The 241,559-nt window shown below is 36.9% G+C and overlaps 5 protein-coding genes, 1 non-coding gene and 4 pseudogenes across 13 annotated transcripts; 9 read left to right on the top strand and 1 right to left on the bottom strand.

The window, feature by feature from the left end:
* The first annotated feature begins 4,497 nt into the window (after positions 1-4,497).
* Positions 4,498-54,654, top strand: HSPA4L (heat shock protein family A (Hsp70) member 4 like). 2 transcript variants are annotated; one of them, XM_068989836.1, is made up of 19 exons: positions 4,498-4,619; positions 15,695-15,752; positions 17,598-17,738; positions 20,415-20,537; positions 23,234-23,333; positions 23,657-23,790; positions 25,515-25,759; positions 25,900-25,976; positions 26,625-26,776; positions 27,592-27,698; positions 29,854-29,987; positions 31,774-31,973; positions 36,114-36,212; positions 37,881-38,018; positions 40,086-40,211; positions 40,508-40,615; positions 47,840-47,959; positions 50,806-50,967; positions 54,463-54,654. In XM_068989836.1, the coding sequence occupies exons 1-19, from the start codon at positions 4,513-4,515 to the stop codon at positions 54,652-54,654; spliced, it is 2,523 nt and encodes an 840-aa protein (XP_068845937.1). In that variant the 5' UTR covers positions 4,498-4,512. The 2 variants fall into 2 exon arrangements, with proteins under 2 accessions (XP_068845937.1, XP_068845936.1); XM_068989835.1 differs by lacking the exon at positions 20,415-20,537 and having other exon boundaries at positions 4,513-4,619.
* Positions 54,655-72,317: 17,663 nt separating this feature from the next.
* Positions 72,318-89,126, top strand: PLK4 (polo like kinase 4). The gene is given in 16 exon segments (XM_068989911.1): positions 72,318-72,347; positions 73,003-73,098; positions 73,810-73,905; positions 73,985-74,099; positions 76,689-77,712; positions 78,695-78,795; positions 80,772-81,139; positions 81,950-82,054; positions 82,412-82,514; positions 84,047-84,196; positions 84,783-84,916; positions 85,013-85,104; positions 85,246-85,393; positions 86,096-86,236; positions 87,438-87,544; positions 88,690-89,126. Coding segments are annotated over 16 exon segments (2,913 nt in total). The 3' UTR covers positions 88,793-89,126.
* A 3,987-nt stretch (positions 89,127-93,113) lies between these two features.
* On the bottom strand, positions 93,114-135,001 carry MFSD8 (major facilitator superfamily domain containing 8). 7 transcript variants are annotated; one of them, XM_068989814.1, is made up of 12 exons: positions 134,889-135,001; positions 125,856-125,947; positions 120,326-120,369; positions 112,910-113,150; positions 111,946-112,065; positions 109,516-109,660; positions 108,744-108,799; positions 105,047-105,155; positions 100,942-101,076; positions 97,611-97,714; positions 97,275-97,522; positions 93,114-94,529 (listed from the first exon to the last, which is right to left on the bottom strand). In XM_068989814.1, the coding sequence occupies exons 1-12, from the start codon at positions 134,951-134,953 to the stop codon at positions 94,323-94,325; spliced, it is 1,566 nt and encodes a 521-aa protein (XP_068845915.1). In that variant the 5' UTR covers positions 134,954-135,001; the 3' UTR covers positions 93,114-94,322. The 7 variants fall into 7 exon arrangements, with proteins under 7 accessions (XP_068845915.1, XP_068845913.1, XP_068845914.1 ...); XM_068989812.1 differs by having other exon boundaries at positions 93,114-94,554; positions 97,267-97,522; positions 111,952-112,065; XM_068989813.1 differs by having other exon boundaries at positions 111,952-112,065.
* Positions 131,775-132,518, top strand: LOC138093960 (large ribosomal subunit protein uL30 pseudogene; annotated as a pseudogene).
* A 316-nt stretch (positions 135,002-135,317) lies between the features above and the next one.
* Positions 135,318-177,622, top strand: ABHD18 (abhydrolase domain containing 18). The gene is made up of 13 exons (XM_068989682.1): positions 135,318-135,419; positions 147,662-147,770; positions 148,389-148,473; positions 152,984-153,084; positions 155,558-155,636; positions 155,965-156,049; positions 157,487-157,514; positions 163,529-163,667; positions 166,222-166,311; positions 166,955-167,056; positions 171,361-171,739; positions 172,491-172,653; positions 175,480-177,622. Exons 2-13 carry the CDS (start codon positions 147,679-147,681, stop codon positions 175,529-175,531), a joined length of 1,395 nt encoding a protein of 464 aa, XP_068845783.1. The 5' UTR covers positions 135,318-135,419; positions 147,662-147,678; the 3' UTR covers positions 175,532-177,622.
* On the top strand, positions 163,731-163,864 carry LOC138094231 (small nucleolar RNA SNORA42/SNORA80 family). The gene has a single exon (XR_011146254.1). It is a non-coding gene; the product is annotated as a small nucleolar RNA SNORA42/SNORA80 family (small nucleolar RNA).
* On the top strand, positions 168,626-169,402 carry LOC138094015 (small integral membrane protein 15-like; annotated as a pseudogene).
* Positions 177,623-186,281: 8,659 nt separating the features above from the next.
* Positions 186,282-186,460, top strand: LOC138094184 (U2 spliceosomal RNA; annotated as a pseudogene).
* A 641-nt stretch (positions 186,461-187,101) lies between these two features.
* Positions 187,102-187,647, top strand: LOC138094056 (ferritin heavy chain pseudogene; annotated as a pseudogene).
* Positions 187,648-201,215: 13,568 nt separating this feature from the next.
* Positions 201,216-232,566, top strand: LARP1B (La ribonucleoprotein 1B). The gene is made up of 10 exons (XM_068989482.1): positions 201,216-201,328; positions 210,858-210,916; positions 211,289-211,348; positions 213,333-213,510; positions 214,695-214,835; positions 218,275-218,412; positions 218,640-218,805; positions 222,231-222,375; positions 230,958-231,132; positions 231,709-232,566. Exons 3-10 carry the CDS (start codon positions 211,307-211,309, stop codon positions 231,726-231,728), a joined length of 1,005 nt encoding a protein of 334 aa, XP_068845583.1. The 5' UTR covers positions 201,216-201,328; positions 210,858-210,916; positions 211,289-211,306; the 3' UTR covers positions 231,729-232,566.
* The last annotated feature ends 8,993 nt before the right edge of the window (positions 232,567-241,559 follow it).

Below are 241,559 nucleotides of genomic sequence, written 5' to 3'. Positions count from 1 at the left end.
TACTGCAGGTGAATTTATAGTGAAAACAAATCATATGAGGAAACAAGCACTGTGTGGAAGAGTTGGTAGGTATTATACAATCAGAATTAGCACCCCTAGAACTAAAAATGTGATAAAAGGCTCTAGACTTAGAATGTTTAAAATGACTAATAAATTTTTAAAGGAAGCAAAATAATACAAATAGTGTAGTTAAAAGAAGAATAGGCAAGTCTGAAAGAACATCTAGAAATGGTAGAGTGAAATGAAAAACATGACAGAAAGCTAAGAGTCATGTTTGAAACAACATCTAGAAATGGTAGAGTGTTTGAAATTAAAGACGTGATGAAAAGAGCTAAGAGTCATAGAAGTTAAAGAGTCCCTGCACATTCTGATAGATCCAGAAGACACTGGAAAGGGGTGAGAGGCAGTAATCAAAGGACAATGACTGAGACTTCTCTAGAACCTAAAAAGTTCATCCATCCTCAGGTTAATAAAAAAATTCTGAGTAGATTTTGTCTAATAAAATCCATGTTAGATGCATCCTAATGAAACTACAAAATGAAATAATGAGATAAAACTGGTAACTTGGAAAGGATCAGTATTTAGACTCATCAATAATAATGGATGCTAAAAAGGACAGTTACTGTCAATCAAAAATTCTATTGGCAACCAAGTTATTATTCAAAAGGTAAATCAGAGACACCACAACATTGTAAAGCAATTATCCTCCAATAAAAGAAAATTTTTTTAAGTTAAAAGATTTTTAGACAAAAATGTTCACCATTCAGAGACCTTTACTGAAACAATTACTGAAAGAAAACTGAACCCAGATGGAAAGAGGGATGCAAAAGGAGTGAATTAAACAAATCGGTAAACATATTGGTAAACTTAGACAAACACTGGCTGTAAAAGACTTTTTGGTGGGAGAAGTAATATAACTTGGTAAATTTGGGGATAGTTTTCTTGGGAGCCTACATACATTTTGGTTTTTTCCTCCTTAAAATGTTTCAGGGGCAGACCCCAGTGTATACAAAACTAGGTCTATTAACATAGGTAGGTACCTCTGCTTAATTCTGGAGTGCAGTAATTACAAGTCCACAGACACATTTCTCTAGTATCAGTATTATCAGTAAAGCTGATAAGGAACCAAGAAAAGGGATTCAAATAAACAGTATTGAGAAAGTTGGACATATAGCTGTAGAAGGGATATTTTTTTAATGAATAATCAAATTTATGCCAACAAACATGAAAACCTAGATGAAATGGTCACTTTTCAGTAAAAATACAAATCTTGATACAAGAAATAGAAAACGTAGACTATATCCCCTAAAGAAACTTAGCCCATGGTCATAAATCTGCTTGTAAACTCCAGGTCAAAATGGTTTTCAGGCTTGTCTTTGCAAAAGTTTACCAGAGAAAAGAAAATTAATTAAGCTAGTATAATCTTGATATTAGCAAGAAGAATAAAGGAAAATTAAACCTTACAGATATAAGCATTCTAAATAAAATAATCACAAGCTAAATCAAATGTATCTAAAACAGAACCATCATGGATGGCCTAACAGGTTTATCCTAGGTGTGCAGCAATTAGAAATCTATTCGGAAATATTAATTAGAAAATCTGTTCATATTATTCACCACATTAACTGATGAGAGAAAAAAAAGATCATTTCAAAATACAGACGATGCATGGCATTTGTTAAATTTTAGTATCCACTTAGGAGAAACCTGTTAGCAAGGAAAAGAGGATAAATTCAAGTTCTTTAATGTCAACGTGGATGTATTTAATGTTAAGCACAAAACAAGGATGCTTGCCATTACAGCTTGTATTCTTCATTGTACTACTGGTGACCATAGGCAACATAAGAAAACAAGAATATTAAAAATGAAAAAAAATATTAGTTATTTCCCAAGCCATATGGTTCCATATACAGAAAATCCAGGAATCTCTAGGAATACTAGAATTTATAAGAATACAGCAGGATTGCTGGATACACTGATCAATGTACATAACTCCACAAAATTCCTACATTGCAGCAGCAGCAGCTGGGCATATCTACCAAGTATTGGCCTTTTTGGTGCCAGGCACTGTGACTATGCTCACATTATACAATAACAACAGTCTCATAGTTACATGTATCTTCTTCATTTTAACAGGTTTTAAACCTAGGGCTTGGTAGTTAAGTAACTTGCTAGAGGTCCTACCACTAGTAAGTTAGACCCAGCTGGAACCACAACCCAGTTCTTGTGACCCACCAAACCTGTCATACTTTCAGACAGGAGGTGTTCTTAATTCCTCCCAGAAATGGTAAAGAATGTAATAATAGTAATCTCTTGCGCCTGACCCCAGTTGTTTCATTTTTACTCTGATCTTTTAAGTGTTTTTTAATAGGAAAATTATTCTCACACTCTCAAGTTGTACAGAGAGTAATGGAGAACTAAATGGTCCTAGGAGAATTTCAGGATATTCTAGAATAAATAGACGGTGGCAGGCCTAACAGGACGGGGGCTACAAGGGGAACTGAGAATGGGTACAAGCCGGGGACCGCCCAGCAGCACTGGGGCCCTGGTTCTGTTAGCAGCAGCACCCAATCCCTGCCCTGCTCACGCACTGCCTGCTGGGAGACGCGGCCGCGACACCTGCCGCAGAGGACAGAGGATGGCGTCGTCGTCGGGAGTTACCATGTTTCCTGTGTGCTTGTGAGATGGAAGAGAGATCTAATTCTTTAATGAAGACAGACCGGAGCCAAAACATTGCTTAACATTACAGTACATCACAGTTTCCTCAGTACCGCCCTTGAAAATGGATTTCATGTTCCTCATAGCAACAGCAGCAGGAGCTATAGCCACCCTTGCTGCTGCTACTATTGCAGCACTGGTTGTGGTAAAAAGCCTCAGTTCTTTTAAGAAGTGGACAAATAAGGACAATGAGCCTATGAAAAAACCTCGTAAAAAAGTCTTTCTCATGATACCAATAAACGGGAAACAGGAAACACATGAAGAATCAAGGAAGAAGCAACAGGAATCACACAAGGAATTGGGCAAGAAAGAAAAGGAAATCCCGGGAGAATTGAATGACAGGGAACAGAGCTATGAAGAACCGAATGACGAGGAATGGGAAACCGACGAAGAACTGAACGACGACCAACAGGACCACAAGGAACCAAATGACAAGGAACAGGAAACCCACAAAGAACTGAACAAGAAGGAAGAAGAAACTCAGGAAGAACTGAATGAGAAGGAACAGGGCAGCCGAACTTTGTAAGTGTAAACTATAACGGTTAAATTTCAGACACCGCCACTTATCCTGATCAAAGGAAAAAAGCCATTTGAACCACTGGAGGCTGCTTCTCTGGGGACCAAAGGGTGGCGGCTATGCACAGGCTTGCCTGGTGTCACAGGACACACAGACTTAATGTTGCTGTCCTGTAAAACTGGTTTTCAGAGGTAAGGGTTAGTGGAGGAGGCTGCTCCTTTTAGGATAAAGTGAGGGAAGTTACACCAAGGGAGCTGCAGGTGTGTTGTTTCTTGACATGTTTGTTTTTTGGTGTTTCAAGCCCTTGTTAGGTAGGCAAGGGGGAAACAGTTCAGTCGACTTTCACACAAGATAGGACCCTTTTCCCTCGGGATCCGCGCGTCCCTGGGGAAGAGACGAGGCGAGGCCACCGGCGGCCGCACAATAGGCGCCACCTCACAGAGCTGGGCGCGGCGGGCGGGCGGCGGGGCCGCGCGGCGGGACTGAAAGCGCGCTGGCTGGCTGCACATGGGCCCCTCGGGGCGGCGAGGCCGTCGGGTGGGTGCTGGAGTTGCGGGCAGGCCTCTCCGAGGGAAAGACGGAGGCGGCAGCACCGGGCCAGCAACCGCCAGGCTGCGCGCCCGACGCCGGGCAGGCCTGGGCAGTGCCTTGCCGCTGCAGCAGGCCGGGCCCCAGTTGCCAAAACAACCCAAAGGGGTTCTTCCAAACACGTGGGCAAACCGCTGGCCGGGCCAGAGCTAGCACCTCGTCCAGCCGCAGTGCGCCCCGCAGCCGCGCGGTGGCGAGCCAACCGGCTCCGCTTCCCCTCCTCCTCTCCTGCCTGATCCTCCCGACTCCCCCTTCTCCCTCCCACTCCTGCCGGCTCAGCCGCCTCCATTTTCCAGATCTTTCTCGAACCCGCAGCTCCTCGGGCAGCCGTTGCCCGAGCGCTGACGGAAGCGGCCGAAGTCGGGGCCAGGAGCAGCCTCGGGCACGAAGGGGCAGCTCGCGCGCCGCCCCGGCGGCGGAGCGCGCAGGCGCAGACCCCAATAACTGCCGGTTGGAGGCTCCCGAACCGCAGTGGAGAGAGACCTGGGCGGCGGAGGCTGCGGCGCGGGTGGCTTTCCCCTCCTCCAAGGTTCCCCGACGCGCTGCCCTAGATTTAATGCGCAGCCATTTGGGGTCATCTCTCCTTTGCTTCTCGTAGGAGTCGTAGTTCCAGGAGCAACAGCCCAGAAGACGACGCGGTCCCCGTACCGAGGGCTTCTGCACCATCACCCCTACCATTAGGCGGCGGGATGTCTGTGGTCGGTATTGACCTCGGCTTTCTCAACTGCTACATCGCAGTAGCGAGGAGCGGCGGCATCGAAACCATCGCCAATGAGTACAGCGACAGGTGTACCCCGTAAGTGCCCGGTCTGGTGGTAATCCTGGGAAACGTTTCCTCCCGACCCTCACATTTGTCCCGCCTGCTGGTTTCTTCTGATGAGCCGAACTCTGAGATGACAGGTGCAGCCCATCAATTGCAGTCCGCGGGGTGGCGGGCCCAGGTGGGAGTCGGACTTTCTCGCTCCGCAAAGCTGCTTTTCCTTCAAGGACAAGGGACTTAACTCGTATACTTGGCGCATCTGTGTACCCACGCACCGCCCCCCCCCCCACCGTCTCCCTACCCCCTAGTCCCCGCGCGCGCCCACCACCACGCCTCGGTCCCCCGGCGTCCCTGCTTTAGTTTTCAGGAAGAGGATTGGTGCGGGACCACCACGACATTCTGAACATTAGAGAAAGATCTTTAGTTCCCCCCTCGCCTGGCTTGTTTGGGATTATTGGCCGAGGGCGGGCATCCGCGCTCGCTCAGTAAAAAAATTCTTTATTGTTTCTCCCCTTCCTCCTTTGCCTATCTGTCAACGCGACAGCTTTCTCTCAGAAAAGTAAGAAATGAAAGCTTAGAATGCAAATGTCAGAATATGAGTTGCAGGTTCATCTGGCCCAGAAAGCCTTCTTTTGTTTGTTTTTTAAAAGAAGGGATTTTACCTCAGTGTCCTTGAAAATTGGGGGTAATCGGACGGGTTTCCAGGGGCGTGGGTTAGTGATGTATTAATAGGGAGAGAATCAGGAATAGGAGTCGTTGGCCACGTGTCGGTAATGTTCATCCATTAAAGGAAAGTAGTGGAGGTGGAACCTATCGAAAGCATATTTCTACAGAATGAATTGTTGGAGAGGCAGAGGCATCTGTCCTGTATAAACATGATTGTGAAGTGATTCTATTATGAACACTTGATGAAAGAATTAGAAGGAGTGGCATTATGTCATGGAAACATGTATCCACATGTTTCATTGTTTCTGTGGTCTGGGAAGTTAGCAAATAATATAATTAAGTAAGACAGGGATATGAAAAACTAGCTTCTTAGTGTAGATTCCTGTTACCGGTAATTTTATAAGGTAACTAACTGCCAATGTCTTATTTTCTATGGTTAAGCAACCAAACGTTGATTTGACCCTTCTGAATGGTCCAAAATATAATACTTTAAACATAAGACTAATCTTGTCCAAGATCAGTGTTAAGCTAAGGCTTTAAATAAGTATATTGCTAATCTTTTATGAATAAATAATGTCAAGGAGGTTTTGGCAATAGTTTACTTGGAGCAGTTTGTGCTTTGGTTTCTTTTAAAGAATATTCTAGAAGGTTTATACCACCTTTTTCTAGATGTATGCATTATATTTCTTTTGCTGAAATTCCTGTATACTTACAGTCTCAGATGTGAGCATAGGTCAGTTAATGTTCCTAGTACTGTTAGAACTCTTGCTTCTTTTTACATCTTTCTCTGGCTTTATGCACAATGAGACAGTGAAGCGTAAATTGTGAACTATTGATGACTTCATCTCTACAGCGTTTTAAGTCACAGCAGATATGGGTTTCTGCCAGAAAAGGACTAGGAAATTCCACTCTGCTCTTTCATCAGAGTAAAGGTTAATGGAGGCAGTTTTTGGCTTCAGGAACTTAGCCTATAGAGAAAAAATGAGAGGTCGGATGGATGTTCCCCTTATCTTTAAAGCCTTTTCCTAAAAGATCAGAAACGAGAACTGTAAAACAGATACTGCATTTCCAGGCTCAAAAGTCTTATTAGTGGTTCCATGACTCTAAATTTAGAGAGCCTGGCCACACTTTCGAAGAGAGTTCTTTAGAAATTAGGCTGCTCATTTAAGTCTTCTAAAGTCTCTGTTAATATTCTTAAGCACATTGGCAAATTCTGTGTGGCTGAGGTTATCTTTCTGATTTGTATGTAAGAGAGTCATTTCTAATATCTAGATTTAATGAGGCTAAACCAAAGTAGAACGTTCTAAAAGTGGAAGGATTGTATTCCTAGCTTGTGTCAGCAACTTTGCCCTTCTTTCTGGAGTTGCATACTGTCATGTATTTCAGAGTATACCTTTTATTGTTGTTGAACTAGTACTTCATTGTAATTTGGTGCTGTTAGAGTGTGTATTTACTTTGTGGGGCTTACATGATTGAGTGAAAACATAGCCCTTCCTGATTCCTAAATGTTTATTCATTAAATGCCTATCTTGCAAAAAATGTAACTATTGGAGGACCTGAAACTTTTCTAATACACCACAGTATTTAATAATACATATAAACTAGCTTTGCAAAAAGAATTCTTCGTATGTCCTTTTGCTAACATCAGTGTAATAGGACAAAGGCATTGCTAAGATGCAAATACATTTTAAAAAGATCGTGTGGGAAAAAAAGTAGAAAAAGTTTGATTTAGTTGGTTTCAGCATCCACACTTTTTCACATTTCATTCTTTAATATACATAATTATGTATGCATGGGAGAATCCTATGTATAACCAAGGACAATTTAATAAAAAAGATAATTGCTTAAGTTTGGGCCTATAGTGGGAATACAGTCCATGGGATTGCAAAGAGTCAGACACAGCTGAAGCGGCTTAGCACATAGCACCCAATTTCAGTGTTGGTATAATCAAACACAGAATTTCCTTAAATCATCCCTTATTGGTATTCAGGTTGTTTATATTTTCTTTTTATAAGCAGTGCTGTGATAACTATCTTTGTAACTAAATTTTTGACCCTTAATTCCTTCAAGTAAGTTTGTAGAATTAGAATTACTGAGTGTGCACATTTTTCAGGCCTTGAATGTTTATATTGTTCAATTAAGTATAGATGTAGGGATTGGAATTTCCATCTCAGACTCGGTTATATCAAAGTGGTTAGTTTTTCACATGGGAAAAGAAAACTGGAGCCAGAAATCCTCATTCAATATCAGATTAAGGCATGTGGTCAGATAAAACATCAGTTCAGTCACTCAGTTGTGTCTTGACTCTGCGACGCCATGGACTGCAACACATCAGGCTTCCCTGTCCATCACCAACTCCTGGAGCTTGCCTCAAACTCATGTCCAGTGAGTTGGTGATGCCATCCAACCATCTCATCCTCTGTCGTCCCCTTCTCCTCCTGCCTTCAATCTTTCGCAGCATCAGGTGGCCAAAGAGCTTCAGCATCAGTCCTTCCAATGAATATTCAGTACTGATCTTTAGGATGGACTGGTTGAATCTCCTTGCTGTCCAGAGGACTCTGATGCAGTCTTCTCCAACACCATAGTTTAAAAGCATCAATTCTTCAGTGTTCAGCTTTCTTTATGGTCCAACTCTCACAGCTAAAACATGCTCCCTGCATTTTAAATTGATATTTAGTGATGATTTCTGTGGGCTTAGCATTGTTTGCACTGGCATATGTATCACATCAATTCTATGAGTTTGATAATACTAGCTATCTTTTTTCATAAGAAGCCTTAAGCAAAGTTAAATATCTTGGCCAAGAAATAGCAGTGAAATGGATTTAGTTTCAGGCTTCTTTGACCCCAGAACCCCAGTGTCCTTACATTATCTGTTGGCATACGGATGGTATCTACATATTGGGTAATGGGCTGTATTGGGACAAATTATCTGTCTGGGCGTTTACTGTATAGAGAAGCATCGTTAATCAGAAAAGTCATCTGTTACTGTCTAGTTTCTAATAAATATTATCTTGTTTTAAAATATTATTTTAGTATGCTTTTAAGTTATTTTAAGAACATGTAAAAATTTTGTTTCAATTTAGAAGTTGATATAAAAGTAGGTACACAAAATGTTAGTGCAAACCTATGGAGGAAAGCAGTGTGGAAAGACTATAAACTGTTAATAGTGAATATTTCTTGGAAGTAGATTATGGAAGTGTGCTCTTAATACATAGTCTGTAATGTTTTGAACTTTTATGAACTTACTTTACAATAAAGAAAATGGATCTTTTAATCAAACTTATTTCAAGACATTTTTGTTAGATGTATATATTTGTTTTACTATTAAAATTCTGCAGGATCCAGCTTAGCAGACTGAACAGTTCTCTGGTTTTCTGTCCTTATCAACATATGTATAATCTGAAAATATGGGAAAATATTATTTATACACCACATCTCAGATATGTGAGATGTCCTATTCAATGAACAAAAGTAGAAATCACTTACCTTGAAGTACTGAAAATAAAAAATTTTTCTACACGGAAAATGAGAAACTCCAGACATTAATAGTGACTTGCTGGGTAGGAGGACTTTTTAATGGTAATAGCAGTTCAGGTTAGGAGAAAATTTTCACATTTTTAAAATTATTTATTCTTTGTACCATATGAAATGGTTTTATTTGTATGTTTTACTATGAGATTACATTAATTTTAATTTAAAGTATTTTAAATAATGAAGAATTACATAAAGTATATCTCCTCTGCCTCTTCCCAACTACCTCCTAAACTTTAATATGTGTGTTTCTATACATAGTGAGTATGTGTTAAACTGGGATTTTTTTTTTAGCAAAAGTAGAGTTACGTTTATATACATTCTGCAGTTGGCTGTTTCAAAATATAATGTGAACATTTCAAATTTGCTCTTATGACTCTACATTATTCTTCTTAATGTATGTACAGTATTCCTTTTATCTATACATGTCAATTAGTGTGTGTTGCAAAGTATTTTGCTGTTGACAAACAAAAATTCAGTGAAATTTTTTTAAAATGAAATTGTGCCTAGATGAGTGGATGGGCAGACGTCCCACACTTTAGCATGGCCAAAGCTAGTACTATAAAATCTTTTAGTATGAATATTATCCACAAAACAAAATGAATCTCTAGTCATTGCCTTGAATTTGTAGCTGAAAAATTCTGAAAAAATTCTAGAAGGCAGGAATGATAGGTGCAAATTACATAATATACGTTGAGTTTAAGATGTTTAACATGCCTTTTAGTATGTGGTTAGTATGTGATTGGGTTTCCCTGATAGCTCAATTGGTAAGGAATCTGCCTGCAGTGCAGAAGACCCCGATTCAATTCGTGGGCCAGGAAGATCTGCTGGAGAAAGGGATAGGCTACCCACTCCAGTATTCTTGGGCTTCCCTTGTGGTTCAGCTGGTAAAGAATCTGTTTGCAATGTGGGAGACCTGGGTTCAATCCCTGGGTTGGGAGGATCCCCTGGAGAAGGGAAAGGATACCCACTCCAGTATTCTGGCCTGGAGAATTCCATGGACTTTATAGTCCATGAGATCACAAAGAGTCAGACACAACTGACCGACTTTCACTTCACTTAGTGTGTGGTCATTATAATACAAATTAATGATCATAGGTATGTTCTAATTAAATTTTACTTACAAAAATAGGTGGTAAGTGGTAATTTGCAAATATTTGTTCTAGGCAGTCATAATAAAAATGACAAAATTGTCTTTGAACTGATAAATTTTGAAAAGATAATCAGTTTTCAAAATACTGTATCTAATAATTAAACAGCATGTCTAATTTAAAGTACCTAATCAGCTTTTTAAATAAAAATTAAATCAGCTATGTAAATGTGTGTATGATTTTTGTAGGGGCTTTCCAGGTGGGACAGTGGTATAGAATCTGCCTGCCAGTGCAGGAAACGTGGGTTCAATCCCTGGGTCGGGAACATATCCTGGAGTAGGAAATGGCAACCCATTCCAGTATTCTTGCCTGGGAAACCCCGTGGACAGAGATGTCCAGAAGGCTGCAATCAGTGGGGTCGCAGTGGGACACAACTGAGCACACACACACGTGCAGCAGATTTCTGTTAATGGTTTTAAGTTAAGAACAAATTTAATTTGGGAGTTACACTTATTAGAAGCATTTGGAGACTACTAAAGGAATTTTTGTTTTTATATGTTAAAATAATTTATTCATTGTCCATATTGAATATTGGAAAGTTTATATTATTACTAAATCATAGATGTCTAAAATTTTGTATTTCTAAGCATTAGTCGCTCAGTCATATCGGACTCTTTGAGACCCCAGGGACTGTAGACCACCAAGCTCTTCTGTCCATGGGATTCTGCAGGCAAGAATATTGGAGTGAGTTCCTGTTTCCTAGTCTAATATTTCTAAGTAGCAAACTAAAAAAAATGGTAACAGTCATTCCCTTACTTTTTTTCCAGATAGTTAAGTTTGAGAAATAATAAGCACATGTTTCTACTGTCAAAGTCTCAAATCCTTAATTTGTTTAGAGGCATTGAAATAGAAAAGAATGTTTTCCTCAGATTATTTGAACCGCTAAGGGATTACTTTGTACAGAATACTAGTTGGGAAATGATGCAGTGGTTTTCAACTGGAGATTTTGTACCCTAGGGCGCATCTGACAATGAAGATACTTGCAGTTGTCCCATGGGGAGAGGGAACGGAAGAGAGCTAATGATATCTAGCAGGTAGAGGCCAGAGATGCTTCTAAAATCCTACAGGGCACAAAATTGCCCCAGTCCCTCAATAAATTAGCCCCAAATGTCTGTATTACCAAGACTGAGAAATCCTGCTCTATAGACATCTTGGCAACTATAGTTGAAAGGAGTTCCTCAGCGGTTGACAGTTTGATTCAGAGCCAAATTGGCCATGTAAGGAGCAAACCCTTTATTTAAACCAATTGATTGTCCTCTTATATCATTAATTCAGCTATTATATTTCTTTGCATCTACTCAGTGATAGCAGAAGAGACTATAAATAGTAATTGTGATCTTATGGAACTGGCAAGGGAAAGCAGAAATTTCTAAAAACAGAGCTATTTTAAAGTGTCAATGATAGGATCAAGAGGTTTTGATTCCTTAGTGGAGATTTACAAAGAAGCAAACAAGTCTAGAGTGTTGACCTCTTAGGTGAGAAGTTTGATGGTCTGTTGGCAGTGTGTGTTTTCTCCAACATAACCATGCTTGGCTTTATAAGAGAGACAGTTAATTTTAGATTTTAGGGGAAAATACAAATACAACTTTCTTAAGTAACATCCTGTCTTTTGATTTTTATGCCCCTCCTCTACTAAAAGTTGTACAGAACATTTAGAAGTTCTACTTATTTGTTTAATTTTGTGGCATTCTTTGAGAGTCTATGACTACTGTCACAATGGCAACATCAGCCTAAATATAATGGGTTTAAGCTGCATTGTAGACTCTTTTTTTTTTCTTTTAGGTATAAAATGGATTTTCTAAATCGTAGTTGAAATAATCTATAGAAAGTGTAATTGGATTTTGTGATAGTTGGATAAACTGTTGAATATCCTTTTCTAGAAAAACTTTTGTGTCAACCTAATATATAGTATGTCTGTTTGCCTTGGTATTACTGAAAGGTAAAATTTTGAAAGAGAATGGGTATTTAAATTACTTTGATTTTTCTGAAAATCCTTGACAGATATTTATTTAATGGCTGTGCTATAGAATCTTGGGGGAAAAAAAATTTGAGGGAATTTGAAGACCTTTAGTATGTGAGAAGGACCTTTAGCTGGAGAAGGAAATGGCAACCCACTTTATTATTCTTGCTTAGAGAATGCCATGGACAGAGGAGTCATGGGCAACAGTTGGTGGGGTTGCAGGGAGTCATATATGACTAAAGCAACTTAGCATGCATGCAGTATGTGAGGAGAGTTTTCTCTATCGAAACTGGGTATTTTCAAGTTATAACGTTAAATTTTTGAACTTTACAAGTTGTCTGCTTTTAACCTAAAGAGAATGTCTGATAACTGTAGCTTTCTTCATGAAAAGATATAGGCATAAAACATATTTCAGTGAAATACAACCCCGAATACAGCAAATACAGTGAATACAACAATAAATGATAGTTGAATAAGTCTTACTTGGATCTAAGAGTTTTAACAGAAGTTTAACTCTTGAGAATCAACCTAAGATTTTCTGTACATTAATGATAGCCTTGTACTGAAAAATTAAAAGTTTTTCAAAGTGTATCCAGATAATGGAGTTGACAGCAAAATGGGTCTCAACTCCCAAAATAAAGCTGGCCAAGAGATGGCAAGTCCATATTTCTCTGAGTTTAGAATGGAATGCCAACCATCTTCATGGATTTCTGTATCAGGCATGCAAAGTCTACTCTGGCAGAGACTATGTTGAATCAAGGAATTATTTGCAAGAGAAATGAAGGTGTCACCTGAACCACTGATTCTTAATATATCCTATTTACCTATTTTTACCAGATCACAATTAAAGAAAAGTAACTTCTATTCTGTCATATATCAGTTCATCACATTTAACGTTTAGTTCTAAATAAATACCTCCTTGGATATATCAAAGGCACTTCAGTCTCAACATAGCCAAAATAGAACTGGTGATGGTCCATCCCCAAACAGGTCCCTCTTACAGCATTTTCTGCCTTATTGCATGGCACAGCTATTTACCCTCCAATGCAAACTGGAAACCTGTATGTTGTTATTGTTACTTACCTCTTCCTATTACCTATTCCAGCACTGTTCAGTAAAAATAAATATATGTGAGCCACATAATTTAAAATATTCTAATAGTTCTAATACTGCAATACTCCAGGCCTGTCTGTCCATCACCTGGAGTTTACTCAAACTCATGTCCATTGAGTTGGTGATGTCATCCAACCATCTCATCCTCTGTCATCCCCTTCTCCTGCCTTCAATCTTTCCCAGCATCAGGGTCTCTTCAAATGAGTCAGTTTTTCACATCACGTGGCTAAAATATTCTAATATTCTAATAAAAATACAAAATAATTTTAATATACTTGATTTAACTCAGTATATTCAGAATCTTATTTCAGCATGTAGTCAGTGTTTTTAAATTAATAAGATATTGTTTCATACTTTAAGTACATCTCAATTCAGACTAGCCGCACTGGGCCCCCAGTGGTATAGTCAGTTAGCACGTGTTACTTATACAGACTAGCTGCATTTCATGTGCGTAATAGCCATGTGTGTCTGGTGGCTGCCTGTTGCACTCTGAAGATCTAGTTCATCACCAAGTCCTTTGAGTTTTAGCTCCTAAAATCTCTTAATTCCTTTTCCTTTTATCTCAGCTGCCACTGTCCTTAATACTGAAGTTACAGGGTAGAGCAGCTACAAAGCAAACTATGGCTGTTTATTGGCTGTTGGGGAAACAGGACACAATTGCAGGGTTTTTAGCAGAGGACTTTCTGTCTTAAAAGGATCACTCAGGCTGTTATATTGAGAATAGACGGTATACCTATATACTGGTAATGTCCTTTTCCATAAAACCCTACATATTAAAATGCTTTCTTTCAAGTTTTAATTAAGAAATCACATCTTCTACTTGCTTTTTCTAAGCTTTATTATCTACAAGTGATTATTTTCTTTTTTTGCTAGTGTATGTTGATTTTCTTGATAGACTAAATTCTCCAAGCACATCGGATTGTAGCTAGTATAAACACAATGCCTGTAAGTATTTGTTGATTGAATGAATTACAACTGAATTACAACCTGTAATTAACATTGAAACCATGGAAACATTATCTTGAATCACAGCATGAAATGGTTTTTTGATAAAAATGGTACTCTACACATTTATAAGCAGAATACATTTAAATGCAGTAATAAAAACAACATATTGTTCATTTACCTATCAGTTCAGTTCAGTTGCTCAGTCATGTCCAACTCTTTGCGACCCTGTGGACTGCAATACTCCAGGCCTGTCTGTCCATCACCTGGAGTTTACTCAAACTCATGTCCGTTGAGTTGGTGATGTCATCCAACCATCTCATCCTCTGTCATCCCCTTCTCCTGCCTTCAATCTTTCCCAGCATCAGGGTCTCTTCAAATGAGTCAGTTTTTCACATCACGTGGCTAAAATATTCCAATGAATAGTCAGGATTGATTCCCTTTAGAATGGACTGGTTGGATCTCCTTGCAGTCCAAGGGACCCTCAAGAGTCTTCTCCAACACCACAGTTCAAAAGCATCAATTCTTTGGTGCTCAGTTTTCTTTATAGTCCAACTCTCACATCCATACATGACTACTGGAAAAACCATAGCCTTGACAAAGATGGACCCTTGTTGGCAACGCAATGTCTCTGCTTTTTAACATGCTGTCTGTGTTGGTCATAACTTTTCTTCCAAGGAGCAAGCAGACTCTTTTAATTTCATGGCTGCAGTCACCATCTGCAGTGATTTTGGAGCCCCAAAAATAAAGTCTGACACTGTTTCCACTGTTTCCCCATCTATTGCCCATGAAGTGATGGGACCAGATGCCATGATCTTAGTTTTCTGAATGTTGAGCTTTAAGCCAACTTTTTCACTCTCTTTCACTTTCAACAAGAGGCTCTTTAGTTCTTTGTTTTCTGCCATAAGGGTGGTGTCATCTGCATATCTGAGGTTATTGATATTTCTCCCAGCAGTCTTGATTCCAGCTTGTGCTTCATCCACCCCAGAGTTTCTCATGATGTACTTTGCATATAAATTAAATAAGGGGGTGACAATATACAGCCTTGACATACTCCTTTTCCTATTTGGAACCAGTCTGTTGTTCCATGTCCAGTTCTAACTGTTGCTTCCTGACCTGCATACAGATTTCTCAAGAGGCAGGTCAGGCGATCTGGTATTCCATCTCTCTTTAAGAATTTTCCACACAGTCAAAGGCTCTGGCATAGTCAATAAAGCAGATGTTTTCCTGGAACTCTCTTGCTTTTTCAATGATCCAGTTGTTGGCAATTTGATCTCTGGTTCCAGAGATCATTTACCTATAGTCACTCACTAAATCTTCACACACCTCTCTAAGTAGGTATTATTATCAACACTGTCTTCAGCTGGGAAGCTGAGGCAAATAATGGTTAGGTAATTCCTACAAGATTATTCGGCTGTTAAGTGGCAGATCCAGGATTTAGATCCAAGTCATAGACTTACTGAAATTTTTGAAAAGTAATTTGGGGACCAATAAAATAATTTGGGGACCAATATAGTGTTGCCAACTATTAGCACATTTTTTTAAATTCTAGCATTTATTCTGACAACTATTCTATTACTTAGGAAAGTTTAAAAATATGTAAAATTTTGATTTCAATAACCTATGTTTTGAATACTACATGATTATATTCATCCTTAAATTCATTTTTGTATAAAGAGAAGCACAGTAGTAGTACATTAATATAAAAATACCTTGGAAACACTTTTTCTTTTTTCTCTGTTCAGAGCATGTATATCTTTGGGATCAAGAACACGAGCCATTGGAAATGCAGCTAAGAGCCAGGTGAGTTGTTAATGTAGATGTTTTGACTTACAGGAAGAATTAACTTCATAATGGCAGCTAAGCTCCCAGTTTATATAATTAAAAGTGAAAAAAGAGAATAAAGAAGTTGACAGATCCTAATATCTTTGTATCTTACTAAATATATTTTGCTTTGGATTGTAAAGTATTTCTTGAATTTTATTTTTTTAAAAATCTTAGCTGTGAGGTTAGATTATGCTGTCAAATGGCGTCAGGTTTTCCCTGTATGGTCACTTTTAATGAGGGATATGCTATCTAGAATACATACTTCTACAACAAGTGAATGATGTCTTTGTTAAAGAAGGTGGAAAAAAATTGGAGAAACTGGTTTTCAGAATTAATTCTCTGTGGCTGCCACTTTACATGGAATCTGTTTAAGTATTCATATTTTTAGGCTTCTGAAATCCTTTTGCATAAAACATTCATTTTAACATTCCATGCTACAGGTTCATTTTTCTTAGACTTTGTTTATTGCCATGAACCAAATGCCCTTAACCGTTAATTTTTACATTTTAATATATACCTGAGTCTTTTCTTTATTACAAAATGACTGTTTAATGGAGCTATATTTTTTTCATGACTTTGTAGACATAATTGACTCATTTATCCAGGAATTGTTAAGATTTTTTAAATCAAATTGTGTTACAATCAGCCTGAGTGTGAATATGTTTTTTTCCTCCTTTTCCATTTTCATACTGCACATAACCAAATGTTTGTGCCAAAATGACCTCTTCACTAAAGGTTACTTATCGTATTCTGGCTGATTTAAGGTATCATAGGGCTTAGAGTCTCTGAAGGAAGCAAACTATAAGTTATTTTTCCTAAAAAGCTACAGCAATCAACATAGTAATTCAGCATCCCTGTAGTTTTCATCTTATAATTAAAGGTCACTAAGAGGACAACAACTGGATCTCAGTGATATTCTGTAGTTTGAACTACATGTTCTAAATAAAGAAAAAATTACTTTGCCAAAATATAAGCTATTTACAAATGAAGACACATTAACTTAGCATGCTATATGGAAGGATTTTTAATTTACTAGCCTAGGAGAAGTTTTTAGCAGTGGAAGCAATGTAGTAATACATGGTAAAGTTCACGAAGATATTTAGTGTAAAAGAAAAACAGGGTGATAAAAGACATAGTGTAAATATTAATAAAAACACAGATGAAAGTGGAAAGAAATAAAAAATACTAATTCATTAGCCTGAAAGTCTTGAAGAAAGCCAAATAAATGAGTTGTAAATAGATTTTCATTGTATTTGAGAAGTTTTGAAGTTTTGTTCTTTTTAAAAGACAGTTAATTTTGTTTTTAACATTCCAAGGGTAGGAGATAGTGGTTTTTTATCAGTTTGTTCAGTTGCTCTGTTGTGTCTGACTCTTTGTGACCCCTTGGACTGCAGCACGCCAGGTTTCCCTGTCCTTATTTGTCTCCTGGAGTTTGCTCAAGCGCATGTCCATTGAGTAGATGCCATCCAACCTGCTCATCCTCTGTCGCCCCCTTCTCCTCCTGCCCTCAGTCTTTCCTAGCATTGGCGTCTTTTCCAGTGAATTGGCTCTTCAAATCAGCTGGCTAAAGTATCGGAGCTTCAGCTTTAGCATCAGTCCTTCCAATTAATATTCGGGGTTGATTTCCTTTACGATTGACTGGTTGGATATCCTTGCTGTCCAAGGGGACCTCTATCAATTAGAAACCAAAAAAATTAAATGATAGTGTGTAATTCTGAACTTATACAGATGTATAGGATAAGGAGACTTGGTGATTCTTAAATACTAGCGTAGTTTACTTTGCATTAATTCAGTAATTATAAAAATGTTTACTGCCAACAGATAGTCACGAATGTAAGAAATACAATTCACGGTTTCAAAAAACTTCATGGGCGATCTTTTGATGATCCTATTGTGCAAACTGAAAGGATCAGGCTTCCCTATGAGCTGCAGAAGATGCCGAATGGAAGTGCAGGGGTTAAGGTAAGTTTATATTCCCGGAATGCAAGCATTTGTTCAAATTAAAGAAACCAAATGCAGTAATATTGCTTATTTTTAAATACTTTAAAAAAATTTAACTTATTTTCCTTTAGGTGAAATACATGCATACCAAGAAACAGGCAGTTTTTGTAGTGTGCTTTAGTGAATGCACAAAGAAAATCTTATTTAGAATAATAATCTTTTTAATCCAAATACTTTTATTGTCAAGAAAAAGGTATTATTATTTGGAGAACTTTCAGAGGTGAACCATTTTTAAGGGACAAAGGCAGAGGCATATGTGATTTAGAAAAATAGGCCCAAAAGTATATTAACTGCTATAATGAGTTTGCTCTAATTTAGAAGAATCTTGTATTAGGAATATTAAAGCAAACTCTTCTTCCAAGTAAGAGATGGATTCTAGGTTTTTAGTTCTATATCCTGAGAGAGTTGTAGATTGGTTAACAAAAACTAACAGAATACCCCAAAACAGATAGATTATATGACTTAGCAGTTCTACTATTAGGTATGTGTACATAAGAGAATTGAACCACTTGTGCATACAAAAATTTGTACACTAATGTTCATAATAACATTATTTATAATAGCCAAGAAGTGGGAACAAACCAAGTGTCCACCAGCTGATGAGTATATGAACAAAATGTTGTATAGTTATCCAGTGGCATGTATTATTTGGCCATAAAAAGACAGTATCTGGAAAACATGCTAACTGGGGGGAAAGAAACAAATATAAAAGGCTACGTATTTTGTGATTTCATTTGTGTGGCTCTCCAGAATCAATGCAAATCAGTAGACACAGAAAATAGACTTATGGATGTTAGGAATTAAGGGTATCTCTACTTCTTAATTGTTAGGAATGGGTATCTCTACTTCTGCTGCTACTAATGGGACACTCTTTTTAAAATGATGAAAATGTACTACAGTTAGTGGTAATCAGTATACAAGTTTGAACACACTAAAACCACTTAATTGTACACTTCAGAAGAATAAACTTTATGCAATAAGATTTATATCTTAGAGCTAAAAATTTTAATAGCTGATTTTCAAATTTATACATATGTTTTAAGGTGCACATATTTCCATGTTTAGAAGAGGATTCTGACTACAGGATGGATGATGAATTGTAGAAAGGAGACATGAGACTTAACAATAGTTCAAAAAAAAGACACGATAAGAGATTAAGGACAAATTGAAAATTAGGAAGTCATATTTTAGGTGAAATTTGTGGATCAAGACATGCTGAGTAGGAAGCTGATGGGTTATGATAGCAATAAATGTAATAAAGAGTAATGTTCATGTGTCCTTTAGATATGTTAACTTCCAGTTAATGACTATGTGGAACAGTTTTATTCTAAACTACTAAAGTGTTTTATTCTTTAAAAAGAAAATTAAAAATTATGCTTTGTGAGTAATTTGATTAAAAACAAAATAATTTTTACAGAAAGTCAAAACCTAATTTTTAAGTGATAGAATTTTTATGCAGTTATAGTGAGTGTATGTAAGCTAGTTGAAGAGGCTTTGAAAACATCAATCAACCATGCGTTGAACTAAGTTTCTTCATCCTTTGAAGATCTTTAGCATTCAGTGCCTCAAGCAGTTTATCCATTTATTTTTTCTGACATTTGTTTGAATATGCTTTGATGTTTATTTCATCTAACTTTTATATTCTTCAAAAAAATTCTGTATTGTTTTGCCTCCTATAATCAGACTAAGACACATGGTACTTGATTCATTTTCCCTTATTTTGGTGTGCTTGATTTCTTCTTGTGTTTAAATTTCATATAATTTCATGTAATTCTTGGTTTTAAACTTACCTGTAAATTTATTTGGAAACAAATGGATATCAAGTTTAGGTCTGTTTCATAGTAAATTTTATATCATTATTCATATTTACACAGTTAAATAAATACATTGTACTGCCTGAGAAGTTCTTTAAAGCTCTTCCAAAGTTTAGTGTTTTAGCATAAAATTACTTGCTCTTGGGGATACAGAGATGAAATACCTAGCCTTTTCTTCTGTAAGTTAGTTGTAGTTATTGTATGGTTTCTAAGTTAACTTTCTATTGCTTATAAATATTGTGGTTGTCATTATGAAAGAGTTTGCTTATTTGAATAAAGCATAGTATTCCTCGGTCAAGCACTGTAAAGTTTCATTTTATGTACTTAAATTCAAACTAGTCAAACCTGTGTATGAAATTGTTATTTTTTAAAATTAAAAAATTCCATGTGTGCATCTCTAATGTTTAATTATCCCCTGCGGCCTTGGTAATTATCCCCTGAGGCCTTGGAGTAATGTATATAAAGTTTCCTTATTTAAATAAAAATTTTTTTTGCTGTGTTCTCATTTTCTTTTCACAAAACTATATTACTAACGCTTTCATTTTAAAGAAAGATAATTTGACCTTTTTCCCTTTATTTGTTTACAAGAATAGTAAATGATAAAACTTGCTTTTGTGGGAGATGGGGATCTGGAGCAGGTAAAGACTTGATTTTTTGGTTGTAATACTATGGGTAAATAAAGCACTGGAACTTCACAGAGATGAGATATGATGATACTAGAGCAATATTTTTGGTATGTAAGTTCATTGAGTAAGGACTCTGCCTTTTTCATTAAATACTAGATGAATAAATGACTCATTAAATATTTCCACTTGGGCTTCAGGTGCGATACCTAGAAGAAGAAAGACCTTTTGCAATTGAGCAGGTTACTGGGATGCTATTGGCTAAGCTTAAAGAGACTTCAGAAAATGCTTTGAAGAAACCAGTGGCTGACTGTGTGATTTCAGTAAGTTTTACCTCAGTACTGAACACTCTTGAATCATATTTTCCAGTGTATTAATGTTATATGGAAATGTTTTTCTTCCCTTATCTAGTAAACCTCCAATTGTTTCTTTTATGTTAAAAATTTTTTTCATTTGGTGAAGTTCAGGATTGAGTTTCCCATAAAGTTGTGATAATCAGCTAATCTTTAAAAAAAAAAAAAAAAAAACTAATGTATGTGATTAGTTGGTGATTGCTATACCTGCCACTTACCCTTAAGAATCTTTCTAGGTGGCGCTTAAACATCCCAACTCCAGGGAACCTTAACACTTAACATCAAAGGTTGAAAATGCCCAGCTGGAAATTTGAGATTGTGTATATTCTGTATCCAGAAGAAAAGATCCTTTTTTAAAAATGATAAATTAGATGTATTTAATGTGTATACTTCTATACATATGCATATGTATACAAGTTTTGACATATGAATATACCCGTGAAACATCATCACAGTCAGTATAATAAATATGTTTATCACCCCTCAAAAATCAACTTAAGCTTTAAAGGTAAAAATAGTTTGAATATAAGGTAAAAAACATGGTGCTTTGATATACATGATGAAAATGATCACTATAGTCAAACAAATTAATATATCTATCTCCTATAGTTACCTTTTTTTGTGTTTGTGTGGCAAGAGTACCTGAGATCTACTTTCTTAGCAAATTTCAGCATATAATACAGTATGATTAACTGTAACCATGCTATACATTAGATTTCTAAAAGTTATTCTACATAAATAAAATTTTATACACTTTGACTTCTGATTTCCCCCACTTCCCTATCCCTGATAACTACCATTTTATTCTATCCTATGAATTTGACTTCTTCAGATTCCACATGTAGGTTAGATCATGCAGTATTTTTCAGAAAGAAAAGATCTTTCTTTTAAGGATTCTTAACATTTAATCATTTACCCTGTCTTTTATCTCTTGAGATCCCGCTAGATATTGACAACTAGATTTTAAGTTATATGTTGTCACCTAAATGTGAATATATTCTTAGTACTGTTAAACTTGGCTACAGAAGTTCCCTCACATCATCAGAAGAATAAAATATTATGGCTCTTCAGTGAATTTAGTAATTATGTCAGAAATTAGTATCAGAATATGGCAGTGAATTTCTTGGCCATTATTAACTTTGTAATTAGTGCAATAAGCCCGTGTGAGCTATACAAGGGGAATTTTTTTCTGTTTTATGTACTGTCATATCCCTCATGGCTAAAAAAGCACCTGGTACATAAGTTCCCAGTGAATATTAAGTGAACCATAGCTTATAATATACATTTTTATCAGAAGGATAGTACCAAAATCAGGATATACAGACTTGTCAAAATTCAAGTTCTTTTAGCATTATTATCTATTAAATGAAATTTCTAAATTCAGAAAGCAGTTAACTTGAAATTGGAAGAGCCCCAAGTCATTTTGTACATGAATGTACTCAGTTTTTTATAAATCTGTAGACTAAAGGAGAGTGCTTCTTACTTTGATAATACTAAATATATGTAATCTTAATTATGTTATAAATTATGAGTTTATTTTTAATAGAAACATAACGTAATGTTTTTTGGTGATTTATAAAGAAACAGATGCTCATCGTAAGCCCCCTGCAATATAGTTTCCCCTCCTTTTGGAATATAACCATTGTAAACATTTGGGAGCGTATTCTTCTAGTAGTATATACACACACAAAAATGAAATTACGCTATATGTGCACCCCCTTTTTTTAATGTAATAAAGATACTATTCCATGACAGTTCAGATCGATCTGATTCTAACATCCACATCAGATTTCTTTATGTGGATATAACATATTTACCAATCTCATTTTAACAGACTCTTGGTTGTTAATGTTTCATTATTAAATATAAACAAATATGTATTTTTATAGAAGAGACTCAACATGAGATGGATTTAGATGAACATATTTTTGAAATTCTACAGTATTACTCTATTTTACTAATTGCTTTAAATTTGTGTTCATACTTTAGGTAAAACTTTTGATACAGCAATTGACAACCTTAAAAAAAAAAATAAGGGGGGGGCACTTCCCTGGTGGCTCAGATAGTAAAGAATCTGCCTGCAATGTGGGAGATCTGGGTTCAGTCCCTGTGTTGGGAAGATCCCCTGGAGGAGGGCATGACAACCCACTCCAGTATTCTTGCCTGGAGAATCCCCGTGGTCAGAGGAGCCTGGCAGAGAACAGTCCATGGGGTCACAGAGAATTGGACACAACTGAAGTACTCTTGCCTGGAAAATCCCATGGACGGAGGAGCATGGTAGGCTGCAGTCCATGGGGTCGCGAAGAGTCCGACACGACTGAGCGACTTCACTTTCACTTTTTACTTTCATGCATTGGAGAAGGAAATGGCAACTCACTCCAGTGTTCTTGCCTGGAGAATCCCAGGGACGGGGGAGCCTGGTGGGCTGCTGTCTGTGGGGTCGCACAGAGTCGGACACGACTGAAGCGACTTAGCAGCAGCAGAGCGACTAAGCACAACCTAAAAAAAAAAAAAAAACAGTATTTTTTCTCATTTATTTAATTAGAACACCATTTATTACTTTACGTAAGTTTTGGTGTAATTATTTTCATTTTCAGTTGGTGAAATGTTTAAGTAAAATGTATTACAGTGAACTAATACACTTGATTATTGTTTCACAATACCAGATTCCTAGCTTTTTCACTGATGCTGAGAGAAGATCTGTGATGGCTGCAGCCCAGGTTGCAGGTTTAAATTGTTTAAGGTTAATGAATGAAACTACTGCAGGTGAGCAGTTTGCAATTTGAAAATCACTGTCATTAAAATATTATAGTTTTTTTCTAATTCGTACAAGGCATTTATTTTTAATAATTCTGTTATGTCCTGATATCTTATAAGCTTATCATTTTGGAGTACAGCATTTTGGCAGAGATTAAACATGTCTTACATTGACTCAAGTCATTAACATTATAGAGTAGAAAAAATAAAACATTAACCAAATTGTGAAAAGTTAGTTTACTTTGAAGCTAACTAAAAGGTAGTATCAACATGACTTATTTATTGTTTTCCAAGCGATTGCTTTGCTAATCTCATTCTTTGTTCTTGCATAGTTGCACTAGCATATGGAATTTATAAACAGGATCTTCCTCCATTAGATGAGAAACCAAGAAATGTAATATTTATTGATATGGGACATTCTGCCTATCAGGTCTCGGTTTGTGCTTTTAACAAAGGAAAACTTAAAGTAAGTAAATAAATGATTTGCTATATTTAATTCTAATGGTTAAGAGCATATTAGAGTAAATGGAGAACTGTAATGCATGGGTTTAAACCCTGGTTCTGCCACTTAAAAACTATGACCTTGAGCAGATTATGTAACCTCCCCAAATCTCAGGCTCCTCACCTGAGGATATTATCAGTATCTCATAGAATTTTTGAGGATGAAATGAAATAAAGTTTATAAGATGCTTGGAATACCACATTGTAGTTATTATGTGTTAGCTATTTTTTATTAGTGTTGAGGTGTTTGTCACCTATCAGCGAGCATAAATTACGTATTTATAAATGTACATAGGAAACATCTTCTAAAATGATTACCATTGTCTTTAGAAACCTTTCTATCCAAGAATCCCAATCAAAATTTTCTATAATGTGGTGTTATTTACCTCTCCGTGCTTATCTTTTTATAGCCTTTGGTTTTATATTCATTTTTACATTAATTATCTTACCCAGACTTACACACACTCTCTGTCCCTGTTACACACATGTATAGAATTTGCTCAGAAGATTAAATGCTTTGGGTTACCCAGAACCTTTTAGAGCCTTTTGTGTTGAAGTTTATATTACTATATTAACATCCTTGTAATCATAAAATTAAAGGGAAATTACTCATAGTGAATATAGGAGTCTGTTCGTTGATTCTCCGTGTTAATCTGTGGGATAACATCCCCCTCAGACTATGTTCACATCCAACTGTGATGTTTACCACTATTCCACCACCCATCCTTATGAAAAAGGCTGAAACACACCAACGTGGAACTCTACTTTCTGGCAATGACTATTATAACTAGTTATTTTTACCCTCTGCCACAGGGAGATAGACTAGATGTCTTGGTTCTATGGTTTCAAGAGCTATATCATTGAAGTGTGTGACTTTTCTGCTCCTTTTCTATTAGACTGCTTAGTTGAGGCCAGTTGTTCAACAAGCTTATTAAATTCTTGTCTCTCCTCTTCATTTTTTTTTTTAAATTTTCTTTTATGGTTCCTTACATGCTCTTTTGTTCCTTCTATATGTTTATAAAAATAGTCTGGCTTTTTAGGGGAGTGCGGGCAGTAATTCTTGATTTGTAAATTTGTAAAACATTTTTCTAGAACTTTTTTAAAAGCACTTTTTATTTTGTATTTGTACTGGAGTATAGCCAATTAACAGTGTTGTGATAGTTTTGGGTGAACACTGAAGGGACTCATCCATACATAAACATTTATCATTTCTCCCTCAAACTCCCCTCCCATCCAGGCCACCACATAACAAACAGTGAGCAGAGTTCCATGTTTGATCAATTAAAATATTTTATATTTAATCTTTGGATTGGCTCCTCTTGGCTGTTTTGTGTTTGGTTACATACTTAGGACTCTTTCTTTGCTCTCTTAAACTTGGTTTTTGGCCCATCTGTTCAATGCTGTTGTAGAACCAAAGGATGTGAGATAATGAACTTTTAGTTGCTGCAACTCAACTTTTCAGAATTAAAGTTACTCTCTCACATAGGTATATAGGTCTATAAAGTAGATAATTCTGAATGGATAAATATGTTGGCTAAATATGATAATATAAGTGATTCCAAATTTGGCACACCTTTGATTTTTGACAAGTTCTTTGGTTTTAAGTTTAAAAGGTTTTTTCAGGGAGGTTTAGTTTTAGAAAGCATGTCATATTTCTGAAACTTCAGTTCTGGTTTTTCAATTAAACAGGTCTTGGCTACTACCTTTGATCCATATTTGGGTGGCAGGAACTTTGATGAGGTTTTAGTAGACTACTTCTGTGAAGAGTTCAAGACAAAATATAAGATAAATGTGAAAGAAAACTCTCGGGCCTTGTTGCGTTTATATCAGGAATGTGAAAAACTAAAGAAGCTAATGAGTGCAAATGCATCAGATCTTCCACTGAACATTGAGTGTTTCATGAATGACCTTGATGTTTCTAGTAAAATGAACAGGTACCATGTATGTTTTCAATTGAAAAGTATTTCCTCATTTTATGTTTGGATCGTGTCTAATTTTTTTCATTCTGTTATTTCAGAAGATATGCTCAGTTTTTATACCTCCAAATAATGACTTCTGTTTCATTTTCCCATAGGGCTCAATTTGAACAATTATGTGCTTCCCTCTTAGCCAGAGTTGAACCACCGTTAAAAGCAGTAATGGAACAAGCTAGTAAGTGAAAGTTCCTGAACTAACCATCAAAACTGTACCATGGTGTTACTTTAATGGGGTGGAAATTTGTAAAAGCAATAAGAAAGTCATGTGTTGTTTTTTTTTTAAGATTAGTATTTCTTATTTTAGAGAAGGAGTTTGTAACTCATTCTTTATTCATAAGACAAGGGCCACTAGACATCAGAGTTTATGAGAACTCATCCTGGCCCATACTGTTTACATCATAAAACTAATGCTTGTTATATTTGAAGGTATTTTTATAAGTAAGTTTTTAAAGATTGATCAGACGTAGAACTGAGCACATGACTGCTTTTTGTTAAGGTTTTTCATGACCAATTAAAAACTAGTTCCTATGGGAATTTGTGAGGTAGAAGTTAGAAAAAATGAAGGACTCTGAACAGTTTCTTTAAGTCCATGAAGTGCTTGTCTGTTTATGGTCACTTCATCATCTGGACCAAGTACAGTGCCTGGTGTGTAGATAATATCTATTAAATTTTGCTTTTTTCCAAATTTTTTTTTATTTTCTTTTTGTTCTACCTTGTTTTGAGTAAATTAAAAAATTCATTTTTTTAAAAAAAGTACTTTCCAGAGTCTACTGTTCACTTTTTATAAAGACTGTCTTAATTTTTGAAACATTTTGTTTTCCAGACTTACAACGTGAAGACATAAGTAGTATAGAAATTGTAGGGGGAGCAACACGAATTCCTGCTGTGAAAGAGCAAATCACTAAATTCTTTCTTAAAGACATAAGTACCACATTAAATGCTGATGAAGCTGTTGCAAGAGGATGTGCATTACAGGTATGATAATTAGTCTTTAAAAATTTTAGAATGTATATTTTGCCAAATATGGTGATAGGCCTCAAAGAACTTTTTAATTTATTATCTGGTCCAACCACTCAACAATAAGCTAAAGTGGTGTTGGAGAAAACTCTTGAGAGTCCCTTGGACTGCAAGGAGATCCAACCAGTCCATTCTAAAGGAGATCAGTCCTGGGTGTTCATTGGAAGGACTGATGCTAAAGCTGAAACTCCAATACTTTGGCCACCTGATGTGAAGAGTTGACTCATTGGAAAAGACTCTGATGCTGGGAGGGATTAGGGGCAGGAGGAGAAGGGGACAACAGAGGATGAGATGGCTGGATGGCATCACCGACTCAATGGACATGAGTTTGAGTAAACTCGGGGAGTTGGTGATGGACAGGGAGGTCTGCCGTGCTGCAATTCATGGAGTTGCAAAGAGCTGGACACAACTGAACAACTGAACTGAAATTGAAATTATTGCTGATAAATAAAGGTTATGTCTATCCCATTTGTTTTTAAGCTATCATAGGACTATATGTCATTAACTACACTGAAAGACATTTATTTTATGAATTCTTATGATTATTCCCATTTAAAATTACTTTTTTGAGATTAAAAAATATTTTACATAAATTTTTGTAAAGTCACAGGAAGAGTGCTCTGACACTTTAAAATTTTACATAGTTATTACCAAAAACCCAGAAAATTTTTAAATGGAACAGTTTTATTATAACAACTTTGTTAAGCAGTCATGGTAACATGGGGTATGTTTGGTGTTTTTTGATTTAAATATGGTATCCATCTTATTTTCAGTGTGCAATTCTCTCACCAGCATTTAAAGTGCGTGAATTTTCCATAACAGACATTGTTCCCTATTCAATCACATTAAGATGGAAGACCTCTTTTGAAGATGGAACTGGGTAAGTTACTTTTAAAGCCTTGGTTAGAGCTTATCAAAATAAGAAATTGAACCTACTTTTCTAAATTAGAGGAATTTATACTCCTTAAACTTGTCAAACACTTTAGAATAGTATTTTAGAAACAAGGATAATATAAAAACATGATATATCTGTAAACCATGAAGGGCATATTTTTAGTTAATATTTTATTATAAAAGTAAAACATTCCCAGTTTCAAATATAAATCACAGTATAGAAATATAAAAACTTAAAAAAATACCTGTATTTGCTATACTCCAACTCTCTTAGCCCATTTTATTGAGATAACTCTTGTTAACAACTGGGTATATATTTATCCTCCTGGAGGAGGAAATGGTAACCCACTCTAGTATTCTTGCTTGGAAAATTCCGTGGATAGAGCAGCCTGGCAGGCTGCAGTCCATAGGGTCACAAAGAGTTGGACATGACTGAGCACACACACATCGATCTATCCAGTCATTTTCTTTCAATATCCAAATAAAAACATGTACTGTTAAAATATTTACATGATCATGTGTATATATCCATAAAAATTGCGTTTTCAAATATATATCACCTTTCCATATCAACAGACAGTAACTTTTCAGACAATTGTAGGTGCCATAATTTAACCAGTATATTGTAAAGTTATGTTTTTCCTGTTTTAAGCAAGTGCTATTAGGACTATCCTTGTACATATCTCCTTGTTTGGTTGTGTTTGATATATCTAAGGTAACTATGTAGGACTGAAATTGAGCCAGAGGGTTATGAACATTATTTTAACTTAATACTGCCAAATTATCCACTAAAAAGAATATACCAAGCTATATTCCTAATAACATTGTATGAGATAATATACTTCAGCTCATTTTCTCCTGTATATTTAAATGTAACATTCTAATAGTAAAGACAATTAGCACTTTGTTATTTTCATTTCTGTTATAAGCTAGTCTTTTTGTGCTTTGACATTAGCATTTCCTTTTCCATAAACTGCACAGCATTTAAACTGTTTACTTTCCTTCCAAAATAAAAATCTGTATTTGATACTATATTTGACTTTTAGATGTATAGTTTGTACAATAAAGTAAACCTGTATTTAAGTTTTGAAGTTGCTTTTAAGATTTTGTTCTGTGTTCTACACATCCCCTAGAAGTTGACATTTTTGTGCAAATTTCAAAAATATGGATTATCAACCTAATTGGAAGGTTTTTCAGGACATGTGTTAATGTCAGCTTTGAGGCAAGAAATATTTTTTTTAAAAGTTAATTTCAGTTAAGTGTATAAGTGATCCAAAAAAATTTATAAGAAAACACATTGGAAGTTTAAATATATTCTAGTGACTACAATAAGAAAGTAGAAGGTAGTTGTAGGATAGAGGAAAAGATCCATAAAAGTGACATTTTCAAACCATGCTTAATTAATAGGATGATAGAATTGCTTTTGTAGCTTTTAAAGCTTCCTATAAGAGAAAATACTATAAAGGACATTGTACATCAACTGAAAAACTTGGAGTTTGGTTTATAGATTTAAGTATTAAAGTTTATAAAGTAGATAGCTGTACTATGGTTATATTAGAGAATGTCCCTGTTAGGAAGAATGCCTTTAAAAATTTTGGGGTAAAGAGCCATCATGTATGTAACATCCACAGCTTGTTCAGAAAAAAAATGTACACATACAACAGTGTGTATGTGTACTCAGAATGATGAAATAAATGGGTTAAAACAGTAACAAATTTAGGTAAAATATATACAGGTGTTCCTTATCCTTGTTTTATTTTGCACCTTTCTATGAGTTTGAAATTATTTCCAATTAAAAGTATTTTTAAGGGAGCTAGAATAAAAAGGGTTACATATGATAAGTGTTTTGGAAACTAATCAACAGAATTTGGTCCTCAGATGTGAACAACAACAAAAATCCCTATAAATTGGCCTTAAAATATACCTCCTCTCAGGTGATTTTTCCCATTTTAATAGGAGAGAATTATTTTGAACCTGTCAAAATTCATTGTATGTTTATTTATAGCAAAACCAATAATTCTTTTTCTTAAGATTTGTGTAGAGGTATTTAAAATTGCTGCTTATGAATTAAAAACGAGATGGATTCTGTGATTAGGTTCACAGGAAGCTCTCTGTTTAACTGTTTCCCCACTCCATTTCAGGGAATGCGAAGTATTCTGTAAGAACCATCCTGCCCCATTCTCAAAAGTCATTACTTTCCACAAGAAAGAACCATTTGAACTAGAAGCATTTTATACTAATTTACATGAAGTGCCTTATCCAGATCCAAGAATTGGTAAGAAAACTCCCAATTTTTTTTTTCATAAAATTTAGCCTCTTACAGTATTTGAATCAAGGAAACAAATTAACATTTCAGCTAACCCAGCACTGGATTTTTAAACAAAGATAGTCATACTTTTTTCTAAACATGCACTTTTTGGTGCTTAGAGTTTTATTTCTGGATAACAACAGGTTTGAATATTTTTAACATCTATATTTAAAATGTTCTGTAATTGGCTTGAGAGGCTGGATGAGAGTTATTTTTTAATGAAAATACTAAACTTGAATATGTAGTCAGTGCTGTCAGACTGACTACATATTGTGACTTTAAACTCCTGTTCAACACACTGGCAACAACTAGAATGAGTATTACTGGTTCGACCCATGGGCAACAGATAGAATGAGTGTTACTAGATTAATATGAAAGTGGAACTAGGAGACTAATATCCATTTCAGCCGAGTTATCTTTTTAGAAGATACCAAAAGAAGTATGATTTGTATCATTTTAAAGAATATAAAATGTTCTGTATTTGCTACTTTTATTGATAGATTAAAATGAGGACAGTATTAATATTTCAAGTACATTATTTAAAACAGTAGAAGTAACTATTGAAAATGGTTTTAGTTTTCTAGGCCTTCTGTAACAAAGCACCACAAACTAGATATTTCAACAATAGAAATGTACTGTCTCACAGTTCTGGAGGCTGGAACATTCAAAATTAAGGTGGTGGTGGGATCAGTTCCTTCTGTGGGCTCTGAGGGAAGGATCCATTCCTGGCATTTGTCTTTGGTTCATAGACGGCCATCATCGTGTTCATGTGTCCTTCTCCTCTTGTGTGTATCCATCTCCAAATAAGGACAGCAAGTCATTGAATTAGAGCCCACCCAATAACTTCACTCTAACTTGATTACTTTGTAAAGACCCTGTCTCCAAATAAGGTCACCTCCTGAGGTTACTGGAGAGTAGGCCTTCAACATATGCATTGGGGCAAGAGGGAAGGTCACAATTCAACTTCTAAAAACCAGAATTTTATATACAACTTTTCTGCCTAGTAGTCTCTCTCTACCATGGATAACATTATATATTTGAGATTTTTTTCTAAAAAATAAAATACCAGATTTCATTTTTTCTTACTGGGATCTCCCCAGAGCAGGTATCAAACCCATGTTGTCTGCATTGACAGGTGGATTCTTTACCACTGAACCACCAAAGAAGCCCTAAAACACCAGGTTTCTTAAACTGAAAAAATTAATGTAAACCAGGTAGTAGTGACTATATAGCTTAGCAGTTTTGCTGTAGGCAAGTTCCAGGAAAAGAAAGTTTAAATTGCTTTGTGAATTACCAAGATGATAATGATTTACACAGTTTATAACAAACAGGTAATATATATTTGGTTTTAAAGTTCAGAAATTGAATTTTGCTATTTTGGTTTTAGTGTGGCAGTATTGTAAAACCTAAAAGTGATATTGCCTTCAGTCAGATTGTCCTTGATTAAGATCCCTAACTCTTTTTCCTGTCACTGATGACTTGGGGCAGGTTGTTTAACCTTTTGAGTCTTTTTTTTTTTTTTTTTTGAAGGACAATTGCTTTACATCCTTTTGAGTTTTTATTTATACCAGGTTTATTATATTAAAAAAAGGTGATTGGGGGAAATGCATGCCCCACAATAATTAGAATATGATGATAATTTTAAGATTTTTTGTTTGCCAACATCTGAAAATGATAGTAAAATTATTGAATGAATGAATTGAATGAGTTAATCTGAGGCCTATGTTCTGATCAAAGTTCTTTTTTCCTTAAGGGAACTTTACTATTCAGAATGTTTTCCCACAATCTGATGGTGATAGTTCCAAAGTTAAGGTTAAAGTTCGTATTAACATCCATGGAATCTTCAGTGTGGCTAGTGCATCTGTAATTGAGAAGCAAAATATAGAAGGGGATCACAGTGATGTTCCTATGGAGACAGAAACTTCGTTTAAGAATGAAAGCAAAGATGAGGTGGTATGTAGAAATTATATTTTTAAAAGGCTCCTCTAATAATATATACAGTGTCTTAATTATAACTCTGTGTGTGTGTGTGTGTTCAGTCGCTCAGTTGTGTCTGAACAGAAAATGTACTGTACATTCAGTAACATTACAATAGATTCTTGATAGTGTCTTTACGAAAGAGTTAATGTGACTCTAATGTTACGTTGGCTTAGTGTCAGTGAAAGAATCTTAAGAGAGAGTGATTGTATTCCACTACATAAAGTTTTCTTCTTTTTATGTGTAGTATTTGTAAGTTATTTTAAAGACTTTGGTTGGATTTTTTTCAAACCATAATTGGAAGTCTGCCCTGGATTTTTCATATATTTGTGCATGTTAAGAGTGGATTTTAACATTTTAAATTTCAGGACAGTTTCTCCTATTTTTAAAAGTTGTCTTTTTGTCTGCTTTTACTAAAAATTACTGTAAAATCTTTTCTTTCAGAATTCTACCACTACTTCATTTAAGAACCGTGGCATTTTCTTTCATTTTTCTTCATACGTATTATTTTCCTGTTACATCCATCCTTCCTTGAATTAAGGAGAAGAAAATACTGTCCCAATATGTTAGTAAGGATAGTCAATTTTCATAAATAAATGTAAGAATAATAGGTTGAAAAGTTAATTCTCTTAATTATGGTTTACAACAACTGTGGTAGATGTGTAAATTTAATCCATTAAGATTTAGTTTTACTAAAATTGAAAGCATTCTGTATGCTTTTTGGAATAAGTTCTTTTACAGCTGTTTAACTTCTTCACCTCTTTTTCTAAAAAGTCTCTGGGTAGTGTTTTAGACCTTGAGTTTTCTCTGTGTAGTGTTAGTGAATCCTGGGCACTAAAAACAAGGAGATTGTGGCACCCATTTTCTACCTCTTGCATTTCTTATATGCTGCTTCTGTTTGTATGTGGGCTTGAAATCCAGTTAGCCAGCCCTTTAGGATGACTTCTGAATGTGTACTTAAACAACTCACTTTTGCATAAAATGCATGAATTTATAGCATCTGCATTGGGCCCTCAGAGATTGATTTGCTTACAAGAGTGTTTTTGGCTTACTAGAGAATATTTCCAGGTACTTGGTGTTCCATATAAGGTATTTCTTCCAGTTGAGTGAGATGTTCCTGAGCATATCTTCTGTAACTTATATAATCAAGGGACAAAAAAAGGTTACTGACATTGTAGGTCATATAGTTAGCATTGTTGGAGAGCACATTCACATATATCATCTCCTTTTAAATCTCTACCTTAGCCGATATAACCCATGTTGAATAAATGGTAGTTTATTTCCTTATTCTTGTTTTCTACTGTGTAGAAAACATCTTGTGTACTGTCTTGCTTAGTGGTTCTCTCTAGGGCTTTTTTCTTTAATTCTGTATCCAGAAGTTTAAAAGCTTAAGGTTTAAATACTATTATTAAGCAGTCTCTCCCTTCCCCTCTCCAAAAATGTGAGTAAATTCGAAGTAGACCCAGGAAGCTAATTTTTTAAGCTTTAGAGGAGAACGTAAGAGGACAGTAAGATCGTTTTTACTGTTCCCTTGTTGCTGACATTGCTGGCAGATGAAACCTAGGTATGTATAAGTGAGCAGCAGTGGTTGTTTTTGTTTTTTTTTCTTTGCAGGCAAGTTAGTTTATGAGACATTATTTTATGGGCCTCATTTTTTTTTTCATTAAAAATTAAGATATCTTCAATTTTCCTGAAAAACCATAGCATAGATTGCCAGCTTTTCTTCAGAGAAGTAAAAAGATGCCTCAGAAAATGAACACTTCTAGGTATTTATTACTATCTGGACATATTAGGAAGGTATCATAACTTAGGCTTCATTACACAGTGAAGGATCAAAGAGACTATCATACCATAATTTAACTGTTCCTCAACTGTTGACCATTTAGGTTATCTTTTTATCTATTTTTTAATTCAAAATGTCTGATTACTTATATGTACCAGGTACTTTTCTAGGCACTGAAGATACAGTGGAAAGCAGGAAAAAAAGGTCTGTCACTTACATTCTAATGGAAAAGGACAGGCAAGAAGCAACAGGATATCATATAAATATAAAGGAAATTAATAGGAGGAGATGCATAGTCTAAATTAAGTAATGAGGACAGCCACCTGTGAGAAGGGAAGAGAAAAGCTAGTGCGAAAGGTGAAAAGGCAGAGTAAGGAGCAAGGTGCAGGTAGGCGTCCAGACAAAGGGAATAACAAGTACAAAGGCCCTGAGGGGAGGATACCTTTTTTGTTACAAAGGTAGCTGATAATAAGATATAGAAAAGGGGAGAGTGACAAGAAAAAGAGATTGAGAAGGTAGATCACGGGACAGATTAGATAATAATTCTGGATTTTATTTTTAAGTGCTTTTTATTTATTTGGCAAATAACTAGAAGTACCTAAATTTTGTGTTTAGATATAGCAGTGAATAGAAAAACAGTCTCAACCCTCATGAAGCTTAAAATCAGAGAAGCCAAGTCTAGAGGCACTTTTATTAACTTTCGCACTAGGCATAATATTCCTATGAACCTTCCTAAAAGTATTTTAAAAGATTACCAAATTACTCTCAGATCAACTGTTAAAATGTACAAGTCCCCCCTTATTAATATACCTGAAATTGGGATGGATCATGCAAACAATATTTTACATTCACTGTTGCCTATGGCAATAATCATGAAAAGTTCTCATCATCTGTACATGTATGAACTTGATTATTACTCCTCATGGCATGAGTTGGCAGTTGCAACCCTTTGACATTAAATTGTATAAGGACCATTCAAGAAAGGAATATTAGTCTTGGTTGTTGTCTGAAAATAATCTACTGATTCCTTCTGGTGAAATACAGAAAAAAAAAATCATAAAATTTGTAGAATAGGTATCAGTGGCTTATAAGAAAACTTAGAGATGATACCGAAGCAATTTTTAAACAAATGGCTGGGCTACTAATGCTCTTGATAGCACAAAGGACAAATATGTATACAACAATTCAGACATCATTAACTGAATTATGTGATTTAGATGGGTTGGGTTATGCATGTGAAAAAGATTTAGAAATACCTTACCCATATTGATTGATTGATTTTTTTCTTTAGAGATAGGAATATATATAAGTATTAAATTTAAAATGCCACCTGATAAAAGTATTTCGGCCTTAGCTAGCAACATTGTTTTCTTAGTATTACATGAAATAGTTAATAATGTATCTGTTGTCTCTATATTACCCCAGCTGGGCACTATAACACTTTTTTCACCTCTTCTCCATCATAAGGTTGGGAAAATTACAGAGTTGGAAGGTGGTAGGGCAGGGAGCAGTGGGGATGGAATTTCAGTTCTTGACTTAACAAAGAACACTGCTATAAGTTGTCGTCTAACATGTTTTTCTCCTTGGCACAAATAAGCATTAAGCAAGATAACCTTATGGACATTATATGTAATAATGCTTAACTCCATGTATATCTGAACACCTAAATTATCCCAATTGCTCAGTGCCAAACTTCCTTCCTTGTAGGAGGATAGTGGTGGATAAGATTAAGGAAGACCAGAAAAACCTAATACTTGTGATTTTTTGCCAAGTTGGGAGTCCATTTTGGCAGTCTTATGGCTTGGAAATTTGTCTTTTAGATTTAAAAAGAAAAAAGTAAAAGTTTACATTTGATAATTCAGAGACATCTACTTTGACAGTTTTTATGTATTTGAGTATTTTCCTAGATTTTAAAAATACAATTGAATTTATGTGTAATACATAAATTTTGTATCTTTTTCAGTTTATTTTCCCACATTAAGGTCTTTATGAACATTTTTTGTGTCAAGTTTAACATTGTGTTTTTTTTGTGTCAATCTTGGTTTGTGAATTTGACTTAAGAACAATTTTCCATTTATTTGCAGTTATTTGGACACAGGTGAAAAACAAGATTTATTCACATAGCATCAAATAGATCTTTTCATTTTACTTACTGTCAACCTGAGTATTTATATTAATAGTTACTCCCATGTCAGAAACAGTGAGCTTCTACTTTATTATCTTCACACATGTGAAAACAGGCTTGAACTCTTAAGATGCTGTTCATTACCAAAAACAGAAAAAAGAAAGAAAAAGAGACTAGAGATATTGTCAGTTACTCATTTTCTTTGCAGGATAAAATGCAGGTTGACCAAGAAGAAGGAGGTCATCAAAAATGTCATGCTGAACACACTCCAGAGGAGGAAATTGACCAAACAGGAACCAAAACAAAGGTTTGTTCCACTATTACTGTGCTTAATTGCTCAGTCGTGTCTGACTCTGCAACCCCATGGATAGTAGCTTGCCAGGCTCCTCTGTCCATGGGATTTTCTAGGCAAGAACACGGGAGTGGGTTGCCAATTCCTTCTCGGGATCTTCCCGACCCAGGGGTTGAACCCGGGTCTCCTGCATTGCAAGCAGATTCTTTACCATCTGAGCCACTAGGGAAACCAGTATACTATTATTGTGGCTGTGTCTTTTTATGTCTTTTCAATAACTTTTTTTCTTATTAAAAATCATATAATCTCAGAAAATAGAAACTAGAATAGGACAAATGAAGAAAACTTAAATTAGCAATAATGCAGCACCTCAGAATTAACCACTCTGTGGTGCATGCTGCATATCATAAAGCATTCTTAGTGCAAAAATTATATTTTTGGAAGTAAAGTTTTAAAGGATAAATGGCTATTATTAAGAGTCATTATTTTACTGAGAAAATGAGTGCTGATAAAAGAGACGGGAGAAATAAACTGCACCAACCAACCAGAAGAATATGGCTGGCTACAGCTCTACACTATCATCTTTGACAGATTTTTCTAACCCGAACAGAATTTAATCTGGATGGTTTGTATAGATTTTTTTCCTAAGGCTGTAAAGACTCGATTTTAAATCTTAGTTTCTCAAGTAATATACAACTTGAAACCTATTTTTCTAAATTTTTTATTTTATTCAATGTTTTGTCTTTATTCAACAGCTCTATTGAGACATAATTTACATATCATGCAGTTCTCCCATTTAAGAGTGCAATTCAAAGGTTTTTAATGTACTCAGTTATGTAGTCATTATCACAGTTGTACAACATTTTCGTCACTCCAAAAAGAAACCCCACCCATTAGCAGTAACTCTTTATTTCCCCTAAAACCCTCCCCCGCCAGCCCTAGTCAGCCACTAATATTTTTGAATTATAGACTTGCCTGTTCTAGACATTTCATATAAATACAGCAGTACAGTATGTGATTTTTAATGAATGGCTTCTTTTTGCTAAGCATATTTTCAAGGTTTATCCAGGTTGTAGGATATATCAGTACTTCATTCCCTTTTATGGTTGAGTAATATTGTATCATACAGATGGATACCATATTTATTCATTCATCAACTGATGGACACTTGGATTTTTTCTACCTCTTGACTTTTATGAATAATGCTGTTTTGAACAACTATATACAGGTTTTATGTGGATGTGTATTTTCATTTTTCTTGGGCTAATACCCAGGAATGAAATTGCTGGGTCATATGATATCTCTATGTTTACAATTTGAGGAACTGCCTACTTTCCAAAATGGCTGTCATATTTTTCTATCTTGTCAACCATGTATAAGGATTCCAATTTTTCTATATTTTCACCATCTCTTATTTTCCTCTTTTATCTTTGCATTATAAGTCATCCTAGTGGGTAGGAAATGGTATTTCATTGTGGTTTCAGTTTGTTTCCCAGCCCAGGATTCTTTTTATGTAGAAAGATTTGATGTATACAAGAGTGTAAAATACTATCAGTATTAAAATAATATTTTTAAGGTATGGTAGACAGTCGTTTTGATTTTACTTTGTTTCATCAGAAATCAGTCTCTTAAATCTACTTTTAAGCTAGAGAAACTTATACTTCTCTTGCATTTCTTTTGCAGTCTGCTCTCTCAGAGAAACAAGAGCGACTGAACCAGAACATTAAAAAAGGGAAAGTAAAGAGTATTGATCTGCCTATCCAGAGTAGCCTGTGTAGGCAACTGGGCCAAGATCTTCTCAACAGCTATATTGAAAACGAGGTATATAAACCTGAATTGATGTTGAAACCAGTGGTGGTGTATTCTGAAATTTTTGTAGAATAATTATCCCTCAAATTTAGGGAACTAGTCTGTAACTCATAAGAAATTATTAAATAGATTATTGAACTGCTTTATTTTGGACAAAATGCTGAGCTGTATTACTGTCATCTACAGTAGCTTTCACCTTAGTTATATGAAAAACATGGCTTGTCTCCACTACAGAGAATGGCCTTTCCAACACTGATAATTCTTAGCCCTTTTATTGTATCTTAACAGTAGCACACTCAGCAGACATTGTATAGGGAAGTAGTTCCAGCTCCCCTCTTCAAATGTGTGGTCCTTAAAGATTAAGGTTCAATTCAGAATGTCTTACTTCCATTTGATACTTTTTAGAAACTGTTGTCATTCTTGAAATTTTCTTTACATGTTTATGTTTCATTTTACACTCTCTTGAGGAAGTTTGGTTCCTTTACCAATAGTTGTGTAAAAAGTTGTTTTTTGTTTTAATTTACCTTTAGGTGGTAGTTGTCAGTTTCTACAGGCTTGACCAGCAGTTTTCTTTGAAGTGCTGCATATTCTCCAGCTGCTGCACATTATTCTAGGAATTTCCTCAAGAGATTTTGACTTTATAGTGTTCTCTTTCTAGTACCTACCTATGTCACCAATTCATGAATTGTTAAAAGCTACATTTTATGTGAAGCAAGCATTTCTAGAGATCCTGAATAATTCTGAATTTGTATTATTTGAGACTAACTTTCCCAAAGAAATGAATTGTGTGGAAGTGCAGCTATGATAAATTTTGTGTGTGAGATTTTTTCTCAAATTTTTGAAATGCCTCATTTTATTTTTAAAATAATTTTATTGGAGTATAGTTTACAATATTGTGCTAATTGTCTTACTATTTCAAATTTACAAATATCAGTGTACTGTATTATGTTTAAAATATTATGTTTTTGTTAAAGTACAAATATTTATTACAGATTCTTCCTTGGCTTTTGATTTAACAATAATTTTTGCTAACATCTTTAAATACTTTGAAAAAAATAAATAAATACTTTGATACCCTCTTTAATATTCAAACCTGTAAAGTCAAAGTACTATTAGAAATCTGCATTTAAAAGATGAGGAAACTGGCAGAAGTATACTGAATCTCCCAAGTTCAGCAAGTAACCTTTGTTTTGGAGCCCAGTAGTCTGTCTCAAAGCTCAGGATTACAACCACTGTCCTGTATCAATATGTCAATCTTATTTATAGCCATACAAGATATATAGAAGTATGCTCTCTAGGATAAGAAAACTGAGGCTTAGGTTAGGCAATTTTGCTGTAATTTCAAAACTAATAAATGGGAAACCTAGGATTTGAACACTAACATATATTAGTCTATTTTTTTAAAAAAGTTTTTAATTGACAGTCTTTTCCAAAACTTTTTCATCACCCCAAACAGAAACCCTAACCACTAATAACTCACCATTCCTCCCTTCCCTAACCCCCAAGAAACTAATCTACTTCTATCTCTTTGAATTTGTATTAGATAACTCATATAAATGTAATCATACAATATTTATTCTTTGTGTCTGTATTATTTCACTGAGCGTAATGTTTTCAAGGCTCATCAAGTTTGTAACATGTGTCAGAACTTTGTTTTTATAGTAGAATACCATTCCATTTTGTATATATACGTTTTATTTGTCCATTCACATGTTAAAGGACAAATGAGTTGTTTCCACCTTTTGGTTATTGTAAATAATGCTGCAGTGAACATTGGGTGACAACTGAGTTCCTGCTTTCAGTTCTTTATTATATGTCTAGGAGTGAAACTGCTGGGTCACATTGTAATCCTTTGTTTAGCTTCTTTAGGAGCCACCAGAGTTTTCCCTAAGAGGGACATTATTGTACATTCCCAACAGCAATGTACAAGGGGTTCAAATTCTACAAATAATCACCAACACTTAATTTCCATTTCTTGATTATACTCATCCTAGTAGGTGTGAAGTGATATTTCATTATAGTTTTGGTTTTTATTTCCCTAGTGTTTTCATGACAACTAATGTAAAACTTTTTGAATAGGGGAAGATGATAATGCAGGATAAGTTAGAGAAAGAAAGAAATGATGCGAAGAATGCTGTTGAAGAATATGTATACGATTTTAGAGACAAGCTTGGCACTATCTATGAAAAATTCATCACTCAAGAAGTAAGTCTAAGTTTTGTAGTTTTTTATTAGACTTATTTAAATGTTTGCTTGAGCATGCTAATATAAATATATAAATAAATGTTGCAAATGTGTTTTTGTTGTCAATCTTTTGAGCACATTTAGGAATGGTTCTTAGTTATTTTTCCAAATTTCAGAAGTCTAGTGAAAACATGTTTATAAATAAGAAACCAGAAAAAAATTAATTTTTTGTGTTTGAAAAACATTTAGTCCTTGCTTGATGACTTTTATTCCTAAGGAGAGTATTTTCAGTCAGTATCTCTTAACTATATAACTAGGACTTGAATAAACTGTCTGCGATATTGGAGGACACAGAAAATTGGCTTTATGAAGAAGGAGAGGACCAACCTAAACAAGTATATATGGATAAGCTTCAAGAATTAAAGGTAAACTTTTAAAAGTCCATATTAGTGTTGAACAGGACATTAAATTGTCCTAAAAATTATGGTGTAAGAACACAGTATATGTGTTTAATTAATACAGAAGAAATTTCTAAGACAGATATGTGTAACAGGAAATGCTCTCTCTTCATTTAGGAGGTGTGGATTGCTACATGATAATTCAAATTAAATAATGCATAATCATTCTTGTCTATTATGATACTCAGATATGAAAATTTAGCAGATGTTCAGTTCAGTCGCTCAGTCATGTCCCACTCTTTGCAACCCCGTGGACTGCAGCACACGAGGCTTCCCTGTCCATCACCAACTCCCGGAGCATGATCAAACTCATGTCTGTCAAGTCAGTGATGCCATCCAACTATCTCATGTCATCCCCTTCTCTTCCTGCCTTCAATCTTTCCTGGCATCAGGGTCTTTTCAAATGAGTCAGCTCTTCGCATCAGATGGCAAAAGTATTGGAGTTTCTGTTTCAACATCAGTCCTTCCGATGAATATTCAGGATATTGACTGGTTTGATCTCCTTGCAGACCAAGGGACTCTCAAGAGTCTTCTCCAACACCACAGTTCAAAAGCATCAATTCTTCAGTGCTCAGCTTTCTTTATGGTCCAACTCTCACATCCATACATTACTGGAAAAACCAAAGCTTTGACTAGATAGACCATTGTTGGGAAAGTAATGTCTCAGCTTTTTAATATGCTGTCTAGGTTTGTCACGGCTTTTCTTCCAAGGAACAAGCGTCTTCTAATTTCATGGCTGCAGTTGCCCTCTGCAGTGATTTTGGAGCCCGCAAAAGTAAAGTCTCTCACTGTTTTCATTGTTTTCCCCATTATTTGCCAAGAAGTGATGGGACTGGATGCAGTGATTATAGTTTTTCGAATGTTGAGTTTTAAGTCAGCTTTTTCACTCTCCTCTTTGATCAAGAGACTCTTTAGTTCGTCTTCACTTTCTGCCAAAAGGGTGGTGCCATCTGCATATCTGAGGTTATTGATATTCTCCCAGCAATCTTGATTCCAGCTTGTGCTTTATATAGCCTGGCATTTGGGAAGATATACTCTGCATGTATGTTTAATATTCTGCATATAGATAAAATAAGCAGGGTTACAATATACAGCCTTGACGTACTCCTTTTCCAATTTGGAACCAGTCTGTTGTTCCATGTCCAGTTCTAACTCTTGCTTCCTGACCTGCATACAGATTTCTCAGGAGGCAAGTTAGGTGGTCTGGTATTCCCATCTCTTTCAGAATTTTCCACAGTTTGTTGTAATCCACACAGTCAAAAGCTTTGGCATAGTCAATAAAGCAGAAATAGATGTTTTTCTGGAGCTCTCTTGCTTTTTCCATGATCCAGCAGATGTTGGAAATTTGATCTCTGGTTCCTCTGCCTTTTCTAAAATCAGCTTGAACATCTGGAAGTTCACGGTTTACATATTGCTGGAGCCTGGCTTGGAGAATTTTGAGCATTACTTTGCTAGTGTGTGAGATGAGTGCATTGCCTTTCTTTGGGATTAGAATGAAACTGACCTTTTCCAGTCCTGTGGCCACTGCTAAGTTTTCCAAATTTGCTGGCATGTTGAGTGCAGCACTTTCACAGCATCACCTTTCAGGATTTGAAATAGCTCAACTGGAATTCCATCACCTCCACTAGCTTTGTTCCTAGTGATGCTTCTTAAGGCCGACTTGACTTCACATTCCAGGATGTCTGGTTCTAGGTGAGTGATCAAACCATCGTGGTTATCTGGGTCATGAAGATCTTTTTTGTATAGTTCTTCTGTGTATTCTTGCCACCTCTTCTTAATATCTTCTGTCCATACCATTTCTGTCCCTTATTTAGCCCATCTTTGCATGAAATGTTCCCTTGGTATCACTGATTTTCTTAAAGAGATCTCTAGACTTTCCTATTCTGTTGTTTTCCTCTATCTCTTTGCATTGATCACTGAGGAAGGCATTCTTACCTCTCCTTGCTATTCTTTGGAACTGTGCATTCAAATGGGTATATCTTTCTTTTTCCCATTTGCTTTTCACTTGTCTTCTTTCCTCAGCTATTTGTAAGGCCTCCTCAGACAGCCGTTTTGCCTTTTTGCATTTCTTTTTCTTGGGGATGGTCATTTTGTTTGTTTGTGTTTGTTGGTTGGTTTTTTGTTTGTTTGTTTGAGGGGGGGATGGTCTTGATCCCTGTCTCCTGTACAATGTCATGAGCCTCTGTCCATAGTTCTTCAGGCACTCTGTCTATCAGATCTAATCCCTTGAATCTAGTTGTCACTTCCACTGTATAATCATTAAGGGATTTGATTTAGGTCATACCTGAGTGATCTAGTGGTTTTTCCTATTTTCTTCAATATAAATCTGAATTTGGCAATAAGGAGTTCATGATCTGAGCCACAGTCAGCTCCCAGTCTTGTTTTTGCTGACTATATAGAGCTTCTCCATCTTTGGCTGCAAGAATACAATCAGCCTGATTTCAGTGTTGACTATCTGGTGATGTCCATGTGTAGAGTCTTCTCTTGTGTTGTTGGAAGGAGGGTATTTGCTATAACCAGTGCGTTCTCTTGGCAAAACTCTGTTAGCCTTTGCTTTGCTTCATTTTGTACTCCAAGGCCAAATTTGCCTATTACTCCAGGTATCTCTTAACTTTGTACTTTTGCATTCCAGTCCCCTATAATGAAGAGGATATCTTTTTGGGTATTAGTTCTTGAAGGTCTTGTAGGTCTTCATAGAACCATTCATCTTCAGCTTCTTCAGCATTACTGGTTAGGGCATAGACTTGGATTACTGTGATAGTGAATGATTTGCCTTGGAAATGAACAGATTGTTCTGTTGTTTTTCAGATTGCACTCAAGAACTTCATTTCGGACTCTTTTGTTGACTATGAGGGCTACTCCATTTCTTCTAAGGGATTCTTGCCCACAGTAGTAGATATAATGGTCATCTGAGTTAAATTCACCCATTCCAGTCTTTGAGTTCACTGGTTCCTAAAATGTTGATGTTCACTCTTCCTATCTCCCGTTTGACCACTTCCAATTAGCACATGACCAGAGTGTTAATATTACACTTATATAAGCCATGGTTTCTGAGATGTTGTTACAAAGTGACTTGTCAACCTGACTCCTTATCCATTAGAGGAGTCACTTTTGCTCTGCTTCTCTCCCCCTTGACTGCTCTGATTTTGAGGAGGTAACACACTGCCCTTTTGTATGTTCACACTCTTGGGTACACCAGGCCGGCAAAGAACTTCAAAAATAGTACCCCTGCTCTTCAGTGTCCTTTTAAAAATAAATAAGGAGGTGTGTCCACCAGGTCCCCTTTTTCTAGGTCAGTGGTCGGATTTAAGAAAAAAACTCTTATTACTCTTTTCCTCCTGCTTGCCACCAAACCCTCACCCCCCATCCTGGAAAAACAGAAAACAAAAAAACTTCAAAAGTTTAGATTGGAAGGATGACAGGAAATTTTAGTCTCTGCATCTTAGTGAGGATCATAGCTTTAATGTGCACATGAGTAACCTGGGGCCTTTACTGAAATGCAAAAAATTCAGTATACCCAAGTTGGGCCCATGATTCTGCATTTTTTATAAGCTTCCGAGAGATTCTGATGCTGCTGGTCCCTGAGCCATTCTTTGAGTAGTGAGTAAATACACATGCTAAGTGATGACATTAATAAAGACTTCTAGAGTATGGGGAAAGGCAGCCCTTTAGTGATGGGGAGGTTGACGTGCAGAAGAATTTATGTAACTTGAAAGCAAAAGAATATAAATGTACCACATCCTCTCTATCCATTTATCTCTCGATGAAATCTAGGTTGTTTCCATGTCCTGGCTGTTGTGCTGCAAGGCATATTGGGGTACATGTAAAAAAATTGTTTAAAGGTTAAAATCTTGCCAATAAGTTACTTCCAAAGGGAATATTTAAAAAGCAACTTGAAAGCCTACGCTTATGAAAGCAAAACTAAGCTTTACCATATTTTATCTTCTTGGTGTTTTTTACCCCTCATCTCCTTTAAAGGAATATATATATAAATTGGGCTGGAGAAACAAGCCAGACAGCTGAGGTCAATAGAAATAATTGAAAAGCTCAGAAGTTCCAAGAATGTATTATTTTGTTTCCAATATATATGGGTAACCATAGAAATGAATGTTATAGAAGTTTTCACAGGCTTTACTATTTTTATAAGATGGTTTTTATAACTTACTCCCTTTTCAGAAACATTTACAATTGAAAGTACAGTGTAAATAGACTAAATGCAGTATGGTATCCTGTAAAAGAAAAAGATGAAATCCAAATAATCTGGAATTCAGTCAATATTTAACAGTAATACACCAGTGTTGATTTCTTGGTTTTGACAAATGTTCCATTATGCTATAAGATGCTAACATTAGGGAAAAGCAATAAAAGGTGCTTGGCTTGCCAGTGTTTCCTTTGTAACTTTTCTGAAAACCTAACATTACTCTAAAATAAGCTGATTTTTATTTATGTATGTAAAGAATTCAGAAGAAAATGTTTCTTTTTTTCTAATGTATTCCCCTCCTCGCAGTTACAGAGGCTGTTTTAAAATTTAGACACGCTCTACTTCTATTCACCTGGGGTGAGGGGCCAAAGGGCTTTCTTGTTTTTAAGCACTATACTTAAAATACAATTACTAATCTAATGAATAAATATGACAAATAATAGTAAATAGGTATTAAATACCAGGAAATCCCAATAACCATGTTGCATGTACAGAGTTATATGCATTATAAATATTTGAAACCAAGTTTCAAATACATTATTTCTGGATGCAGAATAGTTCTTATGGTTTTCTTAGTAGTTTTAAACTTTTAACACCCAACTTTAAAGAAATTAACATTCTTTGGATTTGAGAGGAATTGAAAGGTAATCTTAATGAATGAGAGGGAGGACATAAGGTATAGACATCCCTGTGTAGGACTGAATAAGCACATAACCACTGGAACTCATTTCCATGTAGGAAAATAAGGGGACAGATTTTGATCTGACCACCTTTCTTTCCTATTCATCTTCCTGTATTTGTTGTCATTCAGTTGCTAAATTGTGCCTGACTCTTTGTGACCTCATGATTTGCAGCACACCAGGCTCCTCTAGTGTGCTGCAATAGAATGGGAAAGACTAGAGATCTCTTCAAGAAAATTAGAGATACCAAGGGAACATTTCATGCAAAGATGGGCTCAATAAAGGACAGAAATGGTATGGACCTAACAGAAGCAGAAGATATTAAGAAGAGGTGGCAAGAATACACAGAAGAACTGTACAAAGAAGGTCTTCACGACCCAGATAATCATGATGGTGTGATCACTCACCTAGAGCCAGACATCCTGGAATGTGAAGTCAGGTGGGCCTTAGGAAGCATCACTATGAACAAAGCTAGTGGAGGTGATGGAATTCCAGTTGAAAAATCCTGAAAGGTGATGCTGTGAAAGTGCTGCACTCGATATGCCAATAAATTTGGAAAACTCAGCAGTAGCCACAGGACTGGAAAAGGTCAGTTTTCATTCCAATCCCTAAGAAAGGCAGTGCCAAAGAATGCTCAAACTACTGCACAATTGCATTCATCTCACACGCTAGCAAAGTAATGCTCAAGATTCTCCAAGCCAGGCTTCAATAATACATGAACCGTGAACTTCCTGATGTTTAAGCTGGTTTTAGAAAAGGCAGAGGAACCAGAGATCAAATTGCCAACATCCGCTGGATCATGGAAAAAGCAAGAGAGTTCCAGAAAAACATCTATTTCTGCTTTATTGACTATGCCAAAGCCTTTGACTGTGTGGATCACAATAGACTGAGGAAAATTCTGAAAGAGATGGGAATACCAGACCACCTGACCTGCCTCTTGAGAAATCTGTATGCAGGTCAGGAAGCAAGAGTTAGAACTGGACATGGAACAACAGACTGGTTCCAAATAAGAAAAGGAGTACGGCAAGGCTGTATATTGTCACCCTGCTTATTTAACTTATATGCAGAGTACATCATGAGAAACGCTGGGCTGGAGGAAGCACAAGCTGGAATCAAGATTGCCAGGAGAAATATCAATAACTTCAGATATGCAGATGACACCACCCTTATGGCAGAAAGCAAAGAAGAACTGAAGACCTCTTGATGAAAGTGAAAGAGGAGAGTGATAATGTTGGCTTAAAACTCAACATTCAGAAAACAAAGATCATGGCATCTGATCCCATCACTTCATGGCAAGTAGATGGAGAAACAGTGGAAACAGTGACAGACTTTATTTTTCTGGGCTCCAAAATCACTGCAGATCGTGACTGCAGCCATGAAATTAAAAGATGCTTACTCCTTGGAAGGAAAGTTATGACCAACCTAGACAGCATATTCAAAAGCAGAGAATTACTTTGCCAACAAAGGTCCATGTAGTCAAGGCTGTGGTTTTTCCAATAGTCATGTATGGATGTGAGAGTTGGACTATGAAGAAAGCTGAGTGCTGAAGAATTGATGCTTTTGAACTGTGGTGTTGGAGAAGACTCTTGAGAGTCCCTTGGACTGCAAGGAGATCCACCCAGTCCATCCTAAAGGAAATCAGTCCTGAATGTTCATTGGAAGGATTGATGTTAAAGCTTAAACTCCCAATACTTTTAAGCCACCTGATGCGAAGAGCTGACTCATTTGAAAAGACCCTGATGCTGGGAAAGATTGAAGGCAGGAGAAGGGGACTATACAGAGAGTGGGATGGTTGGATGTCATAACCGACTCATTGAAGGTGAGTTTGAGTAAACTCTAGGAGTTGGTAATGGACAGGAAGGCCTGGCGTGCTGCAGTCCATGGGGTCGCAAAGAGCCGGACATGACTGAGTTGAACTGAGGCTCCTCTGTCCTCTGCTATCTTCCAGAGTTTGCTCGAATTCACATCTATTGCCAGGTTCCTATGCGATATTATTCTTTACATAATTGGACTTGACTTTCACCACCAGGCACATCCACAACTGAGCAGTTTCCACTTTGGCCTAGCAACTTCATTCTTTCTGGAGCTATGAATAAATTGCCCTCTGCTGTTCCCCAGTAGTGTATTGGATACCTTCCAACCTGGAGGGAGGGGGGACTTATCTTCCAGTGTCATATCTTTTTGCCTTTTCATACTGTTCATGGGATTCTCAAGGCAAGAATAGTAGAGTGGGTTGCCATTTCCTCTCCTAGTGGACCACATAAAAGTTGTTTTCTGTTAATAACTTTTTATTTTTAAAAAACTTAACAGAAATATGGCCAGCCTATTCAAGTAAGGTACATGGAACATGAAGAAAGACCAAAAGCTTTAAACGACTTGGGAAAAAAGATCCAACTTGTCATGAAAGTGATAGAAGCATACAGAAACAAGGTATTAAAACTCATAAAGTAAGTTGGTGGTGATGGTATGTGTGTGGTACGCAGAGGATGGGGTAAATCTTAAAAAGTTCTCAACTGCAGAGCAATAGAATTCCCTGAATTAGTCCAGTGAACAGATTCATTGTTTTCTTCTTAGGGATTTCATTATTGATACAGTGAAAAAGAGGTTTTGTTGAGCCTTTTTTTACTGGCATCTTTGAAACCGGACTCTGCTAGCATTCCTTTTGTCCCTTGGCGCCTCTTTTGGTTGCTCTTGGTCTTCCAGTCTTTTGCTTATCTGTAACTCCCATGTCCTTTATTCTTTTGTATCTGTGCCCAGATCTGTCTTACTACCCTTAGCCTTTCCACTGTTTTTTAGCCTCAAATATTTAGTTACATAAAAGTTACCTGCATTTGGATGTAACAGTAAGATTTGACAAAATTAAGCTGATTTTTTTTTTCCTTCTAAAGGAGAGGGTAGCAAACTTTTCCTTTAAATGAAAAAATAACATTTTAGCTTCTGCAGTCCTACTGTATACACTCAGCTTGGCTGTTGTAGTGCAAGAGCAAATACACAAGTTTGTAAACAAATGGGCGTGGTAGTCTAAAATAACTTTTTAAAACTCAGCAGGTTTAATTTTCCCTTCAGGACAAGTTTTCTGTGTGTGTGCTCAGTCACGTGACCCTTTGTGACGCTGTGGACTGTGACCCACCAGGCTCCTCTGTCCATGGGATTTCCCCAGCAAGAATACTGGAGCAGGTTGCCATTTCCTCCTTCAGGGCATCTTCCTGACCCAGGGATCAAACCCCAGTCTCCTGCATCTTCTACACTACAGGCAGATTCGTTACCACTCAGCCACCAGGGAGCCCCCAAGGTTGCCAATTCCAATTTTAAATATTCACCATAATTCCCCCAGATTTTATCACTGATGTTAAAACTCCATCAGTGGGCTGGAGAGACCAGCACCAAAGGTTTAGGGGAGGGCATTATCATAGTTTACATTTATCAAGCACTTAACTAAATTTTGAGCACTTTGTATGGAGTATCTCAGTTCTGACAAGAATGTTATTTTGCAGGAAAACAGCAGTGCTTAAGCAACTTGTGAAGTAGTGATGTAGTCAGGATAAAATCTAAGCAGTCTAAAGTCAACATACAAACCCTTAACAACTACACTTTTTCACTACACATTGTGGGAAAGGTGGTTACTTACTTTAGAAATAAGAGATTTTTACATTTTTTAAGATAGAGTGCAGTCCAACCAACCTAAAGGAATAATCCAGGTACCAATTGTGAATGTGCCTGCCAACGTCAGTGTCCATACAGGTACAAATAGAATGTAACGATAATGGAAGAGAAAGAAGGAACAAGCGGACAAATAAAAACACCAAAAATATTTCAAATCTGGTATTGGAGGGTCTGTTTATTATTATTACAACCTAGTGTTCGCCATGCTGTCAAAAGCTTCCTGAAGATGCTTTAAACTATTATTCAGAGCAAGGCAAGACTTCACTTATGCTCAAGAATTATGAGTTTATTATGTTCCATGCTCTCTTCAGGGTGCTGGAACTACAGCATCAAACAAAGATAGACAGTAATGGGTTAGTGAAGTCAGATGGTGCTAAGAGCTGTGGGAAAAGTAAGGGACTGCCAGAGGTGGAGATTTGTCAGAAAGGCAGACTAATAAGATGACATCATTTGAGGGGAGAATTAGAGCTGAGGGGAGGGGTCAAGATGTATGATAATTATAAGAAAAATGTTCTAAAAAAAGTGGGGGGTGGGGACAGGAAGCAATTCCTCAAGGAGAGGAAGTGTTGAAGTAACAGCAAGGAAGCCAAGGGGACTCAAAGCTGTAGGGGTAGGGTTATTAGTTCCCAGATCATGAAAGGCCCAGGGGCCATTGTAAAAGCTTGATTTTTACCCTGAGATAGGAGTCCATTGGAGGCTTCTGAACATAGGAACAGCATGATTTAAGTCTAAAGCAGAGAGACTAGTTAAATCATTAGAATAGCACAAGCAAGAAGTGACAGAACCCTACGCCTGGATAGTGGAAGGGGAAGAAGTGGCTGGAATTCTGCTGCATATATTTTGAAGGCAGAGCTGATAAATTTTATGTAGATAAAACAGAAAGAGGAGTCAAAATAATTAAGGATTTTTGGCCTGAAAGGATAAAGTTGTTAATTACTGAGATGGACAAAACTTGGAAGAGTAGGTAGGGAGGTAATCATGAATTTGAAACACAGGTAAGTTGTTCAAGACTTTACAAATAAGAATTTGAGTTGGGAGTTCTTCAGGGAAGATGTTCAGGCTAGAGATTTTTTAAAAGTATGTAGACAGATGGATGGGGAGGAGATCCTCCTTCTGTATGTTGCACCGTCACTTCTTTCTGGTTTGAGACCACCAGTCTAAATCATGACTTCTTAGATTGTCTTCTACATGTGACAGCTACAGGTGTCTTTTTCAATTTTATTTTTCATTTCTCCTTATCAACAACTTAATCAGTCTGCTATAGAGTCAGAATTTTCTGTCTAGCTTGCTTGTGCCTACTTACCTTATTTCATTTTACTCCTTGACAGATTTAATTCCATGCAGCTTCTTTCTTGGCTAAAAACTTCTTTTCAGTTTTAATATTCTTCACAAGTCATTCCTTTCCAAACCTGACTTCTTCAGAAGGCCTTTCCTCTTAAAAAGGCATACTGATTTTTCAGTTTCTTCAGTTCTGTGTAGTTTGTAAATGGCTTCTTCACATGAGTATGTGTGAGATACACACTCAATAAGAGTCTAAATCTTTTAAGCAGCAATTACCAGTAAGTTGGTGCTTATTGAAAAACCTCTTATTAAGTTTTTTCCCCCCCTAATAGGATGAAAGATACGATCATCTGGATCCTGCTGAAATTGAAAAGGTTGAAAAATATATCAGTGAAGCCATGAGTTGGCTGAACAGTAAGATGAACGCACAGAACAAACTAAGTCTCACTCAAGATCCTGTGGTGAAAGTTTCAGAAATAGTTGCAAAGTCAAAGGTAAGAAACTATAAACTTCTGTTTTATAATGGATTCAGTCACTAAAATTTTTTAATTACTCTGAGAAGTAATCAACTTACAGAAAAAGAGAGAAATAGGAATTTGAGGCTACTTTTTAATGTGGGGGGGTAAAAAAGATTCTACGTGGGTCATGTTTCTTGATTTAATTAGTCTCACACACAGAGCAGCTTTTAGAAGTGTAAAATAATGCAACAACTATGGATTGATTTTTCTAGGTAGATAACACTTTTGAATCTCCATTCTAAAACCACAGTATATGCTTGTTTTTGACATAGTTTGAAATGTATAAAATTTCATGGTAAAATCTTACTTCCAAGATAAACTTTCCATTTTAAAAGCTGTTACTACTGAAAATGTCAAAAGTTAAAGAAAACATCATGAAAAACATGGGGATAAACTTTATAATAAAGATCAGCATCTAAGTAGGAAAATATGACATTGGAAAAACAGCTGACAAAGAAATACATGTCTAAAAAACATGAAAAGATATTCATCTTTGTTACTAATCTAAGAAATGCAAATCTCTTTTCTCCAATTTGGTTATTTGTTTACATTTACAATCTTTGCCATAATTGCCAAGGGTGTGAAGAAATGTAATTTGGTTACATTTGTTACTGCTTTTTTCTGGGAAATCATTTCAGAATATGTATAGAAATTTAAAATGAGTTTACCTTTAATGCAGAAATAACAATTCTAGGAATTCATCTTAATTTGACTCTTGCATAAATACATAAACCCCTGCTTATGATACCAAAAAACTGGCAGCAACCTAAATACCTATCAATAAGAAATTAAACTGATGCATATATAATACATAATAATAGGTAAACATAGTATTTAATAGAGATAAATGTATTTTCTTGCAGATTTAATTGTGGCTGCACTGGGTCTTGGCTGCTGTGCATGGGCTTTCCCCTAGCTGGGGTGAGCAGGGGCCCCTCTTCCGGTGCATGGGCTTCTCGCTGCAATGGCTTCTCTTGGGCTTAGTTAGTTACCCTGGCTTGTGGGCTCAGGAGCACGGGCTCAACAGTCATGGTACACAAGCTTAGATGCTTTGCAGCATGTCTAAAAAATACATGATCCTCCCAGACCAGGGGTTGAACTTGTGTCCCCTGCACTGGCAAATGGATTCTTAGCTATTAGACCATCAGGGAAGCCCAGTAAATCTATTGAAATATAAAGATTTATACATGATGCATGAAAAAGCACCTCAGAGTCTATAAAGTTATCTCACTGTAAATTAGCATGTTCATTAAGATTTGTATGTTTGGATACATGTATGCATTGGACATATATCTAGAAGGATGTTCACCAAAAGGCTAATAATGTTAATCTAGAGGAGATGGTAGCTTAGTGGGTAAAGAATCTGCCTGCAGTGCAAGAGACCAGGGTTCAATTGCTAGGTTGGGAAAATCCCCTAGAGAAGGAAAAGTTAAACCACTCCACTGCCTGGAAATCCTATGGACAGAGGAGCCTAGCAGGCTACAGTCCATGGGGTAGCAAGAGTCAGACACAGCTTAGCAACTACACCATTACCACCAGAGGAGATGGAATATCAGGTGATTCTTTTTTTTTATTTTTTAATTTTAAAATCTTTAATTCTTACATGTGTTCCCAAACATGAACCCCCCTCCCACCTCCCTCCCCATAACATCTCTGTGGGTCATCCCCATGCACCAGCCCCAAGCATGCTGTATTCAGGTGATTTTTTAAAAATCTGGTTCAGTATGTTCGTAGGTATTTGATTTATTTTAAAAACAAAAACAGGTTTGGGTTTTTTTTTATTGGAGTATATTTGATTGACAGCATTGTAAGTGTATATACAGTGATTCAATATTTTTACAGATTTTACTTCATTTAGTTATTCTAAAATATTGACTATATTCCGTTATACAGTATATCCTTGTAGCTTCTTTTATACATATTAGTTTGTATCTCTTAATCCTGTACCCTTATCTTGCCCCTCACTTCCCTCTCCGCACTGGTGACCTCTAGTTTATTCTTTGTATCTCTGAGTCATTTTTTCTGTTACTGGTATATTCATTTATTTTTTAGATTACACATGTAAGTAATAAGATACAGTATTTGTCTCTCTGTAAGCATAATACCCTCCAGTAACATCAGTGCTGCTGCAGACAGCAAGTTTTCATTCTTCATTCTTTTTATTCCATTGTGTACATACGCTACATCTTTGTTCATCTGTTCATGGACACTTAGGTTGCTTCCACATGTTGGCTATTGTAAATGCTGCTGCTAGGAACGCTGGTGTGCATGTATGTATTCAAATTAGTATTTTCATTTATTTCTGGATACTGAGAAGTAAATCATATAGTAAAACTCAACTTTTAGCTTTTTTAGGAACCTCCATACTGTTTTCTATAATGGCTATACCAATTTACTTTTCCACCAGAAACGTACATAGAGTTCCCTTTTCTCCATATCCTTACCAAAATGTTATTTGTGTTCTTTTTGATGACAGTCATTCTGACAGGTATGAGACATATTGTGATTTTGATTTGCATTTTTCTGATGATTAGTGATGTTGAGTTCTGTGCCAAACTGGTATTTTTTTTTTTTAATAATAAAGCAGTAAGAGTATTTTCGAGAAAGTTTTACAAAGAATATATTATAATTTACTCCTAATCAGGTGAGAGGCAGAGTGTGACAGGAACAGTTTGCCACAGAAACATTCCCCCAGGATGTTACCTCCTATTTTCCCACCCCACCCAATTTTGTGACACTGGTCTTGAAAGAATATAAAGTGTTTCAGTAGCGTTACTGAAATGGTCTTTTATTTCTGGGCAGAAAAACCAAGGATATAGAAAATAATACCTTTGAAATTATTATTAAGTTGAATTTACTTCCATGGCTTATTTTTCCTTCAACAGAAAAAGCTACTCTGTTTTCCAAAAGTAAAGTTAGTGTATACATTTATATAATTCCATTTATTAAAGTAGTTTTCAAGTAATTTTGAGAAATTTTAACTTATGAAATAGGTGCTATGTGACGTACTTCTCATAACAGAGCTTTAGGCCTAATTTAAAGGAATGAATTAAAAATTATTCCTAGGAATTCCCTGGCATTCCAGTGGTTAGAACTCTGTGCCCTCACTGCCAAGGACCCCCAAGTTCAGTCCCTGGTCAGGGGGTTCTGAATGCCATGTGTCATGGCCAAAATAAATAAATAAATAAAGATTATTCCTGCCAAAATAAATTATGAGGAAGAAATTTAGTAACAATACAGAATGTATTATTATATCAAAGACTGAATAGTATCTTAAACCACTGACATACACTAGCCAAGAAGGTAAATAATTCATTAAGGTATTTTAAGAATTAGCTGGTTATCTAGCTGAGCTAACAGCTATTCAGCAATGTGGAATTATGTGGAAATTTACAAAGTATATGTGAACTTCAGAAAGTTAGTGGTAACTTGTTACATAATATTTTTAATCAATTTTCTTCATGTCTTTAGGAACTGGATAATTTCTGTAACCCCATCATTTATAAGCCCAAACCGAAAGTAGAGGCTGCTGAAGACAAGGCAAAGGATAATAGTGAACACAATGGACCAATGGATGGACAGAGTGGGGCTGAAACTAAACCAGATGCAACAAAAGACAACTCGCAGCATACTAAATCTTCCGGAGAGATGGAAGTGGACTAAGTCCTAACTTTACCTTCACGTAGTTCAAATAGTGCAAGTAACCAGAGTCCGTTCTTCTTCTTTTACATCTGATACACACAACAGATGTTTCGTTGCTCTTAACCACTTTCTGTCATTTGTTTTTTGGAGTAGTTTTGAAAAGTGTTTTATACTGAGTGCACTTATGTTCATTTCCATTGCTGCTTATGTGAAGCTTTAGCTGAATATAGATTAACAAATCAGTTTAAGCTTTCCTAATCTATTTTATGTCAAACATGCAAGACTGATAAGTAGTTGGCAACAATCTACCTTACTTAAAGCTTCTACATGGATAAACCTCAGCTCCTTTGTTCAGGAAAGGATACTGTATTGCACTATTGTTGCAGAAGCATAGATTTAATTGCATCATTACTTTTAAAAACATTGAAACTGATGGGGTTTAAAGCCACCAAGGCACTGACCTTTTTGTAGTTATTGTACTGTTATAATTTAAACATTAAAAACAAATAGGTTCCTTGACAAACTAGTCCTTATCAGTGTTGTGCCATAAGAACTCCAAAACTTCGTCATCATATAAATGGACTAAACCACACACTGAAGGGGAAAATGCACAATTTTATGTTAAGGTGACACCAGCAGTTTGCTTCTTTTCATTAGTCATGTGGATTGATGTTTCTCAGAGTAATTCAGTGTCTTTTGCACTTGAAACTTCTGACCTACTTGTCCTGAAGACCAGCTGCTGCTAAAGTAATGCTAACCTAAAAACGATGAAGCATTTTTGATGAAAATACCTTCATGTTAAGGGGGAAATGCTGTTGACTTACTCAGACAAACATCTGTGATGTTGATAGCCTTTGTTTTTAGTTTTAAATAGTTTGTTTTCTTAGTTCATTTTGTTAATCTGTTAACACAGGGTAGGGAGAAATGGCACAATGTGTATTGCATTATATACATTTATCAGTGATTTACTGTTAACATAACACTATAAGCGGTAATACTTGAAAAGAAGCACTTATACCACATAAGTCTTAGGAAATAATGCTTGTAATAAACTATGTTACATATCAACAGGCCAATATAGAATGTTCCATAGTGTAATATGATATGTGATTAAACTATAGTTCTTGCTGTTATATAACCTGTTCAGACCTGGGCTCCAGTTTTGGTGCTTCATATATTTATATGGGACAAGGGACTGTGAAACTAAGATTCTTGAGCTTCATCACCAGACTTGTTCACACTGTTCAGTTCTGTCCAAAAGCTTGAAATTTTCAGTATGGGAGGCAGACTGTTCAACCTACAAAGAAAAGAAACAGAGAGTGCATGGGTACTTGTATTCTTAATGCCAATCAACTAGATTGACCTATGTTAAAATTTTGAGAAGCTCAGTTTTTCCCAAAACTACATCTTTATATTAAGAGCTAATATTGACTTTCCTTAAGTAGTGAAAGTTGAGAGTTCAGTATCTTCAGGGGTAGTCGCTCCTCACAGCTAGTTCTCTCAGAGAGATTTTGTTTCTACAATGTAGTCTGCACTGAAAGGAGAGTAAAGAGCAGTGCAATTTGCAGGGGTTTTTATTCATCCTTTCAGAGGAAGGAGATGTCCCTTTTTTGCATTAAAAAAATCATATACACCAAATATATTTTTTGTCTTCAAACTAATGAAATCATATCCATTAGCAACGATGAAACATACTTTTCATTTCTATGTTGGTATATATAGGTTCACTTCAGTAACAGCATCAGAGTTATGAAAGGGAATAAAGTACGTGTAAGGAGTTTATTGCTTTCTCTTAAGAAAATCTCCACCCACTTTGTCAGGAGCTGTACCTCTAACTGGGAGTATGTAAGAACCACCCTTTCTGCATCTGAACTGTCTAGTACATCCTGACATTTTCAGTTCCTTACTAGCTTATATAGTTCTCTGTTTTAATCAGAATTATATTCTAGTTCCTATAGTTATGTACCACTTCATTTATAAGTTAAATATATCCAAAAATAATGTGTATACTTTTCTTACCCATTTATTCAACTTAAATGATTTTCAAAAGCCCTTAACCTTATAATTAGTTGTTTATTGAATACATTAATAAAAGAGAAAATGTTCTACTTAATCTAGTTTTGGGTAGATGGTATGGGCTCAGTTTAATTTTAATCTGTATGAAGTATGAAGTGCTAGACAAAAAATTAAAGATCTTTTTTTAAAAAATATATAGCAAAATAGGATATTTTCCTATAGTAATATGCAAATAAAAACTAAATATGTAGGAAATATCTAGGATAATTAATAAAGTAATACACTTCAACTCTATGGAAAAATATGTTACTTGGTTTCAGAAGTCAACTCCTAATAACCAATCATAGTGACTTTAAAAACAAAGATTGTTAAATAATATAAAGTTTGCAATGTTTTAATTCCTTAGCTATGTACAGAATACTTAAGTTTTAAAATAACTACAAACAGCACACCAAAGAATTAGGCTACTGGAATAAAAGATCATCTCAATTTTAAAAAGGTAAAAATTAAACTTAAGAAATACAAATTTCTTAGAATTTGTGGGGTGGTCAGTTTTTGGTATATTTATGATTATATTTCCTAGCTAGAAGTCTTTAAAATGAATTTGGGAAATCAATTATCATTATCATAAAGTGACTGTGAAAATATTTTATCCAAATTAGTACATCTTCAACTGTTTTGAAAAAGTGTGTTTAAGATCAACTAACCCAAAATAGATTTAACAACCATCCCTCCATTTGCATAAATTTGAACTGTAATACTAACCCTATAAATATTACCCTTAGGATTTCATTTTATTTTTAACAGCTGGTATTGGTAGTCCACAACAATTGAAGCCTTGTTATTAATTGTACATATCATAGATTTATACAAAATCTAATTCATCTTTCTCAACTTTTAGAGATTTACAACAAAAAAATTCAATTCTAAAGGAAATGTTATTTTGTGGTTAGACTTCCAAGTTTTAAGCATAATTTGTTTTGTGGTATTTGATTCTATAAAACTTAATGAGATATATATCTAACTGTATTATCAGTATTTAAAATCTGATGATATTGATTAAAGTCAGCCACTGATGACTTTTCCAATGACACAGGTGTAGGGAATGCTTATAAAATTTGATTCTAATGGTTTATTATCCTCTCAACTATAATATGTTTTACAACTATCATTTATCAAACTAAATATTTAATCTTAGTTTCAGAAGATCCAGACTTCTTGATCAAAAAACAAAAAAAGCTTTAAAATTAATCTTAAAATAATTTCCAGGAAGCACATCATCTTTTCTTTTGATAAAAAAAGATTTAATGCAGATCAAAACCAACCAAGTCTTTAACCAAAACAAAAGCTTTATCTTTCACATCTCTTAATAAAAAGTAAACTAAATTAACATTCTTCCATATACTCATGTTTCCGAAAACAAACAACTCTGGTTGTTTCTAACATAACCAGATGTCTAAGTTTTTTTTCCCCTTGTTAAATTCAAGGGTAATTGTTTCATACAATAACAGGGCACCTGAATATTCTGGAATATTAATAACTGCTTAGAAGGAAAAAAACCCCACTAAATATCTATGCCAGTGGTCAGCAGGTGGTAATGGCTCTTTCACCTTCCAGATCTCTAGGATCTGGTCACCGTCCAGACCTCTAGCATATTATTAGAGTAAGCATTAAAAAGAAAAAACACATATTAAAAATACATTATTAAATAACTTGGAGCTTTCAAGTCAAAGCCAATAATTGAATCATGAACATTTGATTTAGTCTGTCATGCAGGTCAAAATGCATATTGACAAAAACATTACTGGCATGATCTTTGGGATCTCTAATTTACTATCATGTCCTAGGTCACATGGTGAGTATTAGGGAAGTGGATTGATTACTCATTCTATAAAGAGATTCGTGAATTTCAAAATGTTTTACATACTTTAGTTGTCTTATATACGTTTATATACTATAAGACAACTAAAGTAAGTAGGAATTACCTTAGTCCTTCCTGTTGTTTTATTTATCCTCTCATTCAGTCTATTACATAATCATTTTATTTCCATTATATTTTGCTTTATATTGGATTATTCAAGTCTTTTATTTCATGTATTTAAAAAAAGTTTTCCTATCACTTTGCTTGATAACTGATTTTATTAGCTGTCTTTTTACTTTAAAACCAAATCTTACTGTTAAGAATTTTTTGACTCTAAAATTCATACTTAAAAAGCCATGTTGTAAGTTTCCATATGTAATACCTCTAAAATTTAATATTGGCTTAATGGGTTTTTCATATTCTGGCCTTGAATACTTTTAAGTAGTTCTGGACTAAAAGAAGTTAATTTTGTGAGTACTGTATATTATAAGTAACCAGCGTCCTTCGTTTTTAATCCAAGTATCAATGTAACAAAAGGGTCAGAAGTTCAAAATAGTTGTTAAAGATTAGACACCTTCAATTTTTTGCTGCTTTCTGATTACATACATGTGTCATGCATCTTCCTTGGGTGTTTTTGTTTTTTTTTGAATTTTTTGCCTCCATGGACTTGAGTTTTAACATGCTCTTGAAATCATATGGACCCACACAGAATGTAGATGTAAAAATGTAATTAGAAATGGAGATCTAAGTAAAGGAAGCTTTAAAGCGTTGTGGTTTTTTTTCCCTGAAATACTTTAATGGCTTAGTGTCTTGAAAGGAGACTCACAGTAAAAGTTAAAAAAAAAATTGTATTTGACTGGATGAAGCCACTGTTATTTAACACAGAAGCAATTTTTTAATGAAGCTACTGAATTGTTTAGTACTAATATGGTATCCACGTTATTTTTCTTTTCTCCAACCATTATTAAAATAATTTATATACATAGTGACTCCGACTCCAGTCATTAGTATAAAATACCTTCTGGTAGTTCAGTTCCTACTAGCTGACAATTGTTTTTTTAAAGAAAACTACTACATTTGATTTCTCAATTTCCCAGTTTATTGTTGGCACAAACAGTGACCAGTGCAATGCGGAAAATCGTAACAAACTGGGTTTTGCATGTACCAGACCTTTAGCTTCAATAAGCAATCATGAGAATGGTTTATGATATTAAAATTGGTAACATTCTTATATGTAACCCCTATATACGTGGTATACAATTATTGTTTACAAAGCATAGCCATAAAATGTTTACATATGCAGAATCAGAGTATATAAAACATTTTCTGTGTATGTAAAATGGCATCATATTAGTGAACAAATAACTGAAAGTGCATTTATCAGTTGCTATTTGTTCACTAATAGTAAAGTGCACACTGTCAAGACGTAGTGTAAACTTACTTTTGCACCATGAGTTTTGCACAGCAGAGGCTTAATGTTCACATATTGAACTTCAGTGACTTGATGGTGGTTTGGGGACAGGTTTTCAGAGCCATTTATATACTTTGCTTGGCAATGAGGGTTGAGTAAACTGGCAAACTTTTTAAACCTTCCAATGATGTTTATTCTGAAAACTACTGGAAGTGTTGTCGCAGAATAACTTTGTATTGGAAAAGAAAATCTAGAAATAAATGAACTAGAAAACTTTTATAGAGATTTCCAGTACATAAAGAGGAGCTCCCTGCACGAATTTCTCGTAACCTTTTTTTGAGAAATGCTATTCCAGGTGAAATAGCATGCTGGGGTTTCCTGGTCTACGATTCAGCATTTGATGCTTAATCTAGTGCTTGAACCAACTTGTGAGAATACAAAGGATAATAAATCCTTAATCCACAGAAAATACGTATACCTCCACGAACTTTAAACTTTCCAATATAAGTACAAATAAATACTTTCAAAATTTAGAAGGCTGAACAACTGGCAGTTTATACCTGTTCATCTTATCCTGATTTTCAGGATAAGATAACTGGAGAGGATTTTGCTTTTTTAACCCACAATCCCTAGTGATGAACAAAGAGTTGATAACCTTCCAGAGGTGAAGAAGGATCTGTCGACTAATTCCTAATATTTTATCCTCAATCCCTCCCTCCTAAAGAAATAAAGATAGATTCAAGTTGGTTCATGCACCCTGCAAATGCCAAAAGGCAATTCGAAGCCAGTTGTATCAAGCAGCATTTGATTTCCTGGTCAATCTCCCTGAAAAGGATTTGTGTACTGGTTTTAGACATTTAAGATTCAGGTTAAATTAAGAGTAAATAAAAAGGGCTTCCCTGGTGGCTAAGTTGTGAAGACTCTGCTTGCCAATGCAGGAGACACAGGTTAGATCCCTGGTCCAGGAAGATTCCCACATGCTGCAGAGCAACTAAGCCTGTGCTCTAGGACCCAGGAGCTGCAACCACTGAGCCTGCGTGCCCCCAGGACCTGTGCTCCGCAACGAGAAGCTTGTACACCGCAACCAGAGGGTAGCCCCCACCTAGAGAAAAACCCATGCAGCAACAAAGACCCGGCAAGGCCAAAAACAAGCAAAAAATAAAAGAGTAAATAATTTGTAGTAAAGAAAATTAACCCTGTTGTAGGCAAAGAGAACAAAGAGAAATTATGTATCAGTAACTATGGGAATGCAAGTACCATAAACTTAGCAGTTTAAGAACTATATGTAGTATTTACAAGGATACTTCTTAAACATAATGTAATGTGCTTAGTCACTCAGTTGTGTCTGACTCTTTGCCACCCCATGGATCCTTTTGTCCATGGAATTTTCCAGGCAAGAATACTGGAGGGGGTAGCCATTCCATTCTCCAGGGGATTTTCCTGACCCAGGGATCAAACCCAGATCTTCTGTATTGCAGGCAGATTCTTTACCATCTGAGCCACCAGGGAAGCCCCAACACTACCTTATGACCCAGCAATCCCACAACTGGGCATATACTTTGAGAAAACTGTAATTCAAGAAGAGACACGTTCCCCAGTGTTCATTATTACAGCAGTGTTTACAGTAGCCAGGAGACGGAATTAACCTAAATGTCCATCGACAGATGAATGGATAAAGATGTGGTACATATATGCAGTGGAATATTACTCAGCCACAAAAAGGAACAAAATCGTGCCATTAGCAGAGACATGGCTGGACCTTACAGAGTGAAGTCAGTCAGAGGAAAACAAACACTGTATATTATTGCATATATGGAGAATCTAGAAAAACAGTACTGATGAACTTATCTGCAGGGCAGGAATAGACAGAGAACAGACTTGCGGACACAGACGGGAAGGAGAGGGTGGGACGGATTTACAGTTGCTCTGACATATACACTACCATGGGTGAAATAGCTAGCTAGTGGGAAGCTGCTGTAGACAGCCCAGGAAGCTCAGCTCAGTGCCCTGTGAATGACCTCGTGGGGTGGGATGGAAAGTGAGGTGGGAGGAAGGCTCAAGGAGGAGGGGAAATGTGTAAACTAACACAAACATAATTGCTGGAAAGCAATTATATTTCCATTTTAAAAAAAGAAACCTAAAAAACCCCAAACACCCACAATGTGGTGCCACTTCATCATACTTCTCAGAACAGCTGTCATCAAGTTCTGCTGTGTCTCTCAGGGAACTCAAACAAGGGCTCTGTATCAACCTAGAGGGATGTGATAGGGAGGGAGGTTCAAGAGGGAGGGAATATATGTATACAGGGAGGCCTGGCGTGCTGCGATTCATGGGGTCACAAAGAGTCGGACACGACTGAGCGACTGAACTGAGCTGATGGCTGATTCATGTTGAGATTTGATAGAAAAAATTCTTAAAGCAATTATCCAATTAAAATTTTTTTAAAAAGCGTTGGTGAGGATGTAGAGAAAAAGGACTTGTGTGTTGTTGGGAATATAAATTGGTGCAGCTACCATGGAAAATAGCATGGAGTTTCCTAAAAAAAAAAAAGCACTATCAATTCCATTTCAGGGTATTTATCCAAATAAAAACACTAAGTCAAAAATATACATGCACCCCTCTCAGTGCTAAACCTGAAGCTCCAATTCTCTGGCCACCTGATACGAAGAGCCAACTCACGGGAAAAGACCCTGATGGTGGGAGAGGTTTAAGGCAGGAGGAGAAGGGGATGACAGAGGATGAGATGGTTGGATGGCATCCCGGACTCAATGGACATGAGTTTGAGCAAGCTCTGGGAGATGGTGAAGGACAGGGAAGTCTGGCGTGCTGCAGTCCATGGGGTCGCAAAAAGTCGGACACTAACGCACAACTGAACAACAACATCGTTCACTGCAGTACTGTTTGGAAACAACCTAAGTGTCCACTGATGGATAATTTAAGATGTATTCTGCATATATAGTATTGCTGCTAAGTCGCGTCAGTCGTGTCCGACTCTGTGTGACCCCATAGACGGCAGCCCACCAGGCTCCCCCGTCCCTGGGATTCTCCAGGCAAGAACACTGGAGTGGGTTGCCATTTCCTTCTCCAATGCATGAAAGTGAAGTCGCTCAGTCGTGTCTGACTCTTAGCGACCCCATGGACTGCAGCCTACCAGGCTCCTCCATCCATGGGATTTCCCAGGCAAGAGTACTGGAGTGGGGTGCCATTGCCTTCTCCGATATATAGTATTATCCAGCGATAAAAAAGAAAAAAAAATCTTACACAAATTTGTAACGTGGACTCAGAGGGCATTATGCTAAGTAAAGCAAGTCAGTAAGTCAGAGAAAACCACCACATTCTATGTAGAATCTAACATATATATATATAAATATGTATTTAGGTTAAATAAAAATTTTAAAAAGAAAAAAAGAATAGGTATGGAGGGGACAGTGGGTCCCTCCAGTGGAAGGAACACTGGAAAGTGCCTGAAAGGAAGGCATCCTGCACTTTGGACCATGGAAGGTAGGTCAGCACCCCCATTCCTGGGGTCATCAGTCTTGTGTTGCAAACAGCTAGCTAAGCCCCAAGAATATCCAAAAGCCTCACTCAGAATCCTCTAGGGAAAAACAAGTGGGTGACGGTAACCAAAAATAAAGGCCTTAGGCTTCCAGTAGCCAATGTCACAAGTTCTTATATGAAAATATCAGGCTTTTGGTATGTCCATAGTATGTAAAATTGTAAGTTTAATTCATATATGGCTATCTTGAGTAATAATACTGACACACTGGGAGTTAAAAATGCAAGTTGCAGTACATATAATCCCATTTCTTTAAGTAATAGGAAATACACACACACACACACACACACACACACACTTGTACAAAAGTAGGAAGGTAGGGAAGGGACCCTTTCAAAGTTACCACTGATTACCTACAAGGGGATGACAGATATTTTCAAAATAATAATGTATCACATACAAATTCAAGTGAGATCTGGGTGCTGGAGAATTCTGAAAACCCTGCAGACAAGGAAGGTGTACTTCTTTCTAATCTTGAGTTAAAAAGGGAGTCTGTCTTTAAGTGGCTAGGCAAGGTCCCCAGGTTAGGAATCTTCCTATAAAAGGAGACATCAACCAGTCAACCACACCCAGGTATTTTTAAGCTGAAAAAGTGCAGTTGACATTCAGTGGTTTCCCAAATGTGATCTGTGAAGGATTAAGAGTCAGGAATGGCTTTGGGAAAGGACAGTTAGGAACCTGACAGGATAACTTTTGGGAACTCACTACCACTGCTTTGCTTTTTGGGATTGTCATTAAACTTTTAGTATTCAGCAGCAACAAAAACAAAAGTTGAAAATTTCTGATACCACTGAAATAGACTTCGGAGTTAAACAAAACATTTACTTAATCTCCCTTAGTCTTAGTTTCTCCATCTGTGTAAAGCAGATAAACCCCAACTTTATCATATGAGCCCTCAGGGAAGTCAACACCAGGCAAAAGTACTACCACAAATGAAAATTACAGGGCCGTATCTTTCATGAATATAGATGCAAAAATCCACAACAAAATATTAGCAAACTGAATCCAACAACACATACACATAAAAAAGATTACAAACCATGACCAAGTGAGATTCATCCCAGAGTCACAAAGTGGTTCAATACATGCAAATCCCTCGGTGTGATATACCACATCAAAAGAAAAGACAAAAACCACAGTCATCTCAACAGATGCAGAAAAAGCATTTAACAAAATTCAACATCCAGTCATGATAAAAAATTCCTACCAGAGTGGGCACAGTGGGAACATCTCTTAACATAATAAAAACCATTTATGACAAACCCACAGCCAGCATAACACTCGATGGTGAAAAACTGAAACCCTTCCTGCTAAATTCTGGAGCAAGACAAGGATACCCACTCCCGTCAGTTCTATTTAACATAGTCCTCGCCACAGCAATTAAAAAAAGAAAAAGAAAAGGTATCCAAATTGAAGTGAAGAGGTAAGATTATCATTATACGTAAATGGTTGATACTAAAATACAGAAAACCCTAAAGACTACACAAAAACTACTAGAACCCATAAATGAATTTAGCAAGGTAGCAGGATACAAGATTAAAATACAGAAATCAGCTGCATTGCTTTACACAAACAATGAAATAACATAAAGGGAAAGCAAAAAAAAAAAAAAGCCCTTTTAAAATGGCATCAAAAAATAAAATAAAATACTTTGGAACAAACCTGATCAAGGAGGTAAAAGATCCATATGCTGAGAACAATATAAAACACTGAGGAATGAAATTGAAGATGATTTAAGGAAATGGAAAGACACCCCATGCTTGTGATTTGGAAGAATTAATACTGTTACAACCACTGTGCTACCCAAAGCAATCTACAGATTTAAAGTGATCCTATCAAAATACCCATTATATTTTCCACAGAACTAGAATAAATAATCCTCTAGTTTATGTATGGAACCATAAAGGACCCAGAATTGACAAATGAATCTTGAGGAAAAAGAACAAAGCAAGAGGCATAACCATCCCAGACTTCAGACAATACTACAATGAGCTACTGTCATCAAACAGAAGGGTATTAGCACAAAAAAAAGACCATGAATCAGTGGAACAAAATAGAGAGCCCAGAAATAAACACTACAGTCAATTAATCTACAACAAAGTAGGCAAGAATATACAATGGAGAGAAAACCGTCTCTTCAGCAAGTGGTGTTGGGAAAGCTGGGCAACCTCATGTAAATCAAGGAAATTAGAACACTCCCTCACATCATATGCAAAATAAACTCAAAATGGTTTAAAGACTTAAAATATAAGACACAACACCATAAAAATCCTATAGAACACAGCAAAACATTCTCTGATATAAATCATACCAATGTTTTCTAGATCAGTCTACCAAGGCAATAGAAATAAAAGCAAAAATAAACAAATGGGACCTAACCAAACTTATAAGCTCTTGCACAGCAAAGGAAACCATAAACAAAACAAAACAAACTACAAAATGGGAGAAAAATATTTGAAAATGATGCAATAAGGGCTTACTATCCCAAATATGTAAACAGCTCATTCAACTCAGTAACAAAACAATGCAATAAAAATAGGCAGAAGACCTAAATAGACATTTCTCCAAAGAAGACATACAGATGGCCAAAAGGCACATGATAAAAATGTTGAACATCACTAATTATTAGAGAAATGTAAACCAAAACAATGAGGTTCCACTTAAGATCAGTCAGAATGACCATCAGTAAAAAGTCTACAAATAACAAATGCTGGAGAGGTTGTGGAGAAGAGAGAACCTTCCTACACTGTTGATGGGAGTATAAATTGGTGCAGCCACTATGGAGGTTCCTCAAAAAGCCAAAAGTAGAGTTGCTATATGACTAGCAACCCACTTAGTGGCACGTATTTGGACAAAACTCTAATCTGAACAGATACATGCACCCCAATATTCATAGCAGCACTTATTTACAATAGGCAAGACAAAAGAACAACCTAAATATCCATCAACAGATGAATGGATAAAAAAGATATGGTATACACATACAATGGAAAATTACTCAGCCATAAAAAAGAATGAAATAATACCATTTGCAACAACATAGATGAACCTAGAGATTACCATACCAAGTGAAGTAAGTCAGAAAAAGAAAGACAAATACCATATGATATTGCTTATATGTGGAATCTAAAATATGACACAAATGTGCTTACCTACAAAACACAAACTCACAGACATGAGAAGACTTGTTTCTGAAGGAGGAGAGTGAGGGTGGAAATGATGGATTGGGCCTTTAGGACTAGCAGATGCAAATTACTATATAAAGAATGGATAAACAACAAGGTCCTATGATATAGCACAGGAAACTGTATTAAATATCCCGTAATAAACCACAATGGAAAAGAAAAAACAAAATAAACATATAAACAGATACATACACACACTCATAAAATTCATCTAAGCTTCTCTTAGGAAACTAGGGGGAAAAAAAGAACAAATTAAATCAAAAGTAAGCAGAAGAAAAGAAACAATAATAGAGAAATCAATGAAATTTAAAACAGGAAATCAACAGAGAAAAATCAACAAAACCAAAACCTAGTTCTTTGAAAAGATCAATAAAATTCATAAGACTCTACTCAGGCTAAGAAAAAAAGGTTACAAGTTACCAATATCAGAAATGAGAGAGAGTAGGTTATCAATATAGATCTCATGGACATGAACAAGATAATAAAAAAATACTTTGAACAATTCTATGCCCACAAATTTGATAACTTAGGTGAAATGGACCAATTCCTGAGATTTATCGCAGGTATACAAAGCTGGTTCGATACTCAAAAATTAATGTAATCCACCACATCAGCAGGCGAAAAGAGAAAAATTACATGATGATATCAGTAGATGCAGAGAAAGTTTTTGACAAAATGTAACATCCATTGATGATAAAAACTCTCACTAGCAGTACAGGAAATCTTTCATTAACTCAATAAAGACCATCTATTAAAAAAAAAAACTGACAGTTAACATCACACTTAATGGTGAGAAACTAGAAGCCTTTCTGTTGATATCAGAAACAAGGCAAGTATGTCTCCTCTCATCATGACTCGTCAACATCATGCTGGAAGTACTAACAATATTATAAAACAAGACAATGAAATAAAAGGTGTGCAGGTTTGGAAGGAAGACATAAAACTGTCTTTGTTTGCAAATGATACTATCACCTATTTAGGAAACCAAGCAAATCAACAACAACAAAAAAGCTTCCTGAAACTAGTAAGGGATTATAGCAAGGTTGCAGGATACATGGTTAATAAGTCAACTGCTTTCCTATATACCAGCAATGAACAAGTGCAATTTGAAACGAAAAGTACAATGTGATTTACAGCAGCAACCCCCAAAACGAAAGACTTAGGTATAAATCTAACAAATATGTACAAGATTCATATGACGAATACCACAAATCTCTCATGAAAGAAATCAAAGAACTAGATAAATGGAGAGATAGTCCATGATGACAGACAGGAAGACTCAATACTGTCAAGATGTCAGTTTTTTTCTAACTTTGATCTACAGATTCAATGCAATCCCAATCAAAATCCCAGCAAGTTATTTTATGGCTATCAATAAGCTGATCTAAACTGTATACCAGCAAGACAAAAGATCCAGAATAGCCAATGGAATACTGAAGGAGAACAAAGTTGAAGGAGCGATACTGCTAGACAATTAAGGGTTACTATAAATCTACAGCAATTTAGAAACAGTATGATATTAATGAAAGAACAGACAAGTAGATCAATGACAAAAAAGAGAGAGGCCGGAAACAGACCCAAAGAAATACAGCGAATAATCATTGACAAAGGATAACAAAGGCAACAGGATGAAGCAAAAGACAGTCATCTCAACAACTGGGTGATAAAACAACTGGGTGGGGTGGGGGGGCGTGTCTCCCTGTGTGCGCTCAGTCATGTCTCTGATGTCCACATGCAAAGACTAACTCAAAATGGACTATAAACCTAAGAGTACAGCTATAAAACTCCTAGAAGATAAACAGGAAAAAAATTAAGATTATCTTGGGAATGACAATGACTTTTTAAATATGACACCACGCCACAATCCATGAAAAAATTAATTGATAAGCTGGACTTCTTTAAGAAGTGAAAACCTTTTGCTCTTCAAAAAACATCATCAGGTCTCCCTAGTGGCTCAGTGGTAAAGAATCTGCCTGGCAATGCAGGAGACATGGGTTCGATTCCTGGTCCAGGAAGATCCCACATGGCACGGAACAACCAAGCCCATGTGCCACAATTATCGAGCCTTTTCTCTATGGAGCCCATGTGCCGCACCCGCTGAAGCCTGCGCACCCTAGAACCCTTATACAGCCGCGAGAGAAGGCGCTGCAGCGAAAAACCTGAGCGCTGAAACTAGAGAAGAGCCCCACTCGCAGCAACCAGGGATAAACCCGCGCAGCAACAAAGCCCCAGCACAGCCAAAAATAAGTAAATAAAATTTTTTTTTTTTTAAATAAAGACATCATCAAGAATGATAAGCCACAGACTGGGAAGACGCTGCAAACCCAACACTGCTAAAAGACTGTTATCCAAAATACAAAGAACTCTTGGGACTTCCCTGGTAACACAGTGGATGAGAATCTGCCTGCTTTTACAGGGGACGTGGGTTCAATCCCTGGTCCAGGAAGATCCCACAAGCAGTGGGGCAACTAAGCCCACACACCGCAACTATCGAGCCCAAACTCTAGAGCCGAGAGCTGCAACTACTGAAGCCCATGAGCTGAGAGCCTGTGCTCCGCAGCAAGAGAAGCCACTGCAAGGAAACACTTGAGGACCACAACCAAGAGTAGCTCCCATTTGCCACAACGAGAGAAAGCAAGCACACGGCAATGAAGACCCAGGGCAGCCAGGCAAATTAACTAAGGAATTTTTAAAAATACAAAGAACTCTTAAAACTCAACAATAAGAAAAGAAACAACCCAATTAAAAAAAATAAGTCTGAGTTCAACTGATACCTCACCAAAGATATACATACAGACAGCAAATAACCATATGAAAAGATGCCCTACAATATACAGCATTAGGGAAATGCAAATGAAAACAAGATACAACTACACAGCTATACAACTACACACATCTACAATCCAGAACCATGATAATAGGTCAAATGCTGGTGAGGATGTGGAACAACAGGAACCCTAATTCATTGCTGGTGGGAATGAAAAATGGTACAACCACTTTGGAAGATAGTCTCTAAGTTTCTTAGAAAACTAAAACATACTCTTACAATATGCTCCAGAAATTGCTTTCCTTGGTATTTACTGAAAGGAGTTGAAAATGTGTAGCTAGAAAATCCTGCAAGAGGACAATTATAGCAGTTTCACATATGACTGCCAAACCTGGGAAGCAACTAAAATGTCCTTCAACAGGTAACTGGATAAATAAACTGTAATATACCCAGACAATGTAACATTATTATTGTTTAGTCACTAAGTCACGTTCGACTCTTTTTGTGACCCACGGACTGTAGCCCACCAGGCTCCTCTGTCCATGGGATTTTCATGGAAGAACACTGGAGTGGGTTGCCATTTCCTTCTTCATGGAATCTTTCAGACCCAGGAATCGAACCACGTCTCCTGTCTCTCCTGCATTACAGGCGGATTCTTTTCCACTGAGCCATGTGGGAAGCCCCAGTAGAACATTATTTAGCACTGAAACAACTGAGCTAACACACCATGAAAAGGTATGGAGGAAACTTAAATGCATATTTCCTAAGTTAAAAGCTAGTCTTTTAATGGCTACATTCCATATGATTCCAACTATTCAACATTTTGGAAAATTCAAAACTATGGAGAGAGTAAAAAATTAGTGGGGCTTCCCAGGCGCTGCTGCTGCTGCTAAGTCACTTCAGTCGTGTCCGATTCTGTCAGACCCCATAGACAGCAGCCTACCAGGCTCCCCCGTCCCTGGGATTCTCCAGGCAAGAACACTGGAGTGGGTTGTCATTTCCTTCTCCAATGCATGAAAGTGAAAAGTAAAAGTGAAGTCGCTCAGTCGTGTCCAACTTGAGACCCCACGGACTGTAGCCCACCAGGCTCCTCCGTCCATGGGATTTTCCAGGCAAGAGTACTGGAGTGGGTTGCCATTGCCTTCTCCTCCCAGGCGCTACAGGTAAAGAATTCACCTGCTAATGCAGGAGATGTTAAGAGACATGGATTCGATCCCTGGGTTGGGAAGACCTTCTGGAGGGGGGAACGGTAACCCACTCCAGTATTATTGCCTGGAGAATGCCATGGTCAGAGGAGCTTGGCCAGCTGCAGCCCAGTGTAACACAAAGAGTCTGACACGACTGAAGCGACTTAGCAGGTAGCACTGGCGGTGGGAGAGGTGAACAGGAGGAGTACAGAGGATTTTTAGGGCAGTGAAAATTCTATAATGATGGATACATGTCATTATACATTTTTTCAAACCCATAAAATGTATACACCACCAAAAGAGTTCTAAGGTGAAGGGTGGATTCTGCATAATTATGCATGCATGCTAAGTCACTTTCAGTCGTGTCAGAGTCTCTGCAACACCGTAGACTGTAGCCCACCAGGCTCCTCTATCCAAGGGATTTTCCAAGCAAGAATATTGGAGTGGGTTTCCATTTCCTTCTTGGGGCTTCCCTGGTGGCTCAGACCGTAAAGAAGCTTTTTGCTAGTTAGGAGAAACAGTCTTCACCATGAGGATTCTAGTGTTTTTCTAGATATAAGGAGGTATAAGAATTGGGCTCATAAAATCGGCTCCTGAAAGTATCTATTTGGAAAACCTGTTCTGCCAGCTTTCTACAGAGCACAGAGTCCCTCACTTCTGCCCTCCACCCTAAACTCCTTTCACGAGTGTTGAAAATCAGCAGCTGCAGCAGCACATGTCTTAAAATACTTGTAGAGGTAACAGGAGACTAGCAGAAATATTATGCAAAAAATATGTGCTTGACTGCAATGTACTCCCCCTTCACCAAAATCACATATATAGACTAACCTTCCCCTCCTGCCTCTGTAGCAATTTTCTCAGAGCTATCTGAAATGCTGTCTCCCCGCCTATTAACCTCATTTTGCCTCAAGTAAAACTTAACTCGTAACTCATACGTTTTGCATTTAAGTCGACATACATTATCACACGTGTGTAAGATCTCTTAAACATGAGTTATTACACAAATAGCATTGTAATTAATAGAAATTTACAAAAACAAATAAAGGAGTCCATGTTCTTAAAGTACCGCGTCCACTCATATCAGTTATGAAACACTGGAGTAAGTAAGCATTGAGCTGTAAACGGCTGCTTAAGTTAACGAGTTGTAAAAGTCGGAAAAGACTGAACAACAGCTGTTCCGTCAACTTTAAGTATTTGGAATTTAAAAATTGTTTTACGTCCTTTACGGAATTGGAAGCTGGACCTTTTCACACCCTGAAGTGAGTAAATTACCATATTCGAAGTTACCTTTTTTATCCGTCTGGAGTTGGTCTCCCAAAAGCCGAACTGCCAACACTTCCGGCCAAGCTGTAGGACGCCGAAACACTTCCGGTCCTCGTGCAGGGGCGGGCGGGATAAGGCGCCTATCACGCATGCGCGGCCCGGCTCAGCCTCTTCGGAGCGACCCGCCTCCTTACGTCACCTCCAACCTCTGAGGACAGCCACCGGCGGGAGTTTTTCAAAATGGGAGCGCGGAGGCGCCGCCCAGGCCTCAGAAGGTGCCCGGTAGACCTTTCGGAGGCTGTGCTGTCGTCGCAAAGAGCGGCGGCCTAGAGAACCGAGCCTGATGGGCGCCAAGACCCGCTGGCTCCTTGGAGTGCTGCCTCGAAGGAACTGCGTGAAGGGAGCTGATCCGGGGAGCACGGGCCGCGGCCTGGAAATATGGCGACCTGCATCGGAGAAAAGATCGAGGTGAAAAGACTCGGCAGTCCCGAGTAGGGCGGGCGGGAGTCGGAGTGCCGGGTCTCGAGACCCTGGCAGGAAGGGGATAAGTCGAAGCTAACAGCTGCAGGGCTGGCTCCGAAGTGTCTGGGGAGGGTCCCAACCACCCGGGCCCGGCTGTTTGGGGGCGGAGCGGCCCGCCCCTCGGAGATGCGGCGGCCGTGGGACAGGTGAGTCCCTTTTGGCCCCGCCCTTCTGTCCGTAGATACCGCGGCCCCTGGTCAGCGATCCCGCCTGAGCTGCCGCGCTAGAGCAGGGCTAGGGTGTCTTCCCCTTCTCCAGGGGAATGGCGGTTACCTCCGGCGGGAGCTGCGGCGGGATTCCGTTCCAGCCCTTAGCTCTCAGGGGTTGGCTGGAGGTGGGAGGAGGGAGGAGGTTGCTGAGGCTAAGGAACCAGATCATTAGGGTGCTGCATCTAGAAACCAGCCTGGAAGCTCACAGACACACAAGCCGTCAACATGCTGTCTACCCCAGACACCAGCTGTATTGAGGTGTAATACCTGCTTGAATTTTAAATGCAAATTCTCCTTTCGATCCTGTTTATCCTCTTTCCAGCCCCTTCCTATTTCTCTTCCTTTCTACTTCTGGAAATCATCACACGTATTCTTTAATTTTAACTTTTAAGGATTTTAGAGTTGGAAATCTGCTTGGTAAAGGATCATTTGCTGGTGTTTATAGAGCTGAGTCCATTCACACTGGTTTGGAAGTTGCAATCAAAATGGTAAGAATATATTAATCAGTTTCTCACTTCTACTTTGCAGATAACTAGAGAGGTTTGCTACTTGAGATGTTAGAAACTCCTTACCTGCCAGCCTTTTCTTTATGGTGTAAAAAGCCCATTGCTTAAGCAAAATACGGTAATGCCAACAGGTGAATTGAAGGATATCTTAAATAAATGCCTTATCTTTACTGATGTTCATTAGATCTGGTATCTGTTCTAATTATGCATACTTGGAGTAATTGGTAGAAATCAAAGAACAAATAATAATTTGTTTATAAGAAGAATACCCTTGTCCATAATTCTGTTTTGCACCGTAACAGGCTAAAATACTATTCTTGATTGTTAGGAGTCAATCTAACAGGAGTAATATAAGCTAAGAAACACCTAAACCAGTAGAAAAAGGAAAGGGAAGTTTTCTTTTAAAACTTTGCTAAATTTGTGTTGTTGTTGTTATCATAGATTCGATAGTTGAACTATAAATTCTTTAAGTTGATAGAGTATATTGGAATGCATTAGAGAAACTTATTAGTTCATTCTGCCAAGCACTCTGCTGGGTGCATGGGGAAAACAGACAACAGAATAAATTGATCTAAAAAGTAGATAAAAGGACTAAAGAATGTTTCAAAGTATATTTTCTTTTTTCAAAGTTAACATGACAAATTCACATTTGAAAGTTTATCATGAATGTTTAAAATTCTCATGTTATTTTAGATAGATAAGAAAGCCATGTACAAAGCTGGAATGGTACAGAGAGTCCAAAATGAGGTGAAAATACATTGCCAATTGAAACATCCTTCTATCTTGGAGGTAAGATACACATTTTATAAAAGTGGCCAAGGACATGGTATTTTTCTCTATTATAATTTATTACACTCTTACATTTCAGCTGTATAACTATTTTGAAGATAACAATTATGTGTACCTAGTATTAGAAATGTGCCATAATGGAGAAATGAACAGGTATTTAAAAAATAGAAGAAAACCATTCTCAGAAAATGAAGGTAAGCCATACTTCTTTTTTTTCCTTTAAAAAAAATTTTTTGGTAGATCTGAGTTTTACTCTTTGTAGTTTTGAAGAATGTACTATTTTGTAATATTTAGTAAAACTGTTTCAATTATTACTTTAGGCTACAAAAGGAGACCGTTCCCCCCTACCAAACTTTAAACAGCTGTTAATTCATGTGAATAATTTAGGTGTTACAGAAATAAAGTAGAAGGAGAAATTTACTATCCTTCTTTTAAATTAAAACAACATTTTAAATCATTGGTCACAGTTTAATGTGTATCCTTTGACATCTAGAAAAGTTTTTTAGAAAAAATGCTCTTGATGACTATAAAGTAGTTTCTAAGTCAAACACAAGTACCTGCTGAAACCGTTTGCTGTAGAAAATGTCAAACATTTAAACTGAGAGAGTAATATAATGAGCCCCTATGAACTTACCAGTCATCTTTCAAAACTATCAACTCATGATCAAATACTTTCATCTTACTCTTCTTATTCCCCTAGTGCCCCCGAGTATTTTGAAGCAAATCATAGACATCTTTTTATCTCTAATTGAGACAGACTTTAAAAAAAAAAAAAGTAAGGACAAAGTCACTATCACACCTGATAGTTCCTTACTATCAAACACATTGTCAGTTTCAGCTTCCACAGTTTCTTAGAGGTAACATTTTTATATTTCAGATCAGGACCAAGTAAGGTCCTTGTATCATCACACAAATGATTGTTTTCTATCTATCTATTTATTTATTTAGGCTGTGCTGCATCTTAGTTGCAGCTCCCAGAATCTTCATTGAGGCTTGCAGACTCAGTTGTGGCATGCATGCAGGATCTACTTGCCCAAGCAGGGGTTGAACCCCGGGCCCCCTGATTTGGGAGCTTGGAATCTTACCCACTGGACCACCAAGGAAGTTTTAGAAATGATTGTTTTCAAATTATCTTACCCTGCTAACTGAGATTGCAGGCTAGATTGAAATCTAAGAAAGATGGTTGTTGACAGTCTTTTTGTCCATTTGATTCTATATTTAACCCATTTAGAAAGCAATTTGGTCACACATATTAAGAATCATGGAAATGTTTATATCCTTAGATTGAAAGTAAGAACATTATACAAATTGAAAATAAATTCATATACATATTGATGAATACTGTATTTTTTCATAATACTGTAGGGTTTTCTTATATAGTAGGGTCTTCTTATATAAGACATAACTTACAAAAATTGGAAGGAGATGAATTACCAATTTAATTAAAACCAAGAATGTATATGACAAAAGATACTGTCAACAAATTTCCTGGTAGCTCAGACGGTAAAGCGTCTGCCTACAGTGCAGGAGACCCGGGTTCGATCCCTGAGTCAGAAAGATCCCCTGGAGAAGGAAATGGCAACCCACTCCAGTATTCTTGCCTGGAAGATCCCATGGACCGAGGAGCCTGGTAGGCTACAGTCCACGGGGTCGCAAAGAGTCAGACACAACTGAGCAACTTCAACAAATTTCAAAGTTAAAGATAGGAAGAAAATATTTATAAAATAAATGGCTGGCCAATTAATATTTAAAATATAAGGCATGCCGGGACTTCCCTGGTGGTACAGTAGTTAAGAGTCCCCCTGCCAATGGAGGGGACATAGGTTCAATCCATGACCCAGAAGATTCCACATGGCACGGAGAGACTAAGCTCGTGCTCTACAACCAGCCATCTGAAACTACTGAGCCATGTGCCACAGCTACTGAAACCCGTGTGCCTGGAGCCTATGCTCTGCACACACAGTGAAGCCCGTGCACCATGCAGTGAAGAGTAGCCCCTGCTCGCTGCAACTAGAGAAAGGCTGCACAGAGCAGCCAAGACCCAGTGCAATCAAAAAAGAAAAATAAGGCATACCTAAAAAGAAAAAGACAACTGAATAGGAAAATGGATGAGGGATATAAGGAAACTGTTCACAGAAGAGGAAGTATAGTTGGCCAATTCCCAGGTGGTGAAGTGGTAAAGAATCCACATGCTAATCAAGGAGATGCAGGTGATGCGGGTTCAATCCCTTGGTCAAGAAGATCTCCTGGAGAAGGAAATGGCAACCAAATCCCACGGACAGAAGAGCCTGATGGGCTACAGTTCATGAGGTTGCAAAGAGTCAGACACTACTGAGTATGCGTGCAGAACATGGGGACATCAAGGGAACTTTAGATTGCTTTTCTGTTTTTTAAAATTTGAGTGTATTTATGAATTTTTTGTTAAATTATAAATATTTTCTCTTAATTTCTATGGACTTCTGGTTACCCTAGTTAACTCTAGTCATTCTCAATTCTTAATAAAAGTAAGCATCCCTTAACTGTATTAGAAAACTCATCAGTTGTAAAGGACAAAGATTAAAAGGAGTGCCTAGATGTCTTAAAGGGAAATATTAAAGAATATTATAAAATTATTAGAGTAGAAAAAATAAATTATCAGAGTGGTATTTTGGTTGGTGAAACTAAGCCACAAAGCAGTTCACTAATTGTAATATTAGCTTATGTACTTGGGTTTCATAATGTATTCTAAATACTGAATCTTTAGATTTTCTAAGTTGTAACTTTTATTTTTTGCATTCTAACAGCTCGACACTTCATGCACCAAATCATCACAGGAATGTTATATCTCCATTCGCATGGTATATTACACCGGGACCTCACACTTTCTAACCTCTTACTTACACGTAATATGAACATCAAGATTGCTGATTTTGGGCTGGCAACTCAGTTGAAAATGCCACATGAAAAGCACTATACGTTATGTGGAACTCCTAATTACATTTCTCCAGAAATTGCAACTCGAAGTGCACATGGACTTGAATCTGATATTTGGTCCTTGGGCTGTATGTTTTATACGTTACTTATTGGGAGACCGCCTTTTGACACTGACACGGTCAAGAACACATTAAATAAAGTAGTATTGGCAGATTATGAAATGCCAACTTTTTTGTCAAGAGAAGCCAAGGACCTCATTCACCAGTTACTTCGTAGAAATCCAGCAGATCGTTTAAGTCTGTCTTCAGTATTAGATCATCCTTTTATGTCCCGAAACTCTTCAAAAAAAAGTAAGGATTTAGGAACTGTAGAAGACTCGATTGATAGTGGACATGCCACAATTTCTACAGCAATTACAGCTTCTTCCAGTACCAGTATAAGTGGTAGTTTATTTGACAGAAGACGACTTTTGATTGAACAGCCACTCCCAAATAAAATGACTATATTTCCAAAGAGTAAAAATCCAAGTGATTTTTCTTCTTCAGGAGATGGAAGCAGCTTTTATACTTCATGGGGCAATCAAGAACAAGAAACCAGTAATAGTGGAAGGGGAAGAGTAATCCAAGAAGCAGAAGAAAGGCCGCATTCTCGATACCTTCGTAGAGCCCATTCCTCTGATAGATCTGAGACTTCTCATGGTCAGTCTCGAGTGAAAACATATACAATGGAACGATGTTACTCAGCAGAAATGCTTTCAAAATCCAAACGATCAGGAGTGGAGGAACATGAAAGATACTCACCCACAAACAACGAAGCTAATATTTTTCACTTCTTTAAGGAAAAGACATCCAATAGTTCTGGATCTTTTGAAGGACCTGATAACAATCAAGCACTGTAAGAATAATTCTGTCAAAAGCATTTTACTTTTAGATAAGCATTGTATTATCACAGACATGAAGCTGCTTGTAACTAAGGTTGGGGGTATCTTTTTTCTAACCCTATCAGATATTCCTGGGGCACTTCTTAACTATGATTTCTATTTTTTAATAGAAAATCAGAATGATAATTTTGAATTGTAGTTAAGAATTAAAATGAGTATATGTGCTCGTGGATGTATCTGTAGTATGTGTTTAATACTTACTTTTTAGTGTCATGTTTAATTTTATATGAAGCAGGTCTCCAGTGCAGTGTATCATATTTTAAACGTGTGATCCCTAAAGTACTCTTAACAGTAACCATACATAAACACACACACAAATAGAGAGTTCATTTCAGTTCAGTCACTCAGTCGTGTCTGACTCTTTGCAACCCCATGAATCGCAGCATGCCAGGCCTCGCTGTCCATCACCAACTCCCAGAGTTGACTCGGATTCATGTCCATCAAGTCAGTGATGCCATCCAGCCACCTCATCCTCTGTCATCCCCTTCTCCTCCTGCCCCCAATCCCTCCCAGCATCAAAGTCTTTTTCCAGTGAGTCAACTCTTCACATGAGGTGGCCAGAGTACTGGAGTTTCAGCTTTAGCATCATTCTGAGCTTAAGTGATGAGGAATCATACTGTTACCTGCTTCTCACATGAAGACTAGGTTTTTAGTGACTAGTGTTTGGGTTTTTTTTCCCCTCTGATTTTTATTCTTAAATTACAAGAGGATAGTAGCCATATAGAAATAGTGTCACAGTGCCATGGGCATTTTGGCATAGGAATTTAGCTTCGTAGAGACCATTTAGTTATGTAAATATTGAGTTCTACTATTAATTAAAAGTTTTTAGGTGTTCGTATCAAAAGAAATCTCTCTTTTTAAAGTATTTTTATTTTACAAAGTTATTATCAGATAATTTTTTATTAGTTTATGGAAAATTTTTTTTTCTTTCTTTAGCTCCAATCATCTTTGTCCAGGAAAAGCTCCCTTTCCATTTCCTGACCAGACACCTCAGACTGAAACGGTGCAACAATGGTTTGGGAATCTGCAAATAAATGGTGAGTTTTTAATGGACTATTTAATAAAATATTAATAATTTGGCCACTTAGCAAGCATTGCAGTTTTCTCTTTAGATTTTCTTAAGGAAATAATGGCATTTTGAATAAACCTAGTTATAGTAATAACAGTACATTTTGAGTATTTACTCTATCAACCACTGTCCTTAATGCTTAACATAGATCATTAACTTTTTAAATTCTCACAAAAACTATACAAAGAAGACACTATTATTAGTCCTGTCTTACAAATGAGGACGTTATAGTGCTCAAAGCTTAATTTGCCAAGCCACACTGTCCATAAATAGACATGAGTCTAACCCACACAGTCTGGCTCAGAGACTTTAGTCTCTAAACCCCTCTGCTCTCACAGTCTCTCTGTAATAAGTACCTGTGTCAGTGCCTATAAAATAATCAAAAGATGGTTGATTTTATTTTTGACTATATGGGGGTATGGATATCACAGTATACCAGTGGGACCTTGCATAACACTACACAGCTACTAAAACCTAATTAAGTCATTATTTCATTTATAGACCCAGAGTTTGAAGGTTAAACATTTCTCCTTAATGAACATGCTAGATTCACAGAAGTGGATTGGAAAATAATTATGGGGAAAAGTGAGAATAAAAAAGAAACATATGGAAGAAACATATGGAGAGGGGAAGATAATTTTTTACTAAGTATCATATTACTTCAGACAAAGTACATAATATATGGGTGTAATTTAAGTAGAGTTGTTTTGTCACCACAAGTCTATTTTTGTGTGTGTGTATTATTTTCAAGATCCCAAAAGATAATTAATCTTCTCATGTGTACTTGTTAAAGCTGATAATTCAGCCTTATGTGTTTTAAACTATAAAACTGCCCTGTGCATAAATCTTGTACTTAACCTTCTACTGTGTTTATACATACTTCTCATTTGGTAACATGGACATGCCTGGGGTAACCTTGTTTATAATACTCTAGTAGTGCTGCTGCAATTTTAAAGTATATTATTTGATATAAGATATTTCCTATAATAATGGTAGTGAGGAGGGGAAAGCATGTAAAAGTCATTTAAGGGGAAAACTGAGATACAGACTTTTAGATTTAGCATTAGAAAAATTGCCTTACACAGTTTTATATGCTCATCATTTTAAGGGCTTTTTAAAAAATGATGTCTCCATCTGAACTCTAGAACTGTTGATATATAAAATTTAAATAGGTAAAGTTCAACAAGAGCTTTTTTAGAAATGTAGCTACAAATAACATTTGTAATATTAAGTATTAATGATATTAAAGCTATTTTGTATATTTTAGTGTGTTTTGGCTTTAGTTGCATATTTTGTAAGTAAAAATGAAATAGTCCTTAGCTTACATGTTATGTGGAATGATTATTTGGGAACTCCTCTCAAATCTATATTTATTGCAGCATTGGCAGTTGCTTGTTTAGCATTAGTAGGTGACCCATTTAGTAGGTGACTAGGGGGAGCCTGGGGGGCTGCCATCTATGGGTCGCTCAGAGTCGGACACGACTGAAGCGAATTAGCAGCAGCAGCAGTTTTGCTTTGATTGAAAAATTAATTTCATATTGGTATCTTTTCTTTCTTAGTCTTAGACTTAAAGGTATTCTTTTGCAGGCTAGCTTGAAATATCCTTTTAAAGTCACTATCTTTTTTTTTTTTTAAGTTGCTATTTTATTATGCCATATCTTTTTCTCTTTTTGTGGCTGCACTGCATGGCTTCTGGGATCTTAGTTCCCGGACCAGGAGTTGAGCCTGGGCCCTCAGCTGTGAAAGCACCAATTCCTAATGGCTGGACTGCCAGGAAGTCCCTTATGCCATATCTTAAACTGAAAAATTATGAGTTTGGTTTTTTTTAACTAGATTTCTTTTGTTCTTCATAAAAAAGTATGCTGTTGTAACCAGCATGACACTGTTTTGTGTAGACTTGACTTTAATTATTCACTAAGTTGCTTTATTTTATGTATATTGTAGTTCATTTAAGAGAAACTACTGAGCACAACAGTATTAGCCCAAACAGAGATTTCCAGGGCCGCCCAGATTTGCAGGACACATCAGGAAACGCCTAGACTGATACAAGAGCCAAAAGGAGCCCCAATGCTTCTGATAATGCACGTTCTGTAAAACATTTGAATACCATGAAATATATGACTGCATATCACACTAAACCTGAAATAATTCAACAAGAATCTATTTTTGGCTTAGATCCTTCTTCTGAACAAAGCAAGGCTAGGGGTGTGGAGCCACCGTTGGTCTATCAGAAGCGTACATTACGAAGCATTACATCTCCTTTGACTGCTTATAGGTTAAAACCAATCCGACAGAAAACCAAAAAGGCCGTGGTATGTCTGTTATTTTTCTAAATCACTGTATGATTTCCTTGAGTATATGGTTTTTGGTATCAAGCATGGTATCTTTTCAGTTCTATAATGTCCCTGTATTTTTTATATGTATTTGATAAACTCACATAAAAGAAAAGAGATTGCATGTTTATGGAACAATAGCTGTTGTTTTCTTCTGGATACTTTAAGAATGGTGAACTGATATGAACTTTAAATTATTGATAATGAAAAACATTTAGAAGTAATACTGGCCAAATGCTGTGTTAAATATTATTCACAATCCTAATCACTAAATTAATATAGTATTATCTTTTGTTTTCATTGTTTCTACATTTAATCCAGTCTCAAAAAGATAAACTAGAAAATATAACTATTTAAACATCTCAAACTATTGATGTTTTAACAGGAATATGAAAAATAAGTAGAGGATTTTTTTTTTAATGTGTGTATTGGGAATAGTGACTTTTATTTTTTAATTCCCTATTCATCCTGTTTTCCGTTTCACCCAGTCTTGCCTTTAATTGGAGTGCTATTCTTTACAAAGCCCTTAAATTCTCCACCCTACCTTCTGCTTCGTTTCTGCTCATTGGTTATTTCACACCTCATTATACCATCTCACCTTTACTCCTTATGTTTCACAGTTGTGCTCAAATACACCTGTGATCTAGACTATTGCAGTGAAGCAGCTATTTTATTTTTATGTTAATTTTTTTGTTTCTGCCATGGTAAGTACTTTGCTCTTCACTAATATATATGTCAGAATGTTCTGATAAATAATTGTTATTGATTTTAGTTTTTGGTTTTTTTTAGGTGAGCATACTTGATTCAGAGGAGGTATGTGTGGAGCTTCTGAAGGATTATGCATCTCAAGAATATGTGAAAGAAGTTCTTCAGATATCTAGTGATGGGAGTATGGTAATGTGGATTCACTTTTATTATCTTGCAGCTTCATCACTTAAGTATTTACCATTCCATTCATTCTATTACAAAACAATTTTTTAAATTACTTTTCCTGATATGATAGTATATATGGAATTCAAAAACTAAAATAGCATACTATAAATAAAGTAGTGTGGTTTAAAAAATAATTATAACTAGTAACAAAATCTAAACTTCAGGCTTAAGTTTAAACAGTGAAAAAATTACTTTTAGAGAGTATTATGTTTTCAATAAAGATAAAATTTAATATTCATGTGAGCTCTTTTATAATTTTAGTGACAAAATATAGTTAACTTTATGGCATATAATTAGAATTTTTAAATTTTTTGACAGATCACTATTTATTATCCAAATGATGGAAGAGGTTTTCCTCTTGCTGATAGACCACCCTCACCTACTGATAATATCAGTAGGTACAGTTTTGATAATTTACCAGGTATGTAAATTTACCAGGGAATAAATTTAGATAATGGATTTATATAAATCCATAGAGATAAACTCTATACATGTGGATATCATAAATTATAAATATCTTGACTTCATTTGGGCTGCAAGTTATGTTCTTACAACTTTGTATCTGGAGAGATGTGCTGTACCTTACTAATTCAGTGTTCAGCCATGTTCTGTGTTAAAATGGAATTTTATTTTATTTAAGGAAAAACTAACTCTGGAATATTAGTCATGTGTCCACAAATATACTTTGTGCATTTGTTTAGTTACAATTTGTCTAGAATAGTGTTAAAAATTCAACACGAAGTATCTGGTTTTTTACTTTTGAAATCTTTCTGGGCTACATAATGATCCCTTGTAATTGTGGTTAACCAAATTTGACTCCCAGTTCAGTTTCTGGGCATTATGAATTAGAAAATTAAGCACTGAGTAATAAGACTTCGCTAAGGTGACTTAAAAGCAAATGAGAGAACCTATCCAACCTAACCTTATTAGAATAAAAGCAGGTAGGCAAGACTGTTAAATACTATAAATGACCACTGCTGCTCCTGCTGCTTAGTCACTTCAGTCATGTCCAGTTCTATAGCCCACTAGGCTTTTCTGTCCTTGGGGATTCTCCAGGCAAGAGCCGCTGGAGTGGATTGCCATGCCCTCCTCCAGGGGATCTTCCTGATCCAGGAACTGAACCCAGATCTTCCACATTGCAGGCAGATTCTTTCCTGTCTGAGGCACCAGCTGCTGCTGCTGCTAAGTCGCTTCAGTCGTGTCCGACTCTGAGACCCCATAGACAGCAGCCCACCAGGCTCCCCCGTCCCTGGGATTCTCCAGGCAAGAACACTGGAGTGGGTTGCCATTCCCTTCTCCAGTGCATGAAAGTGAAAAGTGAAAGTGAAGTCGCTCATGACTCTTAGCGACCCCATGGACTGCAGCCTACCAGGCTCCGTCCGTGGGATATTCCAGGCAACGGTACTGGAATGGGGTGCCATTGCCTTCTCTGTGAGCCACCAGGGAAGCCCATGAATGACCACGGTTACAGGGAACTACAAAAATTTAGCATGCTGTACTTTACTCATATAAAAAGTGCTACATTTCTTTTTCTCAAACTCATTTGGTTCTGTTATCTTAGAACTCTTTTCATTTCATTTATTAAAACTTCCCTAGAGTCATTATCTTACTTTTAATAAGGAGTCAGTGATTCAAGGAGAGATTTTTTTTTTAATAGTCATGATACTAATCTATCAGATTTTGTTACATACATCTTGGGAATTTTAATACTGTCTTTAATTTTCATTAAAATAGTAGACTTCCATCTCTAAAAAATTTTTATATTAAAATAGTAGACTTCCATCCCTAAAATATTTTATTTTTAATAGGATTATTAACCGTGGGTAATGGAATTATTAACTTTTGAGTTAAATTTTTGAGAAAAAGTAGAAATAAATATTAAGACTGTTACTGAATTTATGTCAACATTTTCATTCCCTAAGATTAGGTAATTTCTTTCTTTTGTCTGCCTAGAAAAGTACTGGCGAAAATATCAATATGCTTCCAGATTTGTACAGCTTGTAAGATCTAAATCTCCCAAAATTACTTATTTTACAAGATATGCTAAATGTGTTTTGATGGAGAATTCCCCTGGTGCTGATTTTGAGGTTTGGTTTTATGATGGTAAGTGCCATTTAGAAATGGTTATTTTTTGCCCCTTTAGCTTGTAATTTTGTAATTGTGGGTTTTTTTAATTCAGCACAGTTGTTGTTTTTTTGCCCACACCACGCGCTTGTGATATCTCAGTTCCCAGACCAGGGACTAAACCCAGGCCACAGGAAAGCTCAAAATCCTAACCACTAGAGAACCAGGGAATTCCCTAGCACAGCGTGCATGGGTGTGTGTGTGTCAACATTCTGATTGATATGCTACTTCTTATTAGAACTTAAGTGGACGTGTGTGTGTGTGTGTGGTTGATATGCTACTTATTAGAACTTAAATGGACGTGTGTGTGTGTGTGTGTGTGAACATTATGATTGATATGCTGCTGCTTCTTAGAACTTAAATGGACATATACCCAAAAAATGGCATATATTTATTGGAATACTACTTTGAGAGCCTCATTTTATTAATGGCCAATGAGTAAATGTAAATGATACCTTGATCTAGGAGCTACTGTATACTGGAGTATGATAATATATATATTCATATATATACATATATTGAATATTTATAGAAATGATTAAGGATTTTCTGCTTATTTTTTAAGGAGCAAAGATACACAAAACAGAAGATTTAATTCAGGTGATCGAAAAGACTGGCAGATCTTACACCTTAAAAGGTGAAAGTGAAGTTAATAGCTTAAGAGAGGAGGTAAAAATGTATATAAACCATGCTAATGAGGTATGTACCTACTTTTAGTAGGTTTTTTCTTAACCAGTTACTAACATTACAAATGACATAGGTGAAGTAATGACAGAAACCACTCTTTTAAAACAGGGCCACTGTATTTGTTTAGCACTGGAATCCATAATTTCAGAAGAGGAAAAGAAAAGTGGAAGTGCTCCTTTTTTCCCCATAATCGTAGGAAGGTAAATGTTTGAAAATTTATTAAATATGACTAAAATGTGTAAATTTTTTTTTAAGTTTAGTGTTTACATTATGAGCATTCTTCTGTTTTCTGTAAATTGAAAGCTTTAAGGGAATGTATTTGACATGTCTTTCTCCTTCAGAAGACCAAGTAGTTCTAGTTCACCTAAGGCCTTAATACCTCCTCCTCCTGTGGATCCAAACTACCCAATGCGAGAGCCACCATCTCTGAACAGAATGGTCATAAATAGTACTGCTTCTCCAAAACAGGCACCAGGACTTAATCCTCCTGTAAGTAAATACATGTCACTTCTGTACTTTAAACTCTTCAATGATTGCCTAATGTCCCTGATATAAAATTAAAACCACCTGACTGTGGTCTTACTGTCACCCAGCTACTTGTCTAGCCTCATCCTGAGCTACTTTACCCCAGCACTCTCAGGGCCTTCTCACAGGTTGTTCACTTGACCTGCTGTTCTTTTCCTGAACCCTTTAATGGCTCTTTCTCCTCCTCCAGCTCTCAGTTTAAGCACCTCAGCGAGGCCTAACTTGACTCCTCAGGGAAAACACCAAATATACTAAACGTATATATAGTTTTATTTTTGCTAGTAAATATCATTAACTTCCTTAATATCCATGATAGGGTCATGGTTAAAAAAACACTTATTTTTACCAAATGAACTATCATGCCAATGAAGATGATATAGCAATGTAGTAAAATACAAGATTAAAGAAATAGATCTGTGTTGTGTGTTTGTATTCACAACCATTTATAATTGTAGCTATGAAAAATTATATCTTTAGGGAAATGAATAAGTCTGCCAAAATGAAATTTTTTTTCCTGTCCTATGCATTTTCTATAATGTGATAATTTTTTTATCTTTTCTTTTTTATAAGTTAAGATAATGAAAATCTGGTCATTATCTACTTTTGCTAAGGTTGACTTACTGGAACGCTTAGGAATGGTATCTTCCTTTCTTTTACTGTTTGTAGGTGGTTACAAATGAAGGACTTGGCCTTACCGGTGCAGCTTCTGAAACAAACAGCTCTCCTAGAAGTCTTAAAGATTGTCTCCCTAAATCAGCACAACTTTTGAAGTCTGTTTTTGTGAAAAATGTTGGTTGGGCTACACAGGTGAGAAGCTTTTAGGCATGTAAATTTTCTAAGTATGTAGTAATTTGGTTTCCACAGTGATTGACAATGACCAAAAAATATAAAGATTTCTCTTTGCAAGAAAGTTTTTACACCTTTTTTGCATTGGGTATGTCATTAATAATTTAAAAAATTTTTTATTTGTATACACTTGGAAAACTCTAGATACTAGTTGATAAGCAAATTGCTTGCTAGGGCCTAGGTGACCTGTTTTTGGCATTTGTCTTTAAAGTAGCGGTCATGATAATGGCTAAACATTAGGACTTGAGAATGTCCTTAAGACATTTTAAGTTTTAGAAATTTGTAATCTATATTAGTAGAGTAACTTTGATTTGGCAGAAAAGATTTTTTGCATTTTAAAGTTGGTTCTACACTTAAAGAATTTTATGTAGGTGTAAACCTATATGTGCATGTTATCTGAAAACTTGAATTTTGGAGACTTTTGAGTATAGCACATGGAATTTTTACTTACCAGTGAAGTAAAATACAGCTTAGTCCTTTATAGAGGTAGGAAATAAAGGGAAGGGAACACAGCATTTGTCGAGTACCTCCCTACTACCATGTTTTTCACATACATTGTCACATTATTTCCCAAAATAAAACCTAGTAAAGTTGAGGCCATCTCCTCCTTTCATAGATAGGAAAATTATGGCTTATGATGGATAGGTTGACTTGCACATTCCTACTAGTTGGCAGAATCTGGATGTAAACCCAAGTGTTGGATTCCTGTACTCTGGAGTGGCAGGCACATTAACTAAAGGAACAAGTTTCAAAAGCAAAGATGTAACATTCTCTGGCAGAACAAAAATTCTCATGGCCTAAGAACAAAGAATGGATGAAAATTGTAACCTAAGGAAGTGTTGTTTGGTAAATTTCTAAATCTGTTCTTAGAAATACTATGGGAAAGGAAAAACACTTGTTCAGACATCCTAGTAGAAATTAATGGAAAACAGGATTTATGTAGAATAAATTTAATTTCTGATGTCCTATCTATCTATTAAAGGAATCACCTAAAAAAATATGGATATTCTCAAATGTTGCTGCCATCACAGCCCCAAATTTGTAGTTACCTGAAGGGTTTGTTGTTATTTTTTAACTATGTGAAAAATCTGTTAAACACGAGTACCTTTTAAGAATTTATGTTCTGCTATATAGTAATTTTGCATGCTTACTATTTTTCTAGTTAACTAGTGGAGCTGTGTGGGTTCAGTTTAATGATGGGTCCCAGTTGGTCGTGCAGGCAGGAGTGTCTTCTATTAGTTATACATCACCAGATGGTCAAACAACTAGGTAAGTTTTAAAATACTGGTTGAGATTCAGCCCTTTGCTAAAATTTTTTTTCTCTATATGCTGAAATAAATGATTTAAGTTACTCTTTTCATGTTGACAAAGTTAATCTTACTATTTATACTGTTACATATTCAAAGCAGCTCATAGTCTTTTTAATACATATTTTATGATTATCTACAGAAATGCAAGGTAGCTGGAATGTATTATCCACACCAGTTGGTTAGATTGCTTTAGCCTTACTGTTCCTTTAGTCTGAGTTGACCCTTTTCAGAAGTAATGAACTTCTAAGTAATGTATTAATACTTAGTTTATATAAAAGAACACAGAAACAAGAAGTCGTTAATAGATAACCAGACTATTTTTCCCAAATGAAAGGCTGTATCAATGTAAAGTGATTAATGATTAAAAGAATTTTTTGAATGTATATACTCATTCTGAATGAGGGTATATGCCAGGCTAATACAATACTTATTTTGACAAAGAAAAATCTGTCAACAACAAAAAGCAGTGGTTTGGTTTCCACATTTCAAACTATAACTTACTAAAAAGAGGTAGGGTGCCAATGATGCCAACAGAAACATGCTACTTTATGAAAAATGCTTATTGTGGAGGAAATACTTGGGCTAAACATAGTTTGTGGGTGTTTACCAACTGCTTTTGTGTATATATATGCAGTACCATCATTTAAAGAACTCACAGGTTGAGGGGTCTTGTTAAAACGTCTTCCAAATGTTCTAGAAAGTGGAAAGATAAAGGTATAAAATGGGTAGAACCCATGTTCAAAGATAAAAGTTCAGATTTTTACTTGATATGGTAGTTCGGAAAATTTTGATATTTAATGGAAATGTTATTATAATGTGTTTAGTTTGTATTTTCTTTAGGGTCTTCAACTTAATGAGGAATCTAGATTTTCAGCTTGTGTAAAATCTGTTCAAGTTTTTTGATCTATTTTATTATTTAAATACGTTTAGAAATTGATCTATTTTAAAAGGATACAAATTGACTGTTTTAGTGTCTTAATAAATAATTTTGTATAATCTTTCTGCACTGCCTTTTGCCATTGAAGAATTACTGTGCCTTTTGGTAGTCATACAAACCAACTGATTAAGTTATGATTTTATCTTTTTCTCTTCTGCTTCACTTAGGTATGGAGAAAATGAAAAATTACCAGAATACATCAAACAGAAATTACAGTGTCTTTCTTCCATCCTTTTGATGTTTTCTAATCCAACTCTTAGTTTTCATTGATTAAAGCTCCTTTTAGATATATGTTTAATAAATAACTTTTTTTGTTGGCTTTCAAGTAAAGTGACATTTTTATTTTAAAAAACTTCTTCAGAAAGCCTTTCTGTAAAAGAGAATTTTAATCTGTACCATAAAGGATGTCTGTCTTCCAATGAGAGAACAAACCAGAATGGAACATGAGTCACAAAATGTACAGGACACCTAACTTTGCTCTTAGAACATATACCCTTGAAATTACTGTGTTTATATGTTTGTATTGAACAGTCTTTTGAAGCAAAAATATAGATGGTGTGTGGTATATTTGTGCTTTTTTATTGTTTTCCCTACTTTAGACATGTTAAGAATCATGGACAAAACATGCTGGAGTTTCTGAATTTTGAACATGTAAATAATGTATATTTATGTTATAAGTAACATATGTAAACATGTATATTTGTTTTATATTTATTTTTGTAGCACTAGTTTGTGATGACATTTCTGCAAATGCATTTTATTAAAAAATAATAAATAGTGATAAGTTACTTTATTGATTTATTTACTTAATTTAAAATAAGTTAGTAAACTTATTGCCTGTTTAAGAGGAGGCAATTAAATTTTTAAAATTAGCTTTTTAAATGGTAAGTACATTGTTTCTCTACCTTTATCTGAAAATATCTGTATATTAATGATAAACATTTTAACAATGAAAAATTCAACAATGCAATTAACATGAGGAATGCTGGCTCAGACAGTAGAGAATCCGCCGGCAATCTGCGAGACCTGGGTTCGATCCCCAGGTTGGGAAGATCCCCTGGAGGAGGGCATGGCACCCACTCCAGTATTCTTGCCTGGAGAATCCCCATGGACAGAGGAGTCTGGCGGGCCACTGTCCATGGAGTCACAAAGAGATACGACTGAGTGACATGAGGAAAAAGAATAGTCGATGGTGGAACAGCCATTCTTAATGAAATACTCAAGGTAAAGTAGGAATAAAATCAAACTACTTAAATATAATAGACTGTTACACAATGTTTTTTTCCTGCTGATTTTTATAATCAGAGAATATTGGAGCCATTCCATTGAATACCTGTTGTCGCAGTTATTCAACACTGATTTGGAGGTTGCTGTCTAAAGCGATGAGAAGATAATAATTTGTGGCATAAACTGCACAGTTAATAAGAAAAAGACAACCCAATAAAAAAAGACAAAAGATGCGAACAGATAATTCACAAAGGAGAAAATCCATAAAATGAATCAGAACATACCACATCTGAAGTTGGAGAAATATAAGACTAAAAAATAATTTCCTTTTATCAAAGAGATTGGCTAAAAAATAAGTCATAGTGCTGCCGTGAGGAGGGCGTTCTCAAGTGTTGCTGACTATAGAGTATAAATGAAAAAGCAATCTGACAGGATTAGAATTAACATATTTTAATACATTGGCAGTCCAACTTTGGGGAAGAAAATTATATAAAGTATTCTCTTAGGGATAAAAGTATGGTTAAATCTAAGAATTTCCTCTTAGAAATAAAGGAGTTCTTAGCTTAATTTTGAAGCTAAAGACTCAAATATATTTTGCTTTGACTGAATTTAAGTATTTTTAAAAATTATCATTTTCACTGTCATTGCAGTCCTGTTGTATTTATTTTCTGACTTTTTAAAAAAGTTTATTTTCCAGCTTATTCTGTGTTTTCTACTTGTTTGCTTTTCTTTTCCTTTACTCCCTTCTTTCAGGTTGAATTTCCTTTTCATATGCCTATTATCTCTTTAGTATTTTACTTTTCCTCCATCTTTAATTTCCATTATAAAATTATCTATGGCGTCTTATTACTCTTGTGTTCCTTTTAATTTGTTCATCTGAAATTATTTAAGTTTCTTATTTCCTGAGCTCTGCCAGCTATATTTTCATACCTTATTATCTTATTTTCCTATTTCATTGGGAAATGTTCCCATTTCTCAGTTTTTCAAAATACAGTTTTGTCATTTTTTTGCCTTTCCTTCACAGTTTCTTTCAGCTCATTTTATAATACATTCTGTTTTTATCTGTTTATGGGCTTATCTATCTGGCATGCTTTTGTTATCTATCAGAACATTTGGTCAACTGCACACTTTCCCTGTTCTCCTCAGTAATTATTCCAGTAAATGGCATCTGCATCACTAGTTTTTCATTTCAAAATCCTGGCACTCATCCTTAACACCTTATTTTACCTTTAATCTAATCACCAATTAATCCTGCTAACTCTACCTCTAAACTGCATTCAACATGCTTTTAACTCCCAATTCCAGTCAGTTCCCTAATTGAAGTCACCAGCATCACTCATCTTTACTATGACAATAGCTTCCTTCATGTCTTCAAACATCTACTCTTGCCTCCTATATCAGCCAGGGGTTTCAGTTACAAACTAAAACACAATCTAACCTAAGGAGAAAGTATTTATTAGAGGATATTAGCTCAGACCCTATAGGAGGGACAGAGATTCAGGCTCTGCAGCTAGAAACAACGGCTGTTATCACAATGCATGAGCCGTCCCAGAAGAGACCCTGCCACCCAGGCTCAGCACAGACCCCACACCCACCCTGATGAAGCTAGGGGACTAGGTTCTGGGAACCCTGACACTACTTGCTCCAAAATTTACCCACTGACCTCACTCCCTCACAGATTTCTCCAATTACCTCAACAATACCATTTTACATTCGACTTAAAACAAGATCCAAAAGGAGATCTGCATAATGCTCTAGAGCCAGCGTGCCACAGCTGTCGAGGCCTGTGCACCTAGAGCCTGTGCCACAAGAGAAACCACTGCGGTGAGAAGGCTGCACCAGTGAAGGGTAACTCCCGGCACAACTAGTGAAAGCCTGTTCACAGCAGTGAACACCAAGTGCAGCCTAAATAATTTTTTAAATCCACAGTGAAATATATCACCTCTTCCTGTTAAAAATGGCTATCATCAAAAAGATAAAAACTATAAGTGTGCAGAGAAAGGGGACATTCATGTACTGCTGATGGGAATATAAATTGGTACAGCCATTGCAAGAGTGTGGAGATTCCTTAAAATATCAAGACCATGTGATCCAACAATTCCACCAGGTATATATCCAAAGAAGATGAAGGCGAAGGCAGAATATCAGGAGATATGTGCCTTCTCATGTTACTACAGCATTATTTACAACAGCAATGAGATGATAGACAACCTAGGTGTCCATCAGCAGACGAATGGATAAGGAAGCAGTGAGCCAGTAAAGTTGCTCAGTCATGCCCGACTCTGTGATCCCATGGACTCTAGCCTACCAGGCTCATCCATGTATGGAATTATCCAGGCAAGAGTACTGGAGTGGGTTGCCATTTCCTTCTCCAGGGGATCTTCCCGACGCAGGGATTGAACCCAGGTCTCCCACATTGCAGGCAGATGCCTTACCGTCTGAGCCACCAGGGAGGTTTTCAGTTAAGTATGTGTGTGTGTGAATATTATTCAGCCATAAGAAAGATTCTGCCATTTGTGACAACATGGATGGACCGTAAGGGCGTTATGCTAAGTTAATAACCATAGAGAGGACAAATACTGTGTGACACCACTTGTATGTGAAATCTAAAAGAGCCAAACTATTAGAGGCAGAGTGGAATAAGAATTGCCAGGGGCGAGGGTGTGAAGGGAATGGAGAGATGTTGGTCTAAGAGTACAAACTTCCTGGTGATTATAGTTAGTAACACTGTACTGTATACTTAAAAATTGCTAAGAGTTGATTTTAATGTTCTCACCATGAAAGAAACTAATTATGTGATATGGTGGAGGTGATAGCTAATGCTACTGTAATCATTTTGCATTATTTAAGGATCAAATCAACATGTTGTACACCTTAAACCTATACAATGTTATATGTCCATTATATCTCAATAAAGCCAGAAAAAAACAAAAGACACAAGAAAAAGATAACCCTCTACATACCAAGATGGCTTCCCAGGTAGCTCAGTGGTAAAGAATCCACTTGCCAATGCAGGAGACACAGGACATGTGGTTTCGATCCCTCAGTCAGGAAGATCCCCCTGGAGGAGGAAATGGCAACCCACTCCAGTATTCTTGCCTGGGAAATTCCACGGACAGGAGCTTGGCAAGCTACATCAATGGGGGTCACAAAGAGTCAGACACGACAAGAGTATGCACGCACTACATACCAAGGAGAAAAGCCTCAGAAGAAACCAACCCTGCTAGCATCTTGATCTTAGACTTCTAGACCAGAACTGTGAGAAATAAATGTGTTATTCAAGCCACCCCACCACCACCACCAAAGAAAGGACAGCAAACAATATAAAGTGCAGATTATAATGTTTACTCTCGGTTTTGAAAACTTTTATAACAGTAGGAAACATTTGGAAAAGTATTTAGAAACATTTTTGCATTTTGGGGTAATACAGATCATCCATATATATAGTTCTGTACTAGTCCCTTTTAGCAGCATTCAAATTCCTGTGAGGTAGTAATGTGTACATAGTGTAATTTAGCCAACTTCTAGTAAACTCAGTAAACTGTTAGTTAAAGGCATTTTACCTCAGATATTCATTAGCTAACTATATTGGGGTTACCATGGCCTATCCAAATTTTAAATTCTGTGGTTCTCAGTAGCTATGCAGACAAGATTGAAAACTGTTGGGTCCTCCCGACCACTACTGAGACAAGAGAAAAAGTAAATAAAATAATAGTTTTTCTCTAGAATTTAAGGGAGTTGGAAAATGCCGATAATTTTAACATTTTGGTGTTCAGTATATGTATTTAATAACACATTATCTGGCTTATGTTTCTAAAGTTGAATTATTTATTAGGCCTTGAAAGAAAAAAATAGTTATCCCTACTACAGGTAGTGAAATCCATTTTGATCTATCGATGACCTTTATTGCTCAAATATGAGCATTATTCATACACATGCATTAACTTAAGGGTTACTTAGTAAGAACCAAAACTAAAATAAGATGCAAAGTATAGTATTAAAAATCATGACTTATAAAGCTAAGGCAGGATGACAGGCATGGTAAGTGGAAAATTTAAGTCATGATTTTATTTTATAAGGAAAACTTGATAACAGAAAATGTATTTTTTAGTAAATAAAAAGGAGCTACCTTTCAATAAAAATCCCTCTAGGTAAATAATTTCTGTGATTTCATTCTATCACGGGTAATTCATATAGAACTCTCCTTATGATTTCACTGCTAGATCTTCTCATTATTTTAATGACACTTCTGCAGTTTGACTTAAGGGTATAACTTCACATTTATAGAGCACTGTCTATTCATTCATGACTTCATGCCATCCCCCAAAAAAGGTCTTATGGAAACTGTTTCTTTTTTTGAGACAAGGAAAACTATAATCCAGAATTTTCATATTACCTTGCTAGTCACAATTACACATAGAATTCCCTATTTTATTCAATATACGTTCTTGTTTTGCAACATATACGATTACCTACAACCTGACTTTAGGAAACTGACTCATAGCAGTTGTCAAGAAGAGTCTTAAAAAAGAGAAAGTTTCACACAAGTACTTTCCACACAGTCTTAGCTAGGTTATTCTTGAATCCTTCCATGCCTTACAGAAAAAGCAATGAGTCTTCTGTAAACCACACCCAGGAGTGTGATGGTCAGCACCACCATCCCACACACTAGGCTGAAAGCCCACCGTGGACCCCAGGCAGTGTACACTTGGCTGATGAACACAGGTCCAAGAATCCGTGCTGCACTTCCAGATGCTGTTAGCCAGCCCATGTACACACCCTGTGGAGGGAGAAGCACACGCATACTCAGGTGTAGTCATTTTCTCTGTTGTTTTTAAATTAAATACAAAGTGCTTCTCTATAAATACCATAAATAATGAATGATAAACTTATCTGATATACTATTTAGGAAGCCTGCAATGCGGGAGACCCAGGTTCGATCCCTGGCTTGAGAAGATCTGGAGAAGGAAACGGCACCCCACTCCAGTACTCTTGCCTGGAGAATCCCACAGGCGGAGGAGCCTGGTAGGCTACAGTCCATGGGGTCGCAAAGGGTCGGACACGACTGAGCGACTTCACTTTCACTTCTTTCACTTTAGGAAAAATAAAAGTAGTATAAAAGAACAAACACTGTCTACTGAAATGATTTATAAACTTACCTTTTAAGGCTAACATTTGTTTTGTACTTGCTATTTTCCAGACACTACATTAGGTGCTTTACATATATTATTTCCTATGTTCACAAATTTCTATGATTGGTGAAGTGAAGTGAAGTCGCTCAGTCGTGTCCGACTCTGCGACCCCATGGACAGTAGGCTACCAGGCTCCGCCGTCCATGGAATTTTCTAGGCAAGAATACTGCAGTGGGCTGCCATTTCCTTCTCCAGGGGATCTTCCCAACCCAGGATCGAACCTGTGTCTCCTGCATTGCAGACAGACACTTTACCGTCTGAGCCACTAGGGAAACCCCCTCTATGAGATGTTAATCTTATTATAAGATCTTATTCTGTATATGGATCTCTTTATTCTTTTAAGCAACTACACAGCATTCCATTTATTAAAAGTGCCATAAATTATTTACTCAGTCCACATTTGACAGGTCATTTACAATTGGGGGGATATTAAAAGTAATGCTGCATTTTGGACATTGTAGTTGGAACAGTGACATTGTGGTGACATGGAAATTAATACAGTGGAGTCGGCCAAATCGGGCTTCAAATCTCTTGGGTAAGTTTAATTTAAGATAAATTTAATTTAAGTAAGAGATTCAAAGCCCGATTTGGCCGACTCCACTGTATTAATTTCCATGTCACCACAATGTCACTGCTCCAACTAGTGTCCAAAATGCAGCATTACTTTTAATATCCCCCCAATTGTAAATGACCTGTCAAATGTGGACTGAGTAAATAATTTATGGCACTTTTAATAAATGGAATGCTGTGTAGTTGCTTAAAAGAATAAGGAGATCCATATACAGAATAAGATGTTATAATGAGATTAACATCTATTCGTGTTGACATAGAAAGTCATGGTATATTAAAGGGAAAAAAATCCAAAATGTAGAAAAAAGTTTACATACTTGAGATATTATTCATATTTTTTAAAAGGCATGAGGGTGGATATATTTGAGAAGGCATAACAAAAGTCATGAAGGGTACAAATGAAGTACACTACGAGGTGGTTAACTACAGTATGATGGGCTAAGGGGATCCTTCCTTTTCTGCTATATACATTTCAAATTATTTGACTTTCCTTACAACTATCATGTACTGTTTTTGTAACTAACATGCATTTATTCCTGATTTTGAAAATGTGAAAATATAACTTTATAGATTAAAAAAATCCAGAAATTACTAAAATGTTTATTATTATAGTTTAAAAAGAGTGATAATGAACTTTTATCTTTGCTTTATTTAAAGAAAAATACTAATTTCTACCTTGGAAATGTAAAACCATCAGTTTAATTTTTATAAAAAGGAAGATACTGTTTTTCATTCTGTTGCCATTTAAATAACTGCTTCCCAGGTGGTGCTTGTGGTAAAAAACCTGCCTGCCAATGCAGGAGACATAAGAGATGCAGGTTTAGTCCCTGGACCGGAAAGATCCCCTGGAGGAGGACTTGGCAACCCACTCCAGTATTCTTGCCTGGAGAATCCTATGGACAGAGGAGACTGATGGGCTACAGTCTATACAATCGCAGTCGGACATGACTCAAGCGACTTAAGCATGCATGCACCAAAAAGGAAAGTCAGAAGTAAAATCTGAAATAACCTAAATGTACAATCATAGGAAAATGACTGAGTAAATGATGGTACATAAGATGGAATATGTCTCCATTAAAAGATAATTCCTTAAAATTAAATGTTATGGGAGAATATTTACAGCATAATTTTAAAAAACAGATTACAAAATAGTATCAAAGATACAGTCCTATTTTTGTGTTAGGCCCACACACCCATGCACAAACACATGGATAAAGACTCTAAGTGGAAGTATATTTCACCAAACTGTAGTACTTGTCTCTTTGATACTTTTCTCCATTTTGCTTCTATACTTTTTCTAAGTTTTAAATAATGAATATGGAAATTCTTATAAGAACAAATTTAAAATAACAAAACTGCTGCATACTTTTCAGACTACTGTGTTTTCATCTCTTGATAACTGTCCCTAGGACCACATGAAATTAAGTCTAGATCCAAATTTGGCTATCAATTTTGGTTGGCTAACTGTTGCCTAGTTTAACAATGAGTTTCTGAAAAGTATGCTTCAGATAATTTTTTCTATGAAATAACTTAGAGCTCATAATCTGAGTTCAACTTAAAGTACTTTCTTTTAAATTTCAGCTTACAATTTTGTAAGTACTTTATGAAAGCGGTGGGGTTTTAAATTTAAAATGCTGAGTATGATAAAAATCCCCTAAATTAGCTTGTGTAAAAATGGAGACTGGTTGGAAAAAAGAAAAATGTGAGCGCTTGCAAGTATACATACACCTCACACAACTGCAACATCAGAATAACGGACTCACCTGAGGGTTTGGTCCCAGAATTTTTGAATATAATGTATAAGACATAACATTGCAGGATGGATAGCCTATTCCAATTAGCACAGCTGATATGAGGAACTGGGCCAGATGGATCATGGGGGTATACAGGCACCATGCTTGTTCAACTGGGCAACCAGTTGGTTCTTCACTGTGATCTTCTCTCGGAGACTTCCAAAGAGTAATAATTATTTCTCCAAATGTGGTATTAGGGATTGAGTTATTATGTAAATCTATGAAAACAAAATTAGTACAGTGTATTACTTGTTAATTTTAGATGAATAACAGGGGCTAACATTATAGAATTATGAATGGCTATACCTTCCCACTGTATTTTGGGAAACTGATTTCCCCAAGGTAACAAGACAAAGAAGCCAACCCATATAATGATGAGTCCTCCCAGTAGAAGAGCACGCTCACCAATCCTGTTAAAGAACAGAAACTCTAATTTAAAAATGAAACAGTGTATATAACATATAGTTCCATTACCTTTACCATTTTAAAAACTATAAGCAAATAATATTTTGATACTTAAAGTGATATATTAATTAAAACAAATACAAACTATAATTTCCCACTAAGAGGAACTAGGACTCCTCTGAAAACTGGCTGATTTCAAGTCTGGGACCAGAAGTATTAAGATGAGCCTTGACATCTTACCATACCAGAAAGAATAGAAATTATCAGTGACTACTGGTCATAAAAGAATTCCCTGGCTGTCCAGTGGTTAGAGCTCTGCCTTTCTGCCGCAGGGGCATGGGTTTGAACCCTGGCTGGGGAACTAAGATCCCACATGCTGTGCAGTGCAGCCAAAAATAAGGGCTCAGAGTCAATTTGAGGAAGCTGGCCAAAAACATGACCTGAATACCAAACAGAATAGTAGTGACAGTGACGTGAAACACATAAAAATGTTATAATCTATAAATACATACTATATTAAAATAGAATATTCTTGGTAACTTAGAGGATGTTATGGAATCCACTAGTTATTTTAAAAATCAATTAATAAAAGCAAAGAATCTCTCTGTCTCTCCTCTGAAAGCTATACCAAGATATTTAAGAAACATAAGGGCCTGAGTCAAGTGAGTAAGCTATAAAATAAGACAAAACAAATTTTTTTTAAAAATTAAGATAGTGGAGAAAATCTGAATACACACTAGATATTTGATGATATTTAGAAATCACTGTTAATTTTTTTAGCTGTGATAATGTTGTCAACTTTTAGAGATACATACTGAAATATTTATGGAAGACATGAAATGATGTCTAACATCAGCTTCAAAATGATCCAGGTGTGGAGGATAGGGAGTGGTATGGATGAATCAAGATTATCCAAGGTTATAACTGTTGAAGCTGGATAACAGATGTTAGACATTCAGGACATGATTCTCTCTACATCTTTGCTTATGTTAGAAATTTTCCATAATAAAATGTGAAACACACAAACAAGACCAAAGGCTCCTGAAACAAAAGAAACCCAACACTTCCCATCACCCTCAGAATACCTACAAGGTTTCATATCTTTCCAACCTGATCTCCCCTCATTTGCCATTTCTCTCATTCTGCTCTAGCCAAAATGGCCTTCCTGCTTGTTCCTTATTCATATGAAGGTCAGTCTTCTGAGGCAAGAGTTCAGGCCCCTAAAATGGCTATTCTCTGATTTCACTGAAGTCTCAACCCGGATGTAACTTCAAACTGAACTGCTTTCCTTGAGAAGCCAATCAAAACACTACCCATGCCACTTTTCATTCTCTTCCTGTGCTCTATTCTTTATACTACTTATGACCTGATTTCATACTTGTGTTTACCGGCTTTCCATAGAATACAAGCTCTTGGAAGGTATGAAATTGGATAACCTGTAAGAATATCAGCAGGACACTCTATCTTTGTAGCAAGATGTAATACATCTACTATTACTTAACTGAATATGAATTGATGTCTATGTCTATATCTATATATTGGCCTCTTTCAGTTTAGCTCAGTTCAGTCACTCAGTCGTGTCCAACTCTTTGTGAACCCATGGACTGTAGCACACCAGGCCTCCCTGTCCATCACCAACTCCCGGAGTTTACTCAGACTTATGTTCAGAGTCAATGATGCCATCCAACCATCTCATCCTCTGTCGTCCCCTTCTTCTCCTGCCCTCAATCTTTCCCAGCATCAGGGTCTTTTCAAATGAGTCAGCTCTTCACATTAGGTGGCTAAAGAATTGGAGTTTCAGCTTCAACATCAGTCCTTCCAAAGAACACCCAGGACTGATCTCCTTTAGGATGGACTGGTTGGATCTCCTTGCAGTCCAAGGGACTCTCAAGAGTCTTTTCCAACACCACAGTTCAAAAGCATCAATTCTTTGGCTCTCAGGCTTTCTTTATAGGCCAACTTTCACATCCACACATGATTACTGGAAAAACCATAGCCTTGACTAGACAGACCTTTGTTGGCAAAGTAGTATCTCTGCTTTTTAATATGCTGTCATAACTTTTCTTCCAAAAAAGTAAGCATCTTTTAATTTCATGGCTGCAGTCACCATTCTGTCTATGAGATCTAGTCCCTTAAATCTATTTCTTACTTCCACTGTATAATTTGGCCTCTTTCTTGGCTCTATAAAGACAAGAATCTTCGTAGTATTCCCCATAGCATCCAACCCTATGCACTGACTCAGTATTTGTCAAATGATCTTAGAACTGTATTACAGTTATATTGTTAAAGTATTCAGGAATAATTAAATTGTTAAAACTGAATTCATCAACTAACATACCACCACAGACGATATGAACTAAATTTTATACAAGAATTTCCTTACAGTTTACTTTTGCAAAATGCTTCTTTAAAAAAGTGTCTATGATCCATAGAGAACAGACTTATGGACAGAGTGGGGGAAGGAGAGGGTGGGACAGTGAACTAAGAGAGTGGCAGGGAAACATACATTACTATATGTAAAACAGATAGCTAATGGGAAGTTGCTTTATAACACAGGGAGCTCAACCTGGTGCTCTGTGACAACCTAGAGGGGTGGGATGGGGTGGAGTCGGAAGGGAGGTTCAAGAGTGAGGAAACATGTAAACCTGTGCCTATTTCCTGTTGATATGTGGCAGAAACCAATACAACACTGTAATGCAATTATCCTTCAATTAAAAATAAATTTTAAAAATAAACTAAAAAAGTGTTCTATGATCAAAGTTGCAATTAACTTTGAGAAATGCTACATTCTCTATTTGCCATGATGATATAGTATATATAACTGAAGATTTAGAAGTTTTAGAGTAAAGGAGTTTGATTATTTTAACCAGAATTTTCCAGACTTAACCATTAATCTTTCTTGTTGTATAACATATATTACCACATAGAAGAACAATATTTTATGAAATACACTTACAGAGATACTTTAAATAAAATATACAAAAGAAACATTAGAAGACAATTATTCACTTTGTAAGATATTCTTGCTTTACCAAAAAATCTTCTACATGGTATAGAAATATGCTTCTTTAATAAATTTTAAATGTTTGCAAACATCCAAGGACTAAAACTCACAATAAGAAAAAAGATTCACATTATTTTACTGATACATTCACTTACATCATTAGCTCTATTTCATGTTTTATTTAAAAAAAAAAAAACAGGTGTGAAATAAAAAAGACACATAACTTACTTTTTGGAAAGTAGTTTTATCCCCATGAAAATAATAACTGCCTCAACTCCAAGAGCAGCAAGTATTATTCCATCATATAATACAGCTTGTTCTCTGGTCCAGGCATACATATCCATTGTTAATGGAGTCACAATGCTAATAGAAACAAAAAATAACTCATTCTCATTTTATTTAAACCTTAGTCATGGTTAAAGTTGAAATAGTAAGCTTTATTAGATACCAACACATTTAAGAATTTGTATCACTTTTATCAAAGACATCAGATCTATATAAACAAAAATTTTAACACATTTTAAGGACATTTTATTGTAACATAATATCACAGTAACACAGGCTACTAAGTTTGGCTGTCTGCATTTTTATTTTATAATAGTTATTATAATTATATAAGTAACATATCCACACTGCATAAAGTCTGAAAAACAGGAAAAGAAAACAAACTATAATTCCTACCATTCTAATATAAGAAGTCATGGTTGCATTCTGGTTTAAATTGGTCTCTTTTCAATGAAATAATATTACTATGGTTAAGTTATGAGAAACTTATGGGATTGCTTTTTCTCTTCCTCGGTCTCTTTTATACTTAACTTTGAATGCACGTATTTTTCTCCCTATGTCTAAGGCTACTCTTCCTTTATATGACTATCCGTCTCCTTCCTTGACAATCTTCTTTTCTGACTTTCTATCTCCTTCTGTTAATTGGCTACAAAAAGAATTTTAAAATATTTTAAAATAGTCATTCTTTAAAAAAAATCACTTTTTTTTTCAAAAAAATAAAGTTTATTTGAGAACAAGAGTGAAAGCTTCTGCAAACATTTGATAAGGTAGATGTGTCTTGATAATAGCAGCCATCCATATTTCAGCTCTACCAAAATTACCACAAATGGGACATATTTTTTCTAACAAAGATACTGATGTACGTAAAGGGCTATGACTAAACAGAGTCAAAGGAAAGTTGAGGCCCCATAGCTTATCCCTTAGACTGACAAGTGACATAGGATTTAAATTGAACAATCCAGTCTCCTAATGCAGTGGCTCTCAACTTGGCTTCTTATCAGAATGCCGGGGACTCTTGGCAAGAATATCTCCTCTATTAGACTATACCCAAGTAAGAGTCTGGGTGGGGTGGGTAGGACCCAGGCACTGGTGTTTATTTAAGCATCCCAGGTGATTCCAATATGCAGCCAAGGCGAGTGGCCACTGCTCCAGAGGGAGGTAATAACCATCAGCAGGTTCCTCAACCCATCCACTCCATTAGGAAGGGGCATCTGCTGGTGTCCTGGCCTCTCGGTGAACCTGTTATTTACTCTGCTCTAGAACTCCAGGAGTTACCTGTTTTGGGCAGATTTAGAGTATTTCCATTTGTCTTGGTGATTTTTACAGCAATATTTAACCAGGCAAATAACATCAGAAAGAGAAAAGTTGGAAAAAGAGAAATTTCCATAAAGCATGATATGAGTAAATAAGTGAAAAAAAAAAAATCACTTTTTTGGCAACATGGTATGTGGGATTTTAGTTCCCTGACCAGGGTTTGAACCAGCATCCTCTGCATTGGAAGCATGGCATCTTAATCACTGGACCACCAGTAAGGTCCCAGCACATCACCATTTTTCTAACAACATCATTTTTATTTTAAAATCAGATGAGCTGCTTTAGAAAACAGTTCAGTGGTTTTTCAATAAGCTAAACACAGAATTATCATATTATCCAGTCTTTCCACTTCTGGGTAGATACCCAAAAGAATTGAAAGCAGGGACTCAGATACTCATATTCATAGGATACTTATGTTCATAGGAGCACTATCTACAATAGCCAAAAGGTGGAAATGACCCAAATTTCCACTGACAGATGAATGCATAAACAAAATTGATATATACATACAGTGGGATATTATTCAGTTATTAAAAGTATAAAATTCTGACACATGCTACAACATGGAAGGACCTTGAAAACATCATGCCAAGTGAAACATGCAAGATACAAAATGATAAAGATTGCATGATTCCACTTATATGAAGTACCCAGACTAGGCAAATTCATACAGAAAGAAAGTAGAATAGAGGCAACCAGGGGCAGGGTGAGAAGGAATGGGGACTTACTGATTAATGGGTGTAATCATGCTTCTGTTTGGGATGATAAAAAGGTTCCAGGGATGGGTGTGGTGATGGTTGCACAACACTGTGAATGTATTTAATATCACTGAATTGTACAATTAAAAATAATTAAAACAGGGACATGCCTGGTGGTAGAGAATTCACCTGCCAATGCAGCGTTTGGGTTTGATTGCCCTGGTCCAGAAAGATTCCACATGCTGTGTGGCAACTAGGCCTGGGCACCATAGCTACTGAAGGGCCGGCACCTTAGAGCCTGTGCTCCACAACTAGAGAAGTCACCACAATGAGAAGCCTACGCATCACAACCAGGGAGTGGCTCTTGCTCACTGTGACTAGAGAAAGCCTGCACAGGAACAAAGACCCATTGCAGCCAAAAAAAAAAAGTAAAATGGTATACCTTAAACAACAAGTACAATATTATATACAAATTTGATCTCAATTTAAAAAGAAAAGAAAATATGGCAGAAAAGTTCTAAGAATCACAGCAGACTAAAAGTTTAATACAAGTCCAGTAACATGTGGCTTCCCTGGTAGCTCAGTGGTAAAGAATCTGCCTGCCAATGCAGGAGATCCAAGTTCAATCCCTGGGTTGGGAAAATCCTCCAGAGAAGGAAATGGCAACCCATTTCAATATTCATACCTGGGAAATCCCATGGACAGAAGAACCTGGAGGGCTATACAGTCCATAGGGCCACAAGAGTTGGACATAACCAAGCTACCAAACAACAACCACCACCATTAACATGGCTCAACATGGATTAATGGGAAATAAATATATAAAAGAATAAATTAAATCCTTAAAATTGAAAAAAAAAAGTTTTATTGATGCCTTCAAACTGTGGTACTGGAGAAGACTCTTGAGAGTCCCTTGGACAGCAAGTAGATCAAACTAGTCAATCCTAAAGGAAATCAACCCGGAATATGCATTAGAAGGACTGATGTTGAAGCTGAAGCTCTCATACTTTGGCTACGTGATGCAAAAAGCCGACTCACTGGAAAAGACCCCGATGCTGGGAAAGATTGAGGGCAGGAGAAGAGAAAAACAGTATGACATGGTTGGATGGCATCATTGACTCAATCAATGGACATGAGTTTGAGCAAACTCTGAGAGATAGTGAAGGACAGGGAAGCCTGGCATGCTGAAGTCTGTGGAGCCGCAGACAGATGACTGGTGACTGAACAACAGTATTTACCATAATAAAATAAATGTCCACAAAATGAGATGAGGTAAAAGTTTCATATATCTCAATAATTTTTTAAAAATCTAGTAGATCTGGCATAAAATATACCAGCATAAAAATGTTATAATATATTGGTAAGTGAATATACCAAGCTGTCAAATGATAATATCACATATTCTATGTTGGCTTAATGGACACAAACACACACACAAACCTCAATACTTACAGTTGTGTAGAAAAAATTGATAGGGAAATAAAACACACACTGATGTATTAGCAGTGGCTACCTCCAGGGAAAGTAGTGGATATGGAAATACAGTTGCAGTGTTTGGAATATTTTTAACAAGAATGTATTATTTTAATAATATAATGGAAAAGTATTTTAAAAATAAAGCCAAATGATAACTTGTATAGGTCAATAAAGCCTACACAAGGCAGATATACTAGTTTTTTTGCAGGATTAGGGCTGAAATAGAGTTAAAATTTCTAGACTAAATCCAATATACATAAGTTGGGAGCTACATAGCTTAAAGTAAATTAATACACAGTTTTATAACTATATTTATCATAAAACTCAAAGGAAAGGAAGAAGAATGAAACAGACTTATTATAAGGCAGTAAGTTTATCGGCAGAGAATTAACAGCATTCAAGTTAAAAGGCAAATAATTTATAATTGCTTTTTTTACATCATAAGAAAAATATGCCTTACATAAGGTTTTTGAGAATATCTATAAGCCTGATTAATATTGCATAAAGAAATATGGGTTATTTATACAATCTGATTTAGATGAAAATAGAAAAAAACTTACGTTTCAAAAAGGGCAAAGATAAATAGAATCACAAAAAACAGAACATTGGTGGCCACCACAGCAACTTCATCAATATTTCCTTGGGGGACTTGGACTTCATCTGTACTTGCTACAGTAAACAAAAGAAAAATTATATTACTTACATATTTAATTTTCTCATGACACTAAAATAATGTAAAAATTATACATAGCAAATTCAATGACTAAACATTTAAAATGATTTTTAGGCTTCAAAATAGTTTAAAAGTAACAGAATTTTTACATGATAGAAATAATTTTTAAATGGCATTGAAAATTAAAGTGAATTTTCTTTCCAGGACATACATTTCAATTCTGTTATCCACAATAAATACTCAGATTTTCTATTTGGCATCTCTCAAAAAGAGAATTGTATGTCCATAGAATTCTATAAAATCATCTCATGCAAAGTACATTTCAGTTGCAATTTTTTTTCTACCTTACTGAAATTTTAAATTTACAAGGATTTCATGAAGACTCGAAGTTTACTAAATCAGTTCTCAGTTCTATGATTCACTTCAATGGATACATACTCTAAATTTCAGTGAATTAGTATTAGTAAATAGTGTTGCATTTTTTACCAGAATTTTAAAAGTCCTCACATTACCATTTGTATTTTTTGCAAAGAACTACCAAGATTTGATGGCAGTTTCATAAATTAGGAAGGCAAATGAGTTCAGATATTCACTGATCTTGAACTATGAAGTTAAGCAACAAACTCAATATAAGCTGTATCTGATGTAATTGAAAAATATGAAGTTACATACATGCATTTATATACGTCCATCATGCTTTTTTAATAATTTACCTACTTAGAGTAAACTAGGTAAATAATACAAGAATGTCTTTACTTATGCTATCTTTAAGTGTACGCACAGCAGAAGTAGGAGCAGGGGGTGACTTTCCTAAGACATAGCAAATTTCTATTTTTTTTTAATAGTAGTGCCTGCCTTTATATCTCAGGATTCCTGAGAATGAGTTTCTTTTCCAATAACCGTCTGTTATACTTGTGGGCAATTAGGCACCTTGAACACTCAACACAGGGTTATAACCTCCCTTTTACACAAACAAAACCAGTTAGCTTTGCCAAGGTCCTTTTCTGGGGTAGATTCTGGTCCCTATGAGCCTTAAATTATTTGGATAGACCTCCCTGATTCTCCATTACAACCTAAGCCAGTCTTTAATCCTCTGAATCAAATACCAACATTGCCCCAAATTAGACTATAGTTTACTTATGGGTGGTTAGTTTTCCACAACCTCCAACCAGTGCTAGCTTTAGTGGGGAGACTCGGAAATGATGCATCCTAAACTGCAGGAATTAACTAGGTATCATAATTATAAGAATTTTAAGAAAACACTACACTAACATATTGATTAAAAAACTGTGTAACTGGAAATTAAACCTGATCCCATGATAACACCTTTAATAAGAGGAACAATCCAGATAGATTCCATCTAAGCATTTACTGAAATTTAAAAATGATCTTTGTTTTATAAAAATTATTTTGAAGGTCATAGAAATCTTATGAAACATAATAGATCACTCCTTTTAAAACTCTCATTTGTGTTTCAGATCAGTGCTGTCCAAGAGAACCCTGACGTGATGGAAATGTCCTTTCTCTGTGCTGTCCAATACAGTCGGCCACTAGTCACATATACCCATCAACTGAGCACTTGAAATGTGCTAGTGTGGGATTTCCCCGGCAGGCCAGTGGTCAGGACTCAGTGCTGTCACGGTTGTGGCCTGGGTCCAATCCCTGGTTTAATATCCTGCAAGCCACAGAGCACTGCAAGCAAACAAACACAAACGAAACAAAAATCCGAAATGTGGCTAGTGAGATAGTGAAAACAAGGAATTTCTTTTTCTTTAAGATTACTCTTCATTATTTTGGCCTCACTGTGCGGCTTGAGAAATCTTAGTTCCCTGACAAGAATCAAATCCAGGACCCTGGCAGTGAGAGCGCCAAGTCCCAACTACCGGACTGCCAGGGAATTTCCAGGAATTTCTTAAATGCAACTAAGTTTAAACAGTCAAGTTTGACCAGTGACTACCACACTAGACAGTGTAGCTGTAGGTCTTTGCTACTCAAAGTGTGGTTCCAAGATCAGCAGCATCAGCTCACATGGTAGCCTGTTATAAATGTAGATTCTCCCTCACCCTAGGCCTACTGAAACAGTCTGCGTTTTAATACGGTTCCCAGGTGCTTTCTAAGCATATTAAAGTCAATAAAGCAAGGATCTATATATGGTTATCTCCTTCAACTTGTGAAAGATTTTGCTTCTTGTGTATCTTCCCTTTCTCGGCCCCCAACTACATCCTCTTTAACTTGCTCCTTCTCTTTATCTGATAGGTCCTTTAAGCTAGCATCCGCTTTTACACCTGTTCCAAAAAGTAGCTTATTCCTACTGTTGGTACTCCTTCCCCATGCGTTCTTTCTTTTGAAAAATTCCAAACATATTCTTATCCATCTATGCCCTACATTCAACAATATTTTGCCACACTTGATCCATCTATCCCTTCCTTTCCTCCTTTCTCTTTTTTGCTATAGTGTTTTTCACTGGATGACTCCCAGATTTCTATCTCTAGGTTTGATTTCTACCATCAAAATTACAAATGCCTCTGGCATTTTTTAGTTGTTCTAGAGTAGCACTGTATTTGGCTTGATCTAAATTGAAATCATTTTGTCTTTTCAGCCAATGTCCCTTCTTAAATTCTTTTTCTCTCATTCTTTCAACTATCTGGAATCAAACCCTAGCAGACATCTTCAACAACCTCCTCCATTGTTTAGCATTACCTATCCAGCCTGTCAAGAATCTTGATTTTCTTTTTTCTTTGAAAGCTCATATCTATCACTTCTCCATTCTCAGTTACTGCTGTAGTTCAGGTCTTCACATATCTGGATTAGCCTCACTTGGAATCTGACTAACATCATACTTATCCTTTGTTTAAAATTTGCCATAGCTTCTCATCACTCTGCTCTCCACTGAACTACTTTTAACTTTACCTTCCAGTAGTTTTGCTGTGAAAATTAAATAAAATGCCTATCAAAGAACTCAGCAAAATAATTCTGTCTTTTCCAAAGCTTTATAAACTCCTTGAGGGCAAGGACTAAATTGCATTCTTTTTCACGAAGGGACACTCCCCAAGGAGGGTATAACTAGAAGTACTTAAATAATGGTTTATTTAATAAACTATACATACTTACCAGACTGGGTACCTATTTATGGGCCAGAGAAAGATCTATAGGATGAAAATGTGCATTTGTGGAGTATACCGAAAGAATAAAAATGCAAAAGAGAAACCATACTTATACCGATGATTAAGTGAACAAAGAAATACTTGAATCAGAAAGATACGTTTGGTAGCAAAACTACTGAATTCATTCCAAAGATCTCAAGGATTTTAGGATATTGGCTCTTGGAAAACAAGATGAAGTAATTTTTAGCAATGGTTTTACCCTGCCAGCTGCCAGCTGTGCACACCAAATCACTGATACAGGTATGCCTTTGTAAAAATAATAAATTAGGTAAATTTCAACTTTGGAAATTCAAATTGGAGACCTTCCCCAATTACCCATTGTGTTGTCCTCAGAAATAAGATTCAAGTAAATGTCAAACAGATAGAATCATGAGAAACATTGTAATATTATAGTAATTTAATCAAACAGGTTAATAGTACCTTCTTCAAAATTAATATTTTTACACTGTCGTCCTGTGTCATCCACACGATGTTCTCTTAAAAGAAAAACATAAATATTGTATCCATGAAAGGCTTAGTATAATAGATGAATGGTTTAAATTTATTATTAGCTTTCTATTTTTTCACATTGTGATAGTTTCTTTTACTGCCTTCTGAGTAATGAAATTATTATGAGATATAACCAATAAAATTAAAATGATATGTTACAATTATTACTGTATTACTTTATCATATAAAATGGAAAAAGTACTCAGTTAATCTAAGAGCACACAGGAGCTACCTTAATCAATATCTGAAGTTTTCCAATGGTTTTCAACATGAGTTATAAACATCTGTGGACTCTTGGATAAAACACTCCAAAGTAATATATAGTAACAAAACTTCTTTAGTTTTATAAAATTTCTTCTGATATATAAAAGATATGAAATATATGAGGAATTTTTGTATCTAAGGTTGATACTAATCATTAATCTACCTAAAATGTTGCTTTCATGCTATTACCTTACTTAGAAACCTATAATTAGTAAATCAAGACCAAACTTTGAATCTTCAAAGAATTTATAATCTGTTCTTATTCATCATCCATTATTTTAGTTAAGAGCACCACATAAGCATTTGCTTATTACAAAATGTAAGTACAAGAGACATCAAAAACCAAATAAAGACATCACAGAAATAATAATTCTTCAATGATAATGCTTATTTAATTTCACAATCTACAAGAGTAGTTTTATCATTTCTATCTAATTACCTTAATATAGTAAGGATCAGAATAATATTTAAAATTCCCAGGAAGGCACCCAGTAAAACTGGTGCTGTGTACATGTTTATCTGCAGCTTAATGACATCCCACGTCACGCCCTTTTCGCCAATGAGTGCAAAACAAGTCTGAAAAACTTATTAAAACAAAACATGTACATGTGAATTATTACATGGGAGGTACAGGATTAAACAGATATGAAAAACATTTACCACAAAATTAGAAATACTGTATGGAATCTCAGCAGGGATTTCAAGAAGCACGAAAATTGGTTCTTGGTGGGGAGAGACAAAAAATTTACTCTTTTTCTGTACAAAACACAGATATGGGTACAGTACAAAAAATATATACGATACAGATGTGTGGTATTAAAATTTCATAGGATGGAATAATTAGGAGAAAAAAGTCTAAAAAGCCTCCTTTGGGAGACAATGATGTAAAAAATGGGTGAGAAGCACTGATGTATAGACATTCACGAAGGATTACTCCTCACATAACATGTATCTTCTTTTTTAAAAAAAGATCTCTGTAATGGACAGGGAACCCTGGAGTGCTTTAGTCCATGGGGTTCCAAAGAGTAGGACATGACTGAGCAACTGAACTGACTGAGGATATTTAAATTATACAATTTATTCCATAAATAAATTATTAAACTTTAACCAATCTCATTATAAGAAAATGTCACATTTTAATATTATTAAATATTACTGTGGATAAAGTATTTAAACTATATATTTAATATAATTTTCGATTTGGATCTGTGGCAAAAATTGGATTGGAAAAGTATTTGTTTACTCTCCTGATTTAGATTCTGTATCTGGTTCTGCCATTACTTTACACGTAGTCTTAGAGTAAAAACTAAGTAAAATATTGCACCTAAAGCACTTAGAAGAGCATCTAACGCATAGTAAGCAGTCAATGGGCTTCCCTGGTGGCTCACTAGTAAAGAATTTGTCTGCTAATGTCCAAAAGAATTGGACATGACTTAGCAACTAAATAGCAACAACAACAAGCAGTGAATAAATGTTTGTGCTTAGTGGTGTGGTTATTACTGGAAAAGTCATCTCATCTTTCTAGGCTTACATCTGCTCATCTTTAATACAAAATTTTTTACTGAATAATCTTTAAAATGCTTTTTAGATGGTCAAAATATTTACTGAGAACCTCAGCCTATCTACCAAGTACTATGCTAGACACTGAGGGGAGAATGGCAAATTTAAAAAGACCCAGACTATGCCCTCTTGTATTTTATAATATATTTTTAAATAAGATTTCTTCTTATATTTTATTCCAGAACACTAAACTGAAATGGTAGATTTTGGTGAATGATGAACTAGATTCTCTATTGTTAAAGAGAAGAAATAATGGAAACCAGGGGGGCCTGGGGTGATGATGAAGTAAACTGAGTTGCATTCAAATTTATGCTATTTATAACTGCAATATTAAAACCATGGACAAATTACATGTCTTTTCAGTGCTGTTATAGGCATAAATGGCAACCCACTCCAGTATTCTTGCCTGGAGAATCTCATGGACCGAGGAATCTGGTAAGCTACAGTCCACAGGTCCACAGGTTGCAAAGAGTCGGACACGACTGAGCGACTTCACTTCACTTCATAGGCATAAAAATTAATTTCTCTACTCATTTAGCAGAAAATTAACTGGTCTTACAGAAATATTAAATGTCATTAACACACTTTTATATTCAGCTAAAGTATGAAAGCTTGGAAAGAACAGACTAGTAAATTTTCTTTAAAGGTAAGGACAAAAGGCAAAAGGGTAAAGAACTTGCTATAACTTTCCTCAAATCCTTCAGTTAAAAGAACTCTGTTTCTCATAAACAGGGGAAAAAAAAAAGCAAACTCTTGCTGAGGTGCCAAGCTAAATGATAACCTGACAAAACATGCACTTTGGATTCAAAGAGTTAGGTCTGAATCTCACGCCTCCCATTTATCCAGGGTGACCCTGGATAATTTATCATATTCTCTATGCCTTGGTGTTCTAATCTGTACAATGGGGACTAATAACACTTAATTTAGTGGAACATGAGTTAACACATATAAGGAGCATAGCCTCACAGCTGGATTAAAAAATATCATTTCCCTTCCTTTTCCTTCTGCTATGGGGTTTTATGGGCTTCCCTGTCAGCTCCAATGGTAAAGAATCTGCCTACAATCCGGGTTTGATCCCTGGCTCGGGAAGATCCCCTAGAGAAGGGAATGGCTATCCACTCCAGCGTTCTTGCCTGGAGAATCCCATGGAGAGAGGACCCTGATGGGCTACAGTCCATGGGGTTGCAAAGAGTCGGACACAACTGAGCGACTAACACACACACACAGGGGTTTTATTCTTGGATTTCATCTAACATTTGAACTTCCAAAGTTTACCCAATTCAAATCTAAGTAATGACAACTGAAGAACACCTACCTGGACCGAGAATAAAGCCTAATGCTTGACAAGCACTTGTGTTTGCCATGGAACTTGTTCTTTCCTGAAGAGAGGTAGCACCAGCAATATATGACCTAATAACAGCTACATTTCCTAAGAAAAGACACAACAATCCAAAAGAAAGTAAAGTAAAAATAAAGAAAATATTTTCCAGTTTATAAAATTCAACTTAATTTCGCTCTATACGGAAGAAACGTTAATCTGCAGCATAGTCACTGCTGCTTCTTTATGATTATACAAAGCACTCAGAGTCAATAAATGCATTAGTTAATAGAAAACATTACTTTTACTAATATGAAAAAACAGTTAAAGATTTGAATGAATTAAAAAAAAAAACAGCATTACAGGAACCTTAAAATTTTTTTTCATCATTAAATCCTGAGAAAGAATTGAGTGAATGGAGTACTACTAATTGCTACACACTCAGCATACTTATATTATGACATAAGAAACAGAAAAAGAAATCCTAACAATTTAACTCAAAAACACTTGTTGAGCACTTATGTTGAAGAGACACTGTTGGGGGCTACAGAGCATTTTTTAAAGTGGTCATTTGTCTCTAGTTACACCAAGTTTACTATCTAGTTGGTGATAAAGGATGAAAACAGTACAAAAAGGTACATAAGCAAATGCTAGAGACATGTTAAAGGGAAAGATCTGTTAAGGGGTAGGGTAGCCTAAGAAAGCTTCATGGAAGATGCAGAACTTGAACTGAATCTTGAAGGATGAAGAACCATGGGAACAGAAGAGAGAAACTATAAGTAACAGCAACATCATTAGAAAAGGCAAAATGATAGGAAAGATATTTGCAATGAGACATCTGTATGTTGAATGAGGTATGAGACTGAGAAGAGGTGACCCTAGATGAGAAAGGGCCATGAATGTCAGGATGAATGTAAGTTCAAAACAATCAAAAATATATATGCATACATATTACCTGCCCCAAATCCTACCAATCCACGAGCAGCCAACATGTAGTATTTATTATGAGAAGCTGGAACGTGGACATATGCATAGAGGCAATTGGCTGCCACCGAAATGAAAATGGAAACAATAAGAGGTTCTTTTCTTGGTCTGTAATTAGACCACAAACCAAATAGAGGTGAGGCTACCATTTGGCCAAGGCTATATGAAGCAATAACCCAGCCCAAAAAACTTGCATCAGCAGTCTGATCAATCTGTAGAAAAAAAGAAATATGCTTTAAGAATTGTTATCCAAGAAAAGTAAATTTAAAAAGCTACATACATTTTTTTCTGACCACTTAACGTTTCTTATTAAAACAAATAAAATCAATAATTCCAACACATAAGTCTTATAACACTAGTACTTATAGTAAGGAATTCAATCTTCTGACATTAACTATATTAACAGTTCACTACACAAGGAAAAGTTCTTAAAAAGCTTCATCATTTAGAATAATTATAAAAATTCTGCACCATAAAAAAATCTTGTTAAAAAAAATTCACATTATATACCTAACAATAGCATCATAAAATTTATATGCCATTCTTTAATTCTTATAAATATAATTATTTACCCTTATGCAACTCAATAAGCTACAGTTTATTAGCTTATTATTATTTGTTAGGACTGTGAAGTTATCTTTTTTAACTGCACACAATAATCAAATTCCAAATAAAATTTACCTCATTAAACCTACTACTAATTCTTCTTTTCAGCACTGACAATCCAGGATTCTACCAAAGAGGATTTATATATCATGAACGTTGAGGGAAGAACTAAATGATTAAAACTCAGAAAATACTTTCAGAAAATAGAGAATTCTAGCTTACAAAGGGACTATGGAATAAATCAGAAGATTGTTTCTATATACAGTAGCTTATATAATAATTTAGAAAAGTAAGAACCATTATATATTGGGACATAAGGTTAAACATATGCAGGTTAAACGGTAGAATAATTTAACAAGAAAAACCATGGGCTTTTATTTTCCAAAGGTATTTTTAAATAGCTGAAAATGACGATATTTAGGTATACTTTTTGTTTGTACAGATGAGAAATAAGAGTGAATAAGTGTAACAACTTCATGTCATATATGTAACAATTTAAAAAGCAATGAAAACTAAACTTTAATATCAGATGTCTAGTAATTTGAAAGCAAAAGGATAAAAGTGTCTTCTCAGGATATTAATTGATCATAGTCAAGTGTCCATTGCATGGACAAAAGTGAACTGATTCTTGAAGGTGCCTGTAACACTTTCAACAGCATCTGCTATTTTCGTTGGATACTATTTACAATGACTGGGAAACTGCAATCTGTTAGAATTCTGCTAGAATTGTAACAGGAAAGTAAAATGGTTTGGAAGATACAGGTTCTATACTAGAACAAAAAGTTCAATTTAGTAATTGAACTGTTAGCTGTGCTCCTGCGTGCTTCTCCCTCACCATAATAACGGCATCCTGTTTCCGGCCCTCTGGCCACCTCTAATGATCCCCCTCATATTGTTTTCAGGATAAAATCTAAACTGTTTCTTACGAAAAACTAGCTCACTAGCTGGCCACTGTCTCTCCTCTCCAACCTCATCTCTCTGCATGCTTCCTCCCCAGCTACTAACTTCCAGCCATATAGAACTTTTTAAAGTTTCCAAAATGAGTCAAGCTCTTTGCTTCCAGGCTTTTGCACAGGTCTCTCTACTGTGCCTTCCATCAGGAATGCCTTTCTAACCTCCTACTCCCTGGCCCTGATCATTCCTTCAGGTGGTCAATTTCTGGAGGGCCTTCCCAATTCAATTGATATAACTGATTTTGGAAAATCTTCCAGGATCTCTTTGGTCTGGATTAGCAACATCTCCCTAACCCCCATGTCTGTCTGTCTGTGTATGGTCTATCACCCCACCCCACCCCCGCTCACTCCTTCTCTCTCTCTCTCTGCCTGCCTCTCTCCCCCTCTCTAGTTCTCTCTCCCCTGTGCATGAGCACACAAGGGCATGTACACACACACACTTTTTATCTGTAAACTTGTTTGATTTTGCACACTTCAGTGAAAGTCAGATCTGTTAGCTTCTCTTTAAAAAAAAAAAAGACAAAGCATATATTGAATTTCAAAATATTCTTCTCTAAACATGTTAATAATAATGACAAAGTTCTAGAAATCTTAAAGCTTTGTCATGGGAACTGTGTTCCAAGCCTTCTCAACTATTTGCTGGTCTGCGCTGTGTGTGCTTAGTTGTGTGGGACTCTTTGCGATCCCATAGACTGTAGCACACCAGGCTCCTCTGTCCATGGAATTTTCCAGGCAAGAATACTGGAGTGGGTTACTATTTCCTACTCTAGGGGATCTTCCTGACTCAGGGAGCTAAACTGCATCTCTTGTGTCTCCTGCATTCGCAGGTGGATTCCTTACCACTGTGCCACCTAGCTGTCCCCTCAATTATTTACTTATAGATTATTGCTTATTCATCCAATTAGCTATTAAGGCCTTCTCTGTGACAAAACCTGTGTGAGGCAATATGAATACAAATTGAGTAAACAGTTCCCTGCCATCAAGCAGATTCCAAATCAGGTTCTACTCATCTGATTCCAAAAAATCTTGCATTTTTGAATAAGTGAGAGGGAAAAACCAGCATGCTTTAACTCTTTTTCTGTCAAATAAGGATAACTTCACAGAGTTGTTATGAGAATTATTCAAGGCAATACATGTAGAGTGCTTAGAGCCATATCTGCATATAGTATGCACTAAATGAGTGTCACCTATGCAATAAAAACATTAATATTTCTTAGTATTTTATTTTTACTGATGTCAGCTTTATTATTTTATTTTATTGTATAATTCATGCATGAGTACTCCCACTATGTTCCTGGACCTATAGATAACCCATCATCCCAATTCAAAATCTAGGTTTAAGAATATGAGTCTTCCTGGAAATTAAGCACAACTCTGGGCAACACCAGAGAAGGCAATGGCACCCCACTCTAGCACTCTTGCCTGGAAAATCCTATGGACAGAGGAGCCTGGTAGGCTGCAGTCCATGGGGTCGCTAAGAGTCAGACACGACTTAACGACTTCACTTTCACTTTTCACTTTCATGCACTGGAGAAGGAAATGGCAACCCACTCCAGTGTTCTTGCCTGGAGAATCCCAGGGACGGGGAGCCTGGTGGGCTGCTGTCTATGGGGCCACGCAGAGTCGGACATACTGAAGCAACTTATTAGCAGCAGCAGCTAGGCAACACAGCCTAAGGCATCACCCAGCTGATAGCGGTCTATCAGCCATGACCAGAAGCACAAGTCAGAGCTTCACAGTAGCAGCAAATTTCTTTCAGACAGATAATTTACTGTTTGGGTTTTATGGGTTTTTTTTCTGGCAGGGGGAGGGGGGTGGCCCAGCTTTTTATCTTTCTCAGAGATGACTTTTAAGCTAAGCAATATGTGGTAATATATTATCATAAGATAGTAACCTCAAATTAATAATGAAAATTTTGATAAACAATAAGAAATTGCTACATAGCACAGGGAACTATATTCAATAGTTTGCAATAATCTATAATTAAGAAGACTATATATATGCATGTACATATGTATGTCTGTGTAACTGAATTACTTTACTGAACGTCTGAAATGCTGTAAATCAACTACACTTCAATAAATAAAATTAGAAAGAAAATGAAAAATTTTAAGGCAGTAGGTAACATAGTACTATAGAGTCAGATTTTGGTTTTGGATAGGCTTGATTCTGCCATTTTCTAGCTGTGTGATCTTGGGCAAGCTACATAACTTCTCTGAGTGTCTTTATCTGTTAAACAAGAATGATAATAACCACCTCACAGAGTTGTTAAGAAAATCAAAATTTACATGTTTGTGCCTGGCACACAGTAAGTTATTAATAATTATAATTATTATAATAATACTATTATGAAATAACTTGAAAAAACTAATTCACAAGATTTGGGGTGAAAATGTTATATTTGTATTGCCAAAGAACTAGTGATATGTTCACATGACCTCAATAATTTTTCTTTTGAAGAGATTTCAAGTATTTGCTGAAAGCAGTGAATTTCAAAATTCAATGTATTATGCTAAGTAGACCTAATTGTGCAAATACCTTCTTTTTGAAAATTCTGAGGTTAGACACAGCGACCACTGAAATCAAGAGTTTTGATATACAGAAGCACAGAAGATGTTGCTCCAGAATTGTGAAATATACTATTCTAACTCTAATAACTCTGTCAGTATGGAAAGAGTTTTTAAGTTCATGAGTAATGATTTCATGTAAAACAAAGCTTTAATTTAATTTTCAAAATGACAATGACACTGGGGCACTAAATCACTAAAAAATACAATTAGTATTTTTCTTCCTATTTTACTATTTCTTCTTTACTATTTCTTCCTATTTTACTTCCTAATTTATACTATAAAATTAGTATATTTCTTTTAAAGATAGCATAAGAAATAGAATTTTAAGTTAATAAAATATAAAATGAATGTAAGATATCAATAAATTCCTTATGTGTGTTTTTGCATGTTCAGTCACATTGGACTCTTTTTCGACCCCATGTACTGTAGCCTGCTAGACTCCTTCCTGTCTACGGGATTTTCCCAGCAAGAATACTGGAGTAGGTTGCCATTTCCTCCTCTAAAGGATCTTCTCAACCCAGAGATCAAACCCATGTCTCCTGCATTGCAGGTGGATTCTTCACCACTGAATAAGTATAATTTTTAAACCTTAAACATTCATCACATATGTTTAGTATTTTTGTTAAGCCATCCGGCCATTCTAACAACCTAGTAGAGAAGTTTGGTACATTCTCTGTAACACACAGTTACAACACTCAATGGTAAGTGTTAATGATAAAGGGATATGGAAGCACAAAGGAAAACCTTCTAATCCAAAGTGAGGTGAGGGATAGTAAGAAAAGGCTTTTCAGAGGGGACACTGGAGCAAAGCCTTGAAAATAGTGGAGAAGGGAAGAAGGGAATGGCAGAAGAAAGGAGAGATGCAGAGGAAAAAATCATTCCAGAAAAAAAGGAGGAAAATGTGCAAAGATCTGAAGGATCTTAGGCTCATCCAAGTACATGTATCTAATAAATTTTGCAACTGAGCATGCAAAAAAAGCAGGCACAAAAAATTTATTAACATCTTGTATTTCATTTTGGATTTTTTAGTACAGTTTTATTTTATTTTATTTTATTTTTTTTACACTTCCTCCCATTACTCTCGCTTTAACTCAGTATAAAGAAGACAGATCTAACAGTCACGCTGTGCAGAGGTGGCATGGGCTTCCTGGGGGGCATACTGAGTTTTCTGTTTGGCATTTGGCAGAGTCAGAACCACCGCTTAAGGGAAGTGGAGGGTGTTGAACACAGGTGGCTAGATAGCTCATTTATTTTTTTTTATTTTTTTAATTTTTTTTTAAACTTTAAAATCTTTAATTCTTACATGTGTTCCCAAACATGAACCCCCCTCCCACCTCCCTCCCCATAACATCTCTGTAGGTCATCCCCATGCACCAGCCCCAAGCATGCTGTATCCTGCGTCAGACATAGACTGGCGATTCAATTCTTACATGATAGTATACATGATAGAATGCCATTCTCCCAAATCATCCCACCCTCTCCCTCTCCCTCTGAGTCCAAGAGTCCGTTATACAGCGCTGGAGCCGATTATACAGAGTGAAGTAAGCCAGAAAGAAAAACACCAATACAGTATACTAACACATATATATGGAATTTAGAAAGATAGCAATGACGACCCTGTATGCAAGACAGGAAAAAAGATACAGTATAATTTTAAACTCTAAACAGTCTCTAGTATTTTTGTTGAAGCCCTCCAGCCATTTTAACAACCTACTAGGGAAGTTAGGTAAACTCTCTGTAACACAGAGTTACAACACTCAATAAGTGTTAACAGTAAAGGGACATGGGAGCACACAGGAAAATGTTCTAACCCAAAGTGAGGTGAGGGACAGTAGTTTTTATCATTATTAACTTAAAATGCTATTTTCTTATGCTATTTTTAAAAGAAATATAGAAGGAAAATACTAATTTTACTTTTTAATGATTTCGTACCACATTTTCATTGCCATTTTTAAAATTAGCTTTAACTGATTAAAACATTATTTTACATGAAATCAACACTCATGAAACTAAAACTCACTATAGATGTAATGTGGGCCAAGGCTCAGGATTTAGGCTGAAACACACATACACACTACTGGAGAAAATCAAAATATAAGGAGCAAGTTGATAAAGAAAACGACACAAAATAATTTAAGAATAAAGAGTTAGGGTAAGCTAAAAGAAGGTTTCAAGAAGCAGAGAAAGGACAACAATGTCAAGCACTACCCAAATGTCACCTCAAGTAAGGACTGAAAAGTATCTAGTATTTATTTGGTGAGTAATTAAGTCTTTGAAGAACTCAAGAGCAGTTTCAGGGTAGAGGAGGAGTTAATCACATTGTAGCAAGTTAAGGAGTGAACAGAAATTAGGAATTAAAGAAGAATTCCTTCAGAGACCTTGACTGAAATATTATTATAGATTAATTATGCTTCCAACTTAAATACTGATTTTTAAATAAATTCATTACTGGAATTTTAAGATAAAACTGACAGCTACACGTCAAATATATTTTTTTTAAAGGTAGAATTGACAGGACTTGATGATCAATTGAGATGTCAGGGTACCCACAAATTTTCATCTTCTTTTCACTCTCTCCTTCCCATCTAGTAACCACAGCATCAAAATATGTATATTGTCTATTCATTTCACGTCACCTGACAACCCCAATTAATTCTATCGGAAAGCATGAAATGTGTACATTTTAGGAATTCAGACTATGTCTAACCTAGTTTCCTTTTTATCAGGGAAGGGGTATGAAGAGGATGGGAAAATGGCTAATAAGGAGGTGACCATGTATCTAAGGGCTTCCCAGGTGGCTCAGAGGTAAAGAATCTGCCTGCAATTCAGGAGATGCCAGAGACAAGGATTCAATCCCTGGGTCAGAAAGATGTCCCTAGAGGAGGGCATAGCAACCCACTCCAGTATTATTGCCTGGAGAATCCCAAGGACAGAGGAGCCTGGCTGGCCATAGTTCATGGGGTTGCAAAGAGCTGGACATGACTGAAGTGGCTGAGCACAAGCACACACATACATATACCTGTTTGCCTAGGACTGCTGATATAATCCTATATTCTGCTACAATACTCTTCTCACTTCAAGAGTGTTCTGGTTTGCCCAATAAAGCGTATGGTCACCTTACTTATAACCCTCTTTAGAGGAATTATTCTCATGTTATTCTAGTGAAGATTAAATCAGAATACTACCGAGACTCTCTAGAAAACTACATAAGAGTTATTACTACTACAGCTACTTAAGAGAAGAATGAAGTGTACAAACCTTTTGGAGATACGGCCATATTGACATTATCACAATGGAAAATCCTGTGAAGAGGCAAATTCTGTTATTTATATTTACAATTTCATCACTACAGATACAGTTTTTCGAACATGAATTTTAAAACATCATTCTGAATTTACAAATTTATTACCACAAATGTTTAATTTATCAAGCAATGGGATTTTATTTATCAGAAGAAAAATAAATACTTAAGACTTGAAAATATATATAATTATAGTCCCTCACTATAATTATCATCATAAAAGCACAGGACCTATATTTCTCCTTATTCACATGTCTTTATTGTAGATGAAAATTACTGAAAGCTTTGTTAAGCGTTTACAGCAAAAATGAATGGAGTAAAGGCTACTCTGTTATAGAGGAATGCTAAACTTGTAATCTGTTTGTTTTTCCCCATGGTAAACATTTTATTTTTCTACCTCAGTTGCTTATGGGGGTAAAAATAAAACGTCATTAGGGAGAAGCACAGATGAACTATTTACGGAGATGAAGAAAATTCACAGTGGCTCGAACGTCTGTGAGCTAAGTATACTAGCACAAGTTCACCAAAGCAAAGCAACTCACAACAGAACAAAACAAACAGAAAAAAAAATCCCATACAGATTTTGAAAAATAGCATCTATGAAGAAGTCTGTGGGAAAATAAAAGGAAATTAACCAGTGATGACATCAAGCATCTTTAATGAGATGAGCCAAACTGCACACATTAGGTCTAAAGGATGTGTGTGCATGCTTGTTGCTAAGTTGTGTCTCACTCTTCGCGACCCCATGGGGCCCGCCAGGCTCCCCTCTGTCCATGGGATTCTCCAGGCAAGAATACAGGAGTGGGTTGCCATTGCCTTCTCCATTGTAATCTGTTTTATTTGAGAGAAATAATTGACTGTAGGGAGGACTAAGAAGAAGGAAAATGACCTCTAAAGGGGACAGTGGCTAAAAATTACCAGGATTCCTCAAGATGGGCAAACCTTAAAAGAAAATTGTCTCTGCTAGCTTTTATTGCTTGATAACTGCGATGATTATCATTGGGCTTCCCAGATGGTGCTACTGGTAAAGAACCCGCCTGTCAATGCAGGAGACATAAGAGACCCGGGTTTGATCCCTGTGTCAGGAAGACTCCCTGGAGGAGGACATGGAAACCCACTCCAGTATTCTTGCCTAGAGAATTCCATGGACAGAGGAGCCTGGAGGGCTACAATCCATGGGCTGGCACAGAGTCGGACATGACTGAAAGGACTTAACACACACACAACTGTAATGATTAACTCCAATACTATGTCAATTTTAAATATTAGGCACATCCAATCAAAATCATATCAAAGCTATTTTTTAAAAAGTATTGTATTAAGATATAATTCACATAGAATTCACCCATTTAAAGTATGTGATTCAATGGGTTTTAGTATTCCAAATATATGCAACCATCACTATAGTCAATTTTAGAATACCATAGTCACTTCAAAAAGAAACTCTGGACTCTTTAGTTATCCTCTGTTACCCTCCATCCTCGCCCCTACAGCTATAAGCAACCCAGAAATCTACTTTCTGTCTCTATAGGTTTTCCTTTCCTGGATTTTCATATGAATAGAATCATACACTATGTGTTTTTCTTGTCTGGTTTCTTTCTTTGATAATACTTTCAAGGTTCATCAATGTTGCAGCAGTGTCAGTACTTCGTTCCTTTTTTAAAAGCCTGGTTTATTTTTTATTATTAATTGGAGGATAATATTATATATTGCACTGGTTTCTGCCATAAATCACCATGAATCAGCCACAGGTATACATACGTCCCCTTCCTTGTGAACCTCCCTCCCACCTCCCCTCTCATCCCACCCTTCTAGACTGAAACAGAGCACCAGATTTGAGAAAAGTCTGACTTAAAAAAATAATTTAATTATTAGTTTCATTTTAGTGTATTCTGAATTAACACAATGACTTCAATGAAAACAGGGTTGAAAGAGTCAACAAATATTTGAAAATAAGACTACTATTGCACAATCAAGAAACTTGTAAACAGGTAAAATGTTTAACCAATTAAACCAATTAAAATATAAAATTAAAATTTTTTTTGCTGTTTGATTTGAAATTAGATAATTGAGTACTAAAAAATTAGAAGTGTTTTAAATGAAAAACAATTGTTGCAGAGCTTGCTACCTGAACAACATTCATTTGCACCCCCACACTTCCTGATAGAATCCTGGTTGTATTAAAGTTATTTATCACTCCTTCACAAAGTCACAGACTTTAGAGGACACCGTGTCCACCCCAAATTCCAGAGGGTCAATCCTGAGGTCCCAATATTCTAGCTGATGATGGGTTTAGAAGTTAACAGGCAACCCCGTTCTGATCGGTGAGAAATGAGGAGAGGTCTACTTTGGGACATCCAGGAAAGGACTCCTCTTCTCTTTGGAGGTTTAAAAAATAAGTCCCTTTCAGTCAGTAAAACCTGCCGTGAAAGGACTGACACCTGGAAGTGCTGCTGCATCCTTGCCTAAGGATGAAGGCAATATGAAAGAGAGGGCGAAACCAAAACACTTATTCAGAAGCAGAGCCAGTGAAGGTCACCTGGAGCTGTTCCCCTGTGGACATCTTATAAGAAAACATCACTGTTCAAGCCAATTTTTTGTTTGTTTGCTTTTCTTAAGGATTTTATTGACAGGAAAAAAAAATTACCAATATAAATTAAAGTGATCAGTTTTGATGTCCTGCATTTATTGGTCATCATTGTCAGGTCGTTAACAAACTTGTTCAAGCCGATTTGAATCAACATTTTTTTTCCTGATATTTGTAGAGAGCATAATAACATACAACCCAATAAAATATTGAAAATATCCTTTATTTTGTACGTTTCTTTAGTTTTAGCTTTATTTAAAATCTGTTTTTACTCAATGTTGAATCATAAAGAAGATTGGCAAGTGAACAAGAGGGCAACCTTGGATTAATAGAAAGAATATGGAAAAAAAATTAGTCAAATGACCACTAAATCCATCTCAGGGAAAGAAACCAGTTGTAAAATTAGTGCCTATGGACTTAGAAGGGTCCAAGCTTGGAAAAAAAAAATTAATCCCCTAAAACATTCCTTTAAAAACTATCACAGTATTAAGAAATACTATATATATATATATATATATATATATATATAGTATTTAAGAAAAAACATGTATATTCCTTAGCATTTTAACACAATTACAGTTCTTAATTCTTTTCCTAATAAAGATTAACTTTTTAATAAATATACTTTCAGAAATAATGTTAATAGGTTAAAATGCATCAAGCTATATAAATTAAGATTTTTGCACTTCACTCAGGCTTCCATTGTGGCTCAGCCAGTAAAGAATCCACCTGCAATGTAGGAGACCTGGGTTCGTTCCCTGGATCGAGAAGATCCCCTGGAGAAGGGGCTACCCACTCCAGTATTCTGGTCTGGTGAATTCCATGGACTGTGTAGTGCACGGGGTCGCAGAGTTGGACATGACTGAGCACTTTACTATTTGTATGTATCAATATAAAAGTTAAATGAGGTTCACAGGCAACAAAAGAGAAAATAGATCTGCTGAACTACATCAACATTTAAAACTTTTATGAACAAAGGGCACAATCAGCAGAGTGAAAAAAAAAAGTCCTGGAATGGTAGAAAATATTTGCGAATCATATATCTTATCTGAGGTTATATTCAGAATATACGAAGAACTTTGCTGCTGCTGCTGCTGCTAAGTCGCTTCAGTCGTGTCCGACTCTGTGCGACCCCACAGATGGCAGCCCACCAGGCTCCGCTCAATAAAAACAAAACAACAAAAACATTATTTTTTTTTAAAATGGGGAAAGGACTTGAACAGACATTTCTTCAAAGATCATATATAGATGGCCAATACGCACGTGAAAAGATGCCCAGTGTAAATAATCATCAAGGAAATGCAAATCAAAATCACAATAAGCTACCATCTCATGCCCATTAGAATGACTTGTTGCTATTTAGTTGCTAAGTTGTGGAGATTCTTTTGCGACGGCATGGACTGTAGCCCAGCAGGCTCCTCTGTCCACTGGATTTCCGAGGCAAGAATACTGGAGTGGGTTGCCATTTCCTTTCCCAGGGGATCTTTCCTATCCAAAGATTGAACCTGAGTCTCCTACATTGGCAGGTGGGTTCTTTACCATTGAGTCACCTGGGAAGCCCCATTAGAATGACTACTATTAAATAAACATAAGAGTTGGTGAAGATGCAGAAAAATTTGGACCCTGACTGTCAATGGTAATGTAAAATGCAGCAGCAGCTATGTGACAAAGTATAGCACTTCCTGAAAAAATTAAAAATAGAATTATCATATGATAGCAATTTCACTTCTTATATACCCAAAAGAACTGAAAGCAGGATGTTAATGAGATATTTGCACACTCATGTTCACAGCAGCTGTTTCTAAGAAATAAGACATTGAATTAACTCAAATGTTCATCAACAAATAAATGGATAAACAAGATGTGGTGTACACTGAAGGGGATCAAAACATGTTATTTCAAAACATGCTGCTTTAGCATACTGATTATTTTGAGCTGAAGGTAACTAACAGGAGACACAGTAGGGCTCTCTGCCCTCCCTATTCCTGCCTAAAAACAGGGCATAAATTTCCCCTGAGAAATGTACTCTTCCAGTACCAGGAAGAAGAAAACATTCTTATCATGGAAGATGAAGCATAGGTGCTGAGCTAAGCCTGTTACAAGCAAACCTTACAAAACAACCTGCACCCTCCATTAGTCCCCCATGTATTTCCGAGTCACTTTCCCACAATTACCATCCCCAGAAGCCCAACCCCTTTCCTTTGTCTAGTCAGTTCTCTACAACTATAGCCCTTTATTAAAATAGTATATAATGTCCTGAATGTTTCTTTGGGGTTTTCACTTCTTCTCTATGAAGTCCCCTGTGAAACATAAAAAATATTAACATCAACTAAATTTTTATGATCTTCTCCTGATGATCTGCCTTTTGTCAGTTTAATTAGCAGGCCCCAGCTGTAAATATCAAGAAAATAAAGGGAAAATTATCCCTCTCCTACAATTTATACAACAGACTATTAGCCTTAAAAAACAAGGAAATACTGAAACATGCTACAACACAAATGAAACTTAAGGACGTAACACTAAATGAAATAAATCAGTCACAAAATGAAAAATACTGTATGATTCCATTTATGTGAATATCTAGAGTAGTCAAATTCATAGAAACAGAAAGCAAAATGATGATTAACATCATTGATGTTAATGATGAGGAAAGGGAAATGAGGAAGGGGAAATGAGTCATTGTTTAATTGGTATAGAGTTTCAGTTTTTACAAGACACAAAAGTTCTGGAGACTGGCTACTACCATCTAGATACATTTAACATTCTGACCTTAGAAATGGTTAAGATGATACATTTGATGTTATATGGGTTTTACCACAATAAAAAAAAATTTACTTAAATGACATTCAAATATGGTGTTTTATCTAAATTTTAAAAATTACTTATAATTTAATACTTACCTACACTGCTAAGAAACATAGTAAGATACAGAATCCTAATAGATCTCCATCGGCTCTTATAATGCTCCTCAGTTTCTATAATATCCCATTCTCTAAGTGTAAATAAGAAAAAAAGTAGTATCAAGTTAGCTCATTATATGCAAATCTTTCTGTGACACAATTTTATTTTCTCTCTCTTGAAGTCATGAAAATTATATGATAGAGGTCTAATTTACCAATAATGGTTTTTACTATATTAATTCATCTACATATAAGTATTATATCTTTTAATTTCCATGGATTGTATTTATGCATCATTGTGCACAGAAACTAGGGAGACATGAGGTAGCTGAAACAGGCAAAATATTTTGTGAACCAATTATTTTGCTATTGTTGGCATGCTACAAAACTTATGAACAAAAGTGTTGAAATTTGCTAAACTGACAAAATGAATAAAGTATATAAAAATAAATAAACTAGTTACTTCAATCTCCTACAGGTGGGACAAATAACTAGTAACTATTAAAAGATAATAACAGGGTTTTCCTGGTGGCTCAGTGGTAAAGAATTCACCTGCCAATGCAGGAGATGTGGTTTCAATCCTTGGTTCCAGAAGATCCCACCTTCTGTGGAGCAACTAAGCCCGTGCTCCCTCTAGAGCTCGGGAGCAACAACTCTTGAGCCCAGGTGCCCCAACTACTGAAGCCTGCGCGCCCTACAGCCGGTACAAGAGAAATCACCAAAACAAGAAGCCGGTGCAGGGCAATTAGAGAGTAGACCTCACTCGCTGCAACTAGAGAAAAGCTCAAGCAGCAACAATGACCTAGTACAGCCAAAAATAAATTTTTAATTAAAAAAAAAAGATAATAACTGTCACCATGATGACATGCTCTACTTGATGACATCAAATTAACTTTGCCGTAGGAAACTATTTTGGCTGGGTACTTGAAACAAAATTAATATAAGTGACATCAAGAAGGTTTGATGTGACTTAAGACATTCCTAGGCCTGAGACCTCCTGAAACACTTGCCTTTGCTCCAACATGGGTTACCAGACAAGTTCTGTTAATGGACCAAAGAGACACCAAGGCCCCTCCAGGCTAGGCTAAGTTTTCATATAAGCCTGTGACCTGGATTAAGGGTAAGTTTATTAATCATATAGACTACCTTTGTCAGGTGATACATTAGTGTGTGTACTCCTTACATTTTCACATATACATGTAAAAAGAGTTAGCAAATTTACCTTAATATGAGCATTATGTTCTCAAAGAATTAAGACAAACATAACAGAAAATGACTTTTTACATTCCATATATCAACAAAATATACACCATTCAATCCCACACACGGAATTCTGGTATATCTTTAAAGTACTGGGTTACTGCTATAATTTTAATGAACTCATTTTTATTCTCTGAAGAACAGAAATCTAATTGATAACCATAAATAAAAGTATCACTAAAATAAGCCTAAACATTTTCAAATAATCAATTTACTCAGATCCTATCTAAGTCATAGAAAGAACCAAGAGAAGAAAACTATTTGATTCTGAAAAAAATGTAGTAAAATTTTTTGAGTAACTTTGACTTGAAAGTCAGTCAAAAGTCTTTCTTCTTTCAATGATAGCTATCAAATATTAAAGGGAAGATAGAAAATCGCTATTACGCTCCATGTAACAATGGATAAAAGCAAAGAGCAACAGTGAATCCAAATATAACTGGTTGGAAGGTCACATGGCCTCAAAGTATCACCTGTCTGGCGACTTACTAGTCAGAAAATGACAAATGAGCCTTTATAATGGAGAGATATACCAGTAACCACCTTAACCAAGTAGTCAAGCTTGGCATTCCCAACAGTGGGATAGCCTGGCATCCACTACCCCTTGACATACTGGGATGTTCTCAACATAAGACATGGGATATTCTTGCCAGAAATGTTTGACCAGGATCTACTCAGAAGTAGTCCACAAATCCAGAATGTGAGATGTTCCAAAGAAAACAGAAAACTAACCTAGACTTGCCAGAGGACTCAACATTGGGAAGAATAGAAACAGAAGGTCAGGGGACAGTTTTAGGATGGTAGAGTCTAAAAAGACCTAAAGGATCAAAGTCTGAACATTACTTAGATATGATTTAAAAAATAATAGCTATAAAGTATATTTTTGGAACAAGTGGAAAAATATAAGTACAGTGAATATATTTTGAACTAATAGTGTATTTCCAGCTGTGGTAACAGTGATAAACTACTATGTAAAAGAATGAATATGTTTTGGGGAGACGCAGGCTGAAGACTACAATATTCAGTATAAAGTGACATAATGTTTGCAATTTGGCAAGAGGTGTGTGTGTGTGTGTGTGTGTGTGTGTGTATGTGTAGAAAGAGAAATTTGAACAGTGTGGAAAAGGCTAACAGTGACAGGGTAATTTGATGTTTATTACACTGTATTGTCCATTTTTCTGAATTTAAAATGTTTCAAAACAAATATTTCACTTTTCCTTCTTTTCAATTCAAAAATTAAACTTTGGTGAAGAAACAGATCTTTATTCCTTGTTGGAAATAGTAGGCATATAGGAGAATATAACTGTCCTTCAATCAAGTTATCATTTTTACTACATTTTCTTAACCTTCATGATTCAACCAACCCTGTCACATGACTGAGAGTAACTTCCCAAAGGCTTCCTTCTTGTATCATTAATGCAAAAGAAAAAATTCTGCACTTCCAAGGTGACTTAACATTTTGGTTCCTTTCTATTATCATTGTTGTATTCTGGTATTAGTTCTCCACTTGAGACTCTCCTTCAAGTAAAATTGCAGTGCTAAGGGTTTTACCCTGTCCAGTATTTTGATTTCAAACTCTACCTCAAATGACAGCATGCTTATCAAAGTTGTGACTTAAACAATGAGGGATATACAACATATTGGAGTAAATTGATAACCAAACTTAGCTTGATAAAATTCAACAGGAATAAGTAAAAGGTACCATATTTAGGTTCAACAGATCAAGATCTAACAGAAGGATTCTTGGGTAAGCAGCCATACTTTACTTGCCAAAAAAAAAAAAAAAGATTGGATTTCCTGAGGGAAAAAATAAAATCATACCTTTACCAGAGACCATCTGTGAACTCCGGAAGAGCAAAAAAGAACACATACTGAAAGAGGATAAGAGAAAGGAGTGTGTGGTCACGTGTGGTCATGTAAAGTTACAGAAATTAAAAGACAGAAATAAACTGAGAATGTTTCATAAAGGATCTTCTATACAGCCATGAGTGCTGCTGCTGCTGCTGCTAAGTCGCTGCAGTCATGTCCGACTCTGTGCGACCCCATAGACGGCAGCCCACCAGGCTCCCCCGTCCCTGGGATTCTCTGGACAAGAACACTGGAGTGGGTTGCCATTTCCTTCTCCAATGCATGAAAGTGAAAAGTGAAGTCGCTCGGTCGTGTCCGACTCTTCACGACCGCATGGATTGCAGCCTACCAGGATATCTATTTTACAGAGATTAGGCTGAAGCTGCAAAGAAAAATTTTAAGCACCTCTAAGACTTAAGGATATTCAACTACTGTCTATATAGGCCAAATCTGTCCTACCACCTGTTTCTGTGTGGTCTGTGACCTAAGAATATTTTTTACAGATGAATATTTGTGATTAATTCTATCAGAGAAAACATTAACTTTGAACTCCAATTAAACAAAATGCCACCCTCACAAGAATTCTATTCATCTATTAGACCTGTATTATAAAAAACTGTATTCTTTTACTGTTAAATTTTAGATTTCATTACTGGAAAAATTTCATGGAAGCTTACTTTCTTGTTATCTAAGTATGTATATAATAACTTTGACTTTGCCTCCTGGCCTGCAAAGCCTAAAATATTTACCATACAGGCCTTTACAAGAAAAGTTTACCAACCCCTGTGCTCTTCAACTCTGTGGATAGGGTCAATGGGGATCACTAAGGACTCACTAGATCAGTAAATCCAATACAGCTATTTCAAATCCTGAAAGATGATGCTGTGAAAGTGCTGCACTCAATATGCCAGCAAATTTGGAAAACTCAGCAGTGGCCACAGGACTGGAAAAGGTCAGTGTTCATTCCAATCACTAAGGACTCACCAGATCAGTAAATCAGAATCAGCCTTCTTAGTGATGAAAGGTTAGTGGTGAAATAGATTCATGTTTTTGCAATTTATTCAAAGAGAACAGGGCTTACTAATTAGTGTTACATCTGTTCCTTTTACTAGAGAAACTATGTTTTTAAAGACAATAAACTAATCACGATGGTGTGATCACTCATCTAGAGCCAGACATCTTGGAATGTGAAGTCAAGTAGGCCTTAGAAAGCATCACTATGAACAAAGCTAGTGGAGGTGATGAAATTCCAATAGAGCTATTTCAAATCCTGAAAGATGATGCTGTGAAAGTGCTGCACTCAATATGCCAGCAAATTTGGAAAACTCAGCAGTGGCCACAGGACTGGAAAAGGTCAGTTTTCATTCCAATCCCAAAAAAAGGCAATGCCAAAGAATGCTAGAACTACTGCACAATTGCACTCATCTCACACACTAGTAAAGTAATGCTCAAAATTCTCCAAGCCAGGCTTCAGCAATATGTGAACCGCGAACTTCCTGATGTTCAAGCTGGTTTTAGAAAAGGCAGAGGAACCAGAGATCAAATTGCCAACATTGCTGGATCATGGAAAAAGCAAGAGAGTTCCAGAAAAACATCTATTTCTGCTTTATTGACTATGCCAAAGCCTTTGACTGTGTGGATCACAATAAACTATGGAATATTCTGAAAGAGATGAGAATACCAGACCACCTAACCTGCCTCTTGAGAAATCTGTATGCAGGCCAGGAAGCAACAGTTAGAACTGGACATGGAACAATGGACTGGTTCCAAATAAGAAAAGGAGTACGTCAAGGCTGTATATTGTTACCCTGCTTATTTAACTTCTATGCAGAGTACATCATGAGAAACGCTGGATTGGAAGAAACACAAGCTGGAATCAAGATTGCCAGGAGAAATATCAATAACCTCAGATATGCAGATGACACCACCCTTGTGGCAGAAAGTGAAGAGGAACTAAAAAGCCTCTTGATGAAAGTGAAAGAGGAGAGTGAAAAAGTTGGCTTAAAGCTCAACATTCAGAAAACAAAGATCATGGCATCCAGTCCCATCACTCCATGGGAAATAGATGGAGAAACAGTGGAAACAGTGTCAGACTTTATTTTTGGGGGCTCCAAAATCACTGCAGATGGTGACTGCAGCCATGAAATTAAAAGACGCTTACTCCTTGGAAGAAAAGTTATGACCAACCTCGATAGTATATTCAAAAGTAGAGACATTACTTTGCCAACTAAGGTCCATCTAGTCAAGGCTCTGGTTTTTCCTGTGGTCATGTATGGATGGGAGAGTTGGACTGTGAAGAAAGCTAAGTGCCGAAGAATTGATGCTTTTGAACTGTGGTGTTGGAGAAGACTCTTGAGAGTCCCTTGGACTGCAAGGAGATCCAACCAGTCCACTCTGAAAGAGATCAACCCTGGGATTTCTTTGGAAGGAATGATGCTAAAGCTGAAACTCCAGTACTTTGGCCACCTCATGTAAAGAGTTGACTCACTGGAGAAGACTTTGATGCTGGGAGGGATTGGGGGCAGGAGGAGAAGGGGACGACAGAGGATGAGATGGCTGGATGGCATCACTGACTCGATGGACGCAACTCTGAGTGAACTCCAGGAGGTGGTGATGGACAGGGAGGCCTGGCATGCTGCGATTCATGGGGTCGCAAAGAGTCGGACACGACTGAGCGACTGAACTGAACTGAAACTTAGTGAATTATTTTCAAAGTACTCTCTTTTTATTTATAAAAATGCTAAATCTAAATTCAGATGGACAGAACATCTGAATTTAAATGGAACCTAATGACCCTCTTTCCCGGCTGGAACCATGGAGGTTGCAGAAAAGAAAAAGAAGGTTCCTGCTGTGCCAGAAACCCTTAAGAAAAAGCGGAAGAATTTCGCATAGCTTAAGATCAAGCGACTGAGAAAGAAGTTTGCCCAAAAGATACTTCGAAAGGCAAGGAGGAAGCTTATCTATGAAAAAGCTAAGCATTACCACAAGGAATACAGGCAGATGTACAGAACTGAAATTCGAACGGCTAGGATGGCACGAAAAGCCGGCAACTTCTATGTACCCGCGAAACCCAAATTGGCGTTTGTCATCAGAATCAGAGGTATCAACGGTGTGAGCCCAAAGGTTCGAAAGGTGCTGCAGCTCCTTCGCCTCCGGCAGATCTTCAACGGCACCTTTGTGAAGCTCAACAAGGCATCAATTAATATGCTGAGAATTGTAGAGCCATACATTGCATGGGGGTACCCAAATCTGAAGTCTGTGAATGAATTGATCTACAAGCGTGGTTATGGCAAAATCAACAAAAAGCGAATTGCCCTGACAGACAATGCATTGATTGCTTGATCTCTTGGGAAATATGGAATCATCTGCATGGAGGATGTGATTCATGAGATCTATACCATTGGAAAACGTTTCAAAGAAGCAAACAACTTCCTGTGGCCCTTTAAATTGTCTTCTCCACGAGGTGGAATGAAGAAAAAGACCACCCATTTTGTAGAAGGTGGAGATGCTGGCAACAGGGAAGACCAGATCAACAGGCTTATTAGAAGGATGAACTAAGGTATCTACCAGGATTATTTTTGTGTTCTGGTTAATAAACAATTGAAACAAAAAATAAATAAATAAATAAGTGGAACCTAATGAGCATTAGACTGGTTCAAAATAGTGAAAAGAGTATGTCAAGGTTGTATATTGTTACCCTGCTTATTTAACTTACATGCAGAATACATCACATGAAACGTGAAATGCCAGGCTGGATGAAGCACAAGCTGGAATCAAGACTGCCAGAAGAAAAATCAATAATCTCAGATATGAGGATGATACCACCCTTATGGCAGAAAGTAAAGAGTCTCTTGATGAAGGTTAAAGAGGAGAGTGAAAAAGCTGGCTTACAATTCAACATTCAAAAAATGAAGATCATGGCATACAGTCCCACCACTTTACGGCAAACAGACAGGGTAACAATGAAACAATGACAGAGACTTTTATTTTCTTGGGCTCCCAAATCACTGCAGATGGTGACTGCAGCCATGAAATTAAAAGACACTTGCTTCTTGGAAGAAAAGCTATGACCAACCTAGACAGTTCATTTAAAAAAAGAGAGACATTACTTTGGCAACAAAGGTCCATCTAGTCAAAGCTAACATCTTACCAGTAGTCATGTACAGATGTGAGAGTTGGACCATAAAGGCTGAGCACCAAAGAACTGATGCTTTCAAACTGTGGTGCTGGAGAAGACTCTTCAGAATCCCTTGGACTGCAAGGAGATCAAACCAATCAATCCTAAAGAAAACCAATTCTGAACATTCACTGAAAGGACTGATGCTGAAGCTGAAACTCCAATACTTTGGCCACCTGGAGCCAAGAGCCAACTCACTGGAAAATACATTGATGCTGGGAAAGACTGAAGGCAGGAGGAGAAAGGGACAACAGAGGATGAGATGGTTAGATGGCATCACCGACTCAATGGACAAGAGTTTGAATAAGCGCCGGGAAATGGCTACCCAATCCAGTATTCTTGCCTGGAGAATTCCATGGACAGAGGAATCTGACTGGCTGCAGTCCATGGAGTCACAAAGAGTCGGACACGACTGAGTAACTAACCCTTATTTGGACAAAGTGACAGAATGTACCATAAAACTACATCTAACCATAATTCAAGGATCCTTGAATCTACCTGGAAAACTGCCAAGGACTAGGAAGAAGCAAAAACAATGCTAAGAAACTTAAAAGTAACAAAGTCCATGCACTCAAGTTCATACACTTGATTAGTAGGAGAGATCTTTAGCTTTCATTCAGAGCTTCTGTGTTCTAACTACCCACAATTCTATTAAACTTACATATATGATTTTCAAAGCCACAGCAAACTAGAAATCCCGAAGTAAAGTTGGGGGAAGAGAGGTTTGCTGACACCAACAAAAGCAGAGGTTGCCAACAGGTAACAAAAACGTGAGGAGAAATAGTTTGCTAGAAGCAGAATAGGCAGGGGGAAAAAAAAAAAAAAAAGATGTGAAAAGTATGGCACTGTAGTACAAATCAATATAGAAGCGCATAGTCACAAATGCTTCATTAAGCCCAGAGAACGTCACTCTATTACACTATACTTCCGAAGTAATATTGATTTTAATAATCTCAAAGAAAAACTAAATAAAATTACATTTATATTCATTTACATTCATATATTCTGTTTAGTGGATCGGGGATTCGACAAACACATTTTCCACAGGCTTTCAAACGAAGTGATTTTTTAAAAAGGTTTGGTACTTAAGAGGGACAAAAGAGCGAAAATTAACACATCTGTAGACAGCTGAAGCTTACCTGTGAACTTATTGGATAACTTACTGTGTTAATGATGTATGTATAAAATAAAGTGATACTTAACTTCGTATTCCTAAATGTGAAAATACATATTTGACTGCGTAGTAAGAAACAAACAACTCTGAATTACAGTCCATAAACTAGGGTCCAAATACACCTCATCACCTAAATGCTTAAAAATCAGTTATTACTTATACATTTGGCATAGGACAAAGATGAGTTCATCTTAGGTTTACTTGCAAAAAAAGTATCATTATAAGGCAATTAGTCAAGTGACTATTAAGGCCAAGTACCGATTAAAACAGCGTGAAACGTATACAGTGGTCGGTTCTGTAAAGGACCATTCGGTTGCTGCATCACCAACGAAACGAAAGTACAAGAGGCAGTTTGCATTTCTCTAACACATTCACCAGAACCCGCAGGCTCAAAGGTGCTCCGCGGCTCGACGCCCTTTCTAGGAAGTGGCAGAGCATCTTCCAATCTCGCGCGACTTGCCGCCGGCTCCAGCTGCTCTGGCACCCCTTATTCTGCCCACTAAGCCTGACGCAGGGAAAGGCGCCAGTTCCAACAGCGCAGGAGAGTGAGGGGAGCCTTCCCCAAACATCCGCTCACCTGCTTCCGGGTGTCCTGTCCCCTAAGAGCGGCTCCTGCTCAGAATCGACCCCTAAACTCGCCATAGTTAGAGCTCCCACAAGCCTTGGGGCCAACTCTCGCGACAACTCCTGCTCTCTCCCTTTCAGGACGTCCTGAAGCTGTCAAAACAGGCCGGCAAGTGCGCGTGCACGCCAGGCGACCAGAGAAGGCGGAGCGACCCCGGGTCAGAGGCGGGGTCACGCAGGCGGCGGGGCGGTGCCGAGCGGAGGATGGGGGCTAAGGGCGGAGCTTTAAGTCCGCATCCTCCTCTCGGGTCCGAGCCTCTCCGCCTCCAGGGAGGGTTGGGGGCGTGTCCAAACAGCCACTCTGCCGAGAGTTCATCCTCCGCTCTATAGGACTCTGTCGTCTGCCTCTCGCTTCTCAGTTCCTGGGCGATCGTTGTCACTGCTTTTGGAGCTCAGGAGGACGGCGAGTCCCAGGAGCCTAGGGAGCCGTGGCGCTGGGAGTTTCGGCCAGCTGGACAGCAGGCGTCCGCCAAGCGGCCACTGAGTGAGTAGCTGTTCCAGGCCGCGCTTCCCAAGCCTCTTGAAGCGCTTGCCTACGTGCCAGGAGGCAGGTACTGAGAGCTCAAGGCTTGGCGGGAGACTCGGGGGTCCCGGCCGAAGTGAGGTGGGCTGGCGGGCTGTCCCTCCGCCTGTGGAAGGTGGAAGTGTCTACGCGCCGTGGTTTTCTTTGCTCGGCTAACTGCAAAGGCACCTTATCCGTACTGCTTTATTAGGACCTGGAATGGAGATAAGGTCCAACTGCTCCTCAGATTCGAACCCTTTGCATCCTGCGTGGACTGGGGGCTTCAGCCTTGCAAGAGGTCACTCAGCAGAGTCTGCTGCTGTAACCTGGGGGTTAGAAAAGACACAGCACCAGTTTGACAATGACCAGCTCTTTTCATCGCAAGGAATATGACAATTTTAAGAAGTATGTTATGGGTTGTTTTTGTTTGTTTCAGTAGATCATGGTGCTATTTCTTTCCTGGCATTTACATGTTAACATCTTACCCCTACAAGCAGGCTTGTAAGCTAATTGGTAGCAGTAGTCAAGTGTGTCACAATTACCTTGGTATTAGCACTAGATACATTCTTATGTGATTTCATCTGATCACAACAGTCCTATGAGATAGGTAAAGCAGACACATTTCTACTTTACAGAGAACTAAGGCCTAGAGAAGTTAATAACTTACCCAGAAGCACTCACTGTGAAAGTGGCAGAGTTGGGACCCAGATTCAATTCTTTTGATCAATATTTATGAGCACTTATCCTGTGCCAGGCCCTATACTAGTTAATGTATTGTAATATACCATCATTTATGATCTTTGTCTTGTTTGTGACCTTGTGTGTATCCTGTTAGACACATTCCACTGGTAAACAACTAAACTTGAAATGTGTTTATTAGTTCAGGATTATCTTCTGAATCCAGACCTGACACTGTGTACTGGATTCAGTCTTGCAGATTTGTTTGTAACAGTTTACAAAAACATATCAGATTTCTATGACTGGTTCCAAGAAAGTACATGGGTAAAATTAGTATTTTTTGTCATGATGTTGTTTTAATATATCTTTGACTTTTTTAATTTCTGGAGTCTGGCACAGTGTATGGCATATATATATATATATGTATATGGCATATATATATATTTGACAAAGGAATTTTTAGCCAACATTGCACCTAGCAGAATGGTTACTAAATAATATATGTTGAATGAATACTTACTGAATTGCTTCATTTCATCCCTACAACAATCCTCAAAAGTGGAATTGTCTCAAGCATACAAGGAAATTGAAAGTATGGGGATTAAGTAATATGCTTAGGGTCCCACCTCTAATTAGCAATAGAACTAAAATCTCAGAAACACAGGACTCTTGACTATAAAGCCTGTGCTTTTCAGCACCAGTCTTCCTATGAAAAAAATGTAAAGAATCTTTTCCCATATCTCTCAAAGTATTTCAAAATAGATTATCAATTTGTATATAAATGAAATAACTTGCTATTATGTATTAGGCCAGCTGTTATTCCTTTTATAGTTTAAGGTGGCTTACTCAAGGTCACACTGCTAGTGGAGGAACCCAGGTCTTCTGACACGGCTGTTTTCCATTGTTGCCTCCAAGTGATGACTTTAGATGGCAGAAGTACATGGAATGAATACACATACAACTGATGAAATGTAAATAAGCTCTGTGTATTGTACCAATTAAAAAAAAAGAAAAAGAACAAATCATTTCTTAGGAAACATACAACACTCAAAGTAAACATTTTTTTTTTAATGTTTAAGAACCTAATTATTTCTTTTAAAGCCTGTGGAAAAGTAGAACTAAATTTGAAATTTGATTATTTGCTGAATGTTTCACATAACCATATGAGACAGTCTGCCTGTTGGATTTCCATAGGTGCCTGTTTAGAATAGAATAGATAGCAGATAGACAGCTAGACTAGATCCCCTCCAAACAAGTAAATAAAGTTGTTTTTTTACTCTTCTCCAGTGTAAGATTAAAAGGAATTAAATTTGTGGAGGTAGGGTAGTAAATTTTAATAGAGGATATCAGGTGTATCTTAACTCCAGTATAAACTGCTGCTTAAATTTGTGTTGAAAATAAGTTATTTAAAAATGTAAAAATTAAGTCTGCATTTTTGTGGATTAAAGTTCTTGTACATGGTGGTATAATTTCATGTATGCCTTTGAGATATGTGTGTATCAACTATTTGAGAATAAATGTCCAGAAACAATTAGGGTTGCATTTAAATGCTTATGTACAGAGTGATAAGAGATGAAAGTACTAGATAGCATAATAGATGTTGAGTGTGATTTAGCAACGGAGCACATTTCTAAGAAAGACTTTTCATTCCTTGGCACTGTGCTAGAACTTCTATTTTTGTTTCACTTTGTTTTTCTTTTTTGCGTTGGCTATATAAAAGTATAGATGACAGTTGTGTCAGTCTGGTTTGATACACACTTCGAAAGTGGGTCCAGTTTCTGCAGAAACTCACTAATGTCAGTCTAGGGCTTTAAAAAGTATCTGATATGGCTCCAGATGGTCCCTTCTCATGGTAAACGGGAGTTATCTTTACCCTGGGTTTGGATTAAAATCTGTTTATGGTGGCATTGGATAGCAGTTAGCCCTGCTTGGAAAAACCTACAAGTTTAGAGCATCGCAGAAAACTTGGTCTTTTATATTGTTCTTAATGATGAAATGAGGTTTAAGATCTTGGAGAAGGAAATGGCAAACCACTCCAGTATTTTTGCCGGAGAACCTTGCTGGCAGGTTACAGCCCACAGGGTTGCAAAGAGTCTGACACCACTTAGCAAATGAGCTTTTAGTGTAACCCCGGAGTCCCAGAGGGCTTCTAGGAAGAACCCACCTGCCTAATGCAGGCGGTATAAGAGACGAGGGTTCGATCCCTGGGTCAGGAAGATCCTCTGGAGGAGGAAATGGCAACCCACTCTGCCGGAGTCCAGCCCCGGTGGATCCAGGGAATTCAAAGCGGGGACGGAGTTGGCATCTGGGAAAGGACTATTTAATTAGAAATATAAAGAGATTAGGAAAAAATAGTGTGGTAGGAAATTTAGAGGAGGAAAGAGGCTGTATTCCTTGGTTTACAAAGAAAGCCAATAAAGCCCTGAGACAAGGGACTTGAACCGTCTACGTAGGGCCACAGGCTCCCGCTTGAACAGCAGAGGGTGCCCCGCCTTGGGCTCCCTCTCGCGTGGGTCTTAGAAGCCTGGGCAAATAAGTAGACACGGCTAGCCTCTATGCCCCAGATGGGAATCAGCCAGAAAATAGAGTAAAAAAGAAAAGAAAACACGGGGGAACCAGTCTTTCCAGTGACTGGTCCACCCTTTATTGTCTGGGAAAGCTTTTTATACTTTTGGTTGTACATAGAGATCAATGGATAATACAAAGTTATGCCGCGTCAGCAGCCCTGCCTCTTATCGAAACCAGGCTTTCTCTCTGCATACCTAGCTGTATACACAAGCCTTAGGTGATTTACATCATCTTCTGGCCAGAAGGCCTATTAACGTTTTACGGCCCTTTTCTGAAAAGGGTCTGTCAACCAGAAAACTTATTTGCCTTAATAGTGTTGTTCTTTTCCAAAATCTGGTGCCACTCTCAGAAAGCACTAAATAAAGTTACATTCTTACATAGCAAGGACACAACAACTTATAACAAGGAAAGAGGAGTACAGTGATTTATAACAAAGAGAAAATTAATTAACTCAAAAGTCTAGTATTGCTAACATCAAAACTACTATATTCCTATTTCTGTATCCCGTTTACATTGGTTAATATCCTCCCAGGTGCCTAAAAGATAAAAGATATGGAGGCCTGGCGGCAAACATTAACTCAACAATGAAACCGTTCACCAAACTAAGTCTTAGCTCTAAAAGCCTCTATATCTTTAAGATGTTTTAAGCTTTGTGCCTCTCACGGTTGAGGGGCTGGAAACAAGCACAAGTTGTAAAAGTCTCTAACTGTCAGGCAAGTTAGAGAGCCATCAGAGGGGTTTGAGCTGAGACACTCCTTTCATATGCAGGAGACCAGTTGGAGCTCTAAGTTAACTTTTTCCAGAGAAAGGTGGTCAGGGATAGCCCTCTGTAATGTCAGAAGAGTATAGTATAGCAGACAGTAAACAGACAGATTTTGGTTTCGGGGTAGAAGCTCAGGCAGAGGACCCCTTGAGACCTGACTCGCCTTGCCTGTCAGGTCTCTCCGCATGACCTTGTGGGATCTCCTGTGCTGGCTCCCAGCACCACTCCAATATTCCTGCCTGGAGAATTCCATGGACAGAGGAGTCTGGCGGGCTACAGTCCATGGGATTGCAAAAGAGTTGGACACTTTGGACTTAGCGACTAAACAACAACAACAATAAATATGTACTTTAAAAATATTTGAAGAGTTCACTTTTCTCAGGTTCATTTCCATTCTTTGGGGGCCTCCCTGGTGGCTCAGATGTTAAAGAATCTGCCTGCAATGACAGAGACCCAAGTTAAATCTCTGGATAGGGAAGATCCCCTGGAGAAGGGAATGTCTACCCACTCTGATGTTCGTACCTGAAGTGAATAAAGGAACCTGACAGGCTGTAGTCCATGGGGTCACAAAGGGTTGGACACCACTGAGTGACTAACACTTTCACTTTCACTTTTTCCTGTTCTTTGGCAACTTTCTACCTTTTTTTTTTTTTTTTTGGCCATGCTGTGTGGCATGCATTATCTTAATTCCCTGACCAGGGATGGAACCCATGTCCCCTGCATTGGAATCACGGAGTCTTAACCACTGGACCATCAGGGAAGCCCCTGCAACTTTCTCCTTTTGTGTGTTTGTTTTATCTTGTTTATCTGTTACCAACTCAGAAGAATATGATGTTGAAAAATGGGTTGTCTCACATACTTCTTTTGTTGCTGTAAAACACGAGTGTTGGGATTTTGTTCTTTTTTACACTAACTTGGAATATGCATATTGCTGTAGATGCTATGGATGTAACAGAGGAAGATATGGACCACCCTCCCCCATTCTTTTCCTGCCACTGTAGAGAAAATAAGTAGTCTAAAATACCTGCAAAAAATTGTGAAGTCCTGTGTTGTAATGACATGCCATTGTTCTCCTACAGTGATAAATGTACACAAAAATGCATCAATACTATTTTTTGAACAATTCCAGAAAGATCCAAGGAATAAAATAATTAAAATTATCATTTATCACTCAGTATTGTCTTTTCTTTATGCTAGAGTTGCATATCTTAACATATAGAGTTGGTCTCTTAAGCAACCCCATGGACTGTACAATCCATGGAATTCTCCAGGCCAGAATACTGGAGTGGGTAGACTTGCTCTTCACCAAGGGATCTTCCCAACCCAGGGATCGAACCCAGGTCTTTGCATTGCAGGCGGATTCTTTACCAGCTTAGCTACAAGGGAAGCCCTTATTTGAAATATGGAACACTAACTCAGAATTTTGATATTTGGTTAAAGAATAAACTGTTCCATTTCTACCCCAGCTGGGTATACTCAACTCAACTCTGATATTAATCACCCACAGATTAACACCACAGGAGTTAGTGCAGTTTCCACCAGTTAAAGGTCAGTCCTTCAGATGCCATTGCTTCCAATGCCAACCACACTTTTAACTGACTTGACTATAGATTTGGGAGTTCCTGTGACCCCTTGGGTTAATAATTTGCTGGAACAACTCAAAAGAACTACTTAAGCCACTATACTATTCTTCTTCTAGCTTCCTAATAAGGGATACAATTTAGCAACACCCTCATGAAGAGACAGTTGAGGCAAGTCATAAGAGGAAGTGTGAAGTTTCCATTTTCTTTTTTTCCGGAGTCAGTGTGCATCATTCTCCAACACATGTTCATTAACCAAGAAGCTCTGCCCTGCCTCAGTGTCTGTAGAGTTATCATCGGGGTCTCCATGATTGATTGGATCCTTAGCAATGTGACTTAGTGCATCTCCGGCTCCTTACCTCTCTTGGAGGTCAGGCTGGCCCAAAGTCAGCCCTCTAATCAAATAGTTGGTCTTTCTGGTGTCCAGCCAGAAATCATCCTGAATCTATCTAGGGCCCCACCTTGAGTCACCTCATTAGCATAAAGACACTCCTATCAGGGAGTTCCAAGAGTTTTAGGAGCTCCACCCCAGGAACTGGGATCAAAGACTACACATATTGACATTTACCCTGTAAAGAAAAAAAAAAAGCTGGTCAAGCAATTTAAACATATACTTTATACACTTACTTGATTTTAATAATTGCACTAAGTTAAAAAATATATATGATGAGGACAACATTTTAGAAGCAGTTTACCTTTTATAATTTGTTTAGTGAGTAAAAAACAAAATGCTATTAAAAAAATACTAAGATGCAATGGTCTTTATTTTGCTTTGAGGGATTTTGTCTGTTTCTCTGGGCAGGTGTTCTTGAGTGAATGGAAATATATAAATGTGATTTAGACAAACTTTCAAGCACTCACTTACTTATAAACATGTTTATTCAGATCTATACAATTTGTTTGTTTCCCTGTTGGTGGTACAGTGAGAAGATGGTGATTGTCACCTCTGGCATTGAGAGCCATGAGGGTGTCAGCCCAGTCATTTTACTCAAAGGCTGAGATGTACAATTGGTTTCTTCCAGTGTGACAGTCTCTAAGGTAGCCCTCCTGTTTACTTCTTTGGGTAATCCCCTCCCTTTGAGTGGGCAGGACTGTATAAGACTTTATCTTGTCAGCACACTCACTCTCACTGTCCTGTTGGCCTTAAAGAAGTAAACTTTTGTGAACTTCCTATCAAGAGAGCCATGTGGTAGGGAGCTCTGAGTAGTCCCTAGCAGCTGAGGCTGAAATGAATTTTGTTAACAACCTGAGTGAACTTAAAAGCTGTTCTTCTCCCTTCAAGCTTCCAAATGAGAATGCAGCCCAGCCAAAAACCTTGATAAGAGTTACATGATACTCTGAAGCAGAAACCCAAGTAGCCTGTGTTCTTGGAACTAATCCTCAAGATAGGGGAAGTGAGAAGATAGGGGGTGGGGGCAGAGGGAGGGGAAGGACCAACTTGATTCAAAAGATTTGTTTCTCAAATTCTTTTATTTAAAGGTCTTAGTGAAGTCTTCAAATATTTAAATTACACAGTAGTATTTTTTGAAGAGAATAGTAAGAGCCTTGAGTTCTGTTCTAGCGTCAATAGAATTACTAGGGTCAAATGAATTACTTCTGCTTACTGAGAAAGTTGTTAAGAGGGAAATTGTCAGTTTACTTCCTCTGAAAAATTTTGAAGAGAAACTATCCAATCAAATGAACTCCAACTTCTACAATGGTTTCATATTTTTATGGTAAAATACACATCACATAAAATTCACCAACATAGCCATTTTTTATTGTATGGTTTGGTGGTATTAGGTGCAACTGTCACCACCATCCATCTGTAGAATTCTCAATATGCAAAACTGAAACTGTACACCCATCACCCTCCTCCATTTCCCCTTCCCCTCAGCCCTTGATAACCACCACTCTGCTTTCCATGTATGAATCTGGCGGCTCTAGGTATCTCATAAATGTAGCATCATATAACATCTCTTAGAAATGTAACATCTCTTAGAATTTTACTCCTTTATTAAGGCTGACTGATGCGTCATTGTATGTATATCTCCGGCTTCCCTGGTAGCTCAGCTGGCAAAGAATTTGCCTGCAACGCAGGACACCCCCATTTGATTCCTGGGTCAGGAAGATCCCCTAGAGAAGGGATAGGCTACCCACTCCAGTATTTTGGGAGCTTCCCTGCTGGCTCCACGATAAAGAATCTGCCTCCAATGTGGGAAACCTGAATTCAATCCCTGGGTTGGGAAGATCCCCTGGAGGAGGGCATGGCAACCCACTCCAGTATTCTTCACTGGAGAATCCCCATGGAGAGAGGAGCCTGGCGAGCTACCCTCCATGGGGTCACAAAGAGTTGGGCATAACTAAGCAACTAAGCACAGCATATGTATATATACATACAATGTATACGCGACATTTTGCCTTGCTTCCACTTTTTACAGCTACCAAATTCTAAATTTTAAGACAGAATATGGCTAATTAAAATTATTTTAGATAGAATACAAATTTTAGGTCTACCCTCTGACATAATTCTTTACATAAGAATCTGCCTGCAATGTGGGAGACCTGGGTTTGATCCCATAGTCGGGAATATCCCTTAGAGTAGGGAATAGCTACCCACTCCAGTATTCTTGCCTGGAGAATTCCATGGACAGAGGAGCCTGACAGGCTACAGTCCTTGGGGTTGCTACAGTCCATACAACTGAGCAACTAACACTTTCAATTTTCTGACATAATGAATACTCTGAAAATCAATATCTATATTTTATTTATGCCATTTTAGTTTATCTTTGCATTTTTGACAGTGTTGTGATATTCATGACATACTTATGATTTATTTGATTTTCTAGCTCAAGGGTAAGCAAATTATGGCCTATGGGCCAACCTGCCAGTTTTTGTATGGTCTACAAGCAAAGAATAATTTTTGCCGATGTGTCGGTACTCAATTTGATGATAGGGGTACCAACTATGAAACCCTCATTAAGCAAAACCCCAAGTGACCTCCAATAAAATGGAATTTAACATTAAAAAAATGAATTTTATATTTACTGCAGTGTTATAGGAAGTTCTCTTGGATATGGTGCAATTGGTTGGTTTGATTATATAAACGTTTCAGAAAACGTGTGGAATGCATAAAAAACTAATTTTTAAAATTAGTGGAATGGTGAAAGCTTTTTGCTATGAATCTGATAGGTAAAGATTTAAAATCCAAACTCTATAGAAAATTATTATAAATCTTTAAAGTGAACAATCAATCTCCACTAGATAAATGTTAATAATAGCATGACGTATTTCCTGCTCACTTGAGATCCTATTCTTTGGACCCTTATTTCAGCAAGTCACACTTTTTCACATCTTCCCTTTTGTGTTTGCATATCTTCTATCTGCCTGACTGATCTCCCTGAAGACTCAGTTAAAACTTTGATCTTTCTTTATAACCTTTCCTTTGCTTTTGTAACCGCTTTTAACTATAATCATCCATATAAAATATAGGTTGTTCATTTTATGAAAATAAATCAATTATACTTAGGATTTCTACTTCAATTTATTTTAATAGTTACAGAAACAGCAACAACAAATTGTAGTGTACTCCTAATTACTTGGGAAAGTCTCCAAGCTTTGCCTTTCTACACCATCTCTGCACCCTCTGCAAATGTTCAAATGATGTTGTCTTTCATCATAGCTCTTTGCTAGTACATCACATCTGGTTATTCATACTTCATAGGACAATTCTTATCGTATGCAGACTTTGACTTCCCTAGGCAACAGCAAAAGATTTTTCAGCAAACTATGTATTAAGGTCAGAATACCACATAGTTGTAAAACATGTAGAAATGGGTAATTGAGGAAAGCTTGAAAATAGTATATAATTTCATTCAGTTCAATTCAGTCACTCAGTCATGTCTGACTCTTTGCAACCCCATGAATCCCAGCACACCAGGCCTCCCTGTCCATCACCAACTCTTGGAGTCCACCCAAATCCATGTCCATCGAGTCGGTGATGCCATCCAGCCATCTCATCCTCTGTCATCCCCTTCTCCTCCTGACCCCAATCCCTCCCAGCATCAGGGTCTTTTCCAATGAGTCAACTCTTTGCATGAGGTGGCTGAAGTATTGGAGTTTCAGCTTCAACATCAGTCCTTCCAATGAACACCAGGACTGATCTCCTTTAGGATGGACTGGTTGGACCTCCTTGCAGTCTAAGGGACTCTCAAGAGTCTTCTCTAACACCACAGTTCAAAAGCATCGATTCTTCGGCACTCAGCTTTCTTCACAGTCCAACTCTCACATCCATACATGACTACTGGGAAAACCATAGCCTTGACTAGATGGACCTTTGTTGGCAAAGTAATGTCTCTGCTTTTTAATATGCTATCTAGGTTAGCCATAACTTTCCTTCCAAGGAGTAAGCGTCTTTTAATTTCACGGCTGCAGTCACCATCTGCAGTGATTTTGGAGCCCAAAAAAATAAAAAGTCTGACACTGTTTCCACTGTTTCCCCATCTATTTCCCATGAAGTGATGGGACCAGATGCCATGATCTTCGTTTTCTGAATGTTGAGCTTTAAGCCAACTTTTTCACTCTCCTCTTTCACTCTCATCAAGAGGCCTTTTAGTTCCTCTTCACTTTCTGCCATATGGGTGGTGTCATCTGCATATCTGAGGTTATTGATATTTCTCCTGGCAATCTTGATTCCAGCTTGTGTTTCTTCCAGCCCAGCGTTTCTCATGATGTACTTTGCATGTAAATTAAATAAGGGGGTGACAATATACAGCCTTGACATACTCCTTTTCCTATTTGGAACCAATCTGTTGTTCCATGTCCAGTTCTACAAATCTTTAAAAATTGTTCAGTCAGAAAATGTTATTTAAAAGGTTGGTGCATTAAAGTAAGGAAATTCTTAGTTTTTTCTGTCCTACAAGATTCAGCTGAAACTAAAGTTGTTAAGTTTAAGTAATAACACACAAAGGCTTTAGCCACTGCCACAAAAACTGGTAACAGGAGTTCCCCTCTCTGATTAACAATGCAAATCAGTTGAGTAGAAAAATTATTAACAGATAATGTCAACATTATTGACATTTCACCCTTGTTAACATTAAATTTTGACTTTATTTAAAATATTGACTATACTTTTGTAAAGTGGTAAAAGAAAGCCGAAAATGTATTTTATCATCATCTGTAGGTATTCTAGGAAGCTTATGTCATTCAGTTCTGGATTAACTTTCAAAGTGACTATTGAAAATTCTTAGAATGTTTTAGGAAATGTTTAAAAAAATTTTTTCAGAGGAAGTGGCAAATAAATGAGTACATAAGGATTCTTCAAATTGATTTTTGCTTTCATCCTCTTCTTTAAATGAAATTGACTTTCTTCCTATAAACTATCATAAATTATAGAAGTCCTATATGATTGGTATTTGACAGATATGCTCCTTCAATACATTGATATACTAACATGGCTACAATAATATGATAATATCTTAATACAATAATGGTGATAGAAGTTTTATATGGAATTCTAGTGAAATTTCTTCACAATAATAAATATTTTTGCTGGTCCAGTCATAAAAATAATAAAGTGCTAGTCCAATTGATGGTGGATTAGATTGTACACTTAATGCAAAGAAGAGCATTAAAATGAACTTGTTTGTTACAAATCAAAGAGTAAAAATATAAGACATAAATGGTGGTTCCCCCAACATTCAGAGTAATAAATAAGTACTTGTGAAACCTCATTTTTCTAAGTAGAATAAACCCTGAACCTGAATCAGGTTTTGCCTGCAAGTCAAAACTGCACCATTCGATTTGAAAAGACTGAGGCAGATATTTTTTAAAAGCTTCAGAACTGTTTGGGAAAGACAGATAAGTGGTACAGAAGCAGTCACATTGATTAATTATTACTTTTCATGCACTGTAGTGCATAGAAGAATAGTCAGGTCTTTAGTCATGCGTTAGTCTTAGGTCTGTTCCCCACTTGTTGTGTGACCTTAATCACCTATCCTCTCCTTGTCTTGGGGTACTATATCCTTTCTTCATTAAAATGTTGGAAAGTTTAAACAAGAACTTACGTGTGTGTGTGTTTAGTTTTTAAATGGTGACCAGCAGATAAAACAGTATTACATATTAGCCACTCCTAGTGTTATCAACAGATATTGAGTATTTACTATCAGTCACTGTGCTGAGTGAGAATGGGAAGGTGCTGCCTTAGAGAATTCAGTTTACTGATGCTCAGGGCTCTACTTCATCTTCTCTACTTTTGTCCTAGTTCTTTTTTCCTGTCTCTTGTATCTTATTCCCAAGAGAATAAATTCAAGGTTCTAGTTTAATCTCATTATTTCATTTTCCCCCAGTCTTATTGGTATTAAAGTATACAACACAGTGACTTGATATATGTATATATTGTGATGCATTTACTGCAAGTTTAGATAACATCCATCAGTCTGTAACCAGAGTTACAATTTTTTTTTTCTATAAGGTAAGTAAGTCACAGGGATGTGACAGCATAGTAACTATTGTTAACAATACTGTGTTGTATATTGGAAAGTTGCTAAGAGTAGATCAATCTTAAATTTGTACCTAATATGTAAAGAGAGAATTAGAAAATTGACCTGCTGAATAAAATAAAATATTTCAAGGTCATTTAAATGTTTGTTTTATAGATGTTTGTTTGCTACTGATGGGTGTGAGCAAGTTAGATATTCTATACCGGAGACTACTCCTTACAAAACTTTTTATCAGAGGATGGGGAAGGCCAGAGGATCTCAAAAGGTAAGCAGTGTTCTCTGCATGCTTGCCAAGTTTGTTGTTTTGGGAAACATTTAAAATTTCATTTCAGTTTTTAAAAAAGCCTTTTTCTATAAATATAAAGTGATTGATAAATTAAGCATTAGCTATTGAATAAGAAAAGAAATTGTTTTATCTAATTATTACTGTTAAGTTTTAACTCACATAATCATAAATTGAACTGTTTTTAAAGTAATTCAGACTTAAAGAGCTCTCAGACATAGATTTTTAACTTTGATAATTATTGCTTCGAGTTTTCAAGGACTGAACTTTCTTGAATAACTTGGAATTTGTGATGACTATAAAACTGTGATATACTATATAGCTCATGAAAACATTTGGATTAGTGAAAATTAATTCAGGATTTGCACCTTCAATTTTGAGGCTTTCATATGTTAATTACTTTCAGAACAATGATATTTCTCATGTTTTTTCTGAAACAAAATTTCAGTCTTGATAAAAAACAAACCCTATTTTTTTGTTTCATTATTAAAATTAAATTTTGATACAGTTCGTAAACTGGACTTGCTAATTTTTACTTTTCATCAGTCTCAATATAATGGAAGTAATGAATTTTTACCTTTTTCTCCCTTCCCATAATAGACTCTTTGAATTCAGGAAGATTATTGGAAATCGAGAAAGATGTCAGAATCTGGTTTCAAGTGATTATCCAGTGTACATTGATAAGGTATTAAAATGAAAGAAATGCAATTATAGAAATTCAGGTTTTATATAACTGTGTGGCAAGAGTGGGCTGAATGTTGGAGTATAATAACAGTGAATTCTAAAACATGAGTACAATATAGATTTTTTTTCATTTTATATTTTTTTAATATTATATATATTCTAATTGAATGCTTTTAATAACTATCTGCATGTTTATATAGGAGCATATTTTTAACACTTAGATAAATACAAGAAAATATTTAGGGCTGGGTCTTTTTGAACCTCATCTTTTATCTTTAGGCTCAAGAAAGTGAAAGTAAATTATTCAACATTTCAGAAGAATTACAAATAATACAGGGAAGTACTCTAGTTAGAGAATCAGCACATGAAAAGTTGTTAGCAAAACAATTGTTATGTAACATCAGGGAATTCTTATGGGATACAGTTAATTGATGAGAGAAGGGTAGAAAGTAAATGCTGCAAAATTAGAGAATATGAGAAAATGTTTTTGAAATAGTTTTGTTTTTAAGCAACCATTTTTTTTGTAAAATATTTCTAGATTTATGTACTTGGATATTTAATGTTGTTGGGGAGGAGCTGCAAATGGTTAAACTTCACATCCCTCACTGCCATCAACCAAAATAACTCCACTTTCATCTCTTTCACATATTGGATAAAAGACTTTCACTGCTAAACACAGGATCTTGTAAATTGGAAATCCCTCCTCTATACCATATAGCAGTTCCTTGTATCTTCTGGATTTAGAACATTTCTCCCTCAAACTTGGCTAAATATTTCCATTTTCTCTATTTTCTTCTACTAAAGACTCATAGGCTTAAACAAATTTAAAACATACTACATAAAGATCAGAACTCTAACTCCGGCCACTTTTTACCCCCTATTTCCATTTTCCTCCCTGGGAGGAATTACTGTTAGGATTTTAGAATGCTTTCTTGCAGATATCCTTCCTCTCCCCCAACCTTATCTCACTCTCACTCTCAGTTTTCAAACCTTGAGAAATAGTTCAAATACAGAAAAATCACCCTTTTAAAATGTACAATTCAGTGTAGTTTTTTATTATATTCCAAGATGTGCAACTATCCCTGTCTAATTCCAGAACAGTTTATTGCCCCCAGAAGAAGCCCTATACCTGTTAAGTTGTCACCTGCCACTTCCCTAGCCTCTCACCTGCTGGTAATCACTCATTTGTTGTCTCTGTGGATTCACCTGTTCTGGACATTTCTTATAAATGGAATCATCCAACATGTGGCATTTTGTTTCTGGCTTAATTCACTTAGCAGATTTTAAGATTCACCCATGTTGTACCAGGTACCAGTGCTTCATTCTTTTTTATGGCTAAATATTCCAGTGTAAATATGTACATTTTGTTTATTCATTTATTGATGAGCATTTTAGTTGTTTCTACTTTTTAACTATTATGAATAATAATTCCATGAATATTCATGTACTTGTGTTTTTGGAGTAGAAGGTAATGGCACTCCACTCCAGTACTCTTGGCTGGAAAATCCCATGGATGGAGGAGCCTGGTAGGCTGCAGTCCATGAGGTCACTAAGAATTGGACACGACTGAGCAACTTCACTTTCACTTTTCACTTTCATGCATTGGAGAAGGAAATGGCAACCCACTCCAATGTTTTTGCCTGGAGAATCCCAGGGACGGGGGAGCCTGGTGGGCTGCTGTCTATTGGGTCGCACAGAGTCGGACACAACTGAAGCGACTTAGCAGCAGCAGCAGCAGTGTTTTGTGGATATACATTTTCAGTTCTCTTGGGTATACACCTAGGAATGAAATTGCTCAGTCACATGGTAATTCTGTGCTTAAATTATTAACAAATTGTCAACTGTTTTCCAAAGTGTACCACTTTAAAACTTTGCCACACACAGTGTATAATGCTTTCAGTTTCTCCACATCCTTACTAATATTTCTACTTGCCCTAGCCTTCCTAATGGGTGTGAAGTATATTTTATTGTGATTTTGATATGTCTTTCCCTAATGACTGTGATGTTGAGCATCTTTTTATATTCTTATTGGTCATTTTCATTTGAGAAATATCTGTGAAACCCTTGCCCATTTTTAATTGGGTTATTCATCTTTTTAGTGTTGAGTTGTAGCTTGCTTAACTTTTAAATCTATATTCTGTATAGCTCTGAGAGTGTTTTTTTTTTCCTTATCAAATTGCCATTTATCCCAATACTATTTGTTGAATTATTATTCCCTTTCACATTAGGTTGTGCTGCCTCCTTTTTCAAATAATTAATTCTTCTAAAATAGATAAAAGAAAAGTTTAAAACTGTAAGAGGCACAAAGATGACTAAATAAAGATTTCTTGGATCAAAATTTCATATTATATATATTGTCTCCTTACCATTTTTTTTTTTTTTTAGAGAAAATGCAATGTAATTCCAATTAAAATATTCAGTTTAGTACTAAGGTCCATAAAAGGATCCTTAAATTATTTTGAGAAGGACTCAAGTATATATTTGGAAAGTATAGTCAGATCAGGAATACCTGAAAAGGAAGAGTGGTAAGTAAAAACTAGTTCAGTCATATATCAATGGGTATTGTAAGGCACAGCATACTCAACACAGCCTAATATTGGTATAGAAATAAAATATATGCTAATAAGACCCAATATATGATTGGAAATAATTTGTCAAAATTTATGGAAGCTTACTTAATGCCCATCTCATCCTCTGTCGTCCCCTTCTCCTCCTGCATTCAATCTTTCCCAGCTTCAGGGTCTTTTCCAATGAGTCAGTCCTTCATATCAGGTGCCCAAAGTATTGGAATTTCAGCTTCAGCATCAGTCCTTCCAATGAATATTCAGAACTGATTTCCTTTAGGATGGACTGGTTGGATCTCCTTGCTGTCCAAGCGACTCTCAAGAATCTCTCTCCAACACCATAGTTCAAAAGCATCAATTCATTGGTGCTCAGCTTTCTTTATAAGCCAACTCTCACATCCATACATGACAACTGGAAAAACCATAGCTTTGACTAGACGGACCTTTGTTACCAAAGTAATGTCTCTGCTTTTTAATATGCTGTCTAGGTTGGTCATAACTCTCCTTCCAGGGAATAAGCATCTTTTAATTTCATGGCTGCAGTCACCATCTGCAGTGATTTTGGAGTCCAGAAAAATAAAGTCTCTCACTGCTTCCATTGTTTCCCCATCTATTTGCCATGAAGTGAAGGGACCAGATGCCATGATCTTCATTTTCTAAATATTGAGTTTTAAGCCAACTTTTTCACTCTCCTCTTTCACTTTCATCAAGAGGCTCTTTAGTTCTTCTTCACTTTCTGCCATAAGGGTGGTGTCATCTGCATATCTGAGGTTATTGATATTTCTCCCAGCAATCTTGATTCCAGCTTGTGCTTCATCCTGCCCAGCATTTCTCATGATGTACTCTGCATGTAAGTTAAATAAGCAGGATGACAATATACAGCCTTGATGTACTCCTTTCCCGATTTGGAACCAGTCTGTTGTTCCATGTCCAGTTCTAACTGTTGCTTCTTGACCTTCATACAGATTTCCCAGGAGGCAGGTCAGGTGGTCTGGTATTCCCATCTCTTTCAGAATGTTCCACAGTTTGTTGTGATTCACACAGTCAAAGGCTTTGGCGTAGTTGATAAAGCAGAAGTAGATGTTTTTCTGGAACTCTTGCTTTTTCGATGATCGAACGGATGTTGGCAATTTGATCTCTGGTTCTTCTGCCTTTTGTGAATCCAACTTGAACATCTGGAAGTTCATGGCTTGGAGAATTTTGAGTATTACTTTGCTAGCATGTGACATGATTACTTTACTAGCTTGTGAGAACCCCATGAACAGTATGTGATGCTATACTGCTGATTTAATTTTGACTGTTATCCTGATAAAGATTTTTTTAATTAAAAAAAATAACTATTCGAGGTGAAAAAATTTAGGTGTTGAATATTAGCAAATGCCTTTGCTATATATGCAAGTATGACATTTTTCCTTACATGAATCTTACATCAATAGCTTGCCTGAAAATAAGCCATTCTGATATATGTAATGTCAACCCTTATTTGAAAGTGGTAAATTATAATTTGTTTGTAAGTTGTTTTTATACTTATCTTTATATTGTTGAATTTTTGTAGTGGATATTTTATTTTGTTATTATGCAAATTGTCCTTATACAAATGAGCTTTACTTATAGATTATTTTCCCAAATAGACTAAAGTAAAGGAAATGAAGGAACCATGTCTCTAGAAAGCAGAATGGTGCAAAAGGATACACAGGAGTAGGAGTGTGTGTTCAGTCCTGTCCAATTCTTTGTGACTCCATGGACTGAAGCCCACCAGGATCCCCTGTCCATGGAATTCTCCAAGCAAGAACACTGGAGTGGGTTGCCATTTCGTTCTCCAAAATGATACATAGTCAGGAAGAAAAAAATGTTTTAATTAAATAGAACTTTTAAATAGAAAAACATTTGTGATGGACTGAGATATCGTCATCCTTGTGTATACAACTTGGTTTTGCTTTTTTTTAGATTGAAGAGCAATCAGATTGTAAGATCCTAGATGGACACTTTGTTTCCCCCATGGCCCATTATGTGCCTGATATCATGCCAATTGAATCTGTTATTGCTAGGTAAGAATTTTTATTTAGAAAGTTACGGTAGTAGATTGTTTATGTTAATGTATGCAATTAATATCAATGTCATTACTTCAAATTACTTTTTAATTACAATAATTATTCAGTATTTTTCCATTAAAATATGGAGGGAGAGTAAAAGTTTAAAGTTTAGTATACATTTGAACTTAAACTGTTACCAGCGTAATCTTCAAAATATCAAGAAGTGGTACAGTCTGGGAATACTAAAAGAAGCAGTCATTGTGCTTCGTCACTTAGTCATGTCCAACTCTTTTCAAACCCATGGACTGCAGCCCGACAGGCTCCTCTATCCATGGGGATTCTCCAGGCAAGAAAACTCGAGTGGATTGCCATGTCCTTCTCCAGGGGATCTTCCCAACCCAGGGATCAAACCCAGATGTCCCACACTGAAGGCAGACTCTTTACCGACTGAGCCACCAGGGAAGCCCAAAATGAGGCAGAGCTGTTAGCATTGGTAGTTTTGACTTGAGACAGAAAACTAAAAGTTAGTTTGCATGAGCATAGGACAGAAATAATCATTAAACCATCCTAAATTTACGTGTCTATATTCTATTTAACAATTTATTTACAGTAGGTGAGACTTCCCTGATGACTCAGCAGTTAAAGAATCTGCCTGCAGTACCAAAGACACAAGAAACTCCGGTTTGATCCCTAGGTCAGGAAGATCCCCTGGAGAAGGAAATGGCAACCCACTCCAGTATTCTTGCCTGAAAAATCCTGTGGACAGAGGACACAGTCCAAAGGGTCACAAAGAGTCAGACATGACTGAGTGACTAAGCACATACAAGTAGTGGTGTTTTCCCTTGCCCAGGCAAAGTAAGCTGGTTTAGAATTCAGGTTTATGTTGCCCAAGACTGCAACCATCTGAGGTCAAACCTTGAGCTGACCAGAATTCTACTATGATAATTATTCCAGAATGTCAACTGCTAAGAAAACTGAAGAGAAAAATAAATCAGTTTGGGAAGATAAAATTCTGAAAATGGATAGTGGTAGGGGTTGCTCAATAATGTAAATGTACTTAATGTCACTAAACTGTACAATTAAAAATGGTAAATTTTATCTTATATATATCTTACTACAATGGTTAAAACAAAGTCATATAGGAAAAAACATTATAGAGGAGACTAAAATATTATAAGAAGAAGACGACAAATAGATATTTTCTGGGGGGGCATGGTTTGCTTTTACCGTCAAACATAAAAATTTTAATAAATCTTGTCATAACTCCAAGTAGAGAAAAAGATAACCATGAACTATTTTGTTGATACATCAACAGCTTGTACAGCCAAGCATTATTCCTGCAAGGAGAAAAAGTAGAGCTATCTAAAGAATTGTTTTTCTAGGACTTAATCATATTTGTTGATGTCTTTACAAAATAAGAAAATTTCATTTTGCATATATAAAGTTGTGGTATTGCTGCTGCTACTGCTAAGTCATTTCAGTCGTGTCCGACTCTGTATGACCCCATAGACGGCAGCCCATCAGGCTCCCCCGTCCCTGGGATTCTCCAGGCAAGAACACTGGAGTGGGTTGCCATTTCCTTCTCCAATGCATGAAAGTGAAAAGTGAAAGTGAAGTCGTTCAGTCGTGTCCAACTCTTTCCGAGCCCATGGACTGCAGCCTACCCAGGCTCCTCCATCCATGGGATTTTCCAGGCAAGAGTACTGGAGTGGGGTGCCATCGCCTTCTCCGTCTTACAGGTTAAACTATCTGAAACATTGGCTTGAGCTCTGCCCACTTCCCACAGACACAGCATCTGATGTGCTGTTTCTATTGACCATTTAAGTAGTAATCAGTAGCCATTTCCTCAGGGTGGGAAGGTTCTTCTCCAGCCACTTAATATTTTTGGATATGGTTTCCAGAATAATTTGAAATATATCTAGATGTGATCCTTGGGCCTGAAGAGATTCAAAAAACAGTTCCACCTCCTGCAACTCATCCTTGGAAGAAAAATGAGATGTTGTACCGGAGACCATCATTCTTATGGGGAATGAGCCCAAATCAAATTTTTTAAGGAGATGGGTCCAATTTTCTTTTACAAAGTTCCAGGCTAGTTGCTGCCCTTCTGGATTTCTGGCAATCTCAAAAAGAAGAGCTGCCAAGTCCTGTGTCTAGATAACCTTTCCTTCCATTCCTAGTTCAGTTAACTTCATTAACTTTTCCTGATGTTTGCTGGTTGACAATGCATACAGGATTTTGTTATAAGGTAAAAATGATTATGCTAAATTCTGTGCTTATAATTAAATATTTTAACACTGTAATACAAAGCCAATTTACAATTCTTTGTTGCCATTGGGCAAACAGTAGCTTAATCAGTCACTTACAATTTAAATGTCAAAATTCTAAATGATTTTTTCTCCCAAAAAATTTAATTATGGAACTTTAAAGAATTCAAAGTTCGTATTTAAAGCCTTTTAGTTTCACTGATGTGTCATCTTATTTTAAATAGGTTCCAATTTATTGTGCCTAAAGAGTGGAACAGCAAATACAGACCTGTATGCATTCATCTTGCTGGAACAGGAGATCATGTAAGACTTTGTTATGAACTCACATACTCTCCTTAATAGATGTATTTATTATATCTTTACATTTAATTTTTATTTAATATTTGAATATAGTTTATTTACAATGTTGTGTTAGTTTCAGGTGTACAGCAAGGTGATTCAGTTATACATATACATATATCCATTCTTTTTCAGATTCTTTTCCCTTATAGGTTATTACAAAATACTTAGTAGAGTTCCCTGTGCTACTTGTCCTTGTTAATTGTCTATCTTATATATAGTTGTATATGTTAATCTCAAACTTCTAATTTACTTACTGTATTCTTAAGTATGTCATCTTTTCTTTCCTTAGCATTACTGGAGACGACGAACGCTGATGGCTCGTCCCATGATTAAAGAAGCCCGAATGGCCTCTTTACTGTTAGAAAACCCTTATTATATCCTTTTATAATACCTTGACATCTTTTATTTATTTATTTATTTATAGATTTAGTTATCAAAAGGAATGATAGATACTATCCAGCTTTTCTACAGTAGTGAAATTTGTCAGTTCAGAAAATGCTTAAGAAGCAAGAATGAAAAGAAGTGAAAAATTGTTCATACCTTTTTAAAAGGCAATTTATGGATTTTATTTCTATTATATAATAAAGATAAACTGCCCTTCTGGTTCCTTTGAGTTTTATACAGAAAGTCAAGTGTTTGACTTACTAAGTAAGCTCATATTTCAAATCCATTTACATTTAAATATCAGTTGAGGTTTAGAAACAGTTCCTAACTTAAATTTCAAGATGACATCAGACTATTCCCAGAAGAAGGAAGGAAACTGATGCACAGATATAAAGAAATGTTCAGCGTTGGTGGTAATAACAGAAATGTAATTTGCAACAATTAGAAAAAATTTTTAAAAATAAAACACAGTAACCATGAGGCTGTTGTGAAATGGCACTTTCATTACTGATGACTGTTCAACCTTTTGAAAGCATTTTTACTATATGCATTGTGAGCCTTTAAAAATCTCATATCCCTTGACAGAGTCATATTAATTCTGGGAAGTTAAATAAATGTCTAACAGTAGAAAAATGGTTAATTAAATTGTGGTTTATAACATTGGAATGTTATATGATTGGTTAGTTTATGTTTGTTACTTTTCTCATTTACTACCTGTATAACCTTGAACCTTTTAGTGCCTCAACTTTTCCTTCATAAATGGGAATAATCTCTTAGGTTATTTAAAGTATTAAATAATTAATCCTTTCTAGAACAGTGCCTGGCAAATAATAGTCATTCAGTAGATTTTAGCAAGTTATTATTAAAAGTTTACAATAATGAATGAAAAGTATTTTTAATGCAAAAATAATGTATAAAACTATGATATGACATAGGTATAAAAAAACCTAGAACAGAAAGTTCACTAAAAAACTGTGCAAAAAAAAACTATGCAGAAGTGAAAATGTTGGAAAGAAGTATACCAAAGTATTAATATGGTTGTCTGTAGGTAAAATAGTTTTTCTTCAAACATGCTTTTCTGTATTTTCAAGATTTTCTATAAAAATGTATACATGAAGAAAGAAATCAATAAACTTCATTTTAAAATTAAATTGACAATTACACAACCTTGATGAATATACTAAAAACATTGAATTGTACACCTTAAATGGGTGAATTGTCTGGTTGTGACTATATTTCAGTTAAGCTTTTTTAAAAAAGAAAAAGACTTAAGTTAAAAAACTTGAACAGCCTATATGAGATAACTGGAAAATAGTTATTTCAGCATTAAATTGTCTTCAAATTTAACTGTTTTGCTTAAGTTAATGTGTTTTGAGACACAGTATATTTAATTATTGTAAAACTTTCTCTTTGACCCACATCCTTAAATGGCTGCAGGAAACCCAAGGACCAAATGTAAGTATGTGTTACCTTCATTTTCCAGTCTTTATACTAAATTTTCAGCAATTCTGAAATTTTTGGTAGGCTAACCATTTTTAAGTTTAATATCCAAGTGTTATTGGGGAAGATTTTCTGTTATAAAACTGAAAATTTAACACATATTATCTTAAATTGTTGTTTTAAGCTTTTTGCAATGTCTAATAAAAAGATAAAAAAGAAATTTTAATAGGTTGACTAAAGATATATTGTATTTATAAAACTGTACCAAAGAAATTAAAAGACTTTCCCTTTTTAAGGTACATTTAGTTTGTGAAATGAAACATTACTCTTTTTATTCTTGCAATGTGTATTATAGGTAATCTGAAGATAAGCTTTTTTTTCTTGTCTTTTAAAATGATGAAATTTTAAATCAGTTTTTTTATGTTTCTGTAATTTATTAATATATTGTGTTTGATTTTGGTTCATTCAATAGATATTTGACCCTAACCACTGGTAAGATAGCAACAAAACTACAAGGTTCTTACTTTCATAGAGTTTATATTCTAGTATGGGAGCTATATAAAAATAAAAGATAATTTTAGGTGCTTATCAATGCCATGAAGAAAATGAAGCAGATAAATGGGAGAAAGAACTATAGGGGGTGAGTGCATAGTTGAAGCAGTATTAGATATGAGGACATGATATAATGAAAAGAAACTTCCAGGAGATCGTGAAGGACAGGGAAGCCTGGCGTGCTATAGTGCATGAGGTCACAAAGAGCCAACATGACTTAGCAACTAAACAACAACAACAACAACTGTGCTTTGAATTTTACTGTATGTGCATTGGGAAACCTCTGGAGAATTTCAAGCAAAGGAGCGATCTGATCTATGTTTTTAAAGGCCTGTCTGGCTTACTGGGGCAAGAGTAGTAGTAAAGTAGCTTCACATAGGAGACTACTACAGTTCAGTTCAGTTCAGTTGCTCAGTCGTGTCCGACTCTTTGTGACCCCATGAACCGCAGCACGCCAGGCCTCCCTGTCCATCACTAACTCCCAGAGTCCACCCAAACCCATGTCCATTGAGTCGGTGATCCCATCCGACCTTCTCATCCTCTGTTGTCCCCTTCTCCTCCTGCCTTTAATCTTTCCCAGCATCAGGGTCTTTTCCAGTGAGTCAGCTCTTCATATCAGGTGGCCAAAGTATTGGAGTTTCAGCTTCAACATCAGTCCTTCCAATGAACACTCAGGACTGATCTCCTTTAGAATGGACTGGTTGGATCTCCTCACAGTCCAAGGGACTCTCAAGAGTCTTCTCCAACACCACAGTTCAAAAGCATCAATTCTTATGCGCTTAGCTTTCTTTATAGTCCAAATTTCACATCCATACATGACCACTGGGAAAACCATCATCTTGACTAGATGGACCTTTGTTGACAAAGTAATGTCTCTGCTTTTTAATATTCTCTCTAGGTTGGTCATAACTTTCCTTCCAAGGAGTAAACGTCTTTTAATTTCATGGCTGCAGTCACCATCTACAGTGATTTTTGGAGCCCCCCAAAATAAAGTCTGACACTGTTTCCACTGTTTCCCCATCTATTTCCCATGGAGTGATGGGACCGGATGCCATGATCTTCATTTTCTGAATGTGGAGCTTTAAGCCAACTTTTTCACTCTCCTCTTTCACTTTCATCAAGAGGCTTTTTAGTTCCTCTTCACTTTCTGCCATAAGGGTGGTGTCATCTGCGTATCTGAGGTTATTGATATTTCTCCTGGCAATCTTGATTCCAGCTTGTGCTTCCTCCAGCCCAGCATTTCTCAGGATGTACTCTGCATATAAGTTAATTTCAATAATGCAGGGGAAAATTTGACTAAAGTCAAGTGGTAGCAAGGGAAGTGAAAAGAAGTACTAATGAACTTTAGATAAAATTTACAAGTTGAAATGGTAAGACTTGTTAAAAAATTGGATATTGTGGGTAAGAGATCACAAGTTCTCCCTTGGACATGTTAAACTTGTAATGACTGTTAGACCTGCAAGTGAAGAAGTAGGAAAATGGAAAGTGCTGGGGAGAGAGAAGTCACGTGTTCAAAGTGGTTATAACAGGCTTCCCAGGTGTATCAGTGGTAAAGAATCCTCCTGCCAAGCAGGAGACCTGGGCTGGATCCCTGGGCTGGCAAGATCCCCTGGAGAAGGAAATGGCTATCGAATCCATTGTTCTTGCCTGAGAAGTCCTATGGAAGAAGAGCCTGGCAGACTACAGTACATGGGGTCACAAAGAGATGGACACAATTTAGCGAGTAAACCACCACCACCATAGGTCTTTATAAAGTCGTGAGAACATGAAAGAGGTACAGACAAAAGCACAGTGCAGTGGAGGCCAGCCTGTATTCTGTGAAGGATAGTTTAGAATTTCCTTTCGAAACCTTGTGAAAAGTTAAAATGCACAACTAAATAGTTCAAGAATTCTTACTTAGGAGCCATGCCATAAATTCAGAACTAGGTGTGTCATATAAGTGGTTAAAAAGTGCAAGAGGTTGTTGAGTTCTAAGAAGCAGCATAGGTTTAATAGGAAATCTGTGACTTTGGAGTCATAGACATATTTTGGAATCATAACTTACCATTTGCTAATTGTATGGCCTAACTCATTTATGATGTGGGAATACTAAATAATTTCTTCCATGAAGGATTGTTGAGAATTATTATAAGTTATCCTATCGGATATTATATACCCAAGAAATATAATACTTTATTTTGTTTTTCTTGAACAATTCATCCTAAGAAATTGCTTATAACTTAAATTATAATAAAGTTCTCTCTCAGTTTCATCTCTCTCTCTCTCTCTCTCAAAGCCATCTATGCCTGCTTTCATCAAAAATGGTTAAACTATTTGAGACTCAGTCCATTGTTAACAAAGAACCACTGTCCTAGAACCTACATTAGTAACTTCTATGTAAAAGAGCCAACTGAAGTAGAACTAAGAATTCAAACTTCCATACCAGGCTAAAATAAGTAATCAGGAGAACTATGATCATAAATAGAAAATTGGAACAAGGATAGAAATCCAATGTAAGGATAAATAGCCTTTTTATGATGATGAATATAATTTATTTTGGCAAAAGATAGCCTAGTTTCTATAAAGAGAAAGCTGCTTTGTGGACTTAACTCTAAGAGGATGTGGTAGGACAGTGGAGATAAGGTCTTCTGGGAGCCAGAGTTCTGTTTTTCAAAGCTTTGCATTCCTATGGCACTTGGTTCTTTGCACATAATTATTCTATTAAGCACATAATAATTCTACATAATTATTCTACATATAATAACCATTGACAAAGTGAATTTTTATACATTTTGGCAATGTTCCCTATAGGAATATGTCTTTATGTGAATTAAATTTTGAAAATAGATTATAACTTGGTCACTTTAGTAATAAAGTCATATTTTTAATCATTGTATAAGAATGGTTCTGGATTCTAAAAATATGTAGTAAAATAATTCTTACAAGTAAATACTTGTATGTAAAATCAGTTTCTAAAACAGAAAGTTTCAGTTGAATTGGTGTGTTTAAATTCATCAAAACATATTTTTATAAAAATTATTTTTCTAATAGTCAAGATTTCAGTAATTCAGGAGACTAGTATTAGGTTGAATTCTTTTACATTGCTATTTATTTTCCTTTTGTTCTTGTTGCCTTGTTCCTTTTTTACTATTTTAATTTTATTGGAGTATAGTTGATTTACAGTGTTGTGTTAGTTTTAGGTGTGCACCAAAGTGATTCAGTTATACATCTATCCATTCTTTTTTTGATTCTTCTCTTATATAGGTTATCACAGAATATTGAGTAGTGTTCCCCGTGCTATACAGTATGTCTCTGTTGGTTATCTATCTTATGTATTGTAGTGTGGGCACGTTTATTCCAAACTCCTGATTTATTCCTTCCCTTCACATTTCCCCTTTGGCAGCCATAAGTTTATTTTCAATATCTGTAAGTCTTTTTCTGCTTTGTAAATAAGTTCATTTGTATCATTTTAAAACTAGATTCCTCATATGAGTGATAGCATATGATATGTCTTTCTTTGTCTTAGTACGATAATCTTGAGATCCATCCATGTTGCTGCAAATGGCACACTATTTCATTCTTTTTTATGGTTGAGTAATAAACAGTCCATTGTATAAATATACCACATCTTTATCATTCTTCTATCAGTGGGCATTTAGGTTGCTTCCATGTCTTGACTATTGTAGATAGTGCTGCACTGAACACTGGGATGAGTGTATCCTTTTGGATTTTGGTTTTCACCAGATATATACTCAGGAATGGGATCGATGGATCATATGGTAGTTATTTATTTACTTTTTAATGGAACTTCCATACTGTTCTCCTTAGTGGTTATTCCAATTTACATTCCAACCAACAGTATAGGAGGGTTTCCTATTCTCCTTACCCTCTCCAGCATTTACTGTTTGTGGACTTTTTGTTAATGGCCATTCTGACTGGTATGAAGTGTTACTTCATTGTGGTTTTGATTTGTGTTTCTCTGATAATTAGTGATGTTGCGTATCTTTTCATGTGCTTTTTGGTCATCTGCATGTCTTCTTTGGAGAAACGTCTCTTTAGATCTTCTGCCCATTTTTTTGAGTGGGTGTTTTTTTTTTTCATATAGAGCTGTGTGGGCTCTATGTCAGTCACTTTTTTTACAAATATTTTCTCCCAGCCTGTGGGGTTGTTTTTTTGTTTTGTTTATGATTTCCTTTGCTGTGCAAAAGGTTTTGAGTTTAATTAGGCCTCATTTGTTTATTTTCATTACTCTTGGAGATGGATCAAAAATGATATTGCTGGACTTCCCTGGCAGTCCAGTGGTTAAGACTGTGTGTTTCCAATGCTTGGGGGCACAGGTTCAATCCCTGGTCATGGAACTAAGATTCCACATGCTGTGTGATGCAGCCAAAAAAAAAAAAGATATTGTTGTGATTTATGTCAAAGAGTGTTCTGCTTATGTTTTCCTCTAATAGGTTTTTGTGTTTTTTAATCTTATGGCCACACCACGCAGCATGTGGGACCTTATTTTCCCGACCAGGGATCAAACTTATACCCCCCTGGCAATGGACGTGCAGATTTTCAATGACTAGACTACCAGGAAAGTCCACTAAGACTTCTTAGTATCTGGTCTTACATTTAGGTCTTTAATCCATTTTGAGTTTATTTTTGTGTATAGTGTTAGAGAGTTTCAAATTTCATTCTTTTACATATAGCTGTCCAGTTTCCCCAGCACCACTTATTGAAGAGACTGTCTTTTCTCCATTGTGTATTGCCTCTCTTGTCATAAATTAAATGACCATATGTGCATGAGTTTATTTCTGGGCTTTCTATCCTGTTCCATTGATCTAGATTTCTGTTTTTGTGCTATTACCATATTGTCTTGATTACTGTATCTTCGCCATATAGTCTGAAATCAGAGAGTCTGACTCCTCCAGACTCCATTTTTCTTTCTTGAGATTGCCTTAGCTTTTCAGGGTCTTTTGTGTTTCCATACAAATTTAAGAGTTTTTTGATCTGGTTCTACAAAAATTATCTAGTATTAGGTTTCAATTCTTATATATATATATATATTTTTTTTTTAATGTGAGCTTTAAGCTCTGTTGTAATTTTTTTTCCTAAGAATGGACAACTGTAAATTTGTTTTTCCTTTTATTGATGTGGTAATTTAACTAAAAATTGACAATACAGAAATATTATTTTCCCATACATATTTTAACAGTTTTAAGTTCTGTCAAGTAAATAATATGTTCTCCTCTGGATTTCAGAATAGCTCAGTAGTTGAAATTCAATGAAGGTTGTATGTTGTAGAGCAGATACAACTTTTTAAGTTTTAGGTGATTAATATGTAGAACAATGTTAGCAGCAATTTAATTTTATCAATTTATACCATTGTCTTATTAATACTTAGCTATCTGGTCCTTTAAAAGAAAAGCATGCATTTTGGCTGCCTATTGTAAATTTGTGTGTATAAAAATGTAAAAACATAAATAATTTTCTCTTTTCTTTTGTGAGGCTAGAAGGTCCAGCTTAAAAAACGTGTCCGACCTTTTTGTGATGGGAGGAGCTCTTGTTTTAGAATCTGCAGCTCTCTTGCACTGGCTAGAGAGGGAGGGTTATGGACCTCTAGGAATGACTGGAATATCCATGGGAGGACACGTAAGCATTTTCATTTCAACTTATATTTAATTGTGGTTATGTTTATAAGATCTATGGAATCAAGCATGGTAATGGATTTATGGCTTGTCCTCTGTGGGCATCTCACGGTAGACCCATGCCAGAGAAAACTGCAGCTTCAAACTATTGCCCTGTCTCCTTACCTGTGGGCTGTGAGCACTGAAGAGGGTTGTGAAGTGGGTGGAAGGTCTAGAGAATCTAATTATTTACAAATTCGCTTTAGGGACTTCCCTGGAGGTCCTGTGGTTAAGATCCATGCTTCCAGTGCAGGGGTGTGGGTTTGATCCCTGGTCAGGGAACTAATGCTGCATGGTATGGCCAAAAGAAAAGAAATCACTTTAGGTATAGAATTAATTTTACTTTTGGTGAAAGCAGAAATCAATTTTTTTTTAATATTTCTTCTTATTTATTTTATTTAGCTTCTCCAGGTCTTAATTGCAGCACACAGCATCTTTTAGTTGCAGCATATGGAATCTAGTTCCCTGAACAGGAATCCAACCTAGGCTCCTACATTGAGAGTGCAGAGTCCCAGTCACTGGACCACCAGGGAAATCCTGCAGGAACAGATTGTAAACTTTTATTCCAACTATTAAATAACGATTTTTTTGTGATTTATGGAGATACTGATTTTACTACTTACTTCACAGCTATATTTCAGGTATTAGATTTAATATTTTATTAAAAGTTGATAATAAAAATTAGCTTTTCAGATCTCAACTATAAATGCCTTATTTTGCTGTTAAATTCCTGAAGATAGCTGATTTGCAAAACACTTTTCGATTCTCTGTTCCCTTCATCCCCATACAATCAACCTATTTTACCTTTGCTTTCTAGAGTGTACAGTCTCCTCATTGGTTTCTCCATTTAGTCTTTTCTCTCCTCAATCTTTTTCTTAAGAGCTTCTTCCCACACTATAACTAGTGTGGTCCCCCTGAATCTGTTCTCTGCTCTCTCCTGCTTAAAACCTGCCAAAGGTTTTACTATGGAACTGGCACTAGCTGTGCATCCCTCTACTGCCCCCTCACTCCTTATCACCTAGCCAGGTAGCAGCTTGCCCTTCCGCTTCCAGGTTAGAGCATACTTCCTGTGGGAAGCTCTTCCTGATTCCCAGACCACACTTCATTTCTCAGTAACATGTACTTATTTCTTTGCACTGTGATTGCTTGTCTAGCAGTCCATTTTCTCTGTAAAGCAGTTGATTCAGTGAGGGCCAGGAACATGACCCTCTGGCTCATTTCTTGAACATAACAATCATCCAGTACATTTATATCTATATCTATAGATACATATTCTTTATAATTCATTTGAATTATACGATTATGTTTAAAAACTTACTCAAACTCAAAGCAGTCACCAAAGGCTGAAACTGATAAAATTAGCTTCAAAAACTCAAATTTGAAACAACTAAAGACACTGAAACTGAAAGGTGGGAAAAGATTCATTTTCCTGTCTAGTACTGTTTCCATTTTTATGACCTAAGTCAGAGCGTTATAACTTATAAGCTGGACTGCTACCTATTAACTGGTTTCCCTACCTCAAATCTCACCCTCTCTAATCAATCTTATAAAATACTGTTTAGCTTCATTGAATCAATTCTTTGACAATAACACTACTTTGTTGCATCTCTTTATTAATTCCCCATTATCTGTGGAACAAAGAAACCTCTGATCTGATCCTGATCAAGCTTTCTAGCCCTACCTGTCACCCTATTCCTCTGGATACATATGCCCTATTGACCAGCCTAACTGAAGTATATTGGCTGTTTCCCCACCAGACTCTGTATTTCTCACCATCTATCTGCCTTTGATCATACCATCTTCTTTATATAGAAGACAAGACACCATCTATCTTTTTCCCCCAAAAGACAACCAAATTTCATGAAGCCTTCTTTAATTCCTCTAGCCAAAAGTAACATTTCACTTCTCATATTATATCATTTTATATCAGCTATATAATCTGCTTTGTAGTTCACCAAATTCTTGACATCTTTCAGTCAACCTCAAAAGTCTGAGATTTTTCCTTATGGTCTTGCTCCACCTGAGCAGGTCACTTAAGTAATGAGTGTGCTTAGCCTACTGCCCAGGATCTACATCCCAGCATGTTTGCTCTATATTTACCCAGCAGAAAGTAGGTTTCTGTGAAGGGTCTTAAAATTTAAAAATACTTAAAATTTCCTAATATACTTTATTGGTTTTTTAGGAGGCAATTATATGTCATGTTGAGTTTATGATCTGGGGAATTTGGAGAGGTTGCTAGACATTCTCATGAGTGTTTAAGAGACTGTGTGTTTATGTCTTATCTCACCAACTACTATACAAAATATTTTTTTAATTGGAAGATAATTACTTTACAATGTTGTGATTGCTTCCACCATACATCTAACATGAGTCAGCCATAGGTATATATTTGTCCCCTCTCTCTTAAACCTCCCTCCTACCTCCCGCCCCATCCCACTCCCAAAGTACTTCTTAATATTAAATATTTTTCATTTAATGACTGTGAACTTTAAACTGAATCTCTCTGTGTTATCTTACAGATGGCTTCCTTAGCAGTATCCAACTGGCCTAAGCCCATGCCATTGATTCCATGTCTGTCTTGGTCTACAGCATCTGGGGTCTTCACTACGGTAATTTAATTGCAGTTAATATTTAGATAGCTATATATAATTAAACATAATAGTTTTAAGGGTTCCCAAAATCACCCCCAGGTTTGGAGATTCACTGGAAGGAACCACAGGACTCAATATGTACTCATATTCTCAACTAAAACATATCGCAGCAAAAGGATTCACTATAAAATCAGCCAAGGAAAAAGGCACACAGGGTACAGTCCAGAAGAAACCAAGCATAAGCTTCCAAAGGAGTCTTTCAGAATGTGTTTAATTCCTTCAACAGTGAGTTATGACAATAGGTGCAAATCGTTGTCCATCAATGAAACTCACCTTAGCCTTGAAGTCTGGGTATTCTCAGCCTCACATACTAAAATCCCAGAAGGAAATCCAGTGTTTAGTAGAAACTGCATTGTTTGTATCAGCAGTTTAGGCCCAGTGACCCCCATTTAGGAAGTTTTATATCAGGGTAAAGAACTATTGTTTACTAGTTAAATTACCAGACTCTAGTTAAGGTCCAGCCTTACAAGTAGGCTTGTCCAGAGATAGGAAATTTCAAGCCTGCTTTGTTAATTTTTTTTCTGCACAGTAAGAATAACCAAACTATTGGACAACATGCTTTACAGATGTGATCTGATCTTAATGTAGTTTGTTATTTCAGGGCGTGCTAAGTAAATCAATTAATTGGAGGGAACTAGAAAAGCAGTATTATACACAGACAGTTTATGAAGAAGAAATTATTCACATGCTTGAATACTGTGGAGTAAGTATTTTTAACTTTTGCATAACATGGCGGGGTGGATTTTGACCATGGTTAATGATTCAGATTTTTAAAAAGAATTGTGAATTTATATATATATATATATATATCTTTTTTTTCCTTTCTTTTTTTTTTTTTTGACCTTGCTGCATGACTTGTGAGACTTTGGTTCCCTGATCAGGGATTGAACCCAGGCCCTCGGCAGTGAGAGCACAGAGTCCTAACCACAATCATGCAAAGCTAATGTATAGCTTACTACAGCATCCCTGGTGGCTCAGAGGTTAAAGCGTCTGCCTCCAATGTGGGAGACCCGGGTTCGATCCCTGGGTTGGGAAGATCCCCTGGAGAAGGAAATGGCAATCCACTCCAGTATTCTTGCCTGGAGAATCCCATGAACAGAGAAGCCTGGTAGGTTACAGTCCACGGGGTCGCAAAGAGTCATGACTGAGCAACTTCACCTTCACCTTCAATGCATTTGTAATAGGTCAAGAATAGAACTTGACTACCCAGCTCAGCACTTAGCACCCAACCCAAAAACCTCTTTCATGTGTCCTAATCAAAAGGCCCTCCTCCCTCTACTGTTCAGTTATCATCATCCTGATTTTTATAGTAATTACTTCCTTTTGTCTTTAAGATAATTTTATTGTCCAAATACGCATTCCTAGATACACATTTTTTATTTGATGTGTCTTTTAAGTATCTTTAATCTATAAATTCTTCTTCATTCCTTTCTTTTCATTATAATTTATCTGTTGAAGAACATGGACTATTAACCTGTAGAGTTTCTCACAGCTGAGATTTTTGTTTGTATTCTCATGTATATTCCTCCATGTTCTTTGTTAAGAGTATAGGAAGCAGGTAATGTCTGGCTGCTCTTTCCTGTGGTGTAAGCAGCCATTGATGCTTAATGCCTATGTCTATTAAATTGAGAGTTGCAAAATGCTGATTTAATTCTGTCCTTTTTTTTCATTTATTAATTTAGATACTTTTATTTTAAAAAGTCACTTCCTTTGCTAATTATTTGGTTGTCTCGTAGTTCAATTCATATTGTTGTTATTTAGTCGCTAAGTCCCATCCGACTCTTTTGCAACCCCTGCCAGGCTCCTCTGTCCGTGAGCTTTCCCAAGCAAGAATACTGGAGTGGGTTGCTATTTCCTTCTCTAAGGGATTTTCCTGACCCTGGGATGCAACCCAAGTCTCCTGCATTGGCACACAGATTCTTTGCCTCTGAGCCGTGAGGGAAGCCCTCAGTTCATATAGGAAAGGCTTAATTCTTTCCCTTAATTTACCAATTTTCAGGGAAATGAGTTGCTTCCTGATTACTCTCCTAAAGTAACCATTCTTTCCATGAATTTTAAAGTTTTGCATGTTCAGTTTGAAAGTTACTGATAATCTGGGTGAGTTGGGAGTCAGGGAGGCTGGTGGCACCCACTGCAGAGGTTTTGCCCCAGTGTCAGCTGAGGCAGCCATGGTGCTTTGCAAGGAGTGGCAGGGACCACCCTTGATTCTCACACACCCCCACCATGTGAGCCCCAGACAGAGGGAGGGCCCCAGGGGCCGGATGCAGGTGGGATGGTGGTGGGGGCTGAGGAGGGGGTCAGTGAGGAAGGGTGAGTGAGTGAGTGAAGGGGAAACACCAGTATGGAGGAAAAGTGCCGATGACTTCAGGTGCCATGCTGGTCTGATCTGGAGATCAAACCGTCTCAATCCCTTTTGAAAGGAAGAATATTCCTTAAAGAAATAATATTTATTCCTCCAAGCATGAGCTTGGAATCTGAAATTGAGGTACATGACAGAATTTAAGCCTTATCTCAAAAGTGTATGGTAGAGCTAAAGAAGACAACCAACCAAGTGTCACCTGAAAATGTGACTGGCTAATAATCCCAGGACAAAATTAGAGACTACTCAAGTTTCCCTCCTGGCCCAGACAGTAAAGAATATGCCTGAAATGCGGGAGACCCAGGTTCGATCCCTGGGTGGGAACAATCCCTTGGAGAAGGAAGTGTTAACCCACTCCAGTATTCTTGCCTGGAGAATTCCATGGACAAAGGAGCCTGACGGGCTACAGTGCATGGGCTTGCAAAGATTCAGACACAATTGAGCAACTAACACTCACTTTGACTCAAGCATAAGGCCTCTACAGAGATGTTGATGTACAGGCCTGGGCTGAGTATTTTGTGGTAGAGGCTTGCAAAAGATTCACATGGCTTCCTTACAACAGTTATTTTAGTCCTTACTCCATTGTTTCTGGCAAGTGCTGCACTGGCTTAGAAATTGGCAAGGCTGATTGAGGCCAAGGAAAAATGTCAAGAAAATATTTCAAAAGTTAAAGGACTGAAAAAGGATTGACGGATAGAAGGGGAGTTTGGGGGAGAATGGATACATATGCATATATAGTTGAGTCCCTTCACTGTTCACCTCGAAGCTATTACAACATTGTTAATCAGCTATACCTCAGTGCAAAATAAAAAATTTAAAAAAAAGAACTCTTCATGGAAAAAAGGAAAAAGGAATGAAGGAATGAACAGGCTCTGTAATCAGAGGAAAATTGTTTGGAAAATTATGCAGCTTTAGGAAGACCCATTAAAGTTTTTTTTCAGATCTTATAACAGTATTATTTAGTAAACAAAGTCTGAGAACATGGAAGAATCATGTTAGTTCTCACCTGTACTGTATCAACTTTTAGGCTTCATATAGAAGTTTGTTGACAGTTAATGTAAATTGATATTTATGCCATGGATTCTTTTTAACTGACTTAGTCATTTGCCATTTTGCAGCTTCTGTATTAAAATGAATACATCCTGTGGAGAAAAATGGCATTAGATTATGAACTCTGTTCAAATAATGGCTTAAAATGGGGTCCTGTTCTAGACAAAGGAGATTAAGAATGTCAAAATCAGAATTGTCCTGAGGTGAAATGCATGCTTAGGCTTAAAGGAGATATAGTGTATTAATTACATCTTTTATCATTATTACTTATTTCTTGGAAGGGACTCATTTCTGGCTCCCTCAAAGCAAAATAATATTTATTCAATGAGTACTTATTTTCTGTATTTTTCTCATCTTAGCTTTTGAGATACTTGTAATTACCAGACATTCTGCATTCTTAAAACTTTTCAGGATGGGGAACACATGTACACCCATGGCTGATTCATGACAATGTATGGCAAAAACCACTACAATATTGTAAAGGCAGTTAGCTGTTTGTCATATAAGCTGCAAGTATATTTTCCCAGGCTGTTCTTTTCTTGGACTGCTTTTGGTATCTGACAAACTTTATTTTTACTTAAATTGTAAGTTCTTAAATTTAGTGTGCATTATACTTTGGGAATTTTAATAATTAATATTTTCCTTGATAATTTTTAATTTTTCTTAGTTCAGCCTAAGAAAAGAATTTGGGGTGACTGAAGTATTACTGCTAGGATGCACTCCTAAGAATTTTAGAAGTTCTAAGGTTAAAACAAATCATGGATTTCAAAACTGTAATAATGCAAACATGACCCAAGCAAGATTTCCCTGGCAGTCCAGTGGTTAGGACTCTGCACTTGCACTGCTGGGGGCCCAGATTCAGTCCTAGTCTGGGAAGCTAAGATCCTGCAAGCCTAGTGGTGCAGCCAAAACAAACAAAACAAAATGTGTCACAGGATAAATGATACTCTTTATCATTTAGTAGGAAACATTTAGCAATAAAATATAATTTGTCTTACTCCTCAGTTAGATTTGTATACCTTTTTTTCTGTTTTTTTTTAAATTATGGTAAAATATATACCACATAAAATTTACCATTTAAACTGTTTTTAAAAGTACAGTTCATTAGTTTTAACCATTTTTAAGTGTACAGTTCAGTAGTAGTAAGTACATTTACATTGTTGTGTAACCATCACCTCCATCCATCACCACCACTCATCTCCAGAACTTTTTCCTCTTCCTAAACTGAAACTCCGTACCCATTAAACTAAACTCTGTTCATCCCTCTTGCTAGCCCCAGGCAGCCACCATTCTACTTTCTGTCTCTATGAACTTGACTACTCTAGATTCCTCATAAAAGTGGAATCAAACAATATGGTCCTTTTGTGTGTGGCTTATTCATATAGCAGAATGTCTTCAGAGTTCATCTATGGCATAGCGTATGTCAGAATTTCATGCCCTGTTAAGGTTGAGTAATAATCTATTATATGTATATATTATATTTTGCTTGTCCATTTATTCCTTGATGGATATATGTGTTTTCTCTTTGTTTTGACAAGGTTGTTACATAAAATCCTATTTTATATTAAATGACATTTTCCTCTCTTTCATATGTTCAGACAGATTCTTTCAAAATGGGACAAGAGTTCGTGAAACGCTTCCCTAGCAGTGCAGACAAGCTAACTAACCTTAATCTGGTTTCTAGAACTTTAAATTTAGATATGATGGACCAAGCTGTGTCCCCAAAACCTGTTGAGTGCCATAAATCTAGTAGAACATCTATCAGTGCCACATCAGAAGGACTCTTGTTACAAGATACCTCGAAGATGGACTGCTTCAATCAAACACTTTCAACCAACAAAAGTAGTTACACAAGTTGTCATCCTCAGTCATGCCACCTACTCAGTAAAGAACAAAGAAGAAACAATCTTCAGAAAGAATCTTTAATATTTATGAAAGGAGTTATGGATGAATGTACTCATGTAGCAAATTTCTCAGGTATTAATTTTTATATGAAATTGAGAATATATGCTGATGATAGGTAAAATGTGCTAAGTATCTTTACAGTATGCTATAATTTCATTTATCATTGGCTCCACAATGTGTTTTCTGAGATAAGTAAGTTATTTAAATGTATATTTACATTTTATCCATGAAAATCCAAGACCATTTTATTAGTTTGTTAAAAACATCGGGGTTTGTATCTTCTTTAGAATACTCATCTCATTGTATTAGAGATGAGTATTATAATGTTATGGTTTAGTATAGTTGATTTTTAAATTTTATTTATTTTTCACTATGTTGGGTCTTCATTGCCAAGTGGGCTTTTCTCTAGTTACAGGTAGTGGGGGCTACTCTCCTAGTTGCATGGGCTTCTCACTGCAGTGGCTTCTCGTGCTCAGCTCTGGGGTGCTCAGGCTTCGGTCATTGCAGCTCCCGGGCTCTAGCACACAGGCTCAGTAGTTGTGGCACACAGGCTTAGCTTGCTCCACAGCATGTGGGATCTTCTCGGACCGGGGGTAGAACCCATGTCTCCTGCACTGGCAGGTGGATTCTTTACCACTGAGCCGCCAGGAAAATCCAGTATAGTTGATTTTTAACTCAATGGTCAAAAGTTTTAGTTTGGCAAGTATTTTTTGCATACTTACTGCATTGTATGGTGTCATTTTACTTTTCAATATGGTTACCAGTATTTATTTAGAGCTTCTTCAAAGTATATATGTTTCATCTTAAAAAATCCTGTACCTAGTTCCAGTTGACCCAAGCCTCATCATAGTGGTTCAAGCCAAAGAAGATGCCTATATTCCACGAACAGGAGTTCGAAGTCTACAAGAAATTTGGCCTGGTTGTGAAATCCGATATCTAGAAGGGGGTCATATTAGTGCTTATCTTTTTAAACAAGGACTCTTCAGGTAAGATGATTGGTCTCACTGGTGTCTGTTACTTGTTGTTTGTTTTGGGGATTTTTTTTTTCCTCAATAAATATAAAAAAATTGATATTTGTCTTATAGATTTTAGTCCTCTTATTTCCTTCCTGCTTCTCTCAATTCTCACATTGTGATACTCTTTCCTACCTTGTCTTATTTTCTTTTCCTCCTAGAGAGCTAGGAAATAGCATATGTTAGGTGTTTTTATTGTGTGGTTTTACCCTCTTCAAATATTAATAGCCAGATATTTTAGAGTGCAGGGAGGAACACTAGGGTTTGTAAAACTTGCTTTGACTCATTGTGAATTTTTCACTCCACTCTGATGTTCTCTCAGAATGACCTGAGCATCCCGTGGAATAATCTAGCAGTGTGTTCCAGCAGCCAGTAAATATTGAACCTTAAATGAGAAATGAAATACTGATTTTATTGTTAATAATCTTGAATTAATCCATATTTGTTAGAACTTAAAAAAGCTTTCCTGCAATGCGGGAGACTTGGGTTCAATCCCTAGGTTGGGAAGATCCCCTGGAGAGGGGAAAGGCTACCCGCTCCAGTATTCTGGCCTGGAGAATTCCATGGACTGTATAGTCCATGGGGTCCCAAAGAGTTGGACATGACTGAGCAACTTTCACTCACTCACTCACAAAAACTTTTATGCTATCATTCTAGTTTTTTGATATGCCAGTTTATTTCTACTTCTGTTCATTTGATTGTTAACAGTTATTACTGGAATATTTATCATTAATGGTTAAATCAGTTCACATCAAGGGGTTAGACCAGTGCCCTGTGCAGTGTTCCAAAACTGCCAACTGGACAGTCATATCATGTTGGTATGTTTGACATGTTATTAGCTCTTTTTTAATCTAAGAAATAACTATCTGTATGTTGTTGCTTATGTAGTTCGATGTAGAGATGTCACCTTCTTGAGGTACAGATTAATTCTTCAAGTCTGTAATGTCCTCAAGAATGTAACACTTTTTTTTTATAGTATGATCTTTAAAAAAAAAAAAATACTCATTTGTAAAGCAGTGAGTTAGTCAGTGAGTGAGCAGACTATTTACCGAACACTCAAGTGACCCTCTGGCACAGCAAAACTAAAACAAAAGCAAACAAAAATTGTGTGTAGGGAAGGTTGCTAGGGTTGCCCAAGAAGAGTCTAAAGTTCTGTTACATGTGAATGCAGGGAACGCACATGCTTGCTTTAGTAAATCGTTATCAAATTTATTTTATTACTCTTTTGTGTATCTATGTGGGAGTATGACTGAGAGGCATTAAGAAGAATAGATGTAATCAAAGTCAGCTATAAAAACTCCTCAGTGCTCACTTGAAGGCTTTATTTGAGAAAGAAATAAATGTTAGCTATCAGTATGTGCCAGGTACTAGAGCGATTTCTTCTGATGGTACTTTTAATATCCCCCTTTTATACAGAAATACAGGGAACAAAAAAGATTAAATAACTTGCTCAGGAGGAATAAATACTAAGCTATTGGACTTATACTCCCCACTAGTCACTTTAAAACCTAACGAAGTTTAGATGACACTGGAATAGCAGAACTTTATGAATTCACCCTTATCACTCATCAGATTTAAAAGTAAAACAAGCCAATCCTTTGTGTGCTCTAAGAATTTGGGTTAAGTTGTTTGGATTGATAGTACAAGTGAGTAAGACACTATTCAAATGCTTTAAAATGCATATGTATACCTTTACTAACCCTTCTCATACCATGTACAGTAGCCCAGATTGCAACCTCGGGCCTCATTTTATAAATTTTTGAGCCAAATATTTTTGAGCCACACAAGAATGATACAAAACTTTTTCTTTCCAACAAACTGGAAATCACGGTCCATAGCAGGTGTCAGTTTTAAAGTTAATCTTAGTATCTTTTTAAGGATGTGGGGAAATGCTTAGTCAAACAAGTACAATATAGGATTAATATTAATATGATCTCAATTATTTATTTATTTATTAAAAAATTTTTTTAGTTATTTGGCTATGCCAGGTCTTAGTTGTGGCATGTGGAATCTAGTTCCCTGACCAGAGATCAAACCCTGTCCCACTTCATTGGGAGCGTGGACACTTAACCACCAGATCACCAGGGAGGTTCCTCAGTTATTATTTAAACTGGGTAAAAATACAGACATGAGCATTAAAAAAAAAAAAAGCCTGTAGGAAAAGATTAAACATAGATACCTTAGAGTGATGGGATTATGACTTTTTCTCTTTTTCTGAATTTTATACAATGAAAATGTATTTGACAATAGGAAAAAAGCCAAAATAAGCCTAACAAATAATATCTTATGAACTTGGGCCAGCTCAATGTGACTATTTCTCTCCAATTAAAATATTAAAAGTTAAGTTAATGTAGGGAACTAAGGCTTTTGAGTTCATTTGCTATATCATAATCTATGAAACAGATTGAATATGACATTTGAAAAGTTACAAAGCCAGTTAATTTTCAACAAGTAGAAAGAGTAGAAAGAACCAGTTCCTTTTCACTTTATCATTTCATATTTTATTCATATAAATAATATAAATTTTAAGGCACAAAAAAAGTGCTTCTTAAGAAAAGATGGCTTTTATCAACCTTGAGTTTATAAACCATCAGTTTCTGAACCATCAGTTGGAAGCACATTTGAAGTTTTCCAGTAGTGGTGAATTACATGGATCCAGACACCCTCACACACCTGCCTGTTTGGAGACAAGGTCAGGTTGCAAGCCACAGGGTATTTGGAAATAACTTATAGTAAAAGCATTGTCTGTCCCCCTTTTTTGCCAATTACTTGTAGTTTCTCTTTCATGTTTAATTTTAGGCGAGCCATCTATGATGCATTTGAACGCTTCCTCCATAAATACGCTAACTAATGGGATCACTCTATGTAGCCAGTGGAGCCATCATGTTTCTCACAAAAGGAGCTTTATCGTTTGATGATGTGAAGAACAAGCAGACAGCACTATATACTCTACCTGCTGTCAATTGAGCCTGGAATTCAGTATTACAAATCAGTCAACTATTATCTTTAAATACATTTGAATAATTGTAAACCAACATTTGGATGAAATAATGTTGAATATTTTGTTAGTTTGTGGGAGTCCCATAAAAATCAATATCTAGTCTGTTATTTATGAAAATTTTACATTTTTATTATGAATAATTTATTAATTTAAAATAAAGGTATTCATAGAAACCCTTTTGGTTTTTAAAGAACTGCTAAATCAAACTTCGTTTGTAATACGTCAGCCTGTGTTGTATATATTCCCTTACATTGTATTTCTATTATTGACTTGGTTTGAGAAACATGTTTCGTCTATGGATCCATAGTGAATTTATAATCCTATTTTCAATATTAATTTTCTGCCATGGATAATTCTGTGTAAAATCAGTGTTAACTTTGAATTCTAAGAAATCCTGATTGCTTTGTATTTAAGTGCTTTTAATAATTGAATGTGAGAATGAAGATAAGATGCATAAGACTTTAAAACTTTGCCAAATATTAGGTTAGGAAAAAAAAATGCCAAACATATTTCCCCTACTTGAAAAGTATCAATTCATGGAAAATGAAAATGAACACAGACCTATTGCATTAATTGATAATAATTTCTTAATATTTTCTTGTATACATACTCAGAGTTTGCTAAACATCTAACTGTAAGCCAGATACTTAAACAGCTTTGACTTTTTAATTTCAGAAATTAATGGCCACTTATAAAACTTATTTGTCCATATAAACTTCATTTTATAGAAAAGATGTAACAACTAGTAACTTTTTCACCTTTTTAAAAAGAAGTATTATATGGTTACACTTGGTGCTTTATTTTTATGTTAAACTTCTGAAGCCAAGAGCTAAAATGTTTTTTAAAAGCAGAAAATATTTTGGATTTGGAATAAATGTATTTGAGTTGCATTTGTTTGAAGTATGTGTTGTCTGTGGGTTACTTTATTATAAGTAGTCCTACTCTAGTAAGAATATTTGAATTATAAGGTGCTTTTGCAGCCTTTTTAAAGGAGATTTTATTTGTCCTTATAATGCCTCCATCACCTTAATCTCTAAAAACTATTTTTAAATGATTAATGTGAAGTAACCAGTGGCATACAGTGTTGTAAATTCTGTGACACTGCTTTGACATAATGAACAAACATGGTTTGAGCTGTAAAATTTTACATGTTTAGATTAGAACCTTTTCACTGACAGTATGAAATTACTAAAGTTCTCCAACAAAATACTCTTTAAAGATAAACTTGTTGGTTAACTGAAATACAAGTATTTTCTTATGTATTTAGTGAGGTGATTGAATGCTTTCTGAGCAATGGCTTGAGCAAACCCAGTACTTTATTTTTCACATAAATATTTCCTATCAGCAATAATGTACATAATAATATATATCTTTCTATTTGTAAAAGAATAAAATTCATTTCATTTTAATAAACTCTTAGGCATAACTAATTTCTCCCAAATAAATGTGAAAAAAGGTATTTTAAAAAATTTCTTCTCTTAGTCAGATGTTTTAAGAATATATCCACACAACTACCTAAAGAAATGTTGTCTCATTTTTAATATTGGGTACCTAACTTGCTCGAAATTCATTTAGCCCACAGCTGCAAACTGACAGTCAGTTCAGGCCAGCTTGGCCCACAGTTGTTTTATTCAGTGTGCATAAAAAGTTTTGAATTCAGAAAGTCTTTATATTGGGTATGCAGTCCCCCGTTTGCCATAGTCCACCAGATTTCAGGCTCTTAAATGAGACTACTTCACTACTTTGTGTTTCCCACTTGGCCCTGAAGACATCTGAGCTTGAGACCTCGGTTTAGATCTGTGGTTTAAAAAAGTTTCTGAATTTCATGATTTGATAAAACTGTAAGTACTGTTGAATCATTTTAGTATATGCATTTTTAGATTGTGTCTTATGAATGTAAATTTTAATGTGGTGCTTTCTTTTGTAAAGATCATTGAATTATTAACTCTGTAACTGAAATTTTAAAATCATCTCCAAATATTTTATATTCACAATAAAAGTCTATTTAAAAAATTACTTATGTTCAAGAGGTTTTATTCTAAATATAGAAAACCCATGTCACATTTTACTAACATGGCCTAATTTGGGACTTCTCTGGCAGTCCAGTGGTTTAAGACTCTGCACTTCCACTGCAGGGGTCATAGGTCCCATCTCTGCCTGGGGAACTAAGATCCCACAAGCTATGTGGCACAGCCAAAAAAAAAGTCTTTAAAGAACATTTACAATAAAAGTAAAGGGACAAGAATTGACAAACCCCCCCCCCATAATTATTTTAGTTAAAAAATAGTATAAAAATAAAACTAGCTTAACTGCTGCTCTAAGGAAATGGCAGTCTACTCCAGTATTCTTGCTGGAGAATCCCCATGGACAGAGGAGCCTGTTGGGGTGCAGTCCATGGGGTCGCAAAGAGTTGGACACTACTGAGTGACTAAGCATAGAACTGATCAAAGAGTTGAGTTGCTTAATGGAATCTGCTCCTTAAAATATTTTAGAACTGTTATGACTAGACCATGCATTGTCCTGTAGGTTAGGTTAAGGGTTTTGGTATTCGTGCAAAGCTACAGAAAGCCATGAAGGGTTTTCTTCAGGTGGGGATGAAGTGGGGGAGACATGAAGTTGGTGAAGATTAAATATATGATTTCATGTGTTTTAAGAAATTCACTGTGGCTGCATTGAAAAGAACTAGTTGTAGGAGACTGGCAGTCCTTGCAGAGATAAGCTAGAAGGCTATTAAAGTGGCCCAGGTGAAGAATGATTATAGCTAAGATTATGATAGCAGTGGGTGGATACAGAGAGAGCTGGATGGATTTCGGATGATGGATTGGTGATGAGTTGGAATGAGGTATAAGGGAGTGGTATAAGGTATAAGCCTTTCAAAGAGAGAACCCTGGAAGAAGACCAGTGTCAGGGAAAGCATCTAGAATCTAGTCTGGCATATTCAGATTTTTGATGTCTAAAAAATAGACAGTAGGATATATAAATCAGACTCAGAGCAAAGAATTGGACAGAAGGGGGGGAAAAAAAAAAGACATGGAATCACCAGTGTTTATAGGGTAACTGATATCATAGGTATGGTTAGGAGCCTGGTGGGCTGCGGTCCATGGGTTCCCTAAGAGTCAGACACAACTGAGCGACTTCAGTTTTACTTTTCACTTTCATGCATTGGAGAAGGAAATGGCAACCCACTCCAGTGTGCTTGCCTGGAGAATCCCAGGGACGGGGAAGCCTGGTGGGCTGCCTTCTATGCGGTCACACAGAGTCAGACACGACTGAAGCCACTTAGCAGCAGGGAAGAAAAAGGACAACGGTTCTCTTTTTCATCGTAGGAACCCTTTATACATTTAAGACATGAAGGCCCTAGGGAGTTTTCAGTTATGTGGATTACAGTTATCAATATTACCACTTTACCAATTGAAACTAAGAAATATTTTAAAATATTTATTAATTTTAAAATAATAAAGCAATACATGTTGTATTAGATTTCTAGGGTCGCTGTGAGAAATGTAACACAAATTGAGTGGCCTTAACCAAAAGAAGAAGGCAATGGCAACCCACTCCAGTACTCTTGCCTTGAAAATCCCGTGGACGGCGGAGCCTGGTAGGCTGCAGTCCATGGGGTTGCGAAGAGTCGGATACGACTGAAGCAACTTAGCAGCAGCAACAGCAACCAACAGAAATTCTCTCCCAGTTCTGGAGGTTAGAAGGCCAAAGTCAAGGTGTCCATAGGTCCGTGCTCCCTCTGAAGTTTACAGTGAAAGATCTTCTACATGCCCCACTCCTAGCTCCTGGTCAGGTGAAGTGAAGCGAATTCGCTCAGTCGTGTCCGACTGTTTGCGACCCCGTGGACAGCAGCCTACCAGGCTCCTCCGTCCGTGGGATTCTCCAGGCAAGAACACTGGAATCGGTTGCCATTTCCTTCTCCAAGGGATCTTCCTGATCCAGGGACTGAACCCAGGTCTCCTGCTTTGCAGGCAGACGCCTTAACCTCTGAGCCACCAGGGAAGCCCCTGGTGGTTGAGGACAATTTGTAGCATTCCTTGGCCTGTAGATGCATGATTCCAATTTCTGCCTCCTTCCTCACATGGCATTCTCATTTCTGCGTCCAAATTACCCTCTTCTTAGAAGGACATCAGTCATTGGATTAGGACCCAGTCTAATCCAGTATGATCTGATTTTAACTTGATTACATCTGCAAAGATCTATTTCCTAAGATCATATTCAAGGTACTGGAGGTTAAGACTTGAACTTATCTTGGGACTTCCTTAGTGACCTAATAGTTAAGAATCTGCCTTATAATGCAGAGGACACAGGTTTGATCCCTGGTCGGGGAAGTAAGATCCCACATATCACAGAGCAGCTGAAACTGTGTGTCACAAGTAGAGAATCCATGAAAGTGAAGGTCGCTCAGTTGTATCTCTTTGGACTCCATGGACTGTATATATATATATATATATATATACAGTCCATGGAATTCTCTAGGCCAGAATACTAGAATGGGTAGCCTTTCCCTTCTCCAGGGGATCTTTCCAACCCGGGCACTGAACCCAGGTCTCCCACATTGCAGGTGGATTCTTTATCAGCTGAGCCACAAGGGAAGCTATGAGAGAGTCTGTGCACCCCAACAAAAGATCTCACATGACATAATGAAGAGCCCACAAGCTGCAACTAAGACCAGATGCAGTCAAATATTAATAAATACTTTTAAAGACCAGACCACCCATGAATGTTAACAATTTTAATAAAAAGTAACTTGTTTTCCAATACCCAAAGAAAATATTTTTAGTGAGTAGTGTAGCATTGTTTTAGTCTTGTGAAACTTTTAAATATCTAACTTTACAGAAGACAGCTTGACTGCCATATCTGCTTCTGCATTTGATCTGTTCTGAAAGGTTAAAAGGGTGTGAAGAAAATCTGGTTGGAAGAAGGAAAAGTGTTTTCCTTTTTAGACAATTGAGGATATTCCTCCTTGATACTACACCCAAATACCACAAGTGGTAGTTTCTTAAACAATGCAATGTGGTTTCTCAAACCATATTAACTTTTCATTCTATGATTCATTAAAAACCATTGTTTTCTATCCTGGAAGAGAAAAAGGACATTAGTGGGAAACGTGCTGAAATCTGAATAAAGTCTATAATTTAGTTAATAGTGTTTTGCCAGTGTTTCGTAGTTTTGACAAATGAACCATAGTTACATTAAAATTTTAGGTGTAGCTCAAAGAAAGTCATTTGGGAAATCTTGCTACTTCCTTTCAGTTCAGTTCATTTCAGTCACTCAGTTGTGTCAGGCTCTTTGCGACCCCATGGACTGCAGCACACCAGGCCTCCCTGTCCCATCACCAACTCCCGAAGTTTACCCAAACTCATGTCCATTGAGTCGGTGATGCCATCCAACCATGTCATCCTCTGTCATCCCCTTCTCCTCCTGCCCTCAATCTTTCCCAGCATCAGGGTCTTTTCAAATGAGTCAGCTCTTCACATCAGGTGGCCAAAGTATTGGAGTTTCAGCTTCAACATCAGTCCTTCCAATGAACACTCAGGACTGATCTCCTTTAGGATGGACTGGTTGGATCTCCTTGCAATTCAAGGGACTCTCAAGAGTCTTCTCCAACACCACAGTTCAAAAGCATCAATTCTTCAGTGCTCAGCTTTCTTTACAGTCCAATTCTCACATCCATACATGACTACTGGAAAAACCATAGCCTTGACTAGATGGACCTTTGTTGGCAAAGTAATGTCTCTGCTTTTTAATATGCTTTCTAGGTTGGTCATAACTTTCCGTCCAAACAGTAATCGTCTTAATTTCATGGTTACAGTCACCAACTGCAGTGATTTTGGAGCCCCCAAAAATAAAGTCTGACACTGTTTCCACTGTTTCCCCATCTATTTCCCATGAAGTGATGGGACCAGATGCCATGATCTTCGTTTTCTGAATGTTGAGCTTTAAGACAACTTTTTCGCTCGCCTGTTTCACTTTCATCAAGAGGCTCTTTAGTTCTTCTTCACTTTCCGGTGTCATCTGCATATCTGAGGTTATTGATATTTCTCCCAGCAATCTTGATTCCAGCTTGTGCTTCCTCCAGGCCAGTGTTTCTCATGATGTACTCTGCATATAAGTTAAATAAGCAGGTTGACAATATACAGCCTTGCCAAACTCCTTTTCCTATTTGGAACCAGTCTGTTGTTCCATGTCCAGTTCTGTTGCTTCCTGACCTGCATACAGATTTCTCAAGAGCCAGGTCAGGTGGTCTGGTATTCCCATCTCTTTCAGAATTTTCCACGGTTTGTGGTGATCCACACAGTCAAAGGCTTTGGTATAGCACTTCAATAAATTTCAAGTTGTTTTACACTAAAAAAGTTTCTTTAAAATGGATGCTCATGTTAACACATTTATTAATGTTTTTCAATTTAAGAATATTTTCACTTATCTTGCTATATCATAACAAATGAGTTGACAATAATGGCTAGAATTATTATGTCCACTTTAGTGTGTTAGTCTCTCAGTCATGTCTGATTCTTTGCACTCTCATAGACTGTAGCCCACCACGCTCCTCTGTCCATGGGGATTCACCAGGCAAGAATACAGGAGTGGGTTGCCATTTCCTTCTCCAGGGAATCTTCCTGATTGAGGAGACTCCATGGGCTCCCAAATAGTCTTACACAACTGAGCAACTGAACATCAATAAAGATTCTAATCTTTTCTTTCTGTAACCCCCAGAGCTTACTTTTATCTTACCCTTATCTCATCATATTTAAGTACTCAACTGTCTGCCCCACCCTCTCCAAACCCAGCCTGTAAAACAAGCAGGTCTGACTCACTTTTTATGCGGGCATTCCCTGGCATAGTTCAAGGACTACCAGCTGGTCCATTCAGAGTGCAGCACTCTTTTCCGTGTACCAGATTGTAATTTTAAACCTCAGTTGACCCTTGAAACTCAGGGGTTAAGTTAGAAGCTTTGACCCTCTGCAAAGCAAGAAATCCTTCTATAATTTATAGCCAGCCCCACATTAGGTATGCTGCCACTGCTGCTGCTAAGTTGCTTCAGTCGTGTCTGACTCTGTGCAACCCCATAGATGGCAGCCCACCAGGCTACTCTTTCCATGGGATTTTCCAGGCAAGAGTACTGGAGTGGGGTGCCATTGCCTTCTCCGCACATTAGGTGTACTTGGCTCCAAAGTATTCCCTGCTCAGCATTCCTATATTCTACCAACACTGCTTTGGTCCTGCAGTGCTGTGGTGTTTACTCTTTTAAAAGTCCAGGTATTTTTGGACCCAAGCAGTTCAACAGTCTGTTGTTCAAGGATCAACTGTATATTAGATTCATCAGCTGAGGAGAGAGGGAAGTGATGGCCTTGGTGGAAGATCCTGTTCTTTGGTGAGAACTGCCATCTTTTAGGGATACTTTCCCAGGTTCGAGTTAGAAATGAGACATCTAAGGATCGCTCTAAAGATAAAGGAGCACCGAGGAGTAAAGTGAGAAGCATTGAGACAGGGGTAAAACAATAGACACAGTGCTTCCAAGGGTAGCAGCAGATCTTCATCCTGCTTCACCTCCAGCTGCGACCCCAGCACTAGCAGCGGCTCAAGGGCCAGGGAAAGTTTCAGCAAGTCAGTCCGTCTAGCACCTCCAGCTCCCACCCAGCAGCTCCTGTGCCACTTAAGTCTCTCTCAACGCACATGTGCCAAAAGGTGGTGTTCCTGCTTCCCATGCAAACCACCTAAAAGAGTTGAAAAAGGAAAAAAAGCAGAGACCTTTCCTGAAACCCCACAAAATGCGTATAGGGAAGCTGATGAAGCATGTGATGAAGGATCTTGTCATGGAGATATTCTCCACCCGTGGGAAAATTTAAATGACTGACACGAAGAAATGCCTGTATGAAGAAAGCATCTCAATCTATCTGCAGGCCACATAGTAGAGTTTGAGAATCAATCCCTTTGGAGGTAAAAAGGCCCTGAAGCACAAGGACAGAGGATACACTGGTGACCAGGGGATCACCGTCACTGCTGTGCTGGCCCCCTGAGCTAGGCTGCCCCCCACCTTCTCCACCCCAGGCAGTGGGGATGCCGCCACTGGCCCCCTGGTGGCTCAGTCCCCACTTCCCCCGCCACGCCACAGAAGCCGCCCTAGCTCCAATTCCTCTGGATTAAGCAGAGCCACCCAAGTTCTGCTTCCTGTGATTTATACCCCACACAACTGGTTTTGTCACTTTTCTAGTGAAGAAGGAGAGATTGGAAAGAACTGCTCTCAGAGGCAGGCTTCTAAGGCAGCAGTTGAGACTTTTCCTGTGAAGCCTGAGTTCTGGCTGCAGGAGTGCTGCTGGTTTGGGGTTAGACCTCCAGTTTCCTGGCTAGAAAACTCACACCTTTGCAGATTCTGTGACACAGTCAGTTCAGTGGCAAAGCCAACGGGGACAAACAGGGCTCCAGGTGACAGTGTGGCCCCTGCCTGTGTGTGTATGCTAAGTCGCCTCAGTTGTGTCCAACTCTTTGCAACCCCATGGATTGTAGGCCGCCAGGCTCCTCTGCCCATGAAATTCTCCAGGCAAGACTACTGGAGTGGGTTACCACGCCCTCCTCCAGTTGCCATGCCATCTTCCAGTCTGGGGGCACATTTTTCCTTTCCATAGATGACCTGGAGCCAGACTGGAGGCCTGGTCATAGTTTTGCTTGTTATCCTGAGAGATCCTTCAGGAAAAGGAGGGGAGCTTTAGTGCAGCTCTCTTTTCTGTTCGACCTCGCCCCTGCTGCCCTAGAGTCAAACATCCAAAGAAGAGCCTCCCTCCCTCTGTTACCCCCTTAGTTGGTTCTGGTTTTGCCTGTATTCATGCAGTTATACGCACATCTTATAATTCCCTTTCTCTCTCTGAAATTAGTGAACAGGTCGCGAGCCAGCTCTGTGGAGTTCTTACGGACACCTCTGCGGCTGATATACACGGTGGGCCTGTAGGTTACCTTGGCAGCATGTACATTATTTTGGCTTTTATTGTACAGTCAGTACAATGGGAGAGAGGGACTGGAGGCAGAATTAATTACCAATGGCCAATGATTTAATCAACCATGGCTAAGTGATGAAACTTTCAGAAAAACCCGTAAGCAGTGGGATTTAAAGGGCTCTGAGTTGGTGAACACATCAAAGTGCTATGAAGAGGAGGGTGGGTGTAACATGCTGGGAGAGAGCAGGGAAACTCAGTCCCTCCTCCCCCATACTTTGCCCCGTGCATCTTTTTCATCTGGCTGTTGCAGAGTTGTATCTTTCATGATAAATTAATAAATGTAAACAAAGTATTTCCCTGAGTTGTGTGAGCCATTCGAATGAATTATCAAACCTAAAGAGGAGGATGTGGGAACCTCTGATTTATAATTGGCTGGGCAAAAGTGTTGGTGGCCCGAGTACCCTGTTTGTTGCTGACGCCTAAAGTGAGGGCAGGGGAGTTTGGGGGAGAATGAATACATGTATGTGTATGGTTGAGTCCCTTTGCTATCCACCTGAAACTATCACAACATTGTTAACCGATCATGCACCAATGCAAAATAAGTTTAACTAAAAAAAAAAGAAAAAAATGATAAAAACTAAAGTGAGGGCAGACTTATGGGACTGGGTGTTTTAACTTCTAAAGTAGTTCATGTCAGAACTGAACTGAATTCTTGGACACCCAGGTGGTGTAGGAGAGTCAGGAAATAGAATTGATGGGTGGTGTCAGAAAACACTCCAGATCTACATCAAAATCTGTTCCAAATAGTCATCTGTAAATGCTGTTCCATAACGAGACTTTACATATTTCAACTTTAAAAGCAACTTTTCATGCAGATATGTGCTGCCAAACAACTGATATCCATTTAAGGCAAATGCTTTTAATTAAACATATTCATCATCCTTTGGAAGCCATTTATAGCATTTGATTAGATTCTACTCTCTGGATATCTGCCTTTTAGCAATAGTACAGAGTGGTGAAAGCACCACATATGGTCTCTGTCACAAGTACTCAACTCTACCATTGTAATCCAAAGGCATCCACAGACAGTACATAAATGAATGAACATGCTGCATCCCAATAAAACTTATTTATGGGACTGGAATTTAAATTTCATATAGTTTTTATGTACCATGAAAACTTCTTCCTTTCACTTTTTAATACTAAAAGATATAATAACAAGTTAAGAGGAAAATTAAGATTCAGGCCTTTAGGCTGAAAGATCTGGTTAGAAAAGGTGTTGAGGCCAGAAGGAGCTAGATTTTTATTCTGAAAAGCTGCTCAAATATACAATTGACTTTATGGCTTTGGTTTTCTTGGAGGGGGAACCTTGACAAGATGTCTAAGGTCCAACATTTTTAAAGCTTGCATCAAATATATTCTAGACTTCTAAATCTTGTGCAATATGCTATTATTACATTGCTGCTGCTGCTAAGTCGCTTCAGTCGTGTCCGACTCTCTGCGACCCCATAAACGTCAGCCCATGAGGCTCCCCCCGTCCCTGGGATTCTCCAGGCAAGAACACTGGAGTGGGTTGCCATTTCCTTCTCCATTATTACATCGATGGAGGTCAAATTCCAAGCTACTAGCTATTGACCCCGGCCATTATCATATATAAAAGTGAATTTATGGCTTCTCAGCCTTCTGGCTAAGATCAAGTGTAGTATGTTTTTATCAGTTCAATATCTGATACATCCTCTATCCGAGAACAATATATTAAATGGATTTTTGAAGCAGAGAGTTGAAATAGGAACTTGCTCTGTTCACGACCTGATACTGCAGTACTTTCAGAAACAGTGCACCCCCCTCGGGGACAATTTTTGAAGTACGAAAAGGCAGAAGCTGGCCCTTTCCTGTCCTGGAGTGGGGTTTTCATTGTAAGCTGTCTGCAAGTTAGCTCAGGAATTTGATTTTCTCAGGTTTTCCTGCATTACTTGTAAGCGTTCCTGACAGTTGCTGGAAGACAAGCAAATAACAGTCTGGTAGGGGTGGGGGATGGGGTGGGGGGGAGGGAGAGTAAAGTGAATAAGGAAAAGTAGTTCAAAAGTTAGGCTTATTAAGTCTAGATCTAATACACAACATGATGACTACAGTTCTTAATATTGTGTCAAGGACTTCCCTGGTGATCCGGTGCCTAAGACTCGGCTTTCAAAGCAGGGGCCCCTGGTTCAATCCCTGGTCCCAGACGCCACAACTAAGAGTTCCCATGCTGCAACTGAAATTCCTGCATGGACAGTCTTCGTGCAGAGTTGCTGGGGTTTCCTGCGCCAACGGTGCTTGAAGGGAACCCGGTAGCTCCTCCCACGCTTGCTCGTCCCCGCCCCGGCCGGCCACGCAGAGCCAGCCCTCCTCACCACCTGACAGCGCCCTCCTACCGACCCAAGGTCCCCGCCGCTGCTCCAGTGCCGCACAGCTGCCTTCACCACCGCCTCTTCTCAGCCGCCTGCGATGACGACCGCATCCCCGTCGCAGATGCGCCAGAACTACCACCAGGACTCGGAGGCCGCCATCAACCGCCAGATCAACCTGGAACTCTACGCCTCCTATGTCTACCTGTCCGTTTCATACTATCTTGACCGCGGTGATGTGGCTTTGAAGAACTTTGCCAAATACTTTCTTCACCAATCTCATGAAGAGAGGGAATATGCTGAGAAACTGATGAAGCTGCAGAACCAACGAGGTGGCCGAATCTTCCTTCAGGATATCAAGAAACCAGACCGTGATGACTGGGAGAATAGGCTGAAAGCAATGGAATGTGCACCGTGCTTGGAAAGAAGTGTGAATCAGTCACTACTGGAACTGCACAAATTGGCCACTGAAAAAAATGACCCCCATCTGTGTGATTTCATTGAGACTCATTACCTGAACGAGCAGGTGGAAGCCATCAAAGAATTTGGTGACCACAAAACCAATCTGTGCAAGATCTGGGCCCCTGGATCTGGCATGGCAGAGTACCTCTCTGACAAGCACACCCTGGGACACAGTGAGAGCTAAGCCTCAGGCTGGCTTCCCGTAGCCACAGGGGTGACTTCCCTGGTCACCAAGGCCGTACATGCATATTTGGGTTATATTCATCTTTTCTATAAGTTGTACCAAAACATCTACTTAAGTTCTTTCTTTAATACTTCAAATAAACTTAGTACCAAAACAAACAAACAAAAAATCCTGCTTGCCACAACTAAGACCTGGCACAGCCAAAAAAATAAATGGATATTTTTTTAAAAAACAATACTATCAAATACTGGAAATTTGCTAAAAGCATAAATTTTAAGTGCTATCATCATAAAAAATATATGGTAACTATGTGAGGAAAAACTATATTAATTAGCTTGACTGAAGTGTCATTTTGCTATGCTTATGTATATCAAACCATCATACTATATACGTTAAATATGTACAATTTTATCTTTAAAAAAATCAAAGATCCAAAAAAAAGGAACAAAAAAGAGGGAAAAAATGTAAAAGCCAGTCAGTATTCTGTAATAACCCACATGGGAAAAGAATCTAAGAATAAGTGTAACTGAATCACTTTGCTGTATACCTGAAACTAACACAACACTGTAAATGAACTATACTCCAATATAAAATAAAAATCAAATTAAAATTTTAAAATGTAAAACTACTCTTATACTGCACCTGTAATGAAATAAGTGGTGGACAGGATTTGATCCAGAGGTTACAGTTAGCCAAGTCCTGATCAAGATAATCCTTAAATCCCTTCTGTATAGGCAAATTTAAAAAAAAAATTATTTATATATTTATTTATTTTTGGTTTGCACTGAGTCTTCTTTGCTTTGTGCAGGCTTTCTCCAGTTCCTTCTGCGGCTTCTCTTGTTACAGAGCACAGATTCTAGACACATGGGCTTCAGTAGTCACAGCATGCAGGCTCAGTAGTTGTGGGCACACAGGCTTAGTTGCTCCACAGCATGTGGAATCTTCCCTGACTAGGAATTGAACCCATGTCCCCTGCATTGGCAGGCAGATTCTTATCCACTGTACTACCAGGGAAGTCCTCAACAGGCAAATTTTGATGGAAAGACGGGTTTGGTCATCGTAGACTCAAGAGCAATGGAGAGTAAGAGTTAGGAGGTATCTTCATGCCTGTGTACTTTATGGTGGACAGATATGTTCACAACTTTGAGATGTTCAAATTCAAAACTACTCTCATTGCAAGAAATACTAGTAGGAGTTCCCTGGTTGGTGGTTAGGACTCTGGACTGCCACTGCAGGAGACACAGGTTCTATCCCCTACCTGCCCCATGGCATACCCCTCCCCTTCACCCCAGGCCCCCCAAAACCAAACTAATGCTGCTATGAACATTTGGTTCATGTCTTTTGGTGCACCAGTTACTGTTGGGTATATACATAGGAGTAAAATGCCTGGGTCAGAGATATGTTCATGTTCAACCATACTACGTACTGGCAAACAGATTTCCAAAATGGTTGTGCTAATTTATATTACTACTGTATAAAAGTTCTCATTAATCCCCATCTTCATCAATAATTTTGAAAGTATCAGACCTTTTTGTAGCCACACTGATGGGTTATAGTGGTTTTAACTTGTATTTTCCTGACTTCTTTTTCTGCCATGCCACAAAGCTCTTATCTTAGTTCCCCAACCAGGGATCAACCAGTGACCCCTGCAGTGGAAATCTGGAGTCCTAGCCACTAAATTGCCTGGGAATTCCCATGCTTTCCCCTAATTTCTAAAGAGGTTGAACCTGATTTTCACGTTTATTCCTCACATTTTGATTCTCTCTGATTTTACTCTCGATCAATTCTTAAAAATTTCTCTGATTTAATTACATGCTAAGGATACTAAGAAGATGGGGCAAAGTGTCTATACCCACATTCCTATCTCAGCCCCTATCAGTTATTCTAGGGAGAAATTTAGAACTTGATTTTTTTCTTTATCCCTCTTCGAACAGCTATTAGATGAGCAAGTCCTATTTCCAAGATGAATCTTAAGTCACTCTACTGCCATACGTACTGCCACAACTTGAATCCAGACCAATGTTTCATTCCTGGACTGCCACGATCACTTCTTTGGCTTTTGCCACGCCCATCTTCCTTTATTTTCCATATTGCAGCAATTGTTTTCAATGATAGAAACCTTTTGGTGGCTTCCTTTTACTCTGAGAATAAAATTCAAGCCCTACCACTTATAGCTTCCCTGGTGGTTCAGATGGAAAAGAATCTGCCTGCAATGCAGGAGACTTAGGTTCAATCCCTGGATCAGAAAGAGCCCCTGGAAAAGGGAATGGCAATTCATTCTAGTATTCTTGCCTGGAGAATTCCATGGACAGAGGAGCCTGGAAGGCTACAGTCCATGGGGTCACAAAGAATCAGACCTGACTGAACAATTAACACTTTGACTTTCACCACCTCTGGAAGCTGCAGGTTTGCCTTAGGCTTTCTCTCCAATCTCTCCAACCCATGCTTTATTGTGTCCTAGCTACAGTCCTCTTACCAGGCCTCAGTAAAAACACGCCCTCTTCACTCATCTTCTTTCAGTCCTTAACACCAAACTTCTTTCATTTTAACGAAATACTTGTCCCAGAGCCTGTTTCTTCTCATCCTTTAATTCTTAGTTAAATTTTACCTTATTTGTTTCCTTCATAACATTTATCAATAATCTGCAATTATTGAGTTTGTTTGCTCTTTGTTAGTTGCCTCTAATAATAATTATTATAATAGTAATAAAACAGGAGGGGAGGAGGGCAGGGCATAACATTTAAAAGAATGATATAGCCCAAGGACGTGACATAAACTGATTAGAACGAAATAGGTTCAAGAAGGCAGATGAGTCATCTTCCACTAAACCTTGAACTGCAGTATAGGCTCATTGTTACACATAGCAAGCTAAATGAAACATCCACAGGCACTATGACAGTTTAAGGTGGACCATAAATGAAACAGGAGGGAAGGGGGCAGGGCACAACTTTTGAAAAAATAAACCAATTAAAATTAAATGGTGAACACAACATAAACCAATTAAAATTAAATGATGCTGAAGCTGAAGCTCCAATAATTTGGCCACCTAATGCAAAGAAGTAACTCATTGGAAAAGACCCTGGTGCTGGGAAAGACTGAAGGTAGGTGGAGAAGGGGATGACAGAGGATGAGATGGTTGGATGGCATCACTAACTCGATGGACAGGAGTTTGAGCAAGCTCCGGGAGATGATGAAGGACAGGGGCGCCTGGTGTGCATGGGGTTGCAAAGAGTCAGACACAACTGAGTGACAGAACAACAACAACTGTTAGGAAGTGGCAGAGCTGCTATTTGAACCCAGATGACTGAACAACGACAATCTAGTTATGGGCTTCCCAGGGGTACTAGCTGTAAAGAAACCGCCTGGCTATTTGAACCCAGATGACTCAACAACAACAATCTAGTTATGGGTTTCCCAGGGGTACTAGCTGTAAAGAAACCGCCTGGCTATTTGAACCCAGATGACTCAACAACAACAATCTAGTTATGGGCTTCCCAGGGGTACTAGCTGTAAAGAAACCGCCTGCCAATACAGGAGTTGGAGGAGACACAAGTTCAATCCCTGGGTTGAGAAGATCCCCTGGAAGAGGGCATGGCAAGCCACCGAAGTATTCTTGCCTGGAGAATCCCACAGACAGAGGAGCCTGGAGGGGTCCATGGGGTCACAAATAGTCAGACATGACTGAAACGACTGAGCAGGCAGTCTACTTTCATTTTTACCAGTGCCACTGTCATTTTTTTTTTTAACTGTAGGTTACAATCTGTATGTACATATGTCAAGAAATTTAGGGCTTCTTGAAAAAAATTAAAATGGAATAGAATAAATCCTTACTCATTTAGTAAGGATAAGTACTGGTTTTGAAGCTTTTGACTCAGTTTTATATATATATAGTCACAAGGTGTGAAAGCTACTGTACTGTGCATTCTGCCTTTCTGTATAAGTTTCAGAACTGACCAGTGACCAGGTTCACCAGTGTATTCCCAGGGTCTAGCCCAGCCACTGGATCACAGTAAGTACACAGTGCATATTTATTAACTTACCAATAATAAACTATGGTAAATATTAAAAAGGTGATTAAAATTTTTTCCTTAATTTCTCTACAAAGTTTACTTCTTCTTATGTCAACCATTTGTGCCAGTATTCATAAAGCTATACTAATATTAAATCTAACTGTTATGAAGAATTCAGAAAGGTTATTAATTTGTTGTATACCCTACTATTTGAAAATCTGTTCTTTGAAAACTGGAACAGAAAAAGGTATGCTTCCTTGAGCTTATACTTTTAAAACATTTTTTAAAAGATTAAATATTACTTAACTATTATTTGTGTTATTTCAAGTTATTGTAAAAGCACAAAGAGTAAATAGTGTGGCAGGAAAGGCAGACAGTTCAGACAGTGGTTGAATGTCAACTCTAGGCATAACTGGCTGAGAGTTTTCAAGCAAGACACTTAAACTTTTGAAAGTTCCCATTTTTGGTTCAGTTCAGTTGCTCAGTCATGTTTGATGCTTTGCAACCCCATGGACTGCAGCACACCAGGCTTCCCTGTCCATCACCAACTCCAGAGCTTGCTCAAACTCATGTCCATTGAGTTGGTGATGCCATCAAACTATCTCATCCTCTGTCATCACCTTCTCCTCCTGCCTTCAATCTTTCCCAGCTTCAAGATCTTTTACAATGAGTCAGTTCTTCACATCAGGTGGCCAAAGTATTGGAGCTTCAGGTTCGGCATCAGTTCTTCCAATGAATATTCAGGACTGATTTTCTTTAGGATTGACTGGTTTGATCTCCAAGGGACTCTTAAGAAGTCTTCTCCAACACTATAGTTCAAAAGCATCAATTCTTCAGTGCTCAGCTTTCTTCACAGTCCAACTCTCACATCCATACATGACTACTGGAAAAACCATAGCTTTAACTAGATGGGCCTTTGTCAGCGAAGTAATGTCTCTGCTTTTTAATATGTTGTCTAGGTTTGTCATAGTTTTTCTTCCCAGGAGCAAGCATCTCTTAATTTCATGGCTGTAGTCACCATCTGAAGTGATTTTGAAGTCCAAGAAAATAAAGTCTGTCACTGTTTAGAGTGTTTCATCATCTATTTGCCATGAAGTGATGCGGCCAAATGCCATTATCTTCATTTTTTGAGTGTTGAGTTTTAAGCCAGTTTTTCTCACTCTCCTCTTTCACTTTCATTAAACTAGTGTGTTAAAACCTACATAAAAGTAGAGAGATCTACCTTCTTAGGAATGGCAATCTGGCTGAAAGGTAGCCTAGTTTTGTTTTGAAGCTATGATAAGCACAGTGTTTTCACCTATTTGTATGATACAGATAAGGTTTTAAAAAAAAGCAATTTTTTTCTAAAGGTGCTTTTATTCTCACTTGATCTAACATTGAATACCTCAGTTGTATTAAGTGAAGTGAAGGAGCAAAGCACATTATCATTGACCCTACATTGAAGGTTAGAGATAAGTAGAAGCATTTACTAGTTACCTTAGAATTAGCTTATTATTAAAGCAATTATTACAATAAACAGAGTCTAAGGCTCTCCAATAGGAGGTAATAATGGCTCAATATATCTAGTTTAAGAATCTTTTTAAAAAATGTTATTTTATAGGTAGTTAAAAAAAACAAACAAACTTGGGACTTCCCCAGTGGTCCAGCAGTTAAGAATCTGCCTGCCAGTGCAGGGGACATGGGTTAGATTCCTTGTCTGGGAAGATCCCACATACAGAGGGGCAACTAAGCCTGTGCACCACAACTACTAAAATCCACCTGTCTTAAATCCTGTGCTCTGCAATGAGACAAGCCAACACAATGAGAAGCTGGTGCACCACAACAAGAGAGTAGCTCCGACTCGCCACTGCTAGACAAAGTCTGCACATAGCAATGAAGACAGCACAGCCAAAAATATATGAAATAATAAAAAAAAATATCTCTAGGGGACTTCCCTGGTGATCCAGTGGTTAAGAATACCCCTGCCAACACAGGAGACAGTTTGTATTCCTGGTCCTGGAAGATACCACACACCATGGAGCAACTAAGCCATGCGCCACAGCTACTGAAGTCTGTGTGGTTAGAGCCTGTGCTCCACAACAAGAGAAGCCCCCAATCTCTGCAACTAGAGAAAGCCCTCTCACATTAATGAAGACCCAGCACAACCAAAAAAAAAAGTCTAAAAAAAATCTCTGAGCTCAGTTTTATCTTCTCCTTGAAATTTAGGACTTTGGAAAGTCCCTTGAAGATCTATATTAACATATTCTAAACAGGAAAAACAAGATTCACCTCTTAGAGGTTCATTTGAACATGTGATCATCAAGTTTGTATAATTACTTTAGATATTCCATTACTTCTGAGCCTTAGAGACCCATTCTTTCTTTTTTGAAAAGATAATCCTATACCTCTGTTCTAGATTCCAGTTTCCCATTAAAAAAAAAAAAAAGATCAGACTTCTAAATCTTGGTAACACAGTAAAATTGATGCTTGGTTAAGCATATGCATTTAAAAGCATAAAAATAGGTAGTATTATTGAGCTAAGCTCTTGGTAAGCATTTTACACATATTATCTTATGTAATCTTCACACTAATTATATTAAATAAGTAGAAGTGGAGGGAGAGAGGCTGGCCAGTTAAAAAGTTGTAACAGTATTGTTGTTAAGTCACTAAGTCATGTCTGACTCTTTGCAACTCATTGGGCTGCAGCACATCAGGCTTCCCTGTCCTTCACTGTCAGAGTTCTCTCAAACTCATGTCCATCAAGACTGTGATGCCATCCAACCATCTCATCTTCTGTGGTTCCCTTCTCTTTTTGCCTTCAATCTTTCCCAGAATCAGGGTCTTTTCCAATGAGTGGACACTTAGTATCAGGTGGCCAAAGTATTGGAGCTTCAGCATTAGTCTTTTCAATGTAACAGTATTACAGAAGCATAAAGGCCGTTAGAGTAGGGTGGTGGCAGTGGAGAAAGTAAGACTTTGTGATAGACAGTTAGGAGGTACAATTAACTGGTCTTGGTGAGTGTCTAGAACACTGCTTGGCAGATGCTTGAGAGATATTTGTAAATTAACAGATTATGGAGAGAGGGCTAAGGGAGTGAAAGGGTCACTTCTAGGTTATATGGTGGTACATTCACTATGATAGGGAAAAGGGAAGGAAACCTGGTTAAAGGATGGACCTCTCTCACATTCCTACTGGTAGCTGGTTTTTCCATCCCCATTGCCTTGATGGCAGTATTTTGAATCAAATAACTTGTTTCTCCAGGCCAGATAGGGAGCCTACCCAAGGGCAAATAATTCATGGGATGGCTAATGATCTGTGTGATCGGGGTACAAAACATAAATTAAATCGAATCTTTTTTCACTTATTTTGAACTAAGAAGCAGAGGCAGAATCTGGCAGAGGACAGGCCAAATGACTTAACCTAACAGAGGTTCAGCAGTGGCAAATGAGATCAGTTAGATTCCCATCAGATATCAGGTGGAAAGCGCAAAATGAATAATTTGAAGAGAATTATTATTTGAGGGCTTCCCAACAAATGGCTCAGTGGTAAAGAATCTGTCTACCAATGCAGGAACCCCAGGAGGCTCAATCTCTGGGTCGGGAAGATCCCCTGGAAGAGGAAATGGCAACTTGCTCTAGTATACTTGCCTGGAGAATCACAGGGACAGACGTAGCCTGGTGGGTTACAGTTCACAGAGTCCCAAAGAGTCAAACACGACTGAGCACACACATACATTAAATTACTTACAGAGGTGCAGGTAAGAGTCAGGGAAAACCAACAAGGGATGGTGCACCACCTCAAGGGCTAGCGGTTATTATTACACTTCGGCCTCTAGAGGCAAAGGGAATGCTTAGAGTCTGCAGTCAACCCTTGGTGATCCATCTTAGGGAATAAGGACTATGACCCCACTATCTTTTGGCGCTGAATCTCCAGCAGATACTTCCCACTACCTGAATCCACAGAGATACCAAGTAGGACAAGGTATTATCACAGGTGTAATCCAGGCAGAGTCAGCTCTTCCTGACACAAGAGCAGGGAAGGGGTGGAGAGCAGATATGGAGGAGCAAATAGGAGATAGGTGAGGTTGTTTCCAACAGTCAGTTACGTGGAAGCAAGAGTTAGTAACGTGTTTGAAAGAGGACAACAAATAGCCAGCTCCCTTCACTGACATTAGTGGTAATACACTAGAGTGAAGATACCCTATCATCTTCAGTTCTTTGCAGACCTTTTGAATACACACTAACCCTCCAGTTTTCTCCTTGCAAGTACAACTTATTGCCAAGAAAGTCCTTTTGTATTTGTTCAATAAAGCATTATGATTTTTCACTTCAGAAACAACAACAAAACTGCAAACAAACAAAACCACCAACCATGGTTAAGTAGTACATATGAATCTAACCTCAGGAACCACTCCACATACCCTTCTTTTCAACTGAATCTACATCTTTAATCCACTCTATTTAAATAAATGGTAAAACAGCTGAGAAAAGAGACGCTAAAGGCAAAGGAGAAAAGCAAAGATATACCCATCTGAATGCAGAGTTCCAAAGAACAGCAAGGAGAGAGAAGAAAGCCTTTCTCAGTGAGCAATGCAAAGAAATAGAGGAAAACAATAGAATGTAAGACTAGAGATCTCTTCAAGAAAATTAGAGATACCAAGGGAAAATTTCATGTAAGATGGGCACAATAAAGAACAGAAACGGTATGGACCTAACAGAAGCAGAAGATATTAAGAAGAGGTGGCAAGAATACACAGAAGAACTGTATGAAAAAGATCTTAATGACCCAGATCACTCACCTACAGCCAGACATTCTGGAATGTGAAGTCAAACGGACCTTAGGAAGCATCACCACGAACAAAGCTAGTGGAGGTGATGGAATTTCAGTTGAGCTATTTTAAATCCGAAAAGATGATGCTGTGAAAGTGCTGCACTTAATGTGCCAGCAAATTTGGAAAACTCAACAGTGGCCAGAGGACTGGAAAAGGTCCATTTTCATTCCAACCCCAAAGAAAGGCAATGCCAAAGAATGTTTAAACTACTGCACAATTGCACTTATCTCACACACTAGTAAAGTAATGCTCAAAATTATCTTCAACACAATGTGAAGGAAGAAATTGCAGATGTTCAAGCTGGATTTAGAAAAGGCAGAGGAATCAGAGATCAAATTGCCAACATCCGTTGGATCATCAAAAAAGAAAGAGAGTTCCAGAAAGACAACTACTTCTGCTATATTAACTACACCAAGCCTTTGACTGTGTGGATCACAAAAAGCTGTGGAAAATTCTTAAAGAGATGGAATACCAGACTACCTTACCTGCCTCATGAGAAATCTGTATGCAGGTTAGGAAGCAACAATTAGAACTGGACATGGAACAACAGACTGGTTTCAAACTGGGAAAGAAGTATGTCAAGGCTGTATATTGTCATCCTGTTTATTTAACTTATATGTAGAATATATCATGAAAAATGCTGGGCTGGATGAAGCACAAGCTAGAATCAAGATAGCCGGGAGAAATATCAATAACCTCAGATATGCAGATGATACCAGCCTTATGGCAGAAAGCAAAGAAGAACTAAAGAGTCTCTTGATGAAAGTGAAAGAGGAGAGTGAGGAAGTTGGCTTAAAACTCAACATTCAAAAAACAAAGATCATGGCATCTGGCCCCATCACTTCATGGCAAATAGATGGTGAAACAATGGAAACTGTGTTAGACTTTATTTTGTTGGGCTTCAAAATCACAGCAGATGGTGACTGCAGCCATAAAATTAAAAGATGCTTGCTCCTGGAAAGAAAAACTATGACAAATCTAGATAGCATATTAAAAAGCAGAGACATTACTTTGCTGACAAAGGTCTGTCTAGTCAAAACTATGGTTTTTCCAGTAGTCATGTATGGATGTGAGAGTTTGAACATAAGGAAGGGTGAGCACCAAAGAACTGATGCTTTCAAACTGTGGTTGGAGAAGACTTGAGAGTCCTTTGGACTACAAGGAGATCAAAGTGGTCAATCCTAAAGGAAATCAGTCCTGAATATTCATTAGAAGGACTGATGCTGAATCTGAAGCTCCAATACTTTGGCCACCTAATGTGAAGAGCTGATTCACTGGAAAAGACCTTGATGCTGGGAAAGAATGAAGGCAGGAGGAGAAGGGATGACAGAGAATGAGATGGTTGGATGGCATCATCGACTCGATGGTCATGAGTTTGAGCAAACTCTGGGAGTTGGTGAAGGCCAGGGAAGCCTGGTTTGCGGCAGTCCATGGGGTGCAGAGTTGGATCTGACTGAGCGACTAAACTGAGAACAGATACCATTTTAACAGGCTTTTGTAAAAGAGACTGAAGAAGCACCTGGGGAAATTCCAAAAGGCTGATTATAACAGGAAGATCACCTAGTTGATAGGTAAAAGCATAAGGCTTCACCAATAAGAGTAAGTGAAGATGGTGCGTGCTAAGTTGCTTCAGTCCTGTCCGATTCTTTGTGACCCTATGAAGTGTAGCCTGCCAGGCTCCTCTGTCCATGGGAGTCTCCAGACAAGAATACTGAAGTGGGTTGCTATTTCCTCCTCCAGGGGATCCTCCTGACCCAGGGATCCAACCTATATCTCTCTCTTACATCTCATGCATTGGCAAGCAGGTTCTTTACCGCTAGCACCACCTGGGAAGCCCAGTAAAGATGGTGCCTCTCTGGAAACAAACTTTAAGGTGGACGTACAATGACTTAATTAATTGGAAATGGGCTTCCCTGATAGCTCAAAGGTAAAGAATCCACCTGCCATGCAAGAGATGCAGGTTCGATCCTGGGGTCGGGGAGAGTCCCTGGAGAAGGAAATGGTAACCCACTCCAGTATTCTTGCCTAGGAAATCCCATACACAGAAGAGCATGGCTGGCTACAAGCCATGGGGTCACGAAAGAGTCAAACACGACTTAGCAACTAAAGAACAATGACTGGAAAAAGGTTTATAAGGTTGCTTCAGTTCAGTCGCTCAGTCATGTCCAACTCTTTGCGACCCCATGAATTGCAGCATGCCAGGCCTCCCTGTCCATCACCAACTCCCGGAGTTCACCCAAACTCATGTCCATCGGGTCGGTGATGCCATCCAGCCATCTCATCCTCTGTCATCCCCTTCTCCTCCTGCCCCCAATCCCTCCCAGCATCAGAGTCTTTTCCAATGAGTCAACTCTTCACATGAGGTGGCCAAAGTATTGGAGTTTCAGCTTTAGCAACAGTCCTTCCAAAGAACACCCAGGACTGATAAAATGGACTGGTTGGATCTCTTTGCAGTCCAAGGAGACTCAATGGAAAAGACTCTGATGCTGGGAGGGATAGGGGGCAGGAGGAGAAGGGGACGACAGAGGATGAGATGGCTGGATGGCATCACCGACTCGATGGACATGAGTTTGAGTAAACTCCGGGAGTTGGTGGATAGGGAGGCCTGGCGCCTCGATTCATGGGGTCGCAAAGAGTCGGACAAAACTGACCGACTGAAATGAACTGAACATATATCCATTCCATGAAAAAGTATTTGGACTACGGGTTAATTCATAAACAACGGTTCTCTACAAAGCAAAACAAAACAAAACCTTGTATAAAAACAAACAGTGCTTCCCTGGCGGCTCACTGGTAAAGAATCCGCCAGTTAATGCAGATGACATGTGTTAGATCCCTGGTCAGGGAAGACCCCACAAATGCCCAGCAACTAAACCAATGGTCCACAACTATTGAGCGTGTGCCTTAGTGTCGGAGCCGCAACTACGAAGCCCTGGAGCCCTAGAGCCTGTGCTCCTGCAACAAGAGAAGCCATGAAGTGAGAAACCTGACCATTGGAACTAGACAAGTAGTACCCCTCGCAGCAAGAAAGACCTAACACAACCCCAAACAAACAAAAAAGAACCTAACATATAGCACAGGGAACTATATTCCATATCTTGTAACAAGCTATAATGGAAAATAATTTGAAAAAGAATATATATAACTGAACCCCCCTGCTGTACACCTGAAACACTAAAAAAAATTTTTTTTAAAGACACAGACAAAACCTGTAACTTTTTTTTATTTTTTTAAGCCGGCTTAGTATTATCTGTTTTACTCCTAAGCACTTAAAAAATTTCGGATTGTGGGTGGGAATAAGGGCGGGGAAATGCACTAATTCTGGTCCCGGGGCAAAGGTTTCTTAAAGTTACCTATAAATTACAGTTTTTTATTTTTGACGTGACTCAAGATCACAGGTGACCACAGTTCCTGAAAACGCCAGGGGAAATCTTTTCACCGGGCGAAGCGACGGACGAGGAGAGCAAACTGGCCCGGTGGTGGAGGAGGGACCCTAAGGCCCATTCGGTAGCCGCCCGGGGTCGGCCGCCCAGATTACCCACTTCGCCCCGAGGGAACTGGTCTTCAGGGCCCGGGGTAAAGCGACCCCAGCCCTCGGCTGCCCAGAGCCACGTGCGTCGGGCGCCCCGCCCCTCCCTCATAGCCGGCCGAGCGAGGCGCAAGCCCGTTGCGAGTCACAGAGGCCTGGTGCGCGCCCCGCCCCTGTGCCCGTAGCAAGGGCCGCAGTGGCCCGGGAGCCGGGGAATCGCCCTGTTCGCTCTCCTTTCCCCTCGGCTGGCCGCTGGGGCGGGGCCGGCCCTCAAGCAGGGCGGCACCCAGGCGGGCTCGTCAGTCCCCCACCGCGGGCGGCGGCCTGGCGAGGTCCGGAGCCGGTGAGTAGCCACGTCACGCTCCTCCGGGAGGCCCCGCCCCCGCTCCGTCCTCTCGGACCGCCCCCTTTCCCGGCCCCGCCTCCGCCCCCGCGAGCAGTTACCGGCAGAGGTAGCTCGCGCCTCTCCGATTCTGCTAGAGGTCCTCAAGCCTCGGCTTGCGGTGCTTTTGCCTCAGCCCGCGCCGGGTGAGGGCACGCGGCTGGGGCTGCGACGCCCGGCGCGTGTTGGCAGGCTCGGGGCTAGCGCCGCTGAGGCAGGCTGGGCCGACAGGCGGTTAGCGCCCCGTTCGACGCGGGGAGGGGCGGCACGCCGAGAGCTGCACGGCCTCCTCACCCGACGCGGGCGGCCGTGGCGACGGCGGCCGGGTTCTCGGGTTCTCTTCCTCAGGCCAGAGCCAGTCGGTGTCCCGGCGGAGCGACGGGCAGCCGGGCTCCCTTGCCCCGGGCCCCCCCTGGCTGGGGCGGCTGGGGCAGGGGGACCATGTCTGCTCGCGTTCCAGTGCCCGCCGCTCACCCTCGGGAGGAGCCTCCCGTGGCGGCAGCTGAGAGGGAGTCGCTGGCGGCCGCGGCGAGCCGGCAGGCCGAGCAGCTAGCCCCGCTCGAACGGGAGGGCAAGGAGGCGGCGAGGGAGGAGAGGGCCGCGACCGCCACCAGCGCGGGGGCGCGGGGTGAGCCGTCGCCGGCGCCGGTGCTGGGACACAGCGTGCCTCAGGCGGCGGTGCCTGTGAAGCCCCTGGCGCTGCACCTGGCGCACAAGGCGCGCGGGCCAGGGGGCCCCTTCGGCGGGGAGCCGCCGCGACCGCTGCCGCGGGACCCGCCGGCCGAGAACGCCCGGGAGGAGGAGGCAGCGGCCAGCTCTGAGGAAAAACTGCAGCCGCCGCCGCCGCCGCCGCCGAAGGAGAATCCCTGGACCAGAAAGCCTCCTCAGCACCTGTCCCCCGCTGGGACGGGGCCTCTGCCGTTGCTCCCACTGGAAACCTTGGAGGCAGGTCTGTGGCTCCTCTGCGGTGGGCACCGGGAGGGTGTGTGCAGGGGCGACTCGTGGCGACCAAGGCTCCGCGGGGCTGGGGGAGGGGCAGGGGCAGGGGCAGGGGCAGGGCTCCTTGCCCTGTCAGTCGGAGGTGTTTCGTTCCAAGGTGTCATTCATTCTGCCTATTTACTTAAATGGACATCTGGGAAGGGAGCGACAGGAAGAGGTGGGACCTCGGGTTCTCCTTGACTAGTGGGGGCACGGCGGGAGCGATGGAGCTGAGCCACTCCGCTGGCACTGCCTCAGTTTTGTCTTGCCCCCACGTGGTAGTGACTTGGGAAAGCTGACTTGAGGTAGATGTTCAGTTCATCCTACAGAAGTTTCTGTAGACTTTTTGAGAAGAGGTGAAGCAAGTCGGACGGGGGATTTATTTATAAATGGAAGCGCGGTTGTGATTTTTTTATTATGAAATAATTGATAAGCTGAAAATTGTCAGGGTTTTCAAAACGGTGCTAAGTCATATTAAAAATGAGACACTATACTGCAGTTGTTAGTAAAAAGTTTTGAGTTCATAATTGTGGTGGAAAATTGTTGAAATAGGGTAGTTGACCAGAGAGTGAATTGCTCATTAGGTGAATAGTAGTCATAGTAGTCTTATGGTTCAACGGTAAAGAATCCTTCTGCCAATGTAGGGTATGCCTGTTGGATCCCTGGGCCGGAAAGATCCCCTGGAGAAGGAAATGACAACCCACTCCAGTATTCTTGCCTGGGAAATCTCATGGACAGATGAGCCTGATTGGCTGCAGTCCATGGGTCGCAAAGAGTCGGATACAACTTAGCGACTATATAACAACAAACATTCAGTTACCTGTCCTTCCTAGAGGAGGTAAGATTGTGCCACTGAATTTAATGCTGACCAATGCCCTGTGTTCCCTAGAGATTTATTTTGGTTATAACAACTTCAGGTTTTTTTTAAGTTAAATAGGTATCCCAAATAAAACGAAGACAAACTAGTTTTGCTGTCTAATTAAGTTGTAGTAAGTTAAACTTCTCATATAGAAATTACAGCTGTTTACTTACAAGTGTTTGCTTTTCTTAAAGGTTAACAGTGAAACAGGGACAATTCAAGCGTGTTTACAGGGTTGTGAGGATCAAATGAGACTAAGGAATGGCCAAATATAAGGTGATAGTTATAGACACATATTGCAGCTATAGTAACATTTCTTCTAAGGAACTCCAATAGAGGGAGATAAGTGTTAGTTGGTTTGCACAGTAGTAATCATTTTTTAATGCTGCAGAACTTTAAACAAATAGTTTAAAGTATAACTTTAAACAGTTATTTTACATCAGAGGTTTGATGGTCTTTAAATTATCATTTGATAAACCTTAACACAAAAAAATCAACTCAGAATTTTTTCTCTAAATTTAAACTTGCCACCATTCTCTCCTAGCTGCAAAGCTCTATTTGTTTACCACTGTTACTAAGTGAAGAGAACAAGTCTTAATTCGAAAACTTTAGTGAATCTTAATGTCTGTCTCACCTTCCTACTTTGAGACTTACACATATTATACATTATAGTCAGTGATCTACCAAACAAAAAAAAACCTCTTGATTTTACAATTAATTTGACAGGTTTTAAGACTCAAATTTTAATTGGAGATTACCTTGCTAAAATATTTAACAGTTTAATATAATTGGCCTGCAGGTGCCTTCATTAGGGCCCTTAATCTTTGTTTGTTGCAGATTAAGCATCTGCTGATGAACCAGGTGTGGTTCATAGGGACTTTAATTTTGCTGATGTTTCTCTGTAGGCAACATTTCTGTTCTTGGAATCTATTCGGTACCTGCAGGAATACTGTTCTTTATACTTAGAGTGCTGTAGTAACTTTATAGTCTATCCTCAACACTGACTCTGTACTTCTATGCAACTTCTATTCGAAATTGAAAAACTCTGTCTAGGTAACTTAGATAAGAGTTTGTGGAGTAGAAATGCACAATTTGCGTTCTAGACCAGACTAGCTACTATCTAGCTAGTTGACTTTCGGCAAGATTTCTGGGCCTTGTAAATGAATGAAGTGGATATATTTTCTTTCATTTCTTAATACCAGAGGGCCTTCTGTAACCTAAATCTGCCAGCTTTCTATTTTCCTAAGTAAATTTGCAACTTCAAGAATAATGATATAGGAGCAGACAGACGCCCTTTATGGTTCAGAGTCCAGAATAGGTGCAAACTTAGGGGAGTGTTAAATTAGTACAATAATCTTTTTCGTTGGAAGCCTATGTGATTTATCCTATAAACCAAGAGATTCATGCGAGGGAAAGAGGATATTAATTATGCTATAATATCAGAATTAAACTTACATTTTTCCAAGCCAAACCAGGATTTACTGTCATTCACTTAATAAAGTACCAGAATTCCATCCATAAAATTTTTGCCAGAAAGTTTACTACCAGAGATAGAAACATAGGAAATGTAGCAAAGTATTTCTGGACTAGTAGTCATGATTTTTTTGTTAGAACCTGGAGTTCTAACTGAATTGCAAGTGAGGAATTCTTCAGCCCTGTGACACACTTTCCTTCACTTTGGGAATGGTTCTGGCTTGTGTATTGGTGTTTCTGGTAATCCATATAAGAAACTCTTTTCAGCCAAAGCCCAGCCCACAAGAGAGCCTAGAATAGTATCATTGTGGTCTTAAATTCTTGTCAGGAGACTAGAAAGAATTGTTCCTCGATCCATGTTTAAAGTATTTTACTTATTTTGAAGACCTTTACTAAAGTTACAGTATGGGATTTATGAGTCACTTACCTTGTACCCATGGTTATATTTTGCATATTAAAAACCAGCTTTCTAAATTTAATTTTTACTCACAAAAATATTGATTTGGGGGCTTGCCTGGTGACCTAGTGGTTAGGATTTGGCTCTTTCACTGCAGAGGGCCTGGTTCAATCCCTGGTTGGGGAACTATCCTTCATGCTGAGAGGTTGGGTCACAATACAAAAAATTATTTTTTTCTTTTTCATCTTTAGTCTTCTTGACCCCATCAACCTTTTCTCCAAGTGTGTTTCCCAGAAACCTCAAATAAGCTTACTGTAAATCTAATAATGTTTTACTTAAATTATATAAATTATACATAAATATGTTTTTATAAACAGAGAAATCTGCTGTTCCCTTCAAAAAGAAAAATAGTCATGTTACCAGTTTATTGAATATCCTTTCAGACGTTTCTGTGAAATTATTTCCAAATACAGTGTTTTATATGTGCATTTAGACTTTTCTTAATTTAAAATTTTACCTGATCCTTTTATTTTTCTTTACAGTGAGTTTTTAAATTATATTAACAGTAGTTTCAGGTGTGTGATTCAGATTTGCATATACATATTGTGGACTTCCCTGGTGGCTTAGTGGTTAAGAATCCACCTGCCAATGCAGGGGATGCGGGTTCGATCCCTGGGTCAAGAAAATCAAGATGATGCTAGTGGTAAAGAACCTGCCTCCAGTGCAGGAGACTTCAGAGGCACAGGTTCGATCCCTGGGTAGGGAAGATACCCTGGAGAAGGAAATGGCAACCCACTGCAGTGTTCTTGCCTGGAGAATCTCATGGACAGAGGAGCCTGGTGTGCTACAGTCCATGGGGTCCCACAGAGTTGGACACGACTGAAGCGACTTAGCATGCCTGCAGAGAAGGAAAAGGCAACCCACTCCAGTATTCTTGCCTGGAAAATCCCATGGACAAAGCTGCCTGTCAAGCTACGGTCCATGGGGTTGCAAAAGAGTTGGACACAAATTAGCAACTAAACAACATTGCAAAATGATCATCATATATTTAGTTAACTACCATCTACATACTTTTTATAAAATTTTTTTCCTGTGATAAAGTTGATGCTTTTTAGTCTAAACTTTAAAAAATTGCAGAGAAGTGGTCAGTTATAACTGATGTGGTCAGTTTAGCCATTTTCCCATTAATCAACGTCCTGGTTGTTTCAAACATCTTTATGCATTTCTCTTATATACTGTCTAATTTACTCTAGGATAGCTATGTGGAATTGTTAGGTCACAGTGTATTTGTTGACAGGTTGTTCTCTAAAGTGACTACAGATTGAGTCTCAATTTTAGAGTCTGAGAAGTAAGTAGGCTTTTTTACATATTTTTTTAAGGTACTCATTTACTATAATAAAATGGCATTTGATGACATTTCTCCCTTAAATATAATAAAACCATGTGATTAATGATTGATAACTGTCAATGCCTTTTCTTCATTAAAACTTTGCTAAAGATTATGGTCATGAAAATTAGAGTAAAATCACCTATCATGTTGAATTTTTTTGTTCTCACTATCCAAGCTTTTCAAATGAATTGTTCTCTTATCAGGAATTGTTTCCTTATAGATTAAGATATTATAGTAATACTCAAAGTTGTATTTTGGCTCACCAGTAATTGAAAAATGGATATATGAAGATCACGTACTTGTTTATATATACATATATACTTGGAGACATGTATGTATATGTGTGTGTGTATATGTTAGATATATATACATATGTATATACACATATATACATATGTGTGTGTATATATATATATACAGGAGCTTAAATTTCTTCGGCTTCATCTGTCTGAAAATTTTTAATTAAAGTTTCTATATTTCTAAATTTTTAGGTTGGCTTTCTTTTTCAGTCTTAGATTTTTATCTAATGACATACTGGGAGAACAGCTTCCTCCATTTTGTTTGGAACATGGGAATATGAAAATATTTTCTTGGTCTTGTTTTACATGTTCTATATGTGTGTATAAAATTATATGTAGAATCTGGTGTATTAATACATACAGATTTGTCTTATTTCTTAAGTTTTGCATTATTTTTTATAAATGTACCAATACTATAACTACTATATTGTTGAATATAGGAGTTACATATTTATTTTTTGGCTATGTCACACAGCTTGTGAGATCTCTGGAACAGTTTTCTAGAGCAGTGACGGCAGTGAAAGCCATGAATCCTAACTATAGGCTACCAGGGACCTCCCTAGAGGATATCTATTTAAATACAGTTATCTAGGGAACTTCCTAGAGGTTATTTGTTTTAATGAAGTCCGGTGGATCTTCCAACCCATGGATCAAACCTGTGTTTCCTGTGTCTCTTGCATTGGCAGCCAGATTCTTTACCACTGAGCCACCTAGGAAGCCCTTTACCTGCTACAATGAACATATTTTTTTGGCTGTGCTGCTCGGTAAGCAGGATCTTAGTTTCCAGACCAGTTGAACCCACGTCCCCTGCAGTGAAAGCATGGAGTCTTAACCACTAGCCTGCCAGAAATCCCTACAATGAAAATTTTATACAGACATCTTTGTATCTTGTCTTGATTCTCAGATAATTTCTAAGAAATGGAATTTTTTCATTAAAATGTGTATGCATTTTATTAATTTAATTTTTAAAAACTTTATTGGATTCCAGTTGATTTACAGTGTTGTGTTAGTTTTAGGAGTACCTCAAAGTGATTCAGAATGTATATTCTTTCTTTTTCAGATTATTTTTTCGTATAGGTTATCATAAAACATTGAGTAAAGTTCCCAGTGCTATACAGTAGGTCCTTGTTGCTTATCTTTTAAAAGGATATATATATATATATATATATATATATATATATATATATATATATATATATATATATATATATATGTTAGTAGTAGTATTCCTATTTTGCCATGTGGTTTGGGGGTTTTATTTAGTTCCCCCACCAGAGATTGAACCCAGGCCCTTGGTAGTGAGAGCAGAGTCCTAACTACTGGATTGGCAGGACATTCCAAAAATAGTATATACATTTTAAATGACAGATTATCCTTGAAAGATTCTACTACTTCATATTCATTCCAACAGCATGAGAGAAATGTCCATTTATACAGGCTTCCCAACGCTTGGCATTTTCTTTTTTGTCAGAATAATAGGTGAAAATTGTTTTCACTTAAATTTCTTAGTGCCGTTTCATGTTTGGCCACTGCTATTTCGTTTTTGAATCGTCTTTATCTTTTATTCAGATTTGTTTTTTTAAAGCTCATGTCATTCTTTTAACTGAAAAAAGAGTGGGTTGATGAGGTGGTCTAAGAGAGCAGCACAAAGGACTTCCTTATGTTGAATTTGGGAATTAGACAAATGTATTCACAGTTGGCGTTGCACAACTGCGTGTTCCCTTTCTGCCTCTGTTGGGTAGTCTACCCTGTGTGGTTGATAGTATGAAGGAGCAGACCAGAATGCTTATTACTTTTTGTGGACAGCTAGCTGCCAAAGGAAAGAGGGGAAAGGTGCTGGCTTTGCAAGTCAGTTCTTTTCCTAAACTCATTAATCAGGAAACATTGTTTCTGTGGAAACAATTGTGACTTGGGAACAGGAATGTTCCAGGACAGTCTTCCTTTTAAAAAAGTAAATTAACTATAAGTGCCACTTGGTAACCAGTATTAAGAAATCCCTCTTTCCTATCCCAGAGTATCCAACCACAGTGGCCAGCATAATTTGTCAAATATCTTTTGATGAAAATAAATTACCATATTGGTAAACTATATATCCAAATTACAATGTGTACTTAAAGATACTCTTGTCAATAAAATGTCAGAATTATAGAGGGCACAGAGTTAAATGTGGCCTATTTTCCCATATATTACCTGAGGAAGAGTTAAAGTTGAGAGATTAAAATTTAAACAAAATAATTGGTTGAAGTAAACATCTCTCTTCCTTTTATTTTTAAATGTGTGAAGAAATAAAGATCAAGATTCTTCCTTCCTGGCTGCCCTGCATGGCTTGCGGAATCTTTTGTTCCCAAATCACGGTTTGAACTCAGGCCTCTGGCAGTTAGAGAACTGTGTGCTAACCACTGAATCGCCAGGGAGTTTACCTCCAACTTTTTTTTTTTTTTGGAAGTATAGTTGATTTACAGTATTGGGTTACCTCCCCAACTTCTTTTAGCCAGAGGTTATAATCAGTGTCTGTGTAGGGTATGGCACCGTGTTGATTTTTAAATCAAAATGATTATTAACTTACGTTCAAATATTTTTGTTTGTAAATAACTTGTCATTTAATACTGAAGTCTAAAAGTTTATGTGGTCAGAATAATTTTTAAATTTCTGACCTTAATTTTGTGATTTTTAATGTCTTCTTGATTTGTAATAAAACTCACTTTTGTGGCCTATCCCTAACTACTTCCCATTACATCAAATAGTTTGTGTAAGGCTGTGTTTTGTAACCACCAGGCAATAATTTACTTGACTTAGCAATATTTTAGAATGTGTTTTTACTTGGCTGAGGGAAAAGTCTTTAAAATGTTTGACACTGTGTAACTTTCATAAAATACATGTGCTATTTATAGAATATACCTTAGTCAAATTCCAGATAATATTTGACAAATACTGTTTTTGTTCGATTTTTTTCCTGCCTCCCTTTTTGTCCTACCCGTCCATCATATTTTTTTCTGCATCTCATTTTTCTTAATGAAGTATTTATCCCTATGCATATTTACATGATGTATACATTTCCCTGTAGTAGTTTCTGTAGACTTTTTAAGAAGAGGTGAAGCAAATTGGAGAAGGGGAATTTATTTATAAATGGAAGCGCAATTGTGAATTTTTTGTTATGAAATAATTGATAAGCTGAAAATTGCCAGGATTTTCGAAACAGTGCTAAGTAGTCATATTAAAAATGAAACTGTACTGTGTTTGCTACTGAAAAATTTTGAGTTCATAATTGTGGTGGAAAATTGTTGAAATAGGATAGTTGGACCTGAGAGTGAATTGCTCATTAGGTTAATAATAGTCTGGTGGTTCAACGGTAAAGAATCCTCCTGCCAATGTAGGGTATGCCGGTTGGATCCCTGGGTTGGAAAGCTCCCCAATGACAACAAACTCCAGTATTCTTGCCTGGGAAAATCCCATGAACAGAGGAGCCTGATTAGCTGCAGTCCGTGGGTCGCAAACAGTCGAACACGATTTAGTGACTACACAATATGCTTCCCTGGTGGCTCAGACGGTAAAGAATCTGCCTGCAGTGCAGGGGACCCAGGTTTGATCCCTGGGTTGGGAAGATTCCCTGGAGAAGGGAATGGCTACCCTTGCTTGGAGAATTCCATGGACAGAAGAGCCTGGTGAGCTACAGCCTGCTGCTCGCTTCAGTCGTGTCCAACACTGTGCGACTCCATAGACAGCAGCCCACCAGGCTCCTCCGTCCCTGGGATTCTCCAGGCAAGAACACTGGAGTGAGTTGCCATTTCCTTCTCCAGTGCATGAAAGTGAAAAGTGAAAGGGAAGTCGCTCACCCATTTCCGACTCTTAGCGACCCCATGGTCTGCAGCCTACCAGCCTATGGGGTTACAAAGAGTGGAACATGACGGAGCGACTGACATTTACTTACACATTTACTTGTGTCCCTAAAGTATAAGGAAGTGTAGAGCAAATAGCCATGTACTCACTATCTGCTTTAGAAATATAATTTCTACAATATTCACACTGCTTGTGTGCCCATCCCTGGGGATGTCGTCATCCTTCATCCAGCTTCCTTTCATAATATCTTACTTGAATTTTTCTGGTTTTAACTCAGAAATCATTTTATTTTACTCTGAATTGGTCATTGCCATGATTTATGGGGTTCATTGTTTACTAAATTATTGTGTTTTCTGTTTATTCGACTTTAATATTTACTTTAGGGCATGTTTAACTAGATAATCATCGTGCTAGAGAAAAAGACATTTTAAAGCTTCATTTGGAGACTATTATTAACCTTCATTGTGTTCTTATTCAAGATAGGGACAGGTGATGATACTGTGATAGTCTTACACATGCTTTTACAGACATCTGTTTTATTTTTTATGGCTTGATTCTAGAGATAAGCTATTTTGGTTTTTCCAAAGACAAATTGAAGTCTTCTGACGTATTTTCTGGATGCTTCTTGATGTATGTGAATATATATATATATACAAATATATGTATAATATATATAATATATGGCTTCCCTGGTGGCTCAGTGGTAAAGAATCCACCTGCCAATGCAGGAGATATGGGTTTGATCCCTTGGTTGGGAAGATCCCCTGGAGAAGGAAATGGTAACCCATTCCATTTTTCTTGCCTGGGAAACCACATGGACAGAGGAGGGCTCTGGAGGGCTACAGCCCGTGGGGTTGCAGAGTCAGACACTACTTAGCAATTAAACAGCAACAACATAAATAATGTATATAGAAAAATACATCCCATTGGGAATTGATTCACCAACTTTACAAAAATGTGTTATATTTCTAATTTTTCCATGTTACACCTGTTAGTAAAAGGACTGGTTCTGTCAGTTCAGTAAGCTGTTAATATTTTCTTCTTCTTTATTTGAACACTGAAGACCACTTTCAGTCCATGTTTGAAATGTGGTTGATTTCTTGTTAGGAATTTGAGTCTTAGAACTTTGCATTTTGTTGAAAATAATGACTACATTGACTTACTGAAATTGGTTTAATTGTTATTTTGTCAAATATTTTAAGTGATACGGTTATAAAAAACAGTTCTTTGTTTTGTTTTTTTTAGAGCTCAGTTCCCCCAAAATTATAAAAGCAGGAAAACTCAAGACAAAGAAATCCAATAAGGTATACTTGACAATAAATAATTTTTGACTATTCTGAAAGGAGCTCCTCAGATTACTGTGTATTTTTCTCTTCTGTCATTAATGTTTGATGTTAATATACTAGAGAATTGTAGCTTTTTCCAGATCTCCATATGCATATGTTATCCTGCGTCTATCAGTTTAGTCAAAGTTGTTAATCGTGCCAGGAGTTGGATTGTAAGACCAAAGCGTTCTTTCTGGGTTCTGTTGTTGGGAGAAAGTTTTGGATTAATTTGGCAAATGCCTACATATCGATGAATGTAGATGATTTTAAAAGTTACATTAACTTTTAGAAAAATCTTTTTCTATTTAAAAAATTCCTAATTTGTATAACACTTCTTTTATTACTTCTTAGGCTAGTGATTTCAGCGATATGGCAAACTGGCCAACACCAAGTGAATTAGTGAACACTGAAGTGAGTATTCTTTTAAAACCTTTTTTTAATAAAAGGAAAGTATTCTCATTTCACATGCCAACTTTATTTTACTTCAAATTTAGAGAATCACATTGATAAACTACCCATTTTTCAAATACTTTGGTTTCTTTCATCCTGTTGCCTTCTTCTGGTTGTATTCTTAGGACCATATATTTGGAAAGGTTGGGGTATACTGGGATGTCAACTTCATGTTATGCCTACAAATAGAGTATTTTTTAATGTAATGTCTAATTGAAGCCCATTTTGTATTTCAAAATTTATTTTATATACGTTTGAGTAAAATTTTTCCAGTGTGTTGAAGTATTAAGTCTCTATATACACATACATATTATATGTATAACATATCAAAAGATGTTCAGCATATGGATTTTTTAAAACAGTTTTAGATTTTTATGTTTGCTTTATTTATTTATGACTGTGTTGGATCTTTATGCTGCTCTTGGGCTTTCTCTAGTTATGGTGAACAGGAGTAGAGCATAGGCACAGCAGTTGTGGTGCACAGGCTTAGTTGACCCCAGGCCTGAGGAATCTTCCCGGACCAGGAATTAAACCCATGCCCTCTGCATTGGCGGGTGATTCTTAACCACTGGACCACCAGGGAAGTCTTAGTAAATTGATTTCTAATTTAACTATGAAAGAAGTTCTAAAAAGATATTCTGAAATAGTCTATCAAAAAGCTTTTTAGTTCCTTCCCTAGCTGTCCGGGTGTTAAGACCATGCTTCCACTGGCAGGGGCATGGGTTCAATCCCTGGTTGGGGAACTAAGATCCCACATGTTGGAGCCATAGCCAAATAAAAAAAAATAATAATAAAGAGGATTTTCTTTTTAAAGAAGTAGTGTATATAGTCATCTGGTTCCATGGTTTCACTTGACACTGTACATTTTGTTATTTGTATTTTGTGCAGTAATATCGGAGTATAGTTTAATATATATGAAACAATTCAATTGATGAATAAACAACATAATAAACTGTATATGAAGGGTACAGTCTGATATCCTTTGACCTGTAAAACTTTCTCCACAAACAGGATAATGAACTTGATTTGTAATTCTTCCCTGTTATGTCCCTCTCCACACCATTATCCCAACCACTGATAAGCTGTACTTAGTTAATTTGCCCTTTCTCCAGTTTAAAAAATTTTTTTTATTGAAGTATAGTTGATATACAATGTATTTACTACAGTTTTATGTAAGTGGAGTTATACAGCATGTATTTTTTTTTGCCCCTTGCTTTCATTTAGCTTAATTATTTTGAGTTTTATTTATGTTATATGTATGAGTAGTTTGTTCTTATTTATTGAGTAGTAGTCAATTGATGGATATAATACTGTCCATTCACCTACTGGTGAACATTTGTGTTGATTCCAGTTTTTTGACTGTTAGGAATAAAGCTACTATATAAACATTTGTGTACACAATTTGCAAGGATATATGCTTTTATTTTTCTTGGGAGTAGAATAGGTGGATTTTATGGTAGCTATTTAAAATTTTAAATTACCAAACTTTTTATTCCACCAGTAGTGTATGAGAATTCTAATTGCTCTATATTCTCCCTAATACTTGACGTGGTCAGTCTTACTGTAGGTGTGTGATGGTATCACATTGTAGTTTTACTTTGCACTTTTCTATTGATGTCAAGTACATGTTCATGTACATTTGCCATCAGTATATCTTTTTGATGAAATGTCTGTTTAACCCTTGCCCACTTTTTAATTGTTTCCTTGTTGCTGCATTTTAGAGTTCATTATATATCTTGGATACAAGTCCTTTTATCAGATACTTAGTAACTGTTTTCTCCTTGTCTTTCACTTGACTTTTCTCTTAACAGTGTCTTTTGTAGTTTTTTATTTTTGATAAAAGTTGTCATTTGTTTTACGATATGTAGGTAAGGTATTACCACAAATTTGGGAATATGTTAGATAAAATGTTCATGAAAATTTAACTCTGTAAAACCTTTTGCAGTGTCAGAGTGTCATCAGTCAAGGAAATAAGAAGCCACAAAATAGAAAAGAAAGAGAAGACAAGGTTGAAAAGAGAAGTGTTAACAATGAAAGCAAAGAAAACCGGGAAACAAAATTAGATGGTCCTGGTGATAATGTCAGTGAGGATGAGGCTCAGTTAAGCAATCAACGAAAAAGAGGTTAGTTTGTTTATACCTTCATTTTGATTTTAAGTATTTAAAGAGAGCTGTAGTAATGAAGAATCGTATTTAATCACTTGATTGCTGGTAGTCACCAGTGAGTAGTTTGGATTTCTTCACAACTGAGTGACTGAGTGCACAAGCACACACAGAGCACATGTTTATCTTTAAAACAAGCAATTTGTTGTTAGTCACTAAGTTGTGTCTGACTCTTTTGTGACCCCGTGGAATGTAGCCTGGCAGGCTCCTCTGTCCATGAGATTTCTCAGGCAAGAATACTAGAGTGGGTTGCTATTTCCTTCTCAACCCAGGTAATGTTCCCAACCCAGGTGTCAAACCTCCATCTCTTGTGTCTCCTACACTGGCAGGTGGATTCTTTATTACCAGGGAAACCTAAAACAAGGGCTTATTTATCCTCAAAGAATCTCACTGATACTCATTAGAATTTAGAGTATAGACTTTAGAGAACTTTTAGATTCTTTCGTATTCCCTTTGCCTTATCTGTCCATAGTTTGCCATATTTGTAGGAAATTAATACACTAATATTCTCTTAATTAATTTGGTAGTTTTTCCTTTTCCCATGAATCTTTTTGTTTTAATTGAAAATTGTATTGGGCAGAAATCTGAACATTTTGAAACCTTAACTGTGCAATCCATGAATAGGTAAAGATTTCACTGTACTATAGCTATTAATTACACTATCATTTAGTCAACAAGAAATGTCAAATTGCTTATATCTCTGAAGAACTTAGGAAAATACAAAGATTTATCAAATGGAGTTAGATTTGCAGTTAAACTTCATTTTGAAAAAGCTCATTAGTAGTTATACTGGATAAACTAAAATTTGAGGCAGTTATTTTAAACTAAAAGTGTTTTGAATCAATATTCAAATAATTTTCAGGTGTACCCTGTTCTGAAGCCTAAGTATCAAGTATTAGATGAAAGTAGTGTGTGTACTTAATATTTTTTTTTATAACTTCTTTGTCAGAATTAAATAGAAGAGTATGCATTTCACTTAAAAGCAAAAGAATTCCAGTTATATTCTATCATTGTCTTTTAACTTGAGCTTTAAAAACTTTGCAGTTTTCGTTTACTTAATTAAAATTTAGAGTCCTTTCACAATTGCAAAGCTTTAATGAAAATTGTACATTGCCCTTAAATGATTTTATTTTGTTTTCTTCAAGCTAATAAGCACAGATGGGTACCACTGCACTTAGAAGATGTAAGACCAGAGAGTCAAGAAAGACCAGGGTCCCGGAATAGCTCAAGATGTCAACCTGAAGCAAATAAATCATCACATAACAATAGGAGAAATGACACACAAAGTAAGTAACATTTTAAGAGAAAAATGACTAATTTAGCCTTAATGCTCATTGTTGTAATAACCATGTATACAATATAAAGTATTTGAGAGTAAGTTGAAGATATTGTGCCCCTTATTCAGAGTTAAAGAGTCTATATCATAAGAACAGTAACACAGTCTGTCTGTCCACAGATAGAATTTCTCAGTAATGCCCTTTGCAGTTTTTCTGTCTTTCCCAGAATCTTATCTGTGATCACACGTTGCTTTTACTTGTCTTCTCTTTCATCTCTGTTAGTTTGAGATAGTTCTACTTTTGTCTTTTCATGATGATCTTTTTCTGAAGGACATAGGACAGTTATGTGTCTATGCCGTACCTCACTTGGGGTTTTCTGATGTTTCCTCATGATTGGGTTATGAGTTTTTGGCAAGAATACTGCAAAGGTTAAATGATTTTCTTTCAAGTGTGTAACTTGAAAATACATATAATATTGGTGTATCTTATTATTGGTGATACTAACTTTGAGCACTTGGTTAAGATGAGGTACTCCAGGTTTCTTTATGATAAAGATACTCTTTTTTTCCCTTGGTGATTAATATGTAATTTGTGGTCAGAGACTTTGAGAATGTGAGAATACCCATTTTTTCATACTTCCCTGGTGGCTCAGAAGGTAAAGCGTCTGGCTTACAATGTGGGAGACCTAGGTTCAGTCCCTGGGTCGGGAAGATCCTCTGGAGAAGGAAATGGCAACCCACACCAGTACTCTTGCCTGGAAAATCCCATGGACAGAGGAGCATGGTGTGCTACAGTCCACGGGGTCGCAAAGAGTTGGACACGACTGAGCAACTTCACTTTCACTTTCACTTTAGTTTCCACTGATGATTTTTATTCTTACATGACTGAGGTATTAACCATGATGGCTACAAGTGCTAATTTAGCTATTGCAGCATTTCTTATTGGCATTCCACTGTAAGAAACAACTCCCTGTTATTATTGGTGTGGACTAAATCTTATATTTTCAACGGTTGAAATCAATACCATGATTGTTTAATTTTAATGCTCAAATTGTCCCAGAGTTGGCTCTTGGGAGCCTCTTATGTTTGTTTCTGGATCCTTTAAAAAGTCAACTTTACTGAACTAATAATCAAAGAAACTACACTGAAATTACTGTCAAGTCTAAGTTTACTTTGTGTCAGATTTTATTTACCTTTTCAGAATAAATTTAACTATACAATATAAATTATATCCTCTTGTATTTTTTTTGCTCAGTGTAATGATTTTCACATTCATCAGTATTGTTCCATATATCAGTAACTTCTACCTCTTTATTGCATAACAGTTTTCTGTTGAATGGATATACTCCTTTATCCATTCATCTGTTCATGGATATTTGGCATGTTTCTAGTTTTTGGCTGTTATGACTAATGCTGCCATCAACATTTGTATACAAGCTTTTCTGTGGGCATATGTCTTTGTTTCCCGTAAACATCTAGGAGGGGATTGCTAGGTAGTATGGTAAATGTGTGTATGTATATACACACACACACACATATATATACACTTACACAGATACACACACACATACATACATACGTATATTTGGTGTACCACACAACATGATCTTAGTTCACTGACCAGAGTTTGAACCTGTGCCCTTGGCAGTAAAAGTGCAGAGGCCTAACTACTGGACCCTCAGGGAATTCCCTGAGCATTTAGTCTTGTAGTTTTCTACTGAAATCTTTTTATTTTTTTTTATTTTAAAAATATTTAATTTAATTTCGACTGTGCTGAATCTTGATTGCGTGAGTTTACTTTAGTTGTGGTGGGGGGGTAGTTCTCTATAGTTGTGGCGCATGGGCTTCTCATTGCAGTGACTTCTCTTGACGTGGATCATGGGCTCTAGAGCGCAGGCTCAGTAGTGGTGGTGCATAGGCTTAGCTGCTCCACAGCATGCAGAAACTTATACTGAACTGGTGGTCAAACCTGTGTCCCCTACATTGGCCAGTGCATTTTTTACTGATCTACCAGGGAAGCCCCTTCTACTGAGTCTAATAATTTTTAAGGCATGTTGTCCTATGAAAGCATTGTACAGCGAATACCTGTCTAATCACCATCTAGATTTAGTAATTTGGCTATCTTTGATTCATCTGCTGAATCGTCTGAAAGTAACTTGCAGATATTGTGACACTTGAGCACTGATGTCCCAAGAAAATGCAGCATCCAAGAAAATCAACACTAATTCCCTTATATCATCTAAAATCTAGTTAATAGTTATATTTACTCAATTGTCCACAAAATATGACTTATATAAAATTATAAATCTTGCTACTGGTATTTAGTGAGTAGAAACTAAGAATAACACGAAGACATCCTACAGTACCCAGGACAGCCCCCACACTAGAAAGTTATCTGATTCAAAAATGTCAATAATGCCATGGGTGAAAAACCCTGGTCTCTAGGGTATACAAACCTTTACATTTATTTCATTGTTTCAGTTTTTCAAAATTGAAATGTATTTGTTTTTACTATGGCATTATACAAAAGTTCTATCTTCTCTATCTTGGTCAATGTTTGATATTATAGGACCTTAAAATATTTTTCACACTGGTACAGATTAGAAAATACTCTTTGATTGTCTTAACTTGCATTTCTCAAGGCCAGTGACACTGAGCATCTTTTTTTATTGTCTCTTTACATTTCCTTGTTTGCCCTTCCAATCTTTTAATGATTTTTTCCATCTAGGTCACTGCATGTGTGAGAATGTGCGTGTGCATGAGATACATTTGTGAGCTCTGTATGTATGCTGGATATAATTTTTGTATTGTGCTTCTGATATCTTCTCTCAGTTTTTCTGTTTTCATTTCCTTTTTTCTTAAAAAAAGAAGTCTTTTACTTAAATAGAAATATCGTTTCCTTCAAAATTCATATTTCTCAAAATAAGTTGTTAGGGTGAAAACAAGTTGTCTTTTTTTTTTTTCTTTTGGAGTTTTGTATTGTATAAAACTCAGTTACCTTGGAACTTCCTGAATTTTTAACAGTACAGTTTTAGGAAAGGATGTCATTATCTTTGTAGTATGTTATTTTACTTATTAGAATATCTTCTAATAAGATATTATTATTATTATTATATAAGAGGATGAGATGGTTGGAGGGCATCACTGACTCAATGGACATGAGTTTGAGGAAACTCACGGAGATAGTGATGGAAGCCTGATGTGCTGCAGTTCATAGGGTTGGAAAGAGTCAGACATGACTTAGTGACTGAACAACAACATAAGATGTCCCTTTTATGGCAGAGATTTTGACAAACTACTGTGTAATCTCTTCAGTTTCTATCTTTCTGAAGAATGACCAGTTACTAATAACTGGTTACAAAGTGGGGTGGGGTGGTTACCACATTTTTATAAGATGTTAATCATAGTTGCAAACTGGAATATATAAAAATATTTTTATTTTAAAAAAGGTTGGAGGCGTGAAAGAGAAAAGAGAGATGATCAAGATGAAGTTTCCAGTGTGAGAAGTGAGGGTGGTAATATCCGAGGCTCCTTTAGAGGACGAGGCCGAGGACGAGGAAGAGGCCGGGGCAGAGGAAATCCTCGATGTAAGACGTGATTTTTATTTTATTAACTTAGATGAACGTTGAAAAATGTACAGATCCTCTGTTCTTCCCACTATACCATATAGTGTTTCAACTGATTTTTGTCTGATAATAAAGATGGTTTTGTATTTGTTAACCCTTGAGAAACTTCACTTTGGATTTTTCTTTATAGTAACTGTTGTTTTTTTTTTTTCAATCTGTGATCATTTTTCTTTCTTTGCTACTTCAAGTGAACTTTGATTATTCATATGGTTATCGAGAACATGATGAAAGGACTGATCAACCATTTCAAACAGAGCCTAATGCCAGTATGATGTATTACTATGATGACGGTACAGGTGTGCAGGTGTTTCCTGTGGAAGAAGCAGTGCTCAAAGAGTATATTAAGCGCCAAATGTAAGTCACTGAACAGATAGGGTAGGAAAATCTGTTATAATGCCAAACTTTAACATCATTAATAATGAATGTAACACATTTTTATAAGCCGTTTATTAGTAAAATTAGAGGATTTTAATAGTCTTTTATATTTTATTTCTAGGAAATATTAGTAAAGTATATAAAGTATTTTAGAAAATTTATATTGGTTCATGTTGTTGTTTATATGACTCCCGCTTTCTCTACTGAGATATTTCTCTGCTTACAAGGATATTAGTGAAAAAGCATAATGTGAATGATTAAATATAAAAATTTAAAAAGTAAAAGTGTTAGTTGCTCAGTTGTGTCGGACTCTTTGTGATTCCATGGACTATTGTCTGCCAGGCTCCTCTGTCCATGGGCTTCTCCAGGCAAGAATACTGGAGTGGGTTGCTGTTACCTTCTCCAGGGGATCTTCCTAACCCAGGGATCGAACCTGGGTCTCCTGCATTGCAGACAGATTCTTAACCATCTGAGCCACTGAGAAAATGAGTGTATATATTTAAAACTGAACAAGTGAAATTTAGCTAATTTGCAAATAAATGTTTATATTAAAATTTGCAGATGAACATCAATGGCAAAAAAATGGTTGCTGTCTTCTGACTTTCTTCACAATTGATTTCAGAATTCTGATTGTTTTTTAACTTTTAAGTTTTCTGTGACATATTAAAAGGAGACTATTTAATCTTTTTAGTTCAGACTTTTTATAATAGTTGCTTTCTGAATATTGAAGTTGATGTTAGGAGAATATTGTTTGTTCTATTATCTTTAAGCAAGAAAAAAAGACCCTCTGTGTATTAGTATTGTGTAGGATGTTTTGCATGTTTATATAATGATTTGCATATGCATATCTAATTTGCTAAAATTTCAACTTAAAAAAAAATTCTTATAAAGGGAAGGTAAAGGCTATTTTTGAAAGGACATAGCAGCTTTAAAATATCTACCTTTATTTTAAAAAAGAAAATGAACCTTGGCCCATTACCAGAAAATAATTTTTTCATCAGCATCAACTAGCCATCTTCCTTGGATGCCATCATGGTGGATTTGATTGGCTTACAATATGAAGCAACTTGTTTATTTTTTTCTTGCTTCTTTTGTTACAGTTGATGAAAACACTGAAGAAAAGGGCCTTTTTATGGGCAGAAAGTGCCTGGCATGTGGCTATCAACTTCAAATTATTATTCCTTTTTGTTTGTTCGTTTGTTTGTTTTGGTAACTCTTGCTACCAGGTCCCTTCTGAGACCTGACAGTGAACAGGCAACTCCATGTCAGGGTAACTGGCCTTCCAATGTGCTCATACAGGTGAGGGAGGAGAACAGCTACTTCAGTGTTGACAAAATTTCTGACCATGCAGTGTAGAATCCAGAGCTTCAGGTAGGACATGATAATGTCCCCTAGGACAGTGGACAAAATGTTAGACACAGCACCAGGCATGACTTCTTTTCTTGTTATTGTTTAGCAGCAGAGTTTTTGACAGGTACTAGAGCGCCAAGTTTAGAATGGCTGTTTACTGTTACCATTCTCTGATTAGTGCACATCTAGATTTGAGGAGTCATGCTTTTTGCCTTTGTATCTTTAAGGTTTCTCATACATGTACAGGCTTATTCATTCATTAGTGTTTAGATTTTTGTCTTTGAGAAGTTCCTGAAAAACTTCTTATACTTGTGGAATATTATGCTAAATATTTTTGAAGAGGCTAGATGTCTTAATGTTTGAAAATTTTCAAATTTAAACATATGTATTATGTGCCCACCACATGCGAGGCACTGTGAAAAGGGCTTTTGAGGTGTAACAAAAATCAGAATGTTTCTTCAAGAAATTGCTTCAAGACTTAGATTTTTAAAAAAATTTTCTTCAGTGTTTAAGGAGAGTAAATGATTTACCTAGTATTACTGAGATGTTAGTTGTATTTCACTGATCTAAGGGAGCTTTGCACTTTGATAGTTGGAAAATATGAGAGTAAAAATACAACTTGGGTATTTACATTTCTAAAATGAGATTTTTTTTCCCATGCAGTGAAAGGTAGCTCAAAGCCAGCTTTCATTTATAGGTAATTATTTCTTCAAAATTAACAATTTGACCTAAATACTTCAAGGGTATCTTTAGTCACCCAGTTGCCACCCTTTGAAAACTTGCTTTGTGACTTGGAGATATTGTCGGATTGTTAAACTGTAAGCCATATCATTTGATGTCATGTATTTCTTTTGTATTATTCTTTTCTACATTTCCCCCCATTTATCCTCTTGTTTTGTTTCTCTAGAATCTTGTTTTCATTTTTTAAAATATGCAAGCTGTAATCTAAACAAGTGTTTCTGAAATGCCATTATTATATGTATTCTTCATATTATCTTTATATGTTGGAACTTGTTGATCCCACAGCTTGTTCATTTATATCTCCCTCTCTACTTTCCTAGAGAGACAATTAAGGTGTGAGAGTTTGCTTCTATAGTTTTTCGCCTATGTTTATACTTCATGGTGTTATAGATGTTCTTTATGTAGCTATATTCTGTTCACTTTTAAGGTCTTTTATAGTTCTCCCTCTCAAAGGGGAGGTTGAGGGTCTTGAATCATTCATATATAAAATTGGGTGTGTGCATCTGTGTCCGTGTATTCACTCAGCTGTTACTAAACATTGTGCTGTATGCTAGAGTTTGGACGTATTAAACAAAGTCATTACCCTACCAGCTTAGAAAACACAGCAAACTAACCTACTCTGTAAACTTGATAAAAACTGCTTCTAATATACCATTATTCTCAGTGATGGGAAAAAGTTGGAAGGCAGTCTGTTGACATGTTTAACTTTGTTATTTACTGTTTAAATGAAGCAAGTTAATGTGACTTAAAAAAAATTTTTTTTTATTGAAGGATAATTGCTTTACAGAATTGTGTTGTTTTCTGTCAAACCTCAACATGAATCAGCCATAGGTATACATATAACCCCTCCCTTTTGAACCTGTCTCCTGCCCCATTCCACCCCTCTGGATTGATACAGAGCCCCAGTTTGAGTTTCCTGGGCCATAGAGCAAATTCCCGTTGGTTGTCTATTTTACATATGGTTAATATGGGTTTGAAATGAAATTTTCACTTAATTGACTCATTAGAAAGTTAATTATTGAGCTTTTTTTAAAGAATAACACTCTTTAATTGTTTATGCGTAGGTAAAGCTGATCTAAGTAGAAGTTAGTTTTTGAGAAGATAGTATTCTAAATTTCTTTCTATTTGTGTAAGAGAATTTACTAACAGTAGGGTTTTACAGCTATTTATATTTACCCTATGTTACAGTAAATGTGTATAATGTTACAATAAATCAAAATAGTTTTATAGCAGTTGATATCTTAAGCAATAGACGTTTTAATTTCCAATTGAATAAATTGATGAAATTTATATTTACTTCTTTTTCTTTTCAGTGAGTATTACTTCAGTATAGAAAATTTGGAACGGGATTTCTTTCTTAGGAGAAAGATGGACGAGCAAGGTTTCTTGCCTATTTCCCTGATTGCTGGTTTCCACCGTGTTCAGGCTCTCACTACAAACCTTAATCTCATTTTGGAGGTAATTATTCATATACAGAACAGTCTGTACTTTCAGTTATGCTGTGAACCTAAAGCTGCTATAAAAAATAAATCTATTAAGTAATTTTAAGAAAAAAGCAAAAACATTCTTCCCTGGTAACAGAGCTGGTATAGAATTGGCCTGCAATGCTGGAGACCCTGGTTCAATTCCTGGATTTGGAACATCCCCTGGAGAAGCGGTAGGCTACCCACTCCAATATTCCTGGGTTTCTCTGGTGGCTCAGATGGTAAACAATCCGCCTGGAATGCGGGAGACCTAGGTTGGATCCCTGGATTGAAAAGATCCCCTGGAGGAGGGCATGGCAACCCACTCCAGTATTCTTGCTTGGAGAATCCCCATGGACAGAGGAGCTATAGCCTATAGGATCGCAGAGGTGGACACAACTGAGTGACTAAGCACAGCGCAGTAACCTAAGACTCTTACTGTATCTCAAGGCTCTTTTGCCATTTTATAAAATCCAAATAAATGTCTAACCTTGGAAACCCCTCAAAGGATTACTGATGTTTCCACCTGTTTTTAATTTGATCCTTCTTGGTTGGGTTGAACCCCAAAACAAACTTAAACATTCTTGGGTATTCTTGGTCCTTTAGTATTTAGGTTGCTATAAAAGAGATTATATTCTCATCATTAAAATTTTGAGAAATTTTCCTGTATACCAAGGGCTAGTTTAAAATAGTTATTCCAGATGTGTTCTTAAAGCTTTTATTAAATCTCTTGTCTGTTTTGTTGTAGCAACGGTTTCAGCATTTTTGGTTTTCCGTTCCCTACATATATACATAATATTTGCCCTTTTTCCTATATAGTTTTCTGAATTTTGGCAGTCTTACACACTTGTGCCACCTGTGTAGCCAATCTCTTTCCTCATCCATAGTCCCTTTGGGACACTGATCTGATTTTTTTTTTTTGTCCCTCTAGTTTTGCCTTTTCTAGACTATCATGTGAATAAATTATACATCACTAGTTGGTAGCCTTTTGTTTCTGACTTCTTTGACTTAGCATAGTGCTTTTGAGATTCATTCTTGTTGTTTCATGTATCAGTTTGTTCTTATTGTTGACTGGTATTTCATAGTAAGGATGCACTGCATACAGTTCACTTGTTGATAGACATATAGATTGTTTCTGGTTTTTGAAGATTATGAATAAAGCGTAGGTCTAAATATTGAGGATTGTGATTGCTGGAATCTGTGGTAAGTGTATGTTTAACTATAGGAAGTTGCCAACCTATTGTCCAAAATGGATTTAACCATTTTTCATGCTGCCATTTTGTATGAGAATTACATTTGCTTCTCATCAGCACATGGTATTCTCGGTTTTTTGAATAATGGTCACAGAGTCAGACGTGACTGAGTGTACTCAGATCTCTAAGCAAGCTCTAGCTCCGCTATCATTTTCAATGAAGTTATCGATTTCCTCTGGTCTCCCTAACTCTGTAAGAATCTGGTTGTAATTCATTGCATCCTTTTTTGGTCTGTTCATATTCCCATTAAGTTCTTAATTTTTATATCACTGATTGTCTACTTCTATTATAAAACTTAGAGCAGTGGGGAAGGGATATTTTTAAAAGAACTTTTGCATTACTATACTGGTTAGCATTATTAATATGTAGTGGCTGATTTATAGTAAGAAATAAAACTGTTGTGAAACAGAAACATAAGCATAGTGATTTAGAACAGCATAGGTGTGTATTCATTTAACATTCATTATGTACCTACCACTTACTACAGTAGGAAAGATGTCTTTTTTTTTTTTCCTTTAGGAAGGTAGGGCTTCATTAGGCTTTGCAGTGTAAACATACTGATTTAAAGCATGGACTTGAGGACCTGCATACATATCCTCATAGCTCTGGACTTCAAGCACTTCAGGCAGTGTTCTGAGGTTTCTGTAAAGTGGACTTCATGGGGTTGTTATGGGTATGAAATCTGTAATGACAGTATCTGGCATACACCTTAAGCTCTAAATAAAAATTCACTGTTACTTATATACCCTTCAATTTATTACTCCTTTTAATCAGCTTTTTCAAATATGTATTTGAATATGCTCAAGTGTTAACTTTCTTGAAAAAGCTATCAAAGGAAGCGAAATATACTTTTAGCTATTTCCCATATCTACCTTGGTTGAGAATGTCTACATAGCCACACTTACTGAATCTGTTTCCTCCTTTCCCATTCATTTTCACCATACTGAATTCTTTTTCTTTCTCTCTTTTTTTTTACTTATTTACATATGTATATTGTATTTTGATTGCTCTTGTAGCATTGTCACTTAACAGTTATAGTACAATATTGTCTATAGTCATTGTACTGTGCATTATATTGGTCTCTTATTTACTACTACTTATAAGTAAGTAGTAGTAAACAACATCAGTCTTATCCCCTCATCCATTTCCTGGTAAGCATTTTCTTCCTTTTTTTTTTAAAACAGGTTTCATTTTTTTAGATTCCACATATAAGTTATATCATACAATACTTGTGTTTGTCTTTTTCTGCCTTTTTAATCTCACTTACTATAATGTGTTTAAAATTAATCCATGTTGTCAGAAACAGCAGGGTATCCTCCTTTCTCATGATTGAGTAGTATTCTATTGTGTATATATACCACATGGTTTTTATCCATTCATTTTTTAGAGGTCATTTAGGTTGTCTCCATATCATGGCTACTGTGAATAATGCTGAATACATTTGGGAGTGCATGTATCTCTTTGAATATTTTTCATTTTCTTTGGATATATACCTAGAAGTGAGTGGAATTGGTGGATCATGTGATTCATCCAGCTTATTGCATTCTTGATAGTTGCTCCAAAACTGAGCTATTTGTGTCTTCCTTTTTTGTTAGATTTAATTGATTCTGGCTCTACATTTAGTCAGTTGTATTCAAGTTATTTAACGTCTTACATGCTAAAGTTTTCTCATTGTTAAAATACAACAAATAAGTGCTCAAGCTATCATAGAGTATGAGGACTTAGAGGAGTCATTAATATAATAATCATAAAGTCCTTAGAACTGTGCTTGCTACTCTCATCTCAAACCTTGTTGCCCAAATTGGCTGACCTTGCGGTTCCACAAAATGTGTGCTGCTCTTTTCTTACTTCTGTGTCTTTGCACAGGCTAGTCTTTCTCTTAATACCAGTCATAGGACCTGGACCTAGGGATATAACATCTATATGTTCCAGCATTGCTGGTTGCTCATAATAATAGGACCAAATACAGAAAAAACCTTAGAGACTCAGAAATAACTGACTCATTGTTTCAGAGCTCAAGATAACAAGATTTGGTTTTAGTAAAAATATGTCTTAACACTTGTTTTGTCTAGATTGTTTCCTTAATTTGTGTATGCTATGAGTCTTTTAAGGCCTGAACCACAATTTTTCTCCTTTCTGTTTTCTTTATTTTCTTGAATTTCCGCCCCCCCCCAGCAGAGAATCCCCTGTGATTCAAGATTCAATGGGTATATAGTGAAAAATTTCCTTCTCATCTTTCACCAACAGTGAACTAGTTAAACCTTCCTTGGTGTGGCAAGTAGTGTTATGCCTTTTTATGTATTTTTCCTGAGATTGTGCATGTTTTACTACATGATACTGTTTTGCTTCTTTAATAAAAACAGCATATATTGGAATATCATTCCATATAAAGAACTTTTAATTTTTTCTCGAAATTTTTTCTTAAATTGTGACATAGCTTAAACACTGTAAATAAGAAATTATAAGATTAAGGATGACTTCTTTCCCCCTATGTATGTACTCATGTTAAGTATTAAGTTTAAGGAAGCTTGGCTTCCCTGATAGCTCAGTTGGTAAAAAATCCACCTACAATGCAGGAGACCCTGGTTTGATTCCTAGGTTGGGAAGATCTGCTGGAGAAGGGATAGGCTACCTACTCCAGTATTCTTGGGCTTCCTTTGTGGCTCAGGTGGTAAAGAATCTGCCTGCAATGCAGGAGGCCTGGGTTTGATTCCTGGGTTGGGAAGATCCCTTGGAGGAGGGAAAGGCTACCTACTCCAGTATTGTGGCCTGTAGAGTTTCATGGACTGTGTAGTCCACAGGGTCACAAAGAATTGGACATGACTGAGCTACTTTCTCTTTCTTTTCTTTTCTCCTATATAGGTACTCATGTTAAGTATTAAGATTAAGGTAGAACATTTTCACATTCCCAGAGAGTGCACTTGTACCCCGTCCTAGTCAGAATCATTGCTCTCCTCAAACATAGCTGCTTTTTAGAGAGTTCCCTCACCAGTTTAAAATATTATATAAAGTATTTGAATTTTTTTATACCCGACTTTTGCTTATTATTTCTGTAGAGGCTTTTTGTTACGTGGGGCAGTTGTTTATTTTCCATTCTGCAGTAATATTTAATTGTATCATTATGAATACACTATTTTTTCATGCTCCTATTAATAGACATTTGGGTTCTTTACAGTACGAATATATGACTGTTGTGAACGTTATTGTACATACTTTTGAATGGCTGCTGCTGCTGCTGCTAAGTCGCTTCAGTCGTGTCCGACTCTATGCGACCCCATAGATGGCAGACCACTAGGCTCCTCTGTCTCTGGGATTCTCCAGGCAAGAATACTGGAGTGGGTTGCCATTTCCTTTTGGATGGATATACATATTTATTGTCCTGTGAAATTGATAGGTAACAGGATATATATATGTGTGTGTGTGTGTATACAAATATATATGTATATAGTATATGAGCTTAGCGTTTGTAAATACTGCTAAACATTTTTCCAAAGTATTGAGCCAGTTGAAACTATTTCCATTCAAGTGTGTGTCTTCACATCCCAGTGAACACCATTGGTAGTCTTTTATTCAAAGTATTTTGAAAAACTAAACCCATAGGGAAGTTTTAAGGAGATGTTTCTCTTTCTTTTTTAAATTCAGGTAAAATAAGTAACATGCTGTAAAATGCAGGACTCTTTAGGTGTTCAGTTTGAGTTTTGAAAATTGTATAAGCCTGCTCCAAACAAGATATATCAATAGTTCATTACTCTAAAAACTTCCACAGTGGCCCTTTCCAGTCAGTTCCCTATCGTCTTGTCCTTTGCCCTGCCTAACCAAACCATTTTTGTGATTTCTGTTACCATAGATTTGTCTGTTATTTATGTTTGTATAGATGGAAGTTTTCTGTCTCCTGGGTCTTTTCATTTGTAGTGTTTTTTTTTTTTTTAATGTTATGTTATTTGAAATATAGTTGATTACAGTGTATTTCTCCTGTACAGCAAAGTGATTCAGTTACACACACACACACACACACACACACACACACACACACACACACACACACACACACATATATATTCTTTCATGTTCTTTTCCATTATGGTTTATGACAGGATATTGAGCATAGTTCCTTGTTTATCCATACATCTCTATATAATAGTTTGTATCTGCTGATCCCAAACTCCTAGTTCATCCCTCCTCCAACCCTGTGGGCAACCACAAGTTTGTTCTCTGTGAAGACAAGGGTTATTTTATGAAACGTTTGTTACATATGTACATACAAAGTTGCATATGGATGTATATCTCTATGAGGTTCCAATGTAAGATGTATTTCTAAAGGTCAAATCAAATTTTGAGACACTGGGGATCACTTCAGGAGGTGAAACACTAGGATTTGAAAGGGAAGGTCTCAAAGGGGAGGCTGAGTATCAGGCAGAGTAGAACATTGCCCTCTGGTGGATGGAAAAAGGCAGCACCAGACATCAGAACTAAGATCATGGCATCTGGTCCTATCACTTCATGGCAAATAGATGGGGAGACAATGGAAACAGTGACAGACTTTATTTTGGGGGGCTCCAAAATCACTGCAGATGGTGACTGTAGCCATGAAATTAAAAGGCGGTTGCTCCTTGGAAGAAAAGTTAGGACCAACCTAGATAGCATATTGAAAAGCAGAGATATTACTTTGGCAACAATGGTCTGTCTAGTCAAAGCTATGGTTTTTCCAATAGTCATGTATGGATGTGAGAGTTGGACTATGAAGAAAGCTGAGTGCCAAAGTATTTATGCATTTGAACTGTGGTGTTGGAGAAGACTCTTGAGAGTCCCTTGGACTGTAAGGAGATCCATCCAGTCGGTCCTAAAGGAAATCAGTTCTGAATATTCATTGGAAGGACTGATGCTGAAGCTGAAACTCCAATACTTTAGCCACATGATGAGAACTGAACTGAAAACTTCAGGTATCAACAGGATCTGGGGTAAAGTTGTTTAGTCACTAAGTCATATGCGATCCTTTATGTGACCCCATGGACTGTAGCCCGACCAGGCTCCTCTGTCCATGGGATTTCCCAGGCAGGAGTACTGGAGTAGGTTGTCATTTTCTTTTCCATCATTTATAGTTTTTAAAATTCATCCATGTTGTTGCAAGATCTGGATGCTGGGGTCCACTGCTTTGCTACCAGGGTGTCATTGCTTCCAGACGGTTCAGTGGACAAAACTAGGAAAATATATTAAAAAAAAAAAATACATGTATCACTAATTCAAAACCCTTTTTGGAACTTCCCTGGCAGTGCAGTAGTTAAGACTGTGTGCTCCTAATACATGGGTCTTGAGTTCGACACCTAAGGAACTAAGATCCCATATCCTGCAAGCTGCCTGATACAGCCAAAGATTAATAGTAATAAGATAAAATACAAGGATGAGTAAGAAAAAAGAAATAAAAAAAGATTCTTCTTTATTTCCTTCATTCCGTATTTCAGACTCTTCTCTTTCAGTGATTATCCTGAGTCTCATCAACAGTTTGTTTTTAAAAATTTCAGTACTAACTTTATTAATGTCCAATTACAGAAAATATAACTTAAGAAGTAAGCATGATGCTAATATTAAGGTATACAAGTGTAAGATACTTAAAGTAATAAATATAATGTGTTCTCCAACTAAAATACAGTGAGTTTTTAATCCTTATGTTAACACTTTGTATGTTGAGTTTTTATACTTGTCTTTTTTCCTTGTCTCTAAAGGTGAGTCCCCTTGAATTTCAGTTAAGATTCAAATTAGTAAGACTCTAATTTTTATTTCAAAGAAATTTTCTTTAAGTTTTATTTTTCCCTTAAATTATGCCATGTTTATTTATTTTTTTGAAGTTTATTTTTGACAACCAGCATATCCTAGGGGCTAAGAGTTGTCATGTTTAGTTCAGTTCATTCGCTCAGTTATGTCCGACTCTTTGCGATCCCAGCATCAGGGTCTTTTCAAATGAGTTGGCTCTTTGCATCAGGTGGACAAAGTATTAAAGTTTCAGCTTCAAAATCAGTCCTTCCAATGAACACCCAGGACTGATCTCCTTTAGGATGGACTGGTTGGATCTCCTTGCAGTCTAAGGGACTCGCCAGAGTCTTTTCCAACACCACAGTTCAAAAACATCAATTCTTTGGTGCTCAGCTTTCTTTATAGTCCAACTCTCACATCCATACATGATGGTTTTTCCAGTGGATGACCGCTGGAAAAACCATAGCCTTGACTAGACGGACTTTGGTAACAAAGTAATGTCTCTGCTTTTTAATATGCTGTGTAGGTTGGTCATAACTTTCCTTCCAAGGAGTAAGCATCTTTTAATTTCATGGCTGCAATCACCATCTGCAGTGATTTTGGAGCCCAGAAAAATAAAGTCAGCCACTGTTTCCACATCTATTTACCATGAAGTGATGGGACCGGATGCCATGATCTTAGTTTTCTGAATGTTGAGCTTTAAGCCAACTTGTTCACTCTCCTCTTTCACTTTCATCAAGAGGCTCTTTAGTTCTTCTTCACTATCTGTGTGGATTACAATAAACTGTGGAAATTCTGAAAGAGATGGGAATACCAGACCACCTGACCTGCCTCTTGAGAAACCTGTATGCAGATCAGGAAGCAACAGTTCCAACTGGACATGGAACAACAGACTGGTTTCAAATAGGAAAAGGAGTACATCAAGGCTGTATATTGTCACCGTGCTTATTTAACTTATATGCAGAGTCCATCATGAGAAACGCTGGGCTGGAGGAAGCACAAGCTGGAATCAAGATTGCCGGGAGAAATATCAATGACCTCAGATATACAGATGGGGGACAGATAATAGTTTGACCTGGTATTACCTCATACTAAGTCTGTGACCTTTATCAAGTTACCCTACTTTATTTCTTTGAGCCTCAATTTCTTGTGTATGAATCCCAGCTTAAATTTACAAGGTATTAATGAGGAATCTCTGCATATATATGTTTATTATTCAATAATGGTGGGATTTATTACAGTAATTAGATATATTGCCTAAATTTTACTTGGTGATATTATATTAAGGAAAACAAAAGGAAATATTAATAGGAAAGGAAAAAATTGACAATAAAATTATAGTTGAACTTAATTGAAAATACTCCTTAATTGAAACTTTTTCACAATTAGAATAATCTGCTACATGCTAAATCAGGATATTTCATACTTTGCAGGTGCAAATGATTTAAAAATTTTTTCTGTTATTTTTTAAAACATGATACTATATGCTGATTTCAGACTTAAATTAGAAATACAGAGTGTACAATTAAATTTTTTGAATGAAATTGCTTTAATAATTAAAAATACCTATTTATAGGCACTGAAAGATAGCACAGAAGTGGAAATTGTGGATGAGAAAATGAGAAAAAAGATAGAACCAGAAAAATGGCCGATTCCAGGCCCCCCTCCACGGAGTGTGCCACAAACAGACTTCTCTCAACTGATTGATTGCCCAGAATTCGTACCAGGGCAAGCCTTTGGTTCACATACAGGTAACAACTTTTCTTCTAGAGCAAACAGCATTATCAGTGGGGTATTTACTCCAATTTACCTATCTTTGTAAAAGTTTATTTAGACTCAGTAGAAAATTAAAGATAATTTAATGTTTTGATGCTTTATGTTTTATTCATAATGCCTCCCACAGAAAGCTATGAGTTAAATAGGGATTTAGGAATTATGGGAAGTGCTCTGCTCTATTTATTCTTATTTGTATACTTTGTCATGTTTGGAGTTTTTTCCTCTCTTAATTTTACTAAATGGGTATAGATATATTCTGCCTGTTTCCCCCTTGTAAGATTGAAGTAGTCTAAAAGTCTTACACTCAAGAGTGAGGGTAGCCTTCCTTTAATTTTTTTCCAATGTACTTCAACTTTGTCTTGAAATCATAAGATGACCTATATTCTAAAGCAGAATTGGGGATCTCTTATGAAGTTATTATAATTATATGTTAAAGAATTGGTGGTATTTAGAATTTCCCCAAACTGCTTTAATGTTAAGAATTTTTTCCTGGATCATTTTTAAGACATTCCCTCTTGGGAAAAAAATATGTGTGCTTAAACTTTTTTCAGTCAGGGTGATGATCTACTGATGCTCTTGGATGTCATTTCATCGGAATATGCAGAGGAATAGGTGACTCAATGAAATATCATTATAAATATTGGAACAAATCGTGCTGCAGAAATGAAAGCGACCAGACTTCTCTGCAAGACTGTCTACTTCCACTCCTTGTGGAGGAGGTTGGACCAACACTACAATGGAGATAACACCTTTGTGATGATGATGAAAGACAGACCCGAGAACTGCTGTTGTTTTTAATAGGAGCTGCCCATTTGTTTGTAATTAGCCTGGGCTGCATGTGCAATTTATTCATGGTGGGAAAGTTAATTATCTTTCTGGAAATATTGCAAGATTCTGCCTTTTCCTTCCAGACTTCTGTACTTGTGTCCAGATCAATAAAGCAGAAATAGGCTTGAGTGGGATTTCCCGGTTTGTTAGATCCTTTGATGTTTTCAGTATAGTGTACATTGTGTAACTCACCTATTGTCATAATATTTCACATGGACTATGAGATTTATTAATGTGGACTATTAAGGATAAGAAATCTTAAGAAATGAACAAGTGTATTTTTGTTTTTTACTCTTTGAAATCTATTTTTGATATACCATTATAGAGACCTGCCATCAATAAAGCACTGATGGACAGTCTCACAGATATTTTTATTGAGCATTTCTTTGATTGTTAGCCCTCTGTGCCTCTCTGCCTAGAAAGCAATTTGGGCAGGTGTTTTAAAAGTTTGAGAACTTCAAGTGACTTTTTTTAGGTTTTTTAAAAAATATATGATGTCTGATTGTATAAGTTAGATTAATTTATTGTATAAACTTGGGGTCCAAGATGATACATTTAACCTTATGAACAGGCATTAGGTCAATTGTAAAATAGAAACAGGGTAGGTAAGATAGTCAAGTTGATGATGCCTGTCCATTAATCATTTATGCATTATTAATAAAATTACAAGAATAAAATCAATGTTTGTACATTTTTGTGTTTCTTTAAATATATACTCATTTACATACACACACGTATTGTCTGAATCAAGTCAATCTGTATAGTTACCCAAAGCTATGATTCAAGGTGGATAAAAATGTCATGAAATAGATATGAAATATATATGGTAATTTATCTCTGAAAAGTCATGTTGTCAATTTTCAACTAGGAAAAAAATCTTTTTTTCTAGGTTCTCACAAATTAGAACCTATTAAATGTCTCAAAATACGTGTCTAATTTTTGTCTACGACTAAGTGGTATTAATTTTGGGGGGGGCCACATCCCATGGCTTGTTGAGATCTTAGTTCCCCAACCAGGAATTGAATCTGTGAATGAAAGTGCAGAGTCCTAACCACTGCACAGCCAATTTGAGTTCCTATAAACAAGTTTAATGTCAAATAATCCGTCATACTCAAACTCATTTGATCTTGGAAGATTAGGGTTTTACTATTACTATTAAATGGGCTTCCCAGGTAAGGGCATGGCAGTCCACTCCAGTATTTTTGCCTGGAGAATCCCATGGACTGAGGAGTCTGGGCTACAGTCCATAGGGTCACGCAGAGTCAGACACAACTGAAGTGACTTAGCACACACACATTATTATTAAAATTTACACACACACAATTTGAAGTCTTTTCTTTGTAAAAGATATAGAAAATCATATAGAACATATGTTTAGTTTATATAGTGAACACCCTTTAAAAACTATCAAAGACTCTTAAGTTTTCTTAACCAAATTCTTTGATATTTTAATGTCATTTAACATATAAGCACATGTGTTGTGAATATCGTGAGACAAATAACTTCATAGCAAAAACATTACTCAAGCTTAAAGAGCATTTAGAGATGATTAAATCATAAGCTTAGGTTTTTACAGGTTTTCTTCAATTTCTGTATTAAAAATAGTAGATAACTGATTTCTCTGTCTTGTGCCAGATACTATTCTAATATATACATGAACTCTGCATACTAATTTAGTTAATTCTCCCAGTTGCTAGAGTGCTGGTTCTTAATTCACTGCATGAATAGAAACAATTCATGGAACCAGTAATAGAGTTATCTGAAGTTAATGTTCTTCCCATTTTGTACAACTTTTAATGTTAATACTAACAGTCCAAATCTTTTCACTCATACTAATTTTTTGGATCAATTAATTTGCACCATTAAGTTGTAGAGCAGCAGTGTCCAGTAGAAATAGTTTGCCACACATGTAATCCTAATAATTTAAATAGTATTAAAAGCTGTAAAACATGAAATTAATTTTAATATATCCAAATGTTAGAACATTAAAAATTATGAACCAATGTTATTTTTGTGCCAAGTCTTTGAAATCTGCTGCATATTTTATAGTTATATCCTGAGCACATTTCAGGAGTAGCCGCATTCCAAGTGCTCTGTACCTCCATATGGCTAGTGGCTATTGTGTTGAACAGTGCAGTTTTAGAGCCTTTTTTGTTATGAAATAATATGCTTCTTTTTAAAGCAATATAGTAATTTGGTGGTTGAATCTTGGATCTAACCATGTCCATGGAAACGATAATGAATCCATCTAATTGTAGTATGTAGTAGATGAACGTAAAATCTTGAAATACTCTTCTCAAACTCCTGGCATGTGCCCTTGCATTTTCATTTAGTAAATTAAAAGGATTGTTGGTATTCATTTATTCAACTTTCTCTATGTAATATTCTGCTTTGCAGTATATTCAAGGAATTGGCTTTGAGGAGTAAATAATGCTTAGAAGTTTACAGTATAAATTTGTTTCTGAAACACATTTTGTCCAAAGCAAGTGCATAATGCATTATAACTTAATATTCTTTCACTTTTGAAAAAAAATTTTATAAAGGAAATTATGATTTGTATTTTATAAAGTATATAATTACTTTCATTAAATTGTGGAGAAAGGCATTTTAAATTCCAGCAGAACTGTAAAATATTCTAACTAAATATTATTGCCAGTGCAGCGCACTTTAATGATGTGATACATTATGCTTTTTACAGTATTCAGTTTACTGAATTTAAGTAAACCTTATTAGGAAAAGGAGAAAAGGCTGCCTTAGTGTAGATTCTAATAGAACCAATGACATTTTATTTGCTTAGTAGCGTTTTTTAAGATTCCTTAATTTCATTGCAGTTTATGAACCTAAGATTTCACAGAGAATTGACTGAAATAAATGTGTTGTCATAATAAGTAAATGACTGGCGTCGATGTTCTTAATAGGTTGGAATGAATGTGTCTGTAGGGGTTGATAACATTTGCTGCTATTATTCATTGGCTTCATTCTACATCTTACAGAGCCCTTTGGGTTTGAATATCATTGAAAGGTTATAATTGAGATTGATTTATCATGTTTTTGTGAAGAAAAAAAAAATCAAGCCCAAGTAAAGAAAAAAATGTGCTTTATAAGTAAGTAAACCATTATTTTAACTATAGAACTAACTTAAAATTTTAGAGTCTGCCCCAAATTCTCCAAGAATTGGAAGTCCACTGACCCTAAAGAAAAATGCAGAAACAAGTAATCTTCAAGGAATGTCTAGAGGTTTATCTACCAGTTTGCCCAACTTGGATTCAGAACCTTGGATAGAAGTAAAAAAGAGACATCATCCATCCCCAGTGAAACTGAAGGTAAGTTGTTATGACGCAAGTGAAGTTTGTATTCTATATCCTGAGTGGCTTGTAAGGCCACTGTTTTTCAGTTACATATATAAAATTTGGTTAAGTTTAAAACAATGGTAAAATTTGGAACCATTGCCCTTCAGTAAAAACTTACAGGTTACTAAGTAGTTGAAAATAATTGTATCAATTTAAAAAAATTATTTTATTTATGAGTATGATTTTAAAATATTCTGCTTTAATCTTTTCAGTTGAAATTTGTTTGAATACATTTCAGTTTTTTTAAAGATGACAACATTTTTCTAAATTTTGAATTTATAACTGCCGCATTATATGTAACCTTCTTAATTGTAGAATTATTTTACTTATAATTATTTGTAAAGAATACATGTCTGGTTTATGTTTTGGTGATTTTACAGTAAGAAAGAAAAATAATAAATTTCTTGGGGCCACACAAGGAAGTGAGATGATGGTAGTTACGGAACAATACAAGAGTTTCTTGCAATAGAACTGCTGTATTTTTGGCTGATGGTTGGATACGTGAACTTGAAATGTGATTTTAAAAAATGGCTCTGATGTAAGCTACAAACACAAATGAGTATAAGTAAAATGGAAATCCTAGTAAGGTTGATAGGTAACATCAATGTTTATCTTGTGGTAGTCTGCTATAGTTTTATAGTATGTTAACTTTGAGAGAAAGTGGGTAAAAAGTGCACGAGATTTCTGTTGTCTTTCTTTCTTTTTGGCTGCACTGTGTGGCATGTGGAATCTTAGTTCCTCAACCATGGATCAAACCCACAACCCATGCATTGGAAGTGCTGGACTACCAGGGAAGTCCTCAAGATTTCTATTTCTTATAATTATATGTGAATGTACAATTAACTCAAAGTAAAAAAGCTTACTGAAAATAAACTTGGTAATAGTGCCATTAAAATAATTCAAATATTCAAAGTAAGCTCTAAAAGGACGAGGTCACAAAAAATAACAGACCCAAATGTAGGAAGACTGAAGAAGGCTATCATTAATATTAAAGATTACTGTGGTAGGGCTCTTTATTCCTAAGATTAAAGTGTGAAGAAAGAAAGCATGAAGGACTTAAGGGTGTTTCTTCATTGGAGGAATGGAAAGGATGTTGATAGTTCACCTCAGCATAGGATGTTTGGCAATGTCTGGAGACAGTTTTTGGTTGTTAGAACAAAGTGCTACTGCATCTTGTGAGTGTGAAGGCCAGGGATGCTATTCAGTGTTCTATAGTGCACAGGGCACCTCCACCACACATCCTGAAGAATTATCAAGCCCAGCATGTCATTAATGCTGAGTTTGAAGCCCTGATCCAAGATAACTTTGTACTTAGTTATTTGCCATTTTTAAAAAAAATTGGAATACATTTAATTTACAATGTTGTGTTAGCTTCAAGAGTACAGCAGAGTGGTTCAGTTATATATATATATATGCTTTTTCAGATTTTTTTCCCATTATAGGTTATTACAAGATACTGAATATAGTTTCCTGTGCTGTGCAGTAGGACCTTATTGTTTATTTATTTTATACGTTTGTGTACGTGTGCTTGCTTAGTCCCGTGGAATTTTACAGGCAAGAATAATGGAGTAGGTTCCCATTTCCTCCTCCATGGAGGAGATCTTTCCAACCCAGGGGTTGAGCCTTTGTTTCTTGTTCCTCCTGCACTGGCAGGTGAATTCTTCACCACTGTACCCCCTATAGTATTGTGTATGTTGATTCCCAAATTCTAACTTATCCCACCCCAACCCCCACTGTCCCCTGTGGTAACCGTAAGTTTTTTGTGTCTGTTAGTCTTTTCTGTCTTGAAAAGATAGCTTTTGAATTAGCAATGGTGGTTACACTCAGCATACTTAAGGTTTTCTTCCTTGGGTTATTTTAAAAGCCTAAGGCAGCTTCTCAAAATAAGATTTTTTAAATTAATTTATTTTAATGGAAGGCTAATTACTTTACAACATTGTGGTGGTTTTAGCCATACATTGACATGAATCAGCCATGGGTGTGCATGTGTCCCCCCATCGCAAACCCCCTTCCAACCTCCCTCCCCATCCCATCCCATCCCTCTGGGTCATCTCAGTGCACTGGCTTTGAGTGGCCTGTTCCATGCATTGAACTTGGACTGGTCATCTATTTCACATATGGTAATATACATGTTTCAGTGCTATTCTCTCAAATAATCCCACCCTCAGCTTCTCCCACAGAGTCCAAAGTCTGTTCTTTATATCTGTGTCTCTTTTGCTGTTTTGCACATAGGGTTGTCGTTACCATCTTTCTAAATTCCATATACATGTGTTAATATACTGGTGTTTAATATATTGGTGTTTTTCTTTCTGACTTACTTCACTGTATTATAGGCTACAGTTTCATCTACCTCATTAGAACTAATTCAAATGTGTTCTTTTTAATAACTGAGTAATATTCCAGTGTGTGTATGTACCACAACTTTCTTTTCCATTCGTTTGCCAGTGGACATCTAGGTTCCTTCCATGTCCTAGCTATTATAAACAGCGCTGCAATGAACATTGGGGTACACGTGTCTCTTTGAATTCTCTTTTGTGTGTGTGCCCAGCAGTGGGATTGCTGGGTCGTATGGCAGTTCTATTTCCAGTTTTTTAAGGAATTTCCACTGTTCTCTATAGTGCCTATACTAGTTTGCATTCCCACCAACAGTGTAAGAGGGTTCCCTTTTCTCCACGCCCTCTCCAGCATTTATTGTTGGTAGACTTTTTGATAGCAGCCATTCTGACTGGCGTGAGATGGTACCTCATTGTGGTTTTGATTTGGATTTCTCAGATAATAAGTGATGTTGAGCTTGTTCTTATATGTTAGCCATCTGTATGTCTTCTTTGGAGAAATGCCTATTTAGTTCTTTGGCCCACTTTTTGATTGGGTCATTTATTTTTCTGGTATTTAGCTGCATGAGCTGCTTGTATATTTTTGAGATTAATTGTCAGTTTTGTTTGCTGTTATTTTCTCCCATTCTGAAGGCTGTCTTTTTCACCTTGCTTATAGTTTCCTTTGTTGTGCAAAAGCTTTTAAGCTTAATTAGGTCCCATTTGTTTATTTTTGTTTTTATTTCTATTACTCTGGGAGGTGGGTCATAGAGGATCTTGCTGTGATTTATGTTTGTAAGCGTTCTGCCTATTTTTTCCTCTAGGAGTTTTATAGTTTCTGGTCTTAAATTTAGATCTTTAATCCATTTTGAGTTTATTTTTGTGTATGGTGTTAGAAAGTGTAGTTTCATTCTTTTACAGGTGGTTGACCAGTTTTCCCAGCACCACTTGTTAAAGAGGTTGTCTTTTCTCCACTGTATATCAAAAAGAGATTTTCTGAAGATCCTGATTAATTTCTGTATTTGTCATGGTGAACCTAGATAACTTGGGAGGATCATATCCTGGAAAAAATTTGTACTATATTTCAATTATTCCAAGATCTACATTTTTTCCTCCACATTAAAAAAACTCTTTAACCCCTACTTTTTTTGGTCTCTTCCTCATAAATTATAAAAAATTATATATAAAATATAAATTGATATATAACTGATATCAAATAACAAAAGACTGTCTCCTTGCTTTATCATTATTAACAGTTTGGTGTTTTTCTAAGACTTTTTTTATGTTTTTGCAAATGTGAAAACTAGTATATGTAGTTTTGTTTTTAACTATATTCACAGAGTGTTAAAGCTTACTTTTTTAAAAAAGTAATAACTTCTATTTACTAGAATGTTAGCTCCATCAGGGCAGAATTGCTGTCATATTTATTGTTATAATCTCCTACCTAGAACAGTACCCAGTTCACGTGAGGACCCAGATAATTATTGACCAAACGAATGAATATAGATTCACATGAATAGGAATTCTGGAGAGAACAACTGTCTTATTCTAGGGATAGGTTGGTTAGCATTTACTGTTCACATGAATAGGAATTCTGGAGAGAACAACTGTCTTATTCTAGGTATAGGTTGGTTAGCATTTACTGAAGGATAATGATTGATCAGAGCATGGCATTGGAAGATGAGAACATTGAAAAATCTATTTCTTTGTGTTGAAAGTTTGAAAATCTAGATTAAGTTAGACTTTAGAGGATCTAGAATCTACAAATTTGGACTTTATATATGTCACCCAACAGTAAGCTATTTTACATTTTTCACAAGGGTGGAAATTCAATAAATTATTCGGTGAGTGATAGTGAATTTAACATGAAATTTTGAGGTAAAAAGATTGAGAATAGGGAGAATCATTGAATCTGGAAGTCTGAAGACCTTATTTTTTCTGGGAATACTTATGAAGTCCAGTGGTTAGGGCTCTGCACTTTCATTGCTGGGGGCTTGGGTTTGAACCCTGGTCTGGCAACTAGGATCCCACATGATATGCTACAAGATGACTTTGGTTGTCTAGTTCATACTCATAGACTAATTTTGAGATTGTGGACCAACAATGTCCATTTATAGGCCTTTTCTTCCCTCATCTGTAAAATAAGTTGGTATGCTGTAATAAATGTGCTAAGAATCATCTTAATTTTAGGGGATTTTTTAATCTTTCTTTTATTCAGTTTTGTGGGTTTTTTTAGTCTTGAACTTAGTATTTAGCAATTGCTTACTATTTATTGGGCCAGAATAATACTGGCATGATTTTCTTTTAGCATTTGACTGTTAATCCAGTTATTGAACAGTCTTGATATTACTTACATTAACATTGTTACACAGCATATATTATAAAAGTGATGATAATGTTTTTATATAAAATACCAATTCCTTCCTCTAGGAACCACCATCTCTTCCTGAAGAGGCATCAAATCAACTATATCTTCCAGATGAACAAGAACAAGAAGAACTTGATTTTTTCTTTGATGAAGAGATGGAACAAATAGAAGGTCAAAAAAACACATTTACTGATTGGTCTGATAATGATTTGGATTATGAAATTGATGATCAAGATTTAAATAAGATTTTGATTGTAACTCAGACACCTCCTTACATGAGAAAACATCCTGGAGGAGATCGAACAGGCTACCACATGTCTCAAGCAAAAATTACATCTGAACTTGCTAAAGTTATCAACGATGGTTTATATTATTATGAGCAGGATCTGTGGATGGAAGAATATGAAAACAAACACACAGCCATAAAGGTAATTGTTTATGGCCAACATCTTTCTATTGATAACTTTGTTTTGATTGCATGTTGCTGCTTAGGTTTTCCTAAACTTGAGACCTTATTTTATGAAATTTTGAGTATAAATAAATTATATTTAATTTGAAAAATTCCTAGAAATATATGATATTTACAACCTGAAAAAGTTATTTTATTAAAATGACAGTGAAAAACAAAAACAAAAACAAAATGACAGTGAATAAGTGCTTTCATTACCAAAAAATATTAGCACTCCCTGATTTAAAAAATGCTACCTTTTTTTCAAGTGGAAGTAATAAGAAGGCCTTTCCTCATTAGAAGAAATAAAAACTAAAGTTATGGACTGGCTTAGTTTATATGCTGTTTACATATATGGCTATAATCACTTCAGCTGTGTGAGCAGGGCTTCAGAAAGTAGTTACTTTCGTTGCTCTTTGTGTGCTTCTTACCTTAGTCTATCGTGCATGTTCTGTGACAGTGGAACTTGTTGACAAGTAGACAAGATTACACTGACTGTTTTCCTTGTTGATCATTATTTTGTTGCAGGACCTGTTTGAAAGTTTGCTCCAGTTTTTCATCTTGAATTTCACCCAACCTCCTGGTATCTACCCCAGTTACTAAGATAAAATATGAGAGTCTAGAGTAGTCTACTGGCTGTCTGCATTCCTTTTATATGACTTTTAGTGGTATAGATAGGGATTTAAAAGGATCTTTTTCTGCCATTAAATTGATTAGAAAATTCCCCCAAATTAAATATTTACTTTGAGGTTAGAATAATGAGGAAAATTTGTATAATATACCAAATAGGAAAGATTTTAGAAATAGAGTTTTAGAAAAGCCAGCCAACTCATGGTTTTACAGTACTGGCTGTATGTGAAGCTTCATATCATCAAGAAGTATGCTTTCCTTCTCAGTTCTTCCTGGAATTTCCATCACTGCTTTTATCCTCTTGTCTTGCCACTGCCTTTTTGAAGATCTTGCCTCAGGATATGGTAGCTTGTCAGTAAATTGGAGCCTGAGCAATTCTCACAGTCCTACTGCTATGGGAAAGGAAGTATGTTTTTATAAAGTTTCTTGGTTGAAATCTTAACTTGTGTAAGAATTGTTACATTAT

This window comes from Capricornis sumatraensis, chromosome 17 (genome assembly GCF_032405125.1).
Source record: "Capricornis sumatraensis isolate serow.1 chromosome 17, serow.2, whole genome shotgun sequence".
NCBI classification, from domain to species: Eukaryota; Metazoa; Chordata; class Mammalia; order Artiodactyla; family Bovidae; genus Capricornis; species Capricornis sumatraensis.
Note: the sequence above shows the minus strand (reverse complement) of the source record. Positions and strands in the feature narration are given on the sequence as shown.

Bases quoted from the DNA above. Each gene is read 5' to 3' on its own strand.
- HSPA4L (XM_068989836.1), top strand. From the start codon at position 4,513: ATGTCTGTGGTCGGTATTGACCTCGGCTTTCTCAACTGCTACATCGCA. The intron at 15,753-17,597 runs GTGAGTTGTTAA...TACTGCCAACAG, and splicing joins GAAATGCAGCTAAGAGCCAG to ATAGTCACGAATGTAAGAAA. The intron at 40,212-40,507 runs GTAAGTCTAAGT...CTATATAACTAG, and splicing joins AAAAATTCATCACTCAAGAA to GACTTGAATAAACTGTCTGC.
- MFSD8 (XM_068989812.1), bottom strand. From the start codon at position 134,953: ATGGCGAGTTTAGGGGTCGATTCTGAGCAGGAGCCGCTCTTAGGGGAC. The intron at 125,948-134,888 runs GTGAGCGGATGT...ATTTACACTTAG, and splicing joins GACAGGACACCCGGAAGCAG to AGAATGGGATATTATAGAAA. The intron at 108,800-109,515 runs GTAATTAGATAG...TTTTCTTTTAAG, and splicing joins CTGATCCTTACTATATTAAG to AGAACATCGTGTGGATGACA.
- ABHD18 (XM_068989682.1), top strand. From the start codon at position 147,679: ATGGGTGTGAGCAAGTTAGATATTCTATACCGGAGACTACTCCTTACA. The intron at 147,771-148,388 runs GTAAGCAGTGTT...TTCCCATAATAG, and splicing joins AGGCCAGAGGATCTCAAAAG to ACTCTTTGAATTCAGGAAGA. The intron at 167,057-171,360 runs GTAAGTATTTTT...TCATATGTTCAG, and splicing joins ACATGCTTGAATACTGTGGA to ACAGATTCTTTCAAAATGGG.
- LARP1B (XM_068989482.1), top strand. From the start codon at position 211,307: ATGGCAAACTGGCCAACACCAAGTGAATTAGTGAACACTGAA. The intron at 213,511-214,694 runs GTTAGTTTGTTT...GTTTTCTTCAAG, and splicing joins AAGCAATCAACGAAAAAGAG to CTAATAAGCACAGATGGGTA. The intron at 222,376-230,957 runs GTAATTATTCAT...ACCTATTTATAG, and splicing joins ACCTTAATCTCATTTTGGAG to GCACTGAAAGATAGCACAGA.